The sequence below is a fragment of the Staurois parvus genome, unplaced genomic scaffold, assembly GCF_062004578.1.
Source record: "Staurois parvus isolate SC_StPar_1 unplaced genomic scaffold, SC_StPar_1.0 ptg000525l, whole genome shotgun sequence".
In the NCBI taxonomy this organism is placed as follows: Eukaryota; Metazoa; Chordata; class Amphibia; order Anura; family Ranidae; genus Staurois; species Staurois parvus.
In genome coordinates, this window is record NW_028318321.1 from 9,871,176 (window position 1) to 10,152,424 (window position 281,249).

At 42.0% G+C, this 281,249-nt stretch overlaps 1 protein-coding gene across 1 annotated transcript; it reads right to left on the bottom strand.

The window, feature by feature from the left end:
- Positions 1-18,938: 18,938 nt before the first annotated feature.
- LOC149451735 (alpha-2-macroglobulin-like protein 1) lies at positions 18,939-241,285 on the bottom strand. The gene is made up of 36 exons (XM_089690237.1): positions 241,272-241,285; positions 240,909-241,092; positions 233,466-233,622; positions 230,903-230,955; positions 224,059-224,079; positions 221,009-221,165; positions 194,126-194,213; positions 181,058-181,205; positions 163,370-163,484; positions 160,138-160,244; positions 143,129-143,293; positions 134,765-134,986; positions 127,064-127,136; positions 125,740-125,885; positions 120,339-120,494; positions 117,606-117,770; positions 110,481-110,598; positions 96,343-96,427; positions 93,701-93,926; positions 86,619-86,739; positions 84,309-84,430; positions 81,279-81,330; positions 80,270-80,353; positions 74,584-74,760; positions 62,937-63,012; positions 60,808-60,964; positions 58,197-58,271; positions 51,539-51,701; positions 44,831-45,012; positions 44,248-44,463; positions 39,020-39,144; positions 34,215-34,305; positions 33,146-33,217; positions 20,898-21,000; positions 20,674-20,715; positions 18,939-19,063 (listed from the first exon to the last, which is right to left on the bottom strand). The coding sequence occupies exons 1-36, from the start codon at positions 241,283-241,285 to the stop codon at positions 19,056-19,058; spliced, it is 4,266 nt and encodes a 1,421-aa protein (XP_089546363.1). The 3' UTR covers positions 18,939-19,055.
- Positions 241,286-281,249: the final 39,964 nt, after the last annotated feature.

Below are 281,249 nucleotides of genomic sequence, written 5' to 3' on the forward strand. Positions count from 1 at the left end.
ATTTTACCTCTAACCCCATCAAGACTAATGCAAATGGGATGGCATATACCAATTTGCGGAATGCATCCACCTATAACCCTCCACCCCAAACACAGTCCTCTGTACAATTATTTAGAGACTTAGCCTTGAAAGATCTAGATAAACTAGTAGCTAAACCCACATTAAGAACACAGACGACAATGGCTATTAAATCTCTCCTTGATCATAAGGACCTAGTGATCAGGCCTGCAGACAAGGGAGGGGGAGTGGTTATTCTTGATAAAAGCGATTACATCAAAGAGGTATACAATATCTTAGGGGATAAGACAACTTATGCAGTCTTACCCAAGAACCCTGTTCTCCCTTACAAACGTGTGCTAAAGAATATTATTATGGATGGTTTTAATCAAGGGATTATTAACAAAAAAGAAAAAGATTTTTTATGCCCCACGGTCCCAAAGTTACCAGTACTTTATATTCTCCCAAAAATCCATAAGAGCTCTACTAACCCTCCGGGGAGACCTATTGTGAGCGGTATAGGCTCGTTGAGCTCAAAGATAGGGCAATACATAGATTTTTTCTTACAGCCTTTGGTGTCCCAAACTCCAGCATATTTACGGGATACCAAACAAATGTTAAATGATATAAAAACGCTGTCCCTCACCGCCCAAACTTTGCTAGTGACGGCGGATGTGTCCTCCTTGTACAGCAATATAGCTCATAAGGATGGACTTGAAGCCGCAGATTATTATTTACGCACCTATAGCACTTTATCGCCATTACATACAGATTTTATTCTATCTTTGCTTAACTTTGCAATTAATAACAATTATTTCTGGTTTGATCACAAATTTTACTTGCAGATAAAGGGTGTAGCAATGGGGGCAAAATTTGCCCCCAGTCTTGCGAATTTGTTCATGGCACTCTGGGAGGAGATGGTAATCTACTCACGAGAATGGCCCGAACTTATGTTCTACAGACGATACATCGATGATGTGTTTCTGCTCTGGAATGGTGAAGAAGAGACACTAATTAACTTTTTCACTACCCTTAATTTCAATGACAAGAATATAGAACTGTCCTACAATTACAGCTCTAAGGAGATTAGCTTTTTGGATCTCACATTAATCAATTATAATGGAAGTCTTGTAACAAAAACTTTTTTCAAAAAAACTGATCGTAATGGTTACATACCGAAAGGAAGCTGCCATCACCCTAGATGGTTATCTAATATCCCAAAAGGACAGTTCATTCGATTACGAAGAAACTGTACAGATCTAGAAACCTTTTATGACCAATCTGCAATCATAAAAAATAGGTTCATAGAAAAAGGGTATGAGACTAAGAGTCTGGAGAGCACTATTAACACTGTGGCCCATCTCCATAGAGAAGATCTTCTAATAAAAAAGGGGAAGGCCATTAAAGGTCAAATATGCCCTTTTATTACCAACTACTCCAAACAATACGGGGCTATTAACCATATTATTAAGAAAAACTGGAAGGTCTTACTGGCAGACCCAGTGTTATCCAAAATTTTACCAGAAAAACCAGAAATAGTATTTCGTAAAGCCACCAATCTAAGACATTATTTAGCACCCAATGTTATTGATCCACCTAAGGAAATCTCTCTGTTTAATGATCTTAAGGGATACCATCCGTGTAATAAATGTATAATCTGCAAATGTAATAACACCAGGAAACATAGACAAAATACGTTTACTTCACAAGTGACTGGGAGAAGATACAATATAGATAAATTCATTACATGTAACAACAAATATGTGGTCTATTTGTTAGAATGTCCATGCAAGCTTCAGTACATCGGTCGCACCACCAGGCGGCTCAGAGATAGATTGAGAGAACATGTCAATAACATCAAACGGGGATACAAAGAGCACTCAGTTTCCTATCACTATAAGAGATTTCACAATATGGACCCCACCTCTCTTAAATTTACGGGTATTGATACAATTAAAACCCACTGGAGAGGAATACACAAGAGACGTGCAGTCTCTCAATTAGAAATGAAATGGATCTATGAGCTTCGCTCCTTAAAACCTAATGGCCTCAATATTGAGGTCGATATCAATTGTTTCATTGAAAATAATTGAGTACCACCCATCTGATATCATCATGATGAATTCTTTTATAATTTTTAGATTAGCATATTCAGTATATATGGATATTTTATACGTTCTGTCTCCTGGACTATATGGAAGGAGTTTATCATCTCGTACCACGAGAGATATGTACAGATAGGATTGATTTTAATTTTATTTTAATTTTTAGCTTTATTTGATTATATACATTCTATTATGTTATTTGGAATATCTGCACATGTGCACTGACCTTAAATCCATGGGAATGGGATATATACCAAAGCATAAAAAATAGAATATGTATATATCGTTTGTAAACAGAGACTTTTTTCATGTTTTTTATATATTTTTTATTTTAATTTTTTGAGACCGCATTTAGATCGGTATTTGTATCTAATGTACACTGTGAGGGGAATGCTGATACATTCCCCTTGTGATAATGGTATAACTTATGCATATATTATTTGTATCAAGCGATCTCTGTTTTTAACTGGACAGAATTATTCTGACAACCGCCAATAGAGGCTGATGATGGGACCTGTTCTTCCCTCTCCCCTCCTTTTTTGTACCCATGAATTAACTGACATGGATACTATCTTTCAAGATATTTATGTACACTTACCCCCACAGAAGGATGTCGATATATTCCTTGATTGGGGACACACAGGCATTCATTCTGCCTTATACCGTGAGACTAAGGAAAAATGGCGCCCGTCATCTTCGCGCATGCGCAGTTCATTCTGCGCTATCCCAAAATGGCCGCGGTCTTCTGCACATGTGCGGTTTATTCGTGTATTTAAACAAACGGCGGACGACACGACGTGATTGGCGACCCCCCTCTGAAGACGTGCTTGAGCACGATACGCGTCAGGAGGAGCCACACCACGCCGTGACGTCACACCCGCCGGAGCAACGTGGAGCTCCGGCGGATACTCTTATTTACCAGCTGGTCAGTTACTCACAGACTACTGTCTGCAACGTTTTTTTATATCATCAACTTTTAATAAATTTGAGGTTAAAACCTACTACACTATGGGAGTGTTCTTGCTGCCCCCTGGGGGAGTGCTTTAGTCCGCAGGCTCACCGCAGACCCACTCCAAGAAAGGATCACCATCCATTATCCAGATCACCAGCAAGGACGGTTTCTACAGGGACCCCCAGTGGAGTAGAATAACCCATTTAGGACCCGATAAAGGAGGAACTGCTCACCACCTGACAGCAGGATCTTATACCCAATGCGCATTTAAAATGCGCGTCCGGTGAGTGCGCATTTTTACACCACCTCCTCACGAATAACAGAGTCACCTCTATTATTTATGTGTATTCACGGGACTATCCATTTATCACACCAGTGACTTATCACTATTTTTATGTATACTTGTATTCACTATTGCTCACTAGCGCTGCACTTCCTTTTTATTTATAAAATAATATATCAATGATATTATGTTTCTCCTCCTGGGTTTCATCTAACCCTCTTTCTAATATTCCTCTGGCATTTATTTAGTTATTTATTTATTTCAGGTACTTATATAGTGGCGTCAGTTTACTCAGTTCTTTACATACTAGGACCAATTTAGACAGGAGCCAATTAACTTACCAGCATGTCTTTGGAGTGCTTCCTTAAGACAAGAAATTCAATTTCTTGCAATGCTTACAAAACTTTTCATTCATTGTCATCCAAAATAAACTTTTTACTGTAGACAGACAAGAGCTACCTACATGTTTGTGTAAAGTTACCTGGAATAACATTGCACAAGGCTAAGGTAAAAAATGGATGTCTGTTAACTCTCATGGAAATTGAATGTGTAATAGAATGTTCCCGAACAATGCCACTTTGTACTTTATGTAAGAAAATAGCCCAGAGAAAGTGATCTACCAAGTAAGCAAATGTCCACTTTTTTTTGCCATGCATTGTGTATGCATAATCTTTAGCTCTGCTACTCATGCAGTTAGTACTGCAATTAAACCATTGTGATCTAATATGGTCACATAGCAGGGTCTTTTATAAATTACAGAGACTTACCTTTTCAGGTTCAAAGCATTAACAGAGGGATTATAGAGGCGCTTATTTATAAAGTAGTTAATGTGACATTAACCAAGAAAAACGTAATCATTTTACAAGTCCCTAGAAGTGGTGTCTGCATTTGTTGTTTTTTTCAAACTTTTTTCCTTCCTTCTTTTCACCTGGTGATCCTGCCAGTAACACACTTCCTGTCCTAGGCTGGCAATGCTCACTCACTGTACTGTATCTATGCAGGAACAATATTGTCATCCCGAGACAGGAAGTTTGTTAAGACTTCAGAAAGCCTTCCTTTCACCTCTTCTCCAAGGCATAGAGTAGGGTGCTCTGGAGTTCACAGAAATGAATTGAGTAGAGCTAAAATCTAATGAGGCTAATACAGTAAAAGTGCAGTAGGGAGCACAGGAGGTTACAAGCGTACTGGATTTCTGCCACAATCGAAACGCTTTTTTTTTTGCAATTATTAAACAGATATAACAAAATAATATATTTAACAGGCCAAATGGAACATATGAGAAAAATTAATTGTTACTGCTCGTTTAGACTTGCAATTAGGGGATGTTAAAAACATGTGGTTTCTGGAAGGAATCCCATTCATCAGAGCCTTTGAAAACCTCACCTGGGGACCTTGTGTTCTCACAGTTGTATTCTCTTTAAAATCTTAAAAGATTATTTCACCCTCCTGTACATTACAGCACACATTGACTTTTGTCACACATGTAGCACTACCCCCTTGGGGGTCGCTAGAAGATTTGGGTCCCCTTATAATCCTGCACAGCCAGGCATCACACATCTTCACACAGGCTTGCATCCAGAGTCAGAAATCAGTCCTTAAGCTTTGGTTTTGTTGTTTTCTTGAGGGAATTTTGAACTAGTATTAGGATTGAGATAGGGGTAGGGGTGTACAGGATTCCCAAGGGTACCGGTAAACTGAGGACAACTTTCTGTAACTATTTACAGGCCTTCTGTGAAGCACAGTCTCTGTTGGAGAGATAGCCAGCATCTCCTTAGTGTACCACCTCAGACCCCAGATTAATTTCTTCTCCTCACCCAGCAATCTGGAGGCATCCCTGAACAGGGGTTCCGGTTCCTGTCACTTTAAGAGTTGAACAGTCGCTCGTAGGTAGATAATCTGGTTTTCCACCAGAATGCTCCATCCCCTATCTGCCCAGGGGATGTAGGTGTACTCACTCAGATCATCTTCTCTACCGCTTGTGGGTTGGTGGCTGCTACCAGGCCTATGAGCTGGGCCACTCCTTCCTTGCCATATAGGTGACTGGTGAGCTCTGATTTTTCCTCTTGTCCAGCTCCAGGCCTGCAGGAAGGCCCAATCCCACTGGGCCTCCTCGTAGCCTCCTGCTCTCAACCTTACATCTTCCACCCAAATTCTCCCACAACTGAGCAGGCTCCATCACTTTAATGGTGTCCAGCCCCTTGCCAATCTCTTGTTGGGTATTGACTATGACCCCTGAAGAGTGCAGCCAGCCACTCCTCAGATCCACCCACTGCGTCTAAGGCCTTCGTCCAAAAGCCCTAGAGCAGGGGGAAATTCCACAGGCTGCAGAACCTAACATCCCTGACCAGAGTTTGACCCCTCTCTGGCTATCACACCAGTGCTCCTGCTCAGCCCCTGTCTAACCATTGGAGTTTAGCTTCCCCTAACTAAACTAGGAGGGTGCCATTTTAAAGTAGAACTATAGGCAAAACTTTTTTTTTTCATTTTGGATAGACTAAAGGAGAGTTATAACCCCTGTCAGATTTGTGTTTCACCATCTGTGTCCCATTGTGGATATTTCCCTTCAATTTCTGTTCCATAGCCAAACAGGACGTGAGAGGAAATCCCTGAAAATTAAGGGACTTCCTTGAGGACTCCCAGGTCACCATAACTAGTTTTCCCACTGGAAGATTTCCCCTCTATTAGTTTTCAAGAGACAACACAAAATTTTGGATTTTCTTTTACCTTTACTTTCAATGATAATGGTAAAGAGGACAAACAGAGAGGATGAATCTCCCTAATGGGGGCACAGAGAGCAATAAAAACCTGACAGGTATTCTAATCCCTCTCCACTCTAAAACTAAGAAAATAAAGTTTTGCTGTTAATTATACTTTAAGGGCCTATGTTTATGGGCTTTTGGCTTGTGTTGGTGGCATCAGTTTGAGACGCTTCTAAGGTCATTCAGAATTCATTGACAGGTTCACTTGACATGCAGCCAACCTTCTGATTTGCATTTGATCTGCTTCAAAGTGGGATTGGCCTTCCTGTAGACTTCTATGGGAATGCAAAACCCATTTGAAGCAAGCAAAAGCCCATAGCAAAGGGCCCAAATCAGAGGCTTTCATGTGGGATATATGGGACTCCATTCTGTATTTTGTAAGTCAAACTTCTGAACATGACATTCCATTTTTCCATGACATGTTTATGATCTAAGGCAAATGTAGCAATGTACATCACACACAGGTTGTTTACTAGTGATTTCAAGTCAGTACCTTGCAAATGGGCAAGGTATTGATGGTGTGGATTGTAGTGAATATGTATTAAAGACCTATCCAAACATGATCCTCCTGTTACAATAAACATATGGCTAATAAAAGAGGCAGGCAAATAATCCTACCCAAACCTTCTGGTGCTTCTCCCATGACCACTGTCCCATGCTTCTAGCTAATAGGAAAACTCAGAGTTCAGGCAGGGATACCTTCTGCTTGACTCTAAACACCTTTGACTGAGGCCAGATGACCATAACCAAATGGGAGCCAAGGTCATATTTCAGTATAGGTAAATATTTCTACAGCATAAATTATTTATCTAGTAATGTTTAGAGTGGGGAAGGAAATAGAACCCATGATAGTTTTATTGCTGTCTGTGTCCCTGACATTTTCTTTCTTGGTGATTACTATCACCAAAATAGAAGGTAAAGAGAATTTCAAAATTTTACATTTGCTCCCAGAACAGGAGTGGAGGAAAACATTTTCCAAAGCAGTCACCTATTCCAAAGACAACTGTCTGTAGAGAGATTTTCCCTTACTTTGAGGAGTTTCTCTAACTTTCTGTAGTAATTCCACGATAGGAAGTGAAAGAAAATCTCCACACTGAGAACACAGACATAAATACTAACCTGACATATGTTTTAACCCTTCCTCACTTTGTAAAAAAAAAAAAAAAACATTCTTGCTGGCATTTTTCTTTACCCAACCCCATGTTTCACTACGAAAAGAATACTATTATTCCATTGCACCATCATGTATATCAGATTAACATTTTAATGTGCTGAAATGCATTGCTCCCAAATACCTGCACTGAAAATTAGATGACCTATTATTGTTGTATTAATATGGCAGAGGATCATCTTGAAATGGGGCCCTTATTATTGTGTAGATCTGCTTCAATATCTTATTACTGAAATGTCGAAGGTAGAAGACAATCCTGCTATACAAAAGGATTGACTGTTGTGGATTTCATAAGATGACAATAATATCACAGCTAATAAAACAAATAGCTTGAAGGCAAAACAAACAATAATCTTTTGTTTTATAATTATACTTTAAGGAACTTCATTAAGTGTAAATAATCTGTTCCCAGAGAGGAAATTAAAGCAGAACTCCAGCCAAAACTGTTAATTTAAAAATATGTATTGAAAAAAAAAGTCAAGTCTCATGAGGTGTATGGTACTTTAAAGTTGAATTCCAGGTATGGCCAATTTTTCATTGTTACATTGGTGCAACTTGGGCCAAGTTGGATCTATGTCACTCTGCAGTCACTCTGGCCTGCTGGTATAGGTGCTATACTGAACACCAATGCTAAATGTCACAGATCAGGGGCATCTTGGGGTAGGCGTTGGGCAGGACTCAAGATGTTTTGGTCTATTTAGACAAATACTTAGATACAATCTTAGAGAAACTGTAATATTTGCTTACAAAGCCATTGCCAAGCTGTAGACTACCTCTGAGATAGCATAACTCTTGTCATGGATTGCATTAGGTAATATTTCCCTATAATTTAACACAAAACTCACCAATAGTGATGGGCTGAACAGAACCCTGTTCGGTTCGCAATCAAACATTCGAACCTAACAAAAGTTCGACTGCGAATCAATGGGACTCAATCTTTTAAATTTAAACGTGCCATTTTGAAGGCTTATATGCAAGTTATTGGCCATAAAAGGGGTATGGGGACTCGGGTACTGCCCTGAGAGAAACGAATTAGTGAATTTTTTTTTTAAAAAAGTACTGTTTTTAAAGGGGAAGTCATTTTTTATTGCTTAAAGTAAAAATAAGAAAAAAAAAAGAAAACTTCCTTTAAATATCATGCCTGGGGGGGTTTCGTTAAACTACCTGCAAAGTTGCACATATGTACAATGTATAGAACCTATTGCAGCAGGACTGACATTTTTTTTTTTTTAAATGAAATTTTTCTAAAAAAAACAAACAAAAACAGCACGGGGTTCCCCCCAATCCATACCAGACCCTTTTGGGTTTATTTACTAAAGCTGGAGAGTCCAAAATCAGACTCCCTTCTGCATAGAAACCAATCAGCTTCTAACCTCAGCTTGTTCAATGAAGCTTTGGCAATGAAACCTGGAAGCTGATTGGTTTCTATGCAGAAGGGAGTCTGATTTTGGACTCTCCAGCTTTAGTAAATAAACCCCTTTAGGTCTGGTAGGGAGTTTAGGAGGGATCCCATAGTAAAATAGTTTTTTTAAATAAGTAAGTGGGGTTCCCCCTAAATTCCTACCAGACCCTTGATCCGAGCACAGGCCTGGCAGGTTCCCCCTCCCTGCTCCTTACCATGTGCCCTCGGGAAGAGCTAATGGTGATGTCACTGCTAGCTCTGCCCAATTGTTAATGACAGTTCTGACAGTTGCTGGTCAGATATAAGCAATTGGCCGGAGCTACTGGTTACGTCACCCCTATCTCTGCCCAATTGTTAATGACAGTTCTGACAGTTGCTAGTCAGATGTAAGCAATTGGCTGGAGCTAGCAGTGACGTCACCACTATCTTTGCCCAATTGTTTATGGCTGACTCGCAATTGTCAGATTGCGGCAGGTGCTCAGTTGGTGCGTACGGGTCCTCAGGCGTTGTTTTTTTTTTAAATTTCAGTGAATCGATGGCGGCATGACAATGCTGGATGCCGTGATCGATGATGGATTACAACACTGGAACCATTTTTTGGGTTTTTGTTTTTAACCACTTGCCTACCAGGCACTTTTACCCCCTTCCTGCCCAGTTCAATTTTCAGCTTTCAAGACTTTCGCACTTTAAATGACAATTGTGCGGTCATACAACACTGTACCCAAACAAAATTTTTATCATTTTTTTGAGACAGATAGAGATTTCTTTAGGTGGTATTTAATCACCACTGTGGTTTTTATTTTTTGCTAACAAACTAAAAATAAGACTGAAAATTTTGAAAAAAAAAAATATTTTCTTAGTTTCTATTATACAATTTTGTAAATAAGTATTTTTCTCCTTCACTGATGTGCACTAATGAGGCTGCAGTGATAGGCACCAATAGGTGACACTGATGGGCACTGATAAGTGGCACTGATGAGGAAGCACTGATAGGTGGCACTGATGGGCATGGACAGGCATCACTTGTGGGCATTGACAGGCATCAATGATGGGCACTAAAAAGCAGCACTTATATATGGCACTGATAGGCAGCACTGATGGGCACTGACTGGCAATAATAGGTGGCACTGATTGGGCCTGTTAGGCGACACTGACTGGCACTGATAGGCAGCACTGAAAGGCAGCTCTGATGGGCACTGATATGTGGCATTGATATGCACTGGTAGGCAATGATATGTAGCATTGATGTGCACTAATGGTCACTGGTATGTGACATTGATGGGCACTGAGAGGTGACACTGATGGAGCTACACTGATCATCAGTGTAGATGTCTACTCTGAGTAATGCTGATTACCGGCTCTCCTCTCATCACAAGCTGTCAGCAGGAGGAGGGGACTGCCGATGACTGGCAATTCCTATTTACATGTGATCAGCTGTGATTGGACACAGCTGATCACATGACAGAGCTGACGTCATCGGCTCTTTGCAGTAATCGGTGATCCACTGTGTCCCAGGGATACAGTGCACTGCCAATCATCATGCTGAGTGTCCCTGAGGACGCGCATGTGTAGTTAGAGTGGGAGGACGTCTCAGAATGAGAGAACCACCGCCCTCCCGTCATTACCTTATATGGCAGGCGGGAGGCGGTTAAATAACTTGTCAAAAACTGTTTTTTTTTTTTTTTCAATAAAGGATTTTTTCAAAAGTCTCATCTCTTTATTGTTTCACAATTTGAACACTTCAGTGAATGGGTAGGGTTAGCATCAGGGTGCCCCCTTATTTAAAGGGGTACCCTGATGTTAATGACCCCCCCCACCCGCAGACCCCCACACAACCGTTGGGCAAGGGTTTTGAGAAAGAGGCCCTTGTCACCATCCCAGCGCAGGAAGGGTAGGGTTGCGCTCGTTCATCCCCCCCCCCTTCCTGGCCTACCAGGCCTGTGCTTGGATCAAGAGTTTGGTAGGAATTTAGGGGGAACCCCATGCTTTTTTTCACCCACTTTTGGGAGGTGGGGTTTCTTTTAAAAGTCCTACCAGGCCTAAAGGTCCTGGTATGGCTTTTAGAGGGAACCCCACGCATGTTTAATAAAAAAATGTATACTATGGGGTCCCTCCTAACCTTTCTACCAGACCTATAGGGTCTGGTAGGGATTGGGGTAGACCCCACACTGTTTTTTTGTGTTATTATTTGTTTTTTTTTTATTATTCTTTATTTATTTTATTTTTTTCAAGGAGAGTATTCTCCCCTCTGTCTTATATGGTGTGGGGTGGGAATGTACACTATGAGAGCGCAGTGCACTGTGGGGTGTTTGATGGCCGAACAGTTGGTTGTGCCATCACACAGTAACCCTTCAGAGTTGTTCTTGATGAGTGCAGGATTGGACTGTGCTAAAAAAATTCATATTATAAGCACCTGTCACACAGGGGCAGAAAAATTGGGCCTTGGGTGTTGGTGGTGCCTGAACATTGTAATCCCTCACAGTTACTCTTGCTGGGCACAGGAAAGGGCCCTGCTGTTAAAAATTGTTAAGAATTAGAGAAAAATTGTAATAAATTGAACTTAGACATACCCGTCAAACAGGTGCAGAAAAATTGGGTCTTGGGTGTTGGTGGTGCCCTAACCAAAAACATTGTTGGTAGCTAACATAATCAGGATTCAGGAATAGGATAGGCAGCACAGACAGTCTTCAAGGGATCCCAGATCCCTAACTAATTGAATCTGTTACATTAGCATCAGGCGCTTGATAGCTGCTGTTGATCCAGGGCTGATTCATTTTGATAAACGTCAGCTGGTCAATGGGGTCTGTGGACAGACGCACTCTTTTATCCATCACAAAACCTCCAGCAGCACTGAATGTCCATTCGGAAAGCACGCTGGATGCAGGACCGGCCAGTAGGTCGATGGCATATTGAGCAAGTTCTGGCCAGTGATCCATCCTCAAGACCCAGTGGATCCTCATTTGGAAAGGTCTCCAAGTCTGCTCTTGCCCCTAGATAATACTACACTATATGATGCAGATGCTGCCGTTGGGTGTTTAAACCAAACAGCCCTGGGTATGAGGACTAAAGAATTGTTTAAAGGCATCGGTCAGCCAGATGCCTTCTTAACTGCTCTTCCTCTGACCAAATGAAGCCTCAGAAACACGTTGTCCAGGAAATGGTAACCTCCCAGTGTCTGGAAAGGTGTTACACAAATTTGTCTGTGCGAAGACAGGATGAGCTTTGCAACTTTACCCTTGAAACATGGATAAAGAAGGGTTGCCAACCAGTAATGATCCCTCTCCTTGATACCATGAATCCTAGGGTCCTTTCACAGGCTTCGCAGAATCAGGGAGCCCATGCAGTGTAAGTTTGAGGAGGCATGAGATTCTGAGTCCCCCGGGTCACTGAGGATGACCCTGTCAGGAACTACCTCTTAGCAGGCAGGTATTACTCTTTGCTGGGTTTCTGGGGATTGAAAACCATCCCTTGAAGACTGCCATATGTTATCCTCTACTTCCATGCTGCCACTATCCTCCTCTACTTCCTCCTCCCCCTGTGTGTTCTGCAGCCCTGCAGGAATGGTATCTGCATAAAGGGGGCTTTGCGAGGAAAGGAAGTCCTGCTTTTACTCCAACTGTTCTGCCTCAAGTGCTCTGCCCATGATTCCATGCAGCATGTGCTCCAGCAAGAAGACTAGAGGGATAGTGTCACTGATGCATGGATTGCCGCGGCTCACCATCCTTGTGGTCTCCTCAAATGGTGACAGGACAGTGCATGTATCCTTAATCGGTAGCCACTGGCGTGGTGAAAAGAAGCCCAGCTTCCCTGAGCTTGTCCTTGTGTCATACTCACACAGGTACTCAATGATGGCCCTCTGCTGCATGAGCAGCTGCTGCAGCATTCTCAATGCTGAGTTCCACCTGCTGGGCAAGTCACAAATGAGGCAGATGGTGGAGAGGTTGAATTCCTGTTGGATGTCAGCCAGCCGAATACTGGCATTGCATGACAGCCAGAAATGGCAAACAGAAGATCTTGTTAGCCTGGGTACCTGTTCAAGAAACGCTGTACCACGTAATTCAGGACGTTTGCCAAGCATGGAACATGTCAAGTGTCCCTGTTGGTGGGTGGAGAGAAGGTTGGTGCCCCTGTCGAATACAACCTTTCCTGGCTCAAGCTGCAATGGCATCAACCACCCCTGAACTTGCCCCTGCAGAGCTGACAGAATCTCTGTCCTGACTGAATCTCTGTCTCCTGTCTCCTAGATAGACCAGCTGAAGCATCACATGGCATCTTTTAGCCTGACTGCTTGCGTAACCCCTTGAATGCTTAGGGAGCACTGCTGCTTTAGAGGACATTTCTGCAGAAGAGGCTTTAGAGGAGGAGGCAGAGCAGACAGATGTAGCAGAATCACCACCAGTTTTTTGGAGGTGTGGTGGTGGAACAAGCTCCAGCACTGAACCCTGTCCTGCATCATTCCCAGCTGCCAGCAGAGTTACCCAGTGCGCCCTGAAGGAAATTTAACATTCCTGACCATGCCTGCTAGACCATGTGTCAGCAGTAATGTGGACCTTGCTGCTGACCACCCTGTCCAATGAGGCCAAATAATTGCCTTCCACATGATGGTACAGAGCTGGAATGGCCTTACGTGAAAAGAAATGTCTTTCCGGAACTTGTCACTGTGGTACAGCACATTCTGCAAATTCATGTCCACCAGCTGGCACTGCAGCAGTTGTAATGCTAGCAATTTGGCAAGTTAGCATTTAGACACTAAGCATGTGGATGGATGGGACAAGTATTTTTTTTTAATGTTTCAGCAACTGTGGTAGCAAAATTTGCCTGCTGCCAACAGGTGGTGTACTGCTAGCAGATTGGGTAAAAGAACCTATGACACCCATTGCTATGCCATCCCCCTTCTCAGTGGAGGCTGCTAAAATGACTTGAGGTATAGTAGGGGTAGAGATTCCCGATGAGGAGCAAAGAGAAATCTGCACTTTTTTTAGGATGTGGGTCTTTCAGGTGCTGTTGCCATCAGGCTGCATGGCAGCTCGTCATATGTCTTGTCAAGCATGTGGTATCCAAGAGGCTGGTGTTTTGGCCACGCTTGATCCGCCTCAGAGGCTGCAAACAGCAACACTGCGGTCTGCTGCACATGTGTTGACAAAAGCGCACACCAGTCAGGAGTCAACAATGCCCTTATACCTGCCCCTGGAGGATATCCTGCCTCATTGGGAATTGTGCCTCCTCTTCACTTTCCTCCTTTGTTCGCTCAGGCACTTAAGTACAGTCAGTGTCCTCATCATCCTCTCTCTCTCTCGCGTCAACTTGGCAGTATGTTGTGGATGGGGGAATATGACTGACAATTTCTTGTCTGTCATTAGCACCCTCTTCTCTTTAGGCTCACGTGACTCCCTTCCCCATCCTAAGAACCAACATCAGAGCATTCAAATTGCTGCGCATTCTCCAGCAGCATGAGACTGACACTATGCTCGAATAATTCAGGTGACTCTTTCGTGCATGATGGTGGGGCTATGGAGGGAGTAGCTGTGGTGGACAAGGAGCCTGTGAAATAGACCACTTTGGCAGCTGGCGTGGAAGGCAAACTAGCATGAGCCTGGGTGACAGAGGATGAAGATGGCTTAGTTATCCACTCCACCACCTCTTCTGCATGTTGTGGCTTAAACACACGGCCAGTACCGGAAAAAAAGGACAAGTGTGCCCTGTCTGCAGGGGATACACCATGTCCACGACCATCACTTCTTACTATGGACACAGAGCCTGCTTGCCTTCTTTTAGCTGCTTGTGAGCATCTGCCTTTGCTTGTTGGCCTTTCGGACATGATGGGGATTTTTTTCAGGGAATTTTGATAACTTTTCATTTTTGAGTATGGGATGGGAATTTGGTGCTTGGTGCACTATAAACAGTTTTATGATTTTTTTTTTTTTTACAGAAAATAGGGCGTACAGCAAATATAGATACTTTACTTTTTTGCCACAACAGCAAAGGTATTGAGGGCATTATTCCTGTTCCTCCTGTGTTGCAGGCGTTTTTCCTTCTGCATCACCATTTTTTTCTAGCTTTCTTAATTTTTTTACATTTATTTTATTTCTTTATTTACTGCTGCGGCAAAAAAAAAGTATCCATAATTGTTGTACGCCCTATTTTTGTTAAAAAAAGAAATAAAACTGTAATAATTTTACAAAAATTAAATAAAAAAAAATTCAGAAAGCCAAAAAAGAAAAAAGGGAACCACTGCTGGCGCAGAAGGAGGAACACCTGTGACACTGCTCCACAACACCGCACTACACTGACTACACTGTCTCGTAACACAACACTAACTATCCTCATCTAATCCACCAACACACTACATAAGACTGCTGTGTAAGCAGCCTTATATAGTGTAGGGCATGGACTTAGCCCGTGAGCCATGATTGGCCAAAGTCACAGAGACATTGGCCAATCATGGCTCTCACAGTGAATTCAGCTGTGATTGGCCAAAGCATTGAAGCACTAGCTGAACACACGAACACCCAATGTTTGAGTCGAACATAAAGCCCATTCCTACTCATCAAACACAAATGCCCTGTAAAATTCCATAAGATTTTAAACTCAAGTTCAATCTTGTAATACCTTAGATTTGGAATGAGTATAGGTATGTTCCATATTGGTTATCTACATATAACATACATTTCACTTATTATAAAAAAGTGTGTCAGGATCCGGATCTGAAGCAGGTACCTCTGCAGTCTTTGGCTGTGGCTTTTCTCTCTGTGCCACCTGACATGCTGGACAGCTCCCTGCCTGACAACTTGGACAATCTTACTTTGTATCTTGTTTTTGTTGGCTCTTGAACCCTTTGCTCCTCCCATGAACTTCCTATTAAAGCCATGTGTCTGCACTTCCTGTTTGCCAGATGATTGTGCTTTCCCTAGCCAATATCTTGCTCCTTTACATAGCTGCTGCTGTCCTTATCTTCATTACTACTCATTATCAACCTTTCGGCTTGTTCATCGACTAAGTTTCCACATGATCCCATCCAGCTACTACTCAATACTGACCTTTGTTTTGTTCAGTGACTACGCTTCTGTTTGTTCCCTACCTGCTAAATCTGTTACCTGACCCAGCTTGCTCTCTGCCTGCTGGGGCTAACCAGAGGGCTTCCACTTGACATTAACATGCAGTGTAAACCTTCATCATCAGGAGCCCTTACGAAGGCTGGTTACTGGTTAGACCCCACGCCTTGGGTGAGCCCACGTCACACTCTGGGATTCTCTTGTGTATTCATCCAGCTGACTACTGTTTGATACTCTCTACTGCTATAGCCACTGGCCTCCAAGCCTGACCCCAGACCATGACAATATCCATAATAATTTACATGCTTCATTTAAGTGATTTTATTTTTAAGAACTCCCTCCTAGGTCCTAGGCCACTGTAGTCGGAAAGCCCAGATCACACACTGTGTTTTATGAACAAAGTCTTTATTAAAAATTATGTAAACCCCAACAATTAACTTTTCTCATTTCTCATCCCTTTTGTTAATTATTATGCACGGTCCCCCACAGTAATTCCTTTACAAATTTAGATATCCTCAGTCTTCCAGGCTCAGTGACACCCAACATCATTTAACCCAGAAGCCTAAGAACATCCTGTGAGTGAAGAGTTACGGTATAATAATGAAGAGACCAGCAATGACGTCAGTGCAACACACTGAAACACTGAGGAGCACCTTCTGGTGAGGAAGTGGTGAAGAATAAGAGGACCCTCGATGTCAGGTGAACAACCTGAAAACATTTGAAAAAGATAATTATGCAAAAATATAAAGTATAAAATACATGCTGGGGGAATCTGAGGATGTATGTTAGGAATGGACTTGCCAGTAATGGTGGGACTCACCTGCCTTGTGGGCTGCAGTACCAGGGCTGGCCAGCGGGTGCTCCCAGCAATCAGAGACTCAACCCTGCAGCCAGCCAAACACCTGAAACTGCTTATGCAGGTGCATTTAAGTGATGGCCAGACCTGCAGTCCTTGCCTTGGTGTGTGTTTTTCCTGGGCCCTGTATCTTGTTCCTGCATCCCTGTTCCTGTTCCTGTCTCTGTCTCTGTCTGATTCGTTGCTGACCCTGCCTGACCCGGACCTCGGCTGACTTCTCCTGTTTTATCCCTGGCTTGTGACCCCGACCATTCTCTGCCTGACCCCCTGTACCTACCTGCCCGATTGTTATTGACCCGGCCTGCCTGACGACGCTTGCATTGTATGTATTATCTGTGGGTGGTTTGGTTTGGTTCGTTTGCACTGTGTTATGTTTTAGTATTGCACTGCGTTTATGTTTGTATTGTTAGTCTTTAATAAATTATATTGTTTATAACTTATCTGAAGCCTGCGTTTCCCTGCGTCAGTCACATACCTCTGGTCATACCCCAGAGCCCTGACAATGTAACTGGCAGAGACTTTGTCAAGAATTGGGGTTTATGCTTTAGGGGTTAAATGTTGGAGTCAGATTAAGTGTTAAAGACTCTATTTGAGAGGAGGTTGTTCAGGTAGCATACATCCATGACACGTCATTTATTTCTCTGTGATAATTTATATATTTGTGACCTATTGTAACTGAAAATATAAATAATGTAGTGTCCCAAAGACCATTACATTTTTAAATGCAACACAATATATGTAAAATTACATAGAGAAAAAGAGAATACAAGTTAATGACAGAAGTTAATTTTGCCTTAAGGGCTACAGACTGTTGGACAAGTTCCGCTATTTGCTTTTCGGGATGATCATGTAACCACACTAAGAATCACTTTATGTATTTAGGTAGGTATGCTTCCAGCATTTTCTGTATGTTAACATATTCTATGCAGTTTAGGAAGTTCCACCATTAAAGTTTTCCTAGTTAACACAAAACAACATAACAAATGTGCCATTAATAAATCAAAGTGAGCAAAATCTCCCTTGTGCTAGACAAGTGCAGATTAGAAATGTGTTTGTTTACTAGGCAAGCTTTAGATTGCCTTGAAAAACATTTGGTTAAATTCAGTGCAATGCAATATCTAAGGTCCAGTAACTTATGTCTTTCACTAAATTAATGCAGAACTCCTTCCAAAAACGTCTTTACATGTCCTTGTTGCTGATTTCCTACCTTCACTGAATATGTCATCCATCTTTTGGTTCACACAGTAGTTGCCCTGGAATAGCATATTTATTTTCAGATCAAATCATTACTTGTCTTTGGTTTCCTCCTATTCCCCCAGCCACTGGTCTTGGCACATCCCTTCTGCAGTTTTCTCCAGGAAGCAGTAATGTAATTCAGCCCCACCTGCAGTGGTGGGGGGGACTCTCAGACACATTCAACATATACAGGTCTAGAGCTCCTGCCTATATTCACTACAATTCCCTGTGCTTGATGGGAACTGTAGTTTCCTTTTACTGGAGTGAGAGAGGAGAGAGAGAGAGAGAGAGAGAAGGAGAGAGAATATGATGTAATCCCTGCTGTTGCACCTCCTTGGCAGAGCAGATGCTATTATCTTTTGAATTACAGAGGTGAGGTCATGAAAATTCTCCTAAATGGTGAGGATTTTCAAAATTGTATTAACTGTTTAGGGTTTTGTATAGGGAGGTGTACTAATTGGTGATTTATTTTTACTATCCTATCTTTACCTGAAATTCTATGGTTTTGTGCTTCATACATTAGCATTGTTCCTTGCACCTGTCATTGTCTTATTCAAGAAGCTGAATAATAATGTATTTAGAGGCAATTTTGTTTTGTCCATTCATGGCTGTGAAAAAGCCTCCTCCTGACTCATTGATACTCGCCACTGTGCCTGCCTCAGCCAGTGATGAAACCTGGTGCTTCTGGCTGTGGCATATGGCCTCTTCCCATGTAACAGTGCTCTGGTCCACCTCCAATTGCTAGGCAGTGGGGGGGACCACTAGAAAAGTGAATATCTGTTGGCTGGGCTTTTTAAAGACACCATTGCTTTTCCCTAAATGGACAAAGTGAGAGTGTCTCTTTAGAATAAATGCTAATTCCTAGGTAAAGACTGTTCTCATAGATTTACAAAATATTACTATTTTAGCATAACTATACTTTTAGAAGGAAATGTGGATTTGTGCTAATGCCTATAAAATGGGAATATAATAGGTGACCTTCTTGGCTTCTCAAACCTTCCTATGCATTTAAGGATAAGGATACATCAAAAGGAGGCTTGCTCTCAATCTATATTCATTCATTCATTCATTCATTCATTCATTGCCATGGGTGACACAGCCATTAAGAGGCTTTAGAATAACACATTTTCCAATCAAATTAATATTTTATTGCATTAAAGGTTGTTAGCGTATTGTAGGTCAGATGTAAAATGTATTGTCCTTTGATGAAGTTAAAGATTGTTAAAGAATGTCCTCTCCATTCTAGGAACCTGTGAAGAGTGAAAGGTTTAATATAATTACCATCCGCTCAGAATTGCACTAAAGTATATTCATAGTTCATTTTGGACAAAATCAAAGTATTTTGAGTCACTAACCTGAAACATACTGTATGCAGCTAGTGAAGTCACAATTGGATCTGCACAGTTTTTTAGACCAAATCTACTGGATCACCACAACAGCCAGGCAAGGAGCACTTTTAGAATGGAGAAGTCAGTCCTGATGTCAGTGGAGACCTGTGCTGACAGAAATATTGTGGCCTCCACATCTGACTGGTCCTTCTCAAAATGCTAATTACCTGGCTGTTATGCTTAGCCACAGACTTCAATACTTCAAGTTACAAACCAGAGACAGGTATGTAGATCAGGGAAGTCAGAAAGAAGTGAGAAATTCTTAAAGTCTATTTCTGGGTTAAGAAAAAGTGCTCCCTTGCAGTGGGGCGGCACCTGCACTGCAAGAGTTGAATGTATGTTTAGGTTCAAGGGCCATAAAAGGCAGTTTTACTTACCTGATCCTCTGGCAGTTGGTGCTCTCCTTCTACTCCCCTGTGTGCCAGCATTAGATCATCCCCTCGGCATCCTCAGGTCCAGTGCATGCACCTGCGACTGCCGGTGTATAGGGGAAAAGAATGATGCGCAGACCAGACTTACAGCCTACAGGAAGCCTGCAGGAGTGGAGGGTCAAATATGTAAAAGTGCTTTTTGAGCCCCCTAGACCTAAACAAGCATTTAACCCTTGCAGTACAGGGGCATCCCCACTGCAAGGGAGCATTTTTCTTCTAACTGAAGTGTAGCTTTGAATGCAAACTTGTTTAGATCACAAACTTAACATACTAAAACCAGATGGCTGCCCAGAAACTAGTATTTTCAGAGAAAGAGATCTGCAATTGGCACACTCCCATCCCCAGTAAACCATGTAGTGAGTGTTACTTAGTGGGCAGGGCATTTTCCCTGGAGCAGAGCCAGTGGTACCATCCTAGAGCCAGACAGCTTGGGAATCCTTTAACAGAAAACTAAAGCCAGAAGATGATAATGGAATTACCATGTGAATGACATTTTCAGAAAAAAAGATTGGTCCACGCATTACATTGCATTTTTTAATTTTATGCACCGAACATCTAATTTTCATTGTTAATAATATTTCACACAGAGCTGGAAATGCTAATAGTAGCTTTATCACTTAATTTATACATGCATTTTGAATTTTGAAATGCTGCCTCCAATTTCACACAGGTATTATGCGTGGATGTAGTTCAGTAGTTCACTAGGAACTGGCACTGCAGCTCTACATGAAGACACCTTTGCCAGTAGCCTGCAGAATGTTCATTGCCCTATAATGACACCTTTCCTGTAGGCTGTAGATAATGAGCATACAGACATGTATTATAAACCGTGTCAATATTGCTTATTTGTAACAGGACATTCGTCACCTGATCATTACTGTGTGATTTAAGAGAAAATCTGTGAACATGTAGCCTATTTGCACTTATGCATTGCCTGCTTTTAGCAGGCATTGCAGGAGATTCTATAGGGCTTGACCTTCATGAGGTATTAAAACATGGAAATAAACAAAAACATGGAATTAGAAAAATACCATAAAGTACCTGTACTGCAGGGAGAATTATACTCAGCAACAGCAAGATTATCTACAACACAAAGAAAGATTATCATGTTAGGAATGGCATGGCCACAAGGTAAAATGATTCCAGCAGGAAGGACAATGCAGTTTGTGCCCTTGAGTCAATATATTGCTAAACTATGACATGACTGAAAACTTACAAATCTTGGTGCTATATAAGATTTGTAAGAACCTGTTACTGCTCTGTACCTGGATTGGAGTAATCATAGACCTTCACAATTGCGGGTTGTAGATTGTTCACTTGTACCTCTTGTTTCATTGACAACACCAAGGTGACAGGCTCATGTGTGAGCTATGGAAGAACACAGTACATTAGATTAAACAGCTTTAAACTGTATGAATACATTACTGACGTGGCCCACTGTGACCCAGATTCAGCTGACAGTGGGCTTTATCCACACAGTCAGTCCAGACTATGAAAGGATCCCAACTTTAATGTCAGCATCCACCCAGATGCCTGACTGGCAGCTGGCTCAGCCTCTAAGTGTGACACTGAGAGCTTGAGCCAGCCGATTCTTCTCCTCTTCACAGTCCAGAGCTTCAGTGAGCAGGGGGGCAAAGCAGTGTGTGGTGACTGACAGTCACTGCTCTCTATTCAGTGAAGACCGAGAACTGAGTGATCAGCGGTCATGCTCAGTTCTCGGTCTTAGAGCCAGGAGGGGAGAGCTACAGCATTGGAGCAATGCTGCAGCCATATAAGTATGTACTATATGTCTGTTTTTTTGATACCCCACACTTTTCGCTTTATTCTTCATATGTCTTCCAGCTCAGTGACCCCCATGTACACAAATGTTATTAGCAAAACAGCCATACAACTAGCATTTTCAGAAAGATAAGTCAACAATCCAATGGCAGCCTCCATATTTTGTCAGTAAGGCTTTTTTTAGTAAACCAGTTGGTTATCTGGGGGAAACCTGATAGATGTGGCAATTGAAATGTTTTAATGGTGTGACCCTCCTGCGCTCCAAATGTGTGTTTAGACAAACTAAAATAATAAATGAACCCCAAACAGCTGCTAACATTAAATCATATACCAGTGATCAAGTGAATATAAACCATATAAATGCTGCGCTACATTCAAACTAATTTAGGTGAATGTGGAATTCAATATCTCAAATTAAAATAATAACAATAATAATAAATGTAGATGTGTTTAGTGATAAAAAATGATGGCAAAACACAAACTTGAATCCTTACGCATGTGCATAAAAAAATGCACATACATATATTACATCACACGTGCAAAAATGTGAAGTGAAATAATATCTAAATAATAAACGCAAACTCAAAGTCCAATAATGGAATATTAAAGGTGAAAAAAAGGTCCAATAATGGAATATTAAAGGTGAAAAAAACTGTAAACTGTGTTTCCAATAATACTGTAAAGTGACCACAGGTGAAACAAATCGTGCAGATATCTGAGTGTAGATAGAGCTTGTGAATCCAACCACCTTCTGGATTAGCCTCTCACCTCATCACTTCGACCCTTGCGGGTCAAAGAGCAGTAATGGATCCCTCTCACAGATCCTCCAGGCACCAAAGCACTCCAAAACCACTTCTCAGGATATAATATTCCCACTCAGCTCTTCTCCAGGTGTAGGTGAAATATCAAAAACAGAGGGATCCTCCCATAGTGTAGTATGTTTATTATACCATAGGAACATCAAATCTTTAGTAAAAATGCACTTACGTAGCAGCCAGTCCACATTAGACCCTCATGCTCTCAAATGAGGATATATCTATGTTTGTTGGGTGTACAGCTGCATCCACAGGTGTACCAAGATGGCCGCCACGCCGGAAATACGTCACCGCGCTACGCCGACGCGTTACGTCACAATATCACGTGACTTCATCAGGGCTGTCAATCACAGTGACGATAGCTCTTTATATACCCGGCCAGGATAGAAGGAAACACCCACATGCAGGTGTTTGCCTCAACCTCATCACATCGATACTTCCTGCGGCCATTAAACTGAAGACCACTGGGGACTAATATGCAGGGATGCATAAGCTAATATCTGCAATGGGCACATTTACACAGAAAAAAACGAGGAGTGTATAATGATGCACCAAAAAGGAATATTGCAGAGATATATACACTAATAGCAGCAGTGGGCACATTTACATAGAAAAAGTGTATAATAATGCACCAAACCGCAATCTAAATTAAAAACAACAAAAATATATTAAACAAGAAAAACTTTAATACCCATTCCCATTTATATAAATGTTTTATTTTATTAATAAAAAAAAAAATAATATAAAAATATATAAAAATAGATCATATCTCACTTAATTTACGCCAAAAATATAGTGTTCTCTCATTATATATACCAATATAAAGCCCGTAATTATTAATATATATATATATATACCATTAACCGGAAACATACACATACTTCTGCGTAAAAAACCGCATCCGTATATATATAATCCTAAATGGTAAATAAACATAAAAATATTTAAAAATATTTAAAACTATATTAAAAAATATATTTAAAAATGATAATTAATTCTTGAGAGTATTTTATAAGAGAAAGTATTTATTTATTTTAATATTCATTAATTCCATCCTTCACCAGCCCATAAAGGACAACTCCGAATAAAAACACACACATATATTCTATCTGAAAGCATGAGTTTACATAGTCAAACATAATATATACCCACAGCACAATCTCAAACTACCTCAGAAATCAGAAATGAAACAATTTACATCAAACTCGATGTTCAAACCATTAGGGAAATAAGTGTGCATACTATAAATCCACTTAGACTCTAATTGGCTCAACGTACGCACCTTATGGCTACCTCGCCAATGTCTCTTGTATTTCGTGATACCCCAAAATTTTAATTCACTAGGGTCTTTGTTGTGACACTTGGCGAAATGCTTAGAGACGCTATGCTTCGGGAACCCCTTCTTTATATTTTGTACGTGTTCCCGGAGCCTGACCCAAAGTAGTCGTTTAGTTCTCCCTATATATTGCATTCCGCAACTACATTGCAACGCGTACACAACTCCCTCTGTCCTACAAGTGATACATTCTTCAATTTTGAATTCTTTCTCACTCACAGATGAAGAAAAAGTCATCAATTTCTTATTCTTGCCTTTTGTAGCTTTGCATGCATAACATGTTCTACATGGAAAAAACCCATTTATATCCAAAAAAGTGACATTCTTTTTATTGGGTGGATCAAGAACATTTTTAACAATTTTGTCTCTTAAAGATGGGGCTTTTCTATATCTAAAGCTAGGGAAATCTGATATTATCCCTTTCAGGGCTGGATCGGCTTTCAATAGTGACCAATTTTTTCTAAAGATAGTTTCCACTTTTTTATAATGGACATTGAAATCCAAACATATTACAAGTTGGTCTTTTTGTTCCTCATTTTTCTCTCGATCCACCAACAACACGTCTCTATTTGTGTTCCCAACTTCCTGGATTGTGTTATTAATGGAATCTTGCTGGTAACCTTTGGCTTCAAACCTCTGGCCTATATTTTTTGCTTGGCTCAGAAAGTCCTCCTGCATCGTACAATTCCTTCTGAGTCTGATATTTTGACCTTTATGTATATTTAATAACCACGGCGGGAAGTGGCAGCTATCTCGAGGGATGTATCCATTCCTGTCAACACTCTTAAAGAATGTCTTTGTGATGATTTTATTTTGTATGATGTTAATATCTAAATCTAGGAAGCTGATCCACTCACGACTATGTTCCCATGTAAGAACAATATTTTTAGTATTCTTATTTAAATTCTCACAGAAACATAATAAATCTTCTTCTCTTCCCTTCCATATTACTATAATATCATCTATGTATCTTTTAAACAAAATTAATTCTTTCGGGGGACTCAAATAAACTGCCATCTCTTCCCAGTGTGCCATGAACATGTTTGCCACACTGGGAGCAAAACGGGCTCCCATGGCTACACCCTTAACTTGATTATAAAACACGTTCATATGCCAGAAGTAATTATGTTTTAAGCAAAATTCTAGACAATCCAAAATATATTTTCTCTGCCCTCTTTTCAGATTTCCATATTTTCTTAGACCCCATTCTGTAGCTTCCACCCCTTCTGTATGACCAATAATTGTATATAACGATGAGACGTCAGCAGTTGCCAAGATCACATCGTTACCATCTATTTTCTCCAACAATTGTATTAGGTGCTTAGTATCTCTCAGATACGACCTAGTTTCTCTCACCAATGGTTGGAGAAACATATCCACGTATTGCCCTAATCGTGCCATTAAAGATCCAATCCCATTAACTATAGGACGTCCCGGAGGACAAATGCTATTTTTATGAATTTTCGGGATGGTGTAGATAATGGGAATTCTGCACATTTCAGGAACAAGATATCTGGCTTCTTTTTTATTCAGATACTCTTTTTCACGTCCTCTTTTAATCAACTTTTCCAGATCTTTCTTATATTTAATTGTAGGATCCCTTTTAATCACTTCGTAGGTATTCTCATCACTTAATTGGGTACCCAGTTCTTCCAAATAGTAACTCTTTGACATGACCACAATACCCCCTCCCTTATCGGCCGGCCTAACCACTATGTCATTTCTCTGTGTTAACATCTTAATTCCTTTTTGCATGTCTATATTAGGCCGAAACCTAGGGAGTTTAAGGGATTCCAAATCTTGGCTTACCATTTTTTTTAAAAGATTCTATTTGACAGTTATTGCTAGTCTGAGGGTTGAATAAGGATTTATTCCTTAAACAGGTGTGTTGAATATTACTAACTGGTACATTATTAATCATTTTATTAGTACTAGATAAACCCATAAAATACTTTTTTATGTTAATCTTTCTGATAAATTTCTGTAAATCTATAAAAATGTCAAATTTGTTAGCTGGTTTTGGGGGGGCAAACTTCAATCCCTTATCCAATACAAAAATTTCTTCCTTGGTGAGTGTAGTACCACTAATATTAAAAATACCCTCTCCTACTACTCTCTTTTTCGCTTGGACCTTCTGTCCTGCTCTGCACCCTCTTGTCTTCCGGGACTTAGATTGGCACCTACTTCTTTCCGGGGACTTCTCTCCCCACCCTCCCTCCCTAAAAAATTCCTCTGTTGGTATTCATAATCCAATGGTTCATATCTATTATAAACCGGGATGGGACTCCTCCCTTCATACCGTGGTCCCTGCCATCCCAGTTGTTCTTGTCTTGGACTCCTGGGGTAGTAAGGCCTATTATCCTGTCTCGGACTTCTCGGATAAAAAGGTCTGAATTCCTGCCTAGGGAAATAAGGAGGTCCATAAGGCTGTTGATAATATTGGTTGGGTTTGGGATAATAAGGTCTATACGGTGGACGATAGGATTTACCATGTCCATTATTTTTCCCTGGTGGTTTATTATGAAAAGAACCACCATTCTTTGGTTTCCATCCATTATGTGGTGTATGGTATCCCTTATCTCCTTTGGGATGATTCTTTTGAGAATTCCTTTTATCCTGACTTTTATCTTCTTTTGGGTAATCATTCGTATGTCCCTTAATAGGTTCTAAACGTACTTCTTTGACGGGAGTAGTGTTAACTGAACTACATTCTGATTCTACACCTGAAGATTGCCATTTAAAAACTTGATCTTTACTAAAATCATTCATATCCCTTTGATATTTTTTCATCTTTTTATTTTTCACTTCTAGATCGACCTTCTCCAAATCTTTGTTTAATCTTTTAGCGAGACTAACCATTTCTGGAGATTCCTTATATGGTTCCATCTTTTCTTTAATTTCTAAAATTTGTGTTTCTAAAATTCTCAATTTTCTCTGTTTGCGTTTTAATATAAATCTCATTAATTCCAAACCCTTCTCTTGAAAGAAATCAAACCATTCATTTTTAGATTCCTGGTCTATCAAACCATCACTAATGGGCACATCCCATCTTAATCTTCTTGGGACTAGTCTCTCTTTAAGATATTTTTCATGGGTAACCATGTCCCACCATAGTTTGACCTTTTTCTCCATTACATGACCCAGTCTTCTGTATAATGTATTTAAATCGCCTATGGGTTCATGAGGAGTTTTACTGAAAATATCCTCTATATTGATAGACCTATTTTCTAGGAAATTAAACACTTCCATTATGAGCTAGCGGGAGAAGGAAGGTAATAATAGTAGCAATAATGGTGTGACCCTCCTGCGCTCCAAATGTGTGTTTAGACAAACTAAAATAATAAATGAACCCCAAACAGCTGCTAACATTAAATCATATACCAGTGATCAAGTGAATATAAACCATATAAATGCTGCGCTACATTCAAACTAATTTAGGTGAATGTGGAATTCAATATCTCAAATTAAAATAATAACAATAATAATAAATGTAGATGTGTTTAGTGATAAAAAATGATGGCAAAACACAAACTTGAATCCTTACGCATGTGCATAAAAAAATGCACATACATATATTACATCACACGTGCAAAAATGTGAAGTGAAATAATATCTAAATAATAAACGCAAACTCAAAGTCCAATAATGGAATATTAAAGGTGAAAAAAAGGTCCAATAATGGAATATTAAAGGTGAAAAAAACTGTAAACTGTGTTTCCAATAATACTGTAAAGTGACCACAGGTGAAACAAATCGTGCAGATATCTGAGTGTAGATAGAGCTTGTGAATCCAACCACCTTCTGGATTAGCCTCTCACCTCATCACTTCGACCCTTGCGGGTCAAAGAGCAGTAATGGATCCCTCTCACAGATCCTCCAGGCACCAAAGCACTCCAAAACCACTTCTCAGGATATAATATTCCCACTCAGCTCTTCTCCAGGTGTAGGTGAAATATCAAAAACAGAGGGATCCTCCCATAGTGTAGTATGTTTATTATACCATAGGAACATCAAATCTTTAGTAAAAATGCAGTTACGTAGCAGCCAGTCCACATTAGACCCTCATGCTCTCAAATGAGGATATATCTATGTTTGTTGGGTGTACAGCTGCATCCACAGGTGTACCAAGATGGCCGCCACGCCGGAAATACGTCACCGCGCTACGCCGACGCGTTACGTCACAATATCACGTGACTTCATCAGGGCTGTCAATCACAGTGACGATAGCTCTTTATATACCCGGCCAGGATAGAAGGAAACACCCACATGCAGGTGTTTGCCTCAACCTCATCACATCGATACTTCCTGCGGCCATTAAACTGAAGACCACTGGGGACTAATATGCAGGGATGCATAAGCTAATATCTGCAATGGGCACATTTACACAGAAAAAAACGAGGAGTGTATAATGATGCACCAAAAAGGAATATTGCAGAGATATATACACTAATAGCAGCAGTGGGCACATTTACATAGAAAAAGTGTATAATAATGCACCAAACCGCAATCTAAATTAAAAACAACAAAAATATATTAAACAAGAAAAACTTTAATACCCATTCCCATTTATATAAATGTTTTATTTTATTAATAAAAAAAAAATAATATAAAAATATATAAAAATAGATCATATCTCACTTAATTTACGCCAAAAATATAGTGTTCTCTCATTATATATACCAATATAAAGCCCGTAATTATTAATATATATATATATATATATATACCATTAACCGGAAACATACACATACTTCTGCGTAAAAAACCGCATCCGTATATATATAATCCTAAATGGTAAATAAACATAAAAATATTTAAAAATATTTAAAACTATATTAAAAAATATATTTAAAAATGATAATTAATTCTTGAGAGTATTTTATAAGAGAAAGTATTTATTTATTTTAATATTCATTAATTCCATCCTTCACCAGCCCATAAAGGACAACTCCGAATAAAAACACACACATATATTCTATCTGAAAGCATGAGTTTACATAGTCAAACATAATATATACCCACAGCACAATCTCAAACTACCTCAGAAATCAGAAATGAAACAATTTACATCAAACTCGATGTTCAAACCATTAGGGAAATAAGTGTGCATACTATAAATCCACTTAGACTCTAATTGGCTCAACGTACGCACCTTATGGCTACCTCGCCAATGTCTCTTGTATTTCGTGATACCCCAAAATTTTAATTCACTAGGGTCTTTGTTGTGACACTTGGCGAAATGCTTAGAGACGCTATGCTTCGGGAACCCCTTCTTTATATTTTGTACGTGTTCCCGGAGCCTGACCCAAAGTGGTCGTTTAGTTCTCCCTATATATTGCATTCCGCAACTACATTGCAACGCGTTCACAACTCCCTCTGTCCTACAAGTGATACATTCTTCAATTTTGAATTCTTTCTCACTCACAGATGAAGAAAAAGTCATCAATTTCTTATTCTTGCCTTTTGTAGCTTTGCATGCATAACATGTTCTACATGGAAAAAACCCATTTATATCCAAAAAAGTGACATTCTTTTTATTGGGTGGATCAAGAACATTTTTAACAATTTTGTCTCTTAAAGATGGGGCTTTTCTATATCTAAAGCTAGGGAAATCTGATATTATCCCTTTCAGGGCTGGATCGGCTTTCAATAGTGACCAATTTTTTCTAAAGATAGTTTCCACTTTTTTATAATGGACATTGAAATCCAAACATATTACAAGTTGGTCTTTTTGTTCCTCATTTTTCTCTCGATCCACCAACAACACGTCTCTATTTGTGTTCCTAACTTCCTGGATTGTGTTATTAATGGAATCTTGCTGGTAACCTTTGGCTTCAAACCTCTGGCCTATATTTTTTGCTTGGCTCAGAAAGTCCTCCTGCATCGTACAATTCCTTCTGAGTCTGATCATTTGACCTTTAGGTATATTTAATAACCACGGCGGGAAGTGGCAGCTATCTCGAGGGATGTATCCATTCCTGTCAACACTCTTAAAGAATGTCTTTGTGATGATTTTATTTTGTATGATGTTAATATCTAAATCTAGGAAGCTGATCCACTCACGACTATGTTCCCATGTAAGAACAATATTTTTAGTATTCTTATTTAAATTCTCACAGAAACATAATAAATCTTCTTCTCTTCCCTTCCATATTACTATAATATCATCTATGTATCTTTTAAACAAAATTAATTCTTTCGGGGGACTCAAATAAACTGCCATCTCTTCCCAGTGTGCCATGAACATGTTTGCCACACTGGGAGCAAAACGAGCTCCCATGGCTACACCCTTAACTTGATTATAAAACACGTTCATATGCCAGAAGTAATTATGTTTTAAGCAAAATTCTAGACAATCCAAAATATATTTTCTCTGCCCTCTTTTCAGATTTCCATATTTTCTTAGACCCCATTCTGTAGCTTCCACCCCTTCTGTATGACCAATAATTGTATATAACGATGAGACGTCAGCAGTTGCCAAGATCACATCGTTACCATCTATTTTCTCCAACAATTGTATTAGGTGCTTAGTATCTCTCAGATACGACCTAGTTTCTCTCACCAATGGTTGGAGAAACATATCCACGTATTGCCCTAATCGTGCCATTAAAGATCCAATCCCATTAACTATAGGACGTCCCGGAGGACGTTATTAGCAAAACAGCCATACAACTAGCATTTTCAGAAAGATAAGTCAACAATCCAATGGCAGCCTCCATATTTTGTCAGTAAGGCTTTTTTTAGTAAACCAGTTGGTTATCTGGGGGAAACCTGATAGATGTGGCAATTGAAATGTTTTGCCCTGTTTGATGACAGGAGAAATAGTCAGGTTAGAATACTAATGGTGAAGCTTGTAAACTTGTAAAACTCAACTATATGGACATTTGTATATGTGGATTATATAACACTAGGATGTGGCAGTCCGGTGCATGAGATTGAGTGCAAGAACACAGGTCAATATTGAGCAACAGGTTTGTTCTGTTAGATAAAAAATGGATCCGGAATTTGCTGCACTTCCTCAAATATTTTATTTCATTTATTTTAAAAGCATCACAAACAGTGCAGGAGCAATGAATGTTTTTACGCATTTCGTGCTGTGATAAATACTAACTTATAACCAGGTTTGATCTGTTGGTATGAATCAGGAGACACATTGGGGGTAACACTGACTGCCTCTCTATTGTTGGTGCTAAATAGGACTCCCCTCTTCATAGAAAAAGACACAAATATCCAAAACAATATACCTAAACAACTACACTTACATATCTCTGTGCTGCTTCTCCTTCTCTTTTAGTCCTTTTCAAGCTGCCTCTCTGCTGCCTATGCTCCTGCCCTGCCATTTTCAAAATATATGTCTCGGGTCAGCTCGAAATATACAGTGCTCAGCATAAATGAGTACACCCCAACAGATTTGTCAGAAAATCTTTCCTTTCCTTTCAGAATCAACATTTTCTATGGGACACTATACTACAAAATACTCCCACAAATGCAGGCCATTGATTGCAAACAAGATTTGATAATTTACAAACACAAAAAATAATTTTCCAAACAAATTCATTCAAAACCATGTTGCAAAAATGAATACACCTCAATGAAAGTCTTAGGAGTGAAGCTACATTTTAGACAACAAAATTATAATTAACAAGAATTCAACTACAGGTGAGTCTAATTGTTCATTAAACAATTGTCCATCAGACAGCTGATTATAAAAGGGTGTTACATAAAGAAAACCATTTCCCTTTTCATGCTGTCAGCAATGGCACCACATGGAAGAGAAAAGTCACAAGACCTGAGAGAGAAAATAATTTCTTTACACAAGAAAGGTGAAGGCTACAAGAAGATCAGCAAAGCTTTACTTATCAGTCAGAATACTGTAGGAAAAGTGATACAAAAATGTAACAAAGACGGAACTGCAAACATCTCACAGAGACATGCAGGCCCGTCCATGGAAGTTAACACCTCGACAGGAGAGTCTTCTAATGAGAATGGATTGTAGAAAACCGCTATGCAAGTTCACTGCAGTTAGCTAGAGAAGTAAAAAGCCAAATTGGGATGATTGTTTCCTGTGACACAATATGGCGTACACTGCAGAGGAATGGTATGCATGGGTGTTGTCCACGAAGGAAGCCTCTCCTAAAGCCCATGCACAAAAAAGCCTGTCTAAAATTTGCCAGGGCTCATGCTGAAAAAGAAGACTACTGGAACTCTATACTCTGGAGTGATGAGACCAAGATAAATGTTTTTCGAACTGATGGCTTCAAAACTGTATGGCGTCGCAAAGGTGAGGAGTACAAAGAAAAATGCATGGTGCCTACAGTGAAACATGTTGGTGGCAGTGGCCTTCTGTGGGGCTGCATGAGTGCTGATGGTGTCGGGGAGCTGCATTTCATTGATGGTATCGTGAATTCACAGATGTATTGCTCTATATTGAAAGAGAAGATGCTACCATCACTCTGTGCCCTTGGTCGTTGAGCACTTTTCAAACATGACAATGATCCAAAACACACATCTGAGGCCACTGTTGTATTTCTAAAGAAGAACAGGGTGAAAGTGATCTGAACCTAATTGAACACCTATGGGAAAAGCTGAAGAGACAAGTTGAGCATCACTCTCCATCCAGCATCCAGGCTCTCATGTAATGAGGTAAACAAATGTTCTATAAACTCAATTTTTTTCATGATTTTGGAAATTGTTCTTGTGCTCATTGAGATATTGATTAAAATCTTACTTTTCAAAAGGGGTGTACTCATTTAAGTTGAGCACCGTAGTTGTATTGCACACGCGTGAGATAGAGCAAGTGATGTCATTTAACTCAACTTGGACATGAGGCTTACATTACATTCATCTATTTTTGAGAAAAAAAAGCATTCTCCAAGATCTGGCTGGATTGTAATGCCATAGGGCGCATGCGTGAGATGAGTTGCATGCTGTCCACGTTATGCATGTGGAGTGTGACAATACTGAGAGATCTTGTAGATTAGGTACAAGATCTCCTTGAAAGCACTGATGAAATGACATTCTCAGGGGTCATGAGTGCGGCCAGGGCTATGTCATCAGTGTCTTAAGAAAATCATGACGTGTACACAAGAAAGGTAAGTAAATAAAAAAAGTGTAAATTGAATTCACATCAGCTAGTAGAGATGCATGCTGATGTGGATTTTAGTAAAATGGGGAAAAATCCACTTTAAATTCATACAGGGGCCAGGAGAAAATGGAATTTGATTCCTTTTCGGATGCAACTGTGCCTGAAAAGTTACAATGCGATAGGTGCATTCCTGGGGTCAAGTGATTTGTACATTCTTGCTTGATAGTTCATGTTTTCTTTGTAAAATAATAACTACAAATACATTTATGTTCACTTTTCTTAAGTAAATCCACAGTGTCTTCTTTATAACAGTATTACTATACTTGTACGATACATCCTGCAGCCCTTTCAGTCTTGACTGAGAGAGGCCACGAGAAATGGGTATAGGTTTTGAGAATTATTTTTTCTTGGTTTTGGAAGTGCATCTACTTAATGAAAACTGGTTTTAGCTGTGAGTACTCTGAACCTTTCCCTTCAACATGTATAATAATATATTACCTTATACACATAGATGATCACTTTATCTCCTGTGACTTCAGTTCTTCCAACTGCAGATTTATTCTTCTCCAACTACAATAAATGTAAAAGAGCAAAAGGACAGTGAAAATAACACACACATAGCATAGATATCAAGTTATTTTTCTCTGCCACTTAAACCAGTAATACAGCACTGAGAACACACTAACTGACCCTGAGCTATATCAGATGGTTATGCACCAATCAGGGAAAGAATGAGAACATTGGGAGCCCCTAACAAAAGATGGTCCATAACACTCCATCTGCCAGTGACTGAAGGTTATGGAGAGGTAGGGCATAACAGGAACTATGTAGCATTAAGCACTATTTTGGCAAGCAATATAAGAAATGACTGACATGAATTACATGAACACTTGGAGGTCTCTTTAAAAAAAATAACTGTGTTTCAGCATTGACACAGCCATTGCGAACAATCCCTATAATGTGTCTAATAAGTCTATTTCCTATGACCTTCATCTAGTGGTCATAATCTGGTATTTTCCTGAAACACCTCAATCAGAAAAATACCACATTATGGCCACTAGATGGAACCGACTATCATAGAAAATAAACATATTAGAGGCATTACTGGGGTTATTCATGATGGCTATGCAAATGCTGAGACATTCACACAACAATTTTTTATAAATAGACCTCCTTTATCTACATTGTTTAGGGTAAGCATAGCAAATTTGTAGAGTCTACCTAAATCTTGGTGAGGGTCATATAAGGACACACAAGTACCTGATTCAGTAGCATATCAGAAATGCAAAATAAAAGCACTTACAATATTTTGAAACACGAGCTTCTTGGCATATACTGTTTTGTGCCTGTTAAGTTTATGCCAAAAAATAGCAAATTACATTATGTATACCAGGCCATGATATAAGGCTTGTTGGTTAAGACATACTGTAGCATTATGTCAACTGATACTTGGTATATTCTCCAAGTCATTTCGGTATTTAGTATATTCAGTATAGACAGTATTCTAGCACTATTTCATCATTTTCAGATTTGAAAGAAATGTATGGCTACATGCTTGGGCTATTACCTTTTTCAAGCTGCTTTTAAGTGGAATGAATCCTGAGAGCATGTCTACTTCGATTACCACCATTTTGGCAGCAGGCCCTTCACCGGAATAACTATATATGTTTTGAAACAAAAAATCCCAAGTTATATAGGCTCCTTGCATCTAAAATAGACTGTGGTTTCATATAAAGAGTTTACATGTAATTTTAATATCCAGTTAATAATTTTGTCAGCTGGCAGAAAAGTTGTTTTATGTATAAATATGTATTTTCTATCTTCAGCAGGTAATAGTGAAGGTCTGAATGCAGGCCACAATATACTGTAGTGCAAGTGTTTCCAGAAGTAATGAAGATTTCCAGGCAAACAGTAAAAGAAAACAATTAGGGATGCACAGATACCTTTTTTTTTTTTTTTTTTAATGGGAGAGTAGGCGTACCAATACCGATTACCGAAACTTTGCGGTGCGATTTGCGTCTATACAAAATGTATGGAAGCAAATTGCACTGCAAAGAATAGCATGAAATTTGAACAGGAATACGATTCCTGTCCAAATTGCATGTAGCTCCCCACTTCTCCTGTGTGAACCCAGGCTCATCTTAGCCTGAGTTCACACAGGAGTGGTACGGGAAACCTCCCTGCAGGGATTCCATGCTGAGCAGGGAGTGCGCATGTGGGAATGTATACTATTGAAGTAGATGTTCCATATTCTTAGCTGTAGGAGAGAAAGCATCTTCACAGGTCTAGGGATTTGAAATCTCCGCCGCCATCTCTCCTCTCCTTCCAGGAATGACAGTTTGGACTAGGGGGCTTTTGATTGGTCAGCATTGTCCACTGTTAATTAGATGCTGTCTAGCCTGTAGTTTCATCGCAAGGATTTCAAATCCCTAGACCTGTGAAGTGGCTCTCTCTCTCCTTTCAGGGATGACAGTATGGGCTAGACAGCATCTGATTGGTCAATGCCGCCCATGTGACGGTGCTGACCAATCAAAAGGCCTCTAGTTAGAGAGGAAAATCTAATTGGGCTTTCTGCTTAACAGAATACTGTAATTGATTAATTAGGTCTGCTCTGGTGCTGTTTGAGTTTGTCTGAGTTCCGCCTGCCTTCAGGAAGCTGTGAGAGCCTTCCAGAACATGGGTAGGGGCTAGGCAAATTAACATCATGAATACCAATCCAGTCCTGGCCAATTGTAGGGGAGGGTGGTCCCATTGCATGCTCGAAGTTGTATTTACAGTAGGTAGGCTTGCCTTGCCTGGCACTTGCTGCCATGAGGGACTGGGGTGGGCGACCTGAGGTCCTGAAGTTAGGAATAGTGACCCTGGTTCTACAGTAAGCTGACTGAGGGGAGCTGTTTGCCAAAGATCTGTCTGGTATCACCGGAGCGAGAGTAGCTTGGAAAATTGGAAGGAGGTTGCCATTCTGTCCTTGAACTTGTGAGTGCAGACACTAAGAGATCTTGGGGACCCCTATGGTACTGAATAGTCAGCGTGGGTCTGAGAAAATGGAACACTGGCTGGTGTTCTGAAGAGCTTGTCCAACTGTTGCTACTGCAAAGGACCTTGCTCAGTTCTATTATTTTTGGACAGCCACAGTCTGCCATACCAGGCCTGTACCTGAGAAGCTCAGCCCTGCAACTACTACTACTGCTAAAGGGACTTTGCTCACTCCTAAACTACAATTCAAAGAGAAGTCTGCTATCTGCTTTCAGCCAGGACTTTAAAAGTGCTCAACTAAGAGATCAGCTAGATGTCCACAGTGTGATTAGTTCTAATTTTAGAGTATCCTACTAAATTCCCAACCCATATCACCAGTTCTACAATAAAACTCCATAAGCAAAATCCCCTAGACTGGTCATTGAAGACAACGAGCGAAAGAGTGTGTGTGCCTAGCTGTGGAAAATACTTTGTACCTGGCTGTGAGGCAAAGCAATGGGAGTAATTTAAAGTATAAAAAAGAAGGCAAAACTGTATAACAAACAGTGACACCACACAGGGGAAATAATAATAGCAATAATTATTCCGTTCACTAACTTTACTAATTGGGTGTGGGTCACGGTACCCAAAAATGCACTGGAAAAAAATATTTATGGGGGGAAAGCCCCCATAAGGAAAGTACTTACTAAGTGACTCAAGTAGTTTAACTGAAATATTAGCTTTATGGAAATATAAATGTTTATCCAATTGTATATAAACAGATTGAAAAAGTCTCCACATGTCACCTATTAAAAACATGACAATGTTGTCACTTAAAAATGAGGAAACCCCGGGTTAGATGTTGAAAATGCACAATGCCAAGTCCTCTGAAAAATATATCAATAGACTCTGAGTCAACAAAAGGCAACCAGTCACGCACGACTGGCTGAGGCCTATAAAATTTCAATATTCCAATATATATGGTTATGTCTATACTTGATTTTCAACCTCAGCTGTGCACGCATTAGGATCTGCTATCCCCCTCTATGCTATATCATGACTCTTTTCCCATACACCCTTCATTGGTGGTAACTATTGGGTTGCCTTTTGTTGACTGTTTATATACAATTACATAAACATTTATATGTGGTTTCAATAAAGCTATTATTTCAGTTAAACTACTTGAGTCATTTTATAAGTACCTTCTTTCCTTATGGGGGCTTTTACCCCATAAATAGTTTTTTAAAAGCAAGGGGAGACCTGGGCAAAAAATACAAGTTGCTCCTCTGGTGGTAGCGCTACATGTGTATTTATGGCAGTCTCACCCCTAACATAACAGCATCTAACCACAGCTGATTTCAGTGTTCATCTAAAAAATACATAACCTCTCAGTTCTCTTATGAAAGTTAATGGCTGTAAATCACTAAACAGCCCCACCATTGGAGGAAATAAAAGTGTGACTGTAATTATGTAAAAAAACAAATGCATGCAGTGAACATTCCTTTTTGATCCACTAACAATAAGGACTTCAGTGTATAATGTAACTGACACCAAACTAAACATAACCCCATCCCTCTGTAGCACCCTCCTAGTTAGCTAGGGGGAGCTAGCTGATTATCTTTTTAGTTAGAAAGGTAGCAGCCTGGTCAATAGTCAGCTGGGACAAATTCAGGTCAGGGCTGCATGAAAGTTTCTGCAGATCAGTTCCTTGATACCGCCCCCTGCTCTAGAATCTTGGAGAAGATTCTAGAAGCAGTGGGTGGGGGTGAAGAGGGGCTAGTCTGCACTCTTAGGGGATCCTGACCAATACCCAAGCAGAAGGCTTGGCATGGGGTCAGGACAGCCCTTAAAAGTGATTGCGCCTGCTCAGTGGCAGGAGAGTTCAGGAGAAAGATGTGAGGAAGCTGAGATTCAGGACCCTGGGAGGGGGCCTAGTGGGAAGGGGCCTACCTACAGGCAGGGCGCTGGAAAGATGGATCACTTATCCTCACCGGCCACCAGAGTGAGGACCACCTATAGAACCAGGAAAGGAGCCAGCTCAGCGGAAGGCCTTGAGGCAGCCACGCACCTAAATCTACTCGCAGGACTGAAATTGAGTGAGTAGTCCTATACCCTCTGAGCCAATTAAGGGAAAAACAGCACTTTGATGGGAAACCTGATTAGCTCCTTACCCAGGACTGTTTCATTTAAGGTGGCAGGCACTGAATTCCCTTGCCCAAGGATTTCCTCAGGCAGCTGGATAATAAGAGAATTATCTAGGGTCTGGGGTGGTGCACCAGGAGAGGCTGGAGAGCTCTCCAAGAAGAGTTTCTGCTGTGTAAAGACTTGTGCATAGTTGCTAAGGAGTTTGTCCTCAGTTGCAGTTCCATTGAACATCCCGTACACTCCTTATCCCATCCACATTTATTGCCCCTTAATAAAACAAAAACTGAGCTCAAGGACTGTTTCTGGCTCTGAGTGCTCTGAGTCTGTGGAAAATGCGTGTTGCCTGGCTGTGCAGGACTATAGGGGGACCCAAATCTTCAGCAAGTAGTGCTACATCTCTTTACAGTAGCAGCCATATGCAAAAGGCAAGGATTAGCTCATATTACAGAGTGTGTAAACCTTGATAATCAAGCTCCTTTTTGGTCTGTTAAATATACTATTTAGGCTCCATGCAAACTGGCTTAAAAAAAGCGCTGCTCCTAGAGGAGTTTAGCGTTTTGCCTGTAGAAGCAGCTAATGTTATTCTATGTGTCCATGCACATTAGGTAGTCTAGAGGTGTTTTTAAGCTCAGCATTTATAACCAGAAAAAACCCTTCTGTTTGGCAGTTTTGAGAGCATTTTTCTGGAAGAAAAAAAGCGAAATGCTTCTAAACGCTAGTACAAAAAACACTCAGCAATAGCATTTTTTTTTCCTGCCAAGAGCACTGGCTTTTTTTTAAGCTAGTGTGCCTTAACATGTTTTCTTATATCAGTTTTATAGGTGCAAAGCAAAACCTATAGATTCAAATTAGAAGTTTTAAGCTGACCAATGCCCAGTTCACTCATCCTTTGTTATCTCTAGATGTCTAATATGCCCAGCCTGATTCTTATTTTGGATTAGAGAACAACTTGTAGAGATAGGGAGAGGTGGAAGTTTTCAGTCTATGAAAATACTGAGTGATGTCATTTCACAAAAGACAATTAATAGCTAAGAGGAATTTCAGCAGATCAACTGGTATGTTTCTATACTTGAAGGGTCTTTAAAGGGATAACACATAGGGAAATGTGAATGTATTACAAAGATGCACTTTTTTTTTGCCCCGACATACACTTAAAGACTTCATTGTTACAGAAGTGGGGCTCAAACATTACCGTTTCAAACAACCCTAAAACTAAGTGATTAGGAAAACTTCAACCCTTTTCCAGGAAACCTCTTTCAGAGCAATCTGTACCTGGCTTCCATGTGAAGGTCAAATTTTTTCAGCACTTCATGTGTGCACACTGCTGGCTGGGTGCTGACCATGAGAGAAAGGGAAGTAGCAGACTTTTCAGGTGGTGAGTTATACTTCAGGTATGTCTAGAAAGAGGTAAACATAGCAGATATATTGTGACAATGATAGGGCATTATAAAATTATATAAAGAAATCCTCCTGCGCTCAACACTTCTAATAACCGTGCCAGCTGCTGTCACCTACTCCCTATACCACTGGATATAACAAAATAGCCAACAAATGGTGAAGCGCTAAGCAAATATCCAAATTGCAATATTAATATATATCAAACTATAAATAAATAAATATACGTTAAAAACTGTGCAATGTGAAATACATAAATAAAAACACTCCAGTGATTAATATAAGATGACAAACAATCAATATAATCAAAGTGATACGTGCTTTACATAAATAAGGCAGAGGTCCTAGAGATTAATATGGTGGGTTTTGCAATTGTTTATGTCACACTGTATTTACACAGCATTTGTTTACATCCGGCAAAACCCGAAGTGACAAAATACCCATCACTTCCAGTTTCTAATACCATAGAGATTATCAGGGATGTTCCGGTCCCCATTCAGCCCTATAGTAGTGCTAGCTTCAGTTTCGGGCTCCCCACTGTGACAGAGCCCAGGAGGCACACCTCCTGTCACTTGTAAAAACAATCCAGTGGCTAATTAGCTGCTAGTATTGCTTTTACATTACACAGAATTGGCTGCCGAAAAAAAAAAAAAAAAAGATACTGGGATGATGCCTGTAGCTGCAGGCACCATCTTGGTATCTCCACTCAAAGTCCAGGATGTCATATGACATCCTGCAGGTGGGAATTGGGTAAATATTATTTTTACCCATTAGATTGCCATTTTACAGATGGATACCTTTATTTTCTTATATTGTCCTTCTTATTTTCTTACACAATTTTGTTTAATCGTATTATTTTCAGCAACAGTTGGAAATTAATGTGGTATTTAGCAGGAGTAATTTTCCATCCCGCGTATGGCATTCTTTAGGTTTAAACTATGTACCACTTAACAATTAGGCTCCATGCACACTGGGAGTTTTAATAACACTGGTAGCATTAGCTGTGAAAAGTTTTTCAGCAATTTTTTTAGCATTTTTGCATTAGCGTGTAGCCACGTTTTGCCGTATTTTTTGCTGTGTTTTACCATGTTTTGCCGTGTTTTTCAGTGTTAGAGCGTTTTTACAGACAAAAATCTCCTCTAGAACCTACTAGTTCTGGGGGGTTTTTTTTCCAGCCAAAAAATACTGACTACAGCCTATGTGTGCATGAACACATAAGATAACATGGGGAATTTACTGGCTGTAGAAAAGAACGCCAAAAGCCAAAAACAGCAGCTGTAAAAATGTCCAGTGTGCAATATAAAACAAAAGTTAAACCAATGAAAAAGATAATAAAAATGTGAAAAATATACAAATCACAAATAATAGCGCAAACCCTCGGAAGAAGTCATTGGACGAAACGCGTCAGTGTGCGGCCTTCCTGTGACATCACTACTCATGCTGATGCACGTGTCCGGATCACGTGATCGCACTATTACCATCTTAATGGTAATGGGCTGGCTGGTGAGACACAGGATGCAGAGACTGGAGCTCTGATATAACAAAATGCCTTGTTTTTATTTGCTCATTGTGAGTGTGATTTTAAGGGGGGTTTGTTTGGCAATAAATTTGTTGGATGATACTGCACTATGGCGAGTATTTTCTTTACCCACATGTGCTAATCTGGATATGAGAGGATCTTCTCTGGAGTTTGTTTGGTGATATGCTGGATACATAGTAGTATGTTGAGTAATTACCAACACATGAGGATTGTCCTTTGAAGTCTGTTTGGTGAATGCTGGATATATACTGACATGCTGGTTAATTACTAGCACATGGTGAGTGTGCATTTTGATGGGGTGTTTTTGAGCACTGAATACCACATTGCTTATGAAGGAGGATCTCATTACTTCATTTACTGAGGATCATGTTTATATGGACTTTTCTGAATGGACTATATTGAGATTCCCTATTTATTGATTTTTTGTTTGCACTATTATTATGCACTTATTTGGTGGTGGTTATATTTAGTTGTGTGATTTGGTTTGCGCTATTATTTGTGATTTGTATATTTTTCACATTTTTATTATTATTTTGAGTTTTTTAATAATAGCAGCATCCAGTGAGTGTATTTTCTCTCTTTATTACATTGGCGCAATGATGTTGGTATAATAGAAGTGTTGTATTTATTGGAACATTTCTTTGGTAACTAACTTTTTAGCAATGAAAAAGATACATTAAAAAAAAACAAAAAAAATACATACATAACATATACCTAAACATTGCTATGTACAGCATTATCAGATCTATCTACTTTGATATCTCTTCAACTGGCTCACTGCTTTTTCCTAGATTTCTGCATCTCAAAGATTTGCCTGCTATGAAAAGTATGAATTTGCAGCCAAGTTTGAAAAGATCTTTGCATGCATACTTTTAGGATACTTTCGCACTGAGGAGTTTTTGAAGTGTTTTTGCGTTAAAAAAAGCACCTGAAAAGTTCAAGAAAAATTCTTCCTTATGTATGTGAATGTATAGCTATGTATGTTTTCACACTGAGGCGTTGGCCTTGCAGTGCAGTGTAAAAAGTCTTGCTTGCAGCATCTTTGGGGCATGTTTGGTGAGTTAAAAAAAACAAAATGCCACAAAAACGCCTCTTCCCATTGAAATCAATGAAAAACGCCTGAAAAGCGCCTTAAAACACATCTGAGTAGCGTCTTTGGTGCAATTTTTAAGTCCCGTGTCCTTTAAAAAACATTCAGAAAGCACGGCAAATGCATGGTAAAAACGCCTATGCGGTTTTGCTATGTTTTTGTGGCAGATCAGTGTGAAAGTAGCCTTAGGGTTGTTGTTCTAACTAAAACTTTCACAAAAAAAGGTGAATTAAAACTCTTATTATAAAATAATACATTCTGGTTAAAATCTATTTTTGACCTAGTCAAAATAAACATATAGAAATGACAAAATATTAATTATTATTATTATATATAATGAATACTTATTCCAACTTGCATACAAATTCTACTTAAGAACAGAACAAACCTACAGAACCTATCTTGTTTGTAACCAGGGGACTGTCTGTATAGGCAAATCTTTTTATTTTCATTTTTGATAGAGAAAGTCACATTTTTTTTTCGCCATCTGTGCCCCATTTTGGAGATTTCCCTTCACTTCCTGTCCCGTCATCAGACAGGAAGTGAGGGGAAATCCCTGCAAATTAGGGAATCCCTTGGAGACCCGCAGGTCACCAAAACTAATGTCCTCACTGGAGAATTTCCTCTTTATTATTTTTCTGGGGACTACCCAAAACTAGATAAAAGAGAACGGTAAACAGGACAAATAGAAGGGGTGTTAGGAAAGCACTGGCTATAGTACAGGGCTCAATATTCATACAGATGTGCAGCCACAGGCCTCCGAGCACTCGTTTGGCTATGCATAGACATGTATATGAGCGGACGTGCATGCACCTGCTGCTAACGCTGTAGCCAAATGGACTATTTCAGTGCAGCAGTTGCACTAGTCAGTGCTGTCTGATCTACAGCTCTCCCTGTGTTCCTGCTTCTGGTCCTGTTTGACCTGGTTTGCCCTGACCATGTTTGAATGCTGTCTGCCCTGACCTTGGCTTGTCTCTGGATTCTGCTTGCCTCCTTCTCATCTGCCTGCTCCAGTGTTGCTGATCTCTGCTTGTACCTTGACCATTTTCTTGCCCGCTGTCCATGTTTGTACCCGACCATCTGTTGCGGGCCTGGTTTGTGTGACCACGCATTCAGTTATCCGTCTGCTCAGCTCTGCATGCTACTTACCTGGTCCCTGTTTGTCCTTCACCTGCTATGTGCTGCCAGCCTCTTTTGCACCTGCGACCAGTCATCTACTAGCCAAGCAACTGCCCACATGCTGTCTGCCAAGTCCAGGGTCTGCTGCTGCCATCTGCTGTTTTGGCCATCTGACCCATCTCTGGCGAAGCACCTGCTACTTACCTATATGATCGGCTGAACACCTTACAGGTGCTCATACCTCGCTGTGAACTTGCGGTCACTTTCTCATCACCAGTGGTTCTTGAGACGTGGCTGTAAGAGAGGCCTCCCTCGATACGTCAGGCTCTGCTATGAGGTATGTGACAAGGCGAAGACACAGACAGCAGCAAAAACTGTCAGTGGTTCTAACTCTATTGCACTCTATTAAAAACTTAAAAAAAAGTTAGTTATACTTTAATGAGTATGCCATAAGGAAACAAGGAAAAGCCGCCATTGTGTAAAAAATTTAACCTTTATTAAAATACTACCTCTTCCACAATACCCACTCACATTGTAAAGAGCTATGCCTTGCACAAAGATAAAATCACTTTATTTATAATTTTGTGGAATCTCTTTGATGCATGACAACTTTTTCAGCACTGACACTTTAATGATATATTGGACTTTATGAGCTTTGTTTTTTTATTTTTATATTTTATAGACCTTTAGTTTTATTTTTTGTGATTGCGTCAATGAATTTTATGTGATAAGGTCTTCTGTATAATTAGTTATTTGCATAAAAAAAATTTGCCTTCAGTTTTAGTTCACCTTTTGACAAAAAATAATAAATGCATTTTGACAAAAAATAATAAATGCAATTACAGGTAAAAAAAAATGTGCATTTATTATTTTTTGTTGCAGGAGCCTGTAAAGCATTGCACCAGCAATCAGCAGATTGCTGGTGCCAGGCAGGTCTCCCGCAGACCTGTCAGTATATCTGTTTGCCTGTGCAGCATGTCAATGAACTACTATGGTGCTCCACAGTGCCGTGGTAGTTCATTGAGAAGGCTAAGGCAGTCGGGACTCATAGTCTATTCATTCACAGAACTCTGTGAATCAACGATGCTGCCACTTGGGTGGAGCCCCAATCGACCGTGCTGTTTTTGAAAAGTGACAGCTAGTACAGGGAACTTCTCCTTGTATGGCTGTCACAAGGGGGTGGACATGTAACATGTTCCCAAATGTGAACTTATCCTTTAAATAAATGTAATATATTTTGTTTTCGATACAAGGATTGGTACCTTTACATACATTTGAGTAATATTCCAAGTAGATTTTTCCCAAGATGTAAGATCTGTTAATTATCATCTGCTATATGACAGATACACTACTGACCTGAACATAGACACATCCATTTCCTGTGGCAGTGATTGTATATATTCCTGAAGTATCTGGTAAATGTTCTTTTTGTAAAAGCAGGCGGTTTGTCCTGTCCACATGAAATTGCCTCTGGAACCCAGACAATGACTTAATGGACACAGTGAGATCTATTGTGTCCCTGTAAGTAGCTGTAGCATATTTGGTAAAAGCCTGAAGTCCAACCACCATATCCTGTTAAAAAATGTCAATATATAAAGCCTGCAGATGACTTAGATTTAGTTACTCTAACCAACAAAACACTACTGTATCATGCAACAATTTGATTTCCAGTATAGGTAACATGACTGTCACTAAAAATACAATTATTTAAATAAAAAACAAACAAGTACAAAAAAAAAACAGTATACTTAAAGATGCATTTACATTATGCAACCCTAAAATAAAATACTGAATCAAATGAATCAAGAAGGATTTTTAAAACCGCATTGCTAACTTAGGACTATTGAATACCCAATGTTTAAATAAGACTCTGGGCAAACATGAATTACATTACATGACAGCTAGCACAGAATATTACAGCAGTAGAAAAGTATATAACCTGAGTTAAGTAGAATCCACCCTGGGGTTTCTGCTTTTTCACCATCCAGCTGACAATGCTTGATGCCTCCTCAATATCTTTATGTGAAGCGGCCTCATCTGATAGTATAGCGAGGAGAACGTAGGCTGATATCTCCACACCACCATGACCACTGCTATCCGATGTCCAGTATTTGGTCCCAGCTGAGAAAAAACAAGCACACCACACACTCAAAAGGTAGAAATCAACCAAGACGCTATGTGGTAGACATTATAAGCTCATCTAAGTAGGCCACATTTCAAAAAAGGTTCACTTATATTGTGGTGTTTTCAAAAATACAACGCTGCCATAATTGCATTATTGTAATCAAATGCATTATTAGATGAGTCATGAAAAAATGTATAATGCCATTGCTAGTTGCCTGGTGATCATACTAATCCTCTTACTTCAATATTTTAGAATCAGTGACCTGAAGCAAAGTATGCCATTATGGACTTTTATCTGACTTTCCTGATCTGCATACTTGTTCCAATTCAGGTGTCCTTTTATGAAACAGAGATCAGCGGCGATCCTAAGGATTGTTCTCCACTGATCATCTCAGCACACAGATGGCCAGTGTATGAAGGAGCGATGTCAGCCCTTCACTGGCGATCTGTGTTCTCCCTCCAGATTCTCCAGCCCAGAGCTGGAGAATCGGAGGAACCGCAAACGAAGCAGCGGTAATTTACTGCAGGGAAGCTTAAATAATGTCTCAACCCATTTTGATATATAGCATTTACAATTCCAAAAAAGTTGGCACACTGTAAAATCTACATAAAAACACAATGCAATCATTTGCAAATCTCATAAACCCTTATTTTATTCACAATAGAAAATAGAAACCTCATTAACCACTTGCCTACCGGGCACTTTCATCCCCTTCCTGCCCAAACCAATTTTCAGCTTTCAGCGCTATCACACTTTGAATGACAATTGCGCGGTAATGGTGGTATTTAATTGTCACTGGGTTTTTTTTATTTTTATGCACTGTAAACGAAAAAAAAGAGCAAAAAATAAAAAAAAGGTTTTCTTTGTTTCTATCATAACATTTTGCAAACAGGTAATTTTTCTCCTTCACTGATGTGCATTGATGAGGCTGCACTGATAGGCAGCACTGATGGGCACTGATAGGCAGCACTGATGGGCACTGATGAGGCGCCATTGTGGGCATTTATGAGGAGGCACTGATGATGTACTGATATGCAGCAATGATGGACATTGATAGGCAGTGCTGCTGGGCACTGGCTAATAGCACCAACTGGAGGCACTGAATGGCAGCACTGATAGGTGACACTGCTGGGTGGCATTGATAATCAGCACCCTGATTATCAGTGCAGATCTCCCCTGCCACATTTGCTGGTTATCAGCAGTACTTTACTCACGGTGTAACAGTGTGAGGGAAGTGCTGACGATAACCGGTAAGTGTATTTACTTTGTGATCTGTGTCATTGGATACAGCTGATCACATGGTAAAAGGCTGCTGTGATTGGTCTTTTAGCTCATTACGTGATCAGCTGTGTACGTAAGACACAGCAATCATAGACAGGGTTGGGTGCACGCCGCTGGGGGCACGCAGGGGGCAAGTTCTGGGAGGACGTCCATGGACGCCCTCCCAGAAATGGATAACAGCGCTGTAGCCGTCTTTTGGCTATAGCACGTTTGGGAAGCAGTTAAATGTTTAAACTGAGAATATGTCCCAAAAAAGTTGTGACAGGACCATGCTTACCATGGTGTAGCATCTCATTTTCTTTTAATAACACTCTGTAAACATCTGGGACTGCTGTCCCATTCTTGTCTGATATAGGATTCTAACTGCTAAACAGTCCTGGGTCATCTGTCGTAGTTTTCATTTCAAGATGTGCCAAATATTTTCAATTGGTAAAAAGGTTTGGACTACAGGCAGACCAGAAAATATTTTTGAATTTGGTACATTATTAGTGCTACATTGTCAAAGTGGTGCTGTTACAGTGGAATAAAACCCAAAAACATTTATCATATTGCAGCTTACCATTTCTTATATGTGATGGCTGCATTCCTTTTCTTTTCTAGGCTTTCTTATAGTTACATCTGGTGATCCAGCCATTAAGTCTGTTGTTTTTCAAAAGAAGCAGCTCTCTAGCATAATGTTACAGAGATGAAAACAACATTTAACACTAGCAAGGGTGCGTACAATAATCAGCTTTTATTTATGTAAAACACCTATCCCAAAAGGAAAAAACATTTGTTGTTCAAAGTATTATCCAGAGCTTGGCTTCAGTTTGTTAGTGTATTTAAATCTGCTAGTACATCACTTTTCTCCCCCCAGACTGACAATGCTGCTGTCCAAAGGTGCCCCCGTGTGCCTTCATCCAGAGTGGAGGCACTCTAATACAGGAGGTGTATTACTGGCCACATCACCAGGTGAAAACAGAGGAAAAAAAGACAAAAAAAAAGTTGAATCTGCCGCATGTGTTAGTAAAGTTACCGAAATGAACAGCAGGGATTTTAAAATCTGGTGCAGGCCATTTCAAAGGGGATTTATTGAATTCTCCCAACTGTGTATCTGTGTCAACCACCTCCACTACATTACACTGCAGGGCACCCTGCATCATGGAAGCCAAACTTTGTTTCTCAAGGTTAATTAAAATCTCTGCACATATACCTGACAGGTAGGGATTGGATTTTCCCAGGCGTTTGGGAAGCGGTAAAAACGCTTCCCAAATGCCTGTCTGCCGTTTGCAAACAAAGCTAGTGTGAACGTAGCCTAACAGCCTGGGCAAGAGACAGTGGGTCAAATTTAGGTCAGGCTGAGGGTTCTGCAGATCAGTTCCTTTGTATCTTCCATTGCTCTAGAAACTTGGAGAAGATTCTAGAAGTAGTGGACAGGGGTGAGGAGGGGCTGGCTTGCACAGGAGGACTCTGGCCAATCTCAAAGCAGGAAACTTGGCATGGGGCCAAGGCAGACTGAGTGTGACTGAGCATGCTCAGCAGCAGGAGCATTCAGGTGGAAGATGGAGTGAGAGGCTGAGATGTAGGAGCCTGGGAGGGGGCCCAGTGGGAAGTGGCCTACCTCCAGGCAGAGTTGCAGTTCCCTTGGGTATCCCATACACCCCTCAACCCCACCCAAGTTCAATACCCCTAATAAAACTTAAAAAAAACAAGCTCAAGGACTGTTTCCAGAATGCAAGTCTGTGAAAAATGCATGTTGCCTGTTTGTGCAGTACTATAGGGGGACCCAGAATTTCCAGTACTATAGGGGGACCCGAATACTCAGCAACTCCTAAGAGGATATTGCTACATAAGCACTGGGCTAAGAGATCCAGGGATTGTGGGATATGTAGTCTCTACACAGGAAGTGTCAGTTCTCAGACAATAGAGGACTTGCAATAACCTGTTATATGCCTCATGTTTAAACACAAACAGAAACTTCTGACACAGGAATGTGAAGATTTACTCTACTATAGGCTGTGCATACAGGGCAACAAATGACACCATGAAACTACCCGATCAGTGCACATCATATGTAGGTGGAATACACAAGGCGAAAGTAGGTAGGTTTAGAATGCCTTTTACAGGGTAACTGGTATCTAGGAAGCAGCTTCTTACTACTAGATATGTAATATCAACGTGCTTTTGTTTGGGGAGGCTTAAATAGATTAAAGATAGGAAAAAAAAACAGGTGATGGTGGATCCCCCACTTCCACTTTTGGGGGCATTACAAATTCATCAGAATTCTGATAAGTATCTGGAAGGATGGGAGTTCTTTACATCCTCTGATGGAGTTTGAGTGGCTGTGCTCATCTTCGACTTCTCTCTGAAATGGCTTACTGATCTCAGTAAAAACTGTTACACACCTGTCTGATCATCCTCCTCCTGCGTACCTTGTGAAATGGGAAGCAGATTTGGACACAGCTTTTACGGAACAACAGAAAGAGAGGATCCTGAAGCAAACTCATTGGTCTCTATTGCAAGCTGATACGTGATCCCCCGAACATTACATTAGTTCTTGATGCAGTCCTCGCCATGATGTTGTCAATGTCAGCAACAAGAGAGCCTTATGCTACATATGCTTTGGAGCATTTCTGTACTACGCACCTGGAAGCAGGTGGGGACATAACTTTCAAGCTAACAGATGTCAACTTGGGGAGTGACCCAGCAGCCTTCCTTCTACATCTCACCCACTCTTGACAAAACGTTATAAACATTCCCTGTAGATGCACCTGCTAAAACCTACCATGGCATGTATCCTTTACTGGGAAAAAAAAACCAGTGGCACCTCTAATCATCCTCTTGCTATGGAAGATTAAAGAAATTGCCATTAAGAAAGTTCCATGCACTGATGTCTTTGGCTGACCTCTAATCTCCGTGGAGCTCTGATCCTAACTGCCTACCTGCACTATATGGAGGTACTGGGTGGAAGGCTTCCCCCAGGGGCCCCCATGCCTTCTGACACCTCCCCCCTTTTGTTCTCTTCTTTGTCCCCTCTTGTCTCTCTCTCTCCCTACTTTGTTCCTGCTTGTCTTCTTTTCCCATTTCCAGACTTCATGGTAATACTTTTTTATACCTTTTCCTTTGATTTTTCATACTATTGTCAATACGATCTCACACGCTAAGGGCTATTTTTCTGTTCTGCCCCTACTTTAACTGTTGTTTGTTTGCCTGTTCCCCACGCCAATGGGATATGTAGCTATATTTGGTAAGAATGATACTCATTACTGTGTATTTTCACCCTTAGTTTCTGCACTTTTTTGGCCCAACTTATTGTTTTTTTGGAATTGGCAATTTTGTGTTGTCTATGCACTTACATTATAGGCAGGGCATTTTATTTCTGCCTTTTTGTTTGTTTTGTTTGTCCCGTAGTGACATAAAGGCTGTTGGAGGAAACCACAGAGTGTAACAGAAGTGACAGTTGCCCTTCTTTCTTAGGGTAATTGTAACGGATCTATGCTGCACCTGAGCACCACAAACCAAAAATGCTATTTAATTCATTTTTAATATTAAAATCAAACTCCGTGTCTCTGTGCTTTATTTTGCTTAGAAATCACTTTGAAACCCCCCCCCCCAGCATTTCTGGCTGTGGCCATGTTCAGTAAGGGGAGACAATGCATGTATCAGTCACTTCCTGGAATCCATCTACCCTTAGTTCAGGCACACAGGAAGGAGGGTGTGTTTAGCTGAGAAAGTCCCTCCTCCCCTCCTGAAGTTTCCTAGGATAAATTACATAATTTTTCTAGGCCTTGAAATCAGCAAGTAACTAAGAAAATGTAAAAAAAAGTTTAAAACAATTATATATGATATGTTTTCCTATCTATTTGCCAATGCTAGCAGCATAAGGATTAAACATTTTTAATGTTGATTGAGAGAGTGTTGAGAGAAGTTCCGTCCAAAACTAGAATTTTGGTCTTTCACTAGAGAGCTTTATCACCTTACATGTCCTGCATCACTAACGGAATCCAGATGTGAACTCTCTGCTCTTGAAGTTCTGGATCTGTATAGTTTCTTCTGGAACACCCCAAGGTTGTCAGAAACAGAGCCAGGAGCTAAACAGGGAGATTTTACTGCAGGAGTCCCCAATGAATAAATGAGTCCATCATATGACATGGCCCACTAGGCCACACCTATAAGTGGATTAGGACCTTAATATTAACCTACCCTTTAACCACCTCCCGCCCGCCATATAGTAATATGACGGGCGCAAGGTGGTTCTCTCGTTCAGCGCATGCGCGGCTCAGGGAGCGCGCAGAGCGGCGATCGGAAGTGCGCTGTGTCCCTCGGACACAGCGGATCACCGATCACGGAAAGAGCCGAAGATGTTGGCTTGGTCATGTGATCAGCTGTGTCCAATCACAGCTGATCACATGTAAACAGGGAAATACCGGTTATCAGCATTTCTCTTCTCTCGAGCTGTCACGATGACAGCTCAAGAGGAGAGGAGAGCCGGTAATCGGCTTTCTGCGGAGGGGAAGCCCCAGCAGTGCCACCTGTCAGTGTCCATCAGTGCCTTATATCAGTGCTCATCAGTGCCTCGTGCCAGTGCCCATCAGTGCCACATATCAGTGCCTACCAGTGCACATCAATGCCACATATCACTGCCCATCTGAGCTGCCTTTCAGTGTCACCCATCAGTGCCAATCACTGCCACCTATCAGTAGTGTCAGTCAGTGCTGCCTATCAGTGCCAGTCAGTGCTGCCTATCAGTGCCAGTCAGTGCCGCCTATCAGTGCCATGTATCAGTGCTGCCTTTCAGTGCCCATCAGTGATGCCTGTCAATGCCTATCAGTGCCACCTACCAGTGCCTCCTCATCAGTGCCCATCAGTGCCACCTATCAGTGTCCATCAATGCAACCTATCAGTGCCCATCAGTGCAGCCTCATTAGCGCACATCAGTGAAGGAGAAAAATCACTTATTTACAAAATTGTATAACAAAAACTAAGAAAAAACATTTTTTTTTCAAAATTTTCAGTGGTTTTTGGTTTGTTTAAGAAAAAATAAAAAACCAAGAGGTGATTAAATACCACCAAAATAAAGCTTTATCTGTCACAAGAAAATGATAAAAATTTCATATGGGTACAGTGTTGTTTGACCGCGCAATTGTCATCAAAGTGCAACAGCGCTGAAAGCTGGAAATTGGCCTGGGCAGGAAGGGGGTATAAGTGCCCTGTAGGCAAGTGGTTAAGGTGATTACAAATATAAACTTGTAAATTTATTACCTGTTTTTTCAGACTTTTTTTCTAGGCTCTCCAGCATCTGTTTTCTCAGCTCCCCATCTCCCGATAAGGTAAAGGCATAGGCCATCAGAGCCTGGGTGTACGTAGAGTTTACTGTTTCAACTGAATCCTTCAAACAATTTAGTGCTTTATCCATCAGCCTGTCCTGTAAATAAATCACAGTATGAGGGCCTGTTCACACATTTATACTGCAGAAAATTGTGTAAAGCCACACATTTTAACCAGCATTACTGCAAAAAACATCAGCGCATACCATTAAAAGTGGTGAGATGGCATTCATTGTTAACAGCAACCCAACAAACTCAACAGCCATGGCCAAGGCAAGGAACAATGCAGCACAACTCTCATGGGACATTGTTTAAGTACATCCAGTATGAATTACAGCAAATATACAGGTGTATTTGGTAATACACGATACAGTAACCCACAGCAACTGAGCCTAAATAAAAAATCTCAAATGTGTGCCTCACATCCTATCCCAGTGACACTCTGTCAAACTTTAGCACGCTGGATGTCACTATGACAATGTGGAGAGAAAATCTCCACAACGTGGATACTTGACAGATATTCTAATCCTTCTCCATGAAAACTAGCAGGAAATGAAAAAAATCTCCTCACACACACAATAATGTAAACCTGACTGAGATTCTAAAACTATCATCTGCTACAGTACCTTGAAAAAGTATTCATACCCATTGACATTTTCCACATTTTGTCATATTACAACCAAAAACATAAATGTTTTTTATTGGGATTTTATGTGATAGACCAACACAAAGTGGTACATAATTGTGAAGTGGAAGGAAAATGATACATGGTTTACAACATTTTTTACAAATAAATATCTGAAAAGTGTGGCGTGAATTTGTATTTAGACCCCTTTCTCTGATACCCCTAACTAAAATCTAGTGGAACCAACTGCCTTCAGAAGTCACCTAATTAGTAAATAGAGTCCACCTGGTTGCAATTTAATCTCAGTATAAATACAGCTGTTCTGTGAAACCCTCAGAGGTTTGTTAGAGAACATTAGTGAACAAACATCATGAAGGCCAAGGAACACACCAGACAGGTCAGGGATAACATTGTGGAGAAGTGTAAAGCAGGGTTAGGTTATAAAAAAAATCCCAAGCTTTGAACATCTCTCGGAGCACTGTTCAATCCATCATCCAAAAATAGAAAGAGTCTGACACTGCAAACCTACCAACACATGACCGTCCACCTAAACTGAAAAGCTGAGCAAGGAGAGCATTAATCAGAGAAGCAGCCAAGAGGCCCATGGTAACTCTGGAGGAGCTGCAGAGATCCACAGCTCAGGTGGAAGAATCTGTCCACAGGACAACTATTAGTTGTCCACTCCACAAATCTGGCCTTTATGGAAGAATGGCAAGAAGAAAGTCATTGTTTAAGGAAAGCCATAAAAAGTCCCATTTGCAGTTTGCGAGAAGCCATGTGGGGGACACAGCAAACAAGTGGAAAAAGGTGCTCTGGTCAGATGAGACCAAAATTTTACTTTTTGGCCTAAAAGCACAATGCTATGTGTGGCGGAAAACTAACACTGAACATCACCCTGAACACACTGTCACCACCGTGAAACATGGTGGTGGCAGCATCTTGTTGTGGAGATGCTTTCCTCAGCAGGGTCATAGAAGCTGGTTAGAGTTGATGGGAGGACGGATGGAGCCAAATACAGGGCAATCTTAGATGAAAACCTGCAAAAGACGGGTGGAGCTTCACCTTCCAGCAGGACAAGGACCCTAAACATACAACCAGAGCTACAATGGAATGGTTTAGATCAAAGCATATTCATGTGTTAGAATGGCTCAGTCAAAGTCCAGACCTAAATCCAATTGAGAATCTGTGGCAAGACTTCAGAATTGCTGTTCACAGATACTCTCCAACCAATCTGACAGAGCTTAAGCTATTTTTCAAAGAAGAATGGGAAAAAATTTTACTCTCTAGATGTGCAAAGCTGGTAGAGACATACCCAGACTTTAAACTGTAATTTCAGCAATCAGGTGGTTCTACAAAGTATTGACTCGGGGGCTGAATACAAATGCATGCCACACTTTTCAGATATTTATTTGTACAAAATTTTGAAAACCATTTATCATTTTCCTTCCACTTCTCAATTATGTGCCACTTTGTGTTGTTCTATCACATAAAATCCCAATAAAATACATTTACATTTTTAGTTGTAACATGCTCACCATGCATGAAACAAAGAAGGCGATGCACACCTAGAGAGGTAATCTAGACAGACCAGCCCCCTAGGCGTGCCCATAGAAACCAAACCCTGGTGCAAAAACGCCCACTGCATATCACAGCATATATATAGGAGAAGAGAGGGAGTCGATTTGGCTACATAAAGGAGCAAGGCAACACTTCCTGTGGCCACACTTTCTGTGGTGTTCCCGCCCTCTTTTCTGACATATTTCTGGTCCTGCGGATTGGAACTCTGTCTCATACTGATATGACTCATTTCCGGTGCTCCGTCCTGTATTGAGGCTGTGTATCAGCTTCTTGGTTCATACGTTCCAGGGAATACTACCTGATGGTGTTTTCATTTTTGTTTCTTTTTTAGTGCGGCTTGGTTCCTCAATCAACAATTGGAACATGGTGACTTAGCATTCCAGTGAGTAGTATGGAGATTTTTTTCCATTTGATTACATTACTCATGTTGTTAAATATAGAAATATGACCCTGCTGTAATGATAATGAAAGTTGTCCCCAGGTTTAATTAGCTTTGCATCTACACCAGATGGTTCTGTGTATTGACATTATACTTTTTTTTTACCTTACATTGGTTTTTGCTCTGGCTGTCATTTTGCCATATAAAATTAGAAGGTGTAGCTCTGGTTAGGTCCCGCCTTGTGGGTGTCCACGTGGTGGAAGTGCGGTGTCGACTTTTGATCTGTAGCTGTATAGATGGCTGGCATATTTGGTTCATTCAGCTCTGAGGAAGGGAGTTTAGTTCCCGAAATGCGTCAGTTTTTTTTTAAACCAGGCGTTTCTAGGACGGGACCCAGATATCCCATACCAAAGCATTTTGATATTTGTCTACAATGCAGTTTTGTTTGTGAGCATCCATTTGTTATTTTATATTAATACATTTTGTATCACGGTAATGCACGAGGAGTGTGTGCCCCCGTGTGTTTTATACAGTAAGTTGTACCTTTTTATTTGCAGTCTTCTCTACAGTCATTCAAAGTCCAGAATTCATACAGCTTGTCTGATCTTTCAGAAAGCAAGGGACAGGAAGTTGAATTTACACTCTGCATAGCTCATAGATGATTGGAGGGAATGGACACACTGCCCTTCACAAAGCACACAGGAACAGAGCTGAGGTTGAGGCAAGTACACACTATATAGGGATATGATTTCTTCATATTTTATGCCAGAGGCTTACAACCACTTTAAGTGAAAAGCACATACAAATTGGCAATACACAAAGGGGAGATTTAAAAATGATGGTGTGTTTATTCATTTATAAAGCAGATTGAGAAAACAGTCACATGACTAACTCACCCAATTACAGAGCTATCTCTGCTGCACAAAGCAGAGAACATTCTCTGGGGTATTGAATGCTCCACAACACAGCCTGCATTTTATGGATGGGCTGTAAAATTTGGGCTGCAGTTAGGACACCTCTGATAGATACAGTTGTGTTCAAAATAATAGCAGTGTGTAGAAAAAAGTGAATATAGCTCAAAATCCTTCTAAAAGCTTTTATTTCCATACACAAAAATGCATTGGGAACACTACACATTCTATTCCAAATCAAAACATGAAGAAAAATATATCAAATTTGTGTTGTTCCTCTAAAAAAATTGAAGAAAAGTGTATATTAGACTGTTCAAAAAAATAGCAGTGTTTGTATTCTTCTTTACAAACTCAAACATTCATTATATAAACTGAAAAATGTTTGAAGATTTTGCTTTCCTTTGAATCACTTAATTAATATTTAGTTGTATAAGCACTGTTTCTGAGAACTGCTGTACATCTGTGTTGCATGGAGTCAACCAACTTCTGGCACTTGTGAACAGGTATTCCAGCCCAGGATGATTGCACTACATTCCACAGTTCTTCTCTATTTCTTGGTTTTGCCTCAGAAACTGCATTTTTGATGTCACCCCACAAGTTTTCTATTGGATTAAGATCCAGGGATTGGGCTGGCCACTCCATAACGTCAATCTTGTTGGTCTGGAACCAAGATGTTGCACGTTTACTGGTGTGTTTGGGGTCGTTGTCTTGTTGGAACACCCATTTCAAGGGCATTTCCTCTTCAGCATAAGGCAGCATGACCTCTTCAAGTATTCTGAGGTATTCAAACTGATCCATGATCCCTGGTATGCGATAAATAGGCCCAACACCGTAGTATGAGAAACATCCCCATATCATGATGCTTGCGCAACCATGCTTCACTGTCTTCACAGTGTACTGTGGCTTGAATTCAGTGTTTGGGGGTCGTCTGACAAACTGTCTCCGGCCACTAGACCCAAAAAGAACAATCTTACTTTCATCAGTCCACAAAATGTTGCGCCATTTCTCTTTAGGCCAGTCAATGTGCTCTTTGGCAAATTGTAACCTCTTCAGCACATGTCTTTTTTTCAACAATGGGACTTTGCGGGGGCTTCTTGCAGATAGCTTGGCTTCACATAGGCGTCTTCTAATTGTAACAGTACTCAGAGGTAACTTTAGACCTTCTTTGATCTTCCTGGAGCTGATTGTTGGCTGAGTCTTTGCCATTTTAGCTATTCTTCTATCCATTCGAATGGTAGTTTTTCGCTTTCTTCCACGTCTTTCAGGTTTTGGTTGCCATTTTAAAGCATTTGCGATCATTTTAGCTGAGCAGCCTATCATTTTCTGTACTTTTTTATGTTTTCCCCTCTCCAATCAACTTTTTAATCAAGGTACGCTGTTCTTCTGAACAACCCATTTTCCTCAGAATTTCAGAGAGAAATGCACTGTAACCAGCATGTACAACATTTGCTGCCTTCCTTCCTTAAATAAGGGCAATATTTGCCACCTGTTTTTCAAAGAATGAATGACCTCACTAATAGAACTCCACACTGCTATTATTTTGAACATGCCCCTTTCAATTAGTGATTCAATTACACAGAATCAGCAGCATGCATGCATGTCATGACTGTTGGGTCTGTTGGATTTCTATTACTCTACTACACCTGCTAGTAAATTATTTGCCATGTAGAAATATAATTTCTACCAAAAACAGTGATTGATCAGGTCAGTGATGTCTGACTGCTATTATTTTAAACACAACTGTATATCCACTCTCTATTATAAACAGGCCCCTAAGATTCTAAATGGTTAATTAAACCCGTCTTGCCAGTTACCTGATAATAATACAGCATCCTGATTAATTAAATTTGAGTAAGGTTGGCTAAGCTATTACAAACAAAGTGGAACTAAAATCCACCATACTTACCTTAGCTCCAACTTTCCAGTGCCCGCAAACTCCCTTGCCAGTGACAACACCTTCTCCCCGACTTCTTACAGGTCTTCGGCCATCTTGATTGGCCAACATGGGATCATGTAACACCGCCACATACGCACGAGTTCAGTCAGCCTGGCACACAGGGACTGTGCCAAAACCAGGGCTTTTTTCTCAAAAAACAGGTGCAGGAACTCTCCCCTTCTGAGTCACTTCTTGTCTCCGCCCCCCTACCCACCTCCGAGCACCTTCACTTGGTTCCACCCCCTACTCACTTCCCAGTACCACTCATTTTAAGGAATACAGAGCCAAGTATAATTTCGTGGTGCTAAAGAATTTGTATGGAATGTGTTAATGATAACAAGAAAAGAAGAAAAATAGATCCCCCCGTGACCAGTAGCATTAAACCCCCCAACAGCAATAGATTTCTCCAGCAACCATGGAACCCTAAAACAAAATTCCACCCAAGCAACAATAAACCCCTTAGCATCTACAACAGATCTCACAGCAGCCAACATCAATAGACTCTCCAGCAGCTAGCAACAATAGACAATAGACCCCTCCCTCAACAGTAGATCCATTCCAGGAACAACTGACGTTCACCAACAATAAATCCCCACCAGCAACAATAGACCACCACACAGAAATAGATCTTATTCAGTGACAATAGGTCCCCCAGCAGCCAGCAACAACAGATCCTCCAGCACACCCCGACACCCCTTGACTTTACAAACTTTCAGTGCTGGAGGTGCCGGAAGTGCGTTCCTGCTGGCAAAAAGCGCTGGCCAAAACTGTCAACATATACTGAGCTGTGACTGCAAAGCTCAGCATACATTTTAAAGAAGACTGCGAGCAGGCAGGTAGGTTTATTTTATTACAGAAGAGACATTTAGGGGTTTATTTACTAAAGCTGGAGAGTCCAAAATCAGACTCCCTTCTGCATAGATACCAATCAGCTTCTAACCTCAGCTTGTTCAATGAAGCTTTGGCAATGAAACCTGGAAGCTGATTGGTTTCTATGCAGAAGTGAGTCTGATTTTGCACTCTCCAGCTTTAGTAAATAAACTCCTTAATGTCTTTGCAATTTTTGTAAAGTTAGATTTTAGTTCTGCTTTAATAATTTAGTCACTGGATAACAAGCTCATTAACTGCACCAGAGAAATTACTCTCCGCAAAAAGAGAACTCACATTGAACACTTTCCTGTATTCCAGAAAGGTTATTGTAATGTATGCTGTAAGTGTCACCTCATCTTCACCCCCTTCCTGAAAAGACAAAGAAAATATAATGAGAACATTTAAATATAGATACTGATAATACAACAGCTTATAAAACATCCAATAAAAAAACCCTCCACTACCTATTTTGCTCAGCCAGAGTGGTTCCTTTGGAATGCCTTGTGGTATGTTTTCTTTGATAAATCCCAATTCCAGCTTCCCCCTTTCCACCTTACTGCACCCTACCCACACCTAAATTTTATTAAATCAAAGTATACATACCCTTAATTTATGACATGTGAGTGCCAATATACTGTTGCCTTTCTGTCATCTTGAACCAGTCCGCCCATTCTCCTCTGACCACTGTCATCAACAAGGCATTTTCATCTACACAACTGCCGCTTACTGGATATTTTCTCTTTTTTGGACCATTCTCTGTAAATCCTAGAGATGGTTGTGTGTGAAAATCCCAGTGGACCAGCAGTTTTTGAAATACTCAGACCAGCCTGTCTGGCACCAACAACCATGCCACATTCAAAATCACTTAAATCCCCTTTCTTCCCCATTGTGATGCTCAATTTGAACTTCAGCAAGTCAATTTCACCATGTCTAGATGTCAAAAATGCATTGAGTTGCTGCCATGTGATTGGATGATTAGCAATTTGTTACCAAGCAATTGAACAGGTGTACCTAAAAAAGTGGCCAGTGAATGTGTATGGCCTTACACTGTGAGCCCAGGCTGTATGACAACACTAACTCAAAAGGGTTTGTCCACATTCCCAAAGAGTGGAGCAGTGACCAGAATCAGAAGAGTACTGCTTTTTGATTTTCTATTTTATTTTAAACACAGGAAAGGAAGAAAAGTGGGGTCTGGCTTGAAATAACATACTTTTTGCTATGGCATGTCCATGAGAGTGTTAAATAATATCTGTCAAAATTTTTGATATATTACAATATGCAGAAAGAATATATTATTTCAGAAATAGTATTTTTTTATTAATTAAAACTATGTATGCCTAGTCTTGAGAAAAGTATCCAGTAAGTCCAATGTCACCAGTCTACTGCAGGAACAAAAAGACATTTCCCAAATCTCATAGTGATCGCCCAGTGGTACTGCTGTAACAACTGCACTGGATGCAGAAAAGCATGTTTTCAGTTCTGTTCCTGACTAGACTGTTCTTTTAGTGGTAAGGAGGGATCAGGAGAACCCACAGAAATCAAGCTGGGCAGATACTGCAGATACTTCAAAGCCCACAAAAGTCCAATTCAGACCACAAAGTATGAACTGAGTCATTCAGCCCAGAACATCCCTGAGACAGCAGCTTATTCTAGAATGCAAACTCTGGATGAAGGCACCTTCATTCCAGACAAAAGCAGACAAAGGCATTGTCAAGGTAAGGCAAGGAAGAAAGTGCCATACAAAGAACTTTTGAAAAAAGTATAGCGAGCGCTACAGGTACAAGAGCACAAGCAGCTAGAACACCAAAAAGGCAACCAATCCTCCTTGCAATAGTCAATAATAAAAGAAAAGTAGGTGCAGCGCTAAAACAAAATATAAATATTAATCTATAGGATAAATATAAATATCAGTGGTCAAAACAGATATACCACAGAGGTGACTAATGCGTAGAGTCTATAAGGAGTGCTGAGAGCACACATAAAGTTCTCGTCCCAGGGTGATAGTGGTACAAGGTGAAGGAGATCCAAGGAAAAAACAAATAGAGTGCGCACTCACCAGAAGTGCGTTAAAATAACGCATGTAAGGAAGTAACTGCTGCAAGATCTCTCCAGCATCAGGGCTCTGGTCAGGTCGCACTGCGTCCTATCCTCTGTCTCACCGCAGGGAGAGGTGGCCAAGTAGCATCCGAACGTGTGAGCGTCAGGGAACTCCTTGATCCAAAAGAAGTACTGTGGGAGATGGTGCTCTCAGAGAGAGCCCAATGAAGGACGCCACATAGTGTGATATTGTTGAGACTAGCGTTTATTAGTCAAAGAGGGGTAAAAACAAAGGAAGAGTACTGACCATAAATAGTTGGCCACAAACAGTGGCTAGATGTCCATATGCTGTAGCCCCCCTGACGCGTTTCGTGCGATGCACGTCCTCAGAGGGTCAGGGCTTACGAGGACGTGCATCCAGAGGGTCAGGGCTTACGACCCTCAGAGGGTCGTAAGCCCTGACCCTCTGAGGACGTGCATCGCACGAAACGCGTCAGGAGGGGCTACAGCATATGGACATCTAGCCACTGTTTGTGGCCATTTATATTTTTATCCTTTAGATTAATATTTATATTTTGTTTTAGCGCTGCACCTACTTTTCTTTTATTATACAAAGAACTTTGCTACTGGTGCTACCAAGTTGTATGGCAACCACCTATTCCTATGGAGCCACTGAACCAGCACTAGAATCAGACAACTAGCATTTTTAGAGTTCAGCAGTGGTAGCCATTTGAGCTCTCTAATTTTTTTTTTTTTTTAGACAACAGATTATTCTGATGAATACTGCATTTTTTTAATCAAACAAAAATGTTATAGCGTAATTTATCAGTGCTTAGTCTTATAAAAAAAAGTGTGTAAATGTGTTTACCGTTAAGTAATCTTGAAAAATTGACCCAACTTTTTCAAAGCAGCCATTGTCTCGTTGCAGTTGGCTCAGCCATCTCACAGCATCTTCAATATGCTTCTCCTGGATGTAGATGAGATCTTGAGCATGAACAAATGACCTCAACGTGAAGGCAGTGAGCCTACAATATGTGATAGCGAGATATCATCTTAAAGATCACACAGCACTTTTAGGGTTAATATACATGAATAGGTTTAGATTGTAAACTCCACGAGCAGGGCCCTCCTATTCCTTCTGTACTGAAAGTATTGTAATTGTACTGTCTGCCTTATATTGTAAAGCGCTGCGCAAACTGTTGGCGCTATATAAATCCTGTATAATAATAATAATAGGTTAGACATGCAAGGTTACCAAGTGCTTCATACTGTAAGTACCTTTTCCAGCATTAGTACCCCTTTTCTGATGGGACTTTTTTTCTGGTGATGTTCTTGTATAAATGCAAAACAGATGTGAATTGTATGAAATCCTTTTATTTGCACTAACAGTTCATTTTTCCAGACAAGCCTTTGAGAGACCTAATCTTTTCATCTGCTTCTAGAAAACCTAAATCTCCCCCTGTATCAGTATTGCTTGAGTGGAAAGAAGGGAGTGGAGGGGTTGATTTACTAAAGGCAGATAGACTGTGTACTTTGCAAATTGGAATTGCTTTAGAGCTTAGTAAATGAGCAGAAGCTCTGCTGACTTCCATCATCCAGTCATATGCAAGCAAAAATGCTGTTTTTCTTAAATTTCCTTGCACGTGATTGGGGATTCTTTGTACAGTGGATCTTTAGCTCATTTACGAAGGTCTGGAGCAACTGTACTTTGCAAAGTGCAAAGTCTATTTGTCTTTAGTAAATCAACCCCAGGATCTCTTGAAAGCTTGTCCTGAAACAAGGTCTCACACCTTTTTATCGCCTTATAGAAACGTAGTCTGGTACGTTATGATTTCTAACAGAATTATACTTGGAAATGCCCTAAATAACTTTCTCTCCCAATGTTTCCTGCTCATCCATTCTAGTGCTCTATCTTGGCTGAGTTGAGTAATAGCCACCTACCACTCCCCTCATCACAAGCCTTCACACAGAATTATATTTGACTGGGTATATTACATTTTGGAGTGCACTAGATCTAACACTGGTGCCTCTTGGATTGCACAACCATAAACTCTGTGCAGGTGCTGTTAATAGGAAAGTGAAGAATGAAAGAATGAAGGTTTTTTGCATAATGGGATGGATTTACTAAAAGCAAATAAACTGTGCACTTTGCAAGTGCAGTTGCTCCATATCATAATGAATGAGGGGAAGCTCCCTTGACTTCCATCATCCTATCATGTGCCAGCACTGTCTGTTTGCCTTTCATAAATCAACCCCAATGTCCTTCTGACTGAACATCTATTGATGTGACATCACTTAGGCTCATGAGAAGTTGTGCACAGTAGCCAAACTTAAGAGTAAAATCTGTCCAGTCAGGTACAATGGCTCTCATAAGTATTTTATTTGATGGTGGCTTTGCAATACCAGATTTTACCAGTAGGGATCTTAAATGGCAAATTGCAGGAAATTGCAACATGCTCTAATCTTGGAGCCCCAGACTCCAATAAAAAAGAAAACAAAAAAAAGAAAGACAAAAGTAAACAATTCTCCCAATCAGCTTCATATTTATAGCTCCTGCACACAGATTAAAACGTCATTGGGTCTTAAAGTGACTCTGTCACCTCAGCGTCACTTTTAACCAACAGCCCACCTTTATAGAAAACATGAATATACTTTTCCTGTGGCCTGTGTATTGAACATCCACTGCTTCTCAGTTCTCCAGAGACTGCAATTACTTCTTACTTACACTTCTGGGTATGTGGAATTCTTACTTTCTGTCATTCATCGTGGTCCCTCTCACTGGCTTGTACTCACTACAGGACATAGGAGTTGGAGGAGGAAGCAAGTGTTCAACTTGTCAGATGGTCAAATGCTTGCAGCAGGTAGGGAGCAGAGAAGTGTTGCTTTTCTATACACTTGCTCCCAGAAAGGTAAGTATATAAATATTTTTTTTTACTTGTGACCGGTTTAGTAAAAGTGACCCTGTGGTGACATGCTCTCTTTACCAGAAGTACTCACCATGCACTGGGCTTGTATCCATGGAAGACACTGTAAGAACCGTTCACAGTTTTAAACATCAGCTGTCTCTGGTAACCTGTAAAAGGACAATAATTGATACAATAGAAGACTCAGCAGATTATTTTATGTTTTCAGTGCCTTATATAAGGCAGAAAAGATAAATCTAATTTCTATGAGTTCATCTATTAATGGTTTTATTCACAAAGGCCATCGTTGCTCTACTTAAAGACAAACCCAAGCAGACATGCAAAAACATTAGTTAATTTATAACATATGATATAAACGAGCAGTAGATATAAAGCTGCTAGCATCAACGTAAACCTCCTACCCTCTAAAATAAATCTGATAAAAAAGGATGCAGTGCTAAAATAATACAAGTGAAATATGTGCATAATATGTATATATATATAAATGCACTCAAATCTGGGCAAAAATAGATAAAGAACAGAATCCAAAAATCCTGATGGCCTCGGCGGCGTGAGTGTACATCACGCTGCCGAGGCCATCAGCCATCTTTGGATTTCTGTGCTTTATCAATTTTTGGCCAGATGTGAGTGCATATATATTCATACGTATTACCCATTAAAAAAAATCAAAATACTGCACTATCAAGTACCTTTTTGGCTTTTTATTCCACGAGCCTTCCAGGGTGGATACCAATACATGCTTTGTGGGTCCCTGTCTATCGATCATGTACATGTGAGGAGATGTCCTTGCAGAGTGTGCGTAAGGTCCACTAATCAACTTGTATGCTGACGTGTGCCAGAGGATTGCCTTTGGTCCTCTCCACATCCAGATGACCATGACGGGATACACCTCTTACACAAATGCGCAAAAATATTGCGTTTCTGGTTAGTGCATTCACATTACCATTCTGTAAGCACTCAAGTCACGGAATTCACGGAATCAGATTATCACTTCAGTGGACTTCATATTTACCACCATAGTCACATGACTATAGTTAATTGATTATTGAATATTGTTTTCACTATTTATATGTCATATTTGGACGATTCACAATATTTTCACCTCTATGCCTGTTGGTGCTTGCACATATTTCACTTGTATTATTTTAGCACTGCATCCTTTTATCAGAGTAGTTCATTTATGTATTGAATCAAAATGATTAAACGTTTATTAAATACTAGTGTCTGAATATGTCTTCGACTAGAAGAGGGGAGGGTCAGCATTTCAAGTCAATCAGGGTTCATAACCGCAGTAAAAACAGTTAAGTACTCTCTGTGATACTTTTAATTCCACAAAAACTTTACTGAGTGTTAAGCAAATACAAGAAAATGTGGTATTTCTAGCAGTTTAAATGAAAGAAATGAACAAGGATTCAGGTAGGAAACCTAAATAAATCGATGTTAGTGACTCGTATCCATAGAAAGAGCAAGAGACAGGCCATCAAACCATATTCAAGTAAGAATGGTAAGTATTAATCGAACAATACTAATACTGTAATATCATATTGTCAGTTTACATGGTTCTGGTCGATGTGTTGAGAACCAAGCTCCTGGTGCTAAGTGATGTATTGGGTTTTCTGGGATAATTTGTTGATTTTGTTGATTGGGAGGGGTCATGTCAAAGATTGACTGAGAGAAGGATTGTAGAAGAGGGGACAACATTACGAACGATGGACCCGTGAGCAAGAAAATCTGTTGGGAAAGTGTGAAGCTCAAGCAAGTGGTATGCAACAATGTCAGGGAGGAAAAAGAAGAAAGACGGTAAGGGAGAAGGCTATGTAAGGGAAAAGATGGAGAGAAGCAAGTAAAAAAGAACAAAAAGGGGGGTGGGGGAATGACTGGCTGTGGGAAAAGGGTTAGAGGTAATGGCATGGAGCCAAGGAGGAGGGGGGCTATCGGAAGGATAGAGGGACAGGGGAGGGTGTGTGGGAAAGGGTGCAAATTGTCAATACCCTCCAGCCAACCTCCTAACTCCAAAGCAGGGTGGAGTGTCTGTTAGAAGCTAGAGTCCCTTGGATGAGCAGGAGGGGACAGGAGGATGGCTACTCCATGACTCATGTGGTTAAGGCAGTGTTTCTCAACTCCAGTCCTCATGGACCCCCAACAGGTCATGTTTTCAGGATTTCCCTCAGATGAAACAGCTGTGGTAATTACTAAGGCAGTGAAACTGATCAAATCACCTGTGCAAAATAATGGAAATCCTGAAAACATGACCTGTTGGGGGTCCATGAGGACTGGAATTGAGAAACACTGGGTTAAGGGGAGTTTTCCATTAGCCGTGAGTCCTCTGTCATGTGGAAGTGAAGCCAGCAGACCAAATTTTTTTTGGGGGAGGGGGGGGTTGGGGAGTATCATGTGCTATACAAATAAGTTCTTCATATTCTGCTATTTTGTGTAGTTGAGTGAGCCCAATAGATCAGGATACAAAGCTTAGTGGCTCATTTCTAGAAAGAAGAGAGTGGTACATAAGGAACTGTGGTAGGGAAAAATCCAGAGTGTGGGTAGTGATCCGAGATATGACATGGTGAACTTTGGCTCAAAGAAGCAGGCAGGACCACCAAACATGTAGGAGCGTACCAGGTTCTAAGTCACATCTCCAGCAAACGTTAGGAGGCGTATAAGCAAATTTATGAATCTGCACAAAGGTTTTATACCACCTCGATTTTATTTTGTAACCATTTTCCTGAATTTTCACATTAACAGAGCCTTTGAGAATGGTGGTGTGGATATGATCCCATTCCTCAGCAGACAAGTTCAGGGCTAAATACCTCTACCAGGGCGTGCAGGCCTTCCCAACATTAGATGGATCAGCGATTAGGGTGCTGTTGTGGTGCTTTTCTGGAGCAGATGAAATCAATCGTGGTGATATCTCGGGACAATAAAGAGATATGGTCTGGACTACAAAGAAAATGTTGTAATTGAATATAGGTCCAAAAAGGGAATGATATCCTTGCATTTGGGAGGTTAGGGAGTCATAACTCAACTTGTGTATAGGGCCAAATTCCAAAGAAACCAGCAAGGCATCCAGTGGAGAAACGCTGGGTTGAACTGGAGCAGAATTTAGGGGCCTGGAGAAGAAGAAAGTAAGAACTTCTTGCAGGCCTCTTGGAAACAGTGAATGGTGGGGCCTATAAGGGGGTGCTCTAGCAGGAGAGAGGGGATATGTTGGGGGGGGGGAGCCAGGGCACTGACCCAAGTAGAGAATTGGCAAAGGAGTATTCCAGCCTGACCAAGCCTTTCACCTGGTTGTGTACATTCCAATTGACTATTCTAGGAAGATGGCATGCCCAAAAATATTTACAGAGGTTGGGAAGCCCTATCCCTCCCATCCGCTTAGATAAACCCAGTTGGCTGAAACTGATCTTGAGGCACCAGTTAAACCATAAGAAATTAGGACAGAGTTTTTTTGCATGTGGAGATAAAGGCTGGGAACTGCCTGCAAGAGGTAGATAGATTTACAATGTGTAACTGTTTCCATAGGCAGGGTAACATTTAGCATTTACGATTTTGTGTAGTTGATTTTCACATTAGACAGGGTTTGAAAAAGAGCCAAGTCTTCTAGTAGACTTGGGATTGTAACATGAAGTGCAGTGATGAAAGACTATGTCATCTTCGAATGCAGCAAATTTATGAGTATGACCAGAAACTGATAAGCTCTTAATGTCTGTATTGGCCCTGAGGAGAAGGAGAAGTGGTTCAAGACTCAGCATAAAAAATATTGGCGAAAAGGGGGGCATCCCTGTTGAGTTCCATTTTGGATAGGGAAGGCATTAGACATGTGGCGGTTTACCCATACTTTCGCAGTTGGATTAGAATATACCAGTGGGGATCGAAAGTTTGGGCACCCCAGCTAAAAATTTGTATTAATGTGCATAAAGGAGCCAAGGAAAGATGGAAAAATCTCCAAAAGGCATCAAATTACAGATTAGACATTCTTATAATATGTCAACAAAAGTTAGATTTTATTTCCATCATTTACACTTTCAAAATAACAGAAAACAAAAAAATGGCGTCTGCAAAAGTTTGGGCACCCTGCAGAATTTATAGTATGCACTTCCCCCTTTGCCAAGCTGAGACCTGCCAGTGTCATGGATTGTTCTCAATCATCGTCTGGGAAGACCAGGTTATGTCAATCTCAAAGGTTTTAAATGCCCAGACTCATCTGACCTTGCCCCAACAATCAGCACCATGGGTTCTTCTAAGCAGTTGTCTAGAAAACTGAAACTGAAAATAGTTGACGCTCACAAAGCTGGAGAAGGCTATAAGAAGATAGCAAAGCATTTTCAGATGTCAATATCCTCTGTTCGGAATGTAATTAAGAAATGGCAGTCATCAGGAACAGTGGAAGTTAAAGCAAGATCTGGAAGACCAAGAAAAATATCAGACAGAACAGCTCGCAGGATTGTGAGAAAAACAATTAAAAACCCACGTTTGACTGCACGATCCCTCCAGAAAGATCTGGCAGACACTGGAGTTGTGGTACACTATTCCACTATAAAGAGATACTTGTACAAATATGGTCTTCATGGAAGAGTCATCAGAGGAAAACCTCTTCTACGTCCTCACCACAAAAATCATCGTTTGAACTTTGCAAATGAACATATAGAACATATAGCCTGATGCATTTTGGAAACAAGTTCTGTGGACCGATGAGGTTAAAATTGACCTTTTTGGCCGGAATGAGCAAAGGTACGTTTGGAGAAGAAGGGGCACAGAATTTAATGAAAAGAACCTCTGTCCAACTGTTAAGCATGGGGTTGGATCAATCATGCTTTGGGGTTGTGTTGCAGCCAGTGGCACAGGGAACATCTCACGAGTAGAAGGAAAAATGGATTCAATAAAATTTCAGCAAATTTTGGATGGTAAGTTGATGCCATCTGTGAAAAAGCTGAAGTTAAAGAGAGGATGGCTTCTACAAATGGATAATGATCCTAAACACACCTCGAAATCCACGGGGGATTACATCAAGAGGCGTAAACTGAAGGTTTTGCCATGGCCTTCACAATCTCCTGACCTCAACAAAATTGAAAATCTATGGATAGACCTTAAAAGAGCAGTGCGTGACAGACAGCCCAGAAATCTCAAAGAACTGGAAGACTTTTGTAAGGAAGAATGGGCAAAGATACCTCAAACAAGAATTGAAAGACTCTTGGCTGGCTACAAAAAGCGTTTACAAGCTGTGATACTTGCCAAAGGGGGCAGTACAAGATATTAACTCTGCAGGGTGCCCAAACTTTTGCAGACGCCATTTTTTTGTTTTCTGTTATTTTGAAAGTGTAAATGATGGAAATAAAATCTAACTTTTGTTGACATATTATAAGAATGTCTAATCTGTACTTTGATGCCTTTTGGAGATTTTTCCATCTTTCCTTGGCTTCTTTATGCACATTAATACAAATTTTTAGCTGGGGTGCCCAAACTTTCGATCTCCACTGTAGCAACATGATGCATTTGAACATGTGGTCCCTGAGCCCAATACCTAGCATGACTGCTGTCAGTGCCTTGAAAAAGTATTCATACCCCTTGAATGTTTCCACATTTTGTCATGTTACAACCAAAAATGTAAATGTATTTTATTGGGATTTTATGTGATAGACCAACACAAAGTGGCACATTACTGAGAAGTGGAAGGAAAATGATAAATGGTTTTCAAAATTTTTTTACAAATAAATATCTTAAGATGCATTTGTATTCAGACCCCGAGTCAATACTTTGTAGGACCAACTTTCGCTGCAATTACAGCTACAAGTCTTTTTGGGTATGTCTCAACCAGCTTTACACATCTAGAGAGTAAAATTTTTGCCCATTCTACTTTGCAAAATAGCTCAAGCTCTGTCAGATTGAATGGAGAATGTCTGTGAACAGCAATTTTCAAGTCTTGCCACAGATTCTCAATTGGATTTAGGTCTGGACTTTGACTGAGCCATTCTAACACATGAATATGCTTTGATCTAAACCATTCCATTGTACCTCTGGCTGTATGTTTAGGGTTGTTGTCCTGCTGGAAGGTGAACCTCCGCCCCAGTCTCAAGTCTTTTACAGACTTTTACGGGTTTTTTTTGTAACATTGCCCTGTATTTGGCTCCATCCATCTTCCCATCAACTCTGACCAGATTCCCTGTTCCTGCTGAAGAAAAGCATCCCCACAACATGATGCTGCCACCATCATGTTTCACGGTGGTGATTGTGTGTTCAGGGTGATGTGCAAAGTTAGTTTTCTGCCACACGTAGTGTTTTGCTTTTAGGCCAAAAAGTTCAATTTTGGACTCATCTGGCCAGAGCACCTTCTTCCACATGTTTGTTATGTCCCGCACATGGCTTCTCACAAACTGCAAATGGGACTTCTTATGACTTTCTTTCAACAATGGCTTTCTTTTTGCCACTTTTACATAAAGGCCAGATTTGTGGAGTGCACGACTAATAATTGTCCTGTGGACAGATTCTCCCACCTGAGCTGTGGGTCTTTGCAGCTCCTCCAGAGTTACCATGGGCCTCTTGGCTTGTTCTCTGATTAATGCTCTCGTTGCTCGGACTGTTAATTTAGGTGGATGGCCATATCTTGGTAGGTTTGCACTGCCAGACTCTTTCCGCTTTCGGATGATGGATTGAACAGTGCTCCGTGAGATGTTCAAAGATTGGGATATTTTTTTATAACCTAACCCTGCTTTACACTTCTCCAAAATGTTATCCCTGACCTGTTTGGTGTGTTCCTTGGCCTTCATGATGCTGTTTGTTCACTAATGTTCTCTAACAAACCTCTGAGGACTTCACAGAACAGCTGTATTTATACTGAGATTAAATTACACACAGGTGGACTCTATTTACTAATTAGGAGACTTCTGAAGGCAATTTTTCCTCTAGATTTTAGTTAGGGGTATCAGAGTAAAGGGGGCTGAATACAAATGCACGCCACACTTTTCAGATATTTAGTTGCAAAAAGTTTTAAAAACCATTTATCAGTTTATTTCCACTTCACAATTATGTGCCACTTTGTGTTGGTCTATCATATAAAATTCAACAAAAAATACATTTATGTTTTTGGTTGTAACATGACAAAATGTGGAAAATTTCAAGGGGTATGAATACATTTTCAAGGCACTGTAGTCACAGGCCACTCTGTCAAATGGCTTCTCCACATCCAAAAGACAGAAAGAACCTTTGATGGTTTGAGGTGGTCAGCCAATATTGTAAATTCAAAGCTCTGATGGTATTATCCTTGGATTCCCTGCCTGCTATAAAGCCTACTTGGTCTTGGCGATGATAGAAGTGAGTAACGGGATCAGTTGGTTAGCCAGATTTTTGGCATAAAGTTTGACATCCATGTTTAAGAGTGATATGGGTTGATAGTTGGCCATGGAAGCTGGGTCTTTGCCCTCTTTTGGAATGACTGTAATATGTGCTAAACAGGATTCTGTGTGTTGATGGTTCAGCACATGAAAGGGAGTTGAAGGCATGCAAATAAGGAGAAGCCAGGATGTCAGTAAAGTTTTTCCCAGGTTTATGTTATGTGATTGCCCCCTCGAATTCGTCCAAGGAGATTGGGCAGTCAAGTTTTTTACCCTCCTCAATCGGGATGGGTTTAAGTCCAGATTGCTGTATGAAGGGAGTTCTGGGTTTGCAAAGGTATGGTCAAGAGAAGGTAAGTTGTACGGACTTGTGTAAAATTGTTCAAACTGAGTCACGATATCCGCAAGGTTTGCTGAAAGGTTTCCTTGGCTTGTGCTTTTTTATGGGCCATTTCAGAAGTCTTGACGCAATCAGTCAAACTTGAGATGGTTGCCTGTTTCATTTCCTAGAAACAGCCTTAGCCATTTGTTCCCCTCTTATAACGCATTTGTGAGCTTTCCACTTTATCAGTGGGTTGACGCCAGGGGTGCCATTCTCCTGGAGATATTCACGAATACACGTACAAATCGCAGCTTCTCTGCATTTATCCATTAGAAGTGACGAGTCTAAACGCCAGATCTTTGTTTGAGAGAATTTGTCTGAAAAGGCTAAGGTGAGTGAGATTGGATGATGGTCAGAAAAAAACATGGGTTCAATAGTGGCATTTAAAAAGAGAAGTGGAGTGTGGATGTGTGGGCGGCCAGCATGCATGGTCTGGTACTAGCTCCGCACACCCCCGGCACTGAATAATCCAGTACCTGGGCACCGAGCCCCATGAACACCGGGATCTTCTCCAGTCCGGGACCAGACCCCTGGAGCTTTACAATTATGCCAGGACGGACAGCAGGGAGGAGCAGTGACGGCTCCCAGCACCCAATCCCTGCGGTGAGCAGGAGAGCTAAGATGGCACCCGGCTCGGCTCCTGCGGCCTCCACTGCATCTATGAAGTCAGCACCTCTCCCTCAGCGGGCAAAACTTGGCCCTACTACAGCTACTGGCCGGGATCGGGCAATGGTGGCCTCTTCTACTGGGGTGAGTGACCCTCAACGCCCCCCCCAATCGCCTCCTAGCCCTATTAAACCTGAGTCTCAGGCTTTGGCCTGCTCACTAGGCCAAGACTCCCTTGTGTCTTCTCCCTTAGGTAATGAGATGGCAGCTATCTTTTTTAGTCAGAGCAGCGGCTTGGAACCTGACCCTGATAGCCCTGATCACTCACCAGCACTCCCTCCGGCTCCACCACAATACTCAGGAGATGCGACCCCAATTGCCCGTTTTTCTGATTTACTGCAACGCGAATTGGATAGAGCTACTACTAGATTGGCGGCTGACCTAAAGCAAGATTTTCAGGAATTAGGCCAACTCCTGGACAGTATTGAATCTATAGTTGATGCGACAGTCCACAATGTATCCCAAAATTCCAATATGATTACCGACTTACAGGATCGGTTGGAGGAAGCTTACTCTAAAATTGATGATCTGTAGAACGCTAGACGCTATAATTTCCGTATCCGAGGGCTTCCTGAATCAAAGAGCTCACTAGCTGCGCCCAATCGCTCACGCGATCTGCGATGCCTGAAATTGATGATCTTCATACAGAAATTGATCGTATACATAGAGCATTAATCCCCTTTAGACGAGGGGGGGGGCCTCCTAGGGATGTTATTGTTAAATCACATTTTTTCCGGGCCAAGGAAGCGGTCATGAAATATAGTAGAGAAACTTTGGAGTTGGTACTTGCGGGACATAAAATACAAGTATTTGTGGACCCACTTAGTGCCGAGGGATATCTGTTATTGGTGGGCCTACCCTTTTCACCTACAATTTACCTATAATGGAAAACTTTATGGGTTCTCTACATTTCATGAAGGTGAAGGACTTCTTCAACTAGGCATTGTTTCCCATAATCCTTCATCTCATTCTCCATCAGGAACTGCCTCTCGTCCTCTGCCACTTTCACCACTGTGGTCTCCTTCAACTTCCAGGAAGACAAAATCGCCTAAAAAAACTTCTTGAGGTTTAAGTTTTGATTTGTAATGTGGTCTACTAGCATGTGGTGGCTTCTCAGTGGTTCCCTTGGGAACATTAGTCGCCACTGTTAGGTTGTTTTGGGAGGAGTGGGGGAGGGGAGAAGAGTAGGTGGGAGGAGGGGGAGGGTACGGTAATACAATTTTTTTTTTTTAACCATTTGTGATGTTGCGATATGTCCGTCTGCTGACTATGGTGTTTGTGGGATTCGGTTACTTTAATACTGCACTATGTTGGTATTGGTTTTTTTTGTTATTTTTGGTGCCTCCTAGATTTGGAAGACTCTCCCCTGAGTTGTTTCTCTGCGTAGATCCATTCCTTTACAGGGCTTTAGTCTTGACATTTCTGGTTTACTGTTTGGTTTGATTATATTACTATGTGTAATACCAACTGTTACTGGACACGAGGATTTGTGTATTCCGAGTGTCTCCTTTCACTTCTTTTTTTTCGGACTATTTCTTTTTTTTCTTGAGGGTCAGCCGTCCTTATTCCTGGTTACTCTGGATAGTTCCTGTGCTCAGGGAGTGGATAGCTCTCATCACATATAGTGCATCAGTTGTTGACCATGTCTCCCCAACGGTTTAACAGCGGGGCCATCCGATTACTGTCTCATAATGTTCAGGGGTTTGATTCTCCTTCTAAGCATATTAAGGCCTTTAATTCGCACCGCTCTTTTGGGGCTGATTTTGTAGCCCTTCAGGAGACACATTTTCCCCCTTCATTTACCTCACAATATGTCCACAAAGACTATTCCATTTGTTATTTTGCTAATGCCACAGAGAAGAAATGAGGGGTAGCCCTTTGCTTATCCCGCCATTTGTCAGGACCTTAAAAGAAGGGGGTACGCCCCAAAAGCTTGTCCCGAAAATGTGAATATTAGTGCAAATAAAAAGTATCACAAACCGTACTCAATCGTTTTTGTTGCAGGCGCACCTGTGAGGAGGGGTGGGCAAACATGGCCGACTACATGCTGCTAAACAGCTCATGTTTCCAACCCACATGGCTTCTTTCGGCTACACTGGCAGAAAGGGGCAGAGTCACTTGCCCTGCACATGCAGCAGCTCTCCTGCACATGCTCAAATATGCCCGTTCAGGTGAAATCAACCTTTGGGTGGCTCCCGACTTAGAGATGAGCTGTGCACTGTATGCAATTAACACGTATAAGGAGTCCTAGTAAAACACGTTGTCCCATACCACTGCACACCTTGACTGCCACTGATACATTTAGGAGGGACAACGCTAAGCCTTTGCCCACTCCACCCATCCAGCGTACCTCTGCCACCTCACTCCCAGTGACAGAAGGTCCCAGATCTGATCGAATTGCACTTGTGAAAGGACCCTTAGACTCTGTTCACATATCAGCATTTTGAATCGCGGGTGGACAGACACACTGTGATCACAAAAACAAAACTTGGCGATGCAAGACATCCAAAAGAAGTTCTGCATTTTCACGTGAACATGCCGATGAGCAACTTCACATTTTAACAGCGTGTTTTGAAATCATGGGCAGAATCGTGGCAATTCTACCCGCAATTCAAAACGCAGATATGTGAATGGAGTCTTAGTCCTGGTTCACACTAATGCGACGCTGGAAGCTCAATGAATCCTGTGCGTTTCCCACACGGGTGTCAATGTTACATTAAAAACACCTGAAAAAATGTGTGAATCACATGAGGTGTCCTGCACCGCACAAGTGTCAACCTAGACTTAAAGAGGAGTTGCAGCCGTTTTTGTGTTTATTAAAAGTCAGCAGCTACAAAAACTGTAGCTGTTGACTTTTAATAAACACACACTTACCTGTCCCAGAGTCCAGCGATGTTCTCACCCGCTCCGTCCCTTCTCCCCTTCTCTCCTCCACGGTGCTGGCATCTCAACTGTGGGCAGCAGGCTGTGACAGCTTGCGGCTTCACAGCATGGTGCCCACTGCACATGCGCGAGTCATGCTGCACCTCCTAATTGGTCTGGCAGTCTCCTGGAGCCTGTGAAAGTTCCCAGGACACTGTGGGAGGGAGGAGGGGGCTGAACCAGGTACCTGCTCACCCCCAAAAGGTGCCAAATTTGGCAATGGAGGGGGGGAGGAGGCAAATAAGTGGAGCTTCTGCTTTTCAGTGGAACTCCACTTTAAAGTGTTCTGTAGTAAACTCTCTGCTCTCTTTTCTCAGCTCTGATTACAAAATACTGAGCACAATTCAGGAACAATATACTGCAGGTGCAGAAACAGACTTGTATGCATAAATATTTAGCCTTGGAATGCTTTCATGGTAACTTACCTTTAGTTATGTGGGTGAGGGCCTCAGATTTGATCTTAGACGTCAGTTTATTAGTAGCTTCTAGATACTTTACTATTTGGACATTTGGTAAAAATGTCACTAAATTATGCTCCCCACTCCCTGTTGAATGAGCAATAGACTTCCCCAGATTAGCAATGGCACTGGTCATCAGATCTCCTAAAAAGAACAAGCTTGATGTAAAAACACAGAATGATCATGCTAATAATAATAATAATAATAATAATAATACGTTTCACAAAGATTGTAAATTGCACAAACCCGTGTCAAGTGATATTCAGAGTTGATAATTCATTATTTGGAGTACATACAAGAATGAGGCAGGTATTTAGTAATAATTACATAATTATGTGTAGCTCCCTCTAGTGTACATAGTTGTTTAGGGAAGCTAGAGGCTTATAGAAACTTAGGTTAAGAGATAGGGTTACTTCGGGTCACGCTGAAAGGCTCTACAGGTCAGTCCTCTGGTACCTCCCCCTAATCTAGAAATTTCTAGAAGCCAGTAGGTGGAGGTGAGGAGGGTCTGAGCTGCATATTTATGGATGTCTGACCAATCCCAGGCAGAGGGGCCTGGCAGTGTGGCAGACCAGCCCATAAATATTACAGAGCCCTGCCAGCAAGGGAGCTGGGTGGAAGATGGAATGCTGAGAGCCTGCATAGCTTGGAGAGGAACCAGCCCAGCTAGAAGGCCTGAAAGCAGTCCTAGCAACAGCTGCAGGACAAGGACAGTGTGAGTATCTCTACACCCCTAGGGCCTATAAGGGAGAAGTCTGCTGGATGCAAGTTCTTGGAAAGTCTTCAGGGGATAGTGCATAGCTTACCCAATGTCCTTGGATCAGATACCATAGCCAAGTGGGCTGGTATTTTGTGCACTTAGGGGACTATGAGTTCCTGCAAGTTGGGACTTTGCTAAAAATTCACTCAAGGGGACTCAGAGCTTTGTTAAAGACTGTCATAGCTTGAACACAGTCACATTCCTGCCATTTTTGTAATAGTTTAGAGAAGGAAATTGTCCTCAATTGTAATTCTGCAATCAAGTTGGGCATCCTATAAACCCTTTACCCTAACCAAGTTAAATTCCCTAATAAAACTAAAACATATATAAAACAAAGCCACATACTGTTCTTGTGTCTGGATACAAGTGGAAAATGTTGGTTTGCCTGGCAATGCAGGAAGTAAAGGGGGGCCCAATGCCATCGGCTCTCAAGAGACTAGTGCTACGTACATATGTCATGGCTGCCTGTGAATGGGAGCAATGGGATGTGGCAGAAAAGACACAGAGTCCAGTTGTAGATAAATTAGAACCTTTATTGCACAAAATGTCAACTACAAACAACCCCAGAGGGAAAGTCACGCTAAGGGTAACACTCAGTTCAGTTCTTGGCAGAGAGGCAAAGAGGCAGCGAGTTAAGATGCACTGACACCGTCTGTCTGCAGAGTGTGGACCTGGCCAGGCTGGTCCAGTCCCAAAAGGGAGGCTGCAGTACAGGATTGCGAGTCCGTAGCCTGTCCCTACTCTTCAGGAACCTTTCCCTGCCGCTATCACTTTTCCTGACAGGTGGGTGCTCTTTCCTTATCCTTACCACTTCATAAAATGGCAGGAATTTATAAAGACTCAGCTGACCCAAAGATGGCCACCAGAAGTCACCTGCATGCAGTGTATCCAACAGAAACACTGCTTCCAGGAAAACAGAGAAACTGTTTCTCATGAATTCCTCTCCAGGCTGTGATACCGCTCTGGTCGGGCTCCACCTACAATGTAGAAAGCAGACTGCACCTGCCTACATGCCAATAATACATTCAAAAGCATACTAAGATCCCTGTCCTACTATAAGATACCAAACCTAGCAATTTAAAGAGGTTTGAAACCCTCAGTTTATGAAGGTGAACATCCCCCCCAGATTGCACTTAGCCACACTTACCAGATCCAATGCTATCCATTACTGGGAACTATTTGACTTTTCCCAGTAATGGCTTGGTGCAACCTTGGCCCAACAAAACTAGATGGGTTTTAGAGGCTAGGCTACATTGTTCAAGAAGAATACAAAGAACTGCAAGTGTAAAATGACGCATTACATCCCAGCCCAAACAACTGATCAAAACAGATATAAGCAGCACAATTCTATGTTGGTAGTGGAGTGGTTTTCTACTCTGCACTGTTGGTGAAAAGGTTGAGAGGCTCTATGATGTTTCTTTAGAGCAGAAAAAGCCAAAGTTTACAGGGAGTAGAATACAGAAGGGTTTGCTGAAAAAATGCATTAAGGTAAAAAACCTTCAGCCTTTGAACCACATCAAGCTTATGTTCATTTAACAGTAAGTTTAAAGCATTAGGTTCTGTTAAGAACCTTTTAATGCTTTCAGAATTTCTATTTATTATTAAAGGGGACTAACCAAAATCAACCACATCTTTCAAAAACAATGCTATGTAGTACTGGGGAAGCAACTACAAATTATATATAAAAAGAAGCAGAGGACAGCCATTTAGCACCTCACAACAAGCTATGCAAAAGTAAATAATTACTAGAAATGGTTGTAGCTAGGTGCCAGCTATATTATAATGAAACCCAAGGGACACTGACAAGTGGAACTATTAATTAAGCATTTCCCCCCAGTGCCCAGTATTCAGATAATTACATCACTTGCTGGCAGCGAAGAGAGAGCTAATCTCCTGAGACACAGCAGAGGATCTTGGGACCTATAGTCCCGCTGCCACCACACACTGCGTTTCTAAGTGCTGATTGAACTACACATGCCAGAACACTGGCCTAGCAAAGAGAATTGTGGGAGAGCCTATATATTTGACTGCAATCAGCGGGCTCGTTCTCTTGACCTGGTGTGCCTCACAGGATGGGTGGAGGCTGCTGCCCTATATACAATCACAGCAGACCCCTGAGGCCTAGCCGGTCACGGCAATGCTCCAGATAGTAGCTCTGCCTAGCTATGTTGCAGATTATTAGATTGGGTGAAGCAGCTGTTCATTTTCATTTCAAAACCTCAAAATCCATCTCCAAGTTTTTGCTGCTGTTTCGCTGTGCTGACAACTTGACATCGCAGCGAGACTGCAGAGCCTTTACTGACTGTCTTGTTCCCACGGAGGCTGCCTTCAGACCAAGATTGGTGAGTGGGCAGATGTCAAAATCCTTACATTCTGTCACTTCACTGTTTAGAAGCAGTGTATGCAGACACCATAACTGGGAACATCACTATAATTACCTCAACCAATCACCCACTGGAAACAGATTTATAAGAGTTACCATCACCCACTGGCTCCAACGTGCTAGCGAATACCACCCTACACCTAGAATCTGAACTGGTCTTATTTCACTAATAACTGTTTGAGAATCTGCTTGAGTAAGACTCCATCTTTGCACTGGTATAAAGCAGGAGTGTTTCCCTTAGCGGTCCAGTGGTCCAGAGGGAGATGACCATTTTCTAGGTCTCTCCCCCTTCAGCCAATGTTAAAACCGGACCACACTATTTAAAGTGCAATTACCTACTTATACTCTAACATTTCTAAACTCCTATAGCTAACTAGTTATACATGCAGATTTTTATCCTGATTGTCAGAATATTGTCGTCAAATCTATTTCTGTCGCACCAGAGTGAATTTCTGAGATTATTCTGTTTAACTACCAGCATGAATCATTTATTCAATACAGTGATTTGTTGTGGTAAATCTGAACAGTGTCTGTTTGCTCGGCCACAGGGGTATTGTTGTCCTTAATGAACATGTTTCATCCTAGAGTGTCAGAAGAGCTGAGCTTTCAAGGTCAGGGGAATGACAGGGAACAAGCATCAACTAGGGCCCCCATGTGGCTAGCGCTACATATATAGTATAGTTTTGCTGTGCTAGCTGTGGTGTGCCAATTTCTTATGCCAATGCTTTTTTTTCTCTTTTGCATACAATTTCCATTACATAGGCTAACATTTTCTCGCTAACCTGTTCTGTATTCTTTCCTGTAATTCCCTCTTACTGAAACTTTGGTACAGCAAGACTATTAGGCACTCTCTTCTGACTTAGCTCTGCCTCAATCTTAAAGTGGAACTTTACTCATAACAATTGATAAACAATAATGTTCTTTAGAAAGGAACACACATTCCACATTAATAATTATGCTACCAAAATCAGTGTGTGCTGTAAATTGTCTCCAGCATTGTTCCTGTTTCTTTTTACTGGAGGCTGCAATTTTGTTGAAGCAAAGAGCCATGTGCAGCAGTTAAAGCAGAACTAAACCCTCCTATCCTTTACAGACAAAGAAGCTTGCATCTGTTTGATCTGTCATAGGTCTGCACATATGATCAGTTATAATACCAGTAATTTGATGGTTTGACAGTTTGATAACACAAGCAAATGTGACAGTTAGCATTACTGGCATGCTGGGAATGTAACTGATTTCTGAAACTGGTAAATCGATGGGTTTAGTTCCGCTTTATTCTTTAGACTGTCCGCAGATTAGCATCTACAAATTTGGCACAGTGCCTAAAAATGGAGAGCAACTGAGCATGTGCAGAGCAGGGTGAGACAATGCATTACTACATTTTAAACAGTATAGACTCATGCTTTTACATAGCTATATCACCAAAAGGGCCCAGCCTGAAGTGATCTAGCAAGAATTACTTTTCTAATTAAAGTTCCACTTTAAAGTTCACCTTTGGAATGTGTTACATTTTCTACCCGTTTTTAGAGTGGAACACATAACATGTCCCCATAGATGCAGCCGCACCTGCTGCCCCCCTCCCTCTGACAGATAGTACGGGGAGAAGTTTCCTTGTACTGTCAGATTTGAAAACAACATGGCCGCGCAGGGCTCCGCCCACATGGCCGCATCGCTCATTCACAGAATTCTGTGAATGAGTGCCTAAAAGTCCTGGCATGTCAGCTTGTAGTTTTCAATGAACTACCACAGCGCTGTGGAGCGCCATGGTAGTTCATTCAAGCTTCCTATCAGAATATCTGCTCGGCAGTACATCCCGTACAGCTAGAAAATATTCTGACAGGTCTGCAGGAGAGCTGTATGGCATCAGCGATCTACTGATCGCTGGTGCAATGCTTTACAGACTCCTTTGAACAAAAATAAATGCACATTTTTTTTACCTCAAAGGTGAACTTATCCTTTAAATGAATCACCCCCGCACTAGCATTGATCACCACCCTCTTTCCTGACTTGCTTTTATACCAATTATTGGGGATGCGCTCAGGCATGGTTAGATCCTAGTCCAACTCCACCTGAGCTATTACGCCAGGAAGCTGTCACTGTACAGAAACGGTGGCATTTCCAGCCCAGCAGCCACACGTATACAAGGAGCATATATGTGTGGCTGTGGGAGATGGAATGCCTTGGCTGCTTATGATTGGCTCTGTGCAGTGACAGCTTCCTGGCGGAATAGCTCAGGTGGGTTGAGACTAAGATCCGAACACACCTGAGCTCATCCCTACTGATGAATTGCAGTAAACTTGATCTACTGAGCTAGAATGATCATCACTGGCCAAATCTACAGGTTTTTAAGAAATCATAGTTTAAAATAACATTTGCACAGCTGAATATTAGGATCCTTATGGATCACAATTTATTAAAATTTTGAGTTGAGCCTTTTCCATTGAAATGATTGAAAATGTTTAAGATAATGTGTATAGTGTTTTTTGTTTGTTCTGGCAGGTTTTACTTACCGAATACAGTGACAAGGGCCTCATCTGAGCCTGGAACAATTCTGTCTGGAAGATTTAATACCACCTCTGTGCGGATGCTGTCACCTGTAAAAATGCAGCAAGAACCAAAAACAAAATGTGATTATTAAGTTGTTCCATCTTTTAGCAACTAATCGAACGACAGCTTTTAGGTTAGATGCAGCAGACTCATTTTAAAATAATTTTGACTGGTTAAAGTTGATGTTAAGCAACCTCGCTCTTTGCTATATTATTAAAGCCTAACTCAGGCTAAAAAGTGTTTCTTTAGCTTAGGATAGAATGGGGAACAAGCAACATTTCTGTTAGAAACCATTCACAATTGTGTGACATGTCATGTGACTTTGGGGTACAAAGTCGCATAACAAGCCACACCCCATGTTTCCCAATGAGTACCATTTATATCTATGCGACTTCAAAACAGTTCCTGCACTACTTTGGTCTGACTTTCAGGCGACTTGAGAGCCATACATTTCAATGTAAACCCTCCAAAATTGCATGAAAGTCACATGAATGATATACATGAGACTTATGTGCAACTTTGTACAGCACAAATATCCATCCTTTGTCAAAGCACAAGTCACATCAAAGTCGCATCAAGTCGCACAGAAAAGTGCACAATTTTGAAGTTGCACAACTGTAAATGGAACCTTAGTTTTTTATTTTTGTTTTAGATAACTTTGAGAAGATTTTCCCTGACTTTCTGCTCCTGTGTTGCCCATAAAATAAATGGTGGTGCAATTGTAAACAGCACAGTAAGACAGGGACAGCAATCATAATATAAGAAGTTCTAACCTTTCTCTGTTAGAAGAGATTCCTATCACTTACTCACTTGACAGGAAATGGGGTAAAATCTCCCGAATAAAGACAAAGATACAATAAAACCCTATCCAGAGGTTCAGACTCATCTTCACTCTATCTAAAACAAAAGCTTTGGTGGCAGTTAGGCTTTAAGTAAGTCAGTATAAGTTGATTTTAAATAGAAGTTGCTTACCTGATGGACAAAGGAGGAATATATGTGCCTTTTCCTGCAGAAGTCCAGAAGGCTGGAGAAAAAACAGAAAATTACAGGATTACCAGTACTGTCATTTATATCTTCCAAAAAAACTGTAAGGAAAAGAAGATTCATTATATTTACATTCTTTGTTACATCCCTGTCTACATTATATTTGCGTCACGTAACCATCTCTCTAATAGCAGATGTTGCTCCGAATCTATAAAAATCAGTATCTAGCAGATCATTTGTTTTTTAGTTGAAAGGTGATGGATACAATTATAGATGTAGAATAAAACCTCCTCAGAGAAAATTCAATGGCTTATAGTCAATGAAAACCTTTATTATTTAATAATACTATTAATATTATGTGTGCAGTTGAATCAATCAAATAGACGTGTCAGACCTAATGGAAACCCCTTTAGCAGAGAAACATGGAGGTTGTTGCTGTGATGTTCTTCTAAAAAAATGTCAGTGGTCTGCCTGTCTTGGTTATCCACTTACTTCAATACTTTCAGGCATGTTGTTAGCGCACAGAGTGCAGTGGTCAGGAGCAGACCGCCTCGTTCGGGGCCGATCACTTCAAGGTGATCGCTGCATGAGCGATTACATGTGAGCAGCAATGATTAGCTGCAGGAGCTGGCAGTCTCCTGTTGATTTCAATGAGGCTGCCTTCTGCAGTTAATTGCCAGGAACCCCTGCTGGGGTTCTCGCATGTAATTAGTGTAGGGCTTCTTCGCAGGTGTGAATGTGCTCTTATAAGTGATACTTTATGTTTACAAGATTAAAATACATTATACAGAAAACACATATTTCCTTTAATGTATACTCGCCCAAAAACAAAAGAACATATTTTTGTTATAAGTAAAATGTATTTAAAGCTGAGCTCCAGCAAACACCTACATTCATTTATGAGACCAGAGCTACCTTCCAAATGATTTTGGCAAGATCAAGTCTTGAGATTTACACAGCTTTACCATATTGTACAGACCTGTCTATCAGGACAGAAAATTTTTCATTACTGCAGTTAAGTAACACTTATGGATATTGTCCTCCCCCCTGTGATTGGCAACAAAAAGAGATACAGCAGACTTGTAAGCTCATCTCTCCCCTGTCCCTCTGATTTCTTCCCCTATCAGCATGTGCATTGTTCACAGGTGAGCACTGTAGCACAACCGACTGGCTTCCTGTTCTGCGTCTTTCTCTACCAGTCTCATCTCTGCTGTACTGGTGACTGCAATTCAATTTCCAGTACTTATGCTGTATGCATTTAAATTGTTACTAAACCCAGGACCCTGCATTCACTATATCCAGTCTCCTACAGTACACACAATGGAAAGGCAATTGTTTAAGTAAATAAAAACTGCTAAATACCTTTTCTTATAAGCAGTATATAGCAGTCTTGTAACTTCTACCAGTGTCCAGCTGAGCACTGGTTAATCTTGTAGGAAGAGTTTTCTTCTCTGACTGTCCTATGAGGCTGCATAACCCCTTACCTTCTGTCTGGACAGTGCTGATTGGCCCTGTGCTGATCACAAGCACCCTCCTAAAGAAAAGAAAAACTCTCTAGCCATACACACTAAACTGAGCATGTGACTCCTGGAGGTCTGTACTATCAGCAGATGAACTGGGGACAGTAGAAGAATGGGACAATCAGAGAAGACAGAATCAAACAGCCTTTTTACACAATGTGGAGGATTAACCCCTTAGATTCCATAGTGAGTATAACAAGCATGCTTTACTGCATATACAGACTGATTTTACCATTGTGGGGTTAGTAACACTTTAAGATAAATACACATATTGATGTATTATTGAATATGGATCTGTATTCATTTATGTCTTTTACAGTATATCTGCCTGGAGTTCTACTTTATTTTAGACTCAAAACATGTCCTGTAATTTTAAATACATGCAACTAAAGTAATTAAAAGTCTGAATGTCAACAAAGACTCAGAAGGAAATGGAGTGGGACAAGTCAGTATAATGGTCAAAACACGTCAACAGTTTTATATGCCATCAAAACTGAAGCAAAACAAATTTCAATCACTTGCCGACCACAGATAGCCTTCACTGAGGCCAGCCAGTTCTGGGAGGGCGTCATATGACGTCCCCCCAGAACACGCACCCAATGATCTCCGTGATTGCTGTGTCCTACGGACACAGCCGATCACATGATATGGTAAAAGGCCAATCACAGTGGCCTTTTACCAATGACACAGCAGATTACCGGTAAATGCAGTTGACGCTTATCGGCTGCACTTTGCTCACGCTGTCACAGCGTGTGGAAAGTACTGCTGATAACCGGCAATTGTCAGAGGAGGGATCGGCACCGATCATCAGGGCACTGATGATCAGTGACCTGATGATCGGTGCCCAGCAGTGCCACCCAACAGTGTCACCCATCTGTGCCCAGCAGTGCCACCTACAAGTGCCCAGCAGTGCCACCCACAAGTGCCCAGCAGTGCCACCCATCAGTGCCACCCATCAGTGCCGAGCAGTGCCGCTAGTCAGTGCCACCCATCAGTGCCGCCTATCAGTGCCTATCATTGTTGCATATCAGTGCCAGCTCATTAGTGCCGCCTATCAGCGCCACCTCATCAGTGCCGCCTATCAGTACCCATCAGTGGCCGTCAGTGCTGCCTACCAGTGCCCAGCAGTGCTGTCTATCAGTGCAGCCTCATCAACACACATCAGTGAAGAAGAAAAAATACCTGTTTGCAAGATTTTGTAATAGAAACAAAGAAAATCAAATTTTTTTATTTCAAAAGTTTTGCTTTTTTTTGTTTATAGCGCAAAAAATAAAACACCCAGCGGCAAGTAAATACCACCAAAAGAAAGCTCTATTGGTGTGAAAAAAATTATAAAAACTTCATATGGGTGCAGTGTTGCATAACCGTGCAATTGTCGCTCAAAGTGCAACAGCGCTGAAAGCTGAAAATTGGCCTGGGCACGAAGGGGTACACGTTCCTGGCAGGCAAGTGGTTAAACAAGCATTATATTTGATTGAAGGGACATTGCTTTAGTTACCTTTACGAATATTGTTTTTTCAATATTATCTTCTTGGTAGTCTTTGTCCAAGTTGGGGGGTTGCTCTGTGCACTTCCCTTCCAGTGGAAGTGAACCACTGCCTACATGGACCTTCAAGTTTCCTTAACAAAGATAAACGAAAAACCAACAGTTAGAATTTAAAAACAAATTTGTAATGAGAAGACTTCCTTCTGAAAATGCTAGTGGGTTGAAATCATGGAAACTGTTAGAGCCCAAGTATGGGAAATGTGAAGATTTTCCATTGCAATGGGGTTGTGATTTTACTGCAAGGGTTAAAGCAGTATTAGACCCAAAATGAAACATTTACTGTATTGCAGCTTACCAGTTCTTAAGTTTTCTGGAGTTGGGCTTTAAAGGATAAGTTCATCTTTTGATAAAAAATAATAGATGCACATTTCTTTGCAATTCAAAAAAATGTGCATTTATTATTTTTTGCTGCAGGAGCCTGGAAAGCATTGCCATGCAGATCTCCTGCAGATATGTCAGTATATCTGCTTGCCTATATGGGATGTAAAAGCAAGCAGATATACTGACAGGAAGACTGAATGAACTACCGCGGTGCTCCACAGCGCTGTGGTAGTTCATTGAGAACTTCAAGCTTACAGTTTCTAAGGTTGTCGGGACTTGTAATTTCTCATTCACAGAACACTGTAAATGAGTGACATGGCCGGGTGGGTAGGGCCCCGCACATTCATATTGTTTAAAATTTGACAGCTAATAGGGAGGAGAAGATCTCCTGATAGGTGTCAAAGCGAGGGATCAACGACGAGATGGGCTGATGCTTTCATTACATGTTACATCCTGAATATGAGTGTAACATGTAACATTATTATTATTATACAAAATTTATATAGCGCCAACAGATTGCTCAGCGCTTTAGAATAAAATGGGAGACAATACAGCAACAATACAGTTCATTACAAGAGGGATAGGAGGGCCCTGCTCCTAGGAGCTTACAATGTTATGAAAGGCAAACTTATCCATTAAAGTGGTTTTAACAGCTCAAGGTTTTTACTTTCATGCATTCTGTATCGGCAGTACTTTCCTCAAGCTGTGACAGCATGAGGAAAGTACTGCCGATAACCATCAATTATATTTACATGGTGATCAGCTTTAATTGGACACAGATGATCTCATGGTAAAGGGTTGTTGTGATTGGCCTTTTACCATGTCATGTGATCACCGGTTTCCAAAGGACACAACGATCATAGACAGTGCTGGGTGCATGCCGCTGGGGGCACGTTCTGGGAGGACGTCATATGATGCCGTCACTTTACACACAATTACCTATTAGTCTGTCCAGGTACAAAAAAAAAATGGAAAAGAACTATGTTCTTTTCCGTTTTTCCAAACATAAACATGATGGATCAGAGGTAGCCTGATATAAATGGACACAAGGCCACTTACATCCAGCCACAAAAAAGTGGACACAAACTGAATGTGCATGGATGTAAAAAAAAACACATCCATCCTGTTCAGCTCTGATTCAGCAGGGGATCTGCTCAAAGATTGCTCTGCTGAACTGAGTGCAGCCTTTCCATGTGAAAGGGCCCTTAGGCTTTAAAGTGGAACTTTACTCTGGTTTAAAAAAAATAAAAGTCCAATACTGTAAAATGAAAAGTCATTTCAAATACTGTACTTCCTTACTTTTAAGAAACAGACACCAGTCCATGAAGTCCATTATTTGCCAGGCTTCTAATCTTCGGTGCTGCCATTCTGGATTTGGGAACCAACTATGACTTCCTGATACCTCACAGCCAGCCCCCCACTGTGCGTGCGCCAGGCATGGCAGCACTGTGAGACTGACCCTGTAGCCTCCTAGGTGGGTGTTCCAGAAGGCTGCAGGCAAGGGGGTAGGTGGGGATGGTGGGCAGACCAAGTGATCATTATTCCCAACTAGTTGGGTATTGAAGACATGGGAACGGGTACCTGTCAAAAAAAGGTACCTGCTCCCTGAAGAAAAGAAAAAAAATTCAAATCTGTTAGAGGAGGATGAGCAGTACTTTCATTTTTGAGGGAAGGTTCTCTTTAAAAGAAGAAAGGAGTCATGACTGATTCAGCCCATCCAGCTCCACTATAACTCAAATATCACGTTTGCATGGGCTGAACCTTTAAATGTATGTAACTCTAGACCAGTTACTTATTATTCCCTCTTAAAATTCCAGTTTATCCATCCCTCCCCAAGGCACAATTCCAGATCATCACTCCCTCACCATTTTCACAATATCTCATCAAGATGAAACCAAAATTGTTTCTTAGCAGACATGAAGTCACTGGTGACCAACTCACCTAGATTAGAGGCAGTCACATTCCAGGTAAAGCTGGTTGATTCATCTGCACAGATACACTTTGTTTGTTTCTTGCTTTTGAGTATAGAGTGATCCCCCAGATCAGACAGTGAGGCAAACACCTGTACTCCATGAGAGGGGAAAAGAGAAAAAAGAGCAGAAGGATAACTTACAAACTATACCTAGATGTTTATTACCCACCTGAAGACCAACCCTTTTCAGACACTTTTTGTTTACATGAAACAATCAATATTTTAAAGCAGAGGCCCTAGAGCAGGGGTGGGCAAACTTTTTGACTTGAGGGCCGCAATGGGTTCATATATTGGACCCGGGGGCCGGACCAAGAGTAGATGAATGATGTGTATGTGTCATCCATAGTAAGTATAGTAATATTCCCCCATAGTAAGCATAGTAATTCATCCCCCATATAGTAATTCATCCCCCATATAGTAATTCATCCCCCATATAGTAATTCATCCCCCATAGTAATTCATCCCCCATATAGTAATTTATCCCCCATATAGTAATTCATCCCCCATATAGTAATTCATCCCCCATATAGTAATTCATCCCCCATATAGTAATTCATCCCCCATATTAATTCATCCCCCCTATAGTAATTCATCCCCCATATTAATTCATCCCCCATAATAATTCATCCCCCATATTAAGTCCCCAAGTCGCCCCTGTGTCAATTCACTTACCTTTGCTCCGCGCGTTCCTCTCGCCGTGTTCCCGCGCTGTTCCTGTGTAGCATGAAAATCTGTCTCCTATGAGGATCTGTCCCCCTCGACGTATCTGCGCATGTGCCAGTTTCAGGCATTAGCAGCCGATCGGCGATCTCCGGCACATGCGCAGATACGTCGAGGGGGACAGATCCTCATAGGAGACAGATTTTCATGCTACACCGGTCTTCAGGTCTTCAGGGCGGACTGTGAGAGGAGCCTAGCGGGAGCCTAGCTCCGCGGGCCGGATTAAAAGGTCCGCCGGGCTGTATACGGCCCGCGGGCCGTAGTTTGCCCATTGCTGCCCTAGAGAATAAATTGGTGGGTGCAATTTTTTTATGTCACATGGTAATTGCGCAGCGATTTTTCAAATGCAATGTTTTTGGAAAAAATACACTTTTTTGAATTTTAATGCAAAAAAACAAACACAGTGTAAAATTCTTTGATTCCCCCCTAGTAAGCCAGCGAATTGCTGGATGCTCTTTAAAGATGCCTTCACCTTGATAGGCCTAAGGGTGGATTCCACTTCATCAGTTGTCCACTGTTGGGCACTATACTCCATTGTTTTTCTACCTACAGATTCCTATATAAATATGGCTGCTGTTTGTACTTTCAGTTTCTTGTTGAACTCTTCTCTGGCTCTCATTTCCCACCAGGTAATATGAGGTCAGTGGAGAACTATGTTACTGTCTTGATGTTTATCCTGCACCTTGGAGCTCCTAGGATTACATGAAAGCTAAGAGTGTGCCTTTTGTAGTTTTTACAGTTTTCTCTTTTTTTTTTTTGTGGACTAGTTATGGCCTAGGACATTACAGATTGGTTACGGGTTTAAGACGAATACCCAGTTATTGTTGAGCTAGGTATTACAGCAGGGTATTTGTAGTTCTCAGAATTCCAGGCTCTTCCTCATGGGAGTATACTGTTTGTCTCTATTGCTTTGGGTCTACATTTATTCCCCAGAAGATGGCAGCACAGCTGTCTAGGTGGTCATGATATCTGGCTCTGCCAAATATATTTACAATATGTCATTTAAACTGTTGTCATGGAATGTCAGGGGTCTAAATGACAAGATTTAGAGGGCTACTATGTTTCAGTACCTGACGGTTGTTCATGCTCAGGTAGTACTTCTACAGGAGACTCACCTGGATGGCAGTAATGTCAAGGTCCTACCTTTCCTCAGTGTTTGTGTTTCTCCATGTGCTGGCATCCATCTTAGGTTTCTGCTAAGCATGGTGGGAGCCTTTTATGCTTTCAGGCCTCTGCGGTCCCTCCTCCAGAGGGGTGTGGTTGATCACATTTAAGCCTGTTGTCTGCATTTGCTCTTTGCATTCGTGTCCTGTGTTATTGTGTTGCAGCAAGCTCTGGTTCTACTCTTTTGTTCTCCTGGAAACCAACTCGGCTTTGACCTAGACTATTCTCTGCCTTATCCCTTTATCTGACCTTCCATTGCTGAACCCGGCTCGTGACCTGAGTATTCTTGCCTACCGTCTTGTACTGTCTGTCCCGCTGTTACCGACCCATCCTGTCTGACTACGCTATCGTTTCCCATCTGGTCCCCACCAGCTATACGCCATTTGTGGTGGCCATTACCGCAGCTGGGGTTACTCGGGGGCCGCGACCTGGTCCCTGGCTGCGTCAAGTCCATCCCCACCATCAGGGGCCCTGGTGAAAGGCAGCCTTGGGCTTAGACTCCGCGCCCTGAGGGACTCTGGTCTGTGGGTGGTGGCTGTCGTCAGTCGGTGCATGACCCTACCATTAGGCCTGCCTGTCCATTCCACCGCTCCTGCCCTGACAAGTAAGGTACTGTCTTTGCAAAGGCCATGGATACAATAGGTGTTCCACATCTCTTATTCCTCTTATGCAAGAGGTGCATCCATCCTCATTTATTAAGTCTATCCATTGCTCTATCCATTGAGTGATCTCTGATCCGGGAGAATGTTATTTGGTATTGGTCTTAGATATATTCCAAACTAAATTGGTTATTGCCTGTGTTTATGTACCCCCTCCATTTCACTCACAATTATTATATGATCTGTTAGTGATTTAGCACCCTTTATGCATCTCCCTTTAGTTATGGCTGGAGACTATAATACTATTTTAGATGGACAGTTGGATATCTCTAATCCACTCAGGTCCTCTTCAGCTGATTTATGCTCGTGGACCTCTGCAGCCTAAGTCACTGAAATATGGTGATGGAAAAAACCCACTTTGAAAAGCTTCTCCTGTTTATCAGCTACCCATAAAACAGTGTCAAGGATTGACCTTGCCTTCGCCACCACCTTCTTCCTAAATTTTGTTCAAGCTACCTCCTTTCTGGTGGTCTATTTGATCATGATCCACTGCCCCTATCACTTTCCTTGGCCACTTAGATTGGGGGAGATGTGTGGAGGTTGTCCCTGGGGTGGCTGCAGCCAGAACAGATGATTCAGCAAATTGAGGTCTCTATGTCTACCTATTGGTCAACTAACCCCTCCGCAGATGAGGAACCGGTGGTTTGGGATGTGTTTGAAGCATTTATGTGGGGGGCCTATATCTCTGCCATTAAATCCACCAGAAAGGATTACAATTCAATATACAAGGAACTGCAGCATGAGGAGAGAAGGTGTGAGGAGGCCTATGTGACTGTATCTAATGATATGACTTATACAGCCTTAATGGAAGCTAGGCGTAAGATTTCTTTGCATGTTGCGGGCTTGACTCACACATCTCTCCTACATAAGACTGAGTCTCTATTCAAAAAAGGAAGTAAAAATGGTAAATTACCAGCAATCTTGGTTGCTGAACAAAGAACTCAGGTTAACAGTCCGTGTGTGCGAGTTCCACTTGGGGAACTGGTTATGGACCCAGCAGGCATTATGGCCATTTTTGCGGATTACTATTACGCTTTATATACCCTTATTCCTTCCTATGACGTTACTGAGTTGGATTATTATCTATTTGGTCTCCCATTGCCCTCTCTGACTACTAAGGAGAGGGTGTGGCTAGAAGGGGACATCACTAAAATGAAATTGACATGGAAATTAACTCCTATCACCCAAACAAGTCACCAGGACCTGATGGAATGATACAAATTATATTCTGATACTTTTGTCCCTGGACTGCATTCTTTATATGCTTACTGTTTTGAACATGGCACTTTACCCTTATCTATGCACATGTGGTCCTTCTACCTGAACCGGGCAAAGACCCCACTTAATGCTCCTCCTATTGGGCCATTGCTTTACTCAATGCAGATCTTAAAATCTCAACTAAAATTTTGGCCACTAGATTGTCCACGGTTATCTCTGCCATTGTTAACATTGACCAGACAGGCTTATTGCTGCGGAAGTTCACTGATACTAACATCCACAGACTTTTCACACCTGCAGGTTTCCCATGCCCAGATTGGCAGCAGGGTGGTGGTGTCCTAGACATCACCAAAGCATTTGATTCAGTGTACTGTGCATATATGAGGTTGGTGTTGAATAAGATGGGCTTTGGACCCAACTTTTGCAAGTGGATCTCCCTACTTTACAGCCACCCCATGATGGCCCTATAAATTGGCACCTCCATTTCCTCCTCCTTTTCCATTGGTAAGAGAACTAGACAGGGATGTTCCCTTTATCCTTTCCTGTTTCTCCCCTAAGGTGTTCGCTTTGGAAATGGGCCCTATCAAAGAATGTGTTTCACTGTATGCAAACGACTTCCTGTTTTTTTAAAGATCTCTTTGAGCAGTACTCCATATATTAGATGCTTTTGCAACCTTTTCTGGCCTTAGGGTGAACTGGAGCAAATTGATCATTTTGCCCCTAGACCCCAGGACTAGAACTACTGCAGATAGTACCTTACCACACCAGTGGGTTACCCAGTTTACCTATCTGTGTGTCCGTTTCTTTGCCAGGGTAGCTGACTGTTTTTCACTAAATTTACAGCCGTTAGAATTTTTTAAAAAGAAAGTTGAGGCAAAGAAGAACCTTCCTTTATCACTTTTAGGGCAAATTATTCTCCTTAAAATGAAGATTCTTCCAGTTTTCTTCTACTTTTTGCGCCACTCGCCCACATGAGTTCCTCGTGCCTTTTTTCGTTGTGTTCATGGTCTATTTAGTTCTTTCCTCCCTTCCCAGAATTGGACTCAGAGCATTTCAGGAACCATGGGGACAAGGTGGTTCTGCCCTCCCAGATCTATATAAATACTACTTGGCAGGCCAGGGGGTTTTTGCACTCTGGTGGCTTCTGGGGATGATAGGGAGTCGCCCACAGTCCTAGAGGCAGTAATATTGGGCTCCTACAAGAGTCTGAGACTCTTACTGTATAGAGGCGCTGGGGCCAAATTTCCTCTTACTAAACAATGTGGGACACGATCAAAGCCTGGGTATGCAAACTATATTAACACCTGACTCTTCTTCAGTTTCCCCAGCCTCGCTGCTTTGGTGGAATCCCCGACTTCCCCAGTTTGCATCCATACCAGATCCCATTATTTGGGCCATGAAAGATGTAAAGAGATTATGAGATATAACCCAGGGAGGCAGGTTGTTTCCTTTTGATGAATTGAAACTTAAATTTGATGTACATAACCCTTATTTTTTTTAGATACCTGCAACTCAAGCACTCCCTTATTGCCCAGTTTGGCTCAGTATGAGTGGAAACTTGGCCTTCCACACTTGAGAATATACTATTAGATTACTCACTTAAAAATCATTGTCAGAATTGTATAAAGAGCTGTTCCCAATTGCTCCACCCTCTGTAATCTGCTGCAGGGCAAAGTGGGCAGAGGATGTACCGGATCTAAATGGTGAGGATTGGGATAATAGGTGGAGTTTCCCCTTTGCTCATTTGGTATCAGCCAGAGATAGACTGATACATTTTAAGTTCTTACATAGGATTTACTTTACACCAGCTAAACTGACTAGTATCTATCCGCAGGTATCTGCGGAGTGCTGCCGTTGCTCACATGGCATCGCTCCCCAGATAACTTTGGACATGAATCCGGAGGTAGAGGGTTTCTGGACCAAAACATTGCAGTTCATTACAAGAGTCTTCTGCTTCTCAATCTGTCTCCTAGGCCTGGTGGAGGAGCTGGCACATACTAAGGCTCAACATACCCTGCTTAGCCTTTCACTATTTTATGCCCAAAAAGCTCTTAATTTATATTGGAAAAAATCTACAATAACTCTCCTTAACCTTTTGGAAGGGGTTAGTGAATAAGATGATGCCTTTTTATAAATCTACGAAAAAATTCCAGGCTTCCATACAGCGGAATAGGTGGCCATTTCCCAACTCCTGCTTAAAGTGGTACTTCACTCTCTCAATTAACATTGACTGTTTTGAATCCTTATGCTGCTAGCATTAGTAAATAGATAGGAAAAGATATCATATTTTAATTGTTTAAACTGCTTTTTACATTTCTTTAGTTACTTCTTAGTTTTCATGCCTAGGCAAATGATGTCATACATCCAAGGGGTCTTCAGGTGGGAAGGAGGGGTTCTCTCAGCTAAGCACACCCTCCTGCATGCATGCTTGAGCTAAGAACAGATGTATTCCATAAAGTAAATGCTACATGAACTATCTTCCCTCACTCAAGATGGCCACGACCAGAAATTCTAGGGGTGTTTTTCTAAGCAATTTCTCAGCAAAATAAAGCATGGAGAACACTGAGAAACCAGAGCCACTTCTATAGTTAAGTGGTGTTCCACTTAAAAGGACCACGATTTTACCACAGGTTGAGTGACAGGCCATGTTTAAACCACAGGTATTGGAGCTCTTCCCTGCTCCTCAAACAGGTTGCAATTACAGGGAAATAAAGATTAAATTTTCCCTGTCCATTTCCATTCTTCTAGCATTCATTAAAACTTTATTAGTCCAGGTGCTTTTACACCTTACAAGCACCTGGACTAATACATTTCTGATGAATGCTAGAAGAACAGAGCAACTTGCATTTACATGATATGCACAGTAATATATGCAGTTTGTGAATGTGAAACATCTGACATTAGGATAGCCATACATATACATAGCTTGGTCTTAACAACATAATCCAAAACAATGGTTTAAATAAAAGCAATTTGGGGAATGTTACTGTTGACTGCTAACAATATTAATTTATATTAAATAAACCTTGTGGGCCACAAAAGAAGGTTCCACAGGCTGCCAGATGGACCACCTCAGTATAGTTCAAAGTTTGGACATTACCCGTTTGGCTCAAAGCACAAGGAAAACAGAAAGAAGTACAATTTGCAGAGCTGGAAATGTAATGCAGAGCAGTGATAATATGAAATCTAATAGACAGGTGTAACTAAGTGTTATAGAAAAAAATGCATTCCCTCGTTGGTATTCCATTTGCCCAGGAAGCCCAATAGCAGAAAACCACAGGTTCACGTACCATCATGCATTCCTTTAAGTAGTTATATACCAGTGCTGTGACAGTAAATGTTTCTCCTTGGACCACTGAATAAGGCATGGTCAGCTCAATGAAGTAAGGCTTGAAGGTCGTGAGCATAACATTACTCATCTCCCCAAAACCGGACTTTCCCAAGCAGAAGACATCAGTGTCAAACTTTGTTATACTATCCGGAGTGGTCAGGTTTAGCACTGTGCTTCCATAAGGGCTGTAATTGACAGGAAACTGTTAGAGCCAATGAATACACGCTAGTTATAATGCAACAAACTGCTGGCACAATGTCATTAATGGAGAATCAATAACATGCTCTAAAGGTCTTTAAGACAATACATTTTAAACGGTATGTGGCAATGCAGTGCAGAAACAAAGCTTTAAAAGTGAAGCATTACATGAGTATTTTAAAGGACTACCTAGGCAACATGTGTAACATACTTATATTAAATAAATATACTAATATGAGTAATTGGCCATATTTAACTTTTGTTTGTATACTGTTTTGCTACATGGTGTTTTAATGGCATCATTTTAAAATGAAACTCCAGCCAAAACATTTCTTTTAGTTTTCAGTAGAACAAGGGGGCTCAGGGTTTAATTGCTGCCTGTGTAACCGTTAGGGAGATTCACACTCATATTTTCACTTTCAAAAGATAATGAAAATCTACATTTTCACAGCAGTCACTGGAACAGCAGTATAGGAGCAAACTCCTAGCAGGGATACTTGTTTCTATGACAACTGTCAAAGTTGGGCTTTTCTGGCTCTTTGCGAAGCCTTCCTCTCACTTCTTGATGTGTCTCTGGGATATGTAGCAAGGGTCTTTTCCCAATGAAGACATACATAGCAATAAAACCCATAATAGATTAACTGCATAAAAAAACTAAAACTTTATTATTATTTTTGTATAGAAAAGGGAATGGTTGAGTGAGGAAATATACCCTCTCAGACAGTAGTCACTGGAACAGGTTTACCCACTGGAGGATTTCCCCTGACCTCTTGCTCCTGTAACAAATGCAAAATGTTGTATTGTGTTCTTTGTATGTACATTAGAAAATGGTCAAGACCAATAGTTAGGGTGAATCTCTCCTGCAAGGACAAGACAGCAATAAACAGACAGGGGTTCTAAACCTCCAACATTCTATTCAAACATTTGGCTTTACATGCACAGAAGTACAGTAGACACCACATGTTCACCAGCTATTAAATTGCTAACCAGAAAGACCCCTTCTGTACCGCTCTCTGATTAATATTCACATCAATACTGGCGCCAGACTTTGCTTGACAGCATATCTAAGCCATCCCAACTGTAATTCTACTGTCTAATGAGACAAAGGCACTCTCACTGGTCAAGTGGATGGTTACTGGTGGATCCTAGCAATGATGTTATAGAAAATCAGCCAGTAATAAAATTAACTAAATCAGCACAGGCTTTTTTGCTAATAAAGACAATAGCAGGATTCTTGTAGTGCCAGCTCTTAGGCAGGAATTTAAAGGCTGTGTTCACCTTTTTCAGAAAATAGTCTGTGCGGTCAAGGACCCTAATACATATTAAAAATTGTACAATGTTGTAAAATGTTAATTAGAATTAGTGTCATACCTGCAGGCCATTTGCCCTCCGGATGTCTGGCTGAAAACCCCCAATTAGAATCCCAATGTCCTGCCTTGATGCTAGGATGTGAAAACCATTAGATGCTCACTCACCAGCATTCCAGGAGTGAAAACCACTAGTTTATGCATCCTAGAAACAAGGCAGGACGTGAGAGATTTTTGGTTAGACATCCAGGGAGGGCCAAATGGCCTAAATGTATAACAATAAATCGAATTAATATTTTACAAAGCTGCAGAGTTTTTAATATCTGCTGGGGCCCCTTGATTGCATAAGCTATTTTCTGTGTAGGCTCTGAAAATTATTGAGTAAGGACCACAGTATATACAGAGGACTCTTGACATGGGCACTGCGGATTTTGTATGTATTTGCAAATGTGGGCAAACAAAACCCTCTATTTTTAATGTAACTGTTAGACAGGGCAATTCAGTTGTTTTGCAGGCTGGCTGGTAAGTGTGCTAGGAAATCTTTTGTTTGTTTACTATATTTTCTGGAAAAGATGAACTGACACTAACTTTAAAAGCTTAAAAAGGAGTACAGATTCACTTTAGGGACTACAAAGTAATCTGGGTTTTCCTGTTACTAGTATGCCAATGTATTCGAAATATAAACCTCCAGCACTAAAATGTTTCAAAAAGCTATTACTGTAAAATTAAATATTTTCTACTGCCCATATGAATTGGTACATGAGTGCAGGGATGTTTCTGTTAGTATACTATTACACTTGATAAGTGTTTAGCTAATGAAGCACACACACAGCTAGATTTATTTCTTTGAACATTCCTGTGAACAAAGCGGATTAACAAGAAACCAATCCACATACTGGGCACCATGATAAATGTCTGAAAGAAGACTCTTCTAGTCAGTTACAGCAATCAGACACTCCTTGTTCTCTCAGACTGCATTGGAATCATAAAAGAGAACCTAACTGGAGGCAATGAGCACCATAGTGAACTGTCCTTTCTCAAACATCTTAATTAGTGGTCCCAAAGCATCACATCAATTTTCTTTGATCATCCTTACCCCACAGAAACCAAGTCAAACAACCAAGCTTCTGGAAAAAATCTCCTTATTAAAGGCTTCTTTGGTTCATTCTTCTTTTCTGATTCTTTAGGGAGAAAAACAGAACCAAGAGATATGACTACTGAAAGAGAAGATAAAGGAGGACAGGGAAAGACAACTAGTGGAAAGAACGAAAAAGATTTGTATTGGGACATTAAAAGGAGAATACAATGAAAAGATCAACACATAAAATTTAGCACAAAGAAGAAATATGAAATAGAGATACAGTAAAAACACAGTAGTTATCATGAGAATAAAATAGCTTTTAGAAATAATGTGTAAAGACACATCATAAAATAATCAGATACTGAAGTTAAACATTGACATTGGCTTGTTTAAAGTGGTTCTAAACCTAAACTATTTTTTACATTAATGTCTTCCCTGCAGTAAAATAAAAAATGTCCCGTACCTGTCTTAGCCCCCCTAAACACTTACCTGAATCTTCTACTGATCCAGCGCTGTGTCCAGCTGCAGGTCTTCTATCCTCTCTTCCTGCTCTCACGGGCTACACCAAAAGCAGCCATTGGCTCCTACTGCTGTCAGACAAATCCAATGAGGATGGAGTGGAGAGCGTTGCTGAGACTCACTGTGGGTGCCTATACATGCACTCATCCTGGCTTGGGAGCATGTCCACACGTGTGCCCCCACAGCACGTCTTGCAGGAAAAGGAGGAGCTGACAGCCCCAGCGGGACCACAAAAGAAGAGCTAAGGGACTTCTCTGTGCAATACCATCACAAAAAAGGTAAGTATAACATGTTTAATATTAAAGTGGCTATAAAGGCTGTTTTTTAATAAAAATAATAAAGTATCAATTCACTCAAAAGTAATATTTTAATTTTTTTGTAGGTGATGCAAAGTCTAACCACCTAACATATTCTTTATCTCTCAGGATTCTGTTGGTCAGATAATATAATGGTTTCTAAGATTAGGGTAGCCAGGAGCTTACCTAAGGATGAAGAATGGTCAAATCACTGGAAAAATCACTGGATGCAGCTGCTCTGTGTAGCTGCTGTCCTGTGGTGCTGACCTGGTTAACAGCTATATCAGCAAGAGGAGGGAGCTGCTCAGCAGTAAGAGTTCAATAGACTGAGTCAGGCAACACTGCACTGTGGGAACTGTAGTCCAGAGGAGAGAAACTCTACTGTAATCAAGAGCTTTGAACTGCATTTCCCAGAGAGAGATTGCAAGGAGAAGGGGAATGAGCTGCGCTTTCTCTGGCAGTACAGGACACAGCCAATGTGCCAATAGCACAGAGTCATCTGGGTGCAGAGCAAAGAGTGGACTAATCACTGTGTGGATGGTGAGCTGCAGTATTACTGGGACTGGTGAGCTATTGCTGTGGGGATTTACTATTTACTGCTAGAGTGACTGAGCCCTTTGGGACCTGACCATGTAGCCATTTAGTAGTCTTATTACTGCCTACATGCATAACTTTGTCTATTCTCAACAATACAGAAGGGCCCAAACACTAGTGGCTGAAGAATTAGGACTAAAGACTGTCCCTTTAAAGCTGCTACACAGGGACCTTTACCTATTGCTTATGCTAAGAGGTTCCTAGCCATTCTCCTAGAGTGCATTCTAGACTATAGTATTATTATTCACATTACGGTTAACGCATATACTGTATGCACTGTTTATTGCCGATTTTGCTGATCCATGAGTTAATTCCAGTCTAGTGGTACAGAACTCTGTTCTAAGTTACCTTGGCATAGTGATTAAACTGTTTAGTGGACTATGTCTGAACCCACCTTCTGTATGTTCATTTATGCTCAAACCATCATTGATTCTATCCCTTACCAATTTATCACTAAACAGTCTTGTGTCTATTTCCTGGTGTTAATTCACAGCCAAGTTAAAGGTATCTATACTCATATTTATAAGTGCTTGCAGTAACTCTCATTCCATCAGGTGTGCCAGAGGGGTTGAGGTTGTTCTTGAAGTCAAGGTGTGGAACAGAGAACCCAAATTACAAAGCTGATCCTTCGGGGTAGCTTTGTGTTAGTTTTGATCTGTGTTAGTTTGAAGTCATGTCTCCATGTTCTTGATCTTGCATTGCTTTTAAAAATACTACCCTCCTGAACCTTGTTCATACCCTAAATGTATTTAAAGGTTTCAGTCATGTCTCCCCTTTCCCTTCTTTCCTTCAGACTGTGGATATTACATATTTGAAGTCTTTCCTGATATATTTTATTCCTCAGACCTTTCACCATTTTTGTTGCCTGACTCTGGACATGTTCTATCCTATCAATTTATTTTTGTAAGTGAGGTGTCCAGAACTGGACACAGTATTTTAAATGAGGTCTAATTATAGATCTATAGATATATATAAAGATCTATAGTCAGAACCAGAGGCATTTTATGAAAGCAGTGTGCTTGTGTGCAAGATCATAAGTAGGACCCTGCTTCTGGAGGAAAAAGTGCGGCATGTAGAGCGCCACAGCTAAAATTGGGTATGGCTTTCACTGTGCTGACTATTGAGCATTGCAGAATGCAAAGATTCAGTAGCAAGTGATGCAGCGTTTAGGGGTCAGTAGTAATGCACTGTTCAGTTATCAGGAGTTAAAAAAAAACCTCTTCTGATTGTGGAGGGGGGGGGGGTCAGAAAGTCCAGAGTTTTTTTTTATTTTTTAGGAGAAGGAAGGCCCACTTTCAAGTTCTTTAACTGCTTGTTCAGGATATTTTAAATACTTTAGTGTGCTGTGCATAAACAGAGCAATAATAAACAAGTAATGGTCACAGAGAAATAATAATAAATCAAATAGTGTAACACAACACTCCCTGTCTGAATCTTTAGATTTCATAACTTCAAAATATATATATTCAATAAGTCCAACTGTGATGAATGTCTTGGAACCTGTAACAAGAAACATGCAACAGCAAACATAGAATCTGAATCAAGACGGTATCTCAAATAAACATATAAACCTATCCCCTGAAACATATAAGTCTTACTTTCACCCTTGAAAGTGTAATAAATGATAATACCTCAATATGCTCACCCTATAGTCAAAGCAAACAAGTGCTAAACTAAATAAACTATGTATAAATCAATTGAATCAGGTACATATAATAATATAAACGTAGTGTAAAAAAAAAACAAATTACTATAAACGCAGTGTCCAAAATACCAAGGTATAAATCACTTGAATCAAGTACATATAATAATATAAACACAGTGTTCAAAAATTAATAATACCAAGTGTCCAAAAATATATTAAAGACGCAAATCCAAGTCCTTTCTGTAGACATTTTCCCAAAAAGACTCCAAACTCCAAAGTGATCCAGATGGCAAAAGAAACAGCACTTTAATACCACTAAGAGTATACGCCATCCAAAGAAAGCTAATCCAGCCTGGATATGTTCATTGAGATGTCCTCATGGATAATGCTCCTAGCTGTCATCAGGACCTTGAGCAGGATTACTCCATAGTATTCATAGTACCCATCATATATAAAAAGGATATATAGTGTAATTCCGTATGGTATAAATAACACTTTATTATGCACTTACTTTTTGAAAACGAATAAATACCACCACAGCTCTCATAACCCAAACTTCTTGCAGAGCTCAGCAGCTATCAGAAGCATCTGGATGTGATTTCTTATCTCCAAACCTTAATGCAGAGTCTCAGCAGTAGACTGGAGTGTCTGGATAAAATCTCTTAATCCGAAAACCCCATGCAAAGTCTTAACAGCTATCAGAAGTGTCTGGATAAGATAACACTACATGCCAAACCTCTTGCAGAGTCTCAGCAGCTAGCAGAAGTGTCTGGGTCAGATTTTCTAATTTCCAAAATGGACGATTTGCCACTTTCAGTTCCTTCATTGTGTCTGATGTCACTTCAGGACTTACTCATAAGGACTTACTCATAAGCAAACATAAACAACTGGATGGCAGAACACGTAGCAATCCAACGTGGGACATCCTCAGAGAATACTAAAGTTCCAAGTAAAAAAACGTATGGTTAACAGCAATGTACTCCCCGCCGTGCAATAGCATGGCAGAGGATTGCATAAGTCAGTCACCTGGCAAAAGGAGTATTAACTCTGTAATTGGTTGAGCAAATGTTCGTGTTGATCCTCCCTTGAGTACCTTGACCTCTACCTTCCGGACCTTGTCATCATCACTGGGCATAACTTTAGTAATAAGACCCACAGGCCATTCATTCCGACAAACTTCCTTCTCCTTTAGGAGAATGAGATCTCCAAACTTAAGATTATGCTTAGATGTTTGCCACTTGTGACGACCTTGAAGATGATGAAGATACTCCTTCCTTCAGCGATGCCAAAACACATTGGCTAGATGTTGCACCTGTTTCCATTGACGCCTGTAGATATTTTTGGAGTCAATTTCACTTGGAGATATTACAGCAGTTCCAATCTTTTGAGTAAGAAGTGAAGCTGGAGTAAGGAGGGTCAAACAACCAAGGACATGCATTGTTGGCAGGAAATTGTCTAATTGCAACTCTTTACATGCTTCAACAAAGTTGGTACCACAATCTCAGTTGTTTGACTGGTCCTCTAACAGAGAAGAATCTTCATAGGGCATAGATGAAGGAAGAAGAATCCATAGACTCAGTCACTTCTATATCTATCGCTCAGATGCTAAGAGAGGTAAACAATACAGCCCACCTTTTACTATTAGCAGCTCCATCAAGGGTTTTCCGAGTGATGACAGACCATGGACCAAAAATGTCTATTCCAACATAGAAGGGTGGATCTGTACTTAGGCGATCAGCTGGGAGACTTGCCATTTGTTGCTCTTGATGTCTTCCTCTTAACTTGTGACACTTGACACACCTGAAGAGCAGGGAGGAGACAAACCTTTTCATACTAACAACCCACAAGCCGGCTGATCTATTAGCACCGTCTGTAAATTGACTGCCTTGGTGTTGCATCCATTAATGGTGGTGACGAACCAGAAGAGTAGCAACATGTTGACATGATATGATTATAGGATTCTGTTCTTTGCTGCACAGGTCAGATTTCCCTATACAGTCACCAACTCTCAGCAGCTGATTGGTATCAACTACAGGGTTTAGATTGAAGAGTGAACTGTTTTTGGACAATTCAGTTCCATTTCTGATTCTCACAAATTCCAGATACACCTCTTGTTGCACACAACGGATAATTACCTCTTCTGCGTGTGCAATAACTGCTGCTGTGGGGCATCCGGAACAAATGTTCCAGCCATGACACTCTGATGTAGGGTTCTTCGCAAAGCAATGAGCAATGTGAATTAGGTGAGCAATAGATCATACAACAGATGACCGGGTAGAAAAACGCTCAAAACGGTGTGACTGCAGTTTCTGTTTTGTACTCACAGAAGTGTGGAGTGAGATGTTTACAGTTCTTATTTCCTTATTATCTTCAGGACTTACTAGTCCATAGGTGTCAGTAAGGAGCGAGTAGGAGTTCTCACACAAAAACCTTGGAGGCGAAAGCCATAAGCTGTTCAGAAGAGCTGCTGATGACACGGCTCTGGTCCCACAGTCAGCTGGATTGAGTTCAGTGAGAACATAATGCCATTGACTTGGTAGAGAGAACCTCTTTATACGTTCTGCCCTGTTGCTGATGTACATGTAAAACGGTTTTGTTTGGTTGGATATATAACCAAGTACTAACTTACTGTCTGTATAAAAAGGTGAAATAATCAATTTTAGTGTACATATCACTTCATATGACTTCGGCAATTTCTACCGCTAGCACAGCCGCAGAGAGTTCAACTCTTGGTATGGTATGTGCAGGTCTGGGAGCGAGTTTTGCCTTGCCTAGAACAAATATACAGTGTGATTCTCCATTAATTCAAGAGGTTTTTAAATAGGCTACTGCAGCAATAGCTTTAACTGATGCATCAGAGAAAATATGAATCTCTCTATGGTCAGCAGTTGAAATGGAAATTGGAACATAGCAATGTGAAATCTGAAGTTTTTCTAATGACCCCAAAGAACATCAACTTTCCCACTTGTGTTGTTTCTCACTAGATAAAGCAGTATCCTAGTCTATGTTCTCAGTAGATAACTGTCTTAGTAGGATCTTACCTTGAATGGTGACTGGAACAATGAAACCCAGTGGATCATAGATGGTGTTCACCACAGACAAGACTCCCCTCTTAGTGAAGGGTTTGTCACAAGTTGACACTTGGAAGGTAAATGTGTCTTGTTTGATGATCCACAGCAAACCCAAACTATGTTGTATGTTAGTCACATCTGTACCTAAATCAAGTTTTTTTAGACTAGTGGCATAGTCCTCAGAGGGAAAGGCATGCAGAAGTTCCTGGTTGTTAGATATAATCTTGTGAAGTCTAAGGTTAGCTACAGATAGCATTTCCTTTGTTGTGGTGAGAAGATTGATTGCTTCTTTAGCAGATGGAAAGGATTTGAGTGCGTCGTCAACATAGAAGTTTCTTTCAACAAATTGGCTGGCATCAGATCCATATTCTTCAGCCTGAGCTGTTCTCCTTAGCCCGTAAGTTGCCACTGCAGGGGAAGGACTGTTACCGAAGACATGTACCTTCATTCGATAATCTATCACTTCCTTGTTGATGTCATTGTCTTTGTGTCATAGAAACCTAAGATAGTCTTTGTTGCCTTTTTGACAATGAAGCAGTGAAACATTTGTTGAATGTTGGCCATTACTGCTATGGGCTCTTGTCTGAAATGGATCAGGACTCCTATTAGACTGTTGTTCAAGTTGGGCCCAGTAAGGAGCATGTTGTTAAGAGAAACACCTTCATGTTGAGCGCTGGAATCAAAGACAACTCTGATTTGGTCTGGTTTGCGTGGGTGATATACGCCAAAGTATGCAAGGTACCAGCATTCTTCTCCCTCCTTTAGTAGGGGTGAAGGCTCTGCCTGATCTCTGTCAAATATATTTTGCATAAGGTCCACAAAGTGCCTTTGCATCTCTGGTTTCCTGCTTAAGTTGAGCTTTAAGGAGGAGAATCTACTGATGGCCTGCTGCAAATTGTTGGGCAATCGCTCTCTCTTGGGAGACAAAAAGGTAGGGGTGCTACCCAGTTACTGGAGTCATCTTGATAGAACTCATTGTCCATTACTCTGATAAAAGGGCTTGTGTTACCTGGAACACTATGCCACCATTTGCAGCTGGCTATCTTCTCTTTCATCCAGTAGTGATGTGGGCATTGTCTTTAATGATGAAACGTTGGTAGGTCTCTTCATTCTGCCTATACAGACATTGCCTATGATGATCCAACCTAGATCTGTGAGCTAGACAAATGGGGCATCTGGGGCTTCACTGATTTGTCTGTGTACTTTGTGAACCCTTAAAATGTCTCTTCCTAACAGAAGAAGGATCTGAGCATCTTTGTCAAGTGGTGGTATCTCACTTGCTATTACTTTCAGGTGAGGGTGATGGGAGGCAACAGCTGGTTTAGGGATTTCTTCCCTGTTAGCAGGTATCTGGTTGCACTCAAGTGTAGTTAGGAATAATTGCAGGTTACCCTTGAGAGGAGACACCATTAGTCCATGAGCACTTCTTCCAAAAACCTCTGTAGTTTTACTACAAGTACCCAAGAGTAAGGATGAGCTTCACCCTTTATTTCAAATAGATCAAACAGTTCGGATCTTGCGAGTGATCTGTTGCTCTCATCATCTAAGATTGCATACACCTTTAAAGTCTTTTCTGGTTGACTTTGTTTACCAGGCATATTTTAGCACATGACTTATCACAGCAGTCTTTCCCACAAACTTCAGTGCAGGATGAATAAATTATGGTGGAATCAGGTATTTGGTTTGTATTCTCCCTGCCTTGCCTTGACCTGGGAGGAGAGTTAACAGGTTGTGCAGAGCTGGGCTTAAATGGATGGAGGGCTTGCACATGTTCTTCTGAGCCACACTCTCTGCACTTGATGGACCTATTACAGTCCTTAGCAAAATGTTTGGTAGAAGCACAACACTTGAAATATACCCCAAATTACTTTAAAAGCTCCTAACGCTCTTCAATAGGCTTTTGCCTAAAGCTGATGCATTTTTTGAGGGGGTGTGACTTCTTGTGAATGGGACACTCTCAGTTAGGATTTTTAATCTTCCTACTCTGTTTATTTGCAGCCACAACTGTGGTGGGAGTGGGAAGGATCTCAGTCTTTTTCATGGATACTGGGCCTCTACAGTTTCTATAGTTGACCAGAAGATTGGTACTCTTAGTAAAGGATGAAAAGAGACTGTACTCACCGTAGGAAAAACTTTGTTCGTTCTTGGTCTCTGCAATGTTCCTGATGAATTTGCAAAAGAAAAAGAAAGGAGGGAAGGAAACAATGTTCTGTTTTTTGTATGATGACCCTAGTGTGGACCATTTTTCTTGCAAACCATACGGGAGCTTGGAGACGATCAGGATTACCCCTATGGCAGTGTCCAGGTAACTGAGTCCAGGTAGTTTTGGGTCTGCCTTGGCTAGCTGAAGCTCAAGAAGAAGGTCATTCAGTCTCTGGAACTCCTTGTTGTTCTTACCAGATATCTTTGGGAAAGTTTCCAGACACATGAACAGAGCATTTTATATAACTTCTGGACTGCGATAACTTTGCTTTAATCAATCCCATGCACCTGTGAGGCCTGCTGTAGGATTGTTCATGAAAACTGATCTTAATGGCTTAACATGTGCAGCAGATAGAGGACCAAGCCATCTGATCAGCAGATCCAATTCTTCTACAGTTGTAATACCAAGATCATTGATTGCAGTTCTGAAAGCACATTTCTAACTTCTGTAGTTTTCAGGTTGGTCATCAAAACTTGTAAGAACAGTTTTTGTGAGCTCTCTGTGGAGTATGTACCTCGCAAACTCTGCTGTCTCAGTTGTCTCTGACTTTATGCAAGATGTTGTTGGCTGAACAGTGCTGATTGCGCTATCTTTGACATCGCTGTTATAAGACACAGAGAAATATGGTGCAGCAGATGCATTCAGGCGAGTTTCTTGCTTGAAGTCAGTTACTCCAATGGTACGTTTACTTGAGGATGTACTTACGACAGGAAATTGATGACTTGCTTGCAGCTTGCTCTGATGCTCTGTGATGTATGAAGGAAGGTTAGATAGATAGGCAGGAAAGGTGTTGGAGTGATTTTTCATGCAGAAAGTTTCTGGAACCTCTTTAACTTGATGCTGAAAAGAAGACTGTGTTGTCAGGAGCATTGGAGATGATAGAGTGTCCACTGCAGTGGCTTATAACATATTCTGTAGTGAGTTTGAGGGGATCTTCCATATCCGCTATGTTTAGGTTAATACTGTCTCTCTCACTTGCAGTTCCATCTACAGTAATAGCTTGTTCTAGCAAGCTTAGTTTTGCCATAGCTGTATCATGTTTACACTGTACATTTAATATTTCTATCACTGCTTTTTGGCGTGCTGACTGAGTTTCCAACTCTGCTATCTGAGTTACTAACTCTGTTCTCTTTTTTGCATACGCGGTCTGCTCCTTACTGGCTTCCACTTCAGCGCGAGCACTAATAAGTTGCTCACTGATTGAAGAGCGTCTTGAACTATGGGATTTAGAGGACTTTTTTAGAATGCCTTGTAGAAACGGATCTGTAAGATACAGTGTCTTGTAGTAGCTTTATCTTTTCTTCTGCCTTTAATTTGGTTTGCTGGATAAAACTGTCTCTTTCTAGATTAGGAACCTGGAAGCTGTATAATTCCTTTAACAAATCTTCCGTGTGCATGCTCTGTAAAACATTACTGAACTTGCTGTTGGTAAACTGATAAAACTCATATGAGGCAGAAAGTTGTTGGATGGCGCCCTCTAGTGGCTGTACCTCTTGTTCCACAGACAGTGTGCTAGATTGAGTAACAATCTTTTCCCATAATAACTTCAGGGTAATAGTTCAGTTCTTAGTTTTATAATAGTTACATAGTTAGTGGCTGAAGAGAGACAAAAGTCCATCCAATTCAACCATAAAAAAAGTTATATTCCTATACTCACAGTTGATCCAGAGAAAGGCAAAAAAACCCCAGCAAAGCATGAACCAATTTGCTCCTGCAGGGGAAAAAAAATTCCTTCCTGATCCCCGAAAGGAAATCGGATATTCCCTGGATCAACTTTCCCTATACATGTTAGTATCCAGTTATATTCTGTGCATCTAAGAAAGAATCCAGGCCTTTTCCATTGTTTTCCAAGTTGGTTTAACTGAGCGTTTGGGTAACACAGGGGGATCAGAGACTTGTTCAGCTTGTTCTTCACAGATGAAGCCCTGGTAACTCATGTTGACACAAGCAGACAATGACTGAGATAACAAGCTCAAAATTCATGTAGTGTTCCTGTGTGCTGTAATATGAACCAGACAGCCTGGGATTAGTTATGGAGGGTTACACGTGCTCCTTGCTCCTGTCCTGCCGTGTGCTTCCTTGCAAAGAGAGCAATAAATCTTGTCTGTATCAGTACTGTCACCCAGGAATCTTGTAATTAGGCTGACTCAGACTGCAAGGCCATAAACTTTATCTCCAGCCATGTATACCAGCTATACCAGGTGGTGCTGAATTTATCCCTTGCATCAGGTCAGACAGTTTAACTCAATGAATAAATTCACATGTTGAAGTCAGATCAGGAAACCCATATGACTGTTCCGTTTAATGGAGAATAACCATAGCTAGATAAACGTTAAGGTTGTAAGCCTCATGGAAGATACACACAAGTACAGTTAGAGAGAGTTCAGCTTAGACAGGAGGAGGCAGCTTAAAGACACAGAGCAATAATAAACAAGTAATGGTGACAGAGAACTAATAATAAATCAAATAGTGTAACACAACATTCATGTCTATTCACAATTGTGATCTTGTTGCTAGTAAAAAGTTTGATAGAGCAGAGAAGGTACTCACTGCTACCACACTTACAGAAATTCTCCAGAATATCTTTCGCCAATTTGGCTGGTGAGGCATTGATGCTGTAGGTGGAGGTGAGTAGTTTCCCTGTCCTCCCCTGTTGCTGGCTAATTGACTCCAACAACAGGGTGATAATTGTGACATAATGTACTTTCGGTTTGTTTAGCTGGGAGTTAAGTATTACTAACAGTTGGAACCGGTAGACCCTGGGTCAGTTCAGAACACACATCACTAACCTATAGAAAACAGGATGCACCATTCCACATTCAGCACACCGGGCTTTACTACTTTCTGCTCTGCTGTCTGAAATCAAACTGGGAATGAGAATGGTGACAAGTTCTGACGTCGGGAACCTAGATTCCCAACAAATGCTATGGCAAATCTATGGCATTTGCAGCTTGCTGAAATAATGAGTTTCTGCAGCTTCTAGAAACTCCTAGCCTAGGTCTCCAGCACTGCCCCAGTCTGCACATGCACAGAGCTCTGCACTTACACGTCAGGACAGCTCTTCCATCTCTGCTGCCAATCTCAGGCTGTCAGAGCAGCTCTGCACATTTCCTGTAATTGCAATGAGCTGTTATGTGAAGGCAGGGGATGAATGAACCAGGTCACATGTGAACAACATCACCACTATATAATAATCTACTGAAGAGGTAGAGGGGCGAGGCAATGACTGGTGGTTGTCTTTAAAAGGGGAAGACCGAACAGACTGACAGGAGACTGGGCTAATAAGTGCAGGTATTTTTTTTGTTGTACTGAGCTAATGTTGGGAAATTAACAAGTACAGAGCTGTTATTGGCACGTATTCTGTGTTCAGAATAGGGTCAGTTGGAGGGAAGTTAGACTAGCACTGGACCTTTTCCTCATACACAGGAGCTGGATGGACACAGAATCGAATTGCATTTCTCCACACTTCTTGCTGTGCAAAGTGTGAGGACATAGTGAGTCCCACCCCCCTCAGGACCTGCATGCACCCAACACATTGCACCCATGGATGATACGCCTCTTTGTGGAATACATCTATGCAGCACCTGAAAAGTCCCAGTATATACCTAACCTATTAAAGAATTTTACTTTTTTAGTAAACCTTCACTGCAAGGTGCAGGACAGGTTTACAGCACATCATGATACAGGCTGCAAGGCAGAGCAGTCGGAACTCACAGATGGAGAAGACACAGTCTGCTCTCCATACTCTGACATCTTCATTCTGCCATTGGATGAGCTCTGATGACTGTTAGGTGAGACTTCAGTGCAATGTTCTCTTCTTGCTCACCTGTACTGCCACTCTTTCTGTGACAGTCCTGATCGAGTCGTCCAGACTGTCAGGAACCTGATCCCGGGAGAGAGCATTTGTCTCCTTTCTGGACAGGAGAGAGAAGGCAGGTAATGGGTATGGGTGCATCCTCAGCCCCATTTTTGGGCAGGCTATAGCAGCAGCAGAGGTTGGAACAGAGTGGTGTGGCAGCCAGAGTATTTTGAGCACAGATCATTCTGCATGTTTGCAGCCCAGCACCTTCTCCCACATTGTGCCTGGAGCAGCTGCCCCCAGCCCTGCCAAAACCACACTCTGGTATCTATCCTCTGCATATCCACTGAGCCACCCATGGGTTAAATTTTAGCTTGTGCGTTTTTATCACATAATTATGTGGAGCTGTATCTTAACGGACCTGCTGTGTCCGTTAAGACCAATTTCATCTTTGCTTATTTTTTCATATTTTTATCATGGAAACTGAACATGAAGAGAAATAACATGCAGAGATAGGTGAGAACACTCAAAACTTCAAAGTGGATCAGTCCACTTAAAACTGTTATTTTATTTTTGGTAGGTGATAGTCTAACCACCTAACTTTTTCAGATATTTCTCAAGGACTCAGATATCTTACATAGTTACATAACTAGTCTGGTTGAAAAAAGACACAAGTCTATCTAGTTCGACCAATAAAAGGGAAAACAATATATAACATCCTGTATACACAATACACAGTTGATCCAGAGGAAGGCAAAAAACCCCCAATAAATCATGAACTAATTTGCTACAGCAAGGGAAAAAATTCCTTCCTGATCCTCCAAAAAACAATTGGATATTCCCTGGATCAACTTTACCTATAAGTATTAGTATCCAGTTATATTATGTACATTTAGGAAAGAATCCAGGCCTTTTTTAAAAATCTACTGAGCTGGCCAGAACCAACTCTTGAGAGAGTCTGTTCCACATTTTCACAGCTCTTACTGTGAAGAAGCTTTTGGAGATTAAATCTCTTTTCCTCCAGACGTGAGTCTGAGTGCCCCCTTGTCCTCTGTGATATCCTTAAAGTGAATAACTCAACACCAAGTTCGCTATATGGACCACTTATGTTCCTCTAATCTTTCCTCATAGCTGAGATCCTCCACGCCCCTTATTAGTTTGGTTGCCCTTCTCTGTGTTTGAATCTCCTGATTTGCACACTTGCTAGGGTTTATTAACTAAAGCTGTAGAGTACAAAGTCAGATTCATTTCTGCATAGAAACCAATCAGTTTCTAATCTCAGCTTGTTCAATTAAGCTTTGACTTCTGGTTTCTATGCAGAAGTGAGTCTGATTTTGCACTCTCCCGCTTTAGTAAATAAACATTGCTGTATCCATTATGAGCAGTTTCAGCTTTCCCTTTTTTTAATATTTTTTTTTATCATGAAAAATGTAACATGAAGGGATAAAACATGCAGAGGTGGACGAGAACAACTCAAACACTAAAATGGACAGGAATAAAGCGATTATTTTTGGCCGGTGTTTACACAGTATGAGTATCCAAGATATTAAAGAAGCTGACTAAGGTTACTAAGCTCAACCTATACTGTATAACAAATCTCACTTTTGGTTGAACTGAGCCTTTAAATATAAAGACATACTGCAGGTGTCTGACATTGAATTGCAGTACATTATCCCAGTGCCCATAAATGCAAATTGGCCCACAAGGGTGAGAATAGAGAAATTTACTCCAGCTAGTAGTGTCAATACTAATGATTTAATTCAGGTAATGATGGCACAGGTGTAGCTATGGACAGAAAAAGGTGGTATTTTCTAACTTTAGCAATTATGTGCGTAGCAAATGGACCAAACCACTTTTTGTACACAGCGGCCCTTTCCAGTTTATATTTTGCATTGTGCAGAACAGATTACCTTGTATTTCACTATTCATCTGTATCAGGTTGTCCCATTGGTGCCCACTTATGGGCTCACTTCATGCAAGATTAATAACTAGAAACATAAACATTTATGTGTTAAGAGGTACATACGAACATCCTTCTCCAGGTTCTTCTCCCTTTTAGGAGAAATCCGATTTGTATGGGTCGTAAGGGTGCACAGCACTGGCTTTCGGATTTTCATGTTTGTGAAAGTCTTTAGATTACTCTCCTATAGAGTAATAATGCAAGTGTCAGTAAAGATAATGATATGATGTCACACTTCTCTGATATTTTATAAAATTAATATAAAATTTTGCTGTAAAATATCACTTAGGTTATAAAAGTTTTTTTTCCATTTTAAATGGTTTTGTTTTTATTTGCTGAATAATTTCTATTTTTTTTCCTTTTTTTATAAAATGGCGTGGGGTCCTCCTTTTCATTTATACCAAGCCCTTCAGGTCTGATATGGATTTTGAGGGGAACCCTCACGCCAAAATATTTTTTAAAATGGCATGGGTGCCCCCCCCAAAATCAATACCAGACCCTTATCCGAGCATGAAGCCTGGCAGGACAGGAAAGGGGGGGGGGCGCCCCCTCCTGAACCACACCAGGCCATACCAGGCCACATGCCCTCAACATGGGGGGTGCTTCACTTTGGAAAAATTGCCCAATCACATGCAAGGTTTACTTTGAAAAGAATACCCAGTCACATGCAAGTGAAAAAAACAGCATTTTTGCTTGCACATGATTGGATGATGGAAGTCAGCAGGGTTCCTCCTCATTTAGTAAGCCCTGTAGCAACTTTACTTGCAAAGTGCTCACTCTGTGTGCCTTTAGTAAATCAACCCCATTACTTTAGTAATTCCACATATACTTATTTTCTCCTGTCATTTTGCCAGATTTTTAGAGACTTTTTTGTGAATATACAAGCATATACATCATTTGCTGCAAAAAGCCTCGCAATCACTCCAAAATTTGTGAAAGTGTCAGGTCTTTGGGTATAACCTGAGTCAGCTTGCTGAGAGTTAAAGTCCCATATTAGCAAAATGCTAACACCAATATTTTAAGGGTACAGTGGCCCTCTTTTGCAGGATGACAAACAGAGAATAAGAGAAAACATAGTGAATACATACAGTGCTGAGAAAAATTAAAGGAACACTCATCTTGGTACATCTCTATTGCCATGTCTCTGGATTTATTTGTATGATAAATCTTCAAATGGAATGAGTTCCAGGACTTGGAAAATTAATTTTGTGAGAATTGGGATAGGTTGTCTGGTTAAAAAGTGTTTAACACCACTTAAAATTGTTGGTATATAGTGACCAATGTCTGTGCTGGACAGGTAGTCCTTGAACTTGGCCAGTGGTTCAGTAATGCTTTCTGAGCCAAATATGGTTGGTCGGTCACTATGTTGGCTGTGTGTGTGCTTCACTATAAGCACACCGCTTTGTACGGCTCTGCTAAGCAGAGCCATACAAAACAGTGTGCAGGAGTTGACAGGGGAGAGACCTGTGTTGTTTATACATAGGTCTATCCCCCGTCCGGTGATTACTCGCCAGCACCCGGTGATCGCCAAATATCTCAGACAGGACCCAGTGATTAACAGCCGAGGCCGTGAATGGCGGCGTGGATAGGGTGCACGTGTGCTCCCTACCCGGAACTGCAAAATCACGTATATATACTTAATTTTGTGCACCCGTGTTGCCCTGTAGCACTATTTCTGCTATAGGGTGGCACGGAACCGGTTAAAGTAGATTTTTTTTGTTGCTGCACAGAATAAAAATGCAAAAATTATGCTTTTTGCTTTTAAAAAAGTCCCTGACCCTTTCCAATAATGCAACAGCTCAAAAAAGCACAGATGTGAACATGTTCCATAGGAAACCATGTTAAATGGACTGTAGTGTGTTTCTTACCAGAGGGTTGCAATTTGCTGAAGCTCAGAGCCCCTGAGCAGCAGTAAATTCTCAGGCTCTCAGAAGATCAGCCTCTATATTTTCAGCATAGTGCCATAAAATTGAGAGCAACTAAGCATGTGCACGGTAGGAGGAGACAGTGTATTATTGGACTTTAAACACAATAGGCACTTAATTTTTAAATAGCTATACATGTAAAAAAAGCCAGCATGCAGTGATCTAGCAGGACTTAATTTTGTGACTAAAAATCCACTTTAAAGAGGCAGTGTTTTTGCTTGAAATAAGTGATGATTGTTATTGGTTGTTGTTAGTTTTTTCTAGTTATTGTTGATGTCATTTATTCACGGTTTATTGCATATATAATTTCTGTGGCACTACACATTTACTTCTTTTGCAATTTAGATTGTCTGTTGAACTTCTAAACAGACAAACGGCCACTTCCTGAAACTTTTAACTCTATTATTTTCAGCTGGTGGATGGAGACATTGATTATTGTGTTTGTTTTTGTCTGTCCATTGGTGGGTTTTTTTTGCAGACCTTAGAGTCTTGCTCTTTGCACTTTCTGCTGGATCTGTGCTTTCTCCAGCCTCTTAAACATAGGATACCAGTTGCAAACCTTGTGATGTGCCTTCTTGCATTGTGTCACTGTCAGAATTGTTTTCAGCAAGTAGGTCACTATCAAAAGAAAAAGGCTTATTTGGAAGATTTAGTGCTGTGTGTACATTGAAAGCTCCCATGTTCAGGGGCGGACTGACCATTTGGAAACTCGGGCACTGCCCGAGGGCCCGGGGTCAGTAGGGGGCCCCGTGAAATGCCTCTGGTACCTTTTTCATAGGCTTTTTTGAGTGTGGGCAAGGACACAGGGGCCCTATGATCCCCTATTGCCCGGGGGCCCCATGAGTTGTCAGTCCGCCCCTGCCCATGTTGTAAACCAGGTTCAGTCAAACAGGGGTCTTGGCAGACTGTTTGTACTTCTTTCTGTTTTTACATTTATTTTATCAGTTGGGAGCATCCTCATTTTTTAATGACACAGTCAGTGGTTCTCTTATTTATGGCTTTTTTTTTTAATTTTTTTTTACTTTATAAGATGTAACATTTTTCAGCCACTGCTTTTACCAAAGCAAAAGCTAGTGTATCCCATTGCCCAGCTACTCACTGTGAACCTTACTGGACAATGGATACAGGATATGCAAGTTCACTTATGTGCAGTTAAACATTGCTGTGGAATGTACTTCTGACCCCTTGGATGGAATGCACACCACAGTGCCATTGCCATCTCCATAGTTCACGTGTTGGTGCAGAACGTTTGCACTCCATCCAGAATATAGGGTACATACAGATAGGAGCCAGCTTCCTCCATAATTTAACACTTTCACTATTGTCAGGGCAGTGCTGTACCAACATGAGGGGGCTTTTTTGCTTATCCATGGTTTGGTCTATTCAACTTTTCTCAGGGGCAGGGCATATATGTGCAGGTAGGAGCTGTCAGCTGTCCACACTCTAGTGTTGATTGATATGGGTATATGCACTGCTTAAAAAATTTTAAAAAACACTTTGAAAACATCAGATCTCAATGAAGAAAAATATCATGCTGAATATCTATACTGATATGGACTGGGTAATGTGTTAGGAACGTAAGGATGCACCATCATTTGATGGAAATTAAAATGTTCAACTTACAGAGGACTGAATTCAAAGACACCCCGAAAATCAAAGTGAAAAAATGATGCAGCAGGCTAGTCCATTTTGCTGAAATTTAATTGCAGCAACTCAAAATGGTACTCAGTAGTTTGTATGGCCCCACATGCTTGTATGCATGCCTGACAATGTCAAGGCATGCTCCTAATGAGACGATGGATGGTGTCCTGGGGTATTTCCCCTCAGATCTGGACCAAGGCATCACTGAGCTCCTGGACAGTCTGAGGTGCAACCTGATGTCGTCAGATGGACCGAAACATGATATACCAGAGGTGTTCTATTGGATTTAGGTCAGGTAAGCATGGGGACCATTCAATGGTATCAATTCCTTCATTCTCCAGGAACTGCCTGCATACTCTCACCACATGATGTCGGGCATTGTTGTGCACTAAGAAGAACACAGGACCCACTGCACCAGCATAGGATCTGACAATGGGTCCAAGGATTTCATCCTGATACCTAATGGCAGTTAGGGTGCCATTGTCTAGCCTGTAGTGGTCTGTGCCTCCATCCATGGATATACCAGACCATCACTGACCCACCACCAAAACGGTCATGCTGAATGATGTTACAGGCAGCATTACATTCTCCACGGCTTCTCCAGACCCTTTCACATCTGTCACATGTGCTCAGGGTGAACCTGCTCTCATCTGTGAAAAGCTTAGGGTGCCATTGGAGGACCTGACAATTCTGGTGTTCAATGGCAAATGCCAGTCAAGCTGTATGGTGCCAGGCAGTGAGCACAGGGCCCACTAAAGCACATCAAGCCCTCAGGCCACCCATATGAAGACTGTTTCTGATTGTTGGTCAGAAACATTCACACCAGTAGCCTGCTGGAGGTCATTTTGTAGGGTTCTAGCAGTGCTCATCCTGTTTCTTCTTGCACAAAGGAGCAGATACGGGTCCTGCTGATGGGTTAAGGACCTTCTGCGGGCCTCTCCAGCTCTCTTAAAGTAACTGCCTGTCTCCCGGAATCTCCTCCATGCTCTTGAGACTGTGCTGGGAGACACAGCAAACCTCTGGCAATGGAACGTATTGATGTGCCATCCTGGAGGAGTTGGACTGACTGTGCAACCTCTGTAGTCTCCAGGTATTGCCTCATGCTACCAGTAGAGACACTGACCCTAGCCAAATGCAAAAATAGGGAAAAAGAGTCAGAAAAGATGAGTAGGAAACAAAATGTCAGTGGCCTCCGCCTGTATAACCATTCCGGTTTGGGGGGGGGGGGTCATCTCATTGTTGCCCATCTACTGCACATGTTGTTCATTTCATTAACACCAAAGCAGCTGAAACTGATTAACTGTTACTTAACTGATCAGATCAATATCCCAGGAGTTTAATTGGCTTGATGCTATACTATAAAAGTGTTCCTTAGAAGTCTCTGTGCTATGGTTTAAAGCAATTTCAGGTTTGAAAACCTGTCTCAGTTGACATTGTAAGTAACAATGCTGATAAGTCAGCACCCATGACTTTCCATTGAAAAACAAGCTAAATTCACAAGTTAAAACAAAGAAAGAGAGAGCGTACCGCCCTAGTGTATTAACCTTTTAATGAAGAAAATAAAATGAACAATTCTACTCACAATTAAAATCTTGGTATCACACATGTAACAATCCACACAAAGATCGCTTGGAGGGGATGGAGCATATCAGTTTGCCATGTTTGTGACCTTTCAGTCTGTATACCAGAGCACTATAAACACAGGAGTCAAAAGCCTAAAGCAGGAGAGGACGCTCTGCTTGCTGACAGGCCACCAGCTGGATCATATGGCCTATGCATGGCTCAGATGAGACCATCGCTGCTACGCTCTGCCTCAGCTAGACACCTAGGGGCACGAATGGACAGCGGCATTCAGAACTTGGAGGTGTGGCCTCTTTTTTCAAGTCCATCTAGCAACAGCTGGCTGTTTTTGGATGTAGCTGACTGAATTGCCAAAATGACTATTTTGTTGCTGGCCACACTTTACCTATTGTAATAAACTGAATCTATGGATTTGTCTACAGAATATAATGAAAGGTGGTAACTTCTAAATTAATAGTTTAAAATCTATATACTCCATATTGACAAATACACATCACAATCTATACACTTACTCTACATAATTGATATACTGGATAAATAAAAAATACATTTAGTTTTATAAAATAATACTTTTTTTTCTTGGAATTCGTCTTCATGTTGGCAAAAACAAAAATATACATATTAAAGTGGAGTTCCAGTTGAATGAAAAAAAAAATGTCAGCAGCTATAAAAACTGTAGCTGCTGACTTAAAATAAAGACACTTACCTGTCCGTCGGTCCAGTGATGTCCTCACCACAGCTGGTTTCACTGGCCCTCTTCTCTCCTTGGCGCCAGTTACTTCAGTGTGGGCACCTGGCTGTGACAGCTTGCAGCTTCACAGCTGGGTGCCCACTGCGCATGCGTGAGTAGCACTGCGCTTTGTAAATGGTCCTGTAGTCTTCTGGGACCTGTCACGTGTCCCAGAAGACTACAGGGAGGGAGGGGTGAGGACAACTTCCACGCCTGATTGCCTTAGGCGATTGCACCGGAAGTGGTAGCGGGTATCTGTCAGATTCGGGTACCCCTTATTCTGAATGGATTTCAATAAATAATTGAAAATGAAAAAATGAATGGATGAATATAAAAATAGTAAATAATTAAATTAAATAAAAAATTACATAAAAAAAAATATCTGATATCTATTCTATATCCATTAATATATTGATATGCATAAACCTCATAACTATCATATGCCCATATACTCATATACTTAAATGCATATGTGCAATTAATTCATATGTGTACAAAACATATATGTGCAAACAGACACATATGGGACATATACCCAAACCGCATATAAGGCATATACTGTATAAAAAACCACATGTGTGCACATGTACTAATTGACACAAACTGAAAGTCATAAACTGTTCCACTCAGGACCAAAATAATCTAAACTATTTGACAGTTGTTGGTTTCTTGCTGGCTTTAGAGAGCTGTAGACCACTGACAATGTGTATTCACAGGTGCCCAACTGAACAATTATGGATTCTCCCTCCCCCTGACAGGTTAATGTGAGGTGTGAATAGCACAATTACTGGTGCTAACTATAGGTCTATCAAGTTTAAAAGTTAGTAGAGTGTAAATAATTTCCTAAAGGCTACAAGTAGACGAAATGTTTTAGAATCCATTCACACCAGCCATTATGTTACAATGCAGCAGCTGGAGCGGTACAGCCAGTGCAGTGCAACATGCTGACCTCATAGTGACTGTGCTGTGCTGGAAAAAAAGTACAGCTGCACACTCGCACACCACCACAAAGCAGTGTGAATTAACCACAATGCAGACAAGGCTGTTTACCTTGTCTTGCGGTGGGGGTGAGCTGGAATAATTGCCCAATGCAGTCCCATTGCACCTTGTGTGAAAGTACACTAAAAGAGTCATCCTGTCACTCAACATTGATCAGTATCACATCCTACAATTTTTATAATACATTTAATATATTGTAAAATTCCTTTTTATTGCTTCTTATCTATCAATTCTTGTTATTTGTTTATATTTGTTATTGAATCAAAAAAGTAATTTTTAGATGTAGGGCCCTTAGCCCTTTTTTTCTCAGTTTACCTTCAACAGTCTGTACACATCTGGTTCAGTATGGTACCAAACCCCTTCACGGATCTCTGGACTTGAATCTTTCTCATTTCTAAAGCAAGGATATTTTTCAAAATCCTCAATTTTGTATGGAAAGCCACGTCTGTTTACTTCAAGAACATAAATTACTTGCTTGATCTTGGAGGAAGAGACACAACAAAATAATACAGCCACAGCTTCACATAAAAAAAAGAAAAAAACACCCACACACATAACTGCAGTAAAGTTTGTTAAATATTATTTATGCTGTGATGTAATAAACATTTATTATAGTACCTATATAAATTGATAGACAAACCAGATAAAAAAACTAGATACAATCAATAAATAAAATAATAACTCTTAAGAGAGATACAGTATATATAGGACTTTGAGCAAGAAGACCCAATGATTTCTTTTTTCATAAATCTGGAAAACCTTTAGGAGAAAAACCTGTTGTTAACCCTGTTTGAGTGGATAGGGATTGAAGAGCTTAGAATGCAGCAGACTGAGCTCAAAACATTTTCATTGTGGACATTCAAATTCCCAGAGCTCTGCAAAATACTGACACTTACCAAGCAACATCCATTGTGGCCTTGGCAAAAGTATTGGGCACCCAGCTCACACGCGCTATATCGGGACACCCTCTTGGAAGAACTGGTGTTGAATGCCAGCAGGGGCTTGTCCTAAACACCACAGACTGCATACATCTAAAGGAAAAGACAGGCTGCACTCTACTACAGTATTCTAATACTGATAATTTTATTTATCCAGATAAAATGCATGGGACCTCCCATTCTGATGTTTTTTATCCACTATGCTGGACTTAATCATGGTGGACCTGCTGGCATTCAGCACCTGATCATCCAAGGCATGAAAATCGTACCATAACTTTCAATTTTGTAGCCTAATATACTACTGCATCAAAGTTTTGTGATCAGAATCCTTTCCTGTAGCCCTGGTTTTCATTACCCCCAGGCACACTATCACAATCCTGTACCCTGTTTAGTTTATCTTGCCTTCATCAGTGGATCAACCCAGATCATCCTAAGCAGCTGCAGGAATTGCTGTTTTGTTCCTCTTGCATCAACATTTTTGATTTGATAGACTGTAGAGCATACAGCAGGTATATGATGTGCACTACTGTGCATAATTGTATTTCTGGAATGTTCACCCAAAAATCCATTTGGCTGCTGGCAGCAGAAGAAGTCGTCCTGTGTAAACTGTGAATCGCTAATCATAGCTTACATAGGGATCGTATTGGTTCTTAGCACAGTATCACATGGAGTGAGATACATGCTCCTACATACTTTGAATTACCAGATAAAGTAAATATGAGCTAAACATAATAGTTAAAACTAGAAAATCTACAATTTCGGGGGAAATTGTGTGAAGTGTTCTTGCATCCAAATCTAACCAAGTGATTGATGAAATGTAAGCAGTGCACATGGCAAGCCTGATAGAGTGAGAAATGCATTTCAACTTGGTGACTCAGCTGCCTGTGAGTCATGTTAGGTTGCTATAGCAACTCACTCAGTCAGGAAGCTGACAGGCTTTTCTAAACACACTGCTCCAACTTGCCAACTTCACTGGCGATTGCCATCTTCAAACACTTGTAGTTTTAAAAGTATAAATGCTACTGCGAAGAGCTTGATATTGCAAGAATCACAAGAAACAGACCTACATTTTGATGTATAGTATGTCTCTGACATATTAAAAATGAAGGCACAGTCGTAGTTTAAAAATGTCCCTTAAAATTTCAGGTGGCTGTGAGTGAAGTTTCAATGAAAGTCAATGGGAGGGGTGAGTTGCAAACAAATGGTCATATTGTGAAAACTATCAGGAGTATGGCATAGCCGTGAACATTTTTAGTGACAGCAGGGATAGCTGAACGTTTTGATAGGTGGGCTTGAAAATGACAGAGTGATGGCAGTTTACAATCATGTTCTGATTTTTCCTTCCACACTGTAGCTTTGTCAGTTCCCACTCTAGTTGCTCCATTCATTCCTATGGGAAAATTTCACCACAAAAACCGTGATATTTCGTGAACGATTTGGCGAAACGTTCCACAAAGTAATAGCAATCCGATCGGGAACAATCCGCACGTTTTGATTTATTACTTGTCTTTGTAGTGTAAAAACTGTGGGAGGAGTTAGCGTGGCAAATTTGGCTATAATAAGAAACGGAATAAGAATATATTTGTGAGATAACAATAAGTGTTCTTTCCATGCAAGAACACTTAAATATATCAAACCATGATCTGCAAAAGACCTGTTTCTCTAATATTCCTATGTTTAAGAGTTACAGTCTCCTGGCCGACATTCAGTGGTTCCTTCCCCTGACCTCTAGATCACGAGTCCTGAAGTGACATAGAGACCGGCTGAAGGAACTACAAAGCACATGGTGACAAGGCATTTAACATACCTGGAATTGTATTAGATGTAAAGAGACGTTGCTCTGCAAGATAGTAAAAGATTGGAGGAATGGATGGTGGAAACAAGCAAGTATAAACTCTTCTGCAGGTCATGCTGCAAGACATTTTCTAATTCAGCTACTTTAATGCATAACTGTTGCTTTGTCCTGCTTTGGCAAGGTAAATCTCCTTTCGAGGAGGGGATTGATGTTAAAGCTCCAAAAGCTCCAAAGCTGTCGATAAATGCTGCTAAATAAGTTGAAGGTCTATAAAATATATTTCAAGAAATTACAGTTTTCAGTATAATAACCTACCATTTCGGTTGGTAGATTAAATTTGTCATGATGTTTGTGAAGCAATAGACCTTTATCCACAGAACGCACAGAGCAAAGTGATCCAGACTCTGCTTCTATCTCCAGACTAACCTTCTCTCCTGGATGGACCTGATTTTTAGAGAACTTGAGTTGAACCTGTTTGTAGTACAACACACAAAAGATGTATTATTAGCGAATACCAACATTTGGGATGATTTCCTGTATGGAAAATCAATTTAGGTCTAAATGGCTAGAATTTTTTTTTTCAAAAGACAGATCTACTTTTAACTAAATGTTTACTCACTTACCCCTTCATCCTTCCTAAGCCACAGTATATCCAACAAAATGAATTTGAGCACTGGTTATACTTTGACTTACTTTAGACCATATATCAAGGCTGAATAATGTGGAGAATGTTGTTGGGCAGACTGTAAACACCTGAAAGAACCATGCCAAGACTACAGAGTTGAGGTGGGGGAAAGAGTGCAAAAAAAGAGGTTAAGAAATATTTACAAATATATGTTGCGCTCCTAAATACTTCTCAATAAATAATAATTAAATTATTACCATTAAATTAATTCAAATTATGATACAAATAACTAATAAAAGTGTATAAATACCAAAAAATATTTAAATAGATAGTTTCAACTAATCAATCTCCTCCAAATAAATATCAAAATAATTCCACATGAAATACTCCTCTAAAAAAATATTTTACCAAGTGCTCATAAATCATCTATCCATGGGGGGCTACGTCATCACTCGGAGAGGAGCCGCACAACAGGATAGACGGCAGGTGTATGACTCAGAGGCCAGCAGAGGATTTCCAATGGGATATTGCGTTATTTAAACCTGTCTAATGTGAGTTTAATACTTGGATGGTGGGAATAAAAAGTTTTAAAAGGTAAAGCACTATGTCCTCTATGTCTTCCTGCATGCGGAGCAACACAAGGAAAGGATAATTAGGAGCTCTGGGATAACAAAAGGAGTGTGTAATCCCTGAGGGGATAATCAGCCACCAGAGGATACATCCATTACTCCTAAAGGAAAGATCTCCCTATTTTACCAGCAAAAGTATATGTCTAGCAGGTTCCAGGGAAAGTGAACCGAAAGCGTGGATAGCCTAATTGCAGGCATCAAAGGAGGTGAGCGCACATCTTCACTATTTGAAGGATTCACAAAAGTCACAAATTGAAGAACAACAAGCACCAAGTCACTATATATAAACAATTGTTTATTCAATGGGACTATTATTTTGATGATATTTGGATTAATACTAATCACTAGTAATTATTTATGAGCATTTGGTTATCTTTATTTATGGGGGATCATTTAAATGCGTTTTAGTTGAGGGTTATTAGTTGGTTTACTATTTTTATTATATTAAATGAGGGTATTATGAATATAAATGAAATTGAGGGTATTAGTAAGTATATCATGTCACTAATAGATGATTTATGTGCACTTGGTAAAATATTTTTTTAGAGGAGTATTTCATGTGGAATTATTTTGATGTTTATTTGGAGGAGATTGATTAGTTGAAACTATCTATTTAAATATTTTTTGGTATTTATACACTTTTATTAGTTATTTGTATCATAATTTGAATTAATTTAATGGTAATAATTTAATTATTATTTATTGAGAAGTATTTAGGAGCGCAACATATATTTGTAGATATTTCCAACACAGTTGTAGTTATGTGTTTCATGTTTGCAATCCTCTAGTAATTATCACACCTGTGGCTCGCAAGTCACTCTGATTCATCTATACCTAAGAAATATTTAGTTGGGGCTAGACCTGTTCTTTAAATATGTGCTTTATATTTTATAGTAATTGATTTTGGAAAAAGTAGGAAAGATACCATATAACACTTTAACCAAGAACATTGTTAATTGCCCAGAAACCCACATGTCCACACCCTGCTCCCCACCTCAAAATACAACAGAGATTTGTGGTGGTTTATGTAAGAATTTATTCTAAATTAGGTGGGGCGGTGTCCTTTCCCTTAAACCAAATATCGCAGTGCCTCCAGCCGTTAAAATACGGCAAATATTTAATGAACCAATAATTTGGACATCTTAATAATTTGATCACCACTTAATAATATACCTTGAGTCCTTTTAGCCAGTATGATTTTGTACCATATACACAAAAATTGCCTTATAATAAATAAATAAATACATTTATTTATGTACAAAATTTATATATATATTAACACAAACGCAAAAGACTGGTGATAAATGTATACTTGTACATATAATCAAAAATATAATATACTAATTCTATACACCAAACACAGATATAGATAATAGTAAAGATTAAAATCAAATTTAGTGATAAGTGGTAATTTATAGTACTTCAGAGATCATTTCTCACAAAACGTGGCCATAGAAATGTGAGAAAATATTCCCTGATAAATCGCACTATAACCAACTACAAATTAATGAATTATGCAATATCTATAATTTCAATATCAAATCAAATAATTTTTAGCAGTAATAATTATGTATCTATCTATATATATATCCTAAACACCCAATACAATTACTATCAATCTATGCAAGAGAGGAAATATAAAATACAATATCAACTCTTAGCAGTCTCACCACACCCAGAACCTGGATTATGACGCCTCCCCAGCGGGTCCAGTTGGCAGCTGAACTCCTTCAGAAGAATGGCCGCAGGGAGCAAGTGAGAGATGCAAGAGAGGTGCAATAGGTTGTAGTGTTGAGAAAAATTGTAGGAGTGTAGAAGTTCAGAGGTTTAGGAGAAGTAGAAGTTTTAAAAGATTGAGAAATAGTATTAGAAGATCTTTAAGTTCTTCAGATGGGATAGATTTCAGCCTCGTCAGATTTCTTCAGCTTGTCGGTTGGTTTTTCTTTATCTTTTTTTTTCTTTTTAGCATGATCTTTATGTGAGGTGCATGGCTTTTTTATACCATCCAAACCTTTGTTTTAAAAGACCCTCCCAACAGGCTTTTTGATTGGCCGGTCGAAAAGTGTGTGTACATAAGATATCTCTCACCTGTCCACTGGGGGGCAGTCAGGGATCACGAAACAATTTGAGTATTAATGATGACTCATGCCTTGATTGGAAACCAAGGTAACTTTAGGTATTATATATATGTCTTATCCAAATATAGTTGATTTTACTACTCATTCTTGGATAAGAACCATAGAAAGATATATGTGCATTCAGTTTTTCATTTCCCTGAGATTCAAACTTGTGTGAAACATTTGCTTTCTGATGGAAACATACAACTGATACCAATTCACAAAATATCTTACTTTTCACCATTTCATACTTAATTTAGTGGTATGCAATCCCCAACTCTGCTGAATATATTTTTGTGTGTGGAAACATACTCTTTATAACATCCCATTGATAATATGCTTATTGGTAATGTCTCTGTGGGTAGATATATCCAGTTCTTAGCTTTATATGCCCTAATTTTAACCTTTTCATTTTAGAAAAGAAGTTCCCATGAGTAGGAAACCCTCTGTTTACCTGTCCATTGTGTAGGAGTTAGGGTAAACAATCAGTTATACTTGTAACCTTAGTGGATAATAGTGACAGTTGGAGAAGTTTGTTGGCTCATCACACTCTCCAAGGTTTTATTTAATCTTCTCAGACCTACAAGTCTCCTCTCACCATTGTCATTTTGGTCAGGTGTGATGACTCACTGTTTGGAAGTCCAACAGTGGTATTTGACTTTATAATTAACTTTCTTGCAGGTGAAATCTCCTAATTTTCAACAGATAATGGCAATTGTTTAGAAAACATACTTTTGCCAGATCTTAGAGTAACCAACATCAGATCCCACCATTATCTTTCTGGGACTTTGTTTGATCACCTGTAGAGATTCAAATAGCATATTGTCTCTGGAACAAGTCTCTTCCACTCATTGTGTGTGTGGTTCTAGAAGGTCACTTGAATTCTAACCAAGAAAGGTTAACCCCTCACAGACAGCTAGGCTTCTTACTGTTGAAATAAAATCATATTTTTAACCTCTTGCCGACCGCGCATAGCCGAATGACGGCTTCACCGTGGCCGGCCAGTTCTGGGTGGACGTCATATGACGTCCTCCCAGAACGCGCTCTCCTGCGCGCCCCAGGGGGCGCGCACCCGGCGATCTCCGTGATCGCTGTGTCCTACGGACACAGCTGATCACGTGATGTGGTAAAAGACCAATCACAGCGGCCTTTTACCACGTGATCAGCGGTGTCCAATGACACGCTGATCACAGGGAAATGCAAGTACCGGCAGTTGTCAGAGCGGGGATCGGCACCGATCATCAGGGCACTGATGATCAGTGCCCTGATGATCGGTGCCCAGCAGTGCCACCCGCAAGTTCCGCCCAGCAGTGCGCCCACTAGCTCCGCCCACCCGTGCCCAGCAGTGCACCCACCTGTGCCCAGCAGTGCCCCCACCTGTGCCCAGCAGTGCACCCACCTGTGCCACTCTGCAGTGCCACCTACCTGTGCCCAGAAGTGCCACCTACATGTGCCCAGCAGTGCCACCCACCTGTGCCCACCCACCTGTGCCCACTAGTGCCACCCACCTGTGCCAACCAGTGCCACCCACCTGTGCCCACCCACCAGTGCTGCCCACCAGTGCCACCCACCAGTGCAGCCCAGCAGTGCTGCCAGTCAGTGCCACCAGTCAGTGCCCAGGGGTTGTGCCAGTCAGTGCCGCCAGTCAGTGCCCAGCAGTGATGCCAGTCAGTGCCGTCTATCAGTACCCATAATCAGTGTCACCTATCAGTGCCGCCTATCAGTGCTGCATATCAGTGCCGCCTATCCGTGACCCCTAATTAGTGCTGTCTATCAGTGCCGCCTATCCGTGCCACCCCATTAGTACTGCCTATCAGTGCCCTTTAGTGCCGCCTATCAGTGCCCATCAGTGCTGCCTCATCAACGCACATTAGTGAAGGAGAAAAAATACCTGTTTGAAAAATTTTATAAAAGAAACAAATAAACTTTTTTTTTTCAAATTTTTTGCACTTTTTTTATTTATAGCGCAAAAAGTAAAGCGCCCAGTGCTGATTAAATACCACCAAAAGAAAGCTCTATTTGTGAGAAAAAAATGATCAAAATTTCATATGGGTACAATGTTGCATGCTCGCGCAATTGTCAATCAAAGTGCGGCAGCGCTGAAAGCTGAAAATTGGCCTGGTAAGGAAGGGGGTATAAGTGCCTGGTAGGCAAGTGGTTAAGGAATAGTCCCCCAAAAGTCACTACAGATTAAGCTATATTTTCAAGGTCTTTTATGCAGAATAAAAAATAATGCAACTCATAAAGTAAGTATCCAGCTACTAGAGGGCTTCAGGGAGCAATCCTCTTGACTACATTTTTAATTGTTTATAAAACATAAAAACAGTATAAATTAATTTTCTTACCTTATTGTTTGAACATATTGGCACTTCAAACTTTGTCCTACTTGCTGCAATATCTCCATTTAGCAGAACAGTGAAAACGAGAATGGTGGCTTTCGGAAACAACTCAATCACTTTGCTGAATCTTAGGGTTAATGTTCCATGTAGCTCTGCAGGAATAAGGAAAATGCAACACATACATGAAATGTCAGAGGGTCAGTCTACCTATAAGTGATATTTTTTAGTTTAAGGTCAAACCTCATGGGCTGTGTCAACCTCTGACTTCTTATATGTATTGGATACTTCAAAAGTGAGTCCTCTTTACCATATACAGTATTCCCAAATGAGCATCAAGGAATTTTGGGAGTTCATGTCCTCCTTTGTGTGTTCTAACATGTTTTGTTGCATTCTGAACACCATAAAACAAACAAATACAGACGGGAGAAGAAGCCCCTTATAATGGCCACAGCAAGTGTGCAGACCCAGGTAATCAGGTGCAGATACTGTATATCACCAACATATGTTCCCATATGATTAAACATTGTAAGGTGCTTTAGAATCTACTAAAATATCTATTTTGAGTAAAACTCCAGTGACAAGATTGCTGTGTTCACATTTCCAGGTCTGCAAACCCTTGAAAGGCAGACACACTTTCCCTATTGAAGGCTAATTTTATGTTATAGAGAATAGTGCAGAAGGTGTGGAAACACTGAAAGCTTTGGGTCTGTGGAATCATAGCTAGGAACTATGGAGTCCGTTTATGAAACTGAGATCTGAGGCGATCTTGAGAATTGTTGCTGATCTCAGATTATTAGTGGTTTATGAAACAGAGATGATCAGCGGAGAACATCTCAACACACTGGTTAACTGCTGCACTTTGCAAAAAGCCTCACCCCAGGCTAACTCCATCCTTGATCAGCTAAAGGCAGGGGCGGACTGACCATTCGAGCACTCGGGCACTGCCCGAGGGCCCGGGGTCAGTAGGGGCCCCATGAAATGCCCCTGGTACCTTTTATAGGCTTTTTTTGAGTGTGGGCAAGGACACAGGGGCCCCATGATCCCCTATTGCCCGGGGGCCCCATGAGTTGTGAGTCTGACCCTGGCTAGAGGATTACATTTTCAGTCCAGTGCCCTTGTGCAAAGCCCATGGCGGAGAGTAGGAGAGTTGTGTTACCCCTTTAGGCAATAAGGCACTACCAATCTTCCCCCATTGCTGCTTCAACATTTGGAGGTCTGTTGCCTAACAACTGCCAATCTCCAAGAACAAATGAAGGAGGTTGCCTCCAGCATGCTGCCCAGGAATGAGATATGGCAGGTTAGGTACCCCATAACGTACTCACAAACTCACCAGAGGCAGCGGGCTTTTCTGTAATGTCCAGCTTATATTCTCCAAGGGACACAATTCCTTGTTTTGACATTAACTAGGAGATCATAAAAACAGTTAGTTTGCTCATTATACACATCATAAAAGGAAGCACTTGTGAGACATTTCTGGATTGTTTTCAAGCACTAAAAGCCTTAAATCTAAACTCCAGGCAGATGTAAAAGACAAATTAGTGAAGCTCTGTATTAATGAATAAAACATGAAAATACATTTTTAAAGGCAACCAGTACAGTACATGTACCTGAATCCACTGTACAACAGGACTCAGACTGGAAGGGGGAGAGACAGGACCTAGAGCCATCATATGTGCTGTATGGAAATATGCAGATAGGAAAAGAAATCAGAGCCGGGGGTGTGGACGACACCGCTGTGTTCATTTCTCTGCTTAAAAGTGCAACAGAGAAAGTGGTGTCATCCGCTCGGCTGTGCTGTCTGGCAGAGTTATATTAAGCTCAGGAATGGATGGACAGAAAAAATATTCTTTGGTAGGACACACAGCCCATATATATATTTCAACTGTGTACTGAGATATTCCCCTGTAGTTCATCATAAACATAAGGAGGGCCTAAATAATTGGCAATCGCTGTATGAACATTGCCTGGAAACAGGTATCCAACTACTTTAGTAGTTTTGGGCCATTATTCCTATCATAGATTTCACCAATTTATGCTATCCTGAGTACTGCTCCTAAAGCAAAACTAAACCCTCCTATCCTTTACAGGCAAAGAAGCAGCCATCTTAGCCTTTGTTTGATCCGCAGTTGCCTTGGTACCATTTGATGGCTTGACTGTTCAGCTAATAGCAACAGCAAATGTGACAGCTATCATTCACAGCATGTCTTCAATGTACAGTGGGGCAAAAAAGTATTTAGTCAGCCACCAATTGTGCAAGTTCTCCCACTTAAAAAGATGAGAGAGGCCTGTAATTGGCATCATAGGTAGACCTCAACTATGAGAGACAAAATGAGAAACAAAAATCCAGACAATCACATTGGCTGATTTGGAAATAATTTATTAGCAAATTATGGTGGAAAATAAGTATTTGGTCAACATCAAAAGTTCATCTCAATACTTTGTTATATATCCTTTGTTGGCAATGACAGAGGTCAAAAGTTCCCTGTAAGTCTTCACAAGGGTGGCACACACTGTTGCTGGTATGTTGGCCCATTCCTCCATGCAGATCTCCTCTAGAGCAGTGATGTTTTGGGGCTGTCGCTGGGCAACACAGACTTTTAACTACCTCCAAAGGTTTTCTATGGGGTTGAGATCTGGAGACTGGCTAGTCCACTCCAGGACCTTGAAATGCTTCTTACGAAGCCACTCCTTCGTTGCCCGGAAGGTATGTTTTGGATCATTGTCATGTTGGAAGACCCAGCCACGTTTCATCTTCAATGCCCTTGCTGTTGGAAGGAGGTTTGCACTCAAAATCTCACGATACATGGCCCCATTCATTCTGTCCTGTACATGGATCAGTCGTCCTGGTCCCGTTGCGGAGAAACAGCCCCAAAGCATGATGTTGCCACCCCCATGCTTCACAGTAGGTATGGTGTTCTTTGGATGCAACTCAGCATTCTCTCTCCTCCAAACACAATGAGTTGTTTCTACCAAACAGTTCTATTTTGGTTTCATCTGACCATATGACATTCTCCCAATCCTCTTCTGGATCATCCAAATGCTCTCTAGCAAACTTCAGACGGGCCCGGACATGTACTGGCTTAAGCAGGGGGCACGTCTGGCACTGCAGGATCTGAGTCCCTGGCGGTGTAGTGTGTTACTGATGGTAGCCTTTGTTACGTTGGTCCCAGCTCTCTGCAGGTCATTCACTAGGTCCCCCCGTGTGTTCCTGGGATTTTTGCTCACCGTTCTTGTGATCATTTTGACCCCACGGGGTGAGATCTTGCATGGAGCCCAAGATCGAGGGAGATTATCAGTGGTCTTGTATGACTTCCATTTTCTAATTATTGCTCCCACAGTTGATTTGTTCACACCAAGCTGCTTGCATATTGCAGATTCAGTCTTTGCAGCCTGGTGCAGGTCTACAATTTTGTTTCTGGTGTCCTTTGACAGCTCTTTGATCTTCACCATAGTGGAGTTTGGAGTGTGACTGTTTGAGGTTGTGGACAGGTGTCTTTTATACTGATAACAAGTTCAAACAGGTGCCATTGATACAGGTAACGAGTACAGGACAGAGGAGCCTGGTAAAGAAGAAGGTACAGGTCTGTGAGAGCCAGAAATTTTGCTTGTTTGTAGGTGACCAAATACTTATTTTCCACCATAATTTGCAAATAAATTCTTTCCAAATCAGCCAATGTGATTGTCTGGATTTTTTTTCTCATTTTGTCTCTCATAGTTGAGGTCTACCTATGATGCAAATTACAGGCCTCTCTCATCTTTTTTAAGTGGGAGAACTTGCACAATTGGTGGCTGACTAAATACTTTTTTGCCCCACTGTAACTGTTTTGGGAAACCGTTAAAATGGGTTTAGTTCTGCTTTAAAATTAGTATGTCTTTCATACTCTTTTTTAACCATCGGGGGGGCCTCTGTCTCCAGGTCTGTTTGCACTTGTGATAGAACCTCTAGCAGTAGCCCTTTTTACATCTCCTGATGTTGTGGGCCTATGCATTAGCAGCATTGAAGCATTTGAAGACCTTCTCCTTTTACTCCATGACCCAGAACCCTCGGTACAAGCAGTGCTACGCAGTCTTAGTCAATTCACTGTGTACTCTGGTTTAAAGGTAAACTGGGAAAAATCTCATATTCTCCTGCTAGACCCAGAGGCAAGGGAAGCAGTGACCGTGGAACTTCAGTAGGTAAGTTGACAGACCTCATCACCCTTAACCTTGTCCCCCTACTCATTTTTCTGCAACCAATACTTTTGACTTGGAAAAACTACCCCCTATCCTTTTTAGGCAGGAGAAATCTTCTAAAATGTACTTAGAAACTCCCTAGTAAAACCAAGATTGTTCTTTGGCAAGTTAAAATATTCCATATCAAATCACTACAGGAACTTTGGTACTTCCAGACCTAAACAAATATTATTTGGTGGGCCAGATGGTGTTTCTCTCAAGATTGTTGCTCCAGGATGAGAGGGATATGGCTACAGTGTTTTAAGCAGAATATTTTGGTTCTGTGCCATCTCCGTTATAGGGTGGCACCTTCAGGTGTTCTAGGGGCACAATATATTTTCTTTCAGGCATAAGGAGTCCTTTGAACATGGCATGATTTTCCACAAGTTATTTTGGAAAATGTGGAAAGAAAATGAAAACGCTTTTTTTTTCTAACACGTAGCATGTAAATACCAAGAATTACACCCCAAAATACATTCTGCTACTCCTCCTGAGTTTTGCGATACCACATGTGTGAGTCTTTTCCACAACCTGGCCATATACAGAGGCCCAACATCCAAGTGGCAACAGCAGATGGTCTAGGAAATAAATTACACATCTAATTTCCTGACTACCTATCACATTTTTTAAGGCCCTAGAGCACCAGGACAGTGGAATCACCCACAAAATGACCACATTTTGGAAAGCAAACAGCCCAATGTATATTCTGTGAGGCATAATGCGTCTTTTGAACATGTAATTTTTTTTACACAACTTTACCACAAAGAAAATGAAATTATTATTTTTTATTTTATTTTTTTTTTTTTAGACAAAGTTGTCAATTTATAAGATATTTCTAACACACAGCATGCACATACCAAGAATTACACCACAAAATGTATTCTGCTACTCCCGAGTATGGCGATATCATATGCGTAAATTGTGTTTTTGTTTACAGCCTAGCTAAACAAAGAGTAAACAAAAGATTACCTTTGGTTTTAGAAGAGCAGTTGTCTGCAGGGGACAGCATTGATCCAGGAAGCAAGTAGAGATGTGGTCAGCAACAGCCAAAGGAATTATCCAAGGCAGCAGTCGGGAATATGGTCCATAAACAGGCCAGGGTCAGTACAGGCAGCAGGCTGATATCCAGGTAGCAGGCAGGAGCATGGTCCATAAAATGTCCTGGGTCATTACAGGCAGAGGCAGAGATATGGTCAGCACAGTCAAAGTACTGTCCAGGCAGCAGGCAGGAATATCAGGCTTACAGCCTTGATCAGGTAAGACCTGGGCACAGGGTAGAGGCTTCTTCTCACCCAAATCTCTTTGAAGCCTCTGGACTCCAGACCCTGATCCAGGAATTACAAAACCCAGAGAAGACCAAAAACTTGTTTTCTCTGCTTGGAACACTACTCTGAAGCTCCTCACATATGTGGGACCCCTGTGTTATCTTGAATCCCACTGCTACAGTAGCAGAGCAAAAGACTAGTCCAAGCGGCAGGCCAAAAACATGGTTGATTAACAGGCCGAGATCTATTTAGGTGGAAGGCAGAGATGTGGTTGATAGGCAATCCAGACAGCAGGCAGAGGTATTGTCAATAAACAGGCCAGGGTCAGTTCAGGTGAAAGGCAGAAACGTGGTTCATAAACAATCCAGATGGCTGGCAGAGTCAGTTAAGGTGAAAGGCAGCAGGCAAATGTTCAGCACTGATATTAAAAATGGGGAAATGGCAGGTTATTAGAAATCTGTGCACTATAACTAATAATTTAGTGATGTGGTAATGTTAGAAGCAGTCTCCAATGAGTAGGCCCAGTTGGAAGAGAAGAGACATTGGGGACAATGAAAACTGGTGTTTCTCCTAACTTCCTCTCTGCTGCATATCTAACATATTTTTGGCATCTTCAGTCTGCTTCCGTGGATGGAATGTTCTCAGGAAAATGGTGCTCACAGAATCAGTGCAAATGCTTTTTCGTGGAGATCCATGCTGATAGATCAGAGCAGTGATTACATTTTCTATAAATTTGAGCAAGGTGGTGGGTCTTCGCTTGGACTTGTGACGAGTGACATATGCATTAGAAATAGCCAAATGGAAAAAGTAAAGTGCAACTTTTTTATACCAGTAGGGTATATGTAGGGACGTACTTGCTGATAAATAGGGGTATACCATCTGAGCGTTTAAATTCACCCCATGAACCGACTATAATCATGGATAGCCTCAACATTTTTGGATGGAATCATGTCTTCTGTGAATTTGCACCGAGGTGTCATAGTGGATGGTGGACAGGACGTACACATCTCTCTTATTCTTCCACTTCACGGCCAACACCTTCTCATTCCTCAGACTCGCAAATTCTCCCCTTTGTAGCCTTGTGGTCACTTGACTTTGTGGGAGCCCTTCCTGTTTTTTCGGGTGGTACCGCAGGCCAAGGTTTCCTAGTGGTACAAGAGGTGTAAAAGGGCAGACTTCTGTAATAATTATCTAGGTAGATGTGATACCCCTTTTAGAATAGTGGAAAAGCCAGGTCCCAGACAATTTTTCTACTTGTGCTAATGTAGGTTGGGCACTCAGGCAGCTGGAGTTGGGAATCTTTGCCTTCGTACACGCGGAAAGGCATGCACATATCCCATGGCTTTTTCACGGAGCCTATTGAGCTTCAATCCATACCTGGTCCTTTTACTGTGAATGTGTTGCTTAATTCCTAGCCAGACAATAAAGTGGACAAAGGGATTCATCTGCACAGATGTTTTGGTCAGGGACATACAGTTCAACAAATCTCTTGGAAAAATAATTAATTATTGGGCAAATTTTGTAGAGTTTGTCATAGTCAGGCTGATTTGGGGGGGGGGGGGCACTATGTATTGTCCCTGAAATGAAGGAAGCACGTGATGTCAAAGTGTGACCTGGACATTACAGCTGCATAAATGGGCATGTGATGGATGGGGTGGGTATACCAGTAAGCATGTAATTAGGTTTTTTTGTAAGCCTCATGTTAATTGTGAGGCCCAAAAATAATTTAAACTCCTCCACTGTGAGACGTCTCCATTGAAATAGACTGGCATAGCATGAATTGGGATTGTTTGAGATATATTGCTGAGCAAAAAGATTGGTCTAGTCCACAATAAACTGAAGTAGGTTGTCAGGGAAAAATCCTCTGGGAGATATGTTTGGGACCTAATTCTTGGGGTTTGATGTGATACTTCAATACTAGGCTTTTCATTCAGTGGTCTAGTACCGTTGGTGTTTGGTGATTCATCATTTAGGGTGTATGGCACTGCTGGTGGTTGCCTGGTCTTCAGAGCACCTTATCCTTTTAGGAGGGACCGTTTCCTCTTTCCATTTGGTCACTGATGCACTATTTTTGATGGGTTCATAGTCTGAATCTGAATAGGATGATGAGAGCTCCCTGTTGCTTTCATCTATCATAATGAGGATTTGAAATGTCGCCTTACTAGTATAACATTTGTTAGGACATGGCAGCTCTGGTGATACCTAGACAGGTAGATTGCTGATTGCGGCTGTATGACAGGTACACTGCAGATGGACGGCAGTGATGGTGGCTCTATGATGGGCACACTGATTAGCCTGCACTGATGGCTGTTGTGACAGGTACACTGATTAGCCTTCATGGAATGCTGTGGTGACAGGTACACTGATAGGCCGCACTGATGGCTGTGGTGACAGGTACACCGAGAGAACCTGAAATATAAATTGTGCGCTGCCACTTGTGATTTTGTGAATAAACAAACTGAAGCTGCTGCAAATCACCAATATTGTGTGTTCTTCACAAACAAATAACCCAAAAAATGTACAGCGGTGCGCTACTCCAACATTATTAAAAAATAGCCAAAACAGAATATATATTGCTAAAAAAGTGATAAATCACTAATCATCAAACTTAAAATCACAAAGCAGTCTTGTTAAAGTATCTTCCACTTAGAACATAAATTCATATAAATGTTATTCTGCCGATGGGTAAGTGAACCCAGGTTTTTTGCGGTAACCCTTTTAGAGGGTTGTACCACCGCCACACTGGTGATATTAAAGATGGACCCTCACTTCCATAAGTTGACCCATAGATTATAATAGGTCAAATTGCACATTTTTTTCTAGTTGATGATTCCTCTTTTTTGGCCATGCTCCAGACCACCTGTTGGTTGCAGTGTTAAACCAACAAAACTCTACTATGGTAGTAAATTGAAAGAGACAGATACTCCCTATGAGTTATTGTTACAAGAGGAGGATCGAGCCCTGTGAGAGGAATCACCAACTAGAGGGAAAATGTGCAATTTGACCTATTATAATCTATTTCACTTTGACATCACTAGAAATGGGTATCTGCTTCTGCAGGTTCACGTATGTATACAGTATATACATGTTTCATTGCATTGCAAGTTGTCACTTTTTTGCCTTGAGGAAGGGACACTGTGCGGCCCTGAAATGTTGTGTGATGGACCACCTGTCACCCCTACTGGGTGCCTCTGCCAACAGTGCCTCTGCCAAACAGAAATACGGGTTTTTATACACTTCAAAAATAGGGCCAGTCACCACTTGAACAATTAAAACCTATCCGCTCATTAATTAGTGACATTGCACCAATTAATGAACATATATGTTTTCAATGGAGTGCTGGTGACATCTGATCATTTTACTTTGGTTAGTGGTGTTATTTTGGGACGGTGGGAATCTTGATATTTTTTTTTCTATTTTATATACAGAACCAAATAAAAATAAATAATAATAATAAAAGAAATGAGGGCCTAAGTGTGTAACTGGAATACTGCCACATTGTAGTCTGGCAGTAATGGCTTGTAAAATGGTTTGTCTGAGGAGAAAATACTCACAATGTAGAAGAAGGACTGGTGGTCAGAGTTAGGATCCAGCTTGTTTTTATTGATGAAGTATTCCACAGTCACTGATTGCTGACCGTCACATGAAGAGGGCCCTGCCTCAGCCAACACTTTAAGGAAGCTCTTACTCTCTGAATAGAAAGGATGAATCCAGGCAAATGCTTGATTGATCAGATTCATCTTTTGTTCCTTATCCTCTTCCAAGAAGACCTTTCCCTTAAGAAAAGAACATATATTTAAAACTTATTGTACTGTAAAAGGTACTGAAACTCCAACTTAACATCACAGAAAACCATATGTTTTAATGGTTCTACATAAATCAATAAAAGCTGACCATTGTTAACCCCCCCCTCCCTTAGTGGTGATGGCTTGTGCCAATACTTTAACTACTATTTGTCTGAACAGCTTGTTCTGTTAAAGAGAGTTAAAAAATAATAGACTTACTAGATGGATAACTAGATGGAAAAAAAGGGTAGCATGCCTTAAAAGAAAAGTAAAACAGCAGTCACATTTAAGTATAAACTGATATCTATTAAATTTTTTGGGGGTTTGAATATATATATGTCAATATAACAGGGGCTGCACAGTGGCTAAATGGTTAGCACTTCTGCCTGGCAGTACTAGGGGTAATTGGTTTGAATCCCAACCACGGCACCACCTGCCTGGAGTTGGCATGTTCTCCCTGTGCCTGTGTGGGTTTCCTCCGGGTACTCTGGTTTCCTCCCACATTCCATGCTGTAGGTGAATTGGATCCTGTCTAAATTGTCCCTAGTATGTGTATGTATGAATGTGAGTTAGGGACCTTAGATTGTACACCCCTTGAGGGTTAGGGACTGATTTGAATGTACAATATATATGTAAAGCGCTGCGTAAATTGACAGCGCTATATAAGTACCTGAAATAAATAAATACCAAACATGCTTCCCCTATCCACGCTGTTGGCAGGTACAGTTAGTTTGCATGCCACTAGATGGTTATGTTCCCATTATAGTGTGGTATGGGGAAAGTTGTAAATAAATGTTAGTTATCTTTTAGAAAAGTCCCTGCTTAATGATGCCATGGGTGTAGTTAGTGCCAATATAAATGAAAGTGTGGGAGGAGCCACACTTCGGGGCATGGGTGCCAAACACCCTGGAGCTGATAAGATGTAGTCTCCTGCAGAACTGAACTACATGCCTCTTTGCAGCGCTGCAGTCCCAGGCAAGAAGGTACAAAATACAGTAAGGACAGCTGTAGGTCTTCCACCTCAATACTGGACACTTTCACCCCCTTCCTGCCCAGGCCAATTTTCATTTTTCGGGACTGTTGCACTTTGAATGATAATTACACCGTCATGCAACACTGTACCCATATGAAATTGTTTTTTTTTTTTTGGAGACAGAGCTTTCTTTTGGTGGTATTTAATCACCACTGGGTTTTTTACTTTTTGTGCTATAAACAGAAAGAGACCGCAAATTTTGAAAAAAAAAAGTGTGCTTCTCATAGTTTCTGTTATAAAAATTTTCCTCGTACATTTTAATAAAAATTTATACTGCTACATTTCTTTGGTAAAAATAACCCAAATCAGGGCATATTATTTAGTCTTTTGAAAGTTATAGAGTCTACAAGCTATGGTACCAATCATTGAAAATTGATCACACCTGATGATGTACTGACAGCCTCATATCTTGAGGCCCTAACATGCCAGGACAGTGCAAATGCCTCCCAAATGACCCCTTTTTGGAAAGTAGACAGTACAAGGTATTTAGTAAGAAGCATGGAAAGTTTTTTGAAGTTGTAATTTTTTTCCACAATTCTTTGGAAAATGAAGAAATTAAATAAAATTAGTTTTTTTCCACATAAATGTCATAATAATGCTATTTCTTACACACGGCATAGGCATACTTGCAACTACACCCCAAAACAAATTTTGTTATAATCCACCTGAGTATGGCGATACCCTACGTGTGAGACTTTTTCACAGCCTAAAAACAAGATATACCTCTGCTCAAATCCCAATAACTAGTACATGCATTTATCCATCAGGTGCTAAAGGGGTGTAACCACATATTAACACTAGAAATTCTGAAAGACCCTCTGCACACTGGTATATACCCTTTCAAGCAAACTTTGCAATAAGTAGGGATATTTGGGATATTTGGTTCACACATATGTGCCAACTGTGTCAAAGTAATACTTCTATGGCCAATCCTACTCTGCTCTGCCTACGCAAATGCTGCTGTGGACACAATGCTAACATAGTTGAAAAGACAAAGTAGGGGAGAGCTACCAGGTCTAGGTCTGGCTACTGACCCACCATGCAACAAACAAGATATACCTGTGCTCAAATCAGAATAGCTAGTACATGCATTTATCCATCAGGTGCTAAAGGGGTGCCTAGCTCACAACTGATATGATCCAGAGATATTTAGACAGAATAAAGGTGAATAAAGTATTGGACCGGATGGCATACACCCACGGGTCCTTAAAGAATTAAGCTCTATCATTTCAAAGCCATTATTTAAAATTTTTAGGCACTCTTTAATGACTGGCATAGTACCACTGGATTGGTGTAAGGCCAATGTGGTGCCAATATTAAAAAAGGGATTAAAATCTTTTCCAAGTAATTATAGGCCTGTTAGTTTAACTTCTATAGTTGGGAAGATACTGGAGAGTTTAATAAAAGACCACATAGATAAGTTCTTGCTGGAAAAAAATATTTTAAGCAACAGACAGCATGGATTCATGAAAGGCAGAAGTTGTCAAACAAATCTGATTTCTTTTTATGAGGAGGTGAGCAAAGCCTTGGACAGAGAGGTGGCGGTGGATGTGGTATACTTGGATTTTGCAAAAGAGTTTGACGCAGTTTTCCACACACAGGTAATGTGTAAGGTAAAGTCTATGGGCTTGGAAAAATCTGTATGTAAATGGATAGAAAACTGGCTAAAAGATCGTATTCAGAGAGTAATGGTTAATGATTCATACTCTGAATGGTCTAGGGTTGTCAGTGGTGTACTCCAAGGTTCAGTGTTGGGACCCTTACTTTTCAATATATTTATAAACGATATAGGGTCTGGGATTAAAAATACCATTTCAGTCTTTGCAGATGACACCAAGCTTTGCAGTGGAATAATGTCCTTACAGGATGTCTCTAATTTACAAGCCAACCTCAATGCACTGTTTAATTGGACAACTATGTGGAAGATGAGGTTTAATATTGATAAATATAAGGTTATGCACATGGGGGCTATGAATTTGCATGCATCATACATACTGGGGGGGGGGTACAAATGGGGGAATCAATGGTGGAGAAGGATCTGGGAATTCTGGTAGATCACAAGCTTAATAATGGCATGCAATGCCAAGCTGTGGTTTCTAAAGCGAGCAAAATCCTCTCTTGTATTAAAAGAGATATAGACTCCAGTGAGAGATATATCATATTACCCCTGTACAAATCATTAGTAAGACCTCATGTGGAATATGCAGTTCAATTTTGGGCACCAATTCACAAAAATAACATTTGGGAGCTGGAGAAAGTGCATAGAAGGGCAACCAAAATGATAAGAGGCATGAAGGAGCTCAGTTGGAGGAAATTAGATTTAATCTCCATATATGGAAAGGTTTCTTCACAGTAAGAGCTGTGAAAATGTGGCATAAACTCCCTCAAGAGTTGGTTCTGGCCAGCTCAGTGGATTGCTTTAAAAAAGGCCTGGATTATTTCCTAGATACACAGAATATAACTGGATACTAGCATTTATAGGTAAAGTTGATCCAGGGGAAATCCGATTGCTTCTCGGGGGATCAGGAAGGAATGTTTTCCAATGCAGGAGCAAATTCAATTATGCTTTGCTGGGGTTTTTTGCCTTCCTCTGGATCAACTGTGGGTATAGGATTATAACTATTTTTAATGGATTTAACTAGATGGACTTTTGTCTTTTTTCAGCCAGATTAACTATGTAACCAGGTACATGTTCTGAGAGGACGTTTAGGAATGTTCTCTCAGAATGGGAAAGCTCCCACCTGGCTGTTTTTTTGCAGTTGCTGAGTGGGAAGCAGTTAAACCTGAACTCCAAAAAGATCTAAAAGACAAAATGAATGCAACTGTAGTCATTAAAACATCTACAGTATAATTGGAGTTTTAAATGCAAGCAGTATAAGTACCGGTACTAAAATTTGACTTGGTTTTACCTTTTGCTATCATGGTATAGAAGAACTCAGACAGGAGGGAGGCAAGATAAAAATGACAGATAATCTTATCAGTTTCTTGCTTTTCCATTAACTGTCCAGTCACAAGCTTGTGGGAGGGACAAGACCTGCAGGTATTAATTAACTGCAGCAGACAAAGTTCATAGCTTATAAATTGGGCTCCATTGCTTGAAAAAAATGCAGTGGGCTTAGTGTACCACAATGTAGAATGGCCACTGTTGTCATGGTGCTAGGGGTGTTACTAGGATTGTAAAAGGTCTGGGGCACCTTTGGGGAAGTCAAGTAGTAAAGAAATGCAGTGAGCGTACAGTTGGTGTGGTGAAATTGTGGTAACAGTGGGAGGAGCTTAAGGGGCATGGATAAATAAAATAAGGTCAGTCTGTCCCCCAGTACAATTCCCCCCCAGGTCAGTCTGTCTTCGAGTACAATCCTTTCCCCAGGTTGATTTGTCCCCCAGTATAATCCTCCGTGTCAGTCTTTCCCCCAGTACAACCCTTCACCTCAGTTCAATATGTCCCCCAGTATAATCCCCACAGGCCAGTCTGTATCACAGTACAACTCTTAACCCCAGGTCAATTTGTCCTACAGTCCCCCTAGGTCAGACTTTAGGCAGGTGCAATCAATTCTCTCCACTGCAGGTGGCGTTCAACCCATTGCTATTGCAGAGGGAGAGGAAGTCAGGGGTTCCATGTTCCATGCTCCTCTATAAATTCTTGGGTCACTGGAGAAGTGATCTGGTTGGATGCTGCCATCCCATGTGACTCTGGTGGCCATCTTGGGTCAGGCAGAGTCTATTTAAAGGATAAGTTCTCCTTTTGTAATGTTACACCCATATTCAGAGTGTATGTTATGAAACCGAGGAAGTTGGAATGACGAAACGCATCAGTGTGTGACCATCTGTGATGTCAGCACGCAGGCCGGGACCACGTGGTGTGATGACGTGACCACTGCTGCAGAAATCCATAGGAACCAGTGTGTGGTGAGACTGTCACCAGCTACAGAAGCGGCGGCCATTATATTGGAAGTGCTATGCTTGCAATGTGCATTACTTTTTAACTCAATGTGAGTGTTATTTTAAGGGGGGATTTTTGAGGCAATAAATGTGTTTATGGTATCACACTATGTGGCTGTTTTATTTTGCCCATATATGGATTGGAACTGATATAATTTAATCTGGATGATGAGGAGATCAGAGTGAGAGCTATCAATAATTCACTGTTTGGAGATTGTTTTGGGTTGCTGGCTGATTATCCTATTGTCACTTTCACAACTATTCAGTATTAAGGAGGTTGATTTTCTACTGTGTTTCCACTGCTGGTTATTCACCAGCTTCTGGTGAGTGTTGAATTCCATGGGGTAATAATCACTGCAGGATCACATTGAAGGTGGATCAAGTTACCTTAAAGAGATATCACATCACTGAAATTAACTGAACTTCTTCACACATTTTTTTCACTTTGGTGGAAGTTTTTATACTATGTCATCTACAAATAGTTTCTTTTATTGGATATTGGTTTATTTGAGACCCTTCTTAAGGGTAATTTAGTATGAAAAATCTCCAAAAGGCATCAAATTATAGATTAGACATTCTTATAATATGTCAACAAAAGTTAGATTTTATTTCCATCATTTACACTTTCAAAATAACAGAAAACAAAAAAATGGCGTCTGCAAAAGTTTGGGCACCCTGCAGAGTTAATATCTTGTACTGCCCCCTTTGGCAAGTATCACAGCTTGTAAACGCTTTTTGTAGCCAGCCAAGAGTCTTTCAATTCTTGTTTGAGGTATCTTTGCCCATTCTTCCTTACAAAAGTCTTCCAGTTCTTTGAGATTTCTGGGCTGTCTGTCACACACTGCTCTTTTAAGGTCTATCCATAGATTTTCAATTATGTTGAGGTCAGGAGATTGTGAAGGCCATGGCAAAACCTTCAGTTTACGCCTCTTGATGTAATCCCCCGTGGATTTCGAGGTGTGTTTAGGATCATTATCCATTTGTAGAAGCCATCCTCTCTTTAACTTCAGCTTTTTCACAGATGGCATCAAGTTACCATCCAAAATTTGCTGAAATTTTATTGAATTCATTTTTCCTTCTACTCGTGAGATGTTCCCTGTGCCACTGGCTGAAACACAACCCCAAAGCATGATTGATCCAACCCCATGCTTAACAGTTGGACAGAGGTTCTTTTCATTAAATTCTGTGCCCCTTCTTCTCCAAACGTACCTTTGCTCATTCCAGCCAAAGAGTTCAATTTTAACCTCATCGGTCCACAGAACTTGTTTCCAAACTGCATCAGGCTTGTCTATATGTTCATTTGCAAAGTTCAAACGATGATTTTTGTGGTGAGGACGTAGAAGAGGTTTTCTTCTGATGACTCTTCCATGAAGACCATATTTGTACAAGTATCTCTTTATAGTGGAATAGTGTACCACAACTCCAGTGTCTGCCAGATCTTTCTGGAGGGATCGTGCAGTCAAACGTGGGTTTTGAATTGTTTTTCTCACAATCCTACGAGCTGTTCTGTCTGATATTTTTCTTGGTCTTTCAGATCTTGCTTTAACTTCCACTGTTCCTGATGACTGCCATTTCTTAACTACATTCCGAACAGAGGATATTGACATCTGAAAACGCTTTGCTATCTTCTTATAGCATTCTCCAGCTTTGTGAGCGTCAACTATTTTCAGTTTCAGTTTTCTAGACAACTGCTTAGAAGAGCCCATGGTGCTGATTGTTGGGGCAAGGTCAGATGAATCTGGGCATTTAAAACCGTTGAGATTGACATAACCTGGTCTTCCCAGACGATGATTGAGAACAATCCATGACACTGGCAGGTATCAGCTTTGCAAAGGGGGTAGTGCATGCTATAAATTCTGCAGGGTGCCCAAACTTTTGCAGATGCCATTTTTTTGTTTTCTGTTATTTTGAAAGTGTAAATGATGGAAATAAAATCTAACTTTTGTTGACATATTATAAGAATGTCTAATCTGCAATTTGATGCCTTTTGGAGATTTTTCCATCTTTCCTTGGCTTCTTTATGCACATTAATACAAATTTTTAGCTGGGGTGCCAAACTTTCGATCCCCACTGTATATCAGGCCTCAAAATTTCCACTCGCCTGCTCGCATTTGGCAAGTGGAAATAATGTTGGGGTGAGTCATGTACAGGCAGTATACAGGAAGTATATACACAAGAAGTTTATACACAAAGGTGGACATTCATAATATATTTCATATCATGTTTCATTGATTATTGGGTTTTTTTTGTAACAGACAACACATTTTCTGTGTTCATTATTAGATATAAAGCATTATATTTGATTAAGATTACATTTGATATTTTAGCATTTATGAACTATTTTATGAATTTGTAATTGATCACCTTTTTTTAATATTTTCTTTGGTATCAGATTTGGGATTTGAACACGTGATATTTTTATATATTTTCACATATATATATTTTTTATTTCATTTATTTATCAAGGAAAGTAATTGTGTGGTGCTGAAACAATACTTATATAAACTAAAGGAATAGAATTTCTAGTTTGACCAGTGAATCTTTGTTCATTTTAAATGCCCGATCATAAGCAGAGGAAAAAATAGGACTTTCCCTTTGAACATGACTAGACAATTAAAGTGAACACTGGATGGTTAAAGTGGAACTTCTATCTCTCAATCAACATTGACTATTTTTAATTCTTATTCTGCAAGGCCTAGTAAATAGATAGGAAAGTATATTATATTTACTGGTTTTAAACTTTTTTCTTTTACATTTCTTCAGTTACCGCCTGGTTTCAGGAAATAAGCAAATGATGTCATACATCTCAGGAAACTTCAAGAGGGGATGAGAGGTTTTCTCAACTAAGCACACACTTCCCTCCTACATGCCTGAGCTAAGGACAGGTAGATTCCAGGAAGCAAATGCTACATGAATCATCTGCCCTTACTCGAGTTGGCCACAGCCAAAAATGCTAGGGGGGGGGGGGTCAAAGTGATTTCTCAGCAAAAAAAAAAAACATGGATACATGGATGATGGGACAGTTTATTTGAATATTAAAATTTAATTAAATAGCGTTTTTGGTTTGTGGTGCTCAGATGCAATGTAGTTCCAGTTTAACAATCTACCTGTTTAATACATTTGACTGACTGTGTTGGTAATGAAATGTCTGTTCATCTTACCATAATAGACACCATATCCTCCCATGAAGAGGTGTCCGGGTTGAAGGTTGCTATACCCAATTCATCTGTCACTGCGGTCAAGTTCAGGTCTTCTTCTTCAAAGCCCACCACTAAGTATACTGTTTCATTCACTTTGGGGGATTCTGTTCTGTCTAAGAGCTTTATCTATGATAAAAAGTGAAGACACATAAGTAACTTTATACTATCCTGGCCAACCAAAATAAACTAGATGATAAAAGCTCCTGGGATGTTTGTTACCGCTAATTAAAAGGAATTAAAATTCACAGTCAAAATAAATCTCTGAACTGTATAGACCTATGTCCTAATCGTGGTTCAGTTTAAAGTATATATAAACTCTCACCTTGTAAAACAACCAATTCAGTTGACCTTTTCCCCCTCTTTTTTATAACTAATCACGTTCTCAATTGCATAAGGAGCTCAGAGAGCTGTAGGAGGGGAAACAGCAATACATGGTACAGTAGGCACAAATTAGTAATATGAAATGCTGGATTTACATATTCTTTAAGGCTCTGGGAATCTGACCAAACACCCAGGGCACATATTACATGGGAGTAAGAAGGAGAGAAGCGCCTCTAAGTGCAGTATTGACATTATTTATTTAGCAAACAATGTAAAACCACTCACATTGTGTAAGATAAAGAAAGGCTCAAATGGGTAAAGTGAATCGCTGTGTCCTTGCTGTACTGGCTGCGTCCGCACTGAGGAGACTGTGGATGTGAAGACTATGGAGTGGTTTTTGTCCACAGTACTTAGAGGTGCTTCTCTCCTTCTTACTTCTATACAGAGTTTGCTACAGCTACATGAAGCTAGCCATAGTGCTATATGGACCAGGGGCAGACTGACCATTTGGAAACTCGGGCACTGCCCGAGGGCCCGGGGTCAGTAGGGGGCCCCATGAGATGCCCCTGGTACCATTTTTATAGGCTTTTTTAAGTTTGGGCAAAGACACAGGGGCCCCATGAGCCCCTATTGCCCGAGGGCCCCGTGAGTTGTCTGTCCGCCCCTGATATGGACTTTATCCTAACTGGACTTTAGTGTGTGTCCTTTATATATAGGAGTTGGGTACCTGCTTTTTGCGCTGATTTTACTTTGTTCACAGTGGTTTTTGTCTTTTTACATATTACATGGGAGCCTGGGTCACTTGACACATGATACATAGGGGAGTCTAGAGTGATTCTAGTCTCTTAACCACCACCAGCTCCTGAGCCAACCAGTTTTGCACAGACACTTCACAATTACTCTATTCCACTCCACATCTCAGAGCAGTTAATTCACTTCCCAAGATACTTTTTCCAGCTGAGAAGAGAGCCAAGGTACTGTACTTCTTTTCTTTTAACTGTACCTAAAAATTAAGATACATGTATAGTCCACACATTGGTATTTCTTTGGTATGAACACCTTTTCAACGGTCCAGCATACTGGCTATAATTGCTAAATATTTCATTTTCCTAAAGTCCTGGAATCTATATTTGAAGCTGTCCTTATAATTATCCTACCAATACTCAGAACTGGTGCTGTAGTGCTACTCATCCACACATTGTGCTACTCAATTCACGCCTTAAGCCTTATCCAGTCCTGAGCCTTATCCCATAGCTCCAGGGGCAGTTCTCCTCTGTTCACAAGAACATCCTTCCTTCACTGTTGCTGGTGTCCCAGGAGAGGAATCCAGACACCTCCTTCCACAGATAAAGGCAGGGGAAGGGCCAATCCTCACTTACTGAGGGGAGTGCCAGTAGCTAGGGGAACCCTAACTTTGGCCACGCCCATATTCACTGGTAGTGTCTATTGTTACATGTTTCTGTCCCTCAACACGTTTCGTCCAATGGACTTCCTCAGGAGTAGGGTGTGTCAGACTCGTCAAGCTACCAGTTATATTACTTCCACCCTCAACCCCACTGTTTAACAAAGTCCTCAATGATACTCACTCCACATTTCAATTCAATACTATTTCAATTACATATTTATTATACTTTAATATAAATATAAAAAAAAAACCTCCAAACATATCCCTATACAGTATATAATAAATATGTTACAATAAACACATGCTAAACCATATTAAAAAGATAATACGCTTATAGACCACCTACAGTATTTTATATTAAAATTGGCTCAGTTTTAAAATCATCAGGCATACAGTACAATAAAACCCTCTACCAGGATGATTTAATGATTTGTTAAAAAACAGCTCAAATACAGTTTTACATGAACCCTTTTAAAGCCACTGACGTATGTCATATGTTTGTGGTTTAGGGGGGAGTTGGCCCAAATCGGACAAGCTGACTCACAGGCTTCATCTGCTCATCAGTAGACCCAGGACAAGCATAGTGAGTGTCACTGGTTAGAGAGGAGCGGGATCAGTGAACATCCATTCACCGATTTCCCCTTCCTGTTATTGACCCAGACGTGACGTGTAAAACATCACTTCCGGGTTCTGGGGTCACTGTATGGCTTGGGAAGAAATGAATGCAGCGCGATCATAGAATGACAGATGAGACATCAGGGGGTTTATTTACTAAAGCTGGAGAGTCCAAAATCAGACTCCCTTCTGCATAGAAACCAATCAGCTTCCAGTTTCATTGCCAAAGCTTCATTGAACAAGCTGAGGTTAGAAGCTGATTGGTTTCTATGCAGAAGGGAGTCTGATTTTGGACTCTCCAGCTTTAGTAAATAAACCCCCAGGGGTCTTCTAAACGCCTAATGTATCATTAATGAGAACCTGTCTCCAAAGAATGCATTGCATAAGGGACTTTTTGTAATGTTTTGTAATAAAAAGAAATTTACACCAAAGCACTTAAATCCCCCCCTCAAGGTTTTTGAGAGACCCACATATATGCATGTATGCAACATAAATAAATGAGCTGAGGGTGCCTATGTATGAAAACATTGATTGCGCTCCACGTTACATATTGCTGTGCACCCCAGAGTGAACTCAATTAGAAGCCCATTATTCATAGTTAACGCCAATCTAATGACCTGTATAGGATTTTCAATCATTGCCTATGGAAAATATAGGGTAGTGTATTTTTAACGGAAATGTTTCGTTTCATAAACTGTTGTGCTACTATTGTGTGACTTGAAAAACTGAACCTACAACTATTTATTTATCTAGGGTGTCTGCTATCAGAAAATATATAATGTTTAGGGGTTTTGCATAATCTTCAGCCCTAAAATGTTTTTTTAAACATATGTGCAAAAAAAGCAAATATGGCTTTGGCAGCAAAAGGGTTAAAGCAGAATTTCAGCTAGAGCCTACACTGCCTTAAAAAATCTCTCTACCCCTTGCTAACAGCTATACTATGTATTGAATGTACTTTTTGTGATAAACTTCCCAATCAGCCCAATCTATCTCAAAAATTCAATAAACCAACATATTCCAAAAGGTGATGATCAAATCTAAACTAAAATAATAATAAACCACCCCTCTAATATATATTCCAAAATCATCAAATATAAATAATAAAATAACATAAATAAAATAAAATATAATAAATTAAAATATATATAAAAGTGTCCAAATCTCCAAAAAATAATAATAATAATAATAAGTGTCCAAATCTCCAAAAAAGTATGTAATATAAACAAATAAATGTCCAAAAAGTCCCAAGAAAAACAAAAACGTTCTTTATGTGTTCAGTGAAGCAAAACCATTCTCCAAAAATGCCTTGTTATCCTCAAAAGTAAAAAGAAAAATATATCATAGTGTAATATCCTCAAACATATATATATGCTTCACACTGTGCAAAACTCAAATCACACCAAAAATAGTGAAAAATCAATAAATAAAAATAAACGTGAGAACTCGTGATCACTCCAATCTCAAGTGAAAAATGATACTAGGTACCAATATCCTATATACTCCAGCCAAAGTAGATGCTAAATACCATTACCCTCTTATGGTATATTCAGGCATATACTGTTAGATAGGAAAGGCATTCCTCCATCACTCTTATCCCGGGGTATTCCTCATATGGACAAAGAGAAGGCTCAATCAGGCAGATTTCATAAAAAGATATAAATTTATTCCACACTTACATGTAAAAACACTTTATCCAGCTTTCTGTACTGCACATTTCAGTCTCTGGTTGAAAAAAACGATCGTTTCCAACCGACAAAATGGCCGCGGCGACACTTCCGGTTAGCGTGCGTGCGTAATGACGTCACGCGTTTCGTCACTTCCGGACTTCATCTGAAGGGATACAGACGTCTAATTGGTCTCTCCTTATAATCCACTGTCTTTTAATGGGGTGAGGCCGGATCCGCCATATTGCATGAGGGAAACATCGCAATAGAACCCCATGTAGCCTCCCGCAAACCCCCAATACCGGAAATACTACTCGCAGTTATACACTAATATCACCAACGATACTACATATCTATATACAACCTTTCTACATATGAGATCAACAAATAACAAGCTCACATGCAGATAGTATATATTCAGGGAAATAAGCATATTCCATCGATTACCCAGTACCACCATATACCACTCCCAATATAATCTACCAGGTGAAACACAGCAACAACTACTTATTATAGTAAACCTCTATTCATATATATTTTACATAATTACACTATATAATGTATGATCCTAATATGTATCATAATATTCAACCCCGTGCTCCCCCTAGTGGTCGTATAATAATACTGCTACTAAACCCATTAATTATAAAATCAGTACACCAATCTCTACATTAATTATTTTAAATAATCACATAATTCCACTATATAATGAATGACCCTAATATGTATCATAATATTATGCCCAGTGCTCCCTCTAGTGGTCGTAAGATAGTACTGCTACTAAACATATTATTTATAAAACCAATACCCCAATCTCTAAAATAATTCACTATCAATATATTACCAATAGTAAACCCTAATGACATAAATAATCACCGCTCTACTTATTTCAATAGAATATATAAAAAAGTTACATTTAAAATAAAGTATTAATTAAAATATATAAGAATGTGTATCCATAGATAAACATACATCTATGGATATAAACCACTGTTATTTCAAATACATTATTATAAAATTAATATACCCGAATTATCCAAACTATCATTAAATTACTGCTCCTTATTTATCTATCTGAAATAAAACAATTCAAATCTAGCTCTATATTTAGTCCCTTTGGTTTCAATGTATTCATCCTAAAGATCCAAAAGGTTTCATTTTGTGACAATTTCTTAATTCTATTACCCCCTCTCCAATGTCCTTCCACAGTGTCAATTCCACAAAATTTTAACTGACTAGGATCTGAATTATGGAATTCCTTAAAATGTCTCGATACACTATGATCCTTCTTCCCTTTAATAATATTCCTCACATGTTCTTCCAACCTTTTTCGTAAGTTCCTTTTTGTTCTCCCTATATACTGGAAATGACAAGGACATTCCAGCATATATGTAACGTATTTTGTGTCACATGTAATAAATTGTTTAATTAGAAATTCTTCACCAGTAGAACAAGAAGCGAAGGAAGGAGTCTTCTTATTCTTAATTTTAGTAATTTTACACATTCTACATTTTCTGCACGGATAGAATCCTTTTAGATTAAACATATTGCCCATTTTCTTTGGAGGGGATATTATTCCTTTCACCAAGGTGCTCCTCAAATTATTCGTTTTTCTATAAATAAAACTTGGTTTATTTGGTAACACCGGGCCTAGCACATTATCCTTCTGTAATATTGGCCAATGTTTAATTAAAACCTTCTCAATTTCTTTAAACTGACAATTAAAACGTGAATAAAACGCATATTCCCTTTTATTATTATTCTCCTCTTTCATTTTAAATTTTTCTTTAATTTTCCCGTCACCTAAATAATTCTGACTAATTTTAAATCGTATGCTCTCTAATTTTTCTGGATCATAACCTTTGGAAACAAACCTCTCTTTAATAACCTTAGATTGTGCTATAAAGTCCTCCAATCTTGAACAGTTCCTCATAATTCTAGTAAACTGTCCTTTTGGTATGCCTTGTATCCATTGCGGATGATGACAACTAGTCACAGGAATATATCCGTTTCTATCCGTATCTTTAAAATAAGTTTTAAAACATAATCTGTTATTATATTTAAAAATAGTAAGATCTAAAAAATTGGCCGATTGATTACTTATATTATATGTAAATTCCAATTCGTAATTATTGGTTTCAATAAATCTCAAAAACTTTAATAGATTCTTCTCCGTGCCCTCCCAAATTACCAAAATATCGTCAATGTATCTCTTCCATATTGTTAGCCCCTCCCACCTTTTACCATAAATCTCTTTCTCTTCCCATTTTGCTAGGAAAATATTCGCCAAACTCGGAGCGAATTTGGCGCCCATTGCGACACCCTTCCTTTGCTCATAATATTCACCATTATACCAGAAATAGTTCTTTCTCATTGTGAATTCTAATAATTGAATGATAAATTTTCTCTGTTTAAGGTGCAAGTCAGTATAATTTAACAGAGCCCATTTAATGGCTTCTACTCCATCTTTATGTATAATGTTAGTATAAAGGGAGTTTACATCTATAGTAACTAGAAACATTCCGTGAGTACTCTCCATTCCCTCTAATAAACTAATCACATCTTGACTATCCTTTATATATGATTGCATGTTTTTAACCACTGGTTGCAAATAAAAATCTATGTATTCTCCCACCCTTGAATGTATAGAATCAATCCCATTAATAATGGGTCTCCCTGGGGGTCTACTAAGACTTTTATGAATTTTTGGCAATATATACATGTATGGAATCTTACATGACAAAGGAACCAAATATAGAGCCTCTTTCTCATTAATAATTTTATCTTCTTCAGCCTTTTTGACTAACTTCTGGAGCTGTTTTTTATATAAAATAGTTGGATTTTTTAAAATTTTTTCATAAGTTTCACTATCACTTAAAATACGATCCATTTCTTTTTCATATTCCATCCTATCCATTATTACCACCCCTCCACCCTTGTCTGCCGGTCTTATAATAATATTTTTCTTTTTCTTAAGAGCCTCTAAACCCTGATGAATAGATTCTTCCTCCCTAAATTTTCTTAAATTCACTTCATATAAATCGTCTACTACCATTTGCTTGAATACTTCTATGTTCATATTCCTTGAATTCACCGGATTGAACGTAGACTTGTTTTTTAAATTACTACATACATATTTTGACCTCGGCATAGGGTTCAATGTATTAGTTTGGCCGGGTAACGAAGCAAAGTATTTTTTAATATTTAATCTTCTAATGTATTTATTAACATCTATGTAAGTCTCAAATTTATTCAAGTTTGATTTCGGGGCAAATTTTAGACCTTTATCTAATACCAATATTTCATTCTCTGTCAAAGGGACTGAACTTAAGTTGTAAATTCCTTCACCTATCCTTCGTTCCTCTTCCTTTTGTTTATATTCCCTTTGTCCTGTGTTTGCTCCCCTACACAGTAATTTTGAGGGCCACTTACTTCTTCCTCTCTCGGGGCATGATTTCCCCCCCATTCCCTTCTTTGGTAGTAAGGGGGATTTCTCGGTCCTCCCCCTCCCCATTGGGGTTGGTAATATGGTCTCATGAACGGTGGTGGGCCCGGAGGACGACCTCTGTAGTTCCTCTGAAAAAAATTTCCCCTTCCTCTATTCCTATTGGGACTATAGTAGTTCCCTCTTGGACTATAATAGTCATTCCAGCCTTCTAAGGGCTGAAATCTATTCTGTATCGGGACATTGTATACTTGATTAGCTGTATTTTTTATTTTAGCATTATCTTTCCCTGAAACTGCTTTTGGTTCTGTTTTCTTCCCTGGAATAGGTAAATTCTCCTTATTCCTATTTTGACTCTGGAAATTCTGTTCCTGTACAAGTCTATTCCTTCCATCATCATCTAGTAGCGATTTCGCCGGTGATGATTCTGTAGATTGGCAATTTATAAAATTCGCCGATTCCTGCCATTTATAAATTTTATTCGCCTGATAGTCCCCCATGTCCCTGATGAATTTCTTATGTTTTTTCCTCTTAATTTCTCCATCTTTTTTATTTAGCTGTTCCTGTAGGGTCTGATATACACCATTAAGATCCCTTTTCTCTTTAAATTCTTCCACCTTCTTTTTCATCTCCTCTAGTTTAATTTCTACTGACCTAAGTTTCCTTTTCTTCCTCTCTATCAACATAATCAATAGTTGTTCCTCACATGTGTGAAAGAATTTCTTCCACTCAGTTAAGGAATCTTCATCATTAAGGCCATCATTAGGGACCAGATCCCATCTTAATCTCCTTGGGACTATACCTTCCTTAATATATTTCTCAAATGAGACAATGTCCCACCATAATTGTAATTTCCTTTCCATAGTATAGCCCACTTTTTTCATTAGTACCTCCACATTTGCGTCACAGGCTGTTTGAGTAGTTGAAAATACTTCCTCTAAATTGATTTTCCTAGTATCCATAAAGTTAAATACGTCCATATTAAAATTCTCAGTGATCCTAAATATTAAACAATAAATCAAATATCCTATACACACCTAAATTAAAATTCAAGGAGAACAAAACACCCCCTGGTGTAAGACAATCAATCAAAAAGCTCCTATACAGCCACAAAACACTACTTCCTCCCTAGGAAGTGAATAAACTATTGAATGTACTTTTTGTGATAAACTTCCCAATCAGCCCAATCTATCTCAAAAATTCAATAAACCAACATATTCCAAAAGGTGATGATCAAATCTAAACTAAAATAATAATAAACCACCCCTCTAATATATATTCCAAAATCATCAAATATAAATAATAAAATAACATAAATAAAATAAAATATAATAAATTAAAATATATATAAAAGTATATAGGGAGAACAAAAAGGAACTTACGAAAAAGGTTGGAAGAACATGTGAGGAATATTATTAAAGGGAAGAAGGATCATAGTGTATCGAGACATTTTAAGGAATTCCATAATTCAGATCCTAGTCAGTTAAAATTTTGTGGAATTGACACTGTGGAAGGACATTGGAGAGGGGGTAATAGAATTAAGAAATTGTCACAAAATGAAACCTTTTGGATCTTTAGGATGAATACATTGAAACCAAAGGGACTAAATATAGAGCTAGATTTGAATTGTTTTATTTCAGATAGATAAATAAGGAGCAGTAATTTAATGATAGTTTGGATAATTCGGGTATATTAATTTTATAATAATGTATTTGAAATAACAGTGGTTTATATCCATAGATGTATGTTTATCTATGGATACACATTCTTATATATTTTAATTAATACTTTATTTTAAATGTAACTTTTTTATATATTCTATTGAAATAAGTAGAGCGGTGATTATTTATGTCATTAGGGTTTACTATTGGTAATATATTGATAGTGAATTATTTTAGAGATTGGGGTATTGGTTTTATAAATAATATGTTTAGTAGCAGTACTATCTTACGACCACTAGAGGGAGCACTGGGCATAATATTATGATACATATTAGGGTCATTCATTATATAGTGGAATTATGTGATTATTTAAAATAATTAATGTAGAGATTGGTGTACTGATTTTATAATTAATGGGTTTAGTAGCAGTATTATTATACGACCACTAGGGGGAGCACGGGGTTGAATATTATGATACATATTAGGATCATACATTATATAGTGTAATTATGTAAAATATATATGAATAGAGGTTTACTATAATAAGTAGTTGTTGCTGTGTTTCACCTGGTAGATTATATTGGGAGTGGTATATGGTGGTACTGGGTAATCGATGGAATATGCTTATTTCCCTGAATATATACTATCTGCATGTGAGCTTGTTATTTGTTGATCTCATATGTAGAAAGGTTGTATATAGATATGTAGTATCGTTGGTGATATTAGTGTATAACTGCGAGTAGTATTTCCGGTATTGGGGGTTTGCGGGAGGCTACATGGGGTTCTATTGCGATGTTTCCCTCATGCAATATGGCGGATCCGGCCTCACCCCATTAAAAGACAGTGGATTATAAGGAGAGACCAATTAGACGTCTGTATCCCTTCAGATGAAGTCCGGAAGTGACGAAACGCGTTAGGGGAGTGACGTCATTACGCACGCACGCTAACCGGAAGTGTCGCCGCGGCCATTTTGTCGGTTGGAAACGATCGTTTTTTCAACCAGAGACTGAAATGTGCAGTACAGAAAGCTGGATAAAGTGTTTTTACATGTAAGTGTGGAATAAATTTATATCTTTTTATGAAATCTGCCTGATTGAGCCTTCTCTTTGTCCATATGAGGAATACCCCGGGATAAGAGTGATGGAGGAATGCCTTTCCTATCTAACAGTATATGCCTGAATATACCATAAGAGGGTAATGGTATTTAGCATCTACTTTGGCTGGAGTATATAGGATATTGGTACCTAGTATCATTTTTCACTTGAGATTGGAGTGATCACGAGTTCTCACGTTTATTTTTATTTATTGATTTTTCACTATTTTTGGTGTGATTTGAGTTTTGCACAGTGTGAAGCATATATATATGTTTGAGGATATTACACTATGATATATTTTTCTTTTTACTTTTGAGGATAACAAGGCATTTTTGGAGAATGGTTTTGCTTCACTGAACACATAAAGAACGTTTTTGTTTTTCTTGGGACTTTTTGGACATTTATTTGTTTATATTACATACTTTTTTGGAGATTTGGACACTTATTATTATTATTATTATTTTTTGGAGATTTGGACACTTTTATATATATTTTAATTTATTATATTTTATTTTATTTATGTTATTTTATTATTTATATTTGATGATTTTGGAATATATATTAGAGGGGTGGTTTATTATTATTTTAGTTTAGATTTGATCATCACCTTTTGGAATATGTTGGTTTATTGAATTTTTGAGATAGATTGGGCTGATTGGGAAGTTTATCACAAAAAGTACATTCAATAGTTTATTCACTTCCTAGGGAGGAAGTAGTGTTTTGTGGCTGTATAGGAGCTTTTTGATTGATTGTCTTACACCAGGGGGTGTTTTGTTCTCCTTGAATTTTAATTTAGGTGTGTATAGGATATTTGATTTATTGTTTAATATTTAGGATCACTGAGAATTTTAATATGGACGTATTTAACTTTATGGATACTAGGAAAATCAATTTAGAGGAAGTATTTTCAACTACTCAAACAGCCTGTGACGCAAATGTGGAGGTACTAATGAAAAAAGTGGGCTATACTATGGAAAGGAAATTACAATTATGGTGGGACATTGTCTCATTTGAGAAATATATTAAGGAAGGTATAGTCCCAAGGAGATTAAGATGGGATCTGGTCCCTAATGATGGCCTTAATGATGAAGATTCCTTAACTGAGTGGAAGAAATTCTTTCACACATGTGAGGAACAACTATTGATTATGTTGATAGAGAGGAAGAAAAGGAAACTTAGGTCAGTAGAAATTAAACTAGAGGAGATGAAAAAGAAGGTGGAAGAATTTAAAGAGAAAAGGGATCTTAATGGTGTATATCAGACCCTACAGGAACAGCTAAATAAAAAAGATGGAGAAATTAAGAGGAAAAAACATAAGAAATTCATCAGGGACATGGGGGACTATCAGGCGAATAAAATTTATAAATGGCAGGAATCGGCGAATTTTATAAATTGCCAATCTACAGAATCATCACCGGCGAAATCGCTACTAGATGATGATGGAAGGAATAGACTTGTACAGGAACAGAATTTCCAGAGTCAAAATAGGAATAAGGAGAATTTACCTATTCCAGGGAAGAAAACAGAACCAAAAGCAGTTTCAGGGAAAGATAATGCTAAAATAAAAAATACAGCTAATCAAGTATACAATGTCCCGATACAGAATAGATTTCAGCCCTTAGAAGGCTGGAATGACTATTATAGTCCAAGAGGGAACTACTATAGTCCCAATAGGAATAGAGGAAGGGGAAATTTTTTTCAGAGGAACTACAGAGGTCGTCCTCCGGGCCCACCACCGTTCATGAGACCATATTACCAACCCCAATGGGGAGGGGGAGGACCGAGAAATCCCCCTTACTACCAAAGAAGGGAATGGGGGGGAAATTATGCCCCGAGAGAGGAAGAAGTAAGTGGCCCTCAAAATTACTGTGTAGGGGAGCAAACACAGGACAAAGGGAATATAAACAAAAGGAAGAGGAACGAAGGATAGGTGAAGGAATTTACAACTTAAGTTCAGTCCCTTTGACAGAGAATGAAATATTGGTATTAGATAAAGGTCTAAAATTTGCCCCGAAATCGAACTTGAATAAATTTGAGACTTACATAGATGTTAATAAATACATTAGAAGATTAAATATTAAAAAATACTTTGCTTCGTTACCCGGCCAAACTAATACATTGAACCCTATGCCGAGGTCAAAATATGTATGTAGTAATTTAAAAAACAAGTCTACGTTCAATCCGGTGAATTCAAGGAATATGAACATAGAAGTATTCAAGCAAATGGTAGTAGACGATTTATATGAAGTGAATTTAAGAAAATTTAGGGAGGAAGAATCTATTCATCAGGGTTTAGAGGCTCTTAAGAAAAAGAAAAATATTATTATAAGACCGGCAGACAAGGGTGGAGGGGTGGTAATAATGGATAGGATGGAACATGAAAAAGAAATGGATCGTATTTTAAGTGATAGTGAAACTTATGAAAAAATTTTAAAAAATCCAACTATTTTATATAAAAAACAGCTCCAGAAGTTAGTCAAAAAGGCTGAAGAAGATAAAATTATTAATGAGAAAGAGGCTCTATATTTGGTTCCTTTGTCATGTAAGATTCCATACATGTATATATTGCCAAAAATTCATAAAAGTCTTAGTAGACCCCCAGGGAGACCCATTATTAATGGGATTGATTCTATACATTCAAGGGTGGGAGAATACATAGATTTTTATTTGCAACCAGTGGTTAAAAACATGCAATCATATATAAAGGATAGTCAAGATGTGATTAGTTTATTAGAGGGAATGGAGAGTACTCACGGAATGTTTCTAGTTACTATAGATGTAAACTCCCTTTATACTAACATTATACATAAAGATGGAGTAGAAGCCATTAAATGGGCTCTGTTAAATTATACTGACTTGCACCTTAAACAGAGAAAATTTATCATTCAATTATTAGAATTCACAATGAGAAAGAACTATTTCTGGTATAATGGTGAATATTATGAGCAAAGGAAGGGTGTCGCAATGGGCGCCAAATTCGCTCCGAGTTTGGCGAATATTTTCCTAGCAAAATGGGAAGAGAAAGAGATTTATGGTAAAAGGTGGGAGGGGCTAACAATATGGAAGAGATACATTGACGATATTTTGGTAATTTGGGAGGGCACGGAGAAGAATCTATTAAAGTTTTTGAGATTTATTGAAACCAATAATTACGAATTGGAATTTACATATAATATAAGTAATCAATCGGCCAATTTTTTAGATCTTACTATTTTTAAATATAATAACAGATTATGTTTTAAAACTTATTTTAAAGATACGGATAGAAACGGATATATTCCTGTGACTAGTTGTCATCATCCGCAATGGATACAAGGCATACCAAAAGGACAGTTTACTAGAATTATGAGGAACTGTTCAAGATTGGAGGACTTTATAGCACAATCTAAGGTTATTAAAGAGAGGTTTGTTTCCAAAGGTTATGATCCAGAAAAATTAGAGAGCATACGATTTAAAATTAGTCAGAATTATTTAGGTGACGGGAAAATTAAAGAAAAATTTAAAATGAAAGAGGAGAATAATAATAAAAGGGAATATGCGTTTTATTCACGTTTTAATTGTCAGTTTAAAGAAATTGAGAAGGTTTTAATTAAACATTGGCCAATATTACAGAAGGATAATGTGCTAGGCCCGGTGTTACCAAATAAACCAAGTTTTATTTATAGAAAAACGAATAATTTGAGGAGCACCTTGGTGAAAGGAATAATATCCCCTCCAAAGAAAATGGGCAATATGTTTAATCTAAAAGGATTCTATCCGTGCAGAAAATGTAGAATGTGTAAAATTACTAAAATTAAGAATAAGAAGACTCCTTCCTTCGCTTCTTGTTCTACTGGTGAAGAATTTCTAATTAAACAATTTATTACATGTGACACAAAATACGTTACATATATGCTGGAATGTCCTTGTCATTTCCAGTATATAGGGAGAACAAAAAGGAACTTACGAAAAAGGTTGGAAGAACATGTGAGGAATATTATTAAAGGGAAGAAGGATCATAGTGTATCGAGACATTTTAAGGAATTCCATAATTCAGATCCTAGTCAGTTAAAATTTTGTGGAATTGACACTGTGGAAGGACATTGGAGAGGGGGTAATAGAATTAAGAAATTGTCACAAAATGAAACCTTTTGGATCTTTAGGATGAATACATTGAAACCAAAGGGACTAAATATAGAGCTAGATTTGAATTGTTTTATTTCAGATAGATAAATAAGGAGCAGTAATTTAATGATAGTTTGGATAATTCGGGTATATTAATTTTATAATAATGTATTTGAAATAACAGTGGTTTATATCCATAGATGTATGTTTATCTATGGATACACATTCTTATATATTTTAATTAATACTTTATTTTAAATGTAACTTTTTTATATATTCTATTGAAATAAGTAGAGCGGTGATTATTTATGTCATTAGGGTTTACTATTGGTAATATATTGATAGTGAATTATTTTAGAGATTGGGGTATTGGTTTTATAAATAATATGTTTAGTAGCAGTACTATCTTACGACCACTAGAGGGAGCACTGGGCATAATATTATGATACATATTAGGGTCATTCATTATATAGTGGAATTATGTGATTATTTAAAATAATTAATGTAGAGATTGGTGTACTGATTTTATAATTAATGGGTTTAGTAGCAGTATTATTATACGACCACTAGGGGGAGCACGGGGTTGAATATTATGATACATATTAGGATCATACATTATATAGTGTAATTATGTAAAATATATATGAATAGAGGTTTACTATAATAAGTAGTTGTTGCTGTGTTTCACCTGGTAGATTATATTGGGAGTGGTATATGGTGGTACTGGGTAATCGATGGAATATGCTTATTTCCCTGAATATATACTATCTGCATGTGAGCTTGTTATTTGTTGATCTCATATGTAGAAAGGTTGTATATAGATATGTAGTATCGTTGGTGATATTAGTGTATAACTGCGAGTAGTATTTCCGGTATTGGGGGTTTGCGGGAGGCTACATGGGGTTCTATTGCGATGTTTCCCTCATGCAATATGGCGGATCCGGCCTCACCCCATTAAAAGACAGTGGATTATAAGGAGAGACCAATTAGACGTCTGTATCCCTTCAGATGAAGTCCGGAAGTGACGCGCGTTAGGAGAGTGACGTCATTACGCACGCACGCTAACCGGAAGTGTCGCCGCGGCCATTTTGTCGGTTGGAAACGATCGTTTTTTCAACCAGAGACTGAAATGTGCAGTACAGAAAGCTGGATAAAGTGTTTTTACATGTAAGTGTGGAATAAATTTATATCTTTTTATGAAATCTGCCTGATTGAGCCTTCTCTTTGTCCATATGAGGAATACCCCGGGATAAGAGTGATGGAGGAATGCCTTTCCTATCTAACAGTATATGCCTGAATATACCATAAGAGGGTAATGGTATTTAGCATCTACTTTGGCTGGAGTATATAGGATATTGGTACCTAGTATCATTTTTCACTTGAGATTGGAGTGATCACGAGTTCTCACGTTTATTTTTATTTATTGATTTTTCACTATTTTTGGTGTGATTTGAGTTTTGCACAGTGTGAAGCATATATATATGTTTGAGGATATTACACTATGATATATTTTTCTTTTTACTTTTGAGGATAACAAGGCATTTTTGGAGAATGGTTTTGCTTCACTGAACACATAAAGAACGTTTTTGTTTTTCTTGGGACTTTTTGGACATTTATTTGTTTATATTACATACTTTTTTGGAGATTTGGACACTTATTATTATTATTATTATTTTTTGGAGATTTGGACACTTTTATATATATTTTAATTTATTATATTTTATTTTATTTATGTTATTTTATTATTTATATTTGATGATTTTGGAATATATATTAGAGGGGTGGTTTATTATTATTTTAGTTTAGATTTGATCATCACCTTTTGGAATATGTTGGTTTATTGAATTTTTGAGATAGATTGGGCTGATTGGGAAGTTTATCACAAAAAGTACATTCAATAGTTTATTCACTTCCTAGGGAGGAAGTAGTGTTTTGTGGCTGTATAGGAGCTTTTTGATTGAGCTATACTATGTATCCTGTGTATAAAACATGTATATACAGTCAGTGCCCACACAGCTTGTGTAGCACTTAATGGATATGAAATCCCCTCTCTTTGTCCTGTTCTTTCTGCAGCGCTTCCTCGATGGATCAAAGTGATTCTCGATGGTCAGTGCTGGCAAAGAGCATTGCTACGATCCATGCCAAAAGCCCTACAGAAATGAAATCCCCTGATTGCTACACAGGCGAGGGGTGGAGAGGGTGTACAGAATGACTGTCCTTTCTGCATCCAGAATCAAACATGTTGCGACCATGTGGGAGTCAGAAGGCTGTAGGTGGCCAAAGTCACTGTAGGTAAGCAACATAAATGGAGCAAAGTTTCATGTGTGCAGGAGCAGAGAGAGATGCTTCCTAAACACTGTATGGGGAAAAGAGAGTGCAGAGTGTGCATGCAGAACATTCCATCCAACAGATGATATCAGTGCTCAGTCCCTCAGCATTATCGCCTTCTGTAGGTGGAAGTATAACCCAAAGGTTGAAGACTTTCAACGTCCTCCAATGGACAAGAATATCTTGATTCATATTTTTTAGCTTGAAGGAACTTGTTAACATATGGTGTGGAAAGAAAAAATCACCCTCACTTTATAAATACTCTTCTAAAAACACACTGGTACAAAAGGAATCAAGTGGGAACATCTCGTCTAGGCATATACATCTCATTACCTTGACTGTTAAAGGAACTCCTTGCTGGTAAAATTCAACAGCCTCAAAATATGTCATATATTCAAATGTGCCCAGTCTGGAAATAGCTGTTGAGTATTCTGTGTTCCCTGTAGGAAAGAAGCAGGCATAAATATTGTCATAAGTTAATAAACTAAAGGTTTTTTGAGGAAATACAAATTAACCACTTGCCTACTGGGCAATTTTACCCCCTTCCTGCCCAGGCCAATTTTCAGCTGTCAGCACTGTTGCACTTTGAATGACAATTGGGTGGTCATGCAACACTGTATCCAAACTAATTTTTTTTATCTTTTTTTTTTTTAGACAAATAGAGCTTTATTTTGGCAGTATTTACCACTTGCCCGCCAGAGGATTTGTCCCCCCCCCCCCTTCCTGACCAGCCCATTTTTATGTTATGACGCTGCATTATTTTAACTGACAATTGCGCGGTCATGCAATGCCGCACCCAGGTGAAATTTATGTCCTTTATTTCCCACAAATTGAACTTTCTTACTGTGGTATTTGATTGCCTGTGCATTTTAAATTTTTTGCGCTATAAGCAAAAGACCGACAATTTTGAGAAGAAAACAGTATTTTGGACTTTTGCTATTAAACGTCCAGTAAAAAAAAAAAAAAAAAAAAAATCTAATTTCGTCATAAATTTAGGCCAAAATGTATTCTGCTACATGTCTTTGCTAAAAAAAATCCCAATAAGTGTAATTTAATTGGTTTACGTGAAAGCTATAGCGTTTACAAATGGTGGTAGAGATACTGGGATTTTTTTTCCTACTAGTAATGGCGGCAATTAACAACTTTTAGCGGGACTGTGGCTGGCATTCTGACTAACTTGGTGTCACTGACATCCCCAGTGACACCAATACAGTGATCAATGCTAAAAAGCAGCACTGACACTGTACTAATGACACTGGGCAGGAAGGGGTTAATGTGAGGGGCGATCAAAGGGTTAACTGTGTGTAGGGCGTGTTTTACTAGGGGGGGTGTGTTTCACTGTAAGCACACTGATTGGGATGGCTGTGCTATGCACAGCCATCCCGAGCAGTGTGCCCGAGCTGACAGGGAGGAAGACTTTTTGTAAACCAGTCTTCCTCCCTGTCTGTGATTGTCGGTAATAACCGGGTGCCAGCGGGTAATCACCGGCCAGGACCCAGAAATGCAAAATCACACATATATATATATATATATATATATATATATATGTGTGTGATTTTGCGCACCCATGCCACCGTGTAGCAGTATATCTGCTATACGGCGGTGGGTAAGCGGTTAACCACCACTGGGGTTTTTATTTTTTTTGCTAAACAAACAAAAAAAGGCCAAACATTTTGGAAAAAAAAAAAGTTTTTCTTAGTTTCTGTTATAAAGTTTTGTAAATAAGTGATTTTTCTCCTTCACTGATGTGCGCTGATGAGGCTGCACTGAGGGGCATTGATAGGCTGCACTGGTGGGGCTGCACTGATATGTGGTACTGATAGGTGGCACTGATGGTCACTGAAAGCCATCACAAATGGGCACTGAAAGCCAGCACAGATGGGCACTGAAAGCCAGCACAGATGGACACTATTGGCTGTACTGATGGGGCTACACTGATCATTAGGGCACTGATGATCAATGTAGATGTCCCCCTGAGCTAGCTGTTAGTTTGAGGCGAGGACTGCCGATAACCGGCATTTCCTATTTCTGCTGTGATCAGCTGTGATTGGACACAGCTGATCACATATTAAAAGTGGCTCTGATTAGCCCTTTACTTGGACACATGATCAGCTGAACACAGATTGCACGAAGGGGGAGTGGTTCTGGGAGGACATCCATGGATGCCCTCCAGAACTAGCTGGCTGTGCTGCAGCTGTCTTTTGGCTATTCCTCCCACTAACACCAATGATGGGGCACTACTCCTCCCACTGACATTAATGATGAGGCACTATTCCTCCCACTGACACCAACGGTGGTGCATTAGTCCTCCCACTGACACCAATAATGAGGCACTATTCTTCCCACTGACACCAATTATGGGACACACTCTTCCTCCCACTAATGATGGGGCACTATTCCTCCCACACTGACACCAATGATGGGGTACTATTCCTCCCACTGACACCAATGATGTGGCACTATTCCTCCCGCTGACACCAATGATGGGGCACTATTCCTCCCACACTGACACTAATGATGGGGCACCATCGTTCACGTCAGTGGGAGGAATTGTGCCCCACCATTGTTGTCAGTGATAGGAATAGTGCCCCAATGTTGGTGTCAGTGAGAGGAATAGCGCCCCATGGTTGTTTTCAGTGGGTGGAGCTCTAATAGGAAGAGGTGGAGCTACAGAAGGGGTAGGGTTTACAGATGAAGGGGTGGATCTTAAACAGGAAGGGGTGGGGCAAATTTAGATGCAGGGGGTTGCCCGATTTTAGTCTTGCCTAGAGCAGCACAAAACCAAAATACATCACTGGTTGTACCCAAGTCGATCGAAAGGTACAATCAGCCTGCTAATACGTGGTTCAAATCTCAGCCAGTTCACCAGGGAGCAAACCATCAAATGGCTGTATTAACTTTCATCCAAAGCTAACCACAAACATTTTAATCTCTGTACAACCCCTCTGTAGTGTGAGGGCCTGTTTTCAACAACCTATTACATTTATACCAAATCAGACAGGATATTGCACTAGTGAAACCAAAGAGGATAAAGTCATACTGTAGCATTCAAATCCCTCTTGTATTGAACTGTATTGTTACTGTATTGTCTCCCGTTATATTGTAAAGCGCTGAGCAAACTGTTGGCACTATATAAATCCTGTATAATAATAATATTAATAATTTGAGTCTAGTTTCAGGCAACATGGGAATAAATGTATGCAACAAAAGTCAACAGTAACTAAGCAGTTTTAGGGAAACCTAAAATAAGTTATACATTTTTGGGTGGACAAATTTGAGGAGCCGCAGGTGGAAAGTGAAAAGTCTCTGGGGCTCAGGCAAGGATTTCTCTTCCCAGAAAACTGGAGTTGCATCTCTGGTTTCATTAACCATCACACAAACGTAGATCATTTGGTTTTATGTAATGACCATAGTGGTTGTGGAGCTAAGAACCTTGGTGGAAGATATCTGTCTACTCATTAATTTGTGCTACCATTAATTTATAAAAGAATGAATAGAACATCTATTCTTTTCTTTTTGAACTCTGGAAGTATCAGCATTTGATAAATAAAGGTTTTATTCTCACCTGTTAGCTCCTCCGTCAATACAGCCCTGACTTTTAAATGCTGCTGCACGTTTGTCTGAGAGATATTGAACAGACCGAGGTCATATGTCCTGGATATACAGCCTTTGTCATCAGTCTAAAACAGGAGAGATTAAAGTGTATATGCAGATCTTGCTCTATTAAAGTGTCATAGGAATTTCATATTTTAGGCAAACATTTCAGTTCTATTTGAATTTGGACTAAGAGACATCTACTTCTGCTCAATAGCAAAGGGATCTGCTTCTGGCACTTATGTAACTTGCTCAGTGTACAGAAGCAACACAAGTACAGATGACATTTTACTTTATCAGCCTCTAAGGTAGCCCTCAACAAGGGTCTATATTATACCATATATTGACAGTCTTAGGTGATCCAAAGAAGATAGCTAAAGATTCCACTGCCTAATGATTTTTGTCATGAAAGTTTTCCAGAAACCCACATGAGTGTAAACTCTCAGAGGAAAAACGTAATTGCCCAAAAAGGAATAAGCAATATGAGCCCATATTTAGATCCTCTGAGCCTTATTTAGATAGGGAGGTCTATATTTGTACCCATTGTGACGATTGTGCGCAATAGAGACATGGACGCTGTACATGGCAGCCATCTTGCTAGGTCTCAGCCATGTTGTCTCTCCTGTCCTCCCTCCTCCCTCTTGAATGGAATTTATAGCTGTAAGTTGAATGGAGGTCAAAAGGGCCTCTTATCCTAAATAAAACGCAGCCAGATGAAGCTCCAGGGGTGTAAACCAATAATTAGTCTGGTGCAAGGGGTCTGCTTTGAAAACCACTTTCCTCTGCCCGATCGTAAAACAATAACTCAATCAGTCATGACCTCTTAGGCCATTAGGGCTAGAGCATGCCATGAAACGTCCATTCCACATGTAGACATTTTTCATACAATTCATAAAGTTCAGCAGGAACTGGGCACATTAATATTAGGTATATATTTGGATAGATCATTTTAATATGAGTCAAACAAGACCTTACATGACTATATTAGCACCTAGAAGAGAGAATAAAGCAGTCTCTTCCCTCCTGGGTGACAAGGGTACGCTGTGTTTGGTATCCCTGCATTTGAAATATAATTCTGAATATTAATCTGCCAGTTGCTAGGATGCTACCTGTACCTATTGGAGGTTATTAACCTTAGTATGAAATTGTAAGGCGACTTGGTCATAAAGTTGGTTACCTCCTAGCACCCCATCCCAAAACTGGATGATTGGTCATTTGTTCTCAGGCGACACCCCTTTAATATGATAGAAAAAAGACAGCTCTCGTTTAACATCAATCAGGAAACATCTAACGGACTTCAGAGCCAAGGCAATCTTTTTGTTTGGACGATTGGACTCTGCTTAAACCAAGGACATTATTCTGCCTTCTGAACTCCTTTCTTTTATTTCTGTGTTGTTTTATTGTCCTCTTTATATCTTGGTAACATCTTTTTCTGTAATTATTTTAATATTTTGACCTTTTTAGTAATAAATCCTATTTTGAAAAGTGTTGAAACTGTCTCTAAAGCTTTTAATGCAAACTAAAGAATCCCTGTCTCTTGAAGAGTGCTACTGTATGTAATAATCCTCTGAATTTATCTGTCTGTGGTAACATTGTGTATTACAGACGCTTATGCTAATATCATAGTGTTACTGCTAAGATTTGTGAGTTTCCTCCTTCTCTGTAAAAAAGGCGGTGGTGGCACTGTGAAGGGTTAATTGCGTAATTAATCTGACCCAGTAACAATCACTCTCAGGCTGCTGGCACATAGATTGTAGTCCCGCGAGCTGGAAAATATTTGTGCAGGGCACAGCTGAGAGTGGCATTGTTACGCAAGTGACAGCGCGGTGCAAGATTGGCTGGTCCTTCAGTCGCGAGTTGATGAGAAGGGCAGGGGACAGACATATCGTCACACCCATTACATAACATATGCGCACCAATTGTAAGGGCTGTGCAAAATGCCTACAATCTAGGGACCCGTTTCTAGAACAAAGTCACGTGACTAGCCTCTTCTCATATCAAAAATTGTTCTCTGAAGCATTATGTAGACAACGCTCTAAATAAGACTGCAGGCTCCAAACTATGGCCTGTGTTTAGTCACCTAAATGAGTTTATTTCATAATGCCATCTTAAAACAGAACTTTACCCATAGCAATTACATTTTTAAAAAAAAGTTCTTTAGCAAGGAAAATAAATTCCATATTTATGTGCTGTAAATTTACCTCCAGCATTGGTGATGTTTCTTCTTGCTGGAGGATGCCATTTTGCTGAAGCCCAGAGTGCCTGAGCTGCAGTAAGTCTTTAGGCTGTCAGCATATCGCCCTGTATATTTTCCGCAAAGTGCCAAAAAATAGAGAACAACTGAACATGTGCAGGGTAGAGGGAGACATTATTATATGGATTTTAAACTGTATATGCAATTATTTTTAATGTTTTACATCACTATAGCTCCAAAAGGGGCCAGCTTGAAGTGATCTAGCAGGACATAGTTTTCTGAGTAAAGTTCCACTTTAACTGCAATATCCCATATAGCAGCCCATAATAAATCATCTCTTGCTGTTGACAACTGAAACATGAAATACCATTGACTTCTAGGAATTACTAATTAGTGATGGACGAATCTGTTCAGCATTGATTGGTAGGAAGTTCAGTGATCACTTCAAAATGTTTTTCAAACTGCAAACTTTAACACAAACCCCAAGAGAAGAAGGTGAATCCTGAAAATCAATTCAGGACCTTTTTCTAGGCTAATAGGAAAAGGATTGCCAAACAAAAGGCAGAGGAAGCTAGGCACTGCCTGTGGGATCATTTACCAACCCCAAAAAACATTTTAAAAAAATACTGTTCAGCACAGAGCCCTCTATTTTATGCTACGTTGTGAGCAACTTGGGAAAAATTCCAGTTCGTCAAATTACATGCTTGAAAGATACCTTTAAGTTAAAGTGGTTGTAAACTCTCACATATACCCAGTGAAGTGACTGGTTTCAGGTGACATACAGAGATGAATCAAATCTTCTTACATAAGTTGTACCTGTTTATCTGTATCAATCTCTTATCTACAGCCATTCAAAGTCCAGAATTTATTACAGCTTGTCTGAGCTTCCAGAAAGCAACTAAAATTACTCTCTACAGAACTGAAGGGTACACCCCTTCACACAGCACAGAGGAACAGAGATCCCTCCCTGTCACCTTTTTACTTCTTGGTGTCAGGAAAACTTGTCAGAGGAAGGAGGCAGTGGACATAAATTACACTAATGCTCTGGACTGAGACAAGTACACACTATAGAGGGATGTGATTGTTCATATTTCATATCTGAGGTTTACAACCACTTTAAATGCAGCCTTACAGGACTTTATTTAGTTTGTATGTAATAAATGTTTTACATTTTACATTATTCCTTAGCTCATATAAAGCTACAGCACCCTTATCTAATTAATTGTAACTTGTAAAAAAATCCTATTTTTGATATTTTTTTGCACATGATCTAGCAGTAATAGGCTAGAACTAAGCAGCTGAAATAGTAGATAGAAAAAATAAAACTAAATCTCTACTTTATAACAATTACCAATCGGTTGCAAAATATGTTTCATAGCATAGCTTGTGATCCTCTGTTAGTGCAGTACCACACATGCTGCCATGGATTGGCGTCAGGAAAAGAAAATTTACGATAAATATGATACAATTTTCTGTTTTCCCATTTAGCTTGTGTTCAAAAAAGTAGATTTTATATTTTTACTTTTCAAAAATGTTTATAGAATAATTTTACAAAGTAAATAGGGAAGAATTAAACAATTAACATCAATAAAGAGTGTGCCATCATATGCACAGATAGAAACACCAAAACAACAAATTCTGCAATAACAAATGGTAGTGAAGTCAAGACATAAAGGGCAGCCAATACATAGTCAAGTACAGCTCGTATTGACAGCACAATATACATAATATAGAGCAATATAAAAGGAGTAGAAAGAGCAAATAACAAAAGAAAGGAAAATCAAGATGAGGGTCATTAAGGCACAGATAGTGAATCCATGGTCCTTATGTGGTATCGAATTTCTTCAAATTATTGTGTAAGATACAGGTGAGTTTGTCGTTAACCATGATCCAGTTGAGTTTCTTTTTCACATAATCAAGGGGAATGACCGATTGTCGCCAGTGTCTAACTATAGTAATCCTCGCAGCTAGAAACATATAGGAAATCAATTTATGGGATTTCTTGGGAATATTTTCTGGAAATTTGTGAAAGAGCACTGTCTCTGGGAATCTGCGAATATTAATATGCTTCACTGAATGTACCAAATCGAACATTCAAATCGAAAATTTAAGTATAAGCGGGCATTGCCACCAGATGTGAAATATAGACCCAACCTAGCCATAACGCCGGAAACACATTGCAGAGGCAGTCAGATGCATCTTTGCATTCTGGGTAGGTACCAAATACCATCTCAGCAAAGTTTTATAATTAGCTTCAATTAGAGTAGTATTGATAGAAACCTTTGGACAGTACCAAGATGATATCTTCCCAATCCAATAATTCATAATTGACAGCTAAATCTTTTTCCCAATGTTCCATATAAGGAAATTTACAATTCGGATCAGTGAGGAGAGCATAAAACGCAGAGACCTGGCCTCTGGGGGAATCCCTATTCTTGCAGGAAAGTTCAATGGTGGTGAGCAAAGGAGACTCGTCCACTAAAGCGAGCTTCAAGTGGAGAAATGAAACAATCTGGTTATATCTAAAAATTTCAGTAGCAGGCATAAGTAATTTTTCTTTAAAATATTGCAAAGAATGTATACAAGCACCATTAAGATATTCTGCTATCTGCAACAAGCCTTTATTGATCCACCATTGAAAAGGGGCCAGTGTTAAACCGGGCACAAATTCAGGGTTTCAAAAAATCAGAGCAATAGGTGTATGGCGTGACGCTAATGATTTGCGGTGACGTACCCTGTCCCAGACTGCCAAAGAGAATGACAGAGTGGGCACAGTATAGGAGGACGCAATCAACTAGGAAGCCAAAGCAAGGCCCCAATAACCAAAGGGTGACAGGTAAGAGCTTCCACAGAAACCCAATGGGGAATATTTCCCCAACCGTGGTATAAGCTAGTTGGACAATCTGCGCATCTTGGAAGTACGCGTGGAGATTAGGAAGGCCAATACCACCCTGCGATCTAGAGTCATATAACATCTTCTGATTCATCCGAGGCCATCTGTTATTCCAAATAAAATGAAGAACCTCAGCTTGTAGGAGCTATAAGTCTCGTCACGAAATTGCTATCGGTAGCGTCTGTAATATAGTAGTTGAGGTAGAAACGTCATTTTGATGAAGTTGACTCTACCAAACCAGGACAAGGAATAGTCAGCCCAATGATGGAGATCATCCCTAAGCTTTTTAAAGAGAAGAGGATAATTAGCCTGATAAAAGAGACTTGATGGAAGTGGCAAGATGTATACCTAAATAGGGTAACAATTTATTCGCCCACTGAAAATCATATGAAGTTCTAAGCTGCTGTTTATCCGATATGGGTAAGGAAACATTAAGGGCAGTCGTATGTGGGGATTAAGGGAAAGTCCGGAAAGAGCAGCGAATTGGCGTAATAACAATAGTAAGTTTGGAATAGTGATCGAAGGAGAAGTAATGTACATAAGAACGTCATCGGTAAATAGGGCACATTTATGTTCCTGAGAGCCGCAACGAATGCCATGGATTTGGGCATGAGACTGAATTGCCATAGTCAAGGGTTCAATTATAGTGCAAAAGGCAGCAGGGAAAGCTTACAGCCCTGTCTAGTCCCTCTGCAAACAGGGTGTCAGGGATCCAGGTATGACCAGAGATGTGTGAACTGACACAGGGAAACGCAGGCTTCAAGTATGGTATAAAACAATGTAATTTATTAAAAGCTATACAGAACACCCAAAACACACAGTGCAAGAACCAAACCTCCAACAGATCCCAATGTGTGCAGGAACACAAACGTAGTCAGGCAGGCCAGGTCAGTAACTATTGGGCAGACAAGGTACAAAGGAGCAGACAGGAGAGTGGTCAGGAATAGCCGGGGTCGGTGCAGGCAGAGTTCTAGCAGAGTCGAGATCAGGCAGGAATATCAAGCAGGAAGCAGACAGGATGCAGGTACAGGGGCTCATGGGAACAAACACCAAGGCGCTGATTGCAGGCCTGGATCTGCTTAAATACACCTCCTGCAATCAGCCTCAGGTGATGGCTTGATTGCAGGAGTGAGACCCTGGCTGCTGAAAGCACCCGCTGGCAAGCACTGGTACTGCAGTCCACACGGCAGATGAGCTCCAGCACCACCAGTGAGGTTGTGTGGAAGGCTGCTCTGCTGAGTTCCAGGGAGGCCGGGAAGCATTGGATTCAAGTGACCTACCCAGCCCAGGCAGGATGGTGGATCCTGGGCCTGGGTCCAGTGCTGGGAGGCCCCTGGAGGGGTCTAGTACCGGTCCCAGCTTTCCACCAGTGGAGGACCTGGGAACGACCCCTAGGAAGGGGGAAAACTACACACAGTATTGGGACCGTGTGGCTGCCTGGGCCAAGGCGGTGGAGAGGGAAGAGGCCAAGCTCAGTAAGCTCAGTTTGGAGCTGAAGAAGCTCCGGTCACAGTATGACCATGTATGGAGCTCCAAACATGAGGCAATGAAGCCAGGCCTGGAAGCATTGAGGCAGCGTGTTTCCCTGCAGGAAAAATATGTGGCGGCGCTAAAGCGCAAGAGTGGAATCCTCTGGGAAAAGTACCAGAATGACACCAGATTTAAGGCCGCAAGAAGCCGCAGTATTGCAGCTGCGAGGGGCCCAGTGGAGAAGGCCCCCACTGAGGAGGAATTGTCAGAGGAGCTCATGGTGGAAGGTGAGCAGGTGCAGGGGCCAGCTGAGCCTGCTGCATCTTCCCAGCATGGCACTGATCCTAATAAGGAAGACGCAGTGGCCGTGGCGAGTGTGGGAGAGTCTGGTTCCCTCCCCCTTGGGCAGCAGCAGTCGGCTGATTGGGGGACACTGATGGAGGAGGCGGAGGCAGAGAGAAAGCTTTGCTTTGAGGTAGAAGTGGGGCAGGTTCTACGGGCGGATGCCTTCCGCTTTACCTTGGAGGAGTCTGACGGCGAAGTGGAGGAAGTGACGTCACGGAAGTCACGGACGCCGCCGAAGCCGGTTCTAACAGAGCGGTCGGTGTATGCAAAGCTCGAGTGTATGTCTAGCGCTCTGGAGAGTGACCTGCTGGCAAGAGCTGGGGAACAGGCGGTTAAGGACGTGGTGCAGGACTCTGATGCATTGGGTGGTAATGTGCCTGGTAATGTAGCGGTGGCTGGGGATCCTTGTGCTGGAGAGTCTGTGGTGGGGGCTCCCTCTGTAAATTCGGGGGTTGGTGTTACTGCCCCTGTCAGGTCTACGGTCCAGTCCCAGTCCCCTTTGGGGGGTGATGGTTGCTCCTGGAGCAGTGCCTAGATCCCCTGGTTCTCTTGCTATTGCTCAGGTCTCCCCGGGGTTTGCGGTGCGAAGTCTCACCTCTGCTGGTCCAATCCCTCGGCCTTTGGCCTCTGCTGAGCCCGTTTCATCTGGGGCTGACCCAACAGTCTCAGCTGCTCCGGTTGTGGCCCCTCCTGTTTCAGGTCCCTCTGCAGTGGGTACCTCTATGACCAGGCCCGTTTTGAGTTATTCGGCGGTATTAAGAGGGGGTCAGGAGTCAGCTAGGGCACTCCAAGCAAGGGCGGGGAACCTGCCAACATTTGCAGTTCGCAGGAATGTAGTGCAATTAAAATGGACCGGGGAAGGTCCCTCTCTAACTAGGAAGGAGGTAGTAGACAGGGTGTTGGAAATGGGATTCAAGGCAACTGACATTTTTGCCTTTATTGCCCCAGTGGGGACTGGAGAGTATGACATCTCCTTTATGAGAGCTGAACTATTGGATTTGTTCTGGCAGAATGTTAGGAATGGACTTGCCAATAATGGTGGGACTCACCTGCCTTGTGGGCTGCAGTACCAGGGCTGGCCAGCGGGTGCTCTCAGCAATCAGAGACTCACCCCTGCAATCAGCCAAACACCTGAAGCTGATTGCAGGGGTTGTATTTAAGGAATGGCCAGACTCACAGTCAGGGCCTTGGTGTGTGTTTTTCCATGGGCCCCTGTACCTTGTATCCTGTATTCCTGTTCCTGTCTGACTTGTTGCCGACCCTGCCTGATCCTGACCTCTGCTGACTTCTCCTGCTTGATCCCTGGGTTGTAACCCTGACCATTCTCTGCCCGACCCTCTGTACCGCGTTGCCCGTGAGTTACTGAACCCAGCTTGTGACCCTGACCACTCTCCCGCCTGTTCCTGGTACTCCGTTTGCCCGTTTGCTACTGACCCGGCCTGCCTGACTATTCTTTGTATTGTATGTATTGTTATCGGTGGGTGGTTTGGTTTGGTTTGTTTGCACTGTGTTTATGTTTAGTTTTGCACTGTGTTTTGTATTGTTAGTCTTAATAAATTATATTGTTTTATACCATATCTGAAGCCTGTATTTCCCTGTGTCAGTCCACACACCACTGGTCATACCTGGAGCCCTGACATTACACCAAGGCCAATCCTGACCAGAAGTGGCTGCACAGGGAAGCCATCTTGGCTTATTGTTGCTGGGAAGGATGGATCTTGATGAGGTGGTGTATTTATCTCTGCTAGTGTTTGATGACAAAGACTATGCTTATCAGACTCTGAAGGAATATCCCAGGGATCAACTACTAGAGTGTATAAGGATCGCACATTGCCTAGTAGATCAGGGCACAGAGTTTTCTGAGGTGCAGCCATTGATCCAGGTTTGTGCTGAGTTGGCTCGGTTCTGTATCCCTGAAAGCAGGAATGACTTTTTTCCCCCATTTAGTGTGGATCAAGTGGAATCACTGGTATGGTTGTTGGAGGATGATCCAGATTGCTTCCATGAGCATTATGCAGCTTGTCCATCACATGTGCTTATGGATTGCATAAACGCAGTGCAGTCTTTGGTCAGACAGGCTATGTGTAACCTGAGCTTTGTTCAACCAGTACTGCAGACATGGACAGATTTGTTGCACCCAGCCTCAGTCAGCTTGCAACATCATTCCTCTGATCAAAGCACTCTTCCTGCATCCCCGACAGCACCCCCAGTGACGGTCCAGTATACTCTGCTAACTACCACATACCAGTCCCCTGCTCCCACTCGCTGCACCTATCCTTTCTTTAACCCTGTAAAGAAGTCCTCTGTAGCAACTGCTCCCTCCTCTGTTCCATCCTCCAGCTCTTCTCTGTCTTTAGCTGCTCCATTCGTTTACAGACCTGCGTTTACTTACAGTGCTTCAGTAACTAAAACCAGAAAAAAGCGAAAATTCTTTCCAACCAGTACCATCCTGCCAGTATCCAAACCGGTCAGCCTGCCGTCTGAGAACCCGCCTTCCATGGTTCAGCCTTGTGCCTCGGCACCCGCAATTCAGCCTGATGTCTCTACCCAGCCTGATGTCTGAACCCAGCCTGATGAACTGATCCAGCCTAATGATCCTATCATGCCAGGCGACTCGGTGCCCGCTGTCAAGCCAGATGACCTGATGCCTGGTGACCCGATGCCCGCTGTCGTGCCTGATGACCCGATGCCAGCTGTCGAGCCAGATGACCTGATGCCAGATGACCCGATGCCCGCTGTCGAGCCAGATGACCCAATGCCTGATGACCCGATGCCCGCTGTCGTGCCTGGTGACCCGATGCCCGCTGTCTTACCAGATGACTCGGTACCCGCAGTCTTGCCAGATGATTCGGTGCCCGCAGTCTTGCCAGACGACTCGGTGCCCGCAGTCTTGCCAGACGACTCGATGCCCGCAGTCTTGCCAGACGACTCGGTGCCTGCAGTCTTGCCGGATGACTCGGAGCCCACTGTCTTGCCAGATGACTCGGTGCCCGCAGTCTTGCCAGATGACTTGATGCCCGCTGTTCCGCCAGATGACTTGGTGCCCGCTGTCTTGCCAGATGACTCGGAGCCCACTGTCTTGCCAGACGACTCGGCACCCGCAGTCTTGCCAGACGACTCGGCGCCCGCAGTCTTGCCAGACGACTCGGCGCCCGCAGTCTTACCAGATGACTCGGCGCCCGCAGTCTTGCCAGATGACTCGGTGCCTGCTGTCGAGCTTAAAGACCCAATGCCCGCTGTTTTGCCAGATGACTCGGTGCCCGCTGTCTTGCCAGATGACTCGGAGCCCACTGTCTTGCCAGATGACTTGGTGCCCGCAGTCTTGCCAGATGACTCGGTGCCTGCTGTTCCGCCAGATGACGTGGTGCCCGCTGTATTGCCAGATGACTCGGTGCCCGCAGTCTTGCCAGATGACTCGGTGCCCGCAGTCTTGCCAGATGACTCGATGCCCGCTGTTCCGCCAGATGACTTGGTGCCCACTGTCTTGCCAGATGACTCGGAGCCCACTGTCTTGCCAGACGACTCGGCGCCCGCAGTCTTGCCAGACGACTCGGCGCCCGCAGTCTTGCCAGACGACTCGGCGCCCGCAGTCTTGCCAGACGACTCGGCGCCCGCAGTCTTACCAGATGACTCGGGGCCCGCAGTCTTGCCAGATGACTCGGTGCCTGCTGTCGAGCTTAAAGACCCGATGCCCGCTGTTTTGCCAGATGACTCGGTGCCCGCTGTTTTGCCAGATGGCTCGGTGCCCGCAGTCTTGCCAGACGACTTGGTGTCCGCAGTCTTGCCAGACGACTCGATGCCCGCAGTCTTGCCAGACGACTCGGTGCCCGCAGTCTTGCCAGATGACTCGGTGCCTGCTGCTCCGCCTGGTGGCCTGGTGCCCGCTGCTCTGCCTGGCGGCCCGGTGCCCGCTGCTCCGCCTGGTGATCCGGTGTTCAGCCTGATGTGCCTCTGTCCGGTGCCCAGCCCGATGTGCCTCTGTCCGGTGCCCATTCCGATGTGCCTCTGTCTGGTGCCAATTCCGATGTGCCTCTGTCCGGTGTCCAGCCCGATGTGCCTCTGTCCGGTGCCCAGCACGATGTGCCTCTGTCCGGTGTCAGGTATGTGACAGTACAACCCAGCCATATGGAGCCTGAAAGGGGGGTCTCACCCTTGGAGGCGGTGTGCCAGCAGATTGATGCCCACGAGCTCTGCTCAGGCAGCCGCAGTGCAAGTACCCACAGTAGTGGTTCCTCCACCAGAGCCCAGAGTTCCTATGCCTGAGACGTTTTCAGGAGACCACAGCAAGAAATCTTTTTTCCAAAATGCCTGACAGTTATACTTCCTCTTGCAACCTCGCACATTCTCGTTGGAAAGCACTAAAGTGGGGTTCATCATCTCACTACTTCAGGGGGAACCACAAACACGGGCTCGATGCTTGATGAAACAAACCAGTCCTCTTATGAACACTGTAACGGAACCCGACCGCACTTGGGTACTTTCCATTATACTGCAGCTTCCCTGTCCGAATACAAAATCCTGGGACACCACCCTTGAAATCCCCCAGGAAATAGACAGCACCAGGCTTCTTCTTAAGACAGTAAGTCAACGCCTTTATTCTTACACACACAAGATATATACATAGGGCGGGGAAAAACAACCAGGGACAGAAAACACATCATCAGCCCGCCCCATCAGTGGGAAGGGCTACAGGAAACACCCCCACCCACCCAACCAAAACACAGAACAATGGGATGCAGCACATGGCAGAGGACAATGGACAGCCATGTGGCAGAGAACAAAGGACAACACACCAATACATAATATACATTCCCATTCACATTCACATTCACACCCTGTACCCCTTAATAGGCACAGGGTGTGTTAAACATAAGAATTTGGGAAGATGATACAGGGGTCCCCCCACCCCCAAAAGTCACTCCCTTCACAAACACCATTCACATTCGCACCCTGTACCCCTTAACAGGCACAGGGTGTGTTAAACATAAGAATTTGGGAAGATGATACAGGGGTCCCCCCACCCCCAAAAGTCACTCCCAACCACATATCTCCCCTTTCGGCAGGAGACTAACGCATGAGTAGATCCCAGACGGATGTACTCTGAAGTTAGTCTGTACCTCCAGTCCCTCAATGCCAGCACCCCCACAGTACCCCATGCAAATTGTCCCACACCAAGCGTTACTCACCTAGCCAACCTCTGCCTCTCCTGTAGAACATACCCGCCGCTGGGAAGAAGTACGGACTGGTCCTTCTCCCTGAAATCCTCTCAGCCGCTGGAGAGATGACAGGGTGGCTGGGCTGACTCCATCATGCTGTGGGGGATCTGGGCCGGCTGCCCAGCATCCCTGGGGTATCCAGGTGGTGGCTGTAGTCTCATCCACGGACATCAGCTCAAGCTGCTGTTGTGAGGTACCGATTGCATCCTCTTCCTGTAGCTCCTGCGGTGCTGGTTGTTGTGGGCAGAGGTCGACAATGCCATGCCCTGGTGCCAGCTCTTTTGCGGAAGGCGTGCTGGTTGGTTCCTCCTCAGCAGCAAAGTCGATCAAATCCCCAGCCTCTGGAACTGGTGTCTGGGGATAGGTGTTCACCATCTCCTGTCTGTGGAACTCAGAAGATGTTACCAGTGCTGGGCAGAGTTCAGTAATGTTTGGCTCTGTTGCCAGGTCTATTACTGGTTCCTCTTCAGCAGAGAAGTCTATCAAATCCCCAGTCTCTGGAATTTCCACTGCTGACTCTTGGGCATGCTGCCAAACATGTCTTAGCAGTTGGCTGTATGCCCTTTCCAGATGCAGCTCTTTCTTCAGCAGGTATTGCAGATCTGGCTCAAGCTCTGAGACCCCTCTGAGACTGAACATAGCCCCTCTGCCTTCTTGCAACTCCTCCAGGGTAGGTTCTCCTTCATCGCCAAACACAAAATGATCTGTAAGGCTCTCCCACAGCAATCCAGGCCCACCAAAGTCATGTCCCTCAGGAGAGCACTCCGTTGACACCCCTAAATATTCCTGCTCTGCGTACCATTGCAGAGCCTGATACCTGTTGTCCAGTTGTATCTCCTGCTGGACCAGCCTGTCCAACTCAGTCACCCATTGCTCCCCATTGCTCCTGGGGTCGCTCTCCCAGGAATGGCATCTGTAACTTCCGATTGTCACTGGCCCTTTCCCCTGGGGTTGGATAACACTTGCCTTTCTCCATACCAGTAGCCTGGAGGGCTCCTCTCCAAAGGACCTCCCAAATTTTCTGCCTGAGCTCCAGGTACTGATCCGTAGACACAGTCCTGGGGTATGTTGCAAGAACAGTCTGAAGCAGCCCTGGGAACTCTGATGTCAGGTCCATATCTCTACTGGGGTGACTGACGGCTCTTTTCCTGATCTTGAATCCCGGTGGTGGTTTGGATGTGTTTACAGCTTGGAAGCACAATCCAACCGCTGCCACCCATGTAACGGAACCAGAACCCGACCGCACTTGGGTACTTTCCATTATACTGCAGCTTCCCTGTCCAAACACAAAATTCCCAGACTCCACCCTTGAAATCCCTCAGGAAATAGACAGCACCAGGCTTCTTCTTAAGACAGGAAGTCAACTCCTTTATTCTTACACACACACAAGATATATACACAGGGTGGGGAAACACAACCAGGGACAGGAAACACATCATCAGCCCGCCCCATCAGTGGGAAGGGCTACAGGAAACCCCCCCCCAACCAATACACAGAACAATGGGATGCAGCACATGGCAGAGGACAATGGACAGCCATGTGGCAGAGAACAAATTACAACACACCAATACACAATATACATTCCCATTCACATTCACACCCTGTACCCCTTAATAGGCACAGGGTGTGTTAAACATAAGAATTTGGGAAGATGATACAGGGGTCCCCCCACCCCCAAAAGTCACTCCCCTCACAAACACCATTTACTACTTTTTGATGAGATGGCTAAGCTGTATGATGACCCACAACGCACAACAACAGCTGAGTCCACCTTGCATGGTCTCATGCTGATATAGGGTGGCACTACCAGATGGTGTGCTCCCATCCTGCATCCTTCTCTGCTGTCTGCAAGTTTATGCAGTGGGTCCTGAAGGAGATGCAACATCCATCCAGGGAATCTTGGTACTGATCATGTTCTCCAGTGACACAGAGACTTTACCTTCCACATGCTGTTGAAAGGAAGGAGTTGACTCCTAGTCAAAAAAATGATGGCTTGGTACCTGTCATTGTGGTAGAACACAGGCTGCAAATACGTGGTCAGACTTCACTAGCTGGAAAGGCTGTAAAACCTGCAATTTTGCCATGTTGACATTGAGATATTGGACATAGGGATGACTAGGTTGATAATTGTTTCTTCTGCTACAGCAGCTGGGGAATGTCCTGTGTCTAATGACCAGCAACATTCAACTCACTTACCCTGAGCCTGGGTTGTCCTGGACTCATCCCAGCCTGTGGCTAAACACTGAAACTTGAAGAACAGGGTGATGACTTTACCGCTCTGTCACTTTTTTTTCTCTTCCTATCCCCAAGCTCCTTATCAGTTCATTAACTAATTGGCTCCTTATACTTTCTCACACATTAGAGCCTTGCTCTAGAGGGACTGCAAGGACCATGACAACTTTGGGTTCTTACAATGTCTTCATTTAAAAAAAATAAATTTAATGAAATATTAATAATTACAGTTTATATGGGTTTTATCTCTGCATAGAATTTGGTGGTGCAATCAAACAATAGATAGAAAGGCAGCAGCACATGCTCCAGATCAGTAGCAGCATGAGCAACTGATTTTTAGGACATTGATTTCAATGAAACGGCAAGATTAATTACAAACTGTACCAGTATCTTTTTTTGCTTAGGGCTTTGCAGAACACAAACAATGACAGCATAAATATTTCTCTCAGGGAAGCTTTTTTTTTTTTTTTCAATAATTTTCTGAAAGATCTTGCACAACCATGGCATTTAAAGTTTTTCAACTTTATTTGTACATATAAGGTCTTCGCTGCTTTCGGACACAGCGCCAGATTGAGATCCTGCTCAAATAAGTAATTGGGGGGGGGGGAGGGGTGAATGCATAACAGGTAAAAAAAAACTTTTGTTAGAAATTCTGTATATAGCCCTACAGAACAGACAGTGCACAGTCCACATATGCTTTTCTGCTGCTACACTGCAAACCATACTACATACCATAGATACAGGTACAAACGTATAAACACTGTAATCTACTGGTTGAAGAATATATCTCTACTTAATACTGATGTAGCTGTTGCACAAAAATACATGAACACTGTATTCCAAAATCTTTAGCCTTTACAACAACTTTAAACCAAATGACAGATTTTGTTTTTTTCTCCCAGGGGCTCTTTTGTTGAGGCCACACCTGCTGTGAGCATTAAAAGGGGATCTCACTATACCTTATATTTCTTAACCAAGATGTGGATGGGGCCACCTCATCCTGCACACGGAGGTACCTCTTGTTTCAGGCCCGCGCTTACCAATGCCTGGGACTAGGCAGGGCTCCAGTCATGTGGAAGTCAACATTAAGGAGGTACCCTGACTAAGAAGATGAACCATACATCGTGTGAAGATGTGCAACATACAGAATTCCTCTGTAAAGTGTTCTGTCTCATGTCACTACAGACCTTTGCTCTATGAATGCTGCATTTAGAAGGGACACCGCTGAATCTATGCGCAGCTCCAGCAGATTAGGTTACCTCTACCATCTCACTCTCAATGACAGAATGGGGGCCCCTTGTGCACTAGTGCGGACCTCATGCATGCACACAATTAACTTCTCTCTCCTATACCATGCGGCTAGATATATGGCATCTCCGTACCATGAGTTTAGCCCCATTTACTTTCGAGGGAACCGACCACTAGGGAGGGAGTTGGGCTATTGATCCCCCTCGATACCAGACCACCTGTCACCCAAGCCTAGTACCGCTCCTTAACATCTGGCTGTGTTACTTTTTCACCAGTTCATGGTTACTGGTGATAACTGTTCTACTGCTCCGACTCTCCTGTCGAGTCAAGCTTTTGTGGTGGCTTGACTCTTGTACCACATGTGTCCTGTTTTTCTAGATAAGCTATGTACCTTCATGAACACCTTTAAGTAACTTCAGACCGGCGCAAGAATGGTCATCAAACCTTTACTCGAAGACTGCAATGATACAATTCACAAACATTCAAGCTCCTAAGTAATTCTCAGCTGCCTTTACAGGTAGACGTTCATAATGGCATTAGTCCTCAGTAGGTGGATCTCCTTAGGGTGATGTCAATTAAATGTTGCTCTGGGTTACATCTTCAAGTGGCCAAGACCTTCTTGCCCTTCTATGTGGTCCTGCTCTCCATGAGCCTGACATTCACCCTGATTTTTTTGTATGCTGGACAGGGTGGAAGGCAGAACCTTAAAAGCTCAGGAAACCGACAGTCCAAAAGTAAACCTTTCCCCACCTGAGCATCCCATGCTTCCTAGTTCTCAATAATGTATCATGTAGGCATCTCCAAAGGCATGTAGGGGTTCCCTGAGCAACTTCTTCCTCTCAGACAAGTAAAGTGTCTTTAAAACCAGACTATGAAAAACTCACTAAATGCTATATACCAGAGTGTGCATGCTCACAAAGCCACTAAAGCATATTTTTGTGTAGAGTGAAATATACCTGGTTGATTCTGCTTTCAGCTGTCCCTCCCATCTTTTCTGTGTCCTCACTGCAGGCTGAGATTGTAGACCAGCTGGTGTCCTGTACTGCTCATGCTCAAATTTCAGTTCCTTTCTAAGCTGTTCATTTCCTCCTTTTTCTTATCTGTGTAGCCAAGTGACTATAGAACCACACATGTGGGCTTATACACATTGGTAAATTACACTCCCCTCCCTCCTTTCTCCATGTCCTCCTATTTCTAAACACTATGGGGATGGGATATAGTATGTGGATTGATTACATTCACTAAGAAACACACAAAAAAGCTTAGTCCTAAAATAAATCAGTATTAAATATATCAAAAGTAATTGTGAATACCTGCAAAGTTACAAAAGAACCTTGGGTGCCAATGCCTTCTGAGCAAAGTGAAAGCAAGTGTCAATCATTTTTTTACCTGCACTATCTATCTATCTATCTATCTATCTATCTATTCAGTCGTATCCGACCCTTGGCGATTGCATGGACCGTCACTTGCAAGTGACTTCTTCCATGAACTCTCTTAGCAATTATTTTACAGGGTAGGTTGCCAGATCTTTCCCCAACCCCTACTATGCAGGAGACCCACACCATATTAATGAACAAATAAGCACATTTGATGTTCAGTAAAGATTTACAGTTTTTGACCTTTTATAATTTAATTTGAATTGATCTTCGGAAACTGTTTTTATTTAGTCATGTGACTGGCAAAGTAACAATCAGGGGTGTGCAGATAGACCAATATTGTAGTAGTTGAACACCCCCCCCCCTTCCCCAGGGATCTTTGCCTGCAGATGCCAAAGAATAGGGAAAGATCATGTGACCACACAGCAGTGCTGTATGAATAAAGTACTTAGAGGTTTTTTAAAAAAATAAATAAATACAATGGCATTATATACAGTGTGTGTATGTACAGTATGTGTGTGCATGTGTATATATATATATATATATATATATAACTGTATATATACAGTATATATATACACAGTGTGTGTGTATATATATATATATATATATATATATATATACTGTATATGAATGAATTATGGCAATTCACACTTTTGTTTCATCTCACTTTAAGATTGCTCACCTGCACATCCTTCATGCGTATGCAGTCCTCTAAATTGTCATCACTATCATGAAAACCGCTGTCAGTTGGATCAGCATAAAATGGAGAAAGGTGAATTTTGCAGACAGAGAGGCTCATCAGGCCTGTGACTGGTTTTCCATAGGTGTACCTGGAACACAGAGGAGAAATCCAGTGTACTTGAAAAGAGGTACATGGTTTAAAAATAATGAAGTGATTAAAGTCACTAGCGTATGTCCTGGCATTAACCAAATTTACTCCCCCCCTACCCTCTCTCTACTCCAGATAATATCCCAGCATTATTTTTCCTTTTACCTTGTAGTGAGAAACAGCTTTTAGTACTAACTGACATTACCAGGCTAGCAAAATTCTTGCAGGAAGGTAGCTTCTGGGAGGTCAATTTCTATTGATGTAGGCACTCCTCAAGTTTTATATCTCCCAACAGCCCTTTCCCTACACAGTGTGTGAGAATGGCTTTTGGAAGTAATGGCAGCATCATTGTTTTTCGAGGATGAAAATAAAAGTAGGTATGTAAAGTGGGACAGAGAGGAGTGGGGGCAGGGGTGGACTGACATTTTGGGATCTTGGTCAGTAGGGGGCCCCATGAGATGCCCCTGGTACCTTTCATAGGCTTTTTTGGGTGTGGTTTGAGTGTGTGTGAGTACACAGGGGCCCCATGATCCCCTATTGCCCGGGGGCCCCATGAATTGTCAGTCCACCCCTGGGTGGGGGATAGGCAGAGTTCAGTAGTCCAGCAGTGTCAAGGTCCTACCTTTCCTCAGAGCTTGTGCTGCTCCATGTGCTGGCATCCTCTTAGGTTTCTGCAAAGCATTGTGGGATCCTTTATGCTTTCAAGCCTCTGCGGCTCCTCCTCCAGGAGGTGGTGGCTTATCACATTTAAGCCTGCTGTCTGCAGCTGCTCATTGCATTCGCGTCCTGTCTGTTGAATTGCAACAAGCTCCTGTTAGTGTCTCAGTGCTCTCCTGGATATCGACTCGGTTTTGGCAAGACTCCTTCCTGGCTTCTGACCCCGGCTCTGGCGACCATCCTTCCTGGCTTCTGACCCCGGCTCTGGCGATCATCCTTCCTGGCTTCTGACCCCGGCTCTGGAGATCATCCTTCCTGGCTTCTGACTCCGGCTCTGGCGACCATCCTTCCTGGCTACTATCCTACCCAGTCATCTGCTGTTGCGGTTGTACTTGCATAGACTCTGTCTTGTTTTTGTACAATAAGCCTACCTTTTATTGCACCTCCTTGTGTATCTGGCTCCTCGCTACCTGACACTACACGAATGCCATGAATCCTGACGGTGCAGGTACGCTCTCGCTCCCTATGTTGGTTGCCAGACTTGATCAGCAGGATCGCTTGTTGGATCAGTTCACTCAGGCGTTGCAAACCCTGCTTGCACGCACAGCGCACCTTGCTCCTGGTGCTATTAGGTCGGTTGTCACTCCTATGGTCGCTCCCGCTGTTGCTCCGGTTGTTGTGCCTATCTCCGCATCTGCTGCCGCACCTGAGGTGCCCAGAGGTATGACTGATTCAGCCCCCCCTCCACAGCGCTTTGGGGGTGAGCCGAGTCAGTGTCGGGGTTTCCTTAACCAAGTGGGCATATATTTTGAATTGATACCCCACGCTTTTCCTACGGAGAGGTCAAAGGTGGGCTTCCTAATCTCGCTGCTCTCGGACAATGCCTTGGCCTGGGCAAATCCCTTATGGGAGAACGATAACCCTGTGATTCACGAGTTTGCCGGTTTTGTTACCTTCTTCCGTATGGTATTCGATGTGCCTGCTTGCTCCGCCTCTGCTGCTAAGCTGCTCATGTCCATGCATCAGGGTTCACAAACCGTTGCTGAGTATGCCATAGAATTTCATACCCTAGCGGCAGAGGTGGGTTGGAACAATGAGGCTCTGGTGGCTGCTTTCTCTCATGGTCTCTCAGATGCGTTGAAGGAATTGCCTGTGGAGCTCGAGGCACTCATTTCCTTCCTAATCCTGATTGACACCAGGCTCACAAAGAGGCCTTCATTTAAGGAGCGTCTGCAGAGGCCTCCTAACCGATTGGCGCCTACGTTTTCTGTCCCACCCATTCCTCCCTCTCCTCCCACACCTCCTGAGGATGGTTTGTCTGACGGTGAGCCCATGTACCTGGGGTTTGCTCTCCTTTCCGAGGGGGAGCGGGCCTCTTGGCATCGGGAGGGTCGCTGCCTGTACTGTGGTCTCGGTAGGCATTTTCAGTAGTCCTGTCCGGTCCGTCCGGGAAACGCTCGCGCCTGAGATCCTGTTGGGGGCAGATCTTGGGTGGAGTTTCCTCGTCCCCGGTTTCCCATAAAGATAAACCGCTAATCAACGTTGTCCTCTCTTGGGCAGAGGGCTCGGTGACGGCCCAGGCGTTGGTAGACTCTGGTGCTGGCGGGTTGCCCAGTACTCCATTCTTCTGCAGGCTCGAGTTACTCCATTCATAGATGGCAGGCCTCTGCAATCGTCGCAGGTTACCCACAAGACCTTGCCAATTGAAGTAGCTATTGGGGCTGTTCACAGGGAGTTGGCCTGTTTCCAGGTAATTTCTTCCCCGCACTACTCCGTGGTTTTGAGCTATCCCTGCCTTAAGAAGCACAATCCGACCCTTGATTGGCGGTCGGCCGAGATCCTCTCATGGTCTCCACAGTGTGTGGTTGATTGCATCCGTGGACCTGTTAAGGTGTTGTGTGCCTCCTCCGCCTCTGTGTTGCCCACTGAATACGGGGAGTACCTGGACGTGTTTGACAAGGTGGGTGCCGGTGCTCTGCCTCCTCATCGTCCATATGATTGTACCATAGCCTTACAACCCGGTGCCACTCCCCCGCGTGGCAGGGTGTATCCTCTTTCGGTTGCGGAGAATCAGGCCATGGAGGAGTACGATGCGGATGCGCTTTCCCGGGGGCACATTCGCAAGTCTACTTCTCCAGCAGGAGCTGGCTTATTCTTAGTGAAAAAGAAGGGCGGTGAGTTGAGGCCTTGCATTGATTTTAGGGGTCTCAATCAAATCACGATTAAGAATGCTTACCCAATCCCATTGATTACCGAGTTGTTTGACCGCCTCAAGGGAGCAACGGTCTTTACTAAACTCGAGCTTAGGGCTGTGTACAACCTCGTACGGATCAAGGAGGGCGACGAGTGGAAGACCGCGTTCAACACCAGAACCAGCCACTATGAATCCCTGGTCATGCCCTTTCGGGTTGTGTAATGCACCCGCGGTCTTTCAGGAGTTCATTAATGATGTCTTTCGTGAATTGTTGCAGCAGTGCGTGGTGGTTTACTTGGACGACATCCTGGTTTACTCTGCGTCTATGGAGTCTCATATCCAGGATGTTAAGTGGGTGCTGCAACGGTTACGTGAGAACGAGCTTCTCTGTAAGCTCGAGAAGTGTGAATTTCACCGATCCCAGTTTGCCTTTTTGGGCTACATCATTTCTGCGGTGGGTTTTTTCATGGACCCTCAGAAGGTTTCGGCGGTTGTGCAGTGGCCTCGTCCCAGTGGTCTTCGGTCCATTCAGCGCTTTTTGGGATTCGCCAACTATTATCGGAAGTTTATCAGGAACTTCTCCACGCTGGCCAACCTCTCTCAGATCTGACCAAGAAGGGCAGTAAGCCTCACGAGTGGTCACCCGAGGCCATCTTAGCTTTCGAACCTCTGAAATCCGCCTTCACTTCGGCTCTGATACTGTCTCATCCCAATCCTGGGTTGCCTTTTGTCCTCGAGGTTGATCCTTCTAAGACGGGAATAGGCGCCCTCTTGTCTCAGCGTCGGTCACCCGATGGACCCCTACTTCCCTGTGAGTTCTACTCCAGGAAGCTTTCCTCCGCAGAATGCAACTACCAGATTGGAGACAAGGAGTTGTTGGCAATTATTCAGGCTCTCAAGGAATGGAGGCACCTGCTCGAGGGCTCTGTGGTTCCGGTTCTCATTCTCACTGACCACAAGAACCTGATCTATCTCTCGGAGGATAAGAGGTTGACGCTGTGGCAGGCCAGATGGGCTCTGTTCTTGTCGCATTTTAACTATGTGGTATCCTATTTGCCTGGCTCCAAGAATGTCAGGACTGATGCCTTGTCGCGGCAATACTCCGAGCTGTCCAGGGAGGACTCTGAGCCGACCTCGGTCATACCTCCGGACCAGATCCTGGCTGCCATTCGTACCAACCTGACTTCTCCCCTTGGGGAGCAGATTTTGGTGGCTCAAACTGATGCCCTCCCTGAGAGACTGGCTGGTAGGTGTTTCGTACCGGAGGGATTGCATACCCGCCTGCTGTGTACCTACCATAATTCCAAGACTGCCGGTTATCCAAGGAGGAACCAGTTGTTCTGGGTCGTTTCTCGGTCATTCTGGTGGCCATCTCTCCGTTCCGACATCGCCTCATATGTAGCGGCATGTTCGGTCTGTGCCCAGAATAAGTCTCCTCGGCATCTTCCATTGGGCCTTCTGCAACCCATTCCTAATGGGGAGAGTCCCTGGTCACACCTGGGCATGGATTTTATTGTGGACCTCCCTGCGTCTCAAGGCCATACGGTCATTCTTATGGTCATTGATCATTTTTCCAAGATGTGCCATTGTGTTCCGTTCAAGAAATTGCCGACTGCGCAAGAACTGGCTACGGTTTTCGCCAGGGAGATCTTTCGCTTGCATGGGTTGCCCAAGGTGATTGTCTCAGGCTGTGGGAGCCAGTTTGTGTCCAGGTTCTGGCGCACCTTCTGCTCCCAGTTGGGTATCAAGCTCTCCTTCTCTTCGGCCTACCACCCGCAGTCCAATGGGGCTGCGGAGCGGTCCAACCAGGCCCTGGAACAATTCCTCCGCTGCTATATATCAGACCATCAAGACAATTGGGTCGATCTCCTGCCATGGGCAGAGTTTGCGAAGAACTCGGCTGTCAACTCCTCCTCCGGGATGTCTCCCTTCATGTTCCAACCCGCTGTATTGCCTGAGTTGTTCTCACCACAGGACATTCCGGCTGTGGATAACCATCTTGCTGCCCTGCGTTCCTCGTGGGGGAAGATCCAGAGGTCCTTGAAGGACTCAGCACAGTGCCAGAAGCTCCAGGCTGATCGTAGATGGTTGCCTGCTCCTTCATACCAGGTCGGAGATCGGGTGTGGTTGTCGACTCGTAACCTCAATCTGCGGGTGCCCGCACCGAAACTGGCTCCCTGTTTTGTTGGTCCTTTCCGCATTCTCCACAGGGTGAACCCGGTTGCCTATGCCCTTGCTCTTCCTCCTGGGATGTGTATCTCCAATATCTTCCACGTATCCCTGTTGAAGCCTCTGGTCTGTAATCGCTTTACTGCCTCTCCGCTTCGGCCTCGTCCTATCCGGGTTGACGGTCATGAGGAGTATGAGGTGAGTCGCATCCTGGACTCTCAATTGGTCCGCGGTTGGGTGCAGTTACTGGTCCATTGGCGTGGTTATGGTCCCGAGGAGCGTTCCTGGGTTCCTTCCACGGATGTTCATGCTCCTGCCCCCCTCTGCGCTTTTCATGCCCGCTTTCCCCAGAAGCCTTATGTTGAGCTGCGGAGGGGGAGGGTCCTTGAGGAGGAGGTACTGTCAAGGTCCTACCTTTCCTAAAAGCTTGTGCTGCTCCATGTGCTGGCATCCTCTTAGGTTTCTGCAAAGCATTGTGGGATCCTTTATGCTTTCAAGCCTCTGCGGCTCCTCCTCCAGGAGGTGGTGGCTTATCACATTTAAGCCTGCTGTCTGCAGCTGCTCATTGTATTCGTGTCCTGTCTGTTGAATTGCAACAAGCTCCTGTTAGTGTTGAGTGCTCTCCCGGATATCGACTCGGTTTTGGCAAGACTCCTTCCTGGCTTCTGACCCCAGCTCTGGCGACCATCCTTCCTGGCTTCTGACCTCGGCTCTGGCGATCATCCTTCCTGGCTTCTGACCCCGGCTCTGGCGATCATCCTTCCTGGCTTCTGACCCCGGCTCTGGCGATCATCCTTCCTGGCTTCTGACCCCGGCTCTGGCGATCATCCTTCCTGGCTTCTGACCCCGGCTCTGGCGATCATCCTTCCTGGCTTCTGACCCCGGCTCTGGTGATCATCCTTCCTGGCTTCTGACTCCGGGTCTGGCGACCATCCTTCCTGGCTACTGTCCTACCCAGTCATCCGCTGTTGCGGTTGTACTTGCATAGACTCTGTCTTGTTTTTGTACAATAAGCTTACCTTTTATTGCACCTCCTTGTGTGTCTGGCTCCTCGCTCCCTGACAAGCAGGCAGGGTGGACAATGCTGGTTGAGATTACAGTGGCACAGGAGAACTATACATACTGTATAGTACTGCATTGTCAGCCCAAATAGGAATTTAGGATCACAATAAATTTGTGGCAGATCAATGGGTATTTTCCTGTACTTGCAGCATTTTTAAAGGGATAAAGCATAGGGAAATGTGCATATATAGATCAGATGTACTGAATATGTTTTTTTTTTTTAATTTTGCTGTGACATACACTTTAATATAATCATTATATACTATTTTAATTACAGATAAACAAAAATGGATTTCAGCTAATCTGCATGCATATTTTTAACAGAGTTAAAAATAAAATCTGAAATGTGTTGATTCGATCCACTTACCTTATTATGCTTCCTGCACTAAAGTCTGGCTACATTTGGTGTATAGCTCTGCTTTAGCCAGATGAGCTGCAATACATTGTTTAGGTCTGATCAAGTTTATCCCTAAACCTGGTGGCTGAAAAAATATTGCAGAAATAGTGTGGAACAGGGGTGGACTGACAACTCATGGGGTCCCTGGGCTATAGGGGATCATGGGGCCCCTGTGTCCTTGCCCACACTCAAAGCACACCCAAGCCTATAAAAAGGTACCAGGGGCATTTCATGGGGCACCCTACTGACCCCGGGCACTCGGGTTCCCACTTCTATAGTGTGAAATAATTTAAATAATAATGGTGGAAACCTTCAGTTTTGTGTATATAAGTGTATCACTTTATAAATAGTAGTTAAAACCCCCCACACTGTTACTACGTCTACAGTGCAAAATCTCAATCACTTTGTGGTGCGATTTGCATCCATGCAAAATGCATGGGTGCAAATTGCACCACAAAGAATAACATACAATTTGAACAGGAATGCGATTCCTGTCCAAATTGCATTCAGTTTCCCCACTGCTCCTGTGTGAACCCAGGCTTGTCATGGCATTGTCACAGAGGTCACACAGGAGCAGTGCAGGGAGGTTTCCTGCAGCGGAGAGTTGGAGAGAAGGGCGTGTGGGGATGTATACCTTGGTGGCAGATGCTCCTGATTCTCAGCTGTAGGAGAGGAGAGAAAGCTGTGGGGGTTTGAAATTCCAACGGCTTTCTCTCCTCTCCTTGCAGGGATGACAGTTCGGGCTATAGGGCTTTAGATTGGTTAGCACCGTCACACGGACGGTGTTGACTAATCAGAAGCCGTCTAGCCGTTGCTGTCATCCCTGCAAGGAGAGAGAACTGCTTCACAGGTCTGGGGATTTGAAATCCCCATGGCATTTTCTCCTCTACTTACAGGGATGACAGTACAGGCTAGATGGCTTCTGACTGGTCATCACGTCCATGTGACAGTGCTAACCAATCAAAAGCCCTCTAGCCTGATCTTTTATCTCTGCAATTAGAGGAGAGAAAGCCGTGCAGGATTTCAAAACCCGCAGCTTTCTCTCCTCTCCTACAGTTGAAAATCCAGAGCATTTGCCTCCATGGTATACATCCCCACACGCCCATTCTCTGCTCAGCATGGGATTGGTGTAGGGAGGTGTGGTGAGCTCTTGCTTTAGAAGGCCCCCCCCCCCGTATCTCCAAAAAAGCCTCTGCCGATAAGTGGTGGGAAGCCACAGTGGCAGCTGTGTAGGTGTTCTGATGTTGGCAGTGCTGCAGGTGCCTTTGGGTGTCCTCACTTCCAGTCTCAGGCTCATATGTCCGCTGGTATGGTCTCTTGCTAGCTGGTGAATATCCAGACTGAGGTGCTCTCTGTAACTCCCTCGGGGGCAAGAGAAAGAACTTTCCTGGGCAGTTTAATAAAAATCATCTCTCCAATCTTCCTACTGCACAGTACATATTGGGATCTGTAGTGTAAACATGATAGCATAGCCATTATATGGCTGCTGTTTCAAACTACAACTCCCAGGATTCTCACCACTCAGAGGAGGATGATGCAGCAAAATATCAGTGTCTCAGTAGAGGGAGAGAAGAATGGATGGCAATGTCTTCTTGTCCATATTGTTTTAGCCTAGCACCTGGCTACATTAGCACTGACACAAATGTTGCAGAATCTTGCTCACAAGCAAGCAGGAGACAGAGTGACACCTCACCAGTTTAGTCAGTAAAGAAACATAAGCCCTGGCAAGTGTTCACTCCTGTTGCTAGAAAGTTGCCAAGTGTATAGCCTAGAAAATACTAAGGCCTCATTCAGATGGGCAGAAAAGAGAGGTAAATAACCCCGACTGACTGATCTCGCATGGTAGGTGGAGGGATTTGTACACATTCTGCTGCCAAGATACTCTGCTTCACATCCACTGCAAACTTAACTTGGAATATTTATTTTGATGGGTAGCACTGCTTGATATCACCTAATGAAGTCAATGTGACTGCACTGCAACTGTGAGCCAATTGCTTGGGACTATGATTAATAGTCTATGATAGCACACATACATAGTTGCCAACAATCAAAAAATGCCTGGAACAGTCCCAAATATCCGACCAATGTCCCGCTGGTTGCTCATCCCAGGTACAATCCCAAAAATTTTAATCTGTCACAGCTGAGAGTTGCTACCAGGTAACACTTCATAGACACTGACAGATCTCTCCCGTACTCCACCTCCAGGAAGTCAGGTAGTGCTTTCTGTCTACATGATTGGTCAGTATTAGTGAGGGGGCATTGCCAGCCAAGCGTGATGACGCCAGCCCACCTTTAGTCAATCACTTCTGGGAGCATGTTAGGAGGCAGCGGATGACCTGGGCACACTGACTGCCAGAGCAGCTGCAGACCAACCAGATGCCACTCAATAGTGTAGCAGAGGTGAGTGGCCATGGGATGACTGCAGATCCTGGACACACTGGACTAGACTTTGAATAGGCTGCAGAGATGTGCTGAGGGTCAGGGAATACAGAAGATTCTGAAACTACAGATATGTGTGTGTATGGGGAGGGGAGGGTGTACAGAGATATGCATGTGGGTACAGATGAGTGTTAGGGGTTTAAGGGGTGCAGAGGTGTGGAGTACATGGGTGTGCTGGGGGGGTGCAGAGGCTTGCTGGGAGATGCAGAAGTGTGTGGGGAGATGAAGAGGTATGCTGGGGGGAGCAGAGTTGTGTAGCGTAATACATGTGCCAGGGGGTGCAGACGGTATGGAGGCACACGGAAGGATACAGAGGATTCTAGAGGGTGAAGATATGTTACAAGGGGGTACAGAAGAGTTCTGGGGAGTACGAAGGCATGCTGGGGGTGTAGAGGTGTACTAGGGTACAAAGGCTTGCTGGGTGTACGGAGGTGTACTTGGTGATACAGAGTATTCTGAGGAGTGCAGAGGTGTGTGGGAGGGTTTGGAACTGTGCTGGGGCTGTGTTGTGCAAGGGGGTGCAGAGATGTGCAAGGGGGTATGGAAGTGTCCTGGGTGGGGTACAGATATTTTCTGGGAGTACAGAGATGTGCTGGGGGCACAGAGGCATGCTAAGGGGTTCAGAGATGTGCTGGGGGAGGGAATGAGGTGTTCTGGGGCTAAAAAGATGTGCTGAGGGGTTACAGAGGTATGCTAGGGGCTCAGACATGTGCTGGAGGGTTCAGAGCTTCTCTGGGGGTATAGGGTGCTCTGGAGGTGCAACAATGTGCTGGTGGGTATGGAGGTGTGCTGTGCTATTTCTAAAGCATACTGTAATATATGTGTTGGAGTAATTGTTATATTTATGGTGGAGCAACTGTAATATATGTGAAGCATACTGTAATTTGTGGTAGAGCAACTGTAATATCTGTGGTGGAGCAACTGTAATATTTATGGTGGAGCAACTGCATTATTTGTGGTGCATACTGTAATATGGTGGAGCAACTGTAATATTTGTGTTGGAGTAACTGTAATATTTGTGGTGGAGTAACAAATCTTTATGGTGGAACATGCTGTACTCTGACCATCCCTTGTGCCATGTCTGCATTCACTGATCATCTCTTGTGCCATGTCAACAGTCTCTGACCATCCCATGTGCCATGTCCGCAGTCCCTGACCATCCCATGTGTGCAGTCTATGACCATCTCCTGTACTACGCCTGCAGTCTCTGACCAACTCCTATACTACGTCTGCAGTCTCTGACCTTCTCCTGTGCTACATCTGCAGTCCCTGACCCTCTCCTGTACTACTCCTGCAGTCTCTGACCCTCTTCTGTACTATGCCTGCAATCTCTGACCCTCTCCTATGCTACATCTGCAGTCTCTAACCCTCTCCTGTACTACACCTGCAGTCTCTGACAACCCCTGTACTACACCTGCAGTCTCTGACCCTCCCCTGTACTAACTGCAGTAACCTCTAGCAACCAATCACTGAGTGTGGACCAGTTCTTTATGTTTACATTATTAAAGGGTTTTATTTAGATAAGTCTCTGTGTGTGTTTGTTTTTTTGGGATGTTGGAGTGGAGAGAAAAATTGCATGGGGGGAGCCCCAGAAAATCTCAGACTCTATTTAACCACACCCCCTTTAAGCCAAGTCCAATTTTTTTTGTGTAATTTCAACCACACCCACTTTGTGGAGTGGCATGCTTTGCACGGTTCCATATTTTTCTAAGCCAGACCCACAACTGAATGCCCCCACCCCTAATTTACAGTTGCAAGAAAAAGTATGTGAACCCCTTGGGATTATGTGGAGTTTTGCATGAATTGGGCATAAAATGTGCTCTGAACGTCATCTAAGTCACAACAATAGAAGAACACAGTCTGCTAAACATAATACTACACAAACATTAGATGTTGCCATGGTTTAATTGCACATAACATGTAAACATTCACAGTGCAGGGAGGAAAAAGTATGTGAGGCCCTAGCTTAATGACTTCTCCCAGAGCTAATTGGAGCCAGGAGTGAGCCAACCTTGACTCCAATCAGTGTGATGATATTGGATGTGTTGCTGACAGCTGTCCTGCCCTTAAAAAACACACACCTGTTTTGGGTTTACTGGTTTCAAGAAGCACTGTCTGATGTGAACCATGCCTCGCAGAAAAGAGCTCTCAGAAGACCTACGATCAAGAATTGTTGACTTGCATGAAGCTGGAAAGGGTTACAAAAGTATTTCCAAAAGCCTTGATGTTCATGTGTCCACGGTAAGACAGACTGTCTACAAATGGAGAAAGTTTAGCACTGTTGCTACTCTCCCTAGGCATTGTCGTCCTGTAAAAATGACTGCAAGAGCACAGCGCAGAATGCTGCATGAGGTAAAGAAGAATCCCAGAGTGTCAGCTAAAGACCTACAGAAATCTCTGGCACATGCTAACATTTTTGTTGACACATCTACAATAAGGAAAACATTAAACAAGAATGGAGTACATGGGAGGACACCACGGAGGAAGCCATTGCTGCCCCCAAAGAATATTCCAGCACGTTTGAAGTTTTCAAAAGAGCACCTGGATGTTCCACAGCACTACTGGCAAAATATACTGTGGACAGATGAAACCAAGATTGAGTTGTTTGGGAAAAACACACAACACTGTGTGTGGAGAAAAAAAGGCACAGCACACCAACATCAAAACCTCATCCCCACTGTAAAACATGGCGGAGGGAGCATCATGGTTTGGGGCTGCTTTGCTGCCTCAGGGCCTGGACGGATTGTTGTCATTGATGGGAAAATGAATTCCAGAGTTTATCAAGACATTTTGCAGGAAAATGTACGACTATCTGTCCGCCAACTGAAGCTCCGCAGAGGATAGGTGATCCAACAGGACAATGACCCAAAGCAAACAATGGCTGCAACAGCACAGAATACGCCTTCTGGAGTGGCCCAGTCAGAGTCCTGACCTCAACCCGATTGAAATGCTGTGGCATGACCTTAAGAGAGCGATTCACACCAGACATCCCAAGAATATTGCTACACTGAAACAGTTTTGTGAAGAGGAGTGGTCCAAAATTACTCCAGATCATTGTGCAGGTCTGATCTGCAACTACAGGAAATGTTTGGTTGAGGTTATTGCTGCCAAAGGAGGGTCAACCAGTTAATAAGTCCAAAGGTTCACATACTTTTTCCTCCCTGCACTGTGAATGTTTACATGTTATGTGCAATTAAACCATGGCAACATCTAATGTTTGTGTAGTATAATGTTCAGCAGACTGTGTTCTTCTATTGTTGTGACTTAGATGACGTTCAGAGCACATTTTATGCCCAATCCATGCAAAACTCCACGTAATCCCAAGGGGTTCACATACTTTTTCTTGCAACTGTACATATCACTCCACCTACACTGGCTTCCTGGACACACAGTAAAAAAAAGTGTCCCTAAAAAAGTTTTTGAAATGTTGGCAACTATGCACGTATCCTGATAATAGGCCTTAATTTAGCCTCAGGAAACAGCTTCAAGTATGAATCTTCATTCCATATGTATAGCGTGTGACAATGGGTTGTTTATGTAAATGATCTTTTACACGGCCTTAAAATTTAACTAACGGCAGAACTTTTTTGGACAGAGTAGAGATTAGAACACCTATTATTGTTTTTATTGCTGTCAATGCCACTGTTTAGGGAGATTTACCCTCTCTATTTGTTCTGTTTACCATTATTGTTGAAAATTAAAGTAAAAGAAAATCCCAAAATTTGGTTGTCCACATAAAAGTTATAGAGGGGAACTCTTCCTATGGGGACACTAGTTTTGGTAACCTGGGGGGACCCAAAGGTCTTCCCTTAATTTGCAAGGATTTCTTCTCAGTTCTTTTTTTGGCTGCAGGACAAGAAGTGAATGTGAATCTCCCAGATGGAATACAGATAGCAAAAAAAATACTAACAGGAGTTATATCCCTCCCTTCCAAAAATGAAACCATTTTTGCCTATAGTTCTACTTACAAGTTATATATGCATTGCGATTTAATTGCACCTACCTGCCACATGCTTTGATTTTTACAGCTTCTTCAGTCATCGCATTCAGTATAGATGGGATCTCAATATTAATGTGAAATCTCTTTAAGACTAAAATAGAAATATACACAATTTTCATAATTTGAATATAACTTGCCATTTTGTTTTTGAATTCAATGCTCTAACATAACACTGATATTTAAAGCTGAACTTCAGGAATTCATCCACTTTCTAACGCTCTTTTGGCTGTACTTCTGTGAATTATAGGAATGCAGTTTATTCTGCACTCGTTACTCATTTTCAGATGACAGTGGGCTGAAGCCTGCTGTCGGCTGACATCACTCAGCAGATCCATGCTGGGGAAAGTTCCCGACTTTAACCTAGAGATCCACTACAGTGTCTGGAGCGGTACCTGGCTCAGCCTGTCAGCGAGCCGCTGAGAGCCTGAGCTGACCCCTTCCTCCCCCTCCACAGGCCAGCACTCCGATGACAGTTACCGCTCTCTGCTTAGAGCGGCTGTGAGAACTCAGCAATCAGCGGTCATGTGATCGCTGTGTTCTCACACTTAAAGCCAGACAGATGCAGCATCGGTCCTAGGTAAGTATAATTGGGGAAAAAACCAAACCCCTACTTCTCTTTTAAGTCCATCAAGGTGCACCCCACCTCGTGGACTTATCTCTTAAATTTAAAATGTACATTTCTACTGAGTCCCTGGGGTACAGCTATCTCTATACTTCATGGGCTCTGAGATCTTGCAGTTGCAGAATTGTGTGCAGCCGCTCTTTCTGTACCTCCTCTTCTATTTCTCAGTCACAGGCAGCTTTGTGTTATGTAGAAGAGTTTGCAAAATGCTCATTTGTGCTGTCATTTATGAATGGACAGCATAGGGAAAGGCAGGAAGAGTGGCTGCTGTGTGAGGAAGCAGCACCACTCTTGTCAAAGCTCCAGGAGTATAGTGCTAGCTGCAGGGCCATCTTTAACACGGGGAAGAAGAGACAGCTGCCCCGAACCCAGTCATTGTTGGGGGGCCTAAAGCAGCTACCCTGCCTGCAAATAGTTTTCCCAACCAGGGGCGGACTGACCATTCAGGTACTCAGGAACTGCCCGTGGGCCCGTGGTCACATCTCCCCTGGCTCCTTCCCCTCTCCTCAGATCTCCTTACTGCTGTGTGAAGAGCCCACCCATATGATGCCCACTGCGGCTCCCTGCTCTGCTCTCTATGATGTACTTCAGTCAGACCGATCTGTTCAGATACTTGCAGGACCTGCATGTGCTTGCAATCACGGAGATGCTGGTCCACCCGAGCCTCAAGGTACTGCATGACATAATCTACCTGACACTGACAGCTCCCTGTGAAGTCTACCCCTGACCAAGGATGTCTCAAAAAACACTGCTGCAGGCCACTTCCAGCTTTCTACCACCCTACCCCCTGTCATCATCATCCTCCTCTTCCTCACTCCTGATTCTCTACTGCCAGCTTCCTACCACCCTACCCCCTGTCAGCATTATCCTCATCTTCATCCCTCCTGGTACCCCACTGCCAGCTTCCTACCACCCTACCCCCTGCCATCATCATCCTCATCTTCATTCCTCTTGGTATCCCACTGTCAGCTGCCTACCGCCCCACCCTCTGTCATCATTATACCCACAGTACCCCACTGCTGACATCCTACCCCTCTGTCATCAACATTCCCATTATCCTTCTGTACCCCACCTCTGGCATCCTACCACCCTACCTTCTGTCAATCATCCTCATCCCTCCTGTACCCCACTGCTGGCATCCTATCTGACTACTCCTTTATCATTACAGGGGAGATGTGATCTCAGACTCTCACCCCAAATCTGCCACCATTTCCCCAAACTGCATCCTGCTATCCAACCAACTGTACCCCAACAGCAGCATCACACACCACAATACTGATCTGTTCCCCAACTAATAGTGACATTAACTGCCATCTAACTGATTTCTTAGTATTCCAATGGGGGTATGGGGGCTGGTCATGTATTGGGGATCTCCCATTACAGCGGGGTATATATAGAAGTATAATTATGATTACCCGAACTTTACAGTGGCCTCTCCTAATGATTTGTTATTAATATTATTATTAGTTCTGTATTTGTTTCTCAGTACATGAAATTACTTCTCCATCAGTGAGCAGTAATGATGTGCAGGAATCTGTAGCAACCAATCAGTGAGCGGAAATGATAAGCAGTAACCTCTAGCAACAAATCACTAAACTGTAATAATGTGCAGTAACCTTTAGCAACCAATGGGTGAGTGGAAATGATGTGCAGTAACCTCTAGCAACCAATGGGTGAGTGGTGATAATGTACAGTAATCTCTAACAACCTGTCAGTGAGTGGTAATGATGTGCAGTAACCTCTAGCAATGTGTCAGTGAGCAGTAACAGTGAGCAGTAACTTCCAGCAACCAATCAGTAAGCCTCGATCAATCAGTGGGTGTGGACCAGTTCTTTATGTTTACATTATTAAAGTTTTTTTAAAAGATAAGTCTATGTGTGGGATGCACCTTGTTTGACCTACTCTTTAGAAAGTCAGCATATTTTAGAAAGTTGCCTGAATGAGTTCATATTTAATTGTTAAATATGAACAAGGATTGTTAAATCCTTGTGCCAAATATTAAGTTGCAACTATGATAATAACAATTGGGATGATTTAATAAATAAGTAAAGGCTGTGCACTTGAAATTAATAATAGTTAAAGTGAATACCTAATCAGCTGCAGATCCATAAAGCTTTTACCAGATTGTGTGTAACTGAGTTGCAGGACACTGCCACCTTGTGTCTCTTTTAACATCCTGTAGTCTGAATAATAGTAGGGTGTTACAGGGAGCCATGCCCCTTACTGATACAGAGAAAAGGATTTTATGAGGAGTACAAAAATCTTATTTTCCCCTCTACTGTATGTTGAGGAACACAGCTGGATAGTAAGAAACCTAAAGATATCCAAAAGCAAGTTAAAATGAGGGACAGGTATACCCAAAACAACACATGTGAATCAGCCCTAGAAGTGAGAAACTTGCAGAACCTTTCGATCAAAAATTGCATCTGCAGAAGCAGACACATTGATGTTGCCAAATATAAAGAAAGTATGTGCAGAAGACCAGGTTGAAGCCTTAGAAATCTGGACACTGAAGCCTGTCGATGAAAAAACAAAAACAAGAAACAATCTAATAAAGTGGTCTCTAAAGGGAAAAGGAGACGTTTTATCTTGCAACTCATAGACCTGAGTAACAAGAAGGAGTTGGTCAGCCTCAAAGAAGCAGTTGCAGAAAGTAAGACCCTGATGGCCCTCACTACATACAGGTATAGGCAGTCCTCGAGTTACGAACATTCGACTTACGAATAGAGGGAGAAACAAAAAGTAAGAGGAAATCTACCCATAGGAAAGGAAATTAATTCCTGTAAGAGTTATCATGGGAAAAAGGTGTCTCCACTGAAGGTTCATCACCTATCCTTGTTTCCACAACTACCAAAAATTTTCAAATTCTAATAGTCACAGGGACAGAAAGTGAGGTGAAATCTTTTGAACAGGGGGACACACAGCAAAACAAATATTACAGGGGTGTTAACCCTTCCATATGCTATCCTAAAAAGTTTGCTTAAAAATATTTTCTTTTGGGTGGAGTTACACTTAAAAAATGTACTTGTTCCAACAAATTCAACTTAAAAACAATCCTACAGACCTGGTCGTGTTCGTAACCTGGGGACTGCCTGTAATGGAGAGAAAGATCCTTGGGGTGAACTGGTGCCACACACAATATCTTTGTTAAGATGATAAGTAGATGAACAAGTGGCAGACACAGGCAACACAGTGGGCACAATCCACTAAGCGGTATCTTACCTCATCTGAGTACACAGTAGGATACCGCACAGCATTTTTTAAAAAACAAGTTTGAATTCACTAAAAAAACGCTACTAAAATACCACATGAGTTATTTTATACTCATGTGGTATTTTAGTATTTTATACTCATGTGGTATTTTAGTGAAAATCATGTGTTAATGTTTCAGCTGTCAGTGGGCTTCCCCACTTACAGCTGAATGTAAAAGAAAGAACTGCCGGCAATAAAAAAAAAACGGCATGGGGTCCCCCCCCTCCATCCATACCAAGCCCTTTGGGTCTGGTATGGATTTTGAGAGGAACCCCCACACCAAAATGTTTTTTAAAAATGGTGTGGGGTCCCCCCCAAAGTCTATACCAGACCCTTATCCGAGCATGCAGCCCGGCAGGTCAGGAAAGGGGGGGACGAGCAAGCCCTTCCCCCCTTCTGAACCATACCAGGCCACATGCCATCAACATGAGTAGATGCTTTGGGGCAGGGGGCTCTCCCCCCCAAAGCACCTTGTCCCCATGTTGATGGGGATAAGGACCTCTTCCCCACAACCCTGGCCTGTGGTTGTGGGGTTCTGCGGACAGGGGGCTTATCGGAATCTAAAAGCACCCTTTAGGAAGGGGGCCCCCAGATCCCGGCCTCCCCCCTATGTGAATGAGTATGTGGTACATGGTACCGCTACCCATTCACAAAAAAAAAACTGTAGTGTGAAAAAAGACAGGAGACAGGCTTTTACAAGTCCTTTATTAAATGAAGGAAAATAAAAGAATGGCCCCCGAAGTAGATCCAACATCAATCACAATGCCCGCTACCGCCGCTGACCCAAAAAAAAGAAAAAAAAAAGGCTGACGCTGGCTCCCTGCCGTCTGACTGCTCTGCTGGCTTGACAGTTCTTAAATATGTAAGGTGTGGGGTCACCCAGTGACATTACGTGTGTGACCCCACCCCCATGTGATATTATCGACCGGGGCATGCTGGGTTAGTGATGTCACATGGGGGCGGGGTCACATACATGATTGTCACTGAGTGGCCCAAACCCTTACATATTTAAAGAATTATCAAGAAAGCGGAGCAGGCAGACAGCCGGGAGCAAGCGTCAGGAGCAGAGCCTTTTTTTTTTCTTTTTCGGGTCGGTGGCCATCGTGACTGACATTTGATCTAGTTCGGGGGACATTCTTTTTTTTCTATATTTTAATAAAGGACTTGTCAAAGGCTGTCTCCCGTCTCTTGTCTTTTTTCACACTACAGGTTTTTTCTTGTGAATGAGTAGCGGTACCCCATACTCATTCACATAGGGGGAGGCCGGGATCTGGGGGTCCCCTTCCAGATTCCGATAATCCCCTCGCCTGCAGACCCCCACAACCACAGCCTAGGGTTGTGGGGAAGAGGCCCTTGTCCCTATCAACATGGTGACAAGGTGCTTTGGGGGGAGGTGCCCCCCACCCAAAACCACCCCCCATGTTGAGGGCATGTGGCCTGGTATGGTTCAGGAGAGGAGGGGGGCGCTTGCTCATCCCTTTCCTGACCTGCTGGGCTGCATGCTCAGATAAGGGTCTGGTATGGATTTTTGGGGCGACCCCCATTTTTTTTTTTTTACATTTTGGCATGGGGGTTCCCCGCAAAATCCAAACCAGACCCGAAGGGCTTAGTATGGATGTAGGGGGGACCCCACGTTGTTTTTTTATTATTTTTTAATTTCCGGCAATGACAGCTGATGACTCATAGGTTGTTAAGGACTTGGCGGCCACCCATTCCTTAACAACTAGAGATGAGCGAATCGAACATGACGAAGTGGAATTCGTTTCGAAGATTAGGAAAAATTCGATTCGCGCCGAATCCGAAAATTAGCAAACTTCGGATGCACGAATCGAATTTTCCCAAAAATAGCGGCGACATGTGTGGCGACGGAGCGGGGATCTCTGGGAAGGCGCGAAGACAAGGCGCGCTGACCCATAATGCATTCATTCATGACATGTGATCGCATTAGCCAATCAGCAGCCAGCCAGCCAGCACTGTGTAATGGTGGAGCTATAAATCGCGGCCATTTAGAATTCTCCATTAGCCTCCGGTCATTCAAGAGAGACAGACCTGTCTGTATTAGGGACAGAGTTAGGGCCACAGAGACTTTAGGGCCACAGAATCGTTACTCAGGGACACAGAATCGTTACTCAGGGACACAGAATCGTTACTCAGGGACACAGAATTGTTACTCAGGGACACAGAATTGTTACTCAGGGACACAGAATCGTTACTCAGGGACAGACACAGAATTGTTACTCAGGGACACAGAATCGTTACTCGGACACAGAATCGTTACTCAGGGACACAGAATCGTTACTCATGGACACAGAATCGTTACTCAGGGACACAGAATCGTTACTCAGGGACACAGAATTGTTACTCAGGGACACAGAATCGTTACTCAGGGACACAGAATCATTACTCAGGGACACAGAATCGTTACTCAGGGACACAGAATCGTTACTCAGGGACACAGAATCGTTACTCAGGGACACAGAATCGTTACTGAGGGACACAGAATCGTTACTCAAAGACACAGAATCGTTACTCAGGGACACAGAATCGTTACTGAAAGACACAGAATCGTTACTCAGGGACACAGAATCGTTACTCAGGGACACAGAATCGTTACTCAGGGACACAGAATCGTTACTCAGGGACACAGAATTGTTACTCAGGGACACAGAATCGTTACTCAGGGACAGACACAGAATTGTTACTGAGGGACACAGAATCGTTACTCAGGGACACAGAATCGTTACTCAGGGACACAGAATTGTTACTCAGGGACACAGAATCGTTACTCAGGGACACAGAATTGTTACTCAGGGACACAGAATCGTTACTCAGGGACAGACACAGAATCGTTACTCAGGGACACAGAATCGTTACTCGGACACAGAATCGTTACTCAGGGACACAGAATCGTTACTCAGGGACACAGAATCGTTACTCAGGGACACAGAATTGTTACTCGGGGACACAGAATTGTTACTCAGGGACACAGAATCGTTACTGAGGGACACAGAATCGTTACTGAGACACACAGAATCGTTACTCAGGGACACAGAATCGTTACTCAGGGACACAGAATCGTTACTCAGGGACACAGAATCGTTACTCAGGGACAGACACAGAATCATTACTGAGGGACACAGAATCGTTACTCAGGGACACAGAATCGTTACTCAGGGACACCGAATTGTTACTCAGGGACACAGAATTGTTACTCAGGGACACAGAATTGTTACTCAGGGACACAGAATCGTTACTCAGGGACACAGAATCGTTACTCAGGGACACCGAATCGTTACTCAGGGACACCGAATCGTTACTCAGGGACACAGAATCGTTACTCAGGGACACAGAATCGTTACTCAGGGACAGACACAGAATCGTTACTGAGGGACACAGAATCGTTACTGAGGGACACAGAATCGTTACTCAGGGACACCGAATCGTTACTCAGGGACACAGAATCGTTACTCAGGGACACAGAATCGTTACTCAGGGACACAGAATCGTTACTCAGGGACACAGAATCGTTACTCAGGGACACAGAATCGTTACTGAGGGACACAGAATCGTTACTCAGGGACACAGAATCGTTACTGAGGGACACAGAATCGTTACTCAGGGACACAGAATCGTTACTCAGGGACACAGAATCGTTACTCAGGGACACAGAATCATTACTCAGGGACACAGAATCGTTACTCAGGGACAGACACAGAATCGTTACTGAGGGACACAGAATCGTTACTGAGGGACACAGAATCGTTACTCAGGGACACCGAATCGTTACTCAGGGACACCGAATCGTTACTCAGGGACACAGAATCGTTACTCAGGGACACAGAATCGTTACTCAGGGACACAGAATCGTTACTCAGGGACAGACACAGAATCGTTACTGAGGGACACAGAATCGTTACTGAGGGACACAGAATCGTTACTCAGGGACACCGAATTGTTACTCAGGGACACAGAATCGTTACTCAGGGACACAGAATCGTTACTCAGGGACACAGAATCGTTACTCAGGGACACAGAATCGTTACTGAGGGACACAGAATCGTTACTGAGGGACACAGAATCGTTACTCAGGGACACAGAATCGTTACTCAGGGACACAGAATCGTTACTCAGGGACACAGAATCGTTACTCAGGGACAGACACAGAATCGTTACTCAGGGACACAGAATCGTTACTCAGGGACACAGAATCGTTACTGAGGGACACAGAATCGTTACTGAGGGACACAGAATCGTTACTCAGGGACACAGAATCGTTACTGAGGGACACAGAATCGTTACTGAGGGACACAGAATCGTTACTGAGGGACACAGAATCGTTACTCAGGGACACAGAATCGTTACTCAGGGACACAGAATCGTTACTCAGGGACACAGAATTGTTACTCAGGGACAGACACAGAATCGTTACTGAGGGACACAGAATCGTTACTCAGGGACACAGAATCGTTACTCAGGGACACAGAATTGTTACTCAGGGACAGACACAGAATCGTTACTGAGGGACACAGAATCGTTACTCAGGGACACAGAATCGTTACTCAGGGACACAGAATCGTTACTCAGGGACAGACACAGAATCGTTACTGAGGGACACAGAATCGTTACTCAGGGACACAGAATCGTTACTCAGGGACACAGAATTGTTACTCAGGGACACAGAATCGTTACTGAGGGACACAGAATCGTTACTCAGGGACACAGAATTGTTACTCAGGGACACAGAATCGTTACTGAGGGACACAGAATCGTTACTCAGGGACACAGAATCGTTACTCAGGGACAGACACAGAATCGTTACTCAGGGACACAGAATCGTTACTCAGGGACACAGAATCATTACTCAGGGACACAGAATCATTACTCCGGGACACAGAATTGTTACTCAGGGACACAGAATTGTTACTCAGGGACACAGAATCGTTACTCAGGGACACAGAATCATTACTCGGACACAGAATCGTTACTCAGGGACACAGAATCGTTACTCAGGGACACAGAATCGTTACTCAGGGACACAGAATTGTTACTCAGGGACAGACACAGAATTGTTACTCAGGGACACAGAATCGTTACTCAGGGACACATAATCGTTACTCAGGGACACAGAATCGTTACTCAGGGACACAGAATCGTTACTCAGGGACACAGAATCGTTACTCAGGGACACAGAATCGTTACTGAGGGACACAGAATTGTTACTCAGGGACACAGAATTGTTACTCAGGGACACAGAATCGTTACTCAGGGACAGACACAGAATCGTTACTGAGGGACACAGAATCGTTACTCAGGGACACAGAATCGTTACTCAGGGACACAGAATCGTTACTCAGGGACACAGAATCGTTACTCAGGGACACAGAATCGTTACTGAGGGACACAGAATCGTTACTGAGGGACACAGAATCGTTACTCAGGGACACAGAATCGTTACTCAGGGACACAGAATCGTTACTCAGGGACACAGAATCGTTACTCATGGACAGACACAGAATTGTTACTCAGGGACACAGAATCGTTACTCGGACACAGAATTGTTACTCAGGGACACAGAATTGTTACTCAGGGACACAGAATCGTTACTCAGGGACATAAAATCGTTACTCAGGGACACAGAATCGTTACTCAGGGTCACAGAATCGTTACTCAGGGACACAGAATTGTTACTCAGGGACACAGAATTGTTACTCAGGGACACAGAATCGTTACTCAGGGACACAGAATCGTTACTCAGGGACAGACACAGAATCGTTACTCAGGGACACAGAATCGTTACTCAGGGACACAGAATCGTTACTCAGGGACACAGAATCGTTACTCAGGGACACAGAATTGTTACTCAGGGACACAGAATCGTTACTGAGGGACACAGAATCGTTACTCAGGGACACAGAATTGTTACTCAGGGACACAGAATTGTTACTCAGGGACACAGAATCGTTACTCAGGGACACAGAATCGTTACTCAGGGACAGACACAGAATCGTTACTGAGGGACACAGAATCGTTACTGAGGGACACAGAATCGTTACTCAGGGACACAGAATTGTTACTCAGGGACAAACACAGAATCGTTACTGAGGGACACAGAATCGTTACTGAGGGACACAGAATCGTTACTCAGGGACACAGAATCGTTACTGAGGGACACAGAATCGTTACTGAGGGACACAGAATCGTTACTGAGGGACACAGAATCGTTACTCAGGGACACAGAATTGTTACTCAGGGACACAGAATCGTTACTCAGGGACACAGAATCGTTACTCAGGGACACAGAATTGTTACTCAGGGACAGACAGAGAATCGTTACTGAGGGACACAGAATCGTTACTCAGGGACACAGAATCGTTACTCAGGGACACAGAATTGTTACTCAGGGACAAACACAGAATCGTTACTGAGGGACACAGAATCGTTACTCAGGGACACAGAATCGTTACTCAGGGACACAGAATCGTTACTCAGGGACACAGAATTGTTACTCAGGGACACAGAATTGTTACTGAGGGACACAGAATCGTTACTGAGGGACACAGAATTGTTACTCAGGGACACAGAACTGTTACTGAGGGACACAGAATCGTTACTCAGGGACAGACACAGAATCGTTACTCAGGGACACAGAATCGTTACTCAGGGACACAGAATCGTTACTCAGGGACACAGAATTGTTACTCAGGGACACAGAATCGTTACTCAGGGACACAGAATCATTACTCGGACACAGAATCGTTACTCAGGGACACAGAATCATTACTCAGGGACACAGAATCGTTACTCAGGGACACAGAATTGTTACTCAGGGACAGACACAGAATTGTTACTCAGGGACACAGAATCGTTACTCAGGGACACAGAATCGTTACTCAGGGACACATAATCGTTACTCAGGGACACATAATCGTTACTCAGGGACAGACACAGAATCGTTACTCAGGGACACAGAATCGTTACTCAGGGACACAGAATCGTTACTCAGGGACACAGAATCGTTACTCAGGGACACAGAATTGTTACTCAGGGACACAGAATCGTTACTGAGGGACACAGAATCGTTACTCAGGGACACAGAATTGTTACTCAGGGACACAGAATTGTTACTCAGGGACACAGAATCGTTACTCAGGGACACAGAATCGTTACTCAGGGACAGACACAGAATCGTTACTGAGGGACACAGAATCGTTACTGAGGGACACAGAATCGTTACTCAGGGACACAGAATCGTTACTCAGGGACACAGAATCGTTACTGAGGGACACAGAATCGTTACTGAGGGACACAGAATCGTTACTCAGGGACACAGAATCGTTACTCAGGGACACAGAATCGTTACTCAGGGACAGACACAGAATTGTTACTCAGGGACACAGAATCGTTACTCGGACACAGAATTGTTACTCAGGGACACAGAATTGTTACTCAGGGACATAAAATCGTTACTCAGGGACACAGAATAGTTACTCAGGGACACAGAATCGTTACACAGGGACACAGAATCGTTACTCAGGGACACAGAATCGTTACTCAGGGACAGACACAGAATTGTTACTCAGGGACACAGAATTGTTACTCAGTGACCAGAATCGTTACTCAGGGACACAGAATCGTTACTCAGGGACACAGAATCGTTACTCAGGGACACAGAATTGTTACTCAGGGACACAGAATCGTTACTCAGGGACAGACACAGAATTGTTACTCAGGGACACAGAATTGTTACTCAGTGACCAGAATCGTTACTCAGGGACACAGAATCGTTACTCAGGGACACAGAATCGTTACTCAGGGACACAGAATCGTTACTCAGGGACACAGAATTGTTACTCAGGGACACAGAATCATTACTCAGGGACACAGAATCGTTACTCAGGGACACAGAATCGTTACTTTCTGCTTCACAACCACTATTGTACGTTCAAAGAGTTAAATCCTGTTTTATGTTTGGGGTGCTTATTGAATTAAAGAGTATGTCAGACAACATGCAGAGGAGTGGCAGAGGAGGCAATGTTTCAGGAGCGAGCAGACGTGGCAGCAGAGGAAGGGGTCGAGGCAGCACTAGTCGCAGCCAGAGGCCAGTGCTCCCGGTGTCATCCAGCGGTCGTGTCTCCACCGACAACCCTGCCGTCATCGATTGGTTGACTCGGTCGTCTTCCTCTTCCCAGGTCACCTCTGACACCTACAGCCAACGGTCGGTGGGTACGTCAGACACAACCGTTAGTTGGCATGGCCCGGGAGCAAGCCCACTGAAATCACGTGTCCTCTACCTGCCCCTGTCCTTTGGTGTTCCCTCACCAAGCGAAGTATCGCATGCTGTGGGCTCAGCCCCACTGTACAGTGAGGAAGAGCTAACAGAGGGCGGTCAGGAACGGGGGGAGACATCCGCCTCTTCAGCAGCCAGGCGAAGAAGTACTGGCAAGGAGAGTGGCTCGGTAGCCGGTCTAGAGACAGGTCTGTCTCCTGACCCACACGCAGCCGAGGGGGCTAGTAGTGGCGCGGAGACCCTAATTGGCGATGATGAGGCTGATCGCACTTGGCAGCCTCGTCGTCATCAGGCTATTGCTTCCGCATCATCAGGAGAAGAGGGTGCCGGCTTGCCAGCGAGCAAAACAGTCGGTGGGTTGCCCAGGAGGCAGCAGGGTCGCAGCAGTGTCAGTGGAGCCAAACGGCCACGGAGTAGAGCACCAGCTCCACTGCAGCCTACCACCACGGCCAGTAGTGGTGCCGGTGTGCACGGAGGAAGTAGCAGTCAGCCAGTGAGGAGTAGCGGGGGCAAAGTTTCCTACTCGGCGGTGTGGCAATTTTTCGTCAAGCCGCCCGAGGAAGTAAACGTAGCCGTATGTCGACTATGTGGCCAGAAAGTCAAGCGTGGCCAGGGGGCCCATGTTGGGACTACAGCGTTGCGTCAGCATATGCAGCGTCGCCATTCAGTGGCCTTGGAAAACCGTGATAAAGATACGGCGGTTCTGCCTGCCCCAGCCCTTGCTCCAGCCCCCGCTCCATCACCCGCTCCGTTACTTGCTCCGTCACCCGACGTCAATCGCCCTCTATCAGCCAGTCAAGGCTCCAACACCTCTGCTGAGGGGAGTTGTCGCTCGTTGGCATCTTCCGCTCGTTCAGATGCTCCTTCTCCTGCTACTCCTCTTCACGGATTCCGTCAGCAGTCTTTCTTGGAATCCGTTTCCAAGAGACAACAGTTTGCGAGCACGCACCCGACGGTGCAGAAGCTGAACGTCCTCCTGTCCAAGTTGCTGGTGCTGCAGTCCCTCCCTTTCCAAGTGGTGGACTCAGCACCTTTCCGAGAAATGATGGCTTGTGCCGAGCCGCGGTGGAGAGTGCCAAGCCGGCATTTCTTCGCCAAAAAGGCAGTGCCAGCCCTGCATTCACATGTAGAAGAGATGGTCAGCCAGTCTTTGAGCATGTCGGTCTCTGCCAAAGTGCACGGCAGCGCCGACGTGTGGAGCTGTAACTACGGTCAGGGACAGTACATGTCATTTACGGCCCACTGGGTGAACGTGGTGCCGGCACAGCCGCACCAGCAACTTGGACAGGTCACGCCGCTTTTGCCTCCACGTTTGCACGTCCTTGGTCCAGCAAAGATGTCCGCCTCTACCACCTCTTCTTCCGCCGTGTCCTCAGCCGCCACCCCCGTGCCAAGTCCCATTACCCGACCGGCATATCACATGTGCAGGGCGCAACGGTATCACGCTGTGCTGCACCTGGTATGCCTTGGCTACATGGCAGAGTCTGGCGATGAAGTCAGCAGCAATGGGAGGCCGTACAGGGACCCATGACACACTCTGGACCTGGCAGCAGCAAGAGGAGGCGGTACAGGGGCCCATGGCAGAGTGGCGAAGCGTAAGCAGCTTAAATTGAAGGCCATACAGAGGCCTATGTTAAAAAGTCCCCCCAGCAGCAGCGTGGGGAGACGACTATTAGTCGTCTCCCCACTCTGCTGCTGGGGGGACTTTTTAACATAGCCCTCTGTATGGCCTTCAATTTTAGCTGCTTACGCTCCGCCACTCTGCCATGGACCCCTGTACCGCCTCCTCATGCTGCTGCCAGGCCCGTAATCTGCCATGGGCCCCCGTACCAACTCCTCATGCTGCTGCCAGGCCCGTAATCTGTCATGGGCCCCTGTACCGCCTCCTCATGCTGCTGCCAGGTCCAGAGTGTGTCATGGGTCAATGTACGGCCTCCCATTGCTGCTGTCTCCATCGCCACACTCTGCCATGTGCCACTTTCAGGTCTCCTCACACTGCTGGTGGGTTCCATTTTGTCATAGGGTGCTGTATGGCCTCCCATTGCTGCTGCCTCCACCGCCACCCTGCGCCATGTGCCTCTGTCGTCTGCTCACCCTGCTGACGGCTTCCGCTTTTTAACCGAGGCCTGTGTTTGGCTTCCGAATACTGCTGCATCCACCGCCACCCTGCGCCATGTGTCTCTGTCGTCTGCTCACGCTGCTGACGGCTTCCGCTTTTTAACCTAGTCCTGTGTATGTCTTCCGAATACTGCTGCCTCCACCGCCACCCTGCGCCATGTGCCACTTTCAGGTCTCCTTACACTGTTGGTGGGTTCCATTTTGTGATAGGGTGCTGTATGGCCTTCCATTGCTGCTGCCTCCACCGCCACCCTGCGCCATGTGCCTCTGTCGTCTGCTCACCCTGCTGACGGCTTCCGCTTTTTAACCGAGGCCTGTGTTTGGCTTCCGAATACTGCTGCATCCACCGCCACCCTGCGCCATGTGTCTCTGTCGTCTGCTCACGCTGCTGACGGCTTCCGCTTTTTAACCTAGGCCTGTGGATGGCTTCCGAATACTGCTGCCTCCACCGCCACCCTGCGCCATGTGCCTCTGTCGTCTGCTCACGCTGCTGACGGCTTCCGCTTTTTAACCGAGGCCTGTGTTTGGCTTCCGAATACTGCTGCATCCACCGCCACCCTGCGCCATGTGTCTCTGTCGTCTGCTCACGCTGCTGACAGCTTCCGCTTTTTAACCTAGGCCTGTGTATGGCTTCCGAATACTGCTGCCTCCACCGCCACCCTGCGCCATGTGCCACTTTCAGGTCTCCTTACACTGTTGGTGGGTTCCATTTTGTGATAGGGTGCTGTATGGCCTTCCATTGCTGCTGCCTCCACCGCCACCCTGCGCCATGTGCCTCTGTCGTCTGCTCACGCTGCTGACGGCTTCCGCTTTCTAACCGAGGCCTGTGTTTGGCTTCCGAATACTGCTGCATCCACCGCCACCCTGCGCCATGTGTCTCTGTCGTCTGCTCATGCTGCTGACGGCTTCCGCTTTTTAACCTAGGCCTGTGTATGGCTTCCGAATACTGCTGCCTCCACTGCCACCCTGCGCCATGTGTCTCTGTCGTCTGCTCACGCTGCTGACGGCTTCCGCTTTTTAACCTAGGCCTGTGTATGGCTTCCGAATACTGCTGCCTCCACCACCACCCTGCGCCATGTGCCTCTGTCGTCTGCTCACGCTGCTGACGGCTTCCGCTTTTTAAACTAGTCCTGTGTATGTCTTCCGAATACTGCTGCCTCCACCGCCACCCTGCGCCATGTGCCACTTTCAGGTCTCCTTACACTGTTGGTGGGTTCCATTTTGTGATAGGGTGCTGTATGGCCTTCCATTGCTGCTGCCTCCACCGCCACCCTGCGCCATGTGCCTCTGTCATCTGCTCACGCTGCTGACGGCTTCCGCTTTTTAACCTAGGCCTGTGTATGGCTTCCGAATACTGCTGCCTCCACCGCCACCCTGCGCCATGTGCCTCTGTCGTCTGCTCACGCTGCTGACGGCTTCCGCTTTTTAACCGAGGCCTGTGTTTGGCTTCCGAATACTGCTGCATCCACCGCCCGTCCACTGCTGCTGCCAGGCCTGTAATCTGTCATGGGCCCCTGTACCGCCTCCTCATGCTGCTGCCAGGTCCAGAGTGTGTCATGGGTCCCTGTACGGCCTCCCATTGCTGCTGTCTCCATCGCCACACTCTGCCATGTGCCACTTTCAGGTCTCCTCACACTGCTGGTGGGTTCCATTTTGTGATAGGGTGCTGTATGGCCTCCCATTGCTGCTGCCTCCACCGCCACACTGTGGCTCCACACTCTGGTTTTGGCCCCGTGACTGCCCAAATGAGTGAAGTGTGCGGTGATTCTAAGATCGACGGCACTCATCTGCATGTCATACTGACTGACAGTATTAGTTCTATTCCCCAGCAGACTCCAAGGGCATTTAAATTAAAGGTACAGTGTTCTGCACTAATATAAAGGCTCTCTGAAGCCTAGAAACACCCTTTTTATAAGTTAAATTCGCAGCGAATATATTCGCCTCAAATCAAATTTATTCCGCGAATTCGGCGAATCAGCCGAATCGAATTTTTGAATAATTCGCTCATCTCTATTAACAACCCATGACAGTTAATGACAGATACCAGTACATACTGCAAGCCTGGACAACTACTTAATTACCGCATGCATTTAATTATCTGTTTTCGTTTGTGAATTAACTTTAAGGTCTTTTTATGCTGTATTTATTTTTTTGCTGTTTTCAGTAAATACTGCATACTAGCAATAGTGAATTGACATTTTCAGTATTGCATGCAATTTGTGGTCATGTGACTGACTTAACTCATGCGATAAGTTTTAGTGAATTGTGCCCAATATCTTTATTATGGTGAAAGGCAGATGAACAAGTGGCAGACACAGGCAACACAATAACTTCTAAAAAGAAGATACCACTTTGGGTAAAAAGGAGGCCTGTGTCCTCAAAACAATCTTGTCTTTATGTATGATGAAACTGAGCTTCCTACAGGACAATACTGATAACTCAGAAACCTTTCCTCCTAAAATTATGGTCATATCATTACAACTTAGTTTGAAGATGTAGGTAGATCATTTGTTGAGAGAAAGATTGGATTTGTCCCATGCCATGAAAAAGTTTCATGCAAAAGTCTCGAGTGGAATTGAGAAACCAATTAATTAAAGGTGGATACCACCAATCCTAGCAGTCGCATATACAGTAGCAAGGAATATCAACATCAGAAATGAGACTGTTGAACATGATTCTGTAGGTTTCAACTTTGCCCAGGACAGGAAGACCCTGACATGAAAGATATTTATGCGAAGACCCAAGAACTCCAGATGTGACACTCTCAAAGATGACTTCTTGATGTTCAGAATCCATCTCAAATCTTGAAGGTCCTCATCATGACTGACACATTGGAGTCCAAGGTGAAGTAGATTTGTTTTCGCATGAAGGTGATTGTCCAAGTATGCAGTGATTGGAATACTTCTGAGATAAGGAAGGAATTCGAGCAAGAACCTTTGTAAATACACTGAAGACTTAGACAAGGCCAAAGTGAAGGGCTACAAACTGACAGGGGTTGTTATGCACAGCAAAAGAAAAAAATCACAGATTACTTGGAAAGATGGGAATGTGTAAACAAGCATCCTGTATATCAATGGATGCTAAGAATATTCCATGAGAAATGCAGGAAACAACCAACAGAAAAGATCCCATCCAAAAGTACTGAAGATACACTATATTGCCAAATGTATTGGGACACCCCTTCAAATCATTGGATTCAGGTGTTCCAATCACCTCCATGGCCACAGGTGTATAAAATCAAGCACCGAGGAATGCAGACTGCTTCTACAAACATTTGTGAAAGAATGGATCGCTCTCAGGAGCTTAGTGAATTCAAGCCTGGTACCATGATAGGTTACCACCTGTGCAATAAGTCCATCCATGAAATTTCTTTGCTACTAAATATTCCACGGTCAACTATTAGTGATATTATAACAAAGTGGAAGCAACTGGGAACAACAGCAACTCAACCACAAGGTGGTAGTACACGTAAAATGACAGAGCGGGAGAAGAACATGCTGAAGCGAACTGTCACCAACTGTCTGCAGAATCAATAGCTAAAGACCTCCAAACTTCATGTGGCCTTCAGATTGGCACAACAACAGTGCTTAGAGAGCTTCATGTGATGGGTTTCCATGTCCAAGAAGCTGCATTCAAGCCTTACATCACCAAGTGCATTGCAAAGCTTCAGATGCAGTGGTGTAAAGCACACTGCCACTGGACTCTAGAGCAGTGGAGACGTGTTCTCTGGAGTGATGAATCACGCTTCTCTGGCAATCTGATGGATGTGTCTGGGTTTGGCGGTTGACAGGAGAATGGTACTTGCCTGACTGCATTGTGCCAAGTGTAAAGTTTGGTGATGGGGATCATGGTGTGAGGTTGTTTTTCAGGGGTTAGGCTTGCATCAGCATACCAAGACATTTTTCACAAATTCCAGCTTTGTGGGAACAGTTTGGGGATGGCTCCTTCCTGTTCCAACATGACTGCGCAGCAGTGCACAAAGCAAGCTCCATCAAGACATGAATGAGTGGGTTTGGGGTGGAGGAATGTTACTGGCCTGCACAGAGTCCTGCTCTCAACCCAAAAGAACACCTTTTGGATGAATTAGAGCAGGGACTGCACCCAGACCTTTTCTATTTATGAGAATGCCCAAGAACTCCAGGAGATGTGAAACACTCAAAGATGACTTCTTGATGTTCTTCAAGGTCCTGTGGGTGTAAAGGCAGGCGTCCCGATACTTTTGGCAATATAGTGTATAGGAAGGCATTAAGGGTATTTAAATACAATATTGGACGAATGCTGCCCTTTAGTTTCAGAGATGTAAACTGGTTTAAGTAAAAACCTTGAAATATTTCTGTTGGAGGATCAGGAATAATAACCCTCTGGTTCAACAACCCCTGAATAGCTGAAAGAAGGTCAATCTGATGTGCTGAGACACAGGAAACATGAAGGAAAGAATCGAAGCAGACAGCAGAGGCAAAACTCTATTTTGTAACCTTTTGATACTACCTCTTTCACCCATGCATCAGCTATGCGTATTTTATATTTTTGTCCACCAAAGAGCCAATAAAGAAAATTTCCAACAAAGAGTAGGCATAACAAAGCCTCCCTACATGATTGCTCCACTGACCAACACTTAAACCATAGTGCCATTGATCTGGACAGAAGGAAAGATTACTCAAAACATAACCTGGGTAGCAACCAGTGCCATGTCGCACACGAAGTTCACTGCAGCAACCATCTGGTCAACAGTTGACAAGTTAAGTATCAGGAGGTTTCAACTACACAGTTACATAGTTAGTCTGGCTGAAAAAAGACAAAAGTCCATCCAGTTCAACCATTAAAAAAAAAAAAGTTATAATCCTATATACACAGTTGATCCAGAGGAAGGCAAAAAACCCCCAGCAAAGCATGAACTAATTTGCTACTGCAGGGAAAAAAAATTCCTTTCTGTTCCCCAGAGAGGCAATCGGATATTCCCTGGATCAACTTTAGCTATAAATGTTAGTATCCAGGTATATTATGTGTATCTAAGAGAGAATACAGGCCTTTTTTAAAGTGATCCTCTTTATTATCCAGCCTGAAAGGGAGATCACCGGCAAGATGGCCATCACTGTGCGGCTGTGATTTTCTCTCACTTACCTCATCCACAAGATGTTTAATTTTTTGTCAGTTTATTTGAAATTTTTAACTGATTTCCAGATTCCATCATTTCCTGTAGAATATCTTTCAGCATTCACTTTCTGTAGGCCATTTGCCAGAAACCTTTTCTTCCTTGTTACATCACAGAAGAGGGCAGGGTAGGCTGTGTTCACCACTCTGGACCACACCTTCCTTATTTCAATACCACCTTCCACCAACTTCCTATACAATTTAATTGAGAATCTCCTTTAGATCTCCCATCAGCTATGTAATACAAGGGACGGTCTGCTTTGATACAAATTTCATAGATTGTTCAGGTGTGTCCTCCTATTCCATAGTTCTGGTAAAGCTAAAGGAACTTGTACAGAGATTGTACAAATCGATTACATAGTGAATGGCTATATTTATACAAGTACATAGGAGGGAGTGGGTATAGACACTCAGTTGCCAGGCCCCCATTCACATCTCCATGTAGCGGAAACTCACATTCCCGCATGCGTTTGTTTGGGAAATTTTGTACGCATAGGGCAGCCCATTCACTTGAACGGGCTGTTGTACACTCAACAATCTCCCAAGAAAAGCTCTGAAGGAAAATGTATGTCTTTTAGGTCTGTCATTTTGTTTCCCCCCCCCCCCCGCACTCCATTCTATATTTTGTACTCCATGTTGATTAATTGTTTTGTATTATACCCAGAATGAGTTAATGAAAATATGCTGTGTCAGTTATGTGTTACAGAACTGTACTCACAATATTCTTCTATTTCTTATCTTAGCTTAGCCTTGGTAGAGGCGGAGATAGTATCCAACTATTTCTTTGTTTTAACAGCACCTGTTTCTTGTTATGATATAATTAAAAGTCAAATACTTCTGCCCCATGGGAAAGCAACTGTTGGATACTTGTAACTGATTTCAAGGCATGAGAAAAATCATGTTCACAGCCTTGACAAGTATCTAGCGAGATTCTATTGTATGTAGCAGATACATTTTTTAAAACACTGTAGACACTTTCCTTATTTCTGGGAAAGTGAAACTCCGCTTCTCATCATTCTTCAGAATTGACGTCAAAGCTTGTATTATTTGTATTCAGCCAATTAATTACTGACAACGCAGCTTTTTGATACTCTGTGCCCCCCACCTTTCTTTTTTCTGTTATATTAATTTTCTTCCCGATAATAAACTAGAGAGATTGATTTCACCTATCACTGTGTGTATGTGTCTGTTGCTTCTGGGTGAAGTCAGTCCTCCGGACGCGTCCGTATCTGCAACAGACTGACCAAGACAGATAGCCAGGGGCTAGCAACAACCTTTCAAGCTCCAGGCCGTAGTTTTTGGTGTGTTTGTTGGACTTAGAGTAACATTCAATGACAACACAAACACTATGCACATTTGCAGCTTGTTTCTGAAACGCATGGCAAAGCCTGCATTTTCTGTGCCGTTTGCCATGCATTCGGAAACACACAGATGTGAATGGAGCCTCTTTGTTCTTGTGGAGCATTTTTCCTGTGACACACATAGGGCAGCCCGTTAATTTCAATGGGCTACGGTACATGTGGCAAAGTAGCTCATGGGACATTTTAGAGTGATGCAACTTGCACATGTTTTACTGCACGTTTTGCTGCAATTGTCACCCGTTTTTTCATATGGCAAAATGTGTGCTTGTTTCTGTGTTTGGTGTGCCGTTAACAATTAACAATACTAAAAGCGCAACTAGGTAATTTTAGGTGTATAAAGGTTGCCATACACTTCAATCTCTTTGTACAATCTCCTTTAGATTTACCATAACTATATAATAGGAGGACACACCATCTATCCAATCACTCTGTATCCAATCAAGCAGGCCCTTGCACTACAGCAAGGGTGTCCCGTGGGCTAACGGTCTGGATAAAAGCGCACAGATGTGTCCCAAAGGAAATAAGTGAATGGTATATGTCAACTATGATTGGTGGGGAAAAAACTCACTGCTGCCATGGTAAAAACACATCGGTTTGTGGGAGGTATGAACAGGAGCCAGGCGCTGTGTAGTTTTGTGATAGAAATAATACACCTTGTATGGAGGTGTGCCTTTAATAAGTCATATGGTAAAACAATAATAAATAACCAGCCTGTGGCTTTAGGAAGCCAGGTTCCAAGATGGACGGCCCGTCCGCTCAGAGGGAAGCAGTGGAGTAGAATGCCTGTCAGTGCAGGGACCACGTTTACCCGATCCTTTCCTTTCTATAATAAAACACACATAATAGTGATGTGTGTTTTATTATAGAATATATTGAAAACCCTAAGTTACCACTTAGATGATACTATGTACTTCAAGGTCCTCATTAAGGCCATTCGGTACCATAGATCCAAATTTATAGATCCAAAAGGTTTCCCTTTTACATAGGAGGGCTAACCTCTCATTGTCAGTAAGGGTTCCTTTGGGAATGTGTTCTATGGCCATCACTTCTAGGACACTAAAATTCTTGTTGTGATGGCAAAGAAAATGCCTAGGGACTGCAGGTCTGTGCAGGTCTCCTATAAAATGGCCGATTGCTGGACTTTTCACAGACTTGACAAAGCGCATGCGCGCGAAACATGTTGTCCCAGCAACTGGCCTCTTCCTTCTAAAGCTGCGGCTCCAGCAAGAGTTCCCCCCCTCTGTCTCTCCACATCGTGGTGACGTCATCCAGGACGCTGGGACGTCGGGTAAACGTGGTCCCTGCACTGACAGGCATTCTACTCCACTGCTTCCCTCTGAGCGGACGGGCCGTCCATCTTGGAACCTGGCTTCCTAAAGCCACAGGCTGGTTATTTATTATTGTTTTACCATATGACTTATTAAAGGCACACCTCCATACAAGGTGTATTATTTCTATCACAAAACTACACAGCGCCTGGCTCGTGTCCCGTGGGCTGCATGCGGCCTCAGTGAATTTAGCATTTGGCCAGAGCCCTTCTGAAGGAAATCCAGGCAAATACATGTGTGGAGAGATACCGGGGATGCTGTGAAAAAAAAGTTGATGGGTGAAGGGTGTGTGTTTTTAACCATTTTAACACCCTGATCACATTGGGTGTGACTTCGCATATGATTTGCATGCCATGCGACTATGGTTTTCATGCCATGCGACTTGCAAATCGTATGCCAAGTCACACCCAACTGTCCGCTATTAGAGCAGTCATATTGGTGCGGTTCTGACTTGGTCAGAGCCACACCAATTTCTAAAATAATGCATGCACTACTTTTGGTGCAATTTGCATAGACATCTGTGTCAGATATCTTGCAAATCGCACCTGAAATCGGCAAATCACCCAACTTTGAAATCGCGAAACTTCGCTGTAAGTTGCATGATTTCAAAATTGGGGTTGATGTGACCAGGGGGTAATACTGGTCACTTTTACCCCCTTCTTGCCCGGGCCAATTTTTAGCTTTCAGAGCTCTTGCACTTTGAATGACAATTGCGAAGTCATTCAATGCTGTACCCAAACTACATTTTTTATCATTTTGTTCACACAACTAGAGCTTTCTTTTGGTGGAATTTAATCACCACTGGGTATTTTATGTTTTGCTAAATTATCGAAAAAAAAACATTTTGAAAAAAAATTTTTTTTTCTTCGTTTCTGTTATAAATTTTGCAATAATTGCTCTTCATAAATTTAGGCCAAGATGTATTCTGCTACATGTCTTTAGTGAAAATAACCCAAATCAGTATTTGTTATTTAGTCTGTAGGAAAGTTATAGAGTCCACAAACTATGGGATATATCTGAAAATCGATCAGTCCTGAAGTACTGACGGCCAATCTAATTTCTTGAGGCCCACAAATGTCAGGAAGGTACAGATATCCCTCAAATTATCCACTTTTTGCAAAAGTAGACATTCTGTGATATTTAGTAAGAGGCATGGCAAGCTATTTGAAGTTGTAATTTCTTGACATAATTTTTTGGAAAATGAAGAAAGATAAAAAAAAATGTTTCACCATTTTTTTTTAACATACTGTCACCAGTGCAGTACAGTGTCATCATATAACTGGTGTGGCAGTGTTCAGGGGCACTGACTGGTGACAGTACAAGAATAAAATAATAATTAAAAAAAAAACATTTTAATTTATATTTTAAAATTTGTTATTACATTTTTTTTCTTTTTTTCATGATTTTGTTTTCATAACAAACTGTGACCAAAGTTGTATAATGTTACCATAGTAACATTGTACTACTCTGGGGGAGTGATCAGTATTTTTTTTTTACACATTATGATTGCTTATAGCAAACAATTTCATTGCTATAAGCAAGCATTTAACTGAATGAAATCGATTCATTCAGGTTTTTTTGTTGAGTAGCTGTGATTGGCCACAGCTAATCACATGACACAGATGGGCTGTGATTTTCCCAGTATGTACCATGTGATTACTGTGACCAATCACTGCTAGTGACACAATTGTATACAATGGAGGCACAATCCGGGAGGACGTCATATGACGCCCACCCGGATCGATAAGAGTCCTGCTTTGACGTCATTTTGCTATTGGCGGGGCGGGAACTGGTTAATGAGATCAGCTGGTAATCTGCTTCCTGGACTTACTGACTCCTCTGTCCTAAATGTACATATCAAGAAGTGATGAAGAAATACAGCAAGGACTGAGGTAAGGCCTTGTTCTCAAAATCAGAGAGCTTGTATTTTCTTGCAACTGTGGTACATTAATGGTATATTGCTGCATATGGGAGTTGGATTTGAGAAAAAAAAAGTGAAATTATCCTTTAAAGGAAACTGAGCAGGTTGTGCGGTGGGAGAGGCTGTAGTCTCAAGATGACTGGCCTTCAGTTTTCCTAGCCTACTGTCTATTTCTTCCATAGGCAGCAGTACAACCTTTGGCAGCAATACAAGCCTTATATTCCAAGCTGTGTCTCTCAATGGGCAATAGAGTATCAAGTTTTGCTAGTTAGTCATGTGTATCCAAAATGAATACAGCATCACCTTGTACATTAAAGTAGAACTCCTGTAAGCTGCAATTCAAATAGTTGTATTTCAGGTCAGCCTGCTGTGCAGCTTTCTGCTATTATTTTAACACTTATTTTAAGTTGGTTACTTTAAAATAAGTGACACAAGACCTGCCACGCTTTTACATTCTGATATGCATTGACTGGTGGGAGTCAGGTGGACCCAGCACATGACCACAGTATTACCCACTGCAACAGTGGTTGACGTTTTGGAGACATCTAAGCTAAAACATACAGCTTTCCTTAGATGTGTACAATGGAAGACAACCTGATTCTATGAGTTTCAGGTGTTTGCAGTCCAGATCACACTGCACATCACTAGTATGAGCTCCCCTTCTATGCACCTTACTTCTCTTTTATAAATGGATAGACCACACACATTATAACTGTGGCACCCTCGTAGAATAGGTTGCTAGAGAGGTACAGGTAAATATGGTTCTTTGGCTCCTCTGCAATCATTGGAGCAGTGTGTGATTATTTTTGGTTGTCCTGGGTCTCACTGGCTGCATTAAGGTTGCCACCTCATCCCTTTAAAACTGAACATCCCTAGGCTGCATGCTCAACTGCTTTCCCTTGCCTCCTGGTGGATTTTAGAAGGCAGTGAGCTGGAAAAGGCAGACCTTTGGCCTGAATATTTATGTGGATTCAACCAATCCCTGGGGGAAGGCAGTGGAAGGAGGATGTCCAGTAGGTGGATAAGATGTGCATAAATAGTCAGGGGCCTGTAGCAGCAGAGTTCTTGTCTAATAGCAGACCCCAGCCTGAAGGGCTGCTACCCTTTTGGGCAGTGCAGCTGAAGTTTACAGGAGTTCATCGAGGTCCCAGCTCAGTTGGAGCTAAGGGGCCTATTTTCTCAAAATAGCTGGAGCCAAATCCAGGGATTTCGCTGAGGATCTGGTCTGGGAATTCACTGGAGAAATGTCTGGCTGATATTGGATGAAGGTATCCAGGTATCCGGGTACATTGTAAGTACAGGCCTAAGTGTAGGATCCTAGTGACTGCTGCTACTATCCCTTTGAGCTTTAGCTCCAGTGCTGCTGATTTGGGACCTTTCCCTTTCCTTGGAGTCCCAGAGTTGCTTACTCCTCTAGTGTCTGTTAAGAGGTGATTATCTTAAGTAGTGTATACAAGACAAAGAGGGGTTTAATTACTAAAGCTGGTTCATTCAGAATCTCCTGTACTTCTGCATAGAAACCAATTAGCATCCAGGTTTTATTGCTGAAGCTTAATTGAACAAGCTGAGGTTAGAAGCTGATTGGCTACCATCCACAGCTGCACCAGATTCTATGAGCACCAGGTTTAGTAAATAACCCCCTGAGTGTCCTCTGGTTTTCTTGCACTGTGTTCTAGAGTAATCCATAGCTTCCTGTGCCTCAACCAAGTTCAACATGCACTAAAGCATAAAAAGAAACTCAAAGCTTGATCATTGCACTGTGAGATTGTCTGTGCTGCTGTGTGCATGATTGCTTCAACACCAAATTGGGAAGAGAACTTGGGACAAATTAGTGGGGAGGTCGAAGAGCCTAACCTTACACAATAAGAAGCACAGCAAGTCAGCTATATTCACGGAGAAACAACAATGCATTTACACATAGAGAGCAAGACAACAAACTGTACAATACAATGTCAGTAAGGCACTTCAGTGGGCAGGGTTGTCTGCAGATAACACATTCAGAATGCATAAGACGCTGCTACATTTGTTTAAGAATCATGATCACACCTCTGAGACAATACCCAAAGCAACATACCAACTGCTGCAGAGGAAATACTGCATCCAGTGTGCACATGGAGGGAGCAGACTCTGCAGCTAACCCTTTCTCCTTGAGATAAAACTGGCTTTATGGAATTTCTGTGCACCACACAGGCCACAGCAACAGTGACACCCCAGGTAGCCCAGATGGCATGGCTATGGTGGCCAGTGGTAATTGTGAGAGGTTGGACATAACACAGACAAGACGTGTGCCTGCTGCAATGCCCTTCAGGCAGGACTAAACTCTAAAGTATACTTTCAAATGTGTTTTGATGTGTTTCCATTGATTTCAAAAGAGAACACATCAAACAGAAATGTGTGAAACTTAGAGGCACATAGTGGGGAAGATAGAAAATTAAAGAGCAGCAGCATTTTGTACTAAGCTTCAAAGGACAGAAAAAAAATGGGTCAGCAACCCATTAGAGGGATGTGACTGGAGTTCTTTGCAAACTAAACATGCACTTTATGAAGTAAACGTCCCCTTTCATTAAATAAACCCAATGGTATCATACTTCCTGCTTCCAGAAGCTGAGGTGGAATTTTGTGTTATGTAAATCTACCGAAAACTGAATTATTATTTTTTTTAGGTGCACCAACCCTTTAATTGTCTCTCTGTAGGTGTACTAAAACAGGCCCCAGTTTTCACTTTTATTAATACATTATGTTTGATCATAAGACTGTCTAATTGTCAAAAACAGGAGAAACATAAATATAAACAGCAATGAACAAATTATTTATAATGCAAAGCAACCAATAATGGCTTCTCTTACCATATTCAGACACAGAGAACTTTATTTTGTACATGTCGGGAATGTTTATTGTGTAATCTCCGAGACTAAGCTCATGTGCCAGAGGGAAGCTAAGGGAAGCAATTCCTTGATTTGGAGTGACATCTAACCATTGTGCAATGCGATTGTTATCCGGATCCTGTGAACAAACAGGCGACAGATTGAATAATTTTAACCACAGACCACTTTGAAGGTTTTCTGCTACCATTGGGTCATCCCTTGCACAGACCAATTATCACTAGAGATGATCCAACTGTAAGCTAGCAAAGATTAGGCTGTACATGGCTGCAGACAGACCGCATACATAACCCCAAGAACAGGGAGGCAGCCCCTATATGGAATGGACACACATTGACTGTAAGGACTCAACCGCACAGCCAAGATTGACAGGTAGTCAGGGTTCAGGTGAATGGACTTAAAAGAAGAGCCTGAGCACCCAATGTCACTCAAGGTTGATCTCCTTTATTTGAACTACAAAACACCCCCTCCTTATCTCCATAACATAGAGGAGAGGTGTTCTGCAGTCCACAGAAAGGAACTGGGCCGGGATGACAACATTGTTTGAGAGTTTAGTTCAGCACAGGCAGAATACAAAGGAAGTAGGTGCTTGGTAAATTTCTGGCATTTTTGCACTTATTGAACAGATGTAGCAAATAATTTAAACTGCATATTTAACAGGTCAAGAGGGAGCAAATAAGAGGAGTTCATTGTTAAGGTTTATATACAGTGGGGAAAATAATTATTTGATCCCCTGCAGATTTTATAAGTTTGCCCACTTACAAAAAAAGAAGGGTCTATAGTTTTTATCATAGGTGTATTTTAAATGATAATGACAGCATATCAACCAAAAATCCAGAAAACATACATGATACAAATGTTATAAATTGAGTTGCAGTTCAGCGAGTAAAATAAGTATCTGATTCCCTACCAACCATCAATTTTGTCTCCGACAGACGGACTATGTGCTCGTGTGGTATACAGATTAGTCCTGTCAATTTAAGAAGGTGCTCCTAACAACAACTTAAAAAACAACTTTTATGTGCATAAAAGATACCCGTCTACAGAATCTTATTCTTCCTCACCATCATAGGCACGACCAAAGAGCTGTCAAAGGACAAGATTGTAGACCTGCACAATGCTGGAATGGGCTACAAGACCATCAGCAAGAAGCTTGGTGAGAAGGAGACAACTGTTGGAGCGATAAATCGCAAATGGAAGAAATACAAAATAAACATAAATCACCCTCGGTCTGGAGTTCCATGCAGGATTTCGCCTCAAGGGGGTAAGGCTGATCATGAGAAAAGTGAGTGATCAGCCCAGAACTTCACAGGAGGAGCTTGTGAATGATCTCAATGCAGTTGGGACCACTGTCACAAAACAAATCATTAGTAACACAATACGCCGCCATGAATTGAAATCCTTCAGCGCCAGCAAGGTCCCCCACCTCAAGAAGGCACATGTACAGGCCCATCTGAAGTTTGCCAATGAACATCTAAATGATTCAGAGAAGGATTGGGAGAAAGTGCTGTGGTCAGATAAGACAAAAACTGAGCCCTCTAGCATTAACTTGACTCACAGTCTTTGGAGAAAAATGCTGACTATGACCCTAAGAACACCATCTCTACAGTCAAGCACAGAGGTGGAAACATTATGCTTTGGGACTGTTTCTCTGCTAAAGGTATAGGCTGACTTTTCTGCATTGAGGGGCAAATGGATGAGGCCATGTATTGTAAAATCTTGGGTGAGAACCTTCTTCCCTCAGCCTGAACACTGAAGATGGGTCGTGGATGGGTCCTCCAGCATGACAATGACCCAAAACATACTACCAAGGCAACAAAGGAGTAGCTCAAGAAGAAGCACATTAAGGTCATGGAGTGGCCTAGCCAGTCTCCAGACCTTAATCCTATACAAAATGTATGGAGGGAGCTGAAACTTTCAGTTGCCAAGTGACAGCCAAGAAACCTTAAGGATTTAGAGAAGATCTGTAAAGAAGAGTGGACCAAAATCCCTCCTGAAATGTGTGCAAACCTGGTAACCAACTACAAGAAACGTCTTACCTCTGTACTTGCCAACAAGGGTTTCTCCACCAAGTACTAAGTCATGTTTTGCTTGGGGATCAAATACTTATTTTACTCACTGAACTGCAACTTTTTTCTGGATTTTTGGTTGATAATCTGTCTCTATCATTTAAAATACACCTATGATAAAAATTATAGACCCTTCATTTCTTTGTAAGTGGGCAAACGTCTTCAGGGGATCAAATAGTTATTTTCTCCACTGTACACATTAAGTTCAGTTCACAAAACTTCGGTTTTTCATGCACCATCATCCTGACCTATGTCACATTTATTTTATTACAGGTCCTTATTTAGCACCATCATCAATTTTATGCAGTGCTTTACATACAAATATTTATTGTACATTCACATCAGTCCCTAACCCTTAAGGAGCATACAATCTAAGGTCCCTAACTCACATTTATACATACACATACTAGGGCCAACTTACACAGGAGCCAATTAACCTACCAGCATGTCTTTGGAGTGTGAAAGGAAACCAGAGTACCCAGAGGAAACCCACGCATGCACAAAGAGAACATGCAAACTCCAGGCAGATAATGTCGTGGTTGAGATTCAAACCAACGACCCTAGTGCTGCCAGGCAGAAGTGCTAACCACTTAGCCACTGTGCTGCCCACATCTACTGTAAATCTCAATCGCCATCTTCTTCCTGTCTGGTTGGATTTCTGGTGCTGATCCTCATGTCCTGCACTTCAGATATCCAGCACATTTTCAGAATAATAACCACCTTGTCAGCCATTTCCAGTCAGGAGTTTAACTTACAGAGGCTGGTAGTGATCATATTCAGAGAAAATACTCCATCTCATGTCCATTCCTTGCCAACAGAGAGAGAGATGACAAATATTTTGAATTAGAAATGTCCTTCTATATGGGCCCTATGCAATCCTCCTTCTAAATACCATGTACCACCAGTAGAGTATATTTCATACTACAGAGGAATAAGAGATCTTACCATTATCTCCACCAGAGGATACTGTAAAAAGAAAAAAGAAAACAATCTGTGACATTCAGTCAAGTTCAGACCTTTCGAACCTAACACAAAATCCATAATTACACATTACAAAATGTATTCAACTAGTTAAAGAATAGGTCGAGCCAAACTGGATTATTCAGTTCTGACTGGTCCCTGGCAACCTCAGTCATCCTGCAACATCATAAATCTATTGGTAGCCCCAGTGGTCTTCCTCTGAAGTTTCCAGTGCTACTTTGTTCTCCTACTGTAATGTATCCTGGTTTCGTGTCAAGCAATGCGGTAAGCCAATGTGAAGGTCTTCACTGGACTCTCCTTAAGGCACCAGAGGGTGACTGAACCACATCAATGCTCAACTAATTTGATTTTGGTGGACCTACCCTTTGTATGTAAGGGTGTATAAAGCATGTGCAGCTGAATTGGATTATAATGTATAGTACAATTACCTCTTCCGCGCATATCAATCAGTTTGTCCATAAGCGTCTGTTATAATACTTAAAAGGAACCCTCCACTTTGGGCAAACAAGAAAATTAATATAATCTTTATCATTGAGATATCAGCAATTTTGTACTACGTTGTTATTAAAAATGATCTTTCCGTTTTAATCTGGAACGGCTGTTCTACAATAGTAAAAAAATAGTTGCTTCCTTGTAAATTTGCAACAAAGACAGTTCTGTACATCATTTGTATACAGAATACCTCCCAAAGTCTCATTTTCTGCTTGTGTGATTGGCGGTCTGCCGTCTTCAGAAATGCATCAAAGCTGAACTATGTGGAAATGAAAAATCTACTCTTTCAAAGGTTAAATGCTCATCTTTGCCTAAGACACCCAGAAAAAAAGCAGTTTTATTTACCTTATAGCTCGGCTCCCCCAGCACTGCATGAGTTAAATGCTCATTTTTGCTTAGGGTACCTGGAAAAAGTATTTACTTAATTTATACCACACACACACAGTCTCCTTCCAATTGACCAATCCTCCAATGCCTTTTCTTTTCTGTGCTCCAGCCAGAGGGCTCACTGGTGATGTCATGGTGTACAATGCAGGACCAGTAGTCAGGGGTGGAGGGGTGAGAGATAAGGTAAGTAAAACTGCTTTTATGGGTATTCTAGGCAAAAGCAAGATTTTAACCCTTTGAATGTGGGCGGAGCCCCAATGCAAGGATAGATTCTTTATTTCCCCAAAGTATAGCTTTAAGATGCAAGCTAAACTTCAGGCATGCTGCAACAAAAGTTTTTTTATTTATTTTTAGTTATGCTACAAGGATTTTCTGATTCTAAAGGTTGTTTCTGCAATTTGTTTAAACTAAAACCCAAACTAAAATGTTATCATTTTCTTCACACAACTAGAGCTTTCTTTTGGTGGTATTTAATCACCACCGGGGTTTTTATTTTTTGCTAAAAGACCAAAAATTTTGAAAAAAAAACACATTTTTCTTTGTTTCTGTTATAAAAGTTTACAAATAAATAATTGTTCTTCATAAATTTAGGCCGAGATGTATTCTGCTACATGTCTTTGGTGAAAATAATCCAAATTAGGATGTATTTTTTAGTTTGTAGGAAAGTTATAGAGTTCACAAACTATGGTATAGATCTGAAAATTGATCAATCCTGAAGTACTGACAGCCAATCTAATTTCTTGAGGCCCAAGAATGTCAGAACAGTACAGATATCTCCCAAATGTCAGAACAGTACAGATATCCCCCAAATGACCCCTTTTTGTAAAGTAGACAGTCCAACGTACTTCATAAGAGGAATGGCGAGTTTTTTGAAGTTGTATTTTTTTGTTATAATTTTTCGGAAAATGAAAAAATTAAAAAAATTATTTTCACTATTTTGTTTTTACATACTGTCACCAGTGCAGTACAGCATCATCATATAACTGGCATGGCGGTGAACAGGGACACTGACTGGTGACAGTATGAAAATATATATATATTTTTTTTAATTTTTTAATTTTTAATTTTTTATTACATTTTATTTTATTTTTTTAAGATTTTATTTTCATATTTCACTATGACCAAAGTAGTACAATGTTACCATAGTAACATTTTTTTTTTTTTTTGTGCTTAGTTGTGATTTGGCCACAGCTAATCACATGACATGTGCATGTGACCTGCTGTGACCATTCACAGCTAGACACTAGTATACAATGGATGGCATGAATGAAGCCATCCATTGTATACAACTGTCATGTAACCTGCTGTGATTGGTCACAGCAGGTCACATGGTACTGGCAACAGGGGCCGGTACTCAGATCTGTCATTGGCCGTGTCCGAGGTACACGGCCGGTGATAGATCGCGCCGCTGAGCGGCTCTGCAACCGCACGAACTGCGCATGTGCGGGAAGATGCCAAATGGCGTACACCCCAGAAAGCTAATGCTGCCAAACAGCTATAGGGCGGTTAAAAGCTCAGTTTTACACGTACGTGTTTTACATATATGTAGCACTACCCCTTCAGGGCTCGCTTAGTCATTTTTTGGGTTCCCTGTCTGGCTTGACCCCACTTTGAAAGCCCAACCCCTGCTGACACCACCTTAAACCTCCAGTCAGAGGATTCCTCTGACTTCAGCCACAAATTAGACTCACAGACAGTTTAGAGTGAACTGATATCTTGGTTGCAGGTGGTGCCTTGGTTGGGATTTGAACCAACGACCCTAGTACTGCCAGGCAGAAGTGATAACCATTTAGCCACTGTACTGTATAATAGCTATCACTTGGAGTAATTTCAAGCAAAGAAATCAAACACTGTGAAATCTCAATCAGTTATGGATGTCCTGCAATTCAGAATTTAGCCAGTAACCCCAGTCTTGAGATGTCTTTTCCCAGTGAGCAAGAAAAAAAACTACCAAGCAGAGTGGCTAGCTCACTTTGGGCTCTCAGGAGCAGGTGACAGGGTTCAGTTCTGAGGTTAAGAAAAAAAACTCTTGGATCAAGTAGGTCACTGTCCCTTTAAACTGTATTATAGGATCTTCTGTGTGCTCCATGGGGCACAAGTTGGTGCACTTTAAGAATTCAAATCCCTCTGGTAGCAAATGTAAAAGTTTCCTAATAAGGTGTGAATACAAAGCAAAGGAGCTGCCCTTTAAAGTGGTAAGTAGCCTGGACGGTACCCCTTTAACACACACAGGGTAAAATATACATTTATGCAGGAATTAACGAATGAGCAGAAGCCCTTTCTGTAGGGATTATTTCCTTTTGCGACCCATGTGGCAAATTGCAGCAATGCAGGAACTCTTTGGTGAATGTGGGCCAACTGCAATGGAAGCAATGATGTGACTTAACTTGCGGAGGGCAAGACACGGCAGTGGGCTCCTGTGATTGGATTATGCTGAAAGTGTAGTAACCGGTAGGCTGGGTGAACTAGGCCTTAATATGTGTAATTTGTGAACAGTAAACAACATACATTTCTCATTGATGAAAAATGACACTGAACTAAATAACCATTATACATAAATTCAATAAAATAAATACATAAAGTTCTTGATGTGAAAATAATTAATAAATTGGTGCATGTGCTTCTTCCACAAACAATATGTGATTCATGCTCTGTGCTCTACGCCTGTGTGCCCACTAATCCACCAGCTGTATTGGACTCTTATAATGAAACAACAGTCTTTCACACTTTGGTTTGTATCTCTGAGGACGCCCAGTGGGAGGGGCGAAATGCGTTAGATACGGACCATGGTGACGTCACTACCTGTGTTTGGAGCGCACAAGCAGTGTACTGCTTTCTAAGCTGGCGTTTATGCTGTTTTTACTCTGGAAATGTGAGTGCAACATATGTGCATCTACTTTTACTTAATAAATGGAATCACACTATTTGGATGCCTTCCTCCATTCTTTGCATGCACATATTCCACATTATGCTGCCATGTCGGGATGATTGAGGATGATGAGCATCATTTAAACCAGGAGGACTACAAGACTCAGCAAAACTCCACATGCCCCACCAAAGCGTGAATGACTCTTGTTTCATTATAAGAGTCCAATACAGCTGGTGAGTTAGTGGGCACACAGGTGGGGAGCACAGAGCATGAATCGCATATTGTTTGTAGAAAAACCATTATGTATAATGGTTATTTAGTTCTTGTCATTTTTCATCAATTGTATGTGGACAGCACTTTCATATGTATGTTGTTCATTGGAGAAGGTTATACCTTTGTAGAAGCAGCAGCCTACCAATTCACTTTTCATTTTATCACAAAGTTGTTAGGCACGCATTATTTGTTTACTTGTCCTGGGTGCAGGCTAATTACTATATATTAAGTTGTGAACAGTGTCAGTTAAACTTAGGCAGAAAGCAGCAGACTTGAATAATGTCATTGGCAACTTGAATAGCTTGAGAATGGAACTCTCTCACCCGATCCATGGCTCTGGTCAGGTAGCTGATAGTCACTCTGTAGATGGGGGCCCCCACTGTTTCTGCAGTTCCTCCTTCAGAGATCACTCTGGGCAGCAGCACTCTGGACCACCAGCCTGCGGGACAGCTCACCAAGTCGTCAGCGATGTCAGCAGTTTCTCCTTCTCCCTTCTCTCTCTCTGTGGCCAAGCCTACCCGGTCCTCCGATGTCCTCCACAGCATTCTCCTCCACATCTGTTGTCCAGCTCTCACCCTTCACTTCCTGCCCAAGGGTTCCCAGGCTCCTGTATTTATCTGCCCTTGCCTATTAGCTAGTTCCCTGTCAAACAGTGAAATCCAGCAATTCAGCCTACAAATTCCACAAAGCTTTTCAACAGGGTCTGTGCAACTGGGCTGCAGGGCACTGCCATCTTGTGTCCGTTTAACATCCTGCAATTCAGTATTTCTGCAGGGTGTTACATACAGTGTATATATAAATACGGGTGTAGCAGCCGGAAATGGTTTTAAACCCTTTACTGTTGCTAATGTAAGCCCAAGGCCTCATCCACACAGGCATATTTAAATGTACATTCGTGCGAAGGGCCGTTTTTGTCTGCAGATGATGCACAGGGGTTCCATGTATCTGCTAGCAGGCAGTCTTGTTCATGTCTGTTGGGACACAGTGGCTGTATGGATACAGCTGCTACTCCCAGTCTGACATCCCTGCAAGTGTGATTTTGTGTCCCTGACACAAGTTCGGGAACACACACTTACACCGACATGCATGTCAATTTGGGAGCAGCAGCTGTGTCTGAGCAGTTGCTGTGCCCCAATAAACATGAATCCTGTGTAGGAGAATACAGCCCTTTGCATCAATGTATGCTTCAGTACACCTGTGTGAATGAAGCCTTAGGCAGATGGCAGAAAAAGGGGTAATACAGATTGCACTAATGACACTCAAAGTGGTATTAATCCCAAAACAAAAAATGTGATATATTGCAGTTTACCAATCATTAGATGTTGTGGCTGCATACATTAACAAGTTGAAGCCAAACTCCAATTTTTACTTTATAATCAGTTACAGCAAGCAGTCTTTAGTCCTTTTGGAATAAAGGTTTTACATGGATTAAAAAAAGCTGATCGTTGTATGCACCACTGTCAGTGAAAAATGCTTTGTCTCATTACTCTAACTTGATACATCCGCAAGACAGCTTTTTCTTTTGAAAAACAACAGACTTACTGGCTGGATTAACAGATGAAAATAGAAGAAAGCCAGCTTAAAAAAGAATACAAATTCAGCCAACACATCTAAGAAATGGCAAGCTACAATATAAATCAATGTTTGCTTTTGGGTTTAAAGTGATACTAAAGGTTAATTATTATTTTTAAAAATAACAAACATGTCATATTTACCTGCTCTTTGCAATAATTTTGGCCCTCCTCTTCTTGGTTCCAGCCAATGGCTCCTGCTGCTGTGTCTCAGCCAATTAGGAGAAGGAGACCTGGGAGAGCCACTGCTCTTGTACGCATCGCTGGATCAAGATGGGGCACAGGTAAGTATTAGGGGGGCTGAGGGGGGCGCTAAACACTGAAGGTTTTTGATGTGGCTGGGAGCAGCAGGGCTCTTGTACATGAGGAGAAAACTTCGCCCTGAAGGGGCTACTGCTCTTCTGCGCAGAACAGCTGAAATTTGCAGGTGTTTATCAAGGTCCCAGCTCAGTGGGAGCTGGGGAGCTTATTTTCTGAGAGGAGCTGGAGCCAAATAAAATGGGGTTCACTGAGGAACTGGCCTGGGAGTTTACAGGAGAAGTAGCTTGCTGATATTGGACAGAGGCATCCAAGTATATGGGAACATTGTGAGTATAGGCCTGAGTGTAGGATCCCAGTGACTGTCCGCTGCCCTGACCCTTTGAGTATCTGCTCCAGTGTTGCTGAATTGGGACTGTTTCTAATCATGGAGTCCTTGCTTGTTCTCCTACTGCCCGTCAAGAGGGGAATTATCCTAAAGAGTATAGTTAAGGCAGAACATGTCCTCTGCTGACTTGTGCACTAAATTTGGAGTATTCCAAAAATCATCCTGCACCCCAACCAAGTTCATTGAGTTTTAAATATTAAAAAGACATCCCCTGCCTGGTTATTGAGTTGTAAGCCTGCCCGTGCTGCTGTGTGCCTGGCTGCCTTTACACCCTCTTGGGAAGAAAACCTGGGACAAATCTGACCCATCAGGTGTCTGCACTACACTTGAATGAAATTCTCTTTTCTTGTTGATTGTGATTGATAGAAAATGAAAGAACAGGAAATGTGCAATACTTTTAAACAATGACTGAAACAGGCAAACAAGAATTGGGGCACAGAAACCGTGTAAACAGAACCACCCAAAGATTAAAAAAAAAAACTGCTAAGAACTGAAAGAAATCAGCTTTTCTCAGGGGTTCTCGGTAAATAACTAAATTAGTCACAATAAGCAGTCAGTTAAAATGTTTACCTTATTATTCTGAGCCCGAAAAGTGTTGTCCAAGGTTGTAATGCGAAAATTCACTGCAAAAGTTAAAAGAAGAGAACGTTTAACTGGATCTTTCAGTTCCTTTACAAGTCTTCAGGAATTCATTCTTGGCATCACAATATACACAACAGCATAAGTTTTCAAAAAAAAGGTCTGCCTTTCATTTTTAAAGCATAAGTTCACCTTTAGGAACATGATACAACTTCCACCTGTTTTTAGGATGGAACATGTAACATGTTCCCACTCCTGCAGCTTCCCTCCCCATGACAGCGGGCCTGGGATCTTCTCACCCCACCCACTGTCACAATTTTAAAAAAGTGTGGCTGTGTGGGGCTCTGCCCACACAGCCATGGTGTTCATTCACAGTGTTCTGTGAATGAAAAGACTACAAGTACTGACAGACATTTGTGGGTGATGGCTTTTAGTTCTCAATGAACTATGAGGGCCCTGGTTAGCATCATTATAGTTCATTGATGCTGCTTAGGCTGAAGTAACTGCCTGCCTGTATTGGTGGTATGGGCAGACAGCTACACAAACAGTCTGCAGAAGCCTGGCACTTCACCCACGATCTGCTGATTGCCGGTGCAATGCTTTACAGGTTCCTAAAAAAATAATATAAATGCACATTTTTTTTCCCTAAAAAAGTGCATTTATACATTTTTTTCAAAGGTGAACTTATCCTCAAAAAAGCCATCCTTGAGCTTCAGTCCAGTGACAATGCTTAGGTTAAGATGATGTCATCAGTCTGTTGCAGAATACAATATTGTTAACTTTGTAGCAAGTCACAAGGCTAATCTTTTGTCAGACATTTGTGAACACAGCTATAAACTGCTAAAGCACCAGGATTAACATGACTGTGTCATCTCTGAGCCAATATCCCAGTCTAAGACACAGGGGCGGACTGACAACTCATGGGGCCCCAGGCAATAGGGGATCATGGGGCCCGTGTCCTTGCCCAAACTCAAAAAAGCCTATGAAAAAGGTACCATGGGAATCTCATGGGGCCCCCTACTGATCCCGGGCCCTCGGGCAGTGACCAAGTTTCTAAATGGTCAGTCCGCCCCTGCTAAGACATAGAAGCTGACCTTGGTGATACCTGAAAAAAGAAGTTTCTATTCTTCTGGAGATTAAAGTGATTGTAAAGTTTTTTATACCTTCATGTATTCTATGCATGAAGGTAAAAAACCTGTGTGCTGCAGCCTCCCCATCCCCCCAACACTTACCTAAGCCCCTTTGCAATCCAGCGATGTGCACAGGAGCCTCGGCTCTCCGGGGTTTCTCCCTCCTCATTGGCTGAGACAGCAGCGGGAGCCATTGGCTCCCGCTGCTGTCAATCAAATATATATATATCTTTGTATTCTCGGGAGAATTACTCTGATCTCTAAATCCTGGAAGGGATACTCTTACATATTACTTGTTTTCTGGGGGGAATTACTGTGATCTCTAAATACCTGCAAGTGTTACTCTTACATATTACTTTGCATGCATGCGCCTAACATGACAAGATATATCTGACGCACAGCCCCCTTTAGCATAACCAATATCATGTAATAAAAATAATTTCTAACATAAATGGGATTATTGAGAGAAGCAAAGAGTCTGCACAAACTCAATATAACTAATGGCAACCAATAAGAATCATCACAAAAAAACTAAATGGTTCCCATAAATTAGGACAGTAGGGTAGATTTACTAAAGGCAAATAGATGGTGCGTGCTCTTTGCAAGTGTAGTGGCACTCATTTTCCTTAAAATGCAAATGTGATAAAACTTCACTTTGTAAAGAATAACCAATCAAGTGCAAGGTTAATAAAAAAAAAAACTTGCACATGGTTGCATGATAGAAATCAGCAGAGCTTTACCACTTGTATTACGCTCTGGAGAAAATTAGTGCACTTTAGTAAATCCACCCCAATGTTTTTAACCGCTTCCATACCAGGCACTTTTACCCCCTTCCTGCCCGGACCATTTTTCAGGTTTCAGCGCTCTCACACTTTGAATGACAATTGCGTAGTCATACAACATTGTACCCAAACTAAAATTTTATCATTTTCTTCACACAACTAGAGCTTTCTTTTGGTGGTATTTAATCAACACTAGGGTTTTTATTTTTTGCTAAATTAACAAAAAAAGACCAAAAAATTTGAAAAAAAAAGTTTTTCTTTGTTTCTGTTATAAAAGTTTGCAAATAAATAATTGTTCTTCTTGGTCACAGCAGGTCACATGGTACCGGCAACAGGGCCGGTACTCAGATCTGTCATCGGCCATGTCGGAGGTACACGGCCAGTGACAGATCGCACCGATGCGCGGCTCTGCGGGCATGCAAACTGCACATGCCTGAAAGGACTCCATATGGCGTCCACCCGGAGGGACGAGGGGTTTTGCAGGCCGCCATCTGGCTATAGGCCAGGCGGGAACCTGTTAAAGGGTGCACTGATGTCCTATAACACACCATTATGATGTACCAGGGCTAGTATCAGCAATGAATTTAAAGCCTTCCAAGAAATGGTGTTGAATTGCAGTTTACTGAGTATTTTACGACTTACCTGTCTGACCAGGTTTATAGCTGGGTTTATCTGTCTGGATGAATGTCACAAGGGACATTTGGAAGATTAGGATTTTCTTGGTCTTCTCCAGGTGCAAGTGATCCCCATCCATAGAAACATGGAACAACCAGACCTCAGAGTCCACAGTAGCAGGAATCTGGCAGAATATCATTCAGACCACAGTTGATATTGAGTAAGATCTTTATAAAGTTCTAACAATGTCTATATAATATCCATACTTGTCCTACCAAAATGTAATACATGTGGGTTCCTAGTACAGACGTAATTGCTGGGTGCAGAGGTATAATCAGGGATTTTCGTGCCCAATGCATAGAATTTGTTCCTGTAATTTCAGGCCACACCAAATTGTGCAAATTTTATAAATATTTTCAGCATATCATGACCATTCTGATGCCATTTTACCCCAAATTTGGGGCAGTCTGGTAAAAGTACAGTCTAAAGGTTCTTTTACACTGGCGGTAATGCTCTCTGCGCTATAAAAAGCGTTCTGCAGTGGACCACTTTTCAGAGTGCAGTATAGCAGCATCTGACAATCATTCAGGAGGTGCTACTGAGGTCTCTTGACACCTGTTTTTAATCACCGAACAGCAATTTCACATTGCAGGACTACTTTGCAACTGCAAGCCAAGTGTGGTAGCATAGTAGTGTGGGTGGGGGCATATAAATATCAGAGCCCCGGAGATTGGTGAGGAGAGTCCGGAGGAAGATTGAAGGAGGGGGAGATGTGCTGACGGCTGAAGTGGTGAACTAGACTGCGGAGCCAGAATTGGAAAGAGAGAGAGAGCAGAAATAACTCACTGACCGCCTGGCTTGCCATGCTGCTAAGCAGGCCACTCTGACACTAGGAGAAAGAGCAGAACGCCAAGTCTTAACCAGAGAGCCCGTGGACTGTCTCGGTTCATTGGGAAAGACTGATTGGGGAAATCTGCCAAACCACGTGGTTCGGGTGAGAGATACCCATGCATTCATTGTCAGTGAACATTGATAGTTTGTCACCTCAGTTATCTACCTGCACATAGTTGTGAACATTACATACAGTTACCCCAGTTTGCGGCCTAGTTATAACAGCGCTATTGTTGGAATACATCTGTAGTACATTTATCAGTCAAGCTGCAAGATATACAGTTCAGGGGCGGACTGACAACTCTTGGGGCCCACGGGCAATAGGGGATCATGGGGCCCCTGTGTCCTTGCCCAAACTCAAAAAAGCCTATGAAAAAGATACCAGGGGCATCTCATGGGGCCCCCTACTTACCCTGGGCCCTCGGGCAGTGCTGGAGTTTCCAAATGGTCAGTCCGCCCCTGATACAGTTACAGATCAAGATACAGCAGTGCCAACTGAATCAACCAGTCCTTTTCCCTTTCTGCAGAGCAGGATTCCTACTACTGTTTATCTTTTGCCTTTGACATTCAGAGGGAGTTGTCATTGTCCATAGACATTTATGCCAATTGTTGCTATTTACTACTTCAAGCTCAATTCATGGTTAGAGATCTTAAAAAGAACCTTACACCAACTATTTACCATCAATCAGGGAAGTGTTAAATCCCCTCCCTTTTCCTCACTATCTATGATGTAACCACCCTGAGGAACTATAATCCACCTCTTGACCAACTTCACACCAATTAGACCCCAACAAGCGCACATAAGACATTATAGAGCTCTTAAGGGGACACTGCCAATTATAACTGAAAATTCTCTTAATGTCACATTTAATCCTTGTTATCTAGTTCTTATGACCCATGGTAAGCTTATCTGTTATTGATAGTCATTCTTGCTCACTGGGAATTCAACAGTCCCCTCAGACTGGAGGCAGTGGATTATTTCTGAAAGAAGGCCTGCTTATAGTTACTGTTGCTTTATTGTGAATGTTGTTACTTTTTCTCACAATTGCCAAAAATGATCGTTCTTGCTGTCCATATCAGTGTTATTTTCTTATTATTAACTCAGTTACCTCCAATTCCAATATAAACTTCATTTTGGTTTACACTACTCCAGTCCATTTTACAGGTGTAATTTATATGGGTCACTAGAGCACGGTGGTGTCAGCAGAAGGTGGGCTTTCAATGAGAGGTCCAGATTGACAGGGAGCTAAATATTTACTAACTAACCCTTAAGGGGGTACCGCTACATGTGGGAGCTCATCTGGGATATCACTGTTCAGAGAATCTGTGAACCACAGAAAGAAAGAATGGAACCTCTAAAATTATTGCCTGGTGTTTGGAGGAGAACCCAGAGAAGTGTGTGGTGCTGAGCCGTCCAGGAAATGACTGGCTGGAGAAACAGGTTGAGCAGATGTTAGCAGCCAGCATACCCGACCAGAAAGGAAGCATCATCGATATCAGAAGCAATCCAGATGCATCCAATATATTGGTGTTGATTGAGTGGGAAAAAGGGATCCCTCTTTGCTTGAAGAGAAGAGTATACACCTGACAGACACAATAATGGTACCAGTGTTCAAATCTGGTGTCAATGAAGCAAATGGAGAAAATTCACAGAAAGGTACCCCTGAGACATGAGTTGTCCACTGCCACTCTACTGGGGGAAGCATATCTGCCGCTTCACTTGCTGAACAAGCGAAGTTCATACAGACTTTACTGAAAAACTCTGCCTCTTTTACTAGTCACAACTATCGGAGACTAAGATTCTTCTCTGGAAGAACTCCTACACCCCTAGGGGAAGATGACTTCGATACAAGGGTTGACCAAGCCCTCCAGACTAAAGAAGAATGGGAAGTAGCCGATACTGTAAAGAGACAGAGGGTAGTTGAAAGCTTTCTCGGTTATTCAAAATGTATAACGGTACTAGGCAAGGATGCCCCCCCTCTCCCTGGTTGTTTGTACCGTCTTTGGAACCTGTTCTGGTGAGGGTAAGGAAGTGTGTAGATATAGCGGGAATAAAGATAGGTGAAGTGGAGCGTAAAGTAGCCGCATATGCAGATGATATGTTGCTTAAGATTGTTAAACCTATAATAACGTTGCTTAATTTAATCAGCGTATTAAAAGAGTATGGTGAGCTATCAAACTTGAAAATAAACCTAGTAAAATCAGAAATATTAAATATCAATCTTCCAATGTCAGAGAAGTTGAGTCTACAAAAGAGTTTCCATTTATTTGGAGGGAAAAGGAAATAGGATACTTGGGAGTAAAATTAACCCCCTCAACAAATAGTATATATCAGGCAAACTATATCCCCCTAATAAATGAAATGAATGAATGAATGATTCATTCAAAATGAATGAATGAATGAATGAATGAAATGAATTTTCTCCATTTGCTTCATTGACACCAGATTTGAACACTGGTACCATTATTGTGTCTGTCAGGTGTATACTCTTCTCTTCAAGCAAAGAGGGATCCCTTTTTCCCACTCAATCAACACCAATATATTGGATGCATCTGGATTGCTTCTGATATCGATGATGCTTCCTTTCTGGTCAGGTATGCTGGCTGCTAACATCTGCTCAACCTGTTTCTCCAGCCAGTCATTTCCTGGACGGCTCAGCACCACACACTTTTCTGGGTTCTCCTCCAGACACCAGGCAATAATTTTAGAGGTTCCAATTAAGGAAGAACTAAGGAGACTTTCAAAGGGAGGAGCCTCTTGGATAGGATGTATAAATCTGGTACAGATGGTGATAATGCCAAACGTTCCACATGCTTCCAGTTCACCTCCCAGGATCTTTTTTGGGGATAATAAAGAAGATGATTACTAGATTTATATGGGCAAATAAGAAACCGAGAATTAGTTATGAGGTCCTGGGTAGAGAAAAAGGGAATGGGGGTTTGGGCTTAACTAATGTAAGGAATTACTATCTAGCAGTGATTTTATAACGAATAGTAGATTGGACATTTAACTGACAAGGGAAAGGATGGGTGAAGATGGAAGGGATTTTAAGTAAGGTATGGATTCCACATAAGTTAACATTAGTTCACTGACAAGGAAAGTCTTGAGTATATGGGATAGAATGTATAGCCAAAAAGGATGGAAATGTAATTCAATATTGACTCCCTTGGTGGGAACAGAGTATTTCCTTTTGGGGAAGGATAATATTTCTGAGAAATGGTTAAAGGATAAGAATGCATGCTTGAAGGATACTGTATATTGAATGCATGGAAATTTTACACTTTTCAAATCTTAAAAAAAAGAACAAAAAAAGTTTTTGTTTCTATTATAACATTTTGCAAACAGGTAATTTTTCTCCTTCACTGATGTGTGTTGATGAAGTTGTACTGATAGGCAGCACTGATAGGCAGCAGTGATAGGCAGCACTGAGGAGCACTGATAGGCAGCACTGATGGGCACTGATAGGTGGCACTGATGGGCATCCACTGACTGGTGGCGCTGACTACTGGCACTGACTGACAGCCTTGACTGGCAGCACTGACTGATGGCACTGACTGGCAGCACTGATGGGGGGCTCTGATCATCAGGGTACTGATCATCAGTGCCGATCTTCTCTGACAGCTGCCAGTTATTGGCAGTACTTTCCTCACATTGTGGCAGCGTGAGGAAAGTGCTGACAATAACCGGCAACTGTATTTACTCCGTGATCTGCTGTGTCATTGGATACAGCTGATCACGTGGTAAACCGCAACTGTGATTGGCCTTTTACCTCATCACGTGATCAGCTGTGTCCGTAGGACACAGCGATCATGGAGATTGCTGGATGTGTGCCCCTGGGGGTGCGTGGGAGGGTGCGTTCTGGGAGGACGTCATATGATGCCCTTCCAGAACTGGGTAAGCGCACTATAGCATGGTTACCAGGTGGTTAAGCATCTGAATTTGACTTAGTATCTGCCTCTTGTAATATCCTGTACAGCAGCACACAGATTGGGTGGGAAAATACCAGCAACCAATCAACTGTGTTGCAGTGCTCATGTAATGACAAGGAGCATGCCCACAGAAGAAGAGAAGGGAGTACAATAGGGCTGAATAAGGCCTAGTTCACACTGGCATTGAGAGCATGTGTTTGAGGGGTGTTTTTAACTCTCCTAAAATGCCTATGCAAATGGTACTATGGACAGCACACAGTGCTGTTCACATTATCAAAACATGAAGCGTTAGCTTAGCTTTGCTTCAAAATTTAAGAATCATGTCGAGTCAGGAGGAGTTTGAAGCCTTTCAACCCCTCCCAATCATGTCTATGGTGACGCTCCACAAACCCGCTGGCAGGCATTTGTGGTGCAGTTGCAGCACATTAATAACATTACAGTTTATTATAGGCATTTGTGTTGTGGCTTTAATGCTTGTAAAACACTTATAAAATGCTGTAAATCTGCACATAGGGAGTTTGGGTAGCGTTTTTAACTCTTATAAAAAGCCAGTCTAAAGCCCATACTAAAGCTCGTAAACACCAGTCTAATGCCCATACTAAAGCTCGTAAACACCTGTCTAATGCCCATACTAAAGCTCATTACCACCTGTCTAATTCCCATACTAAAGCTCGTAAACACCTGTCTAATGACCATACTAACGCTCTGTTGGTTATGTGTTAGAGAAGACACTGGTAGCTTGTGATGAGGCAGAACAATGTTTTACTTGTGTGGCTTAAGTTGCAAACATACAACATATTTCAGCAGACATCTTGGTTTTTGAAGAGAGGAAGAGAAGAGAGAGAATCAACAAGTTTTACACATATGCACAACTAGTAACCTTAGTGTACAGTGCCATCTACTGGTCAAGTGATATTAACACACAATACTATATAGTACATGCTGTTGTATCTCCAACAAGCTCATTACCACCTGTCTAATGCCCATACTAAAGCTCATTACAGCCTGTCTAGTGCCCATACTAAAGCTCATTAATGCCTGTCTAATGGCCACACTAAAGCTCATTACCGCCTGTCTAGTGCCCATACTAAAGCTCATTAATGCCTGTGTAATGGCCACACTAAAGCTCATTATCGCCTGTCAAACACCTATACTAAAACGATAGCAGCATATGATAAGAGTTAGAATGTGAACAAGCCCTGTTTGCTGTTTTTTCCTAGTCCGGTCACAGGCTGAGGGCAGGGGGATGACCTGGCTGTACTAAACTGCAGCACAGAAAAATCATGGAAGGTCATAAGCTATCATTACCCACCCATCTGAAACTGAGCATTTCGCCTGGTTCTCTTGCACGCATATTATTCCTCTGGTCAGGTCAATTTTGGAAAATGATAGAAGAAGAGAGCAAAGAGAACAGACAGGTTACGTCATCATTCTACTGCTACTCCTTCATACTAGAAGGCTGGTGGTGGTGAGATGATACAACTGTGTCTGAGAAAGTGGTGTCATCTACCTGACTGTCAATTCTGGCACGATTGTGTAGTTAAACCAGCTCCCTTATGTGACAAACAGAAGATGTAATTGGCGCAAGAGAGGTGGTGGTGGGTATAGAGTTCACACAGAAAGTCTTAGGCGATATAAAAATAGTTCAGTTTTAAAAAATGAAATAAAACAGGAGGTGGGGCATATGATTATATATAGTGTAATGGGAGTACAGGGTGGATTGTGCAGCTTGAGTAGTAAGAGGAGGGTGGAGGGGGGAAGAAGACTTGTAGTACAGACAGTACTGGGTTGGAATAGATGGTATATATATGTGTGTGTATATATATATATATATATATATATATATATATATATACAAAGCTGCAATGTAGACACCGTCGTGAGGCTTGCACTCTCTAGAGTAAACCGGACTCTGTAGTAGAGGAGTAGAGGAAAGAGAGAGGTGCGCCAGACTAAGTGCAGTAAATTCATAACAGTTTATTGCACACAAGATATTAAAAACTCACAGGATGTGGGTAAATATCAGGCATCAGGTATAAGAAGGAGGACGTCATCTGAGCTGCACATCACTGGCGGATGGCTGCAGTGCCAGGGTATTCACAATGGCTGGCGCTCTAGGCGGGTCCCACAGGAAGGAGCGAGGACGGCAGGCGCAGTAGTCGCGGTGCAGGGAAGAACCGTGCTCAGGGAGGGCGCTGCTGGTCTCTCACATCAGCGTGGGTGATGGGGCCAGCTTGAGGCGCATCCAAGATGGCCACCAAGCGGAAGTGACGTCAGGACGTTGCTGGGAGTCGTCCAAGGGGGCGGTGATGCGTTTCAAGGCAACCAGCCTTTTCATCAGACCTCTCACTCTGCCTGATATTTACCCACGTCCCGTGAGTTTTTAATATCTTGTGTGCAATAAACTGTTATGAATTTACTGCACTTAGTCTGGCGCACCTCTCTCTTTCCTCTACTCCCTTATGTGCATCTGTATATTTTACAGTTTGCCTTCACTTCACCTTTAACACCTCGCTAGGAAGTTATGGGGAGTAGTCCCAGCTCTTGTGTATGCTCTTGATAGTAGCTGTGTTTAACCCTACACTGACCAGTTATGGAAAGCAAATCAATATAGCAAAATGTATGGCCAATATATGGTCAGGTACCTACCTGGAAGGAATAACAGTGTGCATAATTAGGGGTGTTTATCGTATCTTCAGCTACTTGATAAATGGCGTCATTTTTCTTTAGTTCCATTTTCAGTTTGATCTCCCCCTGCAGGTGGAGAATGAGAACACATGCTCTCTCTTGTGAAGGATAGAGCATCTGAGCTGGAAGGGTGACCATATAATAACTGTAAAGGAATGAGATAACCAGAAGTGTTAGAGATACATTTGTCCCTAAAGAGCACCATCAAACAACTATGTTATGAAGCATCATATAGGATTGCAGTTTACCTTAGTAATGAATGCATAAAGCTGAAACTGAAATTTTTATATACATTTTGTAAACTAAAATGGTCATAACGAAAACCTTAGGACATACATGGCGACTTGCATTGAACACACCCCTAAAATGCTAGCAGACTGCACATCTATAGCTTCATGGCTCTGGTTCACAATAGGGTTGCCACCTTTTTTTCAAGCCAATCCCAAACACTTCAGTGGTGCATATCAGTTTTTCTTTTGCAGTATACACTGTAGGACTGTAAAGGACCAGGGACACCTTTGGGTGCAGCCATGGCGAACAGTGGGTGTGGCCAAATTGTGTAAACAAAGGGAGGGGCTAAAAGGAGCATGGGTAACCACTTGCTCTCTTGAGGATTTACCCCCCTTCCTGACTTTTTGCGTTACAGTGCTGTGGTATTTTAACTGACAATTGCACGGTCATGCAACTGTACACTCAAATGAAATCGATGTCCTTTTTCCCCCACAAAATGGTTTTTTTTTGCTGGTATTTTATCGCCTGTGCGGTTTTTATTTTTTGCGCTATAAAAAAAAAAGCCGACAATTTTGAGAAAAAAAACAATATTTTTGATTTTTTGCTATTAAACATGTTTAGTAAAAAAAATTAAAAATCAAGTTTCGTCATAAATTTGGTATAGATAATGGGATTTTTTTTCTACTAGTAATGGCGGTGATCAGCGACTTTTATTGGGACTGCGAAGGACATTCTGACACTTGGGTGGGGAGCTAACTTGGTGTCACTGACACCCCAGTGACACCAATAACGTTATCAGTGCTAAAAGCACTGACGCTGTACTAATGACACTGGGCAGGAAGGGGTTAATGTGAGGGGTGATCAAAGGGTTAACTGTGTGCTGGGAGTGTTTTACTAGGGGGTGGCGGGTGTGTTCTTCACTGTAAGCACACTGATGTGGATGGCTGTACTGGTCACAGCCATCCCGAGCAGTGTGCTGGAACTGACAGGGAGGAAGATTGTTTGAAAACAAAACAATCTTCCTCCCCATCGGAGATGCTCGGTAAGCACCGTGCGCCAACGGGTAATTGACATCCACGGCCGCTAATGGCGGCACAGGTAGGGCATGCACCCCTACCCAGAAATGCAGAATGATGTATATATACATGATCCTGTGCACAGGTGACGCCCTGTAGCAGTATATCTGCTATAGGGCGGTCCTTAAAGTGGAGCTCCACTTAAAAGGGGAAGTTCCACTTTAAGCCTTTGTCCCCCTGCTCCCCATTAAGGACAGGCACCTAGGCAATAGGAAGCGAAAGTTGTCCTCCCTCCCCATAGTCTTTTGGGACATATGACAGGTTCCAGAATACTATGGGGCCATTCACAAAGCACAGCGCTTCTTGTGCATGCGCAGTGGGCATGTGGCTGTGAAGCCGCAAGCTGTCACAGCTGGGGGCCCACACTGAAGATGCCGGCACCAGGGAGAGAAGACTGCCGGTGAAATAAGCGGTGGTGAAGACACCGCTGGACCGAGGAACAGGTAATTGGCTGTGTTTTAAAAGTCAGCAGCTACAGTGGAACTCCACTTTAAGAGGTTAAAAACTGGGTACTTCATGTTTTTGCACACTTTTAAAGGGTGTCTTGACTGAAAAAAGGGTTGAAAACGCTGGGATAAAGGCTGTATTTACACTAGAGCGGACAGCTGCCGAAGCGCTTTACCTGCCTGGCAGCTGTCTACTCCTGGATGCAGTAGGGGCAGTGTGGTGTGCGATTCAGTGTATTACATGGCTTCCTTTTTTTTTGCTTTGGACAAACTTTATTTAAAGTGTACAAATGTACACTTCTTTCATGGGGCTGTACATTATCGTGATGTGCTGCAATAGAGTGCCATGCAATTCTGTACAGTGCATTTTATTGCAGCACAGTTCCAGGCTGTGTTGCAGTGAGAATGGTACACACAAGAAACAATTGTTTTCTGTGTACAGTAAAACGTCTCTCACCACACATTGCGTAAATTAACCTTTACACTGCATCACAAGGAAAATGCGCTTGTCGAGTCACCCTGTGTAGGTGATTCAGTAAACTCAGAGAGTCCGTGCCAGGATCTTCTTACAAGTATTCAAAATAGTTGGAGAGGTACTGTATATCTAAATGTGGACAGTTTCTCCAAAATATTTGAGTTACCCTCTCAATTTGTAAATAAAGATCTGAAATAACTTAGAGTATCTTGTCGCGTGGTGGAAGCGGTGGGTGGTAGTGGGGGGCCCCAGGTCAACTTCTGCATCGGGGCCCACAAGCATCAAGTTACACCTCTGCTAGCAGGTAGATTATCTTTTTATGTCTGTTCTGTGAGTACACTGACTGCAGAGCACGCACATTTTACTGCACAATCATAGCCCACTCCTAGCATCTATATGATATGGAAATGGATGCAGGAATTCTGTAATTCCAGCAGGCATGCACATGATTTATACTGGGAATGGCCGAACAACAACAGGCAAAGAAACAGAAACATAGAAGGGTGATGGCAGAAAAGAAAACAAACAGTCCATCAAGCCTGCCCTTTTTTTGAACTTACATATGATTTTTTTTTGTGATTTTATGTTTGTGCCAACCATGTCTGAGGCTAGGTTCACACCTATGCATTTTTTTACTGTGGGCTCCGTTTTGTAGAAACGCAGTGCAAACCATTTAACATGATTTGCTATGAGTCATGTTCACCAGTATGCGTTTCTTTTGGGTGTGTTAATAAGAAAGGCTCAGGGATTTCTTTCCTTGCAGCATTTTTGGTCCAATAGACTTCAATGCTGCTGCATTTGTCCTGTGTTTTGCACATGTTTTTGACATGTTTTGTGGCTCACGTTTTTTTTAGAAACACCTCCTCTTGACAACCGACTTCCCATGCTGCTCTGCAAAAGAGGAAATTGGATCCAACACAGCAGCAAAGGTGATGAAAACTGAGATGCCAATACAGCTGGTGAGGCCATGCATTTATCTTCATCTTGATCCAGCTGACCCAGACCACAACAGCAAGGCAAAGCAGCAGGATGGCATGAAATTGCCAAAGAAATGTATGCAAAATAGGATTCCTTCACTGTGAGATAGAAAGAAAACAAAAGTGAGTACTATGGATGTCACCGAAAAGAAGGAAAAATGTCCTGCTCTCAAAAGATCAGATTTGACATATGTGGAAGAATATGCCATTTTCGAGCATCCTCTTGCTTGTGGGATATGCATATAAGAAAAAAAAAAACAGGGAAATCTAGGGTGACCTATTGGTGTATACAGTATATAAATAGAACAGATCAAAGAGTACAGATTGATATATATATAAAATACATCACATTTTTTTATTCAAACAAGATATAAAAATGAATTCTGATACAAAGATGATAATATAGGAGTTACATTTGTTCAGAGCAAAAAAAAATACACATTTCGTGGTAACAACCACTTTTATGCTCAAGTGTGCCAAATAGAATCAATTTACATGCATGTATACAAATCATGAATACTTCAAACTGGCCCATGAAGGGAACAAAATTAACACACCACCCAAAAATAAATGGGGGGGGCAAAACACTTACAAAAACAATATGACGACTCTCCAGATATAATCACCTCTATCCAAACCAAGGGGAGGCTTATGAGAGAGGCTAAAGATGGGTACTCATAGATACCATATCAACAAGTCCAGAGCGCCAACGTGTAAATAGTCTGCAAAGATTGAACGTGCCAAATAAAACCATCAAATGGACGCCAAGTCTAGATAGATAATATCCCCCAGACCACATCATACTTACACATATTCAGTAGCATGACTAAAACCCATAAAAGGGAAGTCAGAACCATACAAATGTGTTACATCAAACAACCATGTCTCTGCTAAGGATGAAAAAATTAGTGTATAGCTCCAGTAAAATAGCCCAACAGGGAGGCAAGCCTCAATCCAAATATGAAATGGATGTGTGATTTAGAGCAGCCTTTTTAACAAAGATAAAACAAGACATAAGAAATGGAGCAGTCAGTACTACACAGTAATATTCAACTAAGAATCCAAGACTATATATCAATGTAGGATACTTGCCAGTACCGAAATATAATAGCAGGCGAAAAACAGCTATAATTCCAATATATGTGCTATCACAGATGGAAAAGAGAGTATGCTGGCTAGAAACCTATCCTTATAGTCCCTGTGCCTCCCAAGGACCTGCCTCAAATTCTCCAGCCCACCACTAAATTAATCAGTGGCCATAGCAGGGGGTGTGGAGAAGGGTGGTCCTTTCCCCCATGGAGAGCCTTACAGAAGGTGGTATCAATATCAATGATAAAAATACTAAATTATTACCATGTGTATTGTTATGATCAGCAGCCCATGTGGACCAAACAAAGTAAAAAACTAAAATGGACCCCACGTCAGAAATTGTCACTTTGCCGATGCACAATGATGTCATGGCGCATGAGCACTACATCGCGCATGCTCAAAAATAAATACAGCTAAAAATGTATTTAAAAGCCTACATTGAACAGAGCAAAAATCTAGAGGACAAAAACAAAAAGGCAAAACCTATGCATATTAGCAAAGAGTACAATCTGGCCACCAAAAGCTTACAAAGTCAGGGGGACATGATCCGAACGGAAGTAAGTGATCCTAGATGACCTATAACAACAGACGGAAGCTGATAATCAACTCCCAAAACTAGACAACAATAATTAAGTAAATAATATATGGGGAAAAAAAGGAGGTGGGGGGGAGAACACAAAATTAGTCAGGGATTGGTGTACAGCATCTTGAACCCATAGAGCTCGCAATCTAAACAAATACAGCAATAAAAAACTTTTAACATAATGTATAATGAGTTAATTATCGCAAAGCTAGAGGTACAAGGATATTTTAAGCAACTTCAAAAAGTCGAATACAGACCAAGACATTAAGGCCCTGATTCACTATTGGGCGTGGGCGCATATTTATGGGCTTAAGCCCAATTTTCATGGGCGTCCGTCCATTTTTGACCCTGCAACCTAATTCACTATTGAGCAGAGCCCATAAGCAGACGCCCAATCTAATTCACAAAAAGACACACGCCCGGAATCAGACTCACAAAAGCAGACTTGCTAAGAAGCACGTCTAACACCATGAAAAATCACTGTAGAGACATGTTCACTTAGAAATTTGCTTTGCCAAATATCAGGACTTCACTTTAAACAATATCTGCTATTTCCAAAAAAATTAAGAATGTGTTAAAAAACGTTTTTCTCAAGGAAATCGACACAGTAAAAATCTAGATGCCCGTGCAGTGTCTTTGGCAGATAGAACTGAGCATGTGCAGAACACATTTTAGTCCTCTGCCATGGGCGTTTGCTTTTTAGCCACTGACTAATAGTGAATCTGATTGTGGATTCCTCTGACAGCCGGCACTCGGTCGCGACTACTGTGTTTAATAAACAGCATTAAGCATATCTTCATGTAATCTAATTAGATTTCCTTCGTTTTAGTGATTATATTTTTGTTTCTTATCCTTTATAATTATTTCTGTTATGATTTTACTTATTTTGAAGGTCTAGATAAAATTTATTTTGAAAGCTGAATGTAAAAATAAAGGTCCGCAATAAAAAAAAATAGAATAAAAATAACAGCGTGGGTCCCCCCTCTCATCCATACCAAGCCCTTCGGGTCTGGTATGGATATCAAGGGGGAACTCCATGCTGAAATTTAAAAAAAAAACAGCGTGGGTCCCCCTCAATATCCATACCAGACCTTTATCCGAGCATGCAGCCCGGCAGGTCAGGAAAGGGGGGGGGGGACGAGCGAGCGCCCCCCCCCTCCTGAACCATACCAGGCCACATGCCCTCAACATGGGGGGGTGCTTTGGGGCAGGGGGGCTCCCCCCCCCAAAGCACCTTGTCCCCATGTTGATGAGGACAAGGGCCTCTTCCCCACAACCCTGGCCGGTGGTTGTGGGGGTCTGCGGGCGGGGGGCTTATCAGAATCTGGAAGCCCCCTTTAACAAGGGGGCCCCCAGATCCCGCCCCCCCCCCACGTGAATGATTCTGCGGTACACGGTCCGCAGACTCATTCACAAAAAAACTAAGTGTGGTGTAAAAAAAACACAGTACAGGGTCTTTGACAAGTCCTTTATTAAAACAATGTCCCCCGAAGTAGATCCAACGTCAATCACGGCGGCGGCGGCGGCGGCGGCAGGGACCCGAAAAAAGAAAAAAAAAAAAAGGTTCCGCTCCAGTCCGAGGCTTCCAGCCTAGTAAAGAAGAGGCTAGCTGACAGTTCTTATATAGGTATGGGGCGGGGCCAGCCGGGCACATCATCCCCGCCCCTTACCTATTTGAGAAATGTCACCCTGTCTCTCCACTGAGGCTAACTAGCTGAATGCAGGAGACAGTCTGACATTTCTTATATAGGTATGGGGCGGGGCCAGCCGGGAACAGCAAGCATGTGACATGGGGCGGGTCACTCAGATGATGTCCCCGGCTGGCCCCGCCCCATACCTATATAAAAACTGTCAGCTAGCCTCTTCTTCACTAGGCTGGAAGCCTCCGACGGGAGCGGAACTTTTATTTTTTTTTTCGGGTCCCTGCCGCCGCCGCGATTGACGTTGGATCTACTTCGGGGGACATTGTTTTAATAAAGGACTTGTCAAAGACCCTGTACTGTGTTTTTTTTACACCACACTTAGTTTTTTTGTGAATGAGTCTGCGGACCGTGTACCGCAGAATCATTCACGTAGGGGGGGGGCGGGATCTGGGGGCCCCCTTGTTAAAGGGGGCTTCCAGATTCTGATAAGCCCCCCGCCCGCAGACCCCCACAACCACCGGCCAGGGTTGTGGGGAAGAGGCCCTTGTCCTCATCAACATGGGGACAAGGTGCTTTGGGGGGGGAGCCCCCTCTGCCCCAAAGCACCCCCCCCATGTTGAGGGCATGTGGCCTGGTATGGTTCAGGAGGGGGGGTGCTCGCTCGTCCCCCCCCCCTTCCCTGACCTGCCGGGCTGCATGCTTGGATAAGGGTCTGGTATGGATATTGAGGGGACCCACGCTGTTTTTTTTTTTACATTTCGACGTGGAGTTCCCCCTTAATATCCATACCACATCCGAAGGGCTTGGTACAGATGGGAGGGGGGACCCACGCTTTTTTTCTATTATTTATGCAATAAAGGGAATTATTTTACATTCAGCTGTCAGTGGGGAACCCCGCTGACAGATGAAACATTAACTCATGGCTGTCGCTCCTACAATCCCGCATGAGTTATGTTATCAACTCATGCGGCGTTTTAGTAGTGAAAACCAATGCAGCGCTCATGTTTCAGCTGTCGGCGGATTTCCCCACTGACAGTTGAATGTCAAAGTATTGCAGGGATTTAGAAACAGTTCTTTAAATAACTGGCGTGGGGTCCCCCCTCCCATCCATACTAAGCCCTTCGGGTCTCGTATGGATGTTAAGGGGTACCTCCACGCTGAAATTAAATAAAAACAGCATGGGGTACCCCCCAAAATCCATAACACATACTTATCCGAGCATGCAGCCCGGCAGGTCAGGAAAGGGGGGGGGGACAAGCGAGCGCCTCCCCCCCTCCTGAACCATACAAGGCCACATGCCCATACCAAATTATTCAAACATTTGTAAACAGACCAATTAACTGAAATGGTTTGGCATTTGTACCCCAAATATGACGTTCCCTGAGGCGTTGGTAAACCGAGGTACGCCTGTATTAGTATTGCAATCCTTTGTATTGGGATACATAGAACCATCATACATGTGAATTGGCAACATAGCACAACATTTGTGTCACATTGGAGATATCTGGCTAGTTAAACTGACCATGCCCAGGGACCTAGGATTGATTCACAGCACAGAAATACAGGCTGGGTTAGCAATGTAGCTCCGTGGGTTAGTGGTTAGCACTGCTGCCTCACAACTCTAGGGTTGTCGGTTCGAATCCCAACCCCGGCGAGGTAGTAGCATGATCTCCGTGTGTGGCTGTCTTCACATACATGTTCTGGCAACATCTTTGCATTCTGTCTAAATGATCCCTAAAATGTGAATTAGAATGAGGCCTTGTCTGTTGAAACACCTTCAAAGCTGCACCTTATGTGAATGTCATACAATGGTATAAGATAAGGGCCTGAATCACTAATAGATTTGATAATGATGGTTTACACTCCACCCACTTTTGTGAAGGATTTGGCAAGCAAAGAGCTGACAGAGAGAGAGAAGAGTGAGACGAAGAAGAGTGAGCAAGAGATACATATGAAGAGTGATAAAGAGAGACATTCAGAAGAGTGAGCGAGAGAGAAGAGCGAGCCAGTGAGACGAAGAAGAGTGAGCGAGAGAGAAGAGCGAGCCAGTGAGACGAAGAAGAGTGAGCGAGAGATACATACTGAGGAGTGATAAAGAGAGACATTCAGAAGAGTGAGCGAGAGAGAAAAGACTCGGTTGGTGAATCCACACATCAAACTTGTCACAAATCCTGGCGTGCATTTTTCCCCCAAATGCATAGCAGACCCTTATCCCAGCAGGCAGGTACCGCACGCCTTCAAAGATTTATTTCCTTTGTTGATTTTCCTGCTTCGCTCACACTATATGCAATTGAAAATTACTCTTTAAGTTGCCAATTTTACTGTGTTTTCTAGAGAATTACTAACTAGTTGTGTTTTCAATTGTGTGTAGCATTGCGATTTCTATTTGAGTCTAGATGTTAAATTGCTAATAAATGGCCACAATTCTCAAATACCTTTGAACTCTCGCTGCAACAAATGGTGTATGTTAATACGCTCACATTCACATTCATTATATCCAATATCAGGTACGATGTCAATGCACAAATCGCACCTGAAATTGCACACCCTGGATGTGACTTGTCATGTGATTGGCATGGCCAGCAGCTTGCTCTTTGCATGGCAAATTGCACCCAATGTTACTGGGGGCCAACACCACTGTCACATCTAATCCGATGCGGCAATTGTCCAACTTACAGTGAAGTTGCACGAGTTCACAATCCAATTGGATGTGAACAGAGCCTACAGTGGCCAATAGGGTGCGACTTGGTCTACGATTTGCAAGTCGCCTGTCATGCCAATTGCATGGCAATCGCAAACAATGTTACTGGGGGCTACCCGGTCACATTAAAGCAGATTTCTAAGTGGTGTTATTGACACCACAGTCACATCATGTGACTTGCATAGAAGTTGCATGATTTCAAAGTCGGGGTACATGGTGATTTCAAGTGCAATTTGCAAGACATTCGACATCGATCTCTCAGCAAATTGCATGAAAAGTAGTGTATTCATTACTGTATTATTACTTGCGGCTCCTACCAAGTTTGAACCACAACAATATGAACGCTCCAATAGCGTGCACATTGAGTGGGACTTGGCATGTGATTTGCACAACATGCAAGCTGTAAATCGTCTGCAAAGTCGCACCCTATTGTCTGCTATTAGAGTGACCACATGGGTGCGTTTCAAACACTGATTTCTATAGTAGTACATGTACTACTTTAGTGGCAATTTGCATAGAGATCTGTGTCAGATGTCTTGAAAATTGCATTGAAATGGTCAACTTTACTGTAAGTTGCATGATTTGTAAATCAGCTTTGCCCAGAGTGTAATGTTTGGTGATGTTTGATTTCTGGAGTGTTTTACCAATTGATGGGAAATTCACCATACTAGTCAAATCGATTTGTCATTTTCAGTATTGCATACAAGATGTGGTCATGTGACTGTCTTAACTCATGCGAGAATCTGGAGGGAATTGTGACCATAGTAGCAATAAAGGTTCCAATTGGGGTTCCCTTTTACATCCCTGCTCAATGTTCTGTTGTATGCTGCACACGTACATTTCACTGTATATATCTTTCTGATTTGTGGGGCCTGTATACCAAGGGTTAATGCAGGTAGGAAGCGGATTCATCAGGTGAAAACACTTTCACTGACCAAACTAAGGTCAGTGGTGGGTGTGGCTTCATTGGGTGTGGGGCCTTGTTTGGCACGCTCCAAATACAACCTAGCTTATAAAAAGATGTGCAGTAGGGAGTGATTTGGCCTGTTACTAGGCCGGGTGGTTTGTGACTAAGTCCTTGCTTGTAGTGGTTTGGGGGAGGAAGAGATTTTGTGCTGAATTGCCCCAGACACCACTCAGGCTGTGTTTGGAAGTGGGCTGGAAATGTTTGCATATTTTTGGCCTTGTAAAGTGTGTTTGTGTGTTATTGCACAATGATTGTGTTTTTTCTTTTTGCATTGAAAGCCTCACACATGTCAATCGTTTTGTTTAAAATCTGCTCTTGTTTTAATTTTGCTTGCTTATTTAGACTCCAATGCATTTTTCTTACAAACCTGCTGACAAATGTATGTGTAGGAGGTTTGTAGAGGTGGGAGGGGTTTTTCACATATGTCTTGTTTTCTTTATATTTTGATGTGTAGACTTTTTTGTGAATGGATCTTTATACTAAATGATTGTGTAAGTAAACCTTATGTGCACGAAAATGTTACTTGATTCATCTTCCCCTTTGTTTCCTGCTATAACCTGAGCACACACAGTTCATTAGAAGTATCTTTAGATTGTAAGCTCTTATGAGCAGGAGTGTTTTCTTTTTGCCACATCAATCCTATTTTTGTGACTCACCAAGATATTGACTGTACCTACTTGTTCCTGCTGACCAAATAAATGAAGATATATTTGATCAATAAATGTCTGACCGATGTTTTTGTGTTTATTTTATGTTCAATATATGAACAACCTTAATAGTTACTTTGTATACTTATATAATCTGCTCCAATGTAGCTTGTAAGAGCGTGAATATGCAAGTGGGTGCAAACTGGCTTTTTCAAAACCAAACAAAAAAATAAAAAACCTGCTTGCACCACAATATTATGTACTAATGAATGTCACATTCACTGTGCAGCCAGCTACAGGTTTTCTACAATTTGATTTACAGTAATAAAATAGTCCCCACTGTATGTTGATTTTTGGCCTTTGGCAACAAAGATATATTAGCCAAGGTTTAAAAAGAAAAAAAATCACTAAAACACACATTCGCGAAAGCTATCATAGCCGTGCATAGAAATGAGCGATCGTGCATAGATATGCGCGATCGTGCACAAATAAACGCCAAACAGGTGTCCCCCATGGCGCACGAGCAGCTATCCTCCTGGAAGTCCGTCATCTGGTGCGCGCGCACCCGGAAGTGGTTGTGGGGAGTGTAAGTGGATGAGAAGTGGTTGGAGGTTTTGTGTTGGTTGAAAATTTTGATAACTTTATTGGCATTTGGACATGGCGAGAGCACAGTTCTCAACTGAGGAGATGATCCTTATATGTAAAGTAACTGTGGCCATTGCAAATATGTTTATAACATGTGAGGGACAAGTAATTGTAATTTTGTGGGTGGGGCCTAGCAGAATCTCACTTGGTGCACATGCTACTTATCTGTACATTAGCTCCTGGGTATTGATGGGTCAATTATATTAACCACTTGCCTACTGGGTACTCCTACCCCCTTCCTGTCCTGGCCAATTTTCATCTTTCTGCACTGTTACCCTTTGAATGACAATTGTGCGGTCATGCCACATTGTACCCATCTTAAATTTGTATCAGTTTTTTCAGACAAATAGAGCTTTCTTTGGGTGGTATTGACTTGCTGCTGTGAGTTTTACTTTTTGCTCGATAAACCACAAAATAGCTCATAATGAATAAAAGGCTGTTTATATTATAACATTTGGTAAACTGGTAATTTAGCAACACTGATGTGCGTTGATGAGGCGGCACTGCTGGCCACAGGTGGGCGGAACTGTTGGGTGGCACTGGTGGGCACTGATCATCGGGGCCGACCCCTGCTTTGATAACTGCTGGTTCTCGGCAGTACTTTCCACACATTCTGACAGCGTGATGAAAGTGCAGCCAAGACCCGGCAAATGCATTTCCCGGTGATCAGCGTGTCATTGGACATGGCTGATCACATGGTAAAAAGCCGCTGTGATTGGTCTTTACCACATCACGTGATCAGCTGTGTCCTTAGGACACAGCAATCACGGAGAGCGCGTTCTGCCAGGATGTCATATGACACCCTCCCAGAGCTGCCTGGATGCAGTGTAGCGTTATTCGGCTATCTGCGGTCGCCAAATAGGTAACCAGCTAGGCCTTCATGGCTAATCTTTGAATATCTGGACATGTATACTGCGTATAATGCATTACATTCTACAATGTGTTGGTGTACACGGTATCACAGTGTGCAATGTGTTGCTGGATTCTGCATGACAGTGGACAGCGTATCACAGTGTGCAATGCGTAGCTCCAGCCTGCATGACAGTGTACAGTGCATTACAGTCTACAATGTGTGGGTGTACACGGTATCACAGTGTGCAATGCGTTGCTCCATCCTGCATGACAGAGTACAGTGCATTACAGTCTACAATGTGTGGGTGTACACGGTATCACAGTGTGCAATGCGTAGCTCCAGCCTGCATGACAGTGTACAGTGCATTACAGTCTACAATGTGTGGGTGTACACGGTATCACAGTGTGCAATGCGTTGCTCCATCCTGCATGACAGTGTACAGTGCATTACAGTCTACAATGTGTGGGTGTACACGGTATTACTTTGTACAGTGTATTACAGTGTGCAATGCGTTGTACACTGCAGTCTGCACTAAAGCATTTTACACTCATGCACTGTACACACTAACGCATTTGACATTTCTAGTGTGCAATGCATTAGTGTGCAATGCCTTGGACAGTACAATGCATTTGCAGTATTGGTGTATGTTTATTAAGCACAGATAATTCATCTGATTTTAGTTATCAAGGAGAAGTCTTCTCTGTCCCCCTGTTTATGAGGTGGAGGACAATTGTTTTCCGAAGAGGAGAGGAGACATTTTTTCAAGGAGATCTGTATAGATTTCCAGAGATATGTGTAGATGGTTGAGGGGCTGCATGTGATCTCCGGAGATAATTGTGATTAATGATCACCTGAGTTAAACCAGTGAATGAAAAGTGTAAAAAAACATGGATTGAAAATAATCTGCACTGACCACTGTGCTTTGTCAAGCCACATATTGGCACATTCTGGTGTCACACAGATGCGATGTGAAATTTGCAGTGTTTTCTGTGCAAGCGCTGCACCGCATCACAACCGCAACCCCTTCATGCCACCTGCTGCGGCTTTCTAGGTGAAGTTACCAACACACCAATATTGGTACACAAAGCGTATTGCGATTTGCCAAATCGGATGGCATGCCTATTCACACCCATGTGCATACCCTGAAAAAGGGTCCTGCACATTTTTGGCCCGGATGCGGTGCAATTTGAGGTGTGCAAAATGTTTGTCTCTAATTGCAACGCACACAAATTGCATGTGATTTGCCCAGGAGTGCGGTGTTAGACCACAATGCATGTATGTGAAGCCAGAATAAAAGGATGTGGATTTTGTCTATTTTTACTTGCGCATGTTAACATTATGTAAGTGCATTTTTCTTCTGTTTAACATGCTATAGAAATGCAACATGCATTTGGATGGAGTGTTTTTGTATGTGCATTTTGGAAGTATTCTAAACACACATTGACCCTAGGGCCACACCATATCTTATGCAGGCCATAGATGGGTCGAAAATCGGCCGATTTTTCGGCCGAAAATAAAATCGGCCGATTTTCGGATCGTTGGTGGGCTATTTGTTCGGCCGTTTTTCGGTATTTTGGCAGATTTTTTTTTTCGATAAAGTTGGAAAAAAACGGCCGAATTTGCCGATCGGCCGATTTTTGCGGCAATGATGGGCAAATCGGCCGATTTTTTTACTGATAAAAAATCTGCACATGAGCAGTGACCTGCAAGAGGAAGACAAAAAGAAGAAAAAGAAGAAGAGGATGATGATGATGAAGATGATGAAGAAGAGGATGATGATGAAGAAGAAGAAGAAGATGATGAAGAGGAAGAAGAGGATGATGATGAAGAAGAAGAGGAAGAAGAAGAGGAAGAAGAAGGATGAAAAATGAGAGGAATTCCAGTATGGCAAAAAGTGTCCCTGCAGAGAGCTCCGCTATTTCTTTGACAGTTCCTTGACATTTACAGCGGTTGCAACATTGTATCTATTTGTTTCCGAATAAAAACATCTGTATCCGAAATGGATACAAATACATTGTTGCAACCGCTATAAATGTCAAAGAACTGTCAAAGAAATAGCGGAGCTCTCTGCAGGGACACTTTTTGCTGGCTGTAGACGGGATGAAAATCGGCCGATTTTTTTTTTACCATTGCTGGTAACGTCGGCCGCTTGAACAACCGATTTTTCATTTTTTAAAAGAAAAATCGGCTGTTTTTCTCCCCGTCTATGGCCTGCATAAGCATTAGTGTGCCTGGGGGACCTTTGGCCTTTCCAAACACAGTAGATGCTCCAAGAATGTTTCCTTAAACTCTTGAAATGGTTAAAAAGGAAAGACACTCTAGATAGCCTGCACTGAGAATTGACTGTCATGATGACATGTCAATGATTATTTGCTCTCATTTTTCAGGAGTGGTACTGCTTGCGGTTGAAGCTGGTAGAAATCCACCTTCACGTCCTCCACTCACCTTCACTTGTGGCCAGTGGATATTTTGTGGCCGCAGGCAAGAACTGGCATCGAGGACCTGCATAATGACCCTGGCATGCCAGAGGTGGTTTGGAAGCAGCACAGCAATTTGACCATCCCTTTCCTCTATGTTGGTTTTAGGGGTGCAGAATTGCTTCTCGTTCGTGAACGGACTGTCGCCGGATATCAGAGTCCCCATATTTTCAAGATATGTTTTAGCCATGTTGGCTTATTTTTATGTTATTTTCCAAGTGTGTCGCACCTAACCGCACAGTAGTGTGGTGCCATGCGTATTTGTGGCTGTGAATGGGGCTGTTTTTAATAGACGTGTGTAGGTGCAACAACGTTTTCATCATGGTACCTGCGCACATCTACACAGGGCATTGCATTTCTTTGCTGTGCTGGAAAATGTGTGTTCTTGCATGCGTTTCTGCACCACCAATGGTGTGAACAAGTCCTAAGGGCTGGTTCACACTATAGAAACAGTCTAGATGTGTTCCTGATGGGTTTTTTTCATGCCCTTTTGGCATGCATGTTTAGTGTGTTCCAGTACATTTTGGATGCGTTTTGGACATGTTTACATTGCATTTTTGTATCCCTTCCACTTATTTTTTTCTATTTTCTTTGTATTCAATGTAGTTAGGGACATGTGCGTTTTAGTACATTCAAGGACGTTTCAATGTGTTCCAGTACAGTTCTGTGCAGAAACAATGCAGCGTGGTCAACTTTGTTTACAGCACCTGCAATGCATTGAAAATGCAAGCGCTGATGTGAACTATGACATTGACAACCATATAACCTTCTTTCTGTGCGTTTGTGATGCTGAAAAAGCAACTGAAACACATGTAGTGTGAACTGGCCCTAAAGGTTATTAGAGGTCAGGGAACAGGACTGACCAGGAATTGTGAATTCAATCAGACTAGTGGTGAGATACAATCAGCAATTGTATAATAATGTGAGATCTGAGCTGTAGCTGATAGAAAATGAGACACATTCACTTGATCAGTAAATAGATAGTTAAAGAGTGGGGCGGTGATCCATAGATTTGCATATGGGACAGGTGATGATGGGGTGGGGGAGGGGGTCAAGTTGTATAAGGAGACAGATTTAAAAGAGAAAAAAGTTACAATGAAATATACACGGCATGAAACTTGCACATGACCTAATTGGCAGAAGAACAGTACGCAAGTAACATTCATCCACTTTCTAGTCATTAGGCAAAATCATAATTGATTGATCAATATTCCTGCCACAACCCAGAAAATTGATCTCCATTTTTTTGGGATGTTGCCAAGACTGGGATTAGAACCCATGACCCAAGTGCTGTAAGTTCTGAGCTCTAACCACTAAACCACTGTGGGAAACACAGTTTGAGTTATAATGTAGAATAGTTACATTGTTTAAAAATGATAAAGCGAGCGTTGGTCAAATGATATAGACTAGTAAAATGGTCTTACACAAGATAAATATAACCACGAACAGTAGTGCATGAACTCGTGAAAGGTCATCCACCCCTGTGACAGTGTACTACACTATTGAGCACCTTTCTGGCTCCTGTGGCTGAGCTAATTCCTCCCCAGGACCATTTGGGCACCCACCCTGATGGATGGATGGATGGATGGAGCTGGATGACTAACCCATAGCTGCCAGCATACCGCTGCACCCCCAGATGTGCGATGTGTATAACCCATGCACATTAATACTTTTGTTCTGGTGAGTGTAGACCAGTCCCAAGGGTGGTTTACCTTTCACGAGTTCATGCACTACTGTCCGTCACGGAGAGAACACATGTGCCATTCATAGGCACTCTCTGAGTTGGTACTCTCACACCAAGGACATTCCATTATTCAGGAATAATTATATGAACTTATTTTAGCACGATTTACCAGTTTACATCAGTATTGCAATTCTTTACACTTTTTGGTTTTTACATGCGTTCATTATTGATCACATGCATTTATAGCGCTGCACTTGTCTTTAACATAGAATAGTTATGTGATTAAAGAGAATGAAGATATATAACTATATTGGGAAATTAGAAGTATATAAATTATTTGAGATATAAGTGTGAAAATGTTTAACATTTGAAAATAGAATGTATGACATTCATTAGTAAATGCAATACTTTCCTGATCATTTTGGAGAAACAGCAAAAAAAAAAAATAGCAAAAGAGAATTTTCAGAATGTAATAGTACAGCTGTATTAGAATTTTCTATCAGAAAAACGCCATCTAGCGAATATATCCGGTATTGCACCTAAAAATGTGCCAGACAGGATACCTCATTCACTAATGGCAAAGTAGTCAGTAGACGCTCGTTAATGAGCTTGCTAGACGCTGGTCAGACCACTGATTGATTGACCGGAGTCTGCCTGAATGGTCAGTCTCTGCTATTACACTCACATCTTAGTGAATCAGGGCCTAACTGTCCCTTGATCCCATGGTGTCCTCCCCGCAGCTTGTTTCACTGGCCACCCTGTGTTCCCGGCGCTGGCATCTTCAGTGACAGCTTGTGGCTTCACAGCCAGGTGCTCACTGAGCATGTGTGAGTAGCACTGCACTTTGTGAATGGTCCTGTAGTCTCTGGGACCTGTCACATGTCCCAGAAGACTACAGGGGGGGAGGACAACGTCCGCTTCTGATCACCTAGGCAGTCGGAGCAGAAGTATGAGCAGGTACCTGTCAATTTTGGGTACCCAGTCCCCAAAGGTGCCAATCTTTAATGGGGAACAGGGGACCAGTCCTTAAAGTGGAATTCCCCTTTTGGGTGGAGCTCTGCTTTAAGTGAGAAGGTCATGGCTGTCTGATGAGTTCTCAGCAGTGGTGGTACATGGTGGTGAAGTGGAGCACAAAGAACTGTGATCAGAAGTGGTGGATTTGCATGAAGCATTTTATTTACATGGAGGAAAAAGTTATGTCATTGCACTTTTGTATGAAGGAACTGTTGCACTTTATGGACAGATGTATATATGAAGTACTTACACATTTAAGGAGTTGTGTGTTTATATACTAGAAATTGAACTTTATGCGTAAGAGTTGTTTGCACTTTATATACCTATGTAAGCGCTGTATATTATGAGTGATATTTGGTTTAATACATAATTGTGTGTAATACAGCAGCTATTTGGAATAAGGGGGTATTTTAGTGCAGGTGTTTTTGTTTATGAGCATTTTTATCTTTGGTTTTAAATACATTTGTGAATTATTACAGAAAACATGTTTAAAAAAAAATATTTTTGAGCAATATCTTTGGACTTGTTGGATTGTTTAACCACTTGAGCCCCAGAGGATTTACCCCCCTTAATGACCAGGCCTTTTTTTGCTGTTTGGCGCTGCACTAATTCAAATGATAATTGCGCGGTCATGCAATGCTATACCCAAACAAAATTTACGTCCTTTTTTTCACACAAATAGAGCTTTCTTTTGGTGGTATTTGATCACCTGTGCGCTTTTTATTTTTTGCACTATAAACAAAAAAACCACGAAAATTTTGAAAAAAAACAATATTTTCTACTTTCAGCTATAAAAAATATATCGTAAACTCAAAGTTAGTCATAAATTTAAGCCAAAATGTATTCTGCTACATGTTTTTGGTAAAAAAAATCCCAATAAGTGTATATTGATTGCTTTGTGTGAAAGTTATAGCGTCTACAAACTATGGTATAGATACTGTAATTTATGCCTTTTTTTGCTATACAGCGCTGCACTAACTCAAATGATAATTGCGCGGTCATGCAATGCTGCACCCAAACGAAAATTACGTCCTTTTTTTCACACAAATAGAGCTTTCTTTTGGTGGTATTTGTTCACCTGTGCGCTTTTTATTTTTTGCGCTATAAACAAAAAAACCACAAAAATTTAAAAAAAAAACAATATTTTCTACTTTCAGCTATACAAAATATATTGTAAACTCAAAATTAGTCATAAATTTAAACCAAAATGTATTCTGCTACATGTTTTTGGTAAAAAAAATCCCAATAAGTGTATATTGATTGCTTTGTGTGAAAGTTATAGCGTCTACAAACTATGGTATAGATACTGTAATTTATGCCTTTTTTTGCTATACAGCGCTGCACTAACTCAAATGATAATTGCGCGGTCATGCAATGCTGCACCCAAACGAAAATTACGTCCTTTTTTTCACACAAATAGAGCTTTCTTTTGGTGGTATTTGATCACCTGTGCGCTTTTTATTTTTTGCGCTATAAACAAAAAAACCACAAAAATTTTGAAAAAAAACAATATTTTCTACTTTCAGCTATAAAAAATATATCGTAAACTCAAAGTTAGTCATAAATTTAAGCCAAAATGTATTCTGCTACATGTTTTTGGTAAAAAAAATCCCAATAAGTGTATATTGATTGCTTTGTGTGAAAGTTATAGCGTCTACAAACTATGGTATAGATACTGTAATTTATGCCTTTTTTTGCTATACAGCGCTGCACTAACTCAAATGATAATTGCGCGGTCATGCAATGCTGCACCCAAACGAAAATTACGTCCTTTTTTTCACACAAATAGAGCTTTCTTTTGGTGGTATTTGATCACCTGTGCGCTTTTTATTTTTTGCGCTATAAACAAAAAAACCACAAAAATTTTGAAAAAAAACAATATTTTCTACTTTCAGCTATAAAAAATATATCGTAAACTCAAAGTTAGTCATAAATTTAAGCCAAAATGTATTCTGCTACATGTTTTTGGTAAAAAAAATCCCAATAAGTGTATATTGATTGCTTTGTGTGAAAGTTATAGCGTCTACAAACTATGGTATAGATACTGTAATTTATGCCTTTTTTTGCTATACAGCGCTGCACTAACTCAAATGATAATTGCGCGGTCATGCAATGCTGCACCCAAACGAAAATTACGTCCTTTTTTTCACACAAATAGAGCTTTCTTTTGGTGGTATTTGATCACTTGTGCGCTTTTTATTTTTTGCGCTATAAACAAAAAAACCACAAAAATTTTGAAAAAAAACAATATTTTCTACTTTCAGCTATAAAAAATATATCGTAAACTCAAAGTTAGTCATAAATTTAAGCCAAAATGTATTCTGCTACATGTTTTTGGTAAAAAAAATCCCAATAAGTGTATATTGATTGCTTTGTGTGAAAGTTATAGCGTCTACAAACTATGGTATAGATACTGTAATTTATGCCTTTTTTTGCTATACAGCGCTGCACTAACTCAAATGATAATTGCGCAATCATGCAATGCTGCACCCAAACGAAAATTACGTCCTTTTTTTCACACAAATAGAGCTTTCTTTTGATGGTATTTGATCATCTGTGCGCTTTTTATTTTTTGCGCTATAAACAAAAAAATCACAAAAATTTTGAAAAAAAAACAATATTTTCTACTTTCAGCTATAAAAAATATATCGTAAACTCAAAGTTAGTCATAAATTTAAGCCAAAATGTATTCTGCTACATGTTTTTGGTAAAAAAAATCCCGTGCATTAGCGGGCAAACTGGCGCTATCTAGGAGGGGCGCTAACACTATCGGAAGTCACCAGTGACACTAATACAGTGATCAGTAAAAATCTGTTCACTGTAATCAATGACACTGGTGACAGGGCAGTGAAGGGGTTAACTGGGGGGGGGGGCGATCAAGGGGTTAAATGGGATTTCTGGTGCACTAGCGGGCAAACTGGCGCTATCTGGGAGGGGCGCTAACACTATCGGAAGTCGCCAGCGACACTGATACAGTGATCAGTAAAAATTGGTTCACTGATCAGTGACACTGGTGACAGGGCAGTGAAGGGGTTAACTGGAGGGGGGGGGTGATCAAGGGGTTAAACGGGATTACTGGTGTACTGGCGGGCAATCTGGCGCTATCTGGGAGGGGCGCTAACTCTATCGGAAGTCGCCAGCGACACTGATACAGTGATCAGTAAAAATCGGTTCACTGATCAGTGACACTGGTGACAGGGCAGTGAATGGGTTAACTGGGGGGGGGGGAGATTAAGGGGTTAAATGGGATTACTGGTGTACTAGCGGGCAATCTGGCGCTATCTGGGAGGGGCGCTAACACTATCGGAAGTCGCCAGCGACACTGATACAGTGATCAGTAAAAATTGGTTCACTGATCAGTGACACTGGTGACAGGGCAGTGAAGGGGTTAACTGGGGGGGGTGATCAAGGGGTTAAACGGGATTACTGGTGTACTGGCGGGCAAACTGGCCCTATCTGGGAGGGGCGCTAACACTATCGGAAGTCGCCAGCGACACTGATACAGTGATCAGTAAAAATTGGTTCACTGATCAGTGACACTGGTGACAGGGCAGTGAAGGGGTTAACTGGGGGGGGGGGGCGATCAAGGGGTTAAACGGGATTACTGGTGTACTGGCGGGCAAGCTGGCGCTATCTGGGAGGGGCGCTAACTCTATCGGAAGTCGCCAGCGACACTGATACAGTGATCAGTAAAAATTGGTTCACTGATCTGTGACACTGGTGACAGGGCAGTGAAGGGGTTAACTGGAGGGGGGGTGATCAAGGGGTTAAACGGGATTACTGGTGTACTGGCGGGCAATCTGGCGCTATCTGGGAGGGGCGCTAACTCTATCGGAAGTCGCCAGCGACACTGATACAGTGATCAGTAAAAATTGGTTCACTGATCAGTGACACTGGGTGACAGGGCAGTGAAGGGGTTAACTGGAGGGGGGGGGGCGATCAAGGGGTTAAACGGGATTACTGGTGTACTGGCGGGCAAACTGGCGCTATCTGGGAGGGGCGCTAACTCTATCGGAAGTCGCCAGCGACACTGATACAGTGATCAGTAAAAATTGGTTCACTGATCAGTGACACTGGGTGACAGGGCAGTGAAGGGGTTAACTGGAGGGGGGGGGGCGATCAAGGGGTTAAACGGGATTACTGGTGTACTGGCGGGCAATCTGGCGCTATCTGGGAGGGGCGCTAACTCTATCGGAAGTTGCCAGCGACACTGATCTGTAAAAATCGCTTCACTGATCAGTAACACTGGTGACAGGGCAGTGAAGGGTTAACTGGAGGGGGGTGGGGGCGATCAGGGGGTTAAATGTGTCCTAGAGTGTTCTAACTGTAGTGTAGTGCTTGTGTACTCACTTTTTGGATGTCTTCTTTTCTGTCTGGAACGGAATGTGTCCAGGCAGAGAAGAATGACATCATATCCTGCCCTGTGTATGTCAACACAGGACAGGATAGGACAGGGACCGATCATGTGATTTCAGCCAGAAATCACTGGCTGAAATCTAATGATTGATCTCTCCTGGATCAAATAGTGTCACCCGCGGGTCGGCGGGATCGCGCGGGCGCCCCCTGCCGGCGAAAGTGTCGGGAGCGCGGAACCCGTTTTTAAACGTGGTTTTGCGCTCCACTGCCGCCCTGCACACGTATATACACAGTGGCAGGGCGGCAAGCGGTTAATATCCAGTGAAACTGTAAAGAGGCCTCACATAAAAACATCATAGTCCCTTAAAGGAACAGTCGCTCTTTGACCTAACTTATGTGGGTTAAAATGTAAGGTGGGCTGCTAGTGATGGAGGTGTGTGCATCATGGGGTGTTTGTCTTTCACAGAATATAATTGTGGAACACAGACTTGAAGAATTTGAACTTATTTTAAGAAGCACGGGACATTTTAAATAAATATTTTTCAGTGTTATTTTCGTTTATACACTTTTGTTTCTGTTTGTTTGGATAACTTTAGGTGCGGCGATGAATTATTTGTTTGAGATCATTTATGGTATGGTGTGTGGACACTTGGAGATTCTGGCAGCAGCATATATGTTATTTTTTCTTGCATTTTCATCACATTTGTCAATATCACAAAGGTTGCACAGGGGTACTGTTTGTCTTACTAGTACAGGCATGCCTCGGTTTACGAACGCCTCAGTTAACATAATTTTTGGTTTACGAATTAAAATCCATTGAAAATAATGCCTCAGTTTATGAATTTTTTTCACAATACAAACAAATTAATTGGTTTTCATTGCATTTACGAATTTTTTTTTAATCATGTCCCTGTAGAGTACTATGTCTTTAAAGTGCACCTTATAAAGAGTTCTGAACATATAAGTTTTTTTGTTTTTTTTTACTTTTTTCTGACCTCTGGAACGGATTAATTGGTTTTCAGTTCATCAACAATTTTTTTTTAATCATGTCCCTTTATACCTTTAAAGTGCTCTTTATAAAGAGTTTTGAACAGATAAAACATTTTTAACTTTTTTCTGACCTCCGGAATGGATTAATTGGTTTTCAATGCATTTACAAATTCATTTTTAATCATGTCCCTGTACAGTATTTATGCCTTTAAAGTGCACTTTATAAAGAATTTTGAACAGATAAAGTTTTTGTTTTTTTTTACTTTTTTCTGACCTCCAGAACAAATTAATTGGCTTTCAATGCATTCCCATGGGAAACCGCGTTTCAGTTTACGAATTTTTTTCAATACGAAAAGTCCCGCAGAACAAATTAAATTCGTAAACCGAGGTATGCCTGTATTTAACTTTTCTGATGACCTGTCATGTAAGCACTACACTGACCACCAATGAAAGGGGACCCTTTTCAAATTAACTACCAATGTATGGGGACCCTTTTCCTTTGATTATCAATGTAAGGGGACATATCTCATCAGGCCGCAAATGTAAGGTGGCACTGCTCCACTGAGTACCAATGTAAAGGAGCTCTACACCACTGACCATCAATGTAAAGAGGCTCTACACTACTGACCATTAAGGTAAAGATGTCCTACAGCACTGACCACCAATATAAGGGGGCCCTACACCACTGACCATCAATGTAAAGAGGCTCTAAACTACTGACCATTAAGGTAAAGATGTCCTACAGCACTGACCACCAATATAAGGGGCCCTACACCACTGACCATCAATGTATGAAGGCCCTACACTACTGACCATCAAGGTAAGGGTGTCCTACAGCACTGACCACCAATGAATGGGGGTCCTACACCACTGACCACCAATATAAGGGGGCCCTACACCACTGACCATCAATGTAAGGGTGTCCTACAGCACTGACCACCAATGAATGGGGGTCCTACACCACTGACCACCAATATAATCTGTACATATTGTGATGGATTTGGTAAAATGCCTATTTCGTTTCCTATTGAATATATATATATATACGCTATTTCTATAAGTTTTATAAATATTTACTTTTATACTTTAATACATATGTTGTGTGAATATTTTCTGCCTGCTGGGCTTTGTGGTACTTTAAGAAATCCTTGCTTAAGAAATATTTGCTCACAGGAACAGACCCCCTCCCATCGTGTGATTTGGAAGACAAAAGAATGTTTTTCTCTTTTTAAGATAAGACTGAAGAAGATCACACCTATACCATGACGGAGATTGTTTTTGTGTAAAGTGACCAATCAAAGACTAATATAATGCTTATGCTGTTATCACGTGATGTTCGCATCATTTTTCATATATAAGCTCACGGTTTCATTTCAATAAATTAGAGAGAAGTTTTCACAGACCAAACGTGTCAGTGTGAGTTTCTTTATGTGCGCACATTCCAAAAGCTGGCCAGCGTCATAAATTTTGGACAGGAACAGATAAGCACTGGATGATTAAGTCCAAGACTAAAACAATTTGGTGCCAAGAAACCCGGGAACTGAATAATGAACCTGCAGCCAGCCGCCATGAAAAGGCGTTCGGTGTCAGTCAAACTGGACAGGCCGGAGAGCTTGATCACCTCTCGGAGCATGGTAAGATATATTTTGCTATCTTACCATTGCTTATCCTGTCTTTGTTGTTGATTCATACCTGTGCCTAGTACGGCTGCTAAAGGTCAATAAAGGCAGGTAACCTTGTATGCCCGGAGTTTATTTAAATATACCTGCATGTGCTTATCTGTTACCTGGGTCTCTGTTGTGTGTTTTTATGTATCAGTCTTGAGGTGGAAGAGGAGTGGACCTACTGAGGGTTTTGACACATAATTTCTCTGGGTGTGTGGTAACCTTGTGTGTTGACCACAACAGAGGAGGTGTCGGATATGCGTCACGGTAGTGTGACAGCGGGTGCCCTAGCCATTTTTGGGGCTAGGAAGAGTTACTCAGTGATCTGTACTCATGGCCCACCAAGATAGACTGCTATGTTATGTCCTAAATGTGTGTCTGTAAGCTAATGTTTGCCATTCATAACAGAAGGTTGGGGTTTGTTAAGGGTTAAGGAAAGTCTGGACAGCAGCCTGTGAAGTGTCTTAGATTCCTGTTAGGAAGGACAGAGAAGGGGGGAGGAGATGGGTCAGACGCTGATAAGACCCCTAGAAAGGAATGTTAGCATGTGACCTGGTTGCAGAGAGAGAAAAGGAAAAGTATGTGGAATTAAAGATAAGGAGGTATGGCGAAAAAAAAAAAAAAAAAAAAAAAAAGAGAAGAAAGGTGTCTTAGTTGACAAACATGTGCTTGAGGACAGCAAGAAGTTTGGTATAATGTAGCCGAAGTTATCCACAAAGAGTAGTGGACAGAACAGGTATTGCTACAGGGGAAAAAAAAAAAAATAAACTGTTTATGTGTACCATTAATGTGTTAAAATATTGAAAAGGATTACTGGCATGTCATATTGTGAAGGAAGTGAAGCAGTTAAAGTTATAGTAAGTAGCGAAAGTTTGTAAGCTGAAGGTCAGGACTGGCATAAATCATTGTAGGAACAGAGAGGAATGTTATGTGATAAAGGTTTGCTGAACGTGACAGAAGTTTTGTACAGAACTGGAAAAGTGTTGTATAAAGAAGGATAGTTGGAAGAAATTCAAGAAAATGGCAATTGTATAATGTATTTGTATCACAAAATTGTAATTGGAAGTTTGCTAAAACCACCGCCCTATGTTGGAATGTGGGGTGGAGGAGGCGAGGGACAGCCCTGCCCTTTGTCTAACGCTTACTTTATGCCCACCACCCCAGCCCTGCCCAGTGCACTTCCTGATGGCAGCCATCTTGCTGCTCCTGCTTTGTCCCTTCCTGCCCAGTACACTTCCTGCTAGCAGCCATCTTGCTACACCTGTGTTGTCACTTCCTGCCCAGCCCAGTGCACTTCCGTTCGCCGGCCATCTTGGTACACCCGGAAGGCCTAAATAAGGCATATACCCAGTTCTCCCTGTTCTAAACCAGGATGGTTCCTACCACACTCCCGTTTTCCCCAATATGGAAGTGTCACCTTCACAAGCCGGATACATGAATGACAATGTATTCGAGTCGGATGATCAACAACCTCAAGCAGGAAGGATGCCGATAGGTATGACTCCCAAACCTATGTCAGATGTCCAATTGAATGACGATGCATCTGAATGGAGTGATCGACAGCTGCAAGCGACAAGGGCACCAATAGATTTGATTCCCAAACCCACGCACAGTGGAGTACAAACTAAACCGGAACAGTACACAAGACCACACCGACATTCAAGATTAACGGAAGGGGCACCGGTAATGTATGTCGCTTTTACCCCATCACAAGCAGCGGCCTTAGTGACGAGTCTGCCTGACCCAGAGAAACAGCCAATGCCCTTTTACCGCTGGGTAGTGCAGATACAAGAAACTTACTCAGCTGCTTGGAAAGACCTGCTCAGTCTATGCCAAATTAAAGCAGGACATGTTTTCTGGCCAGTTATGCAGATGGGCTTCAATGATGCCTGCCTGACAAGTGCTATTTCCTGTTCTTCAGGCGTGGAGTTTTGTGTCCAGCTCCACGACTAAACAAAGGAGAAATTGGCGGATCAGACTACCACAATTCAAGACATCACCCAAGATAAAGGGGAGTCTGTGGAGAAGTATTATGCCAGACTCATACAGGCCTTTGATGATCTGGGCTTCTCTCAATATGAAAAGGCACAAACACACATGCTCTCAACTGCTTTTGTCTCAGGGCTCAAAGAGGATATCAGGAAAGGTCTGATGGTGGCCCGCCCTGAATACCGCTCTATGAAGATGTCTGATGACTGTTGGTGGCCAGAGGCATAGAAAATAAAAAAGGAAAAAAAACAGCACCCCTCATGGTGGTCAATGATGAAGATCCCACCTACACTCGTCCACCACCATTGCCAAATATCAGGGAAAGGATCACCTGTTATAACTGTGGGAAACGGGGACACTTTAGAAGAGAATGCAGAGCCCCAAGATATCCCAGATAAGACAGGGACCCCCGAGACGGGCAGCGTGAATATCAACCACCACGCCCCAACTCTCGTTAGGAAATGGGCAAACCCGTGTCACCCCTTATGGCAGTATTTTCAAACAAGACTGGGGGACCATGTAGCTGTAACCCAGGATATTCCCCAACCTAAAGCAGCTAAACAACTGCATGCCTTTCGTGGACTCATATCCTACTGTAGGTCATGGATTCCTGATGTTTCTTGGTTTATGCAACCACTCTACGATGCTCTCAAGTCTGAGCCCTTCCATCTGTCCGAAGAGGCCGACTCCAATTTTTTGGCTCTAAAACGCTTATTTTCTTCAGCCCCAGCCCTAGGTCTACCAGACTACGAGAAACCTTTCAAACTGTTCATGTCTGAACGCCAAGGCCATGGCACAGGAGTATTGGCCCAGTCCCACGGAGACTGCCTACGATCCGTAGGCTACTACTCATGCCGTTTAGACCCAGTGGCTAGAGGAGCACCCTTGTGTCTGCGTGCAGTTTTCGCTGCTCCAGCTCTGCTGGATAAGACCTCTGATATCGTACTGGGACATGAACTTGTTCTTCTGGCACCGTATGCCATTGCTGCCATTTTAAACCAAGTCCAATCTAAACATTTGTCCACAGCGAGGCATCTTAGACTACAGTGTTCCCTCCACCTTCCTGATAACGTCACTCTCCTACTTTGCCAAACCCTGAATCCGGCCACTCTCCTCCCAATTGCTGAGGGGGGTAATGAAGGTAATGCAGAAAGTGGAGAGGATGATGGAGGAACTGAGCCTCATAATTGTCTTGAAGTGATGGAAATGGAAATCTTCCATCTCCCCACAGTGAGTGAAACACCTCTGCAGGATCCAGACTTCACTTTCTTTGTTGATGGTTCCAGATATGCAGATGAAGGAGGCACATATTACACAGGATTTGCGGTCACTACTGAAGACACAGTCCTACAGGCAAGAGCCCTATCGCCAGCAATATCTGCACAGGGAGCTGAACTTCAAGCACTCACAACAGCATGCCGGATGAATTAAGGAAAAAGGGCCAATATCTACACAGACTCCAGATATGCCTTTGGGATGGCCCATGACTTTGGACCCATATGGAAGGCAAGAGGATTTATGACTGCGGCAGGTACATCCATAAGACATGGAGCAGCCATTGGACGACTGCTGGAAGCACTCCTTCTACCGATTCAAGTGGCTATTCTGAAGGTAAAAGTTCATGGGAAATTAAACTCTTCAGAAGCCAAAGGCAATAATCTGGCAGATTTGGCGGCAAAACGAGCGGCCATGGGACCACCAGAAATGGAAGGAGAGGTGACCGGAGAGTGGGAACCAATGTTCACTTTACAGACCTTACCTGTGGACAGAAACTACTTCAAGGAACTCCAAGAAGCAGCAAGTCCAGAAGAAAAAGAAAGCTGGAGACGGAGAGGAGCTATTCTCAAAGACGGTCTGTTTGAGTGCAACAAGAGGCTTTGTTTACCCAAGAATATGTTTCCAGCTGTAGTCCGGTGGGCACACAGAGCAGCCCATCTGTCAAAGAGCCTCATGAACTCTGTCATCAACAAGTACGATATAGCGCCTGGAATCACCACATTGATGAACAATTTTTGCAGAACATGTGCCATCTGTGCAAAATGCAATCCGGGACGCACAGAGAAGACACCACAGAAACACTTGGCCAAACCCCTATACCCTTTTCATAGGATACAAATTGACCATATCCAGATGCCAAAGAGTGGGCGGTTGAGTACACCCTAGTGGTGTTGGACATGTTTTCCAGTTGGCCAGAGGCCTTTGCTGTAACTAACAGGACTGCTAAAACAACTGCGAAGAAACTCCCCACTGAGGTTGTATGCAGATATGGGCTTCCAGAGGTGATAGAGAGTGACCAGGGCCCCGCCTTCACAGCTTCAGTAACCAAAGAAATATGGGCGGCATTAGGAGTCACTCTGGCGTTCCATACCCCCTATCACCCCCAAAGTAGTGGGAAAATAGAAAGAATGCTAAAAAAATAGCCCAAGAGACTGGCATGAGTTGGCCAGACAGTCTGTTTATTGCCCTATTTAGTGTCAAATACACACCAAGAGAGAACACTCCCTATCCCCTTATGAGATTTTGTTTAGCTCAGCCCCCAGACTTGGTTGTTATTTTCCACAACAGTTGCAATTACAATTTGATGTGTTAACTGATTATGTGACTGTATTATTACGTGAATTAACCCGTATCCATGTCCAAGTGTTTTCTCCATTCCAGATTCTGAGTCAGATACAGGAACTCACAGCCTATTACCCGGAGATTGGGTATTAGTAAAGACATTTATGAGGAAACATTCCCTTGAGCCAAGATATGATGGTCCATTCCAAGTTCTGCTGACCACAGCCCCTTCTGACAAGGTGGCCAGGAAGAACACTTAGATACACGCCTCCCACTGCAAGAAAGTCCCGAAAACTGAGGGAAAGGCGTCATCTACACCATGACAACTATGTTGTATATCCTTTTTCTAATGAGTCTGATAGAGGCTCAACAGGTGGATATCACCGAAATAGGTGACACCACTATATTTTGGTACAACTCATCCAACACTCATGTAGCTATTTACACCTTTGATTTCTGTAGTATAGATCCCATGTGGTGCTATGACCATAATCTATATGATCTTGACATATTGAGCATGTTCCGATAGTAGTGAGTGAATATACATATGTGTCACGGATAATTACTGGGAACCAAAAGATTAGAATAAGATTGGAAGGGATTTGTACTGGTGAGTGTGCTCTTGCAAAGGCCATTATGCCTCTCCACATCCTAGCAGAGAATACCCCTGACCCAACGCCTGGCCATAGGAGGAAACGAAAAGCTCCTTCTGGTAGTTTTGACCCACATGTGTATATAGATGCCATTGGAGTCCCAAGGGGGGTGTCTAAAAAATTTAAAGCCAAAGACCAAGTAAAGCAGGTTTTGAATCCCTGATTCCCATGATAACTGTTAATAAAAATGTAGATTAGATAAATTACATATACTACAACCAACAGAGGTTTGTGAATTACACCAGGGATGCCCTTCAAGGAATCGTTGACCAGTTAGCCCCTACATCCTACATGACATTCCAGAATAGAATGGCTCTAGACATGATTTTAGCAGAAAAAGGAGGTGTCTGTAAAATGATAGAAGGAACCGGAACATGTTGTACATATATTCCTGACAATACTGGCCCGAATGGTAAGGTTACTCTGGGTATAAATAAATTGGAAGATCTGTCAGTGGAGCTGAAGAAGAACTCAGGTATCTCAGACCCGTGGGATCAATATTTTAGCTGGATGAGTGGGTGGAAAAAAGTGCTCGCCCAAATAGGGGTAACTGTACTAATAATTCTAGTTCTTTTAGCTCTGATTGTATGTTGTATTCTACCATTTGTAAAGAAGTTAATAAGCAAAGCTGTAGACAACAGAACACCTACCTTCCTGAACCAGGACCAAGAGGATCCCCATATGATGGATGAAGAAAAACCTTACACCCCATTACGGTCCCTCCCCGCCAATAGTAATCTCACAATTTTGTAGGGATAGCATCTGACTTCCTTATGTACAAAGTCTGTGGCAAGGGAGGTGATGAAATAGTCATCACTTGTCTAACGTACAGCATAAAAGAGTTCCAAGGTACATAAGGACAGATGAGCTAGGTTTTATAGGGACAGAGTAAAATAGTCATTTTAAGGGGGGACTGTGATGGATTTGGTAAAATGCCTATTTCGTTTCCTATTGAATATATATATATATATACGCTATTTCTATAAGTTTTATAAATATTTACTTTTATACTTTAATACATATGTTGTGTGAATATTTTCTGCCTGCTGGGCTTTGTGGTACTTTAAGAAATCCTTGCTTAAGAAATATTTGCTCACAGGAACAGACCCCCTCCCATCGTGTGATTTGGAAGACAAAAGAATGTTTTTCTCTTTTTAAGATAAGACTGAAGAAGATCACACCTATACCATGACGGAGATTGTTTTCGTGTAAAGTGACCAATCAAAGACTAATATAATGCTTATGCTGTTATCACGTGATGTTCGCATCATTTTTCATATATAAGCTCACGGTTTCATTTCAATAAATTAGAGAAAAGTTTTCACAGACCAAACGTGTCAGTGTGAGTTTCTTTATGTGCGCACATTCCAAAAGCTGGCCAGCGTCATAAATTTTGGACAGGAACAGATAAGCACTGGATGATTAAGTCCAAGACTAAAACAATATCAGTGTGATTAGAAGGATTGGGTTCACACATCACAGAGGAGGGGACACAGTTTGGCATCTCTGCCCTGGGCACTGGATGACCTTGTCCTGGCACTTTGTATGCCTTTATTGTTTTCCTACTGCTATATTTTCAACTTAATAACCATACTAATGTACTGAGAGGTGAAGTTATAATCATTTCTAGCAGGAGATTCTTAAGACATGAAAACTACAGTAGTTTAAGGATTCTTCTATGGTAAGATGGTTGAGAAAACCAGGTGTACTAGATATTAGAAAACAATGCATGGCAACAGGTTGGAAGCAAATCAATTTTTTTGTTTGTACTCAGAATAAATAATTATATTTTTTAAGCAGGTGATCAGATATATCAAAATCTTCAGCACAGTTGTGTGTACATTACAGTAAAGATAGGGGGAAAAATCAGAGTATGTTTACCAATGCTGACCTATATTCTCCTGATAATCAGTTGATCCCTTTGCTAATACAGCAATCTCCTCTATGTCACTTTGAACCTAATGACTTGAAAACAGCTTGGATCATCCACAGAATAGGTGGCTGTGGTACAGTCTGAGGAATCAGCTGTTAGGGCATTTCTGTACCCAAGTTAGCAAAGTGTCATTCTGCTTTCCTACAATGACAGCATAGCCAAAATCATTCATAATTCTCCAGGGCAGTCCCAGGTTTGGATGTGACTACAAACATTGTTACCTCTAAGGAATTATAAAGAATGCCATTCAGGGCAAAGATAAACATGCGTAATGTCAGGTGATGTCTGTTCGTATATCTTGTGTGAAAGTATAAAACTATTGCTTAGCAATTAGAAATTCCTATGAATTTATTCAATGTACATAAAACTTAGAGACGTCTAATTTACATTTTATCTGTACTCAGTAATATTGGTAAATGTGAAGTATTACCTACATGTATGCTCTATTCATCCTACTGCAAATTCATAACTTGAATATATTAAAGTATATTAAAACACAAGAACAAAAATGTGTTATATTGCAGTTTGCCAGTCATTAGATGTTGTGGTTGCATTTTTTTTAGGCTTTATTCAGATCAGCTGTAATTCATAAAGCTGTAATAATGCAATATAACACTCAATGATGTGCATATACCAATAACGTCATTTGGAGATCTGACCTTCTCATTAACTATTTCCCACTGTCCGCCCACAATATGTCACTGCCAGCTTCTGGGTTTCGGATGTACGCATTTACGCCCCTGGGCTGGCACCCACCGTGATTGTACACAGCAGAAGCCTGTCAGCAAGTCCCAGCCAATGATTCACAGCCTAGACCTCCTGAGCGGCTGTGTGCAATTACAACATAGAGCTCTGTGTTGACAATCAACAAAGCAGGGATAAGAAACTTAGAGTAGTAGTAGTAGTAGTACAAGCAGCACACTTTACACATATTACACACACAATAGTTAGGCACACATTTAATCCCTTGATCGCCCTAAATACTAACCCCTTCCCAGTCAGTGTCATTAGTACAGTGACCGTGTATATTATTATCACTGATCACTGTATTAATGTCACTGGTGATGTCAGTGGCAGTTAGTTCCCCCACAGTGTCAGTTTGCCTGCCGCACTATTGAAGTCCCATTATAAGTCACTGATCACTCCCATTAGCATAAAAAAAAATTCCAGTATCTATAGCATAGTTTGTAGGAGCTATAACTTTCAGGCATACCAATCAAAATAGACTTATTTGTATTTTTTTTTATCAGACATATAGCAGAATACATTTTGGCTTACATTTATGAAGAAATTAGCTTTTTTAATTGTTATTGAATATGTTTTATAGCAGAAAGTAAAAATCTTTTTTTTTTCAAAAAGTTCTGTATTTTTTTCGTTTATATCACAAAAAAATAAAAAAAAACCTAGTGATCAAATACCTCCAAAATAAAGAAAATATATATATATATTTGGGTACAGCGTTGCATGACCACACAATTACAAGTTATAGTAGTGCGGTGCTAAACAGCAAAAAATGGCCTGTTCATGAAGGGGGTACAATCTTCTAGAGCTCAAGTGATTAAACTGAAATCCTCTGGAACTTATACCTGTAAAAGAACTCACCATATAAATACTGACTTCTTCTTCTGCCCATACCTCTGAACCTTGCTCTAAACAGTATCAATCTTCTTTCATAGACTGCAGCAAAACAGGCACTTCCAGGAGTGTCTGCCTCTGGGGTCCCCTGCAGCTCTCAATGGTTCTTCTTTCTGACCTCCACTCATTACAGGATGCAGTAGTGATGTGGATGTTATATGACAAAACCGGTGAGAACTGTGGGAAACCCTACACACTGGCACTTCCACAGTGCAGGCTCTCCCTGCTCCAGACCATCCTGAACTCAGCGGCTAGACTCATCCACCTCACCACCCGCTCCACCTCTGCCACCCCCCTCTGCCTCTCCCTCCACTGGCTCCCGATTGCCCAACGCATCAAATTTAAACTTCTAACCCTGACCTACAAAGCCGTTCACAACACTGCCCCTGACTACCTCACCAACCTGATCCCCAAGTACCGCCCTACCCGTACCCTTCGCTCCTCACTGGACCTCCTTCTATCCTGCTCCCTGGTCTCCTCCTCCCATGCACGACTGCAAGACTTCTCCAGGTCCTCCCCATTCTCTGGAACTCACCGCCCCAATCCATCATACTGTCACCTTCCCTCCTCACATTCAGGCGTTCCCTCAAAACCCATCTCTTCAGGGAAGCCTACCCCACCCTCACCTAATGGCCATTCTCCCTCTTTCCTCCCACCCCTCATTCCCCTCAGCCACTTCCTAATGTACCATTACCCCCTCCCTCCTAGATTGTAAGCTCGAAAGAGTAGGCCCCTCTTACCCCTCGTACGTTGTTTGTTATTGTTGTACTGTGCCATGTATTGTCCCCCCCCCCCATTGTACAGCGCTGAGCAAACCCTTTGGCGCTATATAAACTCGATGTAATAATAATAATAATTGTCGATCTCATTGTGGGACCTAGGGGAAGATTGCTACTAATGAGAGCGGTGATTGGCAGCACATATGGTAGGAAAGATTAGTATTCACACAGTTCTTTTACAGATAGAAATTTCAGAGAAATTGAATATAATGATACGGTGCCTTTAAACGTTAACAGATACATGCACTTTTAGAGAAAGTACTTTTAATGGCACACCACCCACACAGGAAATCACACCCGCACTGTAGTGCAGTTCCCAGTGCAGGTTGCGATTTCTGGAAAGGTGCATGGACCTTTTCCCTGCGTTTTGTGAGGCACAAATTAATGGGCTGCCATGCTGCAGCCCACAAAACTGCACTGGTGTGAACCGAGGCTAAGCCCTCATGCACACGGGACGTTTTCATAATGCTGGTAACATTAGCTGTGTAAAGTCACATTAAAAACGTGAGTTTTTTAGCTTTTTTTAGTGTTTTTGCATTAGCGTTTTGTGACATTTTGCCACAATTAGCAGTGTTTTGCCGCATTTGCAGTTTTTAGCATTTTTCTTTTACCAAAACAAAAATTTTTTTGGTCAAAAAAAGTAAAAAAATGACAGTTTGCAGCATTTTTCTGCGTTTTGACGCATTTTTCAACCTTAGAGCATTTTTACAGCTAAGCAACTCCTCTAGAAACTCATTAGTCATGGGTTTATTTCCAAAAAACAGTGATTACAGTCTATGTGTGCATGGAAACATAGGATAACATGCTGGGGGGTTTACTGGCTGTAGAAAAAAATGTCAAAAGCCAAAAACAGCAGCTGTAAAAGCATCCAGAGTGCATGAGAACTTAAAGTGTCTCTGGCCTATTTTTCGAAGAAACCTCCTTGGGTTTTTGGTACATGGCTTGACATACACACCTGCTTTTTACTGGCAAAAATGCTGTTACTGAACTCCCCACTTTGTCCAACCGCCCTTCAAGAGGGATACACTTGACACAAAATGAAGCAGAAGTAAGACAACTATGCATGACTTTGGAATGTCTGTCGGGTAGAACAAGAATTGAGTCATTTTCATTCTGAGTAGCCACAAACAGGGGCGGACTGACCATTTGGAAACTCGGGCGCTGCCCGAGGGTACGGGGTCAGTAGGGGGCCCCATGAGATGCCCCTGGTACCTTTATCATAGGCTTTTTTGAGTTTGGGCAAGGACACGGGGCCCCATGATCCCCTATTGCCCGGGGGCCCCATGAGTTGTCAGTCTGCCCCTGGCCACAAACATTTGTAACCAATGCACACTATAGAAAAACCTTCAGGAAAATGGAGCAGACCCCAGACAGTTACCTTAGGTTGACATCTGTGCAGGTGTTGCCGCTGCGGATCCGCATGAAAATCTGTTCAGCCGCACCACTCGCACAGAGAAATGCAGACCCGCATAGTTCTAATGGCACGCTGACCGCAGTGGAAAACGCAACCGTACTGGGAATCGAGGTTCCCGTGCGGGCTGCGTTTTCCAAAGAAGTGCAGGGACTTCTTCCCTGTGTGTCAAAGCCACTGGAGTCCATTCAAATGAATGGGCTCTCATGCCCGTGCAAAACGTGGCCCGCATGGCTGCATATATGTGAACTGGGGGTAATAGGAGTATTTAGGATTCGTGCTGCCCTGGGCACACATGAAAGATGTGCTTTTTCTTCCAATTTCCACCCTTCTTTCACCAGACATGATGTAGGTTTTCTGCTCTAAGAATGGACATGAACCTGTGCTACAGCCTACAGACGAGGAGGTGTTTTTTGCATGTTATTTACCTACAGGTAGTAGTGAGACTGTTTAACCCTTTCCTTCTCCATTTCCTTCTCTCTACTTCTAGATTTACCCTCAAGTGCCCAGAGATGGCTATGTTCTGTTAGTGGATCCTGCTCAGATGCTCACACACTGTAGTTAACAGGAGACATTTTATTAGGTGCTTCTAGCTGCCATTATACATGTGTCTGCCCTAGAACTACAACCAAAGAGAGGCAATAACACAGTTGTACCAGTATCTAAGTAGTGAGACCCCTAGAGGCCATACACAGCATATAACATATTGCTACATCCTTTCTCTTTTAAATAAAAGAACAATGAAATATAACAAACACAAAATGGTGAAGTAGAACATAGCTATAAATTAGATATAATCCTTGAGGTGAGCCGGCTTTCTGATTGTTCTGCCAGCTCGCGTAACATATGAGGTTTCTTCTGATTCTGGCAGTCTATTTTCTGGGACTGTCTCTCTCTGCCTAGAGACCTCCCTATGCTCCTCAGCAGTTCCTGTTTCTTTGTTGCTGGTATTCATAGTCTCATCGCTTTGAGTGTCCATATACTGTTCCCAGGGCCCTGTATCATCTCCTTCTTGTGTTTTTCTCAGATGTCTCCGATTTCTCCTCCATCTTCTTCCTTCCTCTGTTATAATTTCATAGGACCGTGGTCCCAATTTCTGTACAACCTTCGCTTTTTTCCAGTGTTTGTCATATTTCCCTATTGGCTGAATCCGTACATTGTCATTGCTCTGGAGAACAGGCAGATCTTTTGCAGATTTATTATAATAGAAAGCTTGCCTATCTTGATTCTTTGTTAGTTTGGCTTTAACATTGCCCACAAGCTTTGGCTTTAGTAGTTGACCTGCAGTTGGTAGGAGAGTCCTTGTACGTCTACTCATAAGCCGCTGTGCTGGACTGGTGTCTAGGCCTTGTGTGGGTGTGTTTCTGTGGTCCAGTATAGACAGGTATATCTCTGTACCTGCCTGTTTTGCCTTTTGCATGAGTCTTTTGGCTGTTTTTACTGCTGACTCGGCTTTACCATTACTCTGCGGATATCCAGGAGATGATGTCTGGTGCTCAAATTCCCACCTCTCCCTGAATTTTTTGAATTCTTCCAATGTAAATTGAGCGGCGTTGTCAGAGAACACAATATCCGGAATGCCATATCTGGCAAAATGGGCCTTGAGTTTTTTAATTACTGTTTTGGCCCTTGTGTCCTGTAAGTAGTCTATCTCCCAGAAGTTGGAAAAATAGTCCACAGTTACCAGATATTCCTTGTCGTTCCACGTGAACAGATCTGTTCCTACTTTTGACCATGGTCTGTTTGGAATTGTATGTGGTTGCAATGTCTCTTTCGGTTGCTTATCATTGCCCGATGCACATATTTCACACTGTGCTATAAAGTTTTTTATGTGGTCATTCATTCCAGGCCAATAAACATATTCTCGTGCACGACGTAGACATCCTTCTACACCTAAGTGAGTCGAGTGCAATCTTTCTATAATGTCTCTTCTAAGTGATTGTGGTATGACAGCTCTTTCTCCTTTAAAGATGATTCCATGCTGCACAGAGAGTTCATCTCTTATGTGAAAAAATGGAGAAACCTCCATTGGAGCATGCTGCTTGTGTTTTGGCCATCCCTTCAAGATGACAGTCGATAGGATCTGTAGAGTTTTATCTTCCGCTGTGCAGGTCTGTATTTATTTCAGTCTGTCTTTTGAGACAGACAGATATTCACACATATTGATGCTTTCAATGTCTTTTTCTTCTTCATTTGTGATGGGTAAGTAAGCTCTGCTTAGGGCATCTGCAATCAGTAAATCCTTCCCTGGACAGTAACAAATGTTAAAATCATATTTCTGAAGCCTTAACAGCATACGCTGCAGTCTTTTTGGGGCATTCAGTAGTGGCTTCTTTGTAATACTTTCTAAAGGCTTGTGATCTGAATGCACCACCACTTGTTGACCGTAGGTGTACTGGTGAAATTTCTCTAACCCAAATACTACCGCTAGTAGTTCCTTCTCGATTTGAGCATATCCTTGCTCTGTTAGAGTTAACGCTCTGCTTGCATATGTGATTGGCTGTTTATCCTGCATTAGTGTGGCTCCAAGGCCGGTTTCTGAGGCATCACATTGTACTACCACTGCTTGATCTGGATCAAAATATTTTAGCGTTGCTGCGTCTGCAATAGCATTTTTCACTGACTGAAAAGCAGTTTCATGGCTTTCTGTCCATTCCCAGAGTACGTCTTTGTGAGTTAGCTGTCTCAGTGGCTCACACATGTCTGATAAATGCTTGCAAAATTTGGAAAGATAATTCACCATGCCCAGGAATCGTTGTACTCCACGTATATCTGTAGGTGTCGGCATGTCCTGTATCGCCCTCACCTTCTCTGGATCGACTTTAACACCATTTGAGGTAAGAAGATGTCCAATATATGGTACTTCTGTCATTTTTAGTTTGAATTTTTCCAGGTTCAGTTTGATTTGTTTTTTTCTACATCTGTCTAAGAATTGTATCATCTTTTTATCATGATCCTTTGTTGCGGATTCTAGATCATCACCTTCCCCAACTATTAGTATATCGTCTGCTATTATTTTTACTCCAGACAGTCCTTCCAAAGCTTGCATCAATTTTTGTTGGAACACTTCTGGAGCTGGGCTTACTCCCATTGGCATTCTAAGCCACTTATAGCGTCCAAATGGGGAAGAAAATGCTGTTAATAAACTTTATTCTTTATCCAGTTCAACGTGCCAGAACCCATTTTTCACATCACATACCGAAAATATTTTAGCCTTTGATAGATCTGGTAGAATATCTTCTATTGTTGGCATTGGATAGTGATTTCTTTTAAGGGCCTTGTTCAGTGGCTTAGGATCAATGCATATTCTTAACTTGCCTGATGGTTTTTTCACTATCACCAAACTGCTTATCCAGTCTGTGCTTTCCTGTAGGGAGTCCCTGATGTCCCCAAATCCACAGGTTGCAGCCAGTCTCCTCAGCTCTGTCACATATCTGTCCACACTGTCCCCAATCTCCTGATTCCTTGAGAAGAACTTGTATCTCTCCGCCGTCTCATTCTTTTTGGGGTCACAGTGCTTATCAAATGCTTGCAGTATGTCTGTCAGTGCCATGCTGTCTGTGAGCAGGGTCTCGGCTAGTTCTCTGCCTTTTTCCCCAATCAAGTAATAAAACAGCTTTACTTCCCTCTGCTCATCTCTGGGTGCCACTGTCAGGTCCACATACAGAGTAAACTCTTCCTTCCAGTGTCTCCATGTCTGTGAGAGATTGGAAGAAGTGACATCCAGTCTCTGAGGGGGTTTCAGGCCACTCTCCATAGTGCAGTCCGATAGGGACTCTGTACTTACAGTTGCTGATTCTCTGTACAGTTCCAGTGTCACACAATCTGTATTTGTAGACAGAAGACTTGCTATTCAGAGGTTCAGTGCCCAGCTGCCACCATGTTCTGTTAGTGGATCCTGCTCAGATGCTCACACACTGTAGTTAACAGGAGACATTTTATTAGGTGCTTCTAGCTGCCATTATACATGTGTCTGCCCTAGAACTACAACCAAAGAGAGGCAATAACACAGTTGTACCAGTATCTAAGTAGTGAGACCCCTAGAGGCCATACACAGCATATAACATATTGCTACAGGCTAGGCAATAAAAAATGAAGACTCTGTAGACTCACTGTAGATTTGCAGCAGGGCTAAGGCTGAAATACAAAGACACAAACATTTCACATTTTGATCACTATTTTCACAATTTTCTTTGCTTTTATCTGAATGCTTCTGATATTAAAAGGCTATATTCAGCAAGCTGTAGGGGAAGAGGAAGCAAGGATGATGAGAGGAATCATAAGACTCACTATAGCTCAGAAAACATGAAACCATCTCTATTTTCATATGTTTGGTTGCCTGCACAGCTGACAAGTAGAAATGAGCTTGGACAGTCTGAAAATTGAACATTAACCCAAACTCCAAACTTCCGCTTTTTGTGCTCCAATCAGCTGCAGGCCAGGAAATTCCATGCCCCGCATGTCATGTAAGCTGTGGGGTGGGGAATGTCTCAACCTGCAGCTCACTAGAGTATTAAAAAGCAGCAGTTCGGAGTTTGGGTTAGAGATGAGTTTGGATGATTCCTAAGCTCATCTCTACTGACAAGTAGTTCCACTTGTAGGGCTCTTCTAAACTTGTGACTGTAATTACTGCACCTCTAAAAAGAATTCCATAGTGGATCACTTTTCAGAGGCATTTGACAGGCAAATTGGAAGTGATATATTTCCTCATGGACACCTGCTTAAATCCCTTGAAAGCCTCTGCACCATTCTACAATCTCATGCATTACACATGGTTGCAGTGCAGTTGTGGCCACTTGAATGGGTTGCATTTTGCAGTGGTACT

Coding starts and splice junctions, on each gene's coding strand:
- LOC149451735 (XM_089690237.1), bottom strand. Junction 110,599..117,605: donor ATGTGTACAGACTGTTGAAG/GTAAACTGAGAA, acceptor ATTACTCTATAG/GAGAGTAATCTAAAGACTTT. Junction 33,218..34,214: donor TTAAAAGCAGCTTGAAAAAG/GTAATAGCCCAA, acceptor CATTTATTGTAG/TTGGAGAAGAATAAATCTGC.